The sequence below is a fragment of the Melitaea cinxia genome, chromosome 23 (assembly GCF_905220565.1).
Source record: "Melitaea cinxia chromosome 23, ilMelCinx1.1, whole genome shotgun sequence".
In the NCBI taxonomy this organism is placed as follows: domain Eukaryota; kingdom Metazoa; phylum Arthropoda; class Insecta; order Lepidoptera; family Nymphalidae; genus Melitaea; species Melitaea cinxia.
This window is the reverse complement of record NC_059416.1, coordinates 3,263,984-3,552,341: the sequence shown is the minus strand read 5'-3', so window position 1 is coordinate 3,552,341 and position 288,358 is coordinate 3,263,984. Positions and strand designations below refer to the sequence as shown.

Sequence of the window (288,358 nt, the reverse complement as noted above, 5' to 3'; positions counted from 1 at the left end):
CGCGCGCCGCACGGCTGCACGCAGCGCGCCGCCGCGTCGCACACCGCGTGGCCGTTGCACTGGCACGGCGGGCACTGGGTGAAGTGCCACCTGCGACGAACGAACGTGTCACTTAACTGATGGATTACTATAATTCATTATTAAACAAAGAGATACGTAGAGGACCGAGGGACGGTACACACAATTCGAGCATTCGATGAACGATGGGGTCTCGAGGTGTCAGAATGGCCGCTAGCCCGGGCCGGGCCTCACCTGCGGTGCGCGCACACGTGCGGCTGGTGCGGCCGGCGCGCGCCGCCCGGCAGGCAGGCCCCGCGGCCGCCGCAGTGTGGAGCCCGGCACTCACCTGCGGTGCGCGCACACGTGCGGCTGGTGCGGCCGGCGCGCGCCGCCCGGCAGACAGGCCCCGCGGCCGCCGCAGTGTGGAGCCCGGCACTCACCTGCGGTGCGCGCACACGTGCGGCTGGTGCGGCCGGCGCGCGCCGCCCGGCAGACAGGCCCCGCGGCCGCCGCAGTGTGGAGCCCGGCACTCACCTGCGGTGCGCGCACACGTGCGGCTGGTGCGGCCGGCGCGCGCCGCCCGGCAGGCAGGCCCCGCGGCCGCCGCAGTGTGGAGCCCGGCACTCACCTGCGGTGCGCGCACACGTGCGGCTGGTGCGGCCGGCGCGCGCCGCCCGGCAGGCAGGCCCCGCGGCCGCCGCAGTGTGGAGCCCGGCACTCACCTGCGGTGCGCGCACACGTGCGGCTGGTGCGGCCGGCGCGCGCCGCCCGGCAGGCAGGCCCCGCGGCCGCCGCAGTGTGGAGCCCGGCACTCACCTGCGGTGCGCGCACACGTGCGGCTGGTGCGGCCGGCGCGCGCCGCCCGGCAGGCAGGCCCCGCGGCCGCCGCAGTGTGGAGCCCGGCACTCACCTGCGGTGCGCGCACACGTGCGGCTGGTGCGGCCGGCGCGCGCCGCCCGGCAGACAGGCCCCGCGGCCGCCGCAGTGTGGAGCCCGGCACTCACCTGCGGTGCGCGCACACGTGCGGCTGGTGCGGCCGGCGCGCGCCGCCCGGCAGGCAGGCCCCGCGGCCGCCGCAGTGTGGAGCCCGGCACTCACCTGCGGTGCGCGCACACGTGCGGCTGGTGCGGCCGGCGCGCGCCGCCCGGCAGACAGGCCCCGCGGCCGCCGCAGTGTGGAGCCCGGCACTCACCTGCGGTGCGCGCACACGTGCGGCTGGTGCGGCCGGCGCGCGCCGCCCGGCAGGCAGGCCCCGCGGCCGCCGCAGTGTGGAGCCCGGCACTCACCTGCGGTGCGCGCACACGTGCGGCTGGTGCGGCCGGCGCGCGCCGCCCGGCAGACAGGCCCCGCGGCCGCCGCCCGCGCCGTCGTCGCACCAGCCGCACGCCGGCTCCGCCAGGCACGCGCCGCAAGACGCGTGCGCGCCGCAGCCCGCCCCGGCGCCCGCGGGCCCCGCGCAGCCGTTCGTGGACCACGCGCGACAGCCGCCGAATGGGAACGACGCGCCGTAGGCGTTCTAGGAGAAAAAAATTATCAAAGATATTTTTCCTATTTTGCTTAGGTGCTGTGCCTCCGTTTCTTATCGGCCGCTACATCATTTATTCAATTTGAGACTAAGTGAAGGTGTTTTCCCAATTGGTAGAAAATCCGAACCTAAGTCGATCTTCACCGAGCTAATAATAAAATGAACATTCTTTTTAATAATTTTACGCCGAGTTGCACGAAACAAAATTCATACGATTCTTGCGATTAAATTAGTTTAATCACTACTTAAATTTTAATTTCTTTTCGTGCAACTCGGCGTTAGTATATTAGATAATATATTTAAAATGGTTGCCTACAAAATACTGGACTATTTTTAATTATTTAAAAAAATTAAGTGAAAATTGCAACATCAAGATATATAGCAAATTTTTAATCTGGCTTGATAGTATGATACGTATTGGGTGCGTTCCACTAAGCAAACGCAACGACTGCAACGCCCTTTCCATCGTTCCACCTAAGACCCATGGTTGTCGCGAACGATCACTAGAGGTCATAGATGACGTCACTGTTCGCGACCACATCGCGCCCACTTCGCCCACAAAATATAGGTGGGTCAGAGTTCAGGTTTTCGTCGAAACGTGGCGGCAATTTAAAAAAAAAACAACTGTCAATGTCACATTGTTATCTATGTGTCTATGTTAATGTTATGTCTTACGGTCTATTACTGTGGGTAGTGATACAGATATTGAGACTGTATTTATTTTGCAAAAAAGGGCTATTCATATCATATCAGTAGTAGCTTTGCTTTTACAAAAAGAATAATCATCTTTCTTCTTTTATCAGTGCCTATCCGACTAGCGAAAGTTGTCAGTCAGCTACGCATACTCCAGTTTATTCTTCGCGAGGCGAAAGAGTTAAGCGGCGCTCGCGATGCCTGTCCACTCTCGGATGTTGCATAGAGCCAGGACTTTTTTCTGCGACCTACGCCTCGTTTTCCAGCAACTTTTCCCATCATGATGAGTTGTAAATAGTTCGTATCTATCGTGCCTAAGCACGTGCCCCAGATATGCGACGTTTCTCATCTTGACGGTCTGCAAGAGTTCGCGTTTCTGATTGACGCGTCGCAGAACTTCCACGTTCGTGATCTTGTGAGTCCAGCTAATGGCTAGCATACTCCTAAATGCCCACATCTCAAAAGCTTCTATTCGTTTCCTGAGGTCTTCTTTAATAGTCCATGCCTCACATCCGTATAGAAGTATGGACCAGATGTAGCAACGTAGAAGTCGAATACGCAAAGAGATCTTAAGTCTGCGGTCGCAGAGTACTTTCTTCTTTCCTCATCATCATCTTAAAAGATTTAATTTGTAATCTCGGCAAAAGCGCAACAATAAATTCCCGGGAATCAACATGAATTCAGTTTTATTCCAATGCATGCGAAATATTCACTTACAACCCCTACAGCTGCATATTTTCATTAGGCTGCCATATTGCAAATACACAGTTGACACCTGACAGCGCTCAAATATGCGTTTCACTTATAAAATTCGCCTACAACGCCCGCGGTGTTTTTTACGTTAGTAGAACGACAATTCAGCGGTTATGGTCGATGACGTTGCGGGCTCTTAGTGGAACGCACCCAATGTGCAGTCGTTGGGTTGCCTATAGTTATAAACAGGTATGTCGATACCAGTTTTCTTCTACATGCCTGGCAACATAGTAGTTCGTCTAGGTAAATAATAAGCAACCTAATAACCGCACATACTATACGTTTCATACTATCAAGTCAGAAAATTCTTTTTTAAATAATTAAAAACAGTCAGTCCTGGATTTTTAGGCAACCCATTTTTTATATATTATATAATATACTAAATTTATTATTGTGTTCATTCTATTATCAGCTCGGTGAAGATCGACTTAGGTTCGGATCTTAGACCAAAATTGGGAGTCCGCTCGGATCACACCAGTCCTTAAATGTGGGGAAACGTTGAGAACTACCGACAATATAGCCAGCTCTGTCTAAGATTTTTGAAAAACTTGCTAAGAATGCCATATACCCATCGCTGCACAATATAATAATTCCTGACCAGAAAGGCTTCATTGACTTTTTACATAATGCAACATACTTATTTAAAAGCATTGATGAAAACAAGCAGAAAGTCTGTGTTTACACGGATTTTCGGAAGGTCTTTGACAGAGCTGATCATAAAATCCTTTTTAAAAAACTAGCATTCAATTATATTTGTGGTAACTTATAGGGCTGGCTTAAGCCTTACATAACTAATAGAACTCAAAAGATTATTTTCAATAGTTGTGTCCGAGTTTATTTCTATAACATCTGGTGTTCCTCAAGGCTCGATAATGGATCCCTTACTGTTCTTATTATTTGTTAACGATACAGAAGACTGTTTTGAGTTCTGTAATACCTTGCTATATGCAGACAACTTAATGATTTACTATAGTATAGACAGTGTTAATGATCACATTAAAATGCTTAGTTCTTATAACTGTTTAAGACAATATATGTATGTTGCTGCAACGAGTCACCGCACTTTTAAAAAAAAAGTATTACAATGTTTGAGTTCATCGGATTTACCTTGTAATTGTGGTGTTTGTGCAGTCCTTGTGGGTCTCCCCACCGTGCCTCGGAGAGCAAGTTAAGCCGTCGATCCCGGTTGTTATAATGTACACCTGATAGCGATCGTTACTCATAGTAGGGAATATATCCGCCAACCCGCATCGGAGCAGCGTGGTGGATTAAGCTCTGATCCCTCTCCTACATGGAGAAAGAGGCCTATGCCTAGTAGTGGGATATTACAGGCTGAAGCGTACCTTGTAATTATAGCCTTTTGTCTTGTAACTATGATCGACTTATTTTTTAATATGTGAAGTCATCATCATCATTACAGCCTATACAGTCTACCGCTGGACATAGGCCTGCACAAGTTTACGCCAAAAATAACGTGAACTCATGTGCTTTGCCCAAAGTCACCACGCTGGGCAGGCGGGTTCGTGACCAATATTTGAACTAATCCACGGTAAACAGTGTAGGTGTCACGTTAAGTACTTTATGTTTATATACCTACTTTGATACTGTTCGTTTAGTCAAATAAAGATCAAAAACAAAACGAAGACGCCGCCCGTACCTTGTCGACGCAGCGGCCCGCCGACGCGCACCAGATGCACTCCTCGGCCGTGCAGTTGGCGCACGAGCGCAGCGACGCGCACGCCGCGCTGCAGGCCGGCGCCGCGCCCGCCGCGCCCCTGCGCACGCGCCGAGTAAGTTACTGAGGTAGGGCACAGCAGGAATTCCCTGCTCAAAATATGGAGCAGCCCGACTGGGGTAGTACCTCGACCTTACAGAAGATCACAGCTAAATAATACTGTTTTCAAGCAGTATTGTGTTCCTGTTGGTGAGTAAGGTGACCAGAGCTCCTGGGGGGATTGGGGATTGGGTCGGCAACGCGCTTGCGATGCTTCTGGTGTTGCAGGTGTCTATAAGCTACGGTAATCGCTTACCATCAGGTGAGCCGTACGCTTGTTTGCCGACCTAGTGACATAAAAAAAAAGAGCGTTACGACTCGTGTTTGGTTATCATCACTAGGGGTGCGTTTCCATTGACGCGCGGCTACGAGCGGAGCGGACAGTACATTGACCAATCACAGCGCTCGAAATCTAGCTCTCTCAGCGCTCGAATCTTCAACTGAGATAGGGCCAGCTGGAATTTCCTGCTCAAAAAGTGGAGCGGCCCGACTGGTGTAGTAGTACCTCGACCTTACAGAAGATTACAGCTAAATAATACTGTTTTCAATTTCAAGCAGTGTTGCGTTTCTGTTAATGAGTAAGGTGACCAGAGCTCTTGAAAGGAATAGGGAATAGGGTCGACAACGCGCTTGCGATGCTTCTGGTGTACCATCAAGTGAACCGTACGTACGTTTTTTATATAGTTAGGTCTGATATAAAAAAAAGCTGAGCGAACTCCAAAGAAAATATATGAAGACACTTCCCGAGCGGTGTCGATGATGTGCGGAACGAACGAAGCGGAAGGTAGCGGAACAGTGCATAGGTGTGGTTAGTATATTTATTACAAATTGTTTTTGAAATATTTATATCAAATTATATCTTTAAATAGAATTATCATACCTTATGTCGGTTGAAGAGTTGGCGGGTCTACATTTAACAGTATCGTAATCCCAGTAGCACGCTCGCTGACTTAACTCCTCTGAACCCTAAAAGATGTATAACTTTAAGTATAATTCACAACAGCACATAATCATAAAATAACTTTATTTTTGATTAGCGAACGAAAACGGTTGAACATTTGAGCTTAATGGCAGTGTTACTAAAAATACTATTTATCTTTAATTAGTTTGAAGTTGAACTTGTTTTATTTTGGAAAAGCATCTTATATTATCCGATTATAACTAGCTAATATAACAGTCACAATTACCAAAAACAAACATAACAAATATAAATCGACATGCGTTAGCGTCATGTAAAAATAACGCTGAAAGAAACTGGAGGTGTGTTTGCGCACGAGTACACTCGCGCACGAAAGTACTACTGTTTGATTTTTTAATTAGGCTTTCACTCGTAGCTTCGTATAATGGTTATTGGTGGGTGTATTAAAAATATACTAGAAATACCTGTGCGAATAATTCGCACTAAATAAGTACAATAATTATCGCTTTACAAAATTTCATGTTTATTTAAACAAAAGTAATAATATTAACAATAATATTAGTTATCTGTACTCTCGATATTCGTATTTTAATAGTTTTTTATGTGTTTAAAATGATAATTTGATATTTGTTTTTAGTGAAATAAATAGTAAATGGAGTTTTACAAATGTCCGTTAGCTATGTGTTGTGAAAGTGCTCATGCGTGTGCGTGTGCGCGTGCGTGTGCGTTGTGCGAGTGTGCGTGTGTGCGCGTGCGCGTGCGTTGTGCGAGTGTGCGTGTGTGCGTGTGTGCGGGTGTGTGCGAGTGTACTCACGTGCGGGTGCCGGTGCAGGTGGGCGTGGCACGCGGCGCACGAGTGGTAGCGCGCGCACGCCTCGCTGCCCGCCGCCGCGCACTCCTCCACCGACAGCGCCATCTGCACACAGGGAGACAGCGCCGGCGTGGCAGCTCACACGCTACTTCTGACATTATGCCATGACACATGTCATGTCACACACCATGTAATGTCGCTAGTTGTGCCATTTCATACGTCATGCTATGTCACTCGTCATGTCATGTCACACGACATGGCCAAGCTTGTTGAGCGTTCTCCACCCCGCAAGCTGATTCCGTAACCCTTTTCTCTCTATCTATCTCTTTCTCTCTATCTATCTATCTCTTTCTCTCTATCTATCTATCTCTTTCTCTCTATCTATCTCTATCTCTCTATCTCGACAACGAAGTAGCAAAATTCACTTGACAATGGACACCCCAAAGAATTAACAGGCTACCGGCTACATCCTGGCGAATTCAAAGTTCATAGAAGTCTGACACACTGGGCCTAAAATAAAGTGAACCCGGTGAGCTGAACCCGGGTAGTGGGGGATATCCTCTTAGTCCGTACCCAGATAAGCCCTTGGGTCTGATAGTATGATCCACACGCATATTACACGTACCAGCGAGTGTACAAAGTGTGCGTGTCGCAGACAGTGCTGCGCGGAGGGCATACAGGTCCCGCACCACGCACAGCCACTAGCGACACACGTCTCGCAGTACTCTGCGCTAGCGCATCGATTTTCATCTGCAATTCGAAAGAGATAATATCATTGAAATAGATGTCATTTACTATAAACAACTCATTCTGTAATCAAACTTCTATCTGTGTATTTGATCAAACCCTGAAAACAATAACATTAAATCTTGTGTGGACCATTTTTTGTCTCATTTGATTTTTTTTTTATTATTAATTTATTTAATACCTTATTGCAGATTTGATATTATCATGATCATCACTCCAGCCTATCGTAGTCTACTGCTGGACATAGGCCTCCACAAGTCCGCGCCAAAAATGGCGTGAGTTCGTGTGTTGTATATAGTCATAGTCCCATAGTCACCACACTAGGCAGGCGGGTTGGTGACCGCAGGGCTGATTTTGTCGCACCGAAAACGTCCCGTCTTCGGCCTGTGTATTTCAAAACCACAAGTTGGATGGTTATTCCGCCATCAGTCGGTTTTTTAAGTTCCAAGGTGGTAGTGGAACTGTGTGAACATTTAGTCGCCTCTTACAACACCCACGGGAAGAGAGATTTGAAATTACTTATTTTGACGTGACAACGTCTTATAAATTGGTTTGCCGGGTGACACTTCAAGAAACTGCGTTACGCTCCGCTCACGTTATGCGCTCACAATGAGAGCGAGTGAGAGGCACACGGCATGGTTAGCCCGCCTAAGAGCGAGAGAGACAGACATAAAAAGTGAATGAAATTCAGTGCGAGATTCTTTGTATAAATTAATGTTTTAAATATAATTCTTTGTATAAATAAATGTTTTAAATTGTTACTATTATTTCATCCTTCTTCCTACTATACGAATGAATATTCACATTAAAATTATTTTACCACTCAAAGTCGTTGTCACGTAAAACTTTCGCCCGTATACCGACTTTACAGGCAACCAATTTTTTTTAATTAATTTATTTATTTATTTGTAAAGAAAACATTATATTTAAAACATGTATTTCATAAGCAAATATTTAAATTTCAAACAGTACAAAGACTGTGTTATCACCAATAGTTATCTTTTACAAACAACTCCTATCGATACAGAAATAATTGATATCATAAACAAACAAATTATTAATTTTTTAAGAAATACTCACCAAACACCGGTTCATTGACACAAGCCTTCACAGAGTCGTCAAACGACTGCTTCCACCCGATCTCTTCTATCTGTAATAGAATTACTAAAAGTTCATTAACTTATCATTATAACGGCAAAAATACTCAGTTTTTAGACAAAAATTACTTTTATAGAGGTTACAAAACTATTATAGAAATAAAAACATATTTATTGTACGAACCAAGTCGTACATTAACCTATTTACGATTCAGCGAATTTATTAAATAAATTGGTTATTAATATAATAATTATTTAGTACGTTTCGATCTATCAAGGCGATCGCGCGTGCTCGCACACCGGGTCATTTGATCATTATCAAGAGATCAATAAATTAATTAATTTAATTAATTGTGATTCGGGTTTATTTCCTATTAACAAGTAAAAAGTGTGTAGAGTCAATCAAGGACGCTACATTTATTGTTTTGAATGTCGAAAAAATCAATCAAAAATGAGTCTCTCACATGCAACACATAGTTAATACATCCATCTCACTCAAACAATTAAGCAATATATCCATCTATCATAACATAAATGCAAAAAAAAACTGATCGCCGTCTTACTATACACACGTAACGGCGTCAGAAGCAGTAGTGGATAATTTTATATCCTCCTCTTTCTCGCACATGATGCTAGCAATATATCTATATCTATCATACAATAAATACAAAAACAGAAACCTGACAGCAGTGTACACAGCTAACCTCGTCAAAAGTAAAATGATATAAAAACAATATGTTAGAAATCTGGATATTATATTTCATCTCCGTTACCGTTACACCATACATATAAAAACACAAACCACATGATCACCAATGATTGATGATGAACCACAGTGTTACTAAATACACGTAGCTACGTCAGAAGTAAAACTTTACAAAAATAATATACAGCAAATTGTGCACCCCTCGCCCTTTTCTTTCTCTTTCTAACACATTATTAAATATATATCCATCTCTCTGACACGATACGTACAGCCACGCAAGTCTGGTCGCTTTTCCTCCATACACAAGCAACAGCGCCCCTCTGCGCACTACCGAGGCACGAGGCTTCGTCTTTTTTCGTTGAGCATTTATCGCCCGTTTCGAACAACAGTGCGTCGGAGCGTAATCTACCGTCGAATCTGGAAAAAGTAATATAAGAGCTTAATATTCACTATTAAAAGCGGGTAGCCCATATTTCAGTTGCTAAAATGACTTTAGCTAGCTTTATACATGCGATTTCGAACGTTTACAACAGAAAAAAAGGTATTTTAGTGTAAATTCTTATCTTATGAACTTAAAAGCTTCAAACATAATACCTTTTAACATAACCAAAAAAAAAAATAACAGAAGATTACTTTTACCCATGAACATCTCACTAGCACATCACCTCTTCCTCGCTATACATGTTGACTCTTTCGCACATAAGTGATAATACACATGACCCACTCACCCAGCGTGTACGATGGCGGTGGGCCGCGTCGCCAGTGGCAGCATGGCCGCCGCATGAGCAGCTCTTGCCGAGCCGGGCAGACCCGGGATGGAGTACCATGTCTTACACCTGGGTCAACAAACACATTTAGCTATAATAGCCAACAAAGTGAGTGAGAGAAGAGAGAAGAAAGAAGGATAAACTTTAAGAAAGGAGGATAAAAAAATTTGAGTAGTCTGACTGGATATCACAGCCAAATAATAGGTACAGCTTTCAAATAGTGATTTCTGTGGTGATCACAGCTCAGAGCAGAGCAGAGGGGAAGGGTAAAGGGAAGGATCTGGAATGTGTATGTAAGGTTCCTAGTGTTGGATCATCCATAGGTTACGTTATCTGCTTACTATAAGACGGACTGTATGCTTGTTTGCCACTCGACTGAAATAAAACTTGTTAGCAATAGGCCTCCACAATATGCTTGTAGTGCGTCTTAGACATACGAAACGTAACTCTATTAGAGAACGAAAATGTGTATTCGCGCCTCTCTCTCTCTCTCTCGCTCTTGTTCCGTTCGCTTCGCCCGATCTCACTTTCCGTAACACTCTCGTCACGCATTCACCAGCTTACTCCCAAGTCAAACGTGCATAAGAAGTTTTACGTCAAAGAATTGTGGGTGGGGTCAGATAGGAACGGAACAAAGTGATGAAGGTTGCCGGAAGTGGTAGATGTCAAGTAGAAATCTGTTGGAGGTAGTGGTAAGTGGTAATTCTCACCGCGCATTGTAGAGCAGTGCAGCGGCAGCGTAACAACGCTCCGAACCCGGACCCACAGCCAGACTTGCACTATTATTGTGAGCGTTGCCACCAAACACTAACATCATTCCTGAAAAATATTTATTTACTTGAAAAACATAATATTAATAATTAGAAAAGCTGAATTCGATTTGCGTATTGCTGGAAGACTCTGTTAAAAAAATTAATTTGAAGATAAAATCACGTTTGAAAATGGTTTCCTAAAGTAATATCGGCGATAACAATTCATACATCGACTACAAGCAACTACACTAAATTATTTTTGCTTACCCGGTGATACAAAGAGAGCTGTGTGTAAATATCTTGGTGTAGGGGCGGACGGTAGGGGACGCCATATCCTCGTTTCTATTTCGTATTCATATAGTGCGGCTGATGGTGCCTGTAAAATGTTAAAAGTAAGCTGTTAAATCTTTATGTTAATATGTTCAGCTAGCATAGTATATTGGTTTGGCTTTATAAATAATAAAATAATAAAACAAAATAATAAAAGTGAAATTGAAAATAATAAAATAAAAAAGTGCGTGCGAATAAAGAACACATGTCAGAAGTGAAACTTTTTTTTAAGTCTCGTTTATATTAATACAAATCTAAGGCTTTAGGTTTCCGTTTCAGCGCCATCCAGCTAGTTTGCAAAGTAATACTATTGATATTAATGTCACAACCGTTGTAGTTTCTATAGTACACGCTAGGTGGCTCTACCTACAAAAAACAACATTAACTGTTGTTCGACAAAAATGTTGCCATTTCATCAAAACGCTGCCGTTTCATCAAAACGTTGCACGTTTCATCCGTAATAATTTTACCACCATGCATCTAAGTAAGTTTCACTTCAAAAACAAGGAGAAGTAGATCAGATCATCGACAAATTCATCTGTATCATGTTTTGGCCACGTGCGCGATACAAAGTATAATATAGAAACAAAGGAGGTTAGGGGGGGGGGTCAGAGCGTCAGAGCGGCGGGCGGTACCTGCGTGGCCTCCGACTCGGACACCAGCCCGGCGTGCAGGTAGACGCGCGCCGACAGCGCGTCGTAGGCGGCCGCGTGCGCGAACCAAAGTATAATACAGAAACAAGGGGGGCGGGGTCAGAGCGTCAGAGCGGCGGGCGGTACCTGCGTGGCCTCCGACTCGGACACCAGCCCGGCGTGCAGGTAGACGCGCGCCGACAGCGCGTCGTAGGCGGCCGCGTGCGCGAACCAAAGTATAATACAGAAACAAGGGGGGCGGGGTCAGAGCGTCAGAGCGGCGGGCGGTACCTGCGTGGCCTCCGACTCGGACACCAGCCCGGCGTGCAGGTAGACGCGCGCCGACAGCGCGTCGTAGGCGGCCGCGTGCGCGAACCAAAGTATAATACAGAAACAAGGGGGGCGGGGTCAGAGCGTCAGAGCGGCGGGCGGTACCTGCGTGGCCTCCGACTCGGACACCAGCCCGGCGTGCAGATAGACGCGCGCCGACAGCGCGTCGTAGGCGGCCGCGTGCGCGAACCCGCCGCGCGCCGCCGCCCCACGCGTGGGCGCCGCCGCCCACACGTTCTCCTCCACGTAGTACTCCTGCCACCACGCGAGTTATGTTAGCCTGGTACTCTTGGTGTCGAAATATTGATATTACGCTTTAAAAAGTCTGTATAGGTGCAAATAATTATACTTATTTTATATATACTTATTCGTATGTTTTAAGTTTGATTTTTGTTATTTTATATAACTTCCAGTTCAACCAGGTTAGTAAAGAACAAAACTTTAATAATACAAAATTTTGCAACAAAAAATCAATCACAAAACATATTAATACTACAAACCTGTACGAGATGTAAGTATCCGTAATATGGAGAGTGCCCAAAAAACACTAACATGACAGGCTTTTTTGTTGGACCCATTTGCACCATCAGTGCTGTGTGGCCTGATAAGTGGAGACCTCCTGCAGTGAAGCATAAAAATAATAATTAATTTTAATTTTTAAAGTGGAATTTGTCTTGCGTGTATGTGTACACACACAGCCAAGTGGGTGTATCAGAGTGGACGTGCCACTGCATGTGTGGGACAGTGTACAATGAAAAGTGTACGTGTGCGACAGTGTACAGTGTACGTGTGCGACGGTGTTCAGTTACCGCAGTGCATGAACGGCGCGGGGCGATGCGGCGCGCAGGCGGTGGGCGTGGCGTTGTGTGTGTGACAGTGTACAGGGTACAGTGTACGTGTGCGACAGTGTACGTGCGCTACGGTGTGCAGTTACCGCAGTGCTTGAGCGGCGCGGGGCGGTGCGGCGCGCAGGCGGTGGGCGTGGCATTGCGCCAGGTGGCGGAATGCGCATCTAATCTCGCGCGCCATATCTCATTGGTTACTTCTCCTGCTCGACCCTCCAGACCCGCCAGTCCTCCCCTTTTTTAAAACAACACCACTTTTAAGATCAGACTATAATAAATATTCAGAAAAAAAGAAAACTAAAGCACTATTTTAAGGGAATTTCTTTTTTTTTTTATGGTGGGCAAATGAACAAGAAAGATTTTATGAAGGGTATTTGCCGAAGCCCTTACCCTTATCTTCGATTATAAGCCTTAATTTAAATTTATTAATAACTCACCCTCTTTCAGGTTCGTCGGAGGCTACAACCCCTCCGTAAACTATCAACTCGTTCCCGTATATCACAGCCGAGTGCGCGAAACGCGGTAAAGGGACTTCCCCTCTCGCTTCCGTTGGTATCCATTCCTTTTCTGCTGTTTTATATCTATAAATGAGAAAACAATGGTTTAAGATTTTTCTCTATTACAAGCAGACGCAGATACCATTTCAAGTACTTATCTTAAGAATAAGCAGCAAACTATCACATAGCAAGAGCGCATGCATGCAGTTACATTTTATGCTTACCAATCAACGTAAAACTAATATTATTATAATTGACATAATAGGATTTGTGAAGTTATTAGTTTCTTTAATATTAGTAGCCACTGAAATAGCCTTTAGTCGAATACATTATGTAAGAATTGACGATTAGACTTTAACAGCAGGATGTAGAATTGGCCGTTAGAATCTGTTCAACGTCAATTAATAAACTACAAGTTTAATATTCATATTTGCGAATAGAAATATCTCATAAATACAGTGGAATTCGATGATGAAAAAAGATTAATACATCAAAAAATTTTATCTGGTGGATATCGTCATCCGCCAAATAGCGTTATCAACAAAAGGTGAAATGGTCCCTTAGACTACGCCTGACATCAATTTTACTCACTTATACAAAAAAGGGGCTTCGGTAAACGTCTCCCCGCCCACCCGCAGCAAGTCATCCTTGTATGTAAGCAGCGAATGCGCAGCGGCGGGGGGCGGGGTTCCCCGCGGCCTCTCCCCACCCTCGCCCTCCTCACGCCACGCCCACTTCCACGAGGCCACGCCCACCTGCTCGTCACATGCGGGCCCGCTCCGTCCTGTTGCGCACGCGCAACCGTAAGCTGTACACACGCCCCCACCCATAGCTATATTGCAGTCATCTGAAATTTTATTTTATTGCGATTAGGAAAACAAATGGTGTTTGTAAAAAAATGATTTTAGTACATCGACATATTCACTGACCAGTTAAGTTACCACAAATTAAATCAACATTTTTGAACAGGTACATTTTGAACACGTACATGTTAAACATACACGTACATGTTATTAAAATAGTAACTGTTAGGTAGTCATTGTCTATGGTTTTGATTTATGGTTAATTAAAAAAGAAATAAAGATTTCCTCCCCTTTCGTCTATGGCTTCAACTACAGTGAACATGTCTTTCATTAAACCCTTTCCTATATTAAGTATTTATATAATTAATAAATACCAAGAACATTACATGGTGTCAGAAGTGAACGTAAACAAGTGGACGAATATTAAAAATGTCGCAGACGCCAGCAGCGAAGAAAAAAATAAGATCTGCAGACGACGGACACATGGCGGTCGCTGGTCAGTCTAATCTTATACAATCGTCTTCGTCACTTATTAATAATATTGAGAAACTCAACGTACATTCGTCAAATATGCCGCTGACGTGGAAAAACTTTGCCACAAATTTAAAGATTTACATGCGGGCAAATAATTTTGAAAAAGAGTCGGAATCACGTAAGGTCGCCATTTTGTTAGCATGCATCGGCAGCGAGGCATTAGAGATATTTTATTCATTTAACGTCGACATCGATGTAGTCACTTTCGATGAACTCCTAAAGAAATTCGAAGAATATTTCCTCCCCAAGGTGAACATTACGATGGAAAGGCACAAACTTTTTAACAGAAAGCAAGGTCAAGATGAAGATATTGCGTCCTATGCTACAGACATCAAAAACATCAGCCTACAATGTGGTTTCGATGAGCTGCGCGACAATATTCTTAAAGATGTATTCTCATGGAATCTAAACAATAATAACAACTACATCAGGGAAAAACTTCTAATCAATAATCCTAAAACATTTCAGGAGTCACTGGATCTATCCAAAAAATTAGAAACGTCAAGACAACAAGCCAAATTTCTACAAGGGGAACAGTCTACTACGTCACAGTCATTTGTCGGAAAGGTATACAGTCAAAAAGAGTCAACTAATAGACATCTTTACAATTTTAGAAGTTCACGGAAGAGCAGTCCGGGGAGAAGCCAGTCACGAAGCAACCTCAGTCAGTCGTCAGTCATCAGTCAAAGTCCCCACAGGAAAAAAGAAGCCAATCCATGTCATCGTTGTGGTCAAATACACCGTGTTCGTTGTCCAGCCATTGGAGTAATCTGCAACATATGCAGAAAACCAAACCATTTTTCTAAGGTATGTCACACCATTAAGAAAGTCCATACTGTCAGTCAGTCAGATTCCGATGTAGAAGTATTTGTAAGTCAAATTTTATTGTGCGATTCAACTAAAAACAGTGTATTTCAAACTGAACTATTAATTAATAACATTGTAATTAACTTCATATTAGATACAGGTGCAGAAACTAATATTTTATCTTTCAATGAATTTAGAAAATTAAATTTATCGACAAACATCTTACAAAAAAGTAACCATAAGTTAAGTACATTTAGCGGAGAAGTTATACAAACTGTAGGTATGTGTAGCTTGCCTGTAATATGTAATGACCAGTCTTATGATATAATATTTCATATAGTTGATTTGCCGTGTAAAAATATCATTGGTCAAGAGTCTTGTCAAAAGTTAAAGTTAATCAAAAGAATTCATAATGTCAAATTTCAGTCTAACATAGTACAAACAGATATTTTGTCCAAATATGCTGACTTATTTGAAGGAATAGGTTGTTTAAAAGATTATCAAGCCCATCTTGTCCTAAAACCCGATGCCGTAGCCTCCATAGATCCCTGTAGGAAAGTCCCATTTCGTCTTGCTGATAATTTAAAAAGAGAATTAGAATCACTAGAAAGAAAAAATATCATTAAAAAAGTAGAGGAACCTACAGAATGGGTTAATTCATTAGTACTTACTTCAAAGAAAGATGGAAAACTTAGATTATGTATTGATCCTAAAAAATTAAATAATGCTCTCATGAGACCTCATTTTCCTTTACCTACGATTGATGAAATTAGATCTACATTGAATGGTGCCAGGTATTTCAGTACATTAGATTGTAATAAAGGTTTCTGGATGATATTGCTGGATGAAGTATCGTCAAAACTTTGTACTTTTAACACTCCCCAGGGGAGATATCGTTTCTTAAGACTACCCTTTGGTATTAGTGCAGCTAGTGAAATCTTTCATAGTGAAATGGTTAAAAGATTTAGTGATTTGGAAGGAGTAAAAATAATGATAGATGATATTTTAATATATGCTCCTGACAAAGAAACTCATGACAAACGTCTAGAAAATGTTTTAAAAAGAGCTAGAGAGATTAATATTAAATTTAATAAAGAAAAATCAGTAATTTGTAAAGAGGAAGTTAGTTACTTAGGTCATGTTTTCAGTCAAAAAGGTGTAAAAGTTGATGAAAGTAAAGTCAAGGCAATTTGCGATATGCCTACACCTAGCAATGTCAATGAACTACAAAGATTTTTAGGAATGGTCAATTATTTAGGTCCATTTATTGATAATTTGTCTCAAAAAACTTCTTGTCTAAGGTCTTTATTGTCAAAAAACACAAAATGGTCGTGGTCACATGAACATGAGACAGAATATAACAGTTTAAAAGAAATTATAACAAAAACTCCAGTCTTAACTTACTATAACCCTAATAAAGATATTACACTGTCAGTAGATTCGTCAAAAGATGCAATGGGTGCTGTCATTTGTCACAATAGTCAACCAATAGCCTATGCATCAGCATCATTAACTCCTTGTCAACAATCTTATTCTCAAATTGAGAAAGAACTCTTAGCTATATTGTTTGGGTGTACTAAGTTTCACCAATACATATACGGTCGTCAAACATTAGTTGAAACCGACCATAAGCCAATTGTTTCATTAATGAAAAAACCTCTTTATGATATACCACCTAGGTTACAAAGAATCATGATAAGACTTCAGCCTTATGATCTTAAAGTCTCGTACAAGCCTGGTAAATATTTATATATAGCAGACACATTGTCTAGAGCTGCATTGTCAGAACAAACTTTGAAAGAAGTAGATCAGGAATTAGATTTGCATATAAATATGTTAATTAGTACATTATCAGTCAGTCAAGAAAAACTAAAAGAAATTAAAGAAAAGTCAATAAAAGATGAAGTCCTAAGTCAAATAATTACATACTGTCAAAATGGTTGGCCTGAACACAAAAGATGTGTTTCACCGTCAGTCAAACCATACTTTGATTTAAAACATCAAATATATGTCATAGATAATATTGTATTCAAGGATACAAGCATAATAATTCCGTTCAATATGCGTAATTATTTACTTAATTTAATTCATGAAGGTCACCAAGGTATAAATAGTTGTATAAGACTAGCTAAGGGTACAATTTATTGGCATAACATTAACAAAGATATAGAAAAATTTGTCAGTCAGTGTCATATATGTCTTACATTCCGCAGTAGCAATAGTAAAGAACCACTAATCTCTCATGATTATAAACTTTTGGCGTGGAATAAAGTGGGTATGGATTTGTTCGAAATAAATAATAAAAAATACTTAATTGTCGTAGACTACTTTTCAAAATATCCGGAAATTGTTCTTTTAAACTCGTCTAATTCTAGTAGTGTCATTACTCATTTAAAATCTATTTTTGCACGTCATGGAATCCCAAATATTGTCATAAGCGACAATGGTCCTCCATTTAATTCAAAAGAACTGAGTGATTTTATGAGAGAATGGTATATTCAGCATATAACTTCTAGCCCATATCATAGTCGTTCAAATGGACTAGTTGAACGTTCAATAAGAACTATAAAGAACATCTTAAAGAAATGTTATTCTGATAAAAAAGATCCCTATCTTGCCATTTTACAATATAGAAATACTCCTAAAAGCTGTGGTTATTCTCCAGCACAAATGTGTATGTCACGTAGACTTAGAACTAGGATACCTGTCTCAGATTCTAATTTGAAACCTAAATATATTAATTATAAAAAATTAAAACAACAAATAGATACGTATAAACAAAAAACATCACTTTATTATAATCAACATGCAAAGTCACTTCCTTCTTTAAAACAAGGTGAAAAAGTTTACTTCAAAAAACAGCCAAATAATGCTTATAATGCTTGGATTCCAGGAATAATTTCAAAAGTAGGCCCAGAGCCACGTTCTTATATAATTTCAAGTCCAGAAGGTGAATTTCGTAGGAATAGAGAACAGATTCATTCGCCAAAATATTCGCAGACTATTCAAGTTCCATCAAAGCCATCACCTAATTCACATCATTCTCCATCAAATTGCAATCCATCCTTGTCGTCCAGTACCTCTACTCCAGTAAAATGTTCCAAATATGGTCGTCAAATTCGTAAACCCGATAGATTTTATTAGTCAAGTAGTACACAATACATTTGAATAATAAATAATTATATATGTTAACTTGTCAATTGTCATAGTCACTGTCAAAATCGAAATTAAATGTTACTTGTCATTATGTCATAGTTGTCAACTTAAAATGTCTTTTGGTCATAGTGTTGTAAGCACAATGTATACATAATAATAAAATTGTCTACTAAACGTATTTTTTTTTTCTGTTCAGAGGAAAAATGTATTAGATAATATAAGATAAATATAAGGATTGTAAATGTATAAATATAAGGATTGTAAATGTATAACGTCTACTAGATAATTTTGAAAAATTTACTTTGTAAGGGAGGTGTTAGGTAGTCATTGTCTATGGTTTTGATTTATGGTTAATTAAAAAAGAAATAAAGATTTCCTCCCCTTTCGTCTATGGCTTCAACTACAGTGAACATGTCTTTCATTAAACCCTTTCCTATATTAAGTATTTATATAATTAATAAATACCAAGAACATTACAGTAACAACAACATCATAGAAGGTTTGATGTTTACACAATGAATACCCGTAAGAAAATGTATATTGGGAACATCGGAATAAGTACTTTCTATACTTTCTGGTACCAAACCTGCAAATACTTCTTAATTTTCTTAATATATAAAAATGGTATTTTCCTAGTGGGTCCTATGACAAAGATGTAATGAAATTCAAACACAAATTTCACAAGCCTTAACACAAATGATAAAACTTATATTTTCCAACGAGAAATGGTTCCAAGAAAATATAAAAAACCTTAAACTCGTCAAATTTTGTAAAAGGTCCAATGAAAAAAATGGGTGTACCAACTGATCCCAAAAACCTTAACAACACATACCTAACGTCTACCCAATATATTAAAGGCGGTTTCTAAAAAGTAATACAAGAATCATTTATCTAAACCAATACCAAAACTCATGGTCCAGAATTGAGAAAATATTGATTCAGGATGCAAAATCTCAACTGCACAACTTTTCCAGAAATTTTATAGCATTACAATTGTATCAATGTAAACAGAAGTAAATTCTTTGTGGAAGGACAAAAATTAAAACTGGAATTCTATAATTTACGAAAATGGCGTTCTAAGGTGAAAAAAAAATGCATTACTTTATTTACAAATTATATAAGCTTTGAATATCAAGCGATCTGTCAGGCATCATAACTAAGAGCCAAAAATCAAAAAGAGTATCTTAAAATATTTCTAGTAATGTCTATAAAAAAAGCAATCAGCACAATTTAGGCACGTCCAAATCCTAGGCATACCAAAAGGTAACCTACCTATATAGAGACAGTACCGCCGAGACCTTACAAAAACCGACTTCAATATCATACCATTATATGGATGAAGATGACAATACAAAGACTTCACCGTTATGGTGCCTTAAATTGGATAGAAATAGGTTTTTACATCAACCATGAGACCGACTGAAGGATCACGATGGTGCCACTACTAGAAATTGTAAAATGTTATTTTGAAAAAAAAATATACATATATTAAAGATCATACTTATGTAGTTAATTAATTTAACATTAAGTATTTGTGGTGATTACAAAATAATGTAATATAATTGCTTTACAATAATTTAGACAATGATATAGGTTAGTAAAAGAAACAGGAATTAATAAGTAAATCTAAATTATTCAATATTAACTTTTTGTATATAAAATGCCATGTGAATGAAAAAAAACAAAACAAATTGAAATAAAAAGTTTCAATGATCTTGTATATGGCGTATACGTATGTGTATAATGTTATATTAATCTAAATTCTCACTCACTTGGACATAAAGGCTGATCACAGGCAACACCCACCCAATTAGGCTCACACCTACACGAGCCTTCGTCACATTCACCATGATCTGAAAATATATCATATAACATAATTATTTAAGTGTTTTACACGTTACAATTACTAGATATTTTGCTATAAAACCTAGTATCAAAAAAATAATAATAATAATAAGTCATTAGTATCGGTAAAAAATTGCTTCTGTTTTTGAAATTAAATGTAATAATTATTTTGCAATCAGGTGATGATTTACACACATAACAAACGTCAAAAAAAATCAACATTATCAAACAATAATTCATAGTAGCATGAAATTTATTTTCATTTTAATTGTGAAATAAATCTATTTAGGATAATCTAATAAAAAACTGAACTCCTACAGAGAACATACTTGAATTGAAGTAAACGACAAATACAATTCGTTCGTTAGTAAACAAAACCAATTGTCAGACAAAACGATATCACGATAACACGACGATCGGTTTTAAATTTACAATAAAAACAACGCAGTAGTAATAAAAACTATTGCAATACGAAGTTGACCGAGCATTGTCGGTATAAGGGTTCCTTATTACGATAATGTTATAGATCCTTGAACTCAATCTTATAATTAGCATTGTGTGAGTAAACCATACACATACTACCACAACGTGTACTCAAGTTGTAAGTGTATGGTATGAGCTTTAGAAAATTAGTAAACGCCTCGCGAATAAAAACGTTATTTTATAATTTAATTTTAAAGTTTTAATTTGTAAAATGACGATTCGAAAGTGCTCTTGGGGCCTATTTGAATAATGCTGTTTCTGATTTTGATTTTGATTAAATATAATATACCGGGCTTAAATGTCCTTTTCTCTATTCATTATATAACTAGCTGCCCGGACAGACTTTGTTCATTTAAAAGTTAAAAGTATATTTTTTAACCGACTTCCAAAAAAGGAGGAGGTTCTCAATTCGACTGTATTTTTTTTTTTTTTTTTATGTACGTTACATCAGAACTTTTGACTGGGTGGAGTGATTTCGACAAATTTTCTTTTAATTTCGATTAAAAGAAAATTTGTCGAAATCACTCCATGCCAATGTGGTGTGTGCCAATTGGTCCCATTTAAATTTATTTGAGATCTAACAACTACTTTTCGAGCTATATCTAATAATGCGTTTTTACTTGACGCTTTTTTCGTCGACCTACGTTGAATATATCGCATAACTTTCTACTGGATGTACCGATTTTGATAATTCTTTTTTTGTTGGAAAGGAGATATCCCTAGTTTGGTATCATGATAAGGAAACCAGGATCTGATGATGGGATCCCAGAGAAATTGATGGAAATTCTTGAAAATCCGCAATAACTTTTTACTGGGTGTACCGATTTTGATAATTCTTTTTTTGTTGGAAAGAAGATATCCTTGGTTTAGTACCATGATAAGGAAACCAGGATCTGATAATGGGATCCTAGAGAAATCGAGGGAACTTCTTGAAAATCCGCAATAACTTTTTACTGGGTGTACCGATTTTAATAATTTTTAATTTAATCGAAAGCTGATGTTTGTCATGTGGTCACATATAAATTTCATTGAGATCTGATAACTACTTTTTGAGTAATCTTTGATAACACGCAGTTACTTGAGTATTTTTTCGTCGATCTACGTTGTATTACTCGTCGATGTAATTGAAGTCGGTTTTTTTTTCGTTTGCGAGCAAACACAATTATTAGTATTAAAACCTTCCGTGGGCCTTAAGGAACATACAAAAACAAATTAGCCGAATTGTTCGAGCCATTTTCAAGTTATGCGCTTAGCAACATTCATTTTTATTTATTTAGATTTTATTTAAGAATCAATAACTAGTATATTTAACTCTTTTCTCATTCGATATGTTTACATTTAAGGCCTGTTTATCAAGTTGATAAAAGCAATCAGACGTTTAATGATATCCAACATATATTTATGATATATTCTCTTCTAAAGTAACTTTGTTTGTCATATATTTCTTATACCTGTGGATTCAAAATTTTTAATTTAGTTCTCCTGATTTGTACTTTAGTTCTCCTGATATATAAAACCTATCTGTAACTTATTTGTAAGGTAAACTTTATCAGAAACTGGTAAAACAGTCACGCGATATTAAAGCCAGTCTTAATTAATGTCATTTGAAAGTGAAATTTGGTAGTTACCCTCAAAAAATTTTTGAGAACAAACGGCGTATTTGTTCCTTTCATCATAAAATAAAAAACTTATAGTTAACATTATCTCTATCTGAATAGCGTCAATAATGAGGGTAACCGTATAATAAAACGTTTAACACTAAAAAACTTATCCATATTTATAGCACGTGTGAAGGTATTACGTGTGATATTTTTTTGACGTAGTTTAAAAAAAAAACGAGTGAGCTTTAGACCACACGACTGAAGTAAAACTTCTGCACAATAGGCCTGCACTGTGTCTTAGATATACGAAACGTTACTGGCTATAAGAGAAAAAGCGGAAGAAAACGTATGCTCGTACCTCTCTCTTTCACTCCGTTCGCGTCGCCTGATCACACTTCTCGTAACGCTCTCGACACACATTCACCAGCACCCCAAGTCACGCGTACGTTAAGAAATTTTACTTCAATTGCGTAGACGGTTTCAAATAAATATGTCCCACTTATATTATATCCAAGTTTGTGAGAAAAGATGGATGGATGGATATTTTTTAGAGTAACACGCAAGAATTGCTTAATTGATTGTAAAGAAAATTATAATTAGTAGGATGACTGAAGTAAATTAATTGACACCTAACAATGAATTACCTCCATTAGGATGTTAAATCCTATGTGAGAGGTTAAACACAATCGTAGATAGATTCCAAAAAAGGTTTTTTGAAACCTGTACTTTTTGATAAAAAGGGAGAAAAAAAAAACGTTTGCCTGTGCAATTCACACACAGCCGAAGTGAAACTTCTGAAAAGTAGCCTACGAGATTTTTTTCACCGGAAATAATTAAAAAATACTATGTAATGTATTCTATCTCATTCTCGCCTACACGTTTTTTTATCGTTGCGCATTTTAGTTTCATCGAGTTTTAAGTCACAACGATCTTAAAGAAATTTCACTTTTAAAATGAATCAAAAGCCTTAACAATATACTATATTTAGTGGTTTAATATTTTGTTACATTTTAAATAATCGCTTTTCTGTATCCAAGATGATAGAAGAGATATCTTTCTATTATTTTATTTGAATATTTTAGTATACTATAGTATATTTAGTGTTTTAATATTTTTGTAATATTTTAAATAATCGCTTTTCACTTCTTTATCCAAGATGATAGAAGATATATCTTTCTATTATTTTATTTGAATATTTTAGTATACTATAGTATATTTAGTGTTTTAATATTTTTGTAATATTTTAAATAATCGCTTTTCACTTCTTTATCCAAGATGATAGAAGATATATCTTTCTATTATTTTATTTGAATATTTTGTAAAAATTTTCCTCATAGAAAAGTATAGTACACATACATACAATAAACATTATTAATAATACAAAGCAGATGATTTCGATTAAAAAAAAGAAGTCATCAAAATCAGCACAGCCAGTAAAAAGTTATGAGGTACTTAAAAACGTGCGCTAGAATCAAGTACTTCCTCCTTCTTAGAACACGATTAACAAAAAAAAATGTTTTTAAACCAAATTTTCTTATATCAGCCGCCCGACTGGGGTAGTACCTCGACCTTACAGAAGAACACAGCTAAATAATAATGTTTTCAAGCAGTATTGTGTTCCTGTTGGTGAGTAAGGTGACCTGAGCTCCTGGGGGGATTGGGGATAAGGTTGGCAACGCGTTTGAGATGCTTCCGGTGTTTCAGGCATCTATAAGCTACGATAATCGCTTAGCATCAGGTGAACAGTACGCGTGTTACGCGTTACGCTACCTAGTTACATCAAAAAACAAAATACATATGAATTGATATCGATTTGTAGAGTGGCCCTGCTTTCTCTCCCGCGGGTTGCAAATTCGATTTCTGCCTGAGTCTGGGTATAAATTTGTATTTATATGTATGTATTATTTCTATGTATATTTATCAACAATAAAAATACCTATAATAGACGGCTGTTAACTATAACAAGCATTAAGTTGCTTATCTAAGGAAGAACAGACGACCGTGTGTGTATGTGATAGATATTTATTCATTTTATCAAAAATATGCAAATGTATTCAAAATTACCAAACACAAACCCTCGAAGACGCCTCGATTATCTTATCGAAGGGGTTGACGTCTCGAAGTCTCACAAGTGTCCATTGTCTGTCGTAAGCTTCGTAATCCGCACTTCATAATCCGCACTTTAGTAATCCGTCGGTTTCTTTACCGTCTTATAAATTACAACGTTTGTCCATTGATTAGGACGAACAGAGGTCTTTATTTATGTATTTTACAGGTAGGTGTTATGGTATAATTGTTGAGTAAATTATAGTGTAATAAAATATACACATATAAGCTAAAAGCTAAACTTTTTCGCACAGTACTAATTCAGAACAACAATTTACATGCAAAATAATAATTTACAAGGAAACGAGACCGTTATCAATTAACACTTTTTTTTTTTTGAACAAACGGTCGTCTGTTCCTATGGTAAGCAACTTAATGCTTGTGTTACAGGTAACAGCCGACTGTTATAACTAGGGGAAAGTGGTTACCCTTCGTACACTTTTTGGTTTTTATTTTTTTACTTTATGATTAATTGTCGAATTTATCTAGTTTATGGACCTAAGTGTAACAAATATATTGTAGTTTGTTACAAAAAAGTCCTAAACTATTAAGTCAAAAGGTTAAAGAGTTATAGCCATTTTTCTACGATATTTGTACGAACGTACCCCACGTATGGGGTACGTTCGTACAGTAGGTGGGGTACTTTCGTACGTCATGGGGTAGATTCATACAGGTTAATTAAAAAGCCTATTAAAGTCGTTAAATATTTATAAATTAAATTATAAAAATATTTATTTATCAAAAAAGTAACTTAATAATATTTGACTTGACTCATAGTCGATAAATCTTCGTTGGGATTTCGTTCCCTGTATTTATGCATCCATTCTAAGCCGGCCATTTGATTTTCATCCCATTTCACTGGATATTTTAAATTCAACGCTTTCGCGTATTCGTAGGCAAGCTTCCGAATTTGTACTATCGTTAGCCCATAGTGCATTTTGCAGCAATTAATAATGTAGTCATTTAATCGTACTGTGTGGCTACGGTACTAAAGAATATAGCCACCCCCTCTCTTCCCGTGGGTGTCGTAAGAGGCGACTAAGGGATAACACAGTTCTGCTACCACCTTGGAACGTAAAAAGCCGACCGGTGGCGGGATAATCATCCAACTGCTGGCTTTGAAATACACAGGCCGAAGACGGGCAGCAGCGTCTTCGGTGCGACAACCCGCCTGCCCAACATGGTGACTATGGGCAAAACACACGAGTTCACGTTATTTTTGGCGTAAACTTGTGGAGGACTATGTTCAGCAGTGGACTGTATAGGCTGTAATGATGATGATAATGATGAAGCGTGCCTCTTCTTCCAAGGAGAAAACTTGAAGACTCGTGAATTTTGAAAGAAAAGTTCATGAGGGTCCATCGGCGTTGAAGCCACCTTTGAATTTCTTGACTCTGGTTTCCAACGTTGATGTCTTGATGTTGTATTTTAACGCGGCTTTTCTATTCGACAACCGTCCTTGTATTACATCATTAATTGCTAATTTCATGGACTCTTCATCCACTTCTTGAGTTCTCTTACCTTTTTTTATATTTTTGCACCATGATTCTGCAATGAAATGTTAATTATAAGGTTTACTTAATAAAAATATTTCATTTTGTTAGAAGTAGAATAATTCATAAAAGGAAAAATATGTTATTGTGCTGTCTGCACGATAATTTAAAAAGGGATTACTATATTTTATATTTAAAAAAATCGAAATTTGATGTACTGGTGGTTAATGAAATCTAAAGGGTAGCATTCGTACGCGTACGAATGTGACCCCTATCTTGCTGTCTGAATGTACCCCATGCCTGGAAAAAAAATAAAATACAACTTTAAACAAATTCTAACTTAGTTTGAGAAATATAACAATCAAAGGTCAAAATTAACAATGTTAACATTAATCTACCATCACCATTTTGTCAAAAACATAACAATTCTACTTATAATTACGAACTAAACTTAGGTAAAAAAATTTACTCACCGCGCGCGAAAACACGTTACCTCTTATCAGGTGATACACCGTGGTGTGACTGGCGCGACACTCCGCTAGCAACATGGTGGCTGGCATGTCTATGCACACAAGCAAAGGCGTGTTTGTGTGTATTTTAGTTTTTCTGTTATACTAACTGTACGAATGTGCCCCGCGTACGAATGGTGAACACTTTCCCCTATATATGTTTTTTATAAATATACATAGAAATAATACACATATAAATATATAAATACAAATATTACACCCAGACTCAGGCGGGAATCGCACCCGCAACCCGCGGCACAGAAAGCAGGGCCACTACACTGCTACTACTGCGCCAACGGGCTAGTTAAAATAACAGTTATTACTAATATTTATTTTAGAAATCGACTATTTTTTGTTACCGAGCAGACAACACTTAAAGCAGTTGCTGTCGCTAATAGACTTCTGTAAGATTTTGCACATTAGTTGTGGGTGCGTCGCCTTACGGAAAAAGGTGTCTGTATACATAAACAAACTCTATGTCAATATTCAGTCTTAAAATTATTCAGACTTTGATCCATTATCGAAACTAACTATTAACGAAAGATAGATTATAGAAACCATTCATTAGTAACGATAGACCTTAAATTATCTAAGCACAGATTCCTTTATTCAAACGATAGGTTTTGGTGAAGAATCGTTTAATTTCGAACGCAACATTTGAAATTGAAAATTTTGCCATGAAAATGAAATGTTATGAATATAGCACATAACACACTCGCATATAACACACTCTTAAGATTCGTAACATAAACGTTTCATCGGACAATTTTTAAACGACTAAAAAAAATGATTTTATCAATTCGGCTCCTAGATATGCGATATGGGATAGGGTCGGCAACATGCTTGCGATGCTTCTGGTGTTGCAGGCGTCTATAAGCTACGGTAATCGCTTACCATCAAGTGAGCCGTAGGCTTGTTTGCCGCTAAAGTTGTATGAAAAAAAATAATAATAACTGTGTTTGCAGACAAACGAAAAAAAAACCGACTTCAATTACATCGACAAGTAATACAACGTAGATCGACGAAAAAAGTGTCAAGTAAAAACGCATTATTAGATATAACTCGAAAAGTAGTTGTTAGATCTCAAATAAATTTAAACGGGACCAATTGACATTTTCGATTAAAAAAAAAATTGTCGAAATCGGTCCACCCGGTCAAAAGTTCTGATGTAACATACATTAAAAAAAATACAGTCGAATTGAGAACCTCCTCCTTTTTTGGAAGTCGGTTAAAAAAATCAATTCGACTGTATTTTTTATGTGTTACCCATAACTTTTTTCTGGGTGTATCGATTTTGATGGTTCTTTTATAATCGAAAGCTTGTCGTGCATTTTCATTTAAATTTAATCGAGATTTAACAATTATTTTTTGAGTTATCCCTAGTAATGCGTATTTAATTGACTAATTTTTCGACTACATATGTTGTATTACTTACCAAAGTAAATTAAAAAAAAAAATTTTCGCTTGCGAGCAAACACAACTATGAGAAAACAAATCTATTTAACATAGGAACCGCCCACTCGTAACAAACGTGTCATCAGTCAAATTAATTAAACAATTTTACATACGTGAGACAAACTTCTCGAATGTTCCTCAAAGATACAAAAGAAATCAATTGACTTTAGATGTATAATTAGTTTTTCTCCTTCAATTAATTATAAAATGTGTACAAAACGATTGTAATTAAGTACCTTTCTAATTGGCAATTAAACAATTAGATTGGAGGTCAACTTTTAATTTTTTCTTACTTTTGAAGTAAAACTTCTCTACGTACGCTTGACTTGAGTAAGCGGAGTGAATGCGTGACGCCGAGCGAGTTGAGAAGAAGATATGAGTTACATGAAGCTAAAGAAGATTAAGTTCAGTCGTGTGGTCTAAAGCACACTCGTTTTTATCTAATATAACACAAAATTATAAAGATTATATTATATTTATAGCTGCAGTCTCAATTCGGAATGCCTTAAAAAAATTACATTACATACCACCAAAAAGATCAATTCCAAATTGTATCGCTAACAGATACGTCCTTGCTACTATTCTAAGTAGAAAAAACAAATTACTTACTCGAACAATTAGTACGGTGATCGTTCGAAGGGCACGAGTACGCAGCGTAGGACACATTGAACCCTTCCATTGCGTACGCGTCGTCTGAGAAGAAATGTAGCAAAACACTCCCCGAGTGAGCAATCACTTGACGCGTCCACCCCGAATCCTTATTATCTAATACACCACTGTAAATTATATATATAATATATTAACAAATAAATCGATCAATTTATATAAAAATAATATATTATATGTAATGGAAAATAAACTACAAAAACAAACAAACAATACTTATGTTACTGTATTTTTAACAGCAGATGCGATTTACACGATTATCGCTATCATATTGCGATTAAAAATATTGTTCTGGTAAGTAAAAGGGTGAATTATTTTAAATTTAAAAAGTATACGTAATATTAAGAGACAATGGTTCGTGCGATGAATGGGCGATTTTCGTAAATAAATTTTAAGTAAATAAACCAAAGTTAAATAGTTCTTCATGTGTATGGATTAGTTGAGTAAACATTATTATCAGCAACCCAGTCAATAAGTAAACTCTCTATAAACTTACTTTATTAAGCCCCAGTATATACTGTAACATAATTTATTATCTCAAGGCAAAAGGAGTACTTAGATATGTATTAGATAACTTTGCTAAATAATCTGATCACAGTAATAGTACTTAAATAACTAGTACAGTAATTAACTTAAAACTAACGACATTAAAAATAAATATATTAAATACTGATCTTCCATTCAGAGTACTGTTACAAAGTTGTAACACTGGTTGAAAATCAGATAGAAGGCAAATGACAGAATAGAACGGAAGAGGTAGATTAGGAGAGAGTTATCATTACAGCCTATACAGTCCACTGCTGGACATAGGCCTCCACATGTTTACGCCAAAAATAACGTGAACTCATGTGTTTTGCCCATAGTCACCACGGTGGGCAGGCGGGTTGGTGACCGCAGGGCTGGCTTTGTCGCACAGAAGACGCTGCTGCCCCACACGCTACACCCACGACAAGAGAGGGGGTGGCTATATTCTTTAGTACCGTAGCCATACAGTACTAGAGAGACAATTTGTCCCAAATTTATTTTTACTGAGGTAGGGAATATCCTGCTCAAAATCTGGCAGCCCGAGTGGGGAGGACTACTCTCAAGCAGTGGTATGTTCCTGTGATAAGTGACCAGAGCTCCTGGGGATTGTTGGAGGTAAGTTCGGAAACGTGCTCGGGATACTCCTGGTTTTGCAGGCGTCGATGAGCTACGGTAATCGTTTACCATTAGATGGATCATACACTTGCTTACCACTCTAGCCGTACAAAAAACGCAGTCTGTCTTATCATATTAAACATACCTAAATACAGCTAGCAACCGCTCAGCCCGTACGCTGTCACCGTCGTAAACATACAAGTGGTCCCACCCGCACTCGGTGGCAAAGCTCTCGAGCCTCACACGCAACACGGGCGGGTTGGGCCCCAACCTCGGGGGTACTATTAACCAGGAACATTGCGTACTAACGCTATAGTTGCCCGGACCGTCGGTTATTAAGCCCGTTGGTTCGGTTAATCTGAAGACAAAAATTTATATTTTATCATATATGGCAGTATAGTATAGCTTTTTTTTTCTTCTTTTCATTGTTGTTATAAATGTATACAATTTAAAAATACAGTGAAAAAAGACTTGGAACGTATGCGTACTGTATTATTTAGCTATAATGGATATTCTACAATTTATTGCCAATATATTTAATATTGAAAGAATTATAAAAATAAACAAACAAACAGATTCTAACTTTTTTTTATGATATGATGGACAAAGCTTTTAAAATCATAAAATTATGATCACACTAAAACTAACTAAAAATAGTTTTCACACATGATACATAATTATATAATTTCTATGTATAACAATAAAGTCAATATAAATTAACAATACATTATGTAAATTTAAAAAACAACAATAGCCATCTGTTTTCCATCTCATGACAATGACTCATTTAATTATATTGTTAGCAATCATTGTTTAAAAAAAAATCCCTTATCCTGAAATCATATCGCACTAACAAAAAATATTGAAACAATTAGAAATCCTGTTTACAACCAGACATTTTATGAAGCACAATTAATTTATTTTACTAAATTACCAGCTCGATTATTAAGATGTAAAGTGCGGTAATTATTGATATTATTGCCTAGCTCATTGGCACAGTCTGCAGTGACACTGCTTTCTGCTTGAGGGTTGAGGGTTCGATTCCCACCTTGAGTCTCGATGTGATATATGTATTTATCGAAAAAAATATATGTACCTATATCAACCGGCCGTAACCTATAACACATGCATTAACTTGCTTACCATAGGAACAGATGACTGTGTATGTTATAGATATTTATTTATTATTTAATCATCCTGAGTTCTCAATATTTCTGGACAGAAAGCTCTACAAATACACTCTAATGATGAAATTCTACTGTGTACCCACATAAAACACATAAAACATGGTAAATTTTCATTGAATACTAATATTATTGATTAGAAAGTTAAGAAAATTTTGTCCAAAAAAAAAAAAAATATATATATATATTATATATATTTATACATATACTTACCTATATATATATATAGGTATATATCAAAATAAAACCGTCAGTGTTAGACAATATCCTAATATTTCTAGGCAGTCTAAGAACTGCTGGTCTAAAGTACAATTATCGTAAAAACCACACGCCGATAGGAAATATACATATATTCCATGTAGTTGATACAAAAGAAGGGAAAGTAATGTGGAAAAAAAGATGTTATATCCAAACGAAATTCGTCTGAAAGAATTCCAATTACAATATCATCACATACACAAAATAAACAGTGAATACGCAAATTCTCTTATGGAAACCTATTAGGGGTTGAATTTACATAATGCCATTCTTAGGGCTCATCTATATCTCAATAAACAAACTCTGAGACATAAATCCTTAAGTTGTCTAGACAACTAGACCATATTATGTATTGTCTGTTAATATAAATATGTGCTAGTTATTGCTAATTTACAATATCGAATGCATAAATGGTTTTTGAAAGCAATGACACCCTTTTGATGAAGTCAACAGAAAATCTAGTTAAATTGCTACCCATAGTAGACAAATCACATACAGAGAGTTTGTAGAAAGACTGTTGCCTAAATTGGTATAATAAAGATTGACTTCAATAAAAATAATGTTTTAAAATAAGACAATAGTTTCGATCCTTTGTCAATCCTCACTAGTCAATTGACAAGTAGGGTGTACAAAGTTTTAGCATTAGTCACGTTACTTGCGTAGGATACTTAGTAGCAATTTTATTTAAGAAGCACAAATGAACAAAAGAGCTGTTCTGAAATGAATATGAAAGTATACTTTATACTCCTGCCCATAAAAAAAATTATACTAAATTTTTTTTTATATATATTTTTAACAAACAGCCACGGCATTCTATTCCTATTGTAGGCAACTTAAATTTTAGGTAGCAGTGAGCTGATATAGATACGTTTACGTTTATGTACCTTTCTACTTATTTTCACATTATCTCCTCCAAGCTGGTTGTTTGGACGAAATCGCTGTTTAGTGATAAGAACTCTTGTTGTACATTTCTTTTTGTATATTGTTGTATAAATTGTAAACTTTTTTTTATGTGTACAATAAAGAGTAAATTATTATTATTATTATTACGTATAATGACCTTTATTATTAATGAAAATAAATCCATATACATATAAATGTATATTATTTCAACAGTAAGGACATAAAAATAAATCATTACTGAAATTTTAGAATCTTGGTTATTTATATAATATTTATATAGTAATTGTTTATTGTGCATAATTAACAGAATCAGAGTATTTTGTTGCATTTTAACTTTATTTATTTATAGAAGGTTTATTCATATTTTTAATGTCATCCTCCTAGGTGCATAAGTTTAATTTTATCTATTCTAAAACACATCTATAAAAAACAAAGTTAATTCTAACCTTTCTCTAATTATATAAAGTATACATTTATATTACAATTTAACAATTTTTCTTTTTCATTTGCAAATTAATGGGCTAAGTTCAAAAACTCGCAGGTAGATTTGAAACAATAATTTTCTAACAAAAAAAAAAATAATGTTCTAGTTAACCTGCTATTTTAAAATTATCCCAGTAACAAAAAAAAAATATATATATATATATATATATATATATATAGGTTTTCAAACCAATGAGGTTGTATTTGTATTTTATGAAGTCTGTATTTTATCTGTTTTTTTTTTTTATGAAAGATTTTAGAAAGTTTAAGTTTTAAATATCATTCATGTCTGTTGAAAACAAAATAATTTAATTTAAAATGCCTTTTGCTACTACTATACTAAACTATATTAAGTTATTGTAGGTATTTTTTGTTGTTTATATGGGAAACAGAGAAATTGGAACACTTATAACGGGTCTTTCATAATATTCCTCACACGTTAAGACGATGGTGGGGATCAAAGAAGTGTGACATTATGTGACAAAGGGTGGAGGGGTCCAAAAACTTGACATCACATTTTAAAATAGAATAAATATAATTTTTAGTGTTAAAACATGATATTTGAACTACATGCCTATAAACGATCAACTTAATTAATTAAAGTTTAAATTATTTTGTTGCCAAATTGAGTTGCCATTTTACTATTTATGATAATTTACGAATTATCATATCTACATTAATTTGATCAATCCTAATTTTACTAGAAAATATTTTAAAAGTAAATTCTTGGTGAAAAATTGTAAAATTTTATTTGTTTTTGAAGGCTAGCATGCATTGTTTCCTAAAAAGTATAATCTTAAACTGAATTATTTATAATGTGATTATAAATATGATATTTTTTATAAAACTAAAAGATATTATAATTTATATAATTATGGTAAAAACTTTGATAATATTTATTGCAAATTTATAAAATGAAAACTAGTTATAACATTTCAGAGCAACAAAATAAATACTATACTACACAAACTTTCTACTTAGGCAGGTAATCATAAAATAATAATACTAACATTTATTAATTTAAGTATTTATAATTTCTATATTTTATTTACATTTAAAACAACTAATCGACATATCGGTCACCTTAAGGAGCACTTCAGAACAATTCTTGCACCTTAGTTAGTTTAAAAGTTCGAGAAAAACATGCTACGTTTCGTTGGCATTTCGTTTTGAAATCATCGTAATAGTTTTATAAGCACTTGCGACCTTCAGCAGAATGTCAGGATGAAATAGAGAAGCCAAAGAAGATAATTGGATAATCCTGCATTGATGTTTTCGCAAATTCTACATAGATGACATGCCTTCTGTCAAATAGGTCACTGAACTAGCTATGAGAATTTGTTAGTAAAAATGACAAAAGATGCCCTTACTTTATTTTCCCGCCGCAATGCTGGCATTGGGGACCCTGCCAGCCATCGTAGCATACGCAAGTTTCATTTTTACACACACCATTTAAGCAGTTATGATCACTACACTTAGCTAGAACTCCGTGACAAAACAATAACACTATGAGCACTGAACATAGGAACGGAGAGAACCAGGACCATTTTCGTCTGTATTTCGATTTAAAAAGGAATAAAAACATTTGCAGAGATTCTACCATTTTGATGTATGCATTTTCAACGAGTTTTGTTAACTTATTGCGGACGTTAAAAGCGGTCGTGCGTCGTGTAGAATCCGACAATTCATACGGTACTAAATACGGTGTTGTTATATCTCAATCGTCAATTTACTCAATATCTTCTTGTCATCGAAACAAAAACGTACATATAGTTTAATACTATACTTTTTTAAGTTTATTTTGAAGAAATATTAAGTCAAAACGCTAGTATTAAGATAAAAATATACAAATATGATTACAATAGCAGGACAAAAAGTATTGAAAACACCATAAGACGACTGAAAACTTGTTTTTAGTTAATTGGATTAATTATAGGCTATTCTTTTTTGTATATTAATAAATTTTGTCACAATCATAAGATAGAATGTTCATATATTGAAGCGAAACATATTTCAACTGCATAATTGTGGGAAAAGTTCAAAAATGGTAACACTTGTTTGACATTATTTTATTGCCATTGTTGGAATCATAATCTCATAAAAATATTTTTATTTTACGATCTTAAATGGAATATATCAATGTTATGATGAAAAAAAATTGAACATTTGTTAATATATACATTATTTTGCTCCAGTTACTATTTTCTTTTACAATATTATTTTAATTGCAATGTTAATTCATAAATAGATGACTCTAGCGCCACCTTCATGGTTCTTAAGAAATTGTAAAAAAGATTCGTGTTATTGTCACGCTAGATGGCGTACCACGTTGTTTTAGTGAAAACTCTAGTACACGACATAACTTTCTTCTGGTAGAGCATGAATTTACCTTACGCTCAAAAGTTTTTCGTAGATTAAATTGTAAATTGTTAGCGTACCATTTTTGTGAGTTCTTAAAAACTAACTAAAGTATTGTGTATTTAAAGATACGTTTTTAAACTAAACTTAAAATAAATATTGTAGAGATGAGTAGAGATGAACCTATGAAAAGAAACTTGTAAACTAAAATTTTAATTAAGTGCTTTCATTTTAATGACGAAGTTAAGTCCGTGGAATGTAACTCATACATTTTTTATTTCGTTGTTAATAAAACAATAAGTTCTGAATTGCCGAAATCATAATCACTCATCTTAAGCTAAGGAAGATATCAAAGAACACTAGGATTCAGAATATTACAATAAATAAATTTTCTGAAATGTTTTTTATTTTTGGTTCTGAGTGCTTTATATGTACATAATTAACGAAATAATAATAGTAAGTCAGTTAAGTGGGATTTAATTGGTATACGAAGGCTTTCTTTACAAGGCAAAGTATTAATTTGAATAAATAAGATTTAAGTTGGAGCAACTAGACCGGCGACAATTCTTGCAATTGATCACGCAACCAGTCGGGTAAATGGTCGAACAATAAGTTAAGCAACTAGCAAATAATCGAGTGACTAGTGGTCCAACTTGTCGTAATTTCTCTTTATGAAAAATTAAAAACTCCGTAATTTAATAACTATTGGAATCTAAATGTCCATAGGGAAACTAATTTATTATTTAAATAAACAGACACCGAATCAGCCGTGTGTTCCTTTCGTTCGTTCGTTTTTGTATGTAAGTAGGTACGTCGATTACTGTGACGTTACAAGTTCATAATTAAGTTTACTTCTCGACTTTGGGGAATAAATTAATAAATAAGAGTTTTAAACTTTTTAAGCGTGTATCATTAAAATATTTAAATAAAACATGGTAATTTATTAAAAATAAAGCTCTAAGGAGCTAGCTAAGCTACAGGCAAGACATAGTTTCTATATACATTTTAATTTCAATGCATTTCATTAAATAAAACAAAGTAGGTACATTTTACTAAATAATAACATAAAAGACTGATATCTTATTATTTGTCACTTAACTTTAATTGCACTGTTGTGAAATGAGGGATTGATATTTTAATAACAAAATATTTTCTATAATAAATATGCATGTACTTATTCTACATTCCTTTTATTGAAATAAAACTTCTCTTGACTTGGGGAGTAAGTTGGTGAATGCGTGACGAGAGATTTACGAAAAGTGTGATCGGGCAAGGCAAATGGAGCGAGAGAGAGAGGTATGAGCACACATTTTATTTCTCTATTTAACAGTGCAGGCCTATTGTGCAGGCTTATTGCTAAAGAAGTTTTACTTCATTTGTGTGGTCTAAAGCACACTCGGTTTTTTGTTAAACTATTCTACGCGACATTGGCGAAATCTAACTTATTTAGCACAATTGAAAACTATGAAAGAGTAAGTAGTATTGTAGACATCTATAGGTAAGCTACGGTAATAGCTTGCCATCAGGTCTTATACTTGTTTGTCGCCCTAGTCGGATAAAAAATGTATTATGCAGGAGTGCTCCACTCGCTGATTTACGAGTAGATGTGACTAAAAGATAGCATCCTTACCTTTAGACTATTAGTATTTAAATCCAATAATTTAAACTTTTTTTTTTCTTGGAAAGATGTTGAGTCAATACCAATTCACACCTTTTATTGATTTTCAGAAGAAAGTCGTCCAATTTTTTGTGACTGACATATATCATAAAAATTAATTAACTCACATTGCTCATCCATGTTTAAGTTATTGACGACCATACATGTATTTTTGAATAGAATATTTTTTACTTATAAAGGAATTTTATATATACATATATAAATATTTACTTATATATTTATATATGTATGTACAGTCGGCTGTTACCTGTAATACAAGCATTAAGTTGCTTACTTTAGGATCAGACGACCGTGTGTGTATTGTGTAAATATTTATTTTTCCAATTTTTTTTGGAGTCAATCAAACAAATATACCTATAATTCCACAAAAAAAACACTTCATATAGTTCCACAATCGCAATTTTCATTCAAAAATACGCATACCTATAATAAAAATAATTTGTAGTTCTAATTTTTCACCACAATACCCCTCGTATTTGGACTTACTTGCCTCTGAATAATTAAAGTCAGAACTAAGCCTGCGAGCGGTTTGTAAAATTTAAGAATTACCTACATCTAAGTTAAAGGAACAAAGCACCTAAAATGCAAACTAACAACTAACAAAAGTTAATGGTAAAAAGGGGTAATCGTGAAAAAACAACGGAGTTCTTTTTTTTTTTTTTTGTTTCATTATAACAAAACATTCTGCGTTTTAAGAAAACGAAACATCATGTAAATTAGGTACCGCAATTTTCTTTTGTTTGTAGAGATATTTTTTTTTGCAGCGCGTTACTCCCCTTCTCGCTTTAAATTAAGGTTGTTACAGACGGACAGAGAAACGAGGTAGCTCAGTGGTTAGAATGTGACGAATTTTAATAAATGGTCGCAGTTTCAAGTACATTTTAAATAAATATAATTAAAATTTGTAGTTATAAAATTTATATTGTATGTTAAGAAGAATCTAAATCAATATAATATCTATAACCAATAACTGTAGTAAATTAATTTTGCTTATTTGTACCAATATTGGACTTCAAATGGATTTACATGAGGATATTAAACATAATATTTAATAACCTTATTTTTTAAAGACACCATTGTACTTTTCAAGATCCAGATTTATTTTAAAATTCAAAATACTTGCCAACCCGCATTGGAGCAGCGTGGTGCATTAAGTTCTGATCCTTCTCTTACACGGGGAAAGAGGCCTATGCTCAGCAGTGGGATATTACAGGCAAAGATTCACAAGCAATTGATTTGATTTAGTCTTTTTAATCGACTTCTAAGAAAGGAGGAGGTTACTCAATTCGACCGTATATTATCTCTATATTTTTTATGTATGTTCGGGGAGAACTCCGTCGTTTATGAACCGATTTTGATAATTCTTTTTTTGTTGGAAAGAAGATATCCCCGGTGTGGTACCATGATAAGGAAACCAGATCTGATGAAGGGATCCCTGAGAAATCAAGGGAAACTCTCGAAAATCTGGATTACTTTTTACTGGGTGTACCGATTTTAATGATTTTTAATTTAATCGAAAGCCGATGTTTATCATGTGGTCATTTAAATTTTATCGAGATCTGATTACAGCTTTTGGAGTAATCTTTGATAATGCGTATTTACTTGACTATTTTTTCATCTCAGTTCCGTTGTCGATATAATTGAAGTCGGTTTTTTTTCGTTTGCCTGCAAACACAATTATGTTGTGGTTGGTTAGCGCTTGTTTTGTGTACGTATAATTCTAAATTTCATAGTACTGGAGACAGTTGTGTTTAAAGTATATATTATTATTTTTTTCATTTGAGGAATATCAGCCTATTAGAAAATATCCTTCATTATATATCTTTAACAGGAGCGGTCCATTATTATGTACAGTAAACGACAAATTGCTTTTTTTTCTAAATAATTTCTAGCTTATTATAAAAAGTCATTTCTAACAGGTGTAGCTGATTGACACGCAAAGTATAGATTCTAAAGTTGATAAGATAATGGTTGTGACAAGTAGATTGATATTTAAAAGTCCTTTTAAAGATTACTTATTATTATGTCAAATCTAGTGAAGCTTACAGAAAACAAAAACAAGCTACACACGGGACATACGGGATCGCGTGACCGGCGTGACATTTAAGTGTAATTGTTTTCGAGCTATTTGTATACCTTTTTTATTTCATTAGTTACATAGTTATATAATATACTTATAACCAATCAAAAATTGTTTAATTATTGTTAAAAAGTTTGTTTTCAATGATAAGGTACTTTCCCCGATTGAAACATTGAGATATGTTTTAAGTTTAGCATAATTTTGTCCTCCGTAATCTAGTCGACATTTGTGAATTTCATCTTATTTTTAAAAGGTATGTAATAGACAGCAGCTGCCGAATGTTTTTTTGAATGATTAATAACATGTTCAATTTTTGTGGGTAAGTTCGGTTTGACGAGACGCCCAACTTTTTTTTCTGTAAAAATTCACTATACTGAAAAAAAAACCATTCTGGTTGAACTATAATATGATCTAAATAAATGAGAGGAAATTAATTTCTAAGTTTATGAAAATTTGTGTCTTGAATCTACAACAACACTTTCTAAGAAGGAAATAGAATATTGACTAATTTTTTTTTTATATTTTATAGGCATGTTTGTTTGAATGATTCATATTGATAACACTAACTGAGGTAGGGCACAGCGGGAAATTCCTGCTCAAAATATGGAGCGGCCCGACTGGGGAAGTACCTCGACCTTACAGAAGATCACAGCTAAATAATACTGTTTTTAGGCAGTGTTGTGTTCCTGTTGGTGAGTAAGGTGACCCGAGCTTCTGGAGGGGTTTGGGGGTTGGGTCGGTGGCGCGCTTGCGGTGCTTCTCGTGTTGCGGGTGTCTGTAAGCTACGGTAGTCGCTTGCCATCAGGTAAGCCGTAAGCTTGTTTGCCGACCTAGTGACATAAAAAAATAATAATAATATTACAAACCGCTAGTATAGAGTAAAATTATCTTAAATACTTCTACTTTACTACTTTCTACTATCGTGTGTCGGAGAGCACGCTACGCTGTCGATCCCGTTTGTTATCGTAAACACCTGATGATGATCCTTAGTGTGGAGCAGCGTGGTAGAGTCGCTCTAACCCTTATGCTACATGGAGAAGAAGGGAATATGCCCAGCAGTAGGACGTTATAGTCTGAACCACATTTAATAAATGTACTTCAAAATACAAATCTTGTATTTTTATAGTTAGAGTTTAGACTTTTAGAGTATGTGGGTATTATAGTTGGAAGCAAGGTTTAAAAAAAAGTATCTAAATAGGTAAAATAGTAGTCATTATATTCGATGGTTCCTGAGACGTTCCCGATGAAAGCCTATCGGGAACACGGTTAGTGTTTTATAAAAATTTTACATTTTGTCAGTAGATAATATGATTTTGGATTAAACTTTTAATGAACGTCTGGTTTTTAACAGATTTCTCATAGTTTGAAGGACGTTCGAGGGTCGTCCGAGCCAGTTTTATACTTTTAGGTGCCTATGTAATTTGAATTGAAAGCTTTTCAACTTATTTTAGTTTACAAAATTGATATCGAAATATTAAAATATTTCATAATTTTGATAATTGTACAAAGGTATAGAATTATTTTTATTTGATTCATCATTTCATCATCATCATCATTTCAGCCTATTGCAGTCCACTGCTGGACATAGGCCTTCACAAGTTCGCGTCAAATACGGCTCGAACTCATGTGTTTTGCCCATAGTCACCACGGTGGGCAGGCGGGTTGGTGACCGCAGGGCTGGCGTTGTCGCACCTACGACCTGCTGCCCGTCTTCGGCCTGTGTATTTCAAAGCCAGTAGTTAGATGGTTATCCCGCCATCGGTCGGCTTTTATATAAGTCCCAAGGTGCTAGTGGAACTATGCTATCCCTTAGTAGCCTCTTACGACACCCACGGGAAGAGAGTGGGCTATATTCTTTGATGCCGTAGCCACACAGCATTTTTTTGATTATATTTCCGTTACTTATTTGTGTGTTGATATCATCGACTACTGACTAATTGTGTGTTTATTTAAGGTGATGTAATAAGTGTTTCATACAAACAGGTATGTACTTCAAATGTTGTAATGTATTGAGATGACAGAAGGAAAAGTTTCTGATTCGTAATTTTAGGCTTTCGTTATCTCGCTGATAGTCTCATTTCTGATCCTATCCTTGAGAGAGACCCCAAGCGTATTCCGTTTGATAGAATTTTGAGAGACGAAAGTAACAAACATACCTAACCTGTAGAATCCTCCTGCTGGTCACGTGTGTCGCATAACCGATGTCCGCTGGACCAGACGTGTCATGGAGTAGGAGAACGCGTATTGGCAAACGCAGTGTAGGACACCCTCCGCGACCTGCTAGACCTATCTACATAAGATCATTAGTACAAAGAGGAGGCTGGATGGATGCAGCATGGTCCAGCAGTGGATTGCGATAGGCTGAACCGATATTCAGACTTAGAGGAATAACAAATATTGTGAAAGTACAATCTACATATATTCTACCAATACAGTTTCCAGGATCAATCAGTCTTAGTGCGGAGTTTTGTTATATCTTTGAATCACAATTTATGTCAACATATTTAAGTTCCTACTTGAGTTTGTAAAATATTAGCTATCATAATCTTGAACAAGTTCAAGTGACTACAATAAAAAAAAAAAATAATTTTCGTTTACTTTGAAAAATCTTAAGAATAAAAATTACCTACGTTCAACCACAACACAACAAAACCTTTAAAGCTTCATAATAATTTACAAAGCTTAATAAAATGTTATGATTTTAACAACTTTATACGCGAGTCCAGTTTGAAAATGTTAAGGACGGTTTAAATTATACATTTAGCGCATTTTTGGACGGATTCCGGCCAACGCCCAACGTTGGTAAGCTGCGTGACCAAGGTCAGTATCACCGAGTGCAACGTCCACTGACTCACTACATTAAACGTGTACCTACATAAACTTGCGTGTAACCGAATTGTGGACTGATGATAAAAGATTGACTGATTAAAAAAGTTGTTTGTGGTGTCTTGTTTGTGCTGTTTTGACGACACCATGGATCGACATGATACGGCTTGATTTTCAGATGAAGTTATGACTATCATCATACCACTATAAAAGTAAATTATTAGTTCTCCTTTTTGTTATAGTAATTGAAGATTATTTTCTAAAGTAATCAAACCAATTATCGTAAGTATATTTTTCGTATTATGTTATAAACAAATAAAAAATTGTCAGTAGCAAAAAATTGTCAATAAATTACTTCTTTTATTCCACTTAGCTCCTTACTGACTCGTCTACTTCCTGTACCATACTCACCAGTAGAACCTAGTTTTTCTTATTTCGTGAGTAGAAAATTGCGTTTTTTAACCAACTTCTAAATAAGGAGGATGTTTTCAAGCCGATTTTACTTTTTTTATGTGTTACCCCATAATTCATTCTAAGGTGTAGGTACCGATCTTAATGATTCGCTTGCTTGCATTACTACCACTACTTTACAGCCACTTTTTGACGATAGGTGGTCTTGACCATACAAGCCTCTCCAAAATACTTAGTTGTAGGATTTGTCCAATTTCTTCTATACTTTTATAAATAAGATAGATGTTGGTCAATTTGTCCATAACGTTTTGTGTATACAGTATACAAATCTGACAAAATCAAATCAAAACAAATCAAACATTTCTTTTTTTAAGTACGCTTTTAAAATAATTTTAAAGAACAAGCATCTTCAATAAAAGGGGCGAGAAATCTTCATTAAAATAATTACAGCATATATGAAATCGAGAGTACTCGGATTGACTCACATACACACATTCACACAAACACACGCACACAGACAGTGTTACACATAAAGTACTTAAAGTTTAAGTCGGTAAGGTCATGGTAACTTCGGCCCTTTTCGGACTCGATCTCTCCTGTGCATTGTTTCTTTTTTAAACCGAACCAAATGTTTAATTTTTTATTTCTCATTCGTACATTATATTTTTGTATATAGGACCGGTTTAGATTTAGATGGAACCAGTGTTTGAGTAACTATGTACTACTTGTTGTATACTTATAAATGACACTTGTAGGTACATATTTTATAAGTCGACTTATAGAATATTTCGTAATAAAGTTAACTAAGTTATTTAGTTTTATATAGTTTGTGCATATTTTTTGTTAAGCTTCCCAAAAATAGTCTAAAAATATTATCAAATAAAATTTCAAAAACGTGATTTAATATTTTATTTATTAGAAAAACTATATGTAGGTACATAAAAAAAAATCCAGCGCTTTTTTAAATATGTGAAGCTTAATATGTATTCGTATCCGACGGACCGTAAAACCATTTAATAATTTCACTCTCGACGAAAATATGCACAAAATTGCGCCGCTTCGTAAAACTGGTCGTATATATTTTTTTTTTTTATTCATTTCGACGGCATGTAACGAATTTACTCGCGGCCAAGTTGTTTATTGTTTATTTTTTAAAACGGCCTTGGAGCCAAGTGCCATTGGCCTGCGGGCTGTACGAAAAATAAAAATACAAGCGGAACTGCTAAACCGAAAATATTATTTTATTATATACATAATTTGCGGTTAGTTATTATATTCAACAGTAAGTTTGGTAAGACTTGTCCTTTTGTTCTTTTTGTTACAATTTCTGAACGATACTAACATATGGTAGATGTCAAAATGGGTTAATTTTTTTTCTTTTTAGTGGGTTTCGAGGTTACGACTCAAATTATTGTCCCCGTGACTTATATGTGGTTTCACTTTTTGTTGCCTTACATCAAAATTCTTGATTATAGTAATAAAAGTGTTGGTTTATATGAATAAAATATACAAAAATTAGCTCCTTATTAATATAGTTGTGAATATGACTTCCTTCAGAAAAATATAAATTCACTCTAATTTAATAATATCTGTTCAGTTTATAACTACGTCTTGAAGCGCTAACATTGCATATTGTATCTTCCTAGTGCCTCGAAATTAAATAAAATACGTAAAAGTTGAAGTGTTTTAATTAATAAGCCCAACAGGTTATGGGCCCAGAGGCTTTAAAATCATACGATTTTGTCGAAGTGTTTTTTTTTGTATCTACCTACATTTTAATCATCAAGAATGGAGAATTTAAAATCAAAAAGAAATATAGCACTATTTAATGGTGAAAAGTATAGCGTTTGGAAATTTAGAATACGCGCACTACTTAATGAAATGGACGTTTTAAATGTGGTTGATGAAGAACCGCCTAATACACCTTGCCAGGACTGGGAGAAAAATAACCGGATTGCAAAAGGTATTATTATTGAATATCTTTCTGACTCGTTTCTTGGTTTCGCTAAAGAGGAGAGCTCAGCTCGACAAATTTTTAAAAGTTTGAACGCAATATATGAACGTAAAAGTCTAGCGACGCAGTTGGCATTACGCAAGAAATTATTAGGTTTGAAATTACAAGGTGATACAGAATTAATAAAACATTTTACAATTTTCGATGATCTAGTCACGGAACTGTTAGCAGCAGGAGCTTATTTAGACGAAACTGACAAGGTTTCTCACTTATTACTTACACTTCCTAATACCTACGACGGTATTATTACTGCTATAGAAACTCTGTCAGAGGACAATTTAACCTTGTCGTTTGTTAAAACGAGGTTATTGGACCATGAAATAAAGATAAAGAATGAAAGTAGTGACACAAGTAATAAAGTACTATATATAGAAAACAAAAGAAGAAAATTTGAAAACGAAAAACCGTTAAATAGTTACCAACAAAATTATAAATTTAAACCAAAAAGGAAGTTGTCAAAAACTACAAAGTGTCATCATTGTGGAAGAAAGGGTCATGTTAAAAAGGATTGCTATTATTATAAAAGACAACAGAAAAATACACGGACAGTTCAAGCAATCGATACAACTCGAGGGTCGACGTCGCAAGCTAATAATTTTTCAGGTTTTGCATTTATGATGGGACGACAATTTTTGGGACAAAGTACACAAGAAAATAAATTAATATTTTTACTTGACTCTGGAGCATCGGATCACATTATTAACAGGGAAGATCTCTTTATAAATTCTATAAATTTACAGGTTCCGATTAAATTGTCTGTTGCTAAGCACAATGAATTTATTTCAGCTACCAAACGAGGAAATATTAATGTCATAAGTGATATGGATGTACAAGGAGTTCTGGAGGATGTGCTGTTCTGTCGTGAGGTGCCGTACAATTTATTATCCGTTTCAAAGATGCAGCGAGCTGGAATGACGGTCATCTTTGGTAAAGATGGCGTGCAAATACTTAAAGACGGTAAAATCATAATGCGAGGTAAGAATGTAAATAATTTAATAGTTATAGAATTCTTATTACCTAAAACCTGTCAATTAATTTCAAAATTAAATAATGACAAACACAGTTATGATTTATGGCATCAGCGCTTGGGCCATATTAGTAAAAATAAGTTTTTAAAATTAAAAGGTCATAGAATGGTCGATGACTTGATACAAATAGAATCTGTAATTCCTAATGATACTTTATGTGAGGCTTGTATTAGTGGTAAACAGTCAAGATTACCATTTAATAAAAGTAAAAATAATAGTTATGTTAATCGGCCATTGTTCATTGTTCATACGGATGTTTGCGGGCCTATCACTCCTTCTACCCTCAACAACAAAAATTATTTTGTATTATTTGTAGATCAATTTACTCATTACTGCGTAACGTACCTAATAACATATAAATCGGATGTGTATTCGGTTTTTAAAGATTTTGTTACAAAAAGTGAAGCAAAATTTAATTATAAATTAGTAAATCTCTATAGTGATAACGGTAGAGAATATTTATCTACCGACATGAAAAATTATTGTATTGAGAAAGGAATTACTTACCACTTAACTGTACCACGAACACCACAGCAGAATGGTGTTTCAGAACGAATGGTTCGAACTATAACTGAAAAGGCTCGTAGTATATTAAATGGTGCGAAATTAGAAAAAGTTTTTTGGGGTGACGCGGTATTAACTGCTGTATATTTAATTAATATTACTCCAACAAAGGCTTTAAAAGAATTTCGCACACCATATGAGTTATGGCATAATAGGAAACCTACAATAAAATATTTAAAAGTATTTGGTTCCACCGCTTATGTCCATAACAAAACCAGTACATCGAAATTTGATGACAAATCTTGGAAAGGAATACTGGTAGGCTATGAACCAAATGGTTACAGAGTTTGGAATGTAGAATGCGAAAAATATGTTACTGTAAGGGATGTTATTGTTGATGAGACAACTTTTATGGAAACCAGGCCAGCTATAGGGCTTGAAAGGAATAGTAAAGAATATTCCTGTAATGAAACTGATGCATTTAAATCAGTGTTATTAAAGTCTCAGGAGCCTAGTAGCTCTAAATCAGATGCAAATAAATCTGATGAAATATATAACAGTCCCATAAAAATTCGCAAAGTTAATACTAAAAATGTAACTTCACAATTAAGTAACAATCAAAGTGAAAACGCAGTTGACACGCAGGAACTTAGAAGGAGTGATAGATTAAAAAATAAGCGCCCTATCCGTTATGATAGAATTGAAAATGATTATCTAATGTATGTAGGATGTAATATACCTAATTCATATAGTGAAATAGAATCTCGTGATGATAAAATCTTATGGGAAAATGCTATCAAGGATGAGTTAAATTCACTTTTAATCAATAATACTTGGACTTTAGTTCCTAAACCGATAGGTAAAAATATTGTAGATTGCAAATGGATCTTTAATATTAAAAATGATGAATTTGGACAACCTTTAAGATATAAAGCTAGATTAGTGGCTAGAGGTTTTAGTCAAAAATATCTTTGCGATTATGATGAAACTTTTGCACCAGTTGCCAGAATAGCTAGTTTTCGTTTTATCGTTGCCTTTGCTAATCAATTTAGTTTATTAATTCACCATTTAGACGTAAAAACTGCATTTTTAAATGGTGAACTAAGTGAGGAAATTTACATGAAAGTACCTGAAGGTATACAAAGTAAAGATAATTATGTATGTAAATTACATAAAGCTTTATATGGTCTTAAGCAAGCGGCTAGATGCTGGTTTCAAGTTTTTGAACAATTTATTAAAGAAAAAGGTTTCCAAAATTCATTAGTAGACAGGTGTATATACATTTTAGACAATAGGAATATAAATAAAAACGTTTATTTAGTATTGTATGTTGATGATTTAGTGATAGCTTGTGGTGATATTATTATAATGAATGAGGTAAAGAATTATTTAATGAAAAAATTTCAAATGACAGATTCACAAGATATTAAATTATTTCTTGGTATTAAAGTCACTAGAGAAAATGATAAAATAACTTTGGATCAGAGTTCTTACATAAAATCAATATTAAACAAATATGGTATGCAAGATTGTAACCCTATAGGTACTCCATTAGAAACTAAACTTAATTATGAAGCATTAAATTCAGATGTCGTATGTAATGCGCCGTGTAGAAATTTAGTAGGGAATTTAATGTATCTTATGGTATGTACTCGTCCTGATTTAAGTGCATGTGTAAATATATTAAGTAGATATACCAATAAAAATAATGAGGAATTGTGGAAATGTCTAAAACGGGTGTTAAGATACTTAAAGGGCACAATTAATTTAAAACTGACATACCGAAAATGTAGCAACTATGATAATATACTAAGTGGTTATGTAGATTCTGACTGGGGTGGCTATGATAATAGTGATAGAAAAAGCACTACAGGATACTTGTTTATGTTATTCGATCAATGTACGATTACCTGGAATACAAAGAGGCAAACATCAGTAGCTGCTTCTTCTACTGAAGCTGAATATATGGCTTTATATGAAGCTGTTAAAGAGGCATTGTGGCTCAAGTCACTGGCGAACAGCATTAATTTTTGTATTGAAAAACCTATACCGATTTATGAGGATAATAATGGGTGTATTTGTATTGCCAGTAATCCAAGTAATCATAAAAGATCAAAACATATTGATATAAAGTATCATTTTTCAAGAAAGCAAGTAGAAAGAAATATAATTAAACTAAATTATATTCCCACAGGTCAGCAGCTTGCAGATATCCTAACGAAGCCACTTCCAGCTGTGTCTTTTCAATACTTAAGACCTAAAATTGGTTTAGAATAATCCATTGATTTATATTGTTTAATTTATAATTACTGTTATAAATGATTTATGGTCTGGTCAGGTTTTCCCTGGTTTTCCTGATCCTTTGCAACAAATGTTGGACCATTGTAAATATATTTTACTCCCAGGGTAGCACTAGGAAGATAAGACTGATATAATATACAAAAATTGCATTGTAATAAATAAGGATTAATTTTTGAGGGGGCGTGTTGGTTTATATGAATAAAATATACAAAAATTAGCTCCTTATTAATATAGTTGTGAATATGACTTCCTTCAGAAAAATATAAATTCACTCTAATTTAATAATATCTGTTCAGTTTATAACTACGTCTTGAAGCGCTAACATTGCATATTGTATCTTCCTAGTGCCTCGAAATTAAATAAAATACGTAAAAGTTGAAGTGTTTTAATTAATAAGCCCAACAAAAAGAAATGGTAATTTGTGAAATAAATTACTGTATTTTTGACAGTTATTGTTGTTTAAATTAATGGGTACCATGCAGAATTTTAGTTATTATAGGTATAAATGTAAATTCTAGTCATTAAATTATAATTAAGAATTAATTCTCGCATTAAATAACAGTAAAATCATCGATTTTGCAAAATTTATTAGGCTTTACACATAATAAAGTTCTCATAAAATATTAAAAACTTAACCTACAAAATAGCGATAAATAAAACAAAATAAATTTCAACAAATGAAAGAAATTTATTGTATACAGGTTTAAATACCCTTGCATATTCTTACACCTGCCTAATCAGCCACTTCATTATGATAACGTAAGATATAAAGATCTTATAGATAAAAGGTCATTACATAATAAGAAAAAAAAATATTCCACTTGAAACGATGCTACGTAACATTACATTAGTTATACGTAAGAAACAGTTACAAACATACACGTGTACAATTCCACAATTTCAAATCAACTTTTTTGTGTCGCCTAGCGACCTTTTTTTGGACGTTAAAACTTTATTTTTTACAAAAATGTCAGTCGAATCGCCGTAAGCTTAGCTTTCCAAATTTTTTTCTCATCTATAAATTTGACTAGATTCAATACAGTAGTGTTGTGCCAATCGCTTTTACCGCCAAACTTTACTTTTTTTTTTAATTTCCGCAACAGGTGTGAGTCAATGTAGAAATAGTGTATAAACATCACTTTACTACTGAGGAAGTGAATAATATACGTCTATAATAATAATAAAAAATAAGTTGAGTCGCTTGAATCAACGAATCCATCAATCTGTAAAGAAAACTAAACAATATTAATAAAAACTAAAGGAACAAAATAACAAAAAAAAAAAAACTAAAGAGGCGAGTAATGTATATTGAAAAAAAAAAATATTCCATTAAACTTGTACTCAATAATTAAATAACAATATTATAATTTGATCTCGATAGCTCTTTCCGGTTGATATTATTTAAAAAAAAAACATGAGCCGTTCAAATCGATTACAGGAAATAACAGTGTCTATCTTATACATTGGTCCATTACCTAAATCATTATAAATTTTCTTATCCGATCACAAAATTAAAAATATTTCACATTTTTTTATTTAATTAAATTTACTTTTTTACGTTGACAACATTCATAAAATCAATGTTCCCCAGTATGTGATGTGAATTTCGTAAGCGTTAACATTTCACAAATAAATACACCATGAAAAATATTTCGAATTACACTATCTTCAATAAAGATAACATTATATTTAATATGTCTAAAATTAAATGCTTTGTGTTGTACATATTTTTAACGTGGCAGCCCACGTTCTGCTCTAGCTTTGTTTAAAACAAAATCCATCCATCCATAAATCTAATGTAATAAGGAATTATTGTTATAAAAAGTAGAATAATCGTAATTTTTTACTTTTTTTAATTTTAAAATTAATCTTCTAGAGATACATATATAGAAGGAAAACAATTAGGTGAAGCTTACATTAAGTTCATCCTACCCGCCCCGACCGGAGGCCAAGTGACACACCGTCACAGCACGGCCTATCACGTTTGACATGTTCTGCCACGTTTGACACATTGCCACACGTTCTGTCAAACGTGACGTGTCGCTTTGCCTGCGGCCGATGGACGGTTATATACAATACAGTCACACAAACGAACAACATGTGTTTACGAATGCTTAGAAATAAGATCTGGCAATGTCTTTTAAGGTATATAACGTTTCATAGACTACAGAATACGTTACACAAGTAATTTTTTTTTAATTTCCGAAACTGCGCTCGCGTTCGATATTTTGACATGAGATTTGATTTTGTATATTTGTAACGGTTTTTGTAGTCTATTTTTAAGGGTATTTTTATAGTTTTCGCGTTTGATGCGAATAAAAGCGTTATTGAGCGACGATTTCGTTCAGAAACACCTAAGATTAGATTGCACTCTAGATCACGTCGTCTCGGAATCATAAAGAGCGTTTTTTTTTTCTTTTATAAAAAAATGCAACTTCCCTTCATTGTCTTTTGTTCCTGGACCGGTGAGGACCGTTCAAGTTTAACCTAACCCTTAAGAAATTCATTACAAATACGAAAAAAAAAAAATAATTAACAAAATATTAAAGAATTACTACCGCCTACCTATTAATTCAAAATTACTCTACGTTATTAACTAAAATTCTTAAATCTATGTGGAAAAAATTATCGAACAATATACAATAAAAACGATTCACTAATAAAATCCAGTGACCTCATTGAAAAGCGATAGCAACACACACCGGAGTTGCCAGTGGAAATAAATGTTTCGAAGAAGGCGTTACATCTGACTTATTTGATTTGAAAGTATACAAAAATGTTTTTTGCAAGTCAAAATGGCGTGTATGAAGTGTAGACAAGCTGATTGCGGAGATCACTGTTCATAACATACGTTAAGGCGGCGTATACACTTTGTACAAACCGGCCGAGCGCTTCAACTCGGCATTTTTCTACTACATATCAGTCGCAACTCTCTTTTAAACCGGGATCGAACCCCAAACACTTCGCACAAAACAATGACATGTATAACATCTCAATATAATATTATAATCATATATATAGGGTTATTTTAAAAAATAAAGCCACTTAAAAATTAACTAACGTTACAAAATAAGATTAAACAACATAATGATTTGTTCCCGATGTGAAAAATATTTATATTATTATTTAAAAAAAAATCTAATAACATTCTAACCGGAATGTTTTATTAACATCTAAATTATCTTTGCAAATTGTCCCATCCTATTATTTCTGTACAAACTTACACAAAATAACTTTTTTTAAGCTATCAACAAATGTCAGGCATAACACATAGATTTGTGTACGTATTAAAAAAAGTTGTTCGATTTTTTTTTCTATAATTTTAATTTGGAAAGTTTTGAAATGCGGTCTGGTGGGCCCTAGCCGACGCTACACTGCGACATTATGTCTTTACTTTTATATACTTCTTACAAGTCTTTTACCAATATAAATGCATATAACAGTTATTATAATTTTTTTTTTCCGAGGATTAAACGCTAAAAAGACATCAAAAATTATACACAGAGAAAACGAAATGGAGGTGAAAACATGCTATCGACTATTAAATTTCGAATATAAAAAATTTTGTTTTTTTTTTTTTGTTTTTTGCTATAGTAGAGTGGGTGTTCGACATCTCGACTTTGGATATGTATGTGAATTTTGATACTTACAGATTATTTAAACATTTATAGTTTTTTTTTTTTAATTTACATTCTTAAGGTCCTCTTGAGATTATGATATTTACCGTCGAAATGTCGAAGTCAGACTCTGTATTCTATTTTCACATCATTCGTGGTCTCCGAAGAAAAAATGTACGACAATATTTATTTATTTTTTAACTTGTATATAATATATGTATATTTTAATTACATACACAATACAAAGACTTCTTAAATTTCCATGAGGCGCACATTTACACGTATCTTACTATAAGTAATCGTATGATAATATTTATAATATCCAAATATTTTTACCTAAATTTATTCTGTGAGAGCGTATACATTATTTACCACCGTACCTCCGTTATATACTCCGATTGAACACCAAAAAATGTCACAAATTTGAAGATATTAATTTTTTTTGAGGAATTTTTTTGGGCTAATAATTTTTAAAGTCGACAAGAATATAATAATGATTATTCATATTTGTTGTATAGTCGATAATACATTTAAAACTTGGACCATGAAAAATAAGAATATTATCTTCTTAAGATACAATAATAGTACATAAAATATATAAGTTCACTAGACGTATGTACGTCGGTGTAAACACCGCGCCACGCAAACCGCACTCGTAATACCTAAATATCACATTTAGTAATATGGAAATCCACGTGTTAGCACACACACACATTAAATTACTATTTTTTACAAAATAATAATTGCACAAGTCCGATTTCGGCTTCGCGGAGCCGCGCATGCAGCCGTCCCTCTCACACGCGGGGCGACAGACAGAGACGGGGCGACCGGGCCCGCCGCGGCGATCCTTCATTCAATATTATTATTACCTATCTAATTATAAAAACACCGCACAAAATCTGCGTTTATTCACTTAAAAATCGATAACATTTACACTCATAGCTAGCTTTATAATTAATTTGTTACATTGTTTTTTTTTTTATTTACTTAAAAATATTTAAATAGTCGATTTCATAACATTAACTTTTGGTTGTCTTTTACTTAAAACGAGGTCGAAAAGTGAGGTTTCCGGACTGGGAACGTAATTTAGGACAACCCGGTGCGGAGCGGGCTCGGCGCCGCCGGGGGCTCCGGGCGGGGCCGGGCTCGAGGAGTACGGAACGCAAACGGTCTACTCGCTATTAATTGTGATATCGCATCGGTAAAGCCGTGTATCGAGTCGGTTGTGACGTTAGGTAACTATTGTGATATTTGGTGGCGCTAGGCGCGCTCGGGCGCGGGCTCGGCGGGCGGCGTGGGCGTGCCGTTGCGCGGGCGCAGCTTGTCGGCGCGCAGGCGCTGCACCGCCTCGCGCATGTCGGCGGCCAGGCGCAGGCCGGCGTCCAGGCGCGGGCGGCGCGCGGCCGGCTCCTCGCGCTCCAGGCTGGAGCGGATGATGCCCTCCAGGAACGAGCCGTTGGCCGGCGGCGCCTCCTCGCGCAGGCGCCGCATCATGTGCGACGCGTACAGGTCCGGCGCGGGCGGCGGGAACCCGCCCGCCCAGAACGGGTACCCGGCCGGGTAGCCCTCGGGGCCGTTGAGCCCGTTCCCGAACGGCTTCGTCGCCGGCTTCGGCGGCGGCTTCGGGGGCTGCGGCTTGACCTCCGGTTGGGGCTTCGGCTCGCGTTTCCTGGGCCTCATGAGGTGGCGCTCCTTCACCTTGTATTCGAGCGTGGAGTGCGGCACGCCGTAGTAGGACCCGGCGCGGTGTACGGACATCTCTCCGCGTTGCACCGCCTTCACGGCCTCCACGAGACTGTCTCTGTCGTAATTGCGGTACTTCCCGCGTTTGGGCCGCGTGCCCTTCCCGCCGGTCGCCGGCTGCCCGTTATTGTTAGGCGGCGCCTTCGAGTTGCTCGGCATCGCGTAGTTCCTCTGGTTATCGGGGGGCGTTTTTATCACGGAGACGTGTCTATCTGGCGCGCGCATGAACTGGAGGTCGGAGGGCTGAGGCGGTCGATCTAGGGGCTGTTGAAACTTTTGACTGATGCTTTTCGCTATAACGTCGCTGAGGGACGTGAAGAGGTGCTGGCCGGAGGGCGGGTCGGCGAAGACCGACGGTGGGAGTAGGAGCGGCGGCTGTGTGGGAAGAATAGGAGTGATGGGCGTTACCGGGGTGGTGACTGGCGTCGCGGGCGAGGGACTCTTCTCGTCGGGCGGCGGGAAGGTTGGGATCTTGAGGATGACCGACGGCGGTGACTCCGGCTTCTCGGGCTCGCTATCGGGCTCGGAATCTTGGCCGGTATCGGTGGTGAGGCCGAACTTGTTGACCTTGTTCCGTAACGTGGAGCGAGGGATCCCATACACAACGGCGGCACGACGGGTCCCCAACCGCCCGGACTGGATGTCCCGCAGCGCGGACTGTAGCTCATCCTCTGTGTAGGCGCGTCTCGTAGCGCTATTGCTTGACCCTTCTAGGACTGCACGTTTTAATCTGCAACAATAAGAGGATAATTTATAAGACATTATTAATTATGTTTAAGTCAACTACGGTAGTGTGGAAGACAAAAGAGTTCGAAAATGTTGTCTAAACACTATGTTAAAGAAATACAGATACTTCATACGCATAAGATGTAAGTGTGTAAAAGTGCAGCAGGTAATCTAAAAACGAAGGCAGCGCAGTGAACTCATTAAGCAAATAATTCGCCGCAATTCTTTGCATGTCGAGATAAACAGAGGCTCGTATTACTCCCGTGGTGACGTGAATCACTAAACAATATGGGTCAACAGCTGGTCAACAACCGGCAATCGGTCGAAAACTCGTCTAAATTCAATATTTCAAAACGGCCGCTGTATTAATTCGAGATAAGGCGAAATGCGAAATATTTACTCGTGGACTCACCGATAACGAACTACTATGAATGCGTCTTTATCTTTTTCCCTTCGTCTTTTATTTCCCGATGGTCGTGTCGCGAAATTAAGTTCTATACCGTCGTTTTATGGTCCGATTCGCTTTGAATCGAATCGGTCGTCTTTAGTTTCATCTTGGGTTTTACTTTCTTATTTTTCGATATCGTCGACAGAGAATATCGGACCTTATTATTCGGCGGGTGGGGGGCATATCGCTTGGTGTCGCCGACTCGGAGCGAGGATGCAAGGTCGATGCACCGTCGACTATCGCTGCATTTTTATTTGTTTTGGCGAGTCGTGCGACCCACATCGCGGTCCCAGAATGAATTTATTCTGTTATCGATTGGATATCGTGCATAATATCGGTGCTGAAATCGAGACTGTGTCTTATTCTCCTCTTGTACGCGCTTTGAGCTCTCTTCGAGCGGACATTTCTAGTAACGAGGGTCCGTTTGCTGGTTCAACGATGCGGACGACATAACAATATAGATTTTATTTTGCTATTTTATCCGTAACGTGAAATGACCGTTGAGAAAATGTCGCCGGGTGTACGACTGACTGAGCTGGGCTAATGATAGTTTTTCGTACGAACGTATTGTGCTATATTTTTACTATATTATACAGAAACGAATAAAATTTAAATTATACACATGAATCGTCATCGTTCTAGAAAAATCTCTTTACTTATTACGAAAAGCTCAAAGTATAACGAAACAAAAAAATCATTTTTTTTAAAGTCTGAATCACCTTTTTCGAAAGTTGATATTCAAACCTACTCGAGTTCGTAGGTATATAATATAGTAGTTTGAAATCTAGATATTACTCGATATCTCTCCGGACCCTCATCGTAGGAGGTAATAATATCAACGCATTGAAATGAAATGATTTCACCCTCGATAAAGTTCTTAATAAAAGGGTTTACTAAGTACTCGGAGAGGGCAGTTCGCTATTGTACGAATCGTTGGATGTAGGTCAAATGGGGATCGGACGGTGTATGCTTCCGTATAGTTTGTCAAATTGGCTAATAGATGGCGTAATTTTACTTTTAATTGGATTTTTGAACATTACAAATTACCTGTCGCTTATTAAAAGTGAGACATCTACAACTAATAATGACGGTATATTATCAAAAAATTATCGTAAATTGCACAAGCAATTCGCACAAATCTTGTCGTTACTTAGGTTCTATCCGCCGATAAACTGTCACGCAGTTTGGCGGGTTAGGAAATTGTAAAGTATTTGGTCCAATTAAGAATTTATTATTTTATTTTATTATTATTATTATTAACTTCTGCTTTGTGGCTACGGCAGTAATGAATACAGCCACCCCCTCTTTTCCCGTGCGTGTCGTAAGAGGTGACTAAGTGATAACACAGTTCGGGATAGCCATTCAACTAGCTTGCTTTGAAAAACACAGGCCGAAGACAGATAGCAGAAGCATCTTCGGCCTGTGTATTCGGCAAAGGCAGCTCTGCGGTAACCAACCCGTCTGCCCAGCGAGGTGACTATATGGGCAAAACATATGAGTTCGCGCCGTTTTTGGCGCGAACTTGTGGAAGCCTATATGTCCAGCAGTGGACTGCGATAGGCAGAAGTGATGATGGTGATGAGTGATTGCAAAAACACTGAAGTAAATAATAATTGTAGGAAGTACGAACATACTGCAAAAGTTGCGTCAGAAATTCGCTAACAGAAACAAATAATGTGCTGTGAGACTAACGTATGGTTTCTGAATGCATTTTACAAATAAAAGTTTAATATTATTTTACATAGTCTTACTAACATATTATGTAGGCATAAAAAGTATTTTTTCTCTTGACAAATCTTAACTCTTCGTTAAGGATTACGAACTTATTTACTTTCAACCTATTTGATTACTTTACGAGTATACTTATACTAGAATCTAAACGAAATATGTTATTTGTTTATGTCTATATATAATTATTATTTTAACATGTCGAGACTAAATTATATAATTGACTTAAATTATATGACTAAAACAACAGGTGATCGTGCCACCTATAGCTTAAACATTTATCTCAAAACAAAGGGTCGAGTCAAAAATATATATTTAAAGCTTTTGAAATATCTTCGACTTCTTGAGAGAGTTATATCCTAATGATATATTTAGGTATATAATAAATTGGTAATAATATATAAAATTAAAATTAATTTTTGAACCAGTTTCCAGTAACCTAATTAAAACATACATTAATCATCGAGCACTCGGTTTTATTTGCAACAAAACTAGCAAATCGTTGAATTTGCACAGATGAGTCAATAATAAAACTGTCCGTCGGGTAAACAACGATGTTTCGTAATCTTAATATGACGGCCGAGAGCAATGACATACGATACAAAGTTCCTTGACACAGGCCAGTTGATACATTTTTTATTACTATTTCAATTACTTTTCGTAATCATATATACATAAATGCATATAGTATATATTTTAATTCATTTTATATTATATATGTTTAATACACGCATTCAACTGTTCATATGTTAAGCAACCTAGTGCTATCCTTGAGTTTTAGGTAACGCCAGCGATGTCAAAATATAAGATTTGTAAAGTAAGGACACAAATAAAAACAGTTATTACTGAAATTTCAGCGTCATTGCCTTTTAAATAAATAATAAATAATCGCTTCACACTCAACAGCCCCCAGTAGGATTTTCTCCTGTGTCGGGGGTCCGGAAACACACACAATACACAAGCACAACGCCCAGACCACGACAAACATCTATATGGCCAATACGAGTATCTGTCGTGAGCGGGGATCGAACCCGCGACCGCCAGCGCAATAGCCAGTGCTGTGACCGCTGCGCCAACGCGTCGTCGTTTAAATATGTTTATTGTGCATTATCAAATAATTTAATTACTTTGTTGCTGTTTAATTTTATTTATTTGTCAACGGTTTATCCATACACCGAATATGTGCCCCTCGTAGAATCATTTTGTGAGTATTATCTATTCTTAATCAGATCAAAGATGGATATTTGTATTTACCACCTTTCCTCGTAGAGCACCTGATAGCGATCGTTACTCATAGTGGGGAATATATCCGCTAACCCGCAGTGGAGCAGCGTGGTGGATTAAACTCCGACCTTAACTAGCCTATGCCCAGCAGTGAGTTGAGATTTACAGGCGTTGACAGAGGAAAGGAGTTACAGGCGAATCGTGAATCACATAAAAAAGTTTATTACTTATAACATTTTTATACCTACATTACATATTTATTCATTTATTTATTAATACTTGATTGCACAAGACATTAAAGAATTGTACAAAAGGCGGGCTTAATACTAAGAGCATTCTCTACCAGCCAACCTTAGGACGTACAAGAGCAAACGTTTGTAGGTGTGCGAAATTGAGTATTAGTAAAATTCAGATAAAGAAGAAAAAAAGGGAGGAAATATAAAGTAAAGTTAGTGGCTTAGTATATACATGAGCAAATAAATTCATATATACATATATATATCATAAAAATATAAACATACATAAACAGATACAACCTTGCATACATAAATACACATATACATACATACATATTGTATTGGACTAAATATTATAACTTTACGAGCCCTTGTTCTATTCAAATAGTTCATTTATAGAAGCGGAGTTATAATTTAAAATATCAATCAGTCGGACTAGCGCCCAAACTACGAGTGGGCGAAATCACTCGCCGCGTTTAGAGGACTTAACCACACTTGAAAAAAATAAGCTACCACATACTCTGTTATATAGAAAAGAATAATCACAATGGTCAAGTTCGACGGCCGCATGTTTCGTTACAAAAGTAATGGGCACATTCACATAAGCCATTGTTTGTGTGATCCAGGGCCATATTTCAATAGGAAGTGCACGCTATGAATGTTATGGGCAATATACCCCGTAATGAATCGACTTTTCCTCAAAGTTTTCCCAGTTCAATCATAATTTTATGAAATGTTATTTGAGATTTGATATTGGTGCTGGGTTGTTCGATTTCTATGTATTAAGTTAACATTGTTTTAATTTATTTAAATCCGAATACGGAAAGTAAGTGTACAACTAAATCTATCTATACAAATAAATAAAATTGGAGTGTCTGTTTGTAATATTAAAATAACCGCTTTTTACTAAATGCATATGGATGTATACTCGTTAGGTACATATATCATAATAACATTTTTTACAATTTTTGTCTATTTGTTTGTTGAGTCTGATCTTTGAAACGGCTGAACCGATTTTGACGGCACTTTCACTGTCAAATAGCTAATAATAATAAGGATTAACTTAAGCTACTTTTATTTTAGAAATGTATTTATTTTATAAATATTTATGTTAAATTACACTCGAACGAAGTCGCGGGCACAGCTAGTTTGAAATAAGAAACAAAACAATTAAATCGACAGTGTAATGTCAGCTACAATTGAATAAATAAAAGATATAAAAATTATTAATGTTACAATCATAGTACGGAGGCAATACATAATTTAGATATCTTTCTATCCACTTCATTCCTTTTGGGCTTCAGTCAGTAAAATTCAATTTAAATCAAATATTTAAGCAATTAATGTTGAACTCTGATAAGTCACTCCGTAAAGTTATTCTAAGTATTCAGATATTGGAGTAAATCCTCTTTCGATTTAATGTTTATGTTTAATTAAAATACTTGTTTTATATTTTTAGCCGACTTCATAAAAGGAGGAGGTTACTCAATTGGACCGTACTTATATATATATATATATATATATATGTTCGGGGATAACTTCGTCGTTTATGAACCGATTTTGATAATCCTTTCATCGATTTTGGAGTTATCTTTGATAATGCGTATTTATTTATTTGACTATTTTTTTGTCTACCTACGTTGTATTACTTGTCGATGTAATTGAAGTCGGTTTTTTTTCGTTTGCCAGCAAACACAATTCGTTTTTTGGCGAAAGCAGTGTGTGAAACCGAATATCTTGTAGGTTTGTTTACCTACTAATAGAACATTATTACTGAAACTCAACCATACGAGTAGTTATCCGTTGTTTTTTTTTTGAGTTTTAAAATGTGTAGGTAATGTAATCATACATACAATAAAAATGTAACGGGTCGTCTTCTGTACATTTAAGATATTAAAAATATATTATTGTGACCTTTATCAACGAAAATAGGACCAAAAACAATGATTGTCAAAGTTTTTGTCTCTTTGTCTGTTTGTCTATGCGTTTGTGCACGCTAATCTCAGAAACGGCTTATCCGATTTAGATTTGATTTTTACTAACATATTGTGGCAAGCTTAACTTAACATTTTGTATTTGTTTCATTTCAATTGGTTCCTAAATAAAAAAGTTGTGCCAATTTAAAGAATCACGTTGAACATGTAAAGTCACTATTCCACGTAGACAAAGTCGCGAGCACAGCTAGTTATTAATAATATTGCACGATATACGAGGTCCATGCAAATATGAACGGATGTTTTTTAGGTAAACAATAAAATGTTTTGGGTTAATAAGTGTCTAAAGTGTTATTTTAGAAAACCGTACATTCATTATTATTTTCGCCATTTTTAAATATAATGTAATTTTAATTTTGCATTTCCAGACTGAATTATATATAGCTTGAATAAATGTATATACTTATATCTGTACAGAGGATATCTTTGCAGCTCTTAAACTAATTAAAGCTCTAGTTAGATAACAAACAATATTTCAAACTAGTCTCATCCGCGTTTTCACCTGTTTTGATATTTATAACTATTGTTCTAGTGTTTATGAGTCGTAGTATAATGTTTTATAGCCTATTTTACTATTGAATAATGCATCTATCAAATAGTGAAAGTTTTATTAAGAGCCATTTCACAAAAATCGGTAACAATCCGCGAAATTGTAATATTAAGACGTCGTTAATCTCAGTGTTGGATGCAATAATGTAATTTATATTCTTGAAATATAATAAAGCAACCTTTGTTGTAGTCCATAGTCGGATCAGAATTTTGATTTATATTATGTGTATAAAATTATTAACCTTTTCATCAGCCTCCTCTCTAGGTAAACGGTCGCAATGTATACTTTGAAGTCCTACTTTTCAATAACCTCTACGTTCAAATCATTTTAAAAAAATATCATAATATGTGGAATATACTTTTGTTGCACACTATCATAGATTTTTATTCCATTTGTATCTCTATTAAACGATAAAAAAAATTAAAGTTACGAATATTTTCCAAATAAGTACAATTTTAAAAGCGATATTTCTCTTAGAAAACTAAGAAATTTTAACGAACTATCTTCATCAAAGTAAACTTACATCATTAAGGAATACAAAAAAAAATAATTAAAAGATGTAATTATTTTGAATACATTTTATATTAAATAATAAAAAGATAGTATATATTACCACGCATCAAGCCCGGTAAATCAGTCGAGCGCTAGCGCTCTTAGAGGTAAGGTCCAAGCCAAATTCTGCGCAGCCGTCTCTTTCGCTCACACGCGCCAAGCGCCTGTTGTTATAGCGGATAAAACGCATTTGATACTTTCATAATAAAATATAAATAAAATAAACGTATTACAAAAATGACTGTAAAATAATATTATGATAATTTCTGTAAACAAATGTATAATTTAATTTTCTTTTCTCACACTATCAATACAAATAGGCATTTCAATCTGTTTGTCTTGTTATTTGTTAATTAATATGTTTGTCGGTGTCGATGTCATAAAATGCTATTTTATTCATATCGTAAATATTAGATTCATTCGTAATCTGAAAAAACTAAATCAATTTAAAAAAAATTGTTTCATAAAATTGATATTTTAAATTTATTGACTGTTGTTATATAACATACTTGAAATTTTTAACAAATTAATTATGTAAAAAACATTTTATACCATAGTTATTAATTTTTATTATACATTAGAAAATGATCAAGATGGTCTTTTGGTTGTCACACTATACTTACTAGCACAAAGATCGCGCGGCTCGTACGATTCGCGCGATGCGACCAAATTTACCTAAACTTGCAGAGCGTAAAATTGTGAAATGGCTCTTAAAATCTGTGTCACAGATTCACAGTTAATCGCTCTCATACATGATGTAATAACTGAATTTCATTTTTGTAATGTAGAATAAATTTTTAATAATAAAAAATTACAAGTATAGGTATTAGTTTCCACTTTTCATTCTATGGAACTTACCGCGATTACGGTTTTGAAACTTCTGATATTTCGGCGACGTTGTAGACGACGTAACGTTTTCATCGATTTCAAAATGACACTCGCGTAATTAGTGACCATTAAAGCTTAAAAACACATGTATTTTCATAAATATCGCTACCGATAAAATCGTGTTATCGTTATATCGTTAAAAATTCACTAACACACACAAAAGCATTCAAAAACATATTTCCCACCTAACGACGTTACTTTAGGGAAATGTGGCGTCGAACGTTTCAAAGCACGCTAAATGAATTAGAAAAAGTACGTGACCTTAATTTGATGCAAATTCAACTTATCTGAAACGACCATCGACTGCATTTCACTGGGGTGAGTTTATTTCGTCAGGTGAAAACACCCCCCGGGGGTGTTGCGGATCCATTATTTTAATTAGGCGTTTTTCTAACGTTTCACGAGCTTTTCAAGAACGTTCGAATTTTTTTTAGAATGAACGTTGTTTATTTTGAAAGAAGTATATCTTAGGGTTTAATGTTTTATTAGACTAGATAAATGAAATGTTAATTTTTAAAAACAAATATAATATATATCTAAGAAGTACGGTATTTTTTTTTGTTCATAATTCACTGTTGATATGCTATTTGATAATTGCTTTATCTTAAAAAAAAATCAATTATGATATCGAAATATTTAAAGAATCCATATTAAAATTGCCTACTTATTAACACGTCTTTAAATTTCCATAAATATGAGGATGGTTACTAATAAACCTTTAAAAAATATTTCAAGTTTTTTTTTTTTGTTACCAGACACGATTTTAGTCGAAAACGCATCTCGTCAATGGTTATAATCTCGCGGGAACGTTCTCCTTTCTAATAGAAAGCAGACGAAAATTTTCCACTAGTCTGAGCAATGTTTTTGATCAACGCCTAATAAAAGATAAATTTTTCTATCTATCCCATGAGTAAGCTTATTTCCTGGTATACCAGGGTTAACAAAGAGTTTAAAAAATTCGAGATTTCAACAACCTATCACCTAAGTAAACTATCCCAATTTACACTTTACTTTTCGGAAATAAAATACAGATAATAATTTATATTTTACACGTAAAGCAAAAACTTTGTACCCCTTTTTAGGAAAATTGTGCGGCGGAGAAATATGAAATTTCGCACACTTATAGTTTATATAGAGAAGGAATGCAGAATGCTAATATTTTTTTAAATTATGCATAAAAATATATCAAATCAATAAAAAAAAAAACGTTACACACACTACCATGTATTTGACACACACACGCATATTGTTGATTGTAAAAGTCTGTAAGTCAAATTGAAAAATTTTAAAAGGTTCTTTATTTTCATTATTTTGTGTTTTTTTTAATTGAAAATTTTAAAAAGGTTCTTTATTTTCATTATTTTGTGTTTTTTTAAATTGAATTTCGTCCACTGGGCGACCACTAGTACTTTTTATTAAGTACATTTGCATCGTCTTAGCAGTTGTCGTAGCTGAGTGACAAGCGCAGTATAAAGACAGAATACGCGAAGCGCAGTATAAATAAGAATTACATTCGTAAGAAGGTATTGTCGTACGTTGTTTCATTTATAATTAAATATAAAACTATCTTGCAATTTTTTTTTATCTTTATTTGCCTATCATAAAATACCTACTTTATTAAGCTACCCCCAATTTTTTAAAACATTTTCTCCTTGTTCCTTAAGTGCCAAATTCACCAAAAACTATCGACTCTGTTTCTCTATTCCATATTATTATAATTGAATACGTCGCTGGACTACCTAAATGAAAGTAAGTAAATATAGGTTAATCACCTGGTGTTATCCAGACTTTTGGTGTCAGGAGGTGGTGTACCGCTCGTGCTGGAGGTGGATTTGGCGCTCAGGTCGAGGGGCTGTTCCGTCAGCGTTGGAGACGCACTTGGCGCCACTACCTTGTCGCTTTCTGATAGCCTGCTGAAAATTTATAGATTTATTAGCGTTAGACTTATTTAAACTTAGTATATCTATACTTAAATATGTAATTGATGAGAAATTTTACTGACTTTGGGTATTGCGAACATATAAGGCCAGTTTAGGCCTGTTCACATTTTATAAGTTGTAACTCGATCTATTGTTGCTTTTCTTTTGTAATTGTAAAAGAAATAATTAATTCGGTCGTTATATAAAAGACCATTAAGTAGAAAAGTAACAAATTTTCCACCTTATTTTCATATACTAATCTAATATATAAAATTCTCGTGTCGCGGTGTTTGTAGTTAAACTCCTCCGAAACGGCTTGACCGATTCTCATGAAATTTTGTGTCCATATTGGGTAGGTCTGAGAATCGAACAATATCTATTTTTCATCCCCCTAAATGTTAAGGGTAGTCCACTCCTAAATATATATTTTTTAATTTTTAGATAAATTATTTATTTTTTATTTTATTGTGATTTGGCGTTGAAAAATACATACAACCCTAAATTTTCACCCTTCTACCACCAACCACTATTTTTAAATAGCGTTTAGTGGCAAGACAACGTTTGCCGAGTCAGCTAGTTTAGCTGTAAAAATCATACAGAATATGGTAAATATTAGTAAATTTATTTTATTTGTCGGTAATTTCTATATCAGTTCAGTTCCGTTCAGCCTATTGTAGTCCACTGCTGGACAAAGAGCTACCTAAGTTAGCGCCAGACATCCCGGTTTTCCGTTTATATTTTCATACATTCTATGTTAAGTTTATGTTTAAACCATACAATCATGAGCTTTAAGAATCACTTGTCATAAAAGCGTGAAAATGAAACAATCGTAATGACAGTATATATACCGCTATCATATCACAAAAACAAATCTCTCAAAAACCTTCCACAAACAATTAAAAACAACGTAAACAATACAAAATTAAATTCGATCGACTTCCGAGCTTTATTAAAACAATTTAAACCAACTAAATCACATAAACGCTTAAGTATATACTCACGCTATGTTTGTATTCGTACGGATAATGACGTACGCGAAAAGTGCTCAGTGATTACTTCTAAGTACATAACGTAGGCACATAAGGAATAACGTTGCCACCCTTTGTTATCCCTTCCTCGTAAAAACCTAAGTGCCTCGGAAAAATTTAATGCTTTCTGACTTAGAGCCAATGACGTGTAAGGCTGTAAGGCTAAAATAGGAATTACAAAACGTGTTTTCTTTGTGTTTTGTGTGTGTGTTTTTTTTCAGCGACTCCGCCTTTAATTTCGTAGTTACATTCCCTTTAGGTATTAGGGTAGGCATGAAAGGATTTTAGGCGTGAAATTTCTGTTGTTTACACTTCTTTTCCTCCTATTAGGAAAGCTTCAACAAAGAGTGGCGTATACAATGACGCGACACAAAAAAAGTATTATGCAAAATTACTCTTTAGATGTTGTTACAACAGACGGACAAGATTGTTTCGCTTTGAAATTAGTATGTACGTAAGGGGGAACTAGCAGTTTTACTATATACAGATATATTGATTGATTTATTGCTCTTTCAGTCACAATGAAGTCCAATTAAACTTGTTGCAATTTTATCATACATCAATATTTATAATAAAATTGTAGTTGATGTCTGTATGTAAGAAACGTTTACGATAAAACGAATATTAATGATATTAATGTGACTACAAGAAGCCAATGATTAATATTGGTAAAGCATTAATGAAAAATATTGACGGCTTACTTGCACATTACGTAAAAAAATATACCTACTAATTAATCTTAGACTGACAATGTTGTTTTTCTGATCTTAAATGTATTAAGATAATAAAGATATTGATAATACAATATTTATAATTTCAACTTATATACCTACCTCAACACCCTGTAATGCTAGACATATTTAACCATGTGTTAAAAATTGCTTCATTTAATATTCCGCCCATACGGTGTCACGAGCTAAATTCAATAAATAATAAAAGAACGTAATTCATTGCAAGCCTTCAAATTATGGAAAAACTTACAAGAACACTTGATGACAAGTTGTATTGGAATGAAAAAGTAACCGACGGACACGACCATTTCTGGACGAGTTTATTATATACATAATTTAAAAAAATACGTCTTATAATTATGGCTAAATTTTAGTGAAATAGGAAATAACATTGGTCTTATGAATATTATTGTCATTGAACTTAATATGCTTTTTCTTAGTAAGTACGTAGTATATATTATGTAATGATCTTTTATAAAAACTGATATTCTGATAGCTTGATATTTAGAATAATATATAACTTTTTTTTTTTTTCATAAATATGTTATATTATATTATTCACGATATATGATATTATTTTAATATAAGTTATACAAGTTTAGTATTGAATATTTGTTTATTTTTTCATACAGAAACTATTTAAAAGTATTAGTTAGAAATCTATAAAAAAACATAGGTTAGATTTCATCCCCACAATCCCTCGAAATCGGAAGTCACACGGGTAAAGCCGCAAGATACAACTAGTGTACATATATATTATTAATCTATATAGATATATACAAATATTTTAATGATAGAAGATTCGTTACAGACGTACGTTAACGATGGCCTCAACAATAATGAAGAGTGTCAAATCTACCGGCTCTTCGGATACCGGTGAATGATTAACGATATTAAAACGGTAACGATATTGAAACGATAATAACGTTTTATTTATTTAATACATTTGTTTGTAATATACTTGATAATGTATTTTAAGGGCATGTATTTAAAAATAAATATAAAACGTAGTAGGTACGTATAAATATAATGCATTTTTACAATAATAATGATTATGTAGATGGCATACTAAATTATATTTGGTACTTTTTTTTGATAGATTAGCGTAGGTATCACTTAATTACTATCTCTGTTACGCTTCAGCTTGTAATATCCCACTACTGGGCATAGGCCTCTTTTCCCATGTAGGAGAAGGATCAGAACTTAATCCACCACGCTGCTCCAATGCGTGTTGGCGGATATATTCCCTATCTATCTCTTCCCTATATATCTCTGTTAATATAAAGTTAATAAAATCAAATAGTTCAGGTCGTTATCGAAGTATTTTTTAATTTTAGAATTTAATAGACCGAATTTTTATTTTTAATTACATTTAAACCTATTTTTGATATTTAAATATTAAAACATACCTACTAATTAAATAAGCAAAACATTTAAAATAAACGACAATCACACAATTTGTAATTATTAAAAAAACCATTCACGAACGACGAAAAAAGCGTGGAAAATTTCCATTTTTGTATATACATATAGTATACAAAAATATAAAGAAAAGTTTATTGAATAATCAACTCTATTTAGTCGTTCGATATTAATAGCGTAATCATAGTTATTATCTTATACATAATAATTAATTCAAGAGGCGAATAAAACAAAAGATATAATTGATTTATAGTGACAGACAATGTACGACAATTCAAACATAATAGGTGTTTTTTGATCCGTCACAATCTTGTGTAAAAAAATTTCATTGTTCTACCCACAAGGAAATCTGTTCGTCACGAAACCGTTACAAATCACGGAAATTGAGCTTAAATTCATCGAGCAAGGTTATTAAGATATTACATACATATATTACCTTTTATCAGTATTACGGTTATTATATTAAATTGATTTTAAAATGAATTTCAGTCGATTTGAATGTACCAATTTGACTTTCTCAATTTTTATGAATGACTAGCTTTTACCTGCGGCTTCGATCGCAATGAATTTTTATAATTAAAATTATCCTATGTTACTTCTAATACGTTCAAGAATATGTGTACGAAGATTCATTATGTTCTGTTAAGTAGTTTTCGCGTGAAAGCGTAACAAACAAACTTACATTCACATTTTAAATATTAGTAGGGATAATGGAAGGGCCTTTTTGTTTAGATGTATGCATTTATAATATTCGTAAATTTGTCAATTTTCACTATTAATATTGTATAAAGTAAAATTAATGTGATAACTACTAACTTTATATTTCCACAAATTTCACAACTAAAGCATTTTTTTTAATTTCATAGTCGGTGATAAATTACTTATTGGCTTGACGAAACATATTCCAACAAATGATTAATAAACCTAACGAACATAAACGTTAAAAATCATTATCCATCTTCTCTTCGCAGTCTGGTAAAATAGTATACTTGTAAGTTGTACTTAAACACGAATTAACATAATGAGAACAACACGAATGAATGCGGGCGACACTGTAAAGAACGTTTACGTAAAATAGTTTAGTTAGGAGTTACATATTACCGGCTTTGTTATCAACGAAGAAATTGTATCGATAAATATGTATTTACTTAATGAAATTATATTCATTTTAAGAATATGTTACAGTTATGAAAGATAATGCGATAAACTTCGAAGATGGATAAATGTTTGTGACTCTTTCACGCAAAAACTACTGAACTAGTGGCTTACTGGTGAAGATCTAGAATGAGCTATTTTTATGCGGAAAATCTAATGGGGTCGGAAATTACGAGGATGTAACTGCGACCCTTATAATGTAAAAATACGCTTGACAAAAATGCTTAGCTGACGAATGTAGACATACTACTTATACATATAATATATGCGTATTATTACTACCCTAAGCCGGTCAATCATTTTGTTCAAAATGAAAATCAAAAACAACTTTATTCAAATAGGCCCCATGAGCACTTTCGAATCGAATCAAATTACAAATTAAAATTTAAAAAATGATTATTATTTTTTGTAAAAGTAAAGCTACCACCGATTCGGAATGTAGATTCTGCAGAGAAGAATCGGCAAGAAACTCCGCAGTTAACTCTTTTGAAAAATAATATACAAAATATATTTTAGTACAAAATTAGTAATATCTTGCATGAAATACAGCGGCACTGAGTCCACACATCTTTATTAATTATGTAATCCTGCACCGAATAATCCGTTGAATCATAAAACAACAAATATCGAATCGAACAACAACAGAACACCGAATTATACTCGTACATTGAAATTGAAACATGAATACAATATTTAGTATCTTGCGGATGCGGCAAGCCGTGGATGCTGACATGGTACCACAAAAGGCTGCGTCGCATTGTCGTCTTGAGTATTGAAATTATTTGATACAACTTCAGTTATTGTGTTCGTTCGAACGTTCCAGATTCGCACGTTAGGAAGTGTTGAGTGATTGACGTTTTTAGGTGTCGTTTTTAGTTATATCCTACGATGTTATAGTCAATGAATTCTTGGTTTATAATGTAGTACCGTTTCGAAGATCGAGATAATTCTTATTGGGGTTAAATAGCAGCTTAAGCAATGAGTAGATTATTTATTTATGTGCGTTGTTATTTAGAACGTTTTTTTTAATTATCTTCCATGCAAAGAAAAAAGAAAATTAAAAAAAATCGATGCGGTGGTGAAATTCGCTAGGCTATTTTAAAATAAAGATCCTATGCTTGTTTTTTTACATTTAAATATATAATTCTATACAAATGATTATTTTTACTGTTTATGTATATTATTACGCATAAATTACACACATTTTAAAACTAGTTTAAAATTTTTATACAAAAACATGTCGGTAATCAATACTTATACCTCAATTAAAGCCGACACGGTATAAGCCGCCACAAAGCCTTTACGTAAGTACCCATCTCAAGGAGGTATTGTGAACAGAGGTATTACAAGCATAGGCAACACTGTGTATGAATTATTATTGATAAATTGATATTTTGGTACTTTTATAGTGGGTATTTTCGTTTAACAAAATATTTTGCTGTATCGTAACTGTGAATTCGTAGGTACTAAGCTTTGTATTAGCACTACAAACTTTGCTTTATACTGTCTAGTGGGTCATATGGTCATAGTCCAAAAAATACAAATAATTATTTTACCTATTTGTCGCAAATTTAAATGGTTCACAATTGTATTTTAAAAACAACCGGAATTATTCAATCTTACAAACTCAGCTTTTTCATTTTAGTAGACTATTATATGATTACTAGCTATGCCACGCGGTTTTGACCGCATAATTTTCGATCCCGAGGGAATGCTTGGATAAAAAGTAGCCCATGTGTTATTTTAGATCTTCAGCTATCTACGTACCAAGTTTCGTAAAAATTGGTCGAGTAGTTTTTGCATGAAAGAGTAACAAACATACATACATACATATAATTATAGTTATATACATACGTTGCATTTATAAAATTAGTAGTATTATATAATATTATGATATTTCTAATATAAAACAGAACTTTCAGATAAATAATCGAAGTATCGTGATTAAAAGACGTTAGAGTCGAACGTCTCCACGTGAAAGGAACGAGAGATTGTCGGCGCAGCATCCGTCGAGATGAAGACGATTGGATGCTCATATGCACGGATTTTGATGCTGCACTTCGTCAGTCTTTCGAACGCTTCCGTATTCATCTTCTGGTTTTGTAATTTTTTGTCTATTTCGTGAGTCGGAATATTTGTTTTAAATATAGGTAGCTATTGTAAGCAAAAAACTAGAGAATATGCGTACCTATTTGATACAATTTTTCTGCCTTTTTTAAAGAATTTATTATTCGTAAGAGTGACATTAACGAATGAACTACAAGCGTGGATTTAAGGTGTTAAATTAAGCTTGTTTTTTTTTACGTTAGTAAAGATAAATATAAAACAAAGGTCGTACATGGTTCACTTTTAATATGCTATAAAAATATTCCTTTCCTGCTCGAAATATGGAGCAACTTACAATAGATCACAGCTAAATAATACTGTTTTCAAGCAGTTTTGTATTTCTGTGGTGACTAAGGTGACCAGAGGTCCTTGGGGGAAATGGGGATAAGGTCGGCAACGCGCTTCTGGTGTTGCAGACGTCTATAACCTAAGGTGCCTGCTGGTGCTTACCATCATGTTTGCCGACCAAGTTAAATAAAAAAAATGTATATATAAAGAAATCGAATCATCTTCAATCGTCTCAACATTGAACGTAGTATAACATAAAATGAATATATTCAATGACAACACTTATAAAACAGTACACAACCGATAATAGATGCCGAAAGCATATTAACATGACCTAAAAACATGGACCTGAAGCAAATTCACTGTCATTCTAATTACTGTCCTAGTTGCAATACAAAACAATGGCCGATACAGAACTAAATGAATTTAAATTTCAAATTGAACTAAATATGCAACCTTGCAGCACTCCGCTTTAAATTTTTCGATCTGCTATAGATCAGGGCGTGAAATACATAGAAATACGTCGGAGAACTTTCGTGTTCTTGTGGGTCATTTAGGTAAATACTTTTATATTATATTTGTTTGAAATACTAACAGCCATATTGTACGATTGTCATTTTACATTTACAAAAATAATTATATTAATATTTGGTGTTGAACGATTAGATTTTGATATTTTTATTACATCAAAATATAGCCTAAACATAAAGCCACTTGTTTTATCCTGCTTTTAAACCTAAGGAAATTTCTTGATAAATAATAGGTATGCCTTTGTGTTTATTTAAGATATCCCTTTAAATACCAAAGACGTAATAAATTCTGCAAATTTCATGCTGTATATTATAATAATAAATGTATTAGTGGAATGAATAAGCAAAGGTGTTGCAGTAATGAATATACGATATATAATTAAATACATAATAATATTAAGAGATATAATGATAAAGAAATTACGATGAATGATAAGATTACGTTACACAGTATTTTATATTCTCGGTAAACAAAATTATTATAGGATACTTTTCAGAAGTTTCAAATCTGCCATGTGTGAATTGCACACACACTTTTCTATTTATATTATTGTAATATAGTTCGATATAATATGAGTTACATAAAATGCTAACAGACATCTCCAAGCGGTGCGAAGGTTACTAGATCACTGTAATATGTAGATAAAAGTTGTTTGTTTGACGTGATTTTTATTTATTCATTAAATATAAATACTTCGAGAAGTAATTTTTTTTTCAATATATTTATTGTAGCGTGATGTGATGACTACTTAGTCATTTCAGCCTATACAGTCCACTGCTGGACATAGGCCTCCACAAGTTTACGCCAAAAATAACGTGATCTCATGTGTTTTGCCCATAGTCACCACGCTGGGCAGGCGGATTGGTGAACGCAGAGCTGGCTTTGGCGCACCGAAGACGCTGCTGCCCGTCATCGGCCTGTGTATTTCAAAGCCAGCAGTTGGATGGTTATCCCGCCACCGGTCGGCTTTTTAAGTTCCAAGGTGGTAGTGGAACTGTGTTATCCTTTAGTCGCCTCTTACGACACCCACGGGATGAGAGGGGGTGGCTATATTCTTTAGTACCGTAGCCACACAGTACTGACAGTACAGACTACTTAGTAACCCTATTTAAAATTTGTTAAATGTAAATATGACTTTTTTAAATTAGAATTAGTAGTTCCTAAAATTCACATGTTTTTACTCCATATTAATAAAACAATAAATTACGTTAAATACTGTCAGCTAAATAAAACACGGCGTGAGGGTTCTATGAACCCCCAGTTGGAACGAAGATCCTTTCGCTTTTGGTAGAGGTTCGTTGTACAGTCAAACCCACTAATATTATAAATGTGAATGTAAGTTTGTTTGTTACACTTTCACACAAAAACTACTTAACCGATCATCATGAAACTGTACACATATTCTAGAGGTATTAGAACATAGGGTAACATAGGGTACTTATATAAAAAAAAATCAATTTATACAATGATTTAATGTGAAGAGTAAATATATGTAAAAACATAAAGCTGTACATGAAATAAGTAAATAAAAAAAAATACAAACAGGTACAAAGGTAGCAAAGAAGTGTCGAAAATAAATCTTGTTACGCTTTTTACGATCGCGCTCAGTGCGTGTAAAGCGCATTAGGTAAGGAACTTCGTTCTAAAATTCTTAACTCTTTTCAGAACATTTCAGAACATATAAGTTTCATTTGTAGACACACGCTTATCTTTTTTTTTTGTTTCTGACAGATTGTTGGTAAAGGATATAATAGGTACATCTTATTAAACCTCTTTCTTATATTATTTCCTCCATTAAGTTATACTAAGTATTAGGTACCCATTATATAAGTCAATTATTACACAGAAATATAATTCACGTTAAAGGAAGAGCAATCATCAACGATTTTCAAACCTAACTTTTTTAGTGTTAATTAATATTTAAACCTTGATAAAACAAAAAAAAAAAAAAAACAATACAAACCAGATCTATATAGGAATATGATTTTCTTTATATTCATTACATCCACACGTTTAAAACGAGACTGCAATTCGATATGGAACCAGGAGAAACCGGTTTCCCGAGGAAAGCCGCGGTACGAAGCTAGTTCCGTATTGAGTAACAATTCATTGCGCGTCTCAAGGATTCATCTTTATTTATAGGGACACATGCTTACCTATATGTTCGTACAGGTGATAATATACCTTATGATATAGTTGATAGAGTTGATATTTGATTAAAATAACGATTACATTAATCGTAATGACACTGATATCAAAGGCATTAAATTTTCTGTGACCATCGTCATGTGATTTACTAATTCCTAATAACATGTAGATCTATGATATGGGTTATTTGTCGATTTGAAGATGTGAAAGATAAAAAACTATGTGGTTTTGTTTCTATAGGAAATTACTAATAATTATTATTCTCAATTTTCTTTTTAAGCTTTAATTTTTATTTGGTAAAATATGTGTTGTCTGTTTAAGACAACCCGCCATGGTGTTCTGCAGCTGATTGTTGCCTTTAATATGTATCAAATGTTTTTCCAAGAAATGGTTATTTCACGATTTTTTCACTAATCATTGAACGCAAAATAGAGATTAAATTGCTACAAAAATTGCATTAATTTATTAAGATTATAAATATTTACGTACGTCGATGGATTGACATCGAAAATAGCATATAGCTTAACTTTATCCCGACATATCTATGGGATAGAAAATTAAGTGGCTGAAACCGCGGGATGCCACTAGTCTGTTATATAATTCATCGTCTAAGAATCCTTGTGCCATGATATTTGAACTATCAATGCCATTAGAGCGGTCTCTTGCTATCAAACTATTTTCTGTTACTCGCCTATAAATTACGTCTTTACCTTATGCATCAGTTAGCGATTTAACATAATCTGTTATTTAAATTTATTTGTTTTCATTTAAATGTTACAGTTCGTTAAATCTTGCGTAATTTTCCGTTGATGTTTTTCTATTCAATTTATTATGTAAAGGTGATGTTAATTTGGTACATAGGTATATAAATTGATACAAATAAATAAACCTGTACCTAATATTCCAGCTTCAAGATGAATAAAATCGGAAACTATTAATAATACAGTAGATGTACTTTTCAACTTTAAAATTTTAACTATTACCCTTCACTATTCTGAACTATTACCCTTCACTATCAGATTTAACATATCATTACATAGTATAAAATAAAGTCGCTTCACGCTGTCTGTATGCTTAGATCTTTAAAACTACGCAACGGAATTTGATGCTGCTTTCTTTAGTAAATAGAGTGATTTCAGAGGAAGGTTTATATGTCTAATACATGCATAATTTAGTAGAGGAACACTGATAGTTTTTGCAACCGTGCGAAGCCGGAGCGCGTCGCTAGTTACATATAAAAAAAACATTATACCGTATGTGCATGCAAGAAAGCAATGCTCAATTACTCTTTCTACTGTACTAGAAATATGATCACTTTTGTACAGTCTTCTATTTCCTATATTTGTTTATTGTTTTTCATTCAATGAACAATAAGGAATAGACTTGAATTTATGAAATAGCTTAAAATAAACAAAAATATAAATTTATTTTTGTCAATTTAATAAATATTAATTAATTAATACTATTCTGTAGGAATATCAAATTCATTTACTTTATTTTATAATTGAAATCAATTATACAATAACTAAATACAGCTGTAAAATCATGTTTATTATTTCACATAAGCGTTTTTGTACGATTTTTAACATCCGCATGCCTTTTATGCTTTGTAGTCATAGTTTTGGTATTTACACATTTACCTTATTGCGTCGTTGCCAATTTAATACATAAAATTACCTAACGTCTTATTTATTAAATACTTTATTGTAGACATTTGAAGTTAATCATAAAAAATGCAGTAATTATGGGGATAAGTCTTAATTCATTCTTACAAGGCTTTGTGTATAATATTTTGTCGAGATAGATGAGCGTTGCGTATAGTCAAAGTCAGGTAAACTGTCTCAAAATTAAAAAAAAAAAGTTTCGGGTGCATTCAAGATAGAGTTCATTGAAATTTGCTTTATTTTATTCCGTCTTTGACAGTTTTAATAAGCTTCTATACTTCCCAAAGGTCTTAGAATACTTAGTTGTAGTTGCCTATAACTCGATAAACATTGTAAAGAACGATTTTCTATATAAATGTATTATTTTGTAATTATTTTTGTATATTAGAGCGAAGGTCTTCTATATACTTGTATCATTTCAATTTTTTTTTGTGTATCTACTTTCGACGATCTTAAAAATAAATAAGTAGAAAAAAACTGAAAAAAAACTGGAAAAAAGTTATGTTTAGTGTGACTTACCTCTCAGTCTGCGGTCTCGCGGTCGCCAGCCGCTGCATCATCCAGGCCTGCGAGAGCGCCGGCGGGATGAGCCCCGTGCCCAGCGCCGTCAGCGCCGCGATCATCTGCTGGAACTGCACACACATCTCCGTGTACGCCTGCTGTTTTATCCGCTTATTTACTACTTATATATTTCATATACCATCAATTTCTCCGACTATACGTTGTTATATACTGTTCGCATCTTGCCATGAGGTGCTATGTGTGTGTGTGTGTTACTAAATAGATAAATTAGAAGATAGTTTTGTAATAGCAAAAAAAAGTTACGCGATATTTGGATGTGGACATCTATAAAAGAATGTGTACCTACACATTGTCTTCAACATGGATGACCTACATCTTGTTATCACACAACAAGACGAAAAAGCCCTCCTTATCAATTTCTTAAGAATAATTAACTATTTAACTAGATTTTTAAATGTAGAGACGCATTTTTTTCAATTTGGAAAATGCTTATTTGACTAATTTATATCTAATTTTTGTCTATCAACTTGACAATATTTCTCCAGGAACATGTAACACTAAACTGCAAATTGATTCACAACTTGCGATACGATTTTACCAATTGTAAATTACTTTTATGTCATTTTGTGTATGTTCTAATCATGATAGTACTATTAGATATATATGTCTATTAGTTCTGATGTTACGATTGTGGTTACGAGCTGATTCGAGTCAGGGTAGACTATTGGATCCTTAACGTTAGGGTCAAGGAAAGAATATAAGGGTAAAAATGACCGGGGGCTATGTAGAGGTGTGGCTAAGGGCCTAAGGGCGTATGTTATATCATAAGAAATAAGATTCGTTGGTAATGTTTCTTTTAATACACATAAAACGATGCGGCTTTATCCGGATTTGTGGAGCTTCTCCCCTTTGATTGGTAGAATGATTATAAGGACATCTCCAATGAATACTATGTTGACTTAATTTGAGGTATTTTCTATTTTCAAGGAAAACCTAATACATGCCTCATTCTTATGTTCCTACTACTCATTTGAGCAATACAAACACGCATATTTTAATAAAATTGGTTATATCAGTTAGCAATTTGACATTTTTTATCTAGAAGCTTGTCTCTATACCTACGACAATATTAGTTGGGATATTCCTTGCAGGTGTTGGTATAGCCTATGAACTTTGTAAACGAACATGTTATTTAAAAAGCCTTTTTGGATTTAATATTAGCTGTATGGTTTTAAAATAGTGTCGTTTTTGTTGTATTTATGTGTTTAAAATCATATTACTATCTTTGGAATGATGTGAGTATATATCTCTCTTTCTCACTCTCTCTCTGTGCATGTGTGGTATGATATCGTGTTCTGTGCAAACCTGTGCAACGGCCTGTGGGTTCTGGTTCTGTAGTTGCAGTAAGTGGTGCAGCAGTGGTGGTCCGGCGGGACTTTTCGCGCCCGACACAGAACTGCTGTCCGATTCTGACGCGGGACTCTGGAACAATATTAAAATCGTTCTAGAAACTTCTAAATGGTTATTTATTTATCAGAGCGAATGACTCTTGAGGGTAGCATTTGTAGCTGGCCACTGACGTTTCTCAATGGTAACAATGGATTAAAAAAAAGCATTTATAGTAACATAAGGCTCAGTAAGATGATAGCTAGTTACTATTAAATATTTGAATGTCCGATTCTGATGAAGGGCTTCCTAGCAACGACTCATTGGTACTAAAAACTTCTATAGAGAATATGTTTTCATCTAAAAGTTGGACTTTGCTGTTTGTTATAAAGTAGGTAATATAGCTTTATAATCTCTCAATAAAACTAAGCAAACAAACTTAACATTATTAATACTAAAATATAATGTTATACACCACTATCTATAAATTAAAATAAATGGAAATATAATGTCACGAATGTCAAATTAATTAAATAAGGAGTTCACTTATTTTCATGTTTTAAATTATTTTGATTCAAATTAACACAAATGTTTTGAATAAATAATTTAGCAATTTAATTACCAGTCTTAGGTAACGTGGCTTGGCAACACAATGCATTGTGCCTCTAGCTTCGTTCTATTCTAAAGGAACCCTACATATATTCTTAGTAATAATTGTTATGCTATTTCAAATAACAAAGTGATATTTCTAAGATTTGATTTTTTATTTATTTATTTACTTGAGTTAACATTTATTGTACTTACTTTTATTTGATTGTAATGGATAAACTTAAAACTACTGGACCAATTTTAAAGATTCCTTCATCATGACTCTACGTTATCACAGCGTGACATAAGCTATATTTTAAAAAGTAAAAACTGTACAGTTGTCGTGTAATCGATGTCAAAGCCGCGGTCAGAAAGTTAGTAATATTATTATTGTTCAGAGACCAATATATTCGATATATTCGATCAATATTAGGTATAATAACTAACCGTAACTAACTGACGCGTTATTTTTCCGCCATTTTAGCGTTAATCGTTACGTAAACGAGGATAAAATGGACGTACAATGTTCAACCTTGTTTTTTGTACATAATTTAATTATGTATAAAGGTATTATTTTATGTACCTATTTCCTTGTTTGTTTTAAGAGTAATTTCGTTACTTATTTTAATTTTAAATGACTCTACATGACACTTATTTCTATTCTAGGCTTTTAGGCTTTTTTCGTTTCTTTATAGTATTACTAAAATTATCTTTGCGTTAGACATGCTGTTTGATAACAATGGTTAAAGACTGTTATATATCATGCTACGACAAAGAGAATAGCGTTAACATAAAACGTGAGGAAAATATTCATATAATATAATAAAATCAGATAAGTATAACTTCATAGGCCGTTGCAATGATTGCTAGTTTGGCCTTATAGAAGAATTTGTTTGTCAAGTTATTTTAGTATGTTTTTGAACGTATTTATCTCAATTATGATTATCGTATCAGTTTTTTTTTTTTTTTTTTATTAGAATTATTGGTAACTTTTATATTAATTAGTATTTCAGTTAACATTTACATATAAAAAATACACGTGCTGAGGGAGAGAGAGGCCAAAAAAATTATATTGGCTGGGCAGAATACCTACAACCCAACCTTTAGTTTAACGCATAGTTCAGACAAATTAAAAAAAATCCTACAATAGAGTCTTGCTCTGGTCTTTGTTCAGCAACATGGAGCTGTAATAAAATATGTATGGCACATGCCACCCATCTAATACCTCATGTAATAAATTAGGTAAAAAAACACCATTGTTCTAACGAACTCGTTAATAAAAAACGCTATTCTAAATTCAAACGGCCCATTAACCGGTTCCCACGGCCGCCATGTTGGCTCGTCCTCGGCCGCCATTGGTCGAGGCCGCGAGTTTAGAATTAGAATGTAGAGCCCGCCATTTGGCGAGCGGGAAATTATGTGTTTTTTTTCAAGTTCAAATAATGGGAGCGGTGGTGCAGCTGTGTTCTACGTCAACGGTAACAATGGAGTTAGAAAAAAATAAGGTCCAATAAGATAACCGTGATGACCGTTGTTTATTTATTTACCAGAGCAAATGCTTGAGGGTAGCATTTGTAACTGGCCAGTGACGTATATCAACAGTATTTAATGAACCAACAAAATTATTATATTATAATATTCAAAATTATATAAAATATGTGAATATGATATAACAATTATCTTATACATTTTAATAAATTACATATATTAGTTCTATACATATATAGGTATATTAGTTCTTCTTTATTTTAAAATTTAGTAACCCTAGATCAATTCAACAATAACAAATACAGGTTACAAAATAACAATACAAATAGAATTTGATACAGGCTATAGTCGTTTTAAGGTCATAAAGTACAGCTATTTTTAATTTTTGTTTTAAATTCAACTAGCTTGTTGCTAAATAAGTCAATAAACCATCCTTCATGCTAACTTAATGAAACGGTAACAACGAAGTTATAAAAAAAAAAACACATAACGTCCAGTAAGATGACCGTTGGTTATTATTTATTTATCGGGACAAATTACTACTTGAGGGGATTGTTACAATGTAATTTATAAGTGGCCAATGACGTCTGTCATCGGTAATATTAGGGTTAGAAAAAAAAAATCATCGATTGAAAATAAGGTCCAATGACCGTTATTATTTACCTGAGTGTATGACGCTGGCATGTCATTTGTAACTAGCCAGTGAACTCTATTAATACTTTACCTTAATGTCAAGAAAAATGTCAAAATTAAATGCGCTGTAGTTAATATATCTTGTATGGTTTCTATGGAAAAATTGAAGCGTTATTATTTTGTACTAGCTTTTCGCGGTTTCACCCGTGTCTATTTGAGGGGGAAAAATTGCTTGTAGCCTTTCTCGGTAAATAGGCTATCCGAAGCAGTAATAATTTTTCCTTTCAAACCAATAGTTCCTGAATTAGCGCCTTTAAACAAACAAATAAAAAAACAAAGAAAAAAAATTGAATAACCAATTTTGTTTTATAAAGTTTTATGATTATAAATTTAATTTCCGATATATATTTCTTTAAACTCATTTTTTTAATACCTATACTAATATTATAAAGCTGAAGACTTAGTTCGTTTGTAAGAACGCGCTAATCCAAGGAACTGCTGGTTTGAATTGAATTTTTTGTTTTTTTTGTCTTGGGTAGTTCATTTACTGAGGAATGCTATAGGCTACTTATATAATATTTTAGAATGTTTATTCCTCAAATTGACATTGATGAAACCGCAGAACACAGCTAGTAATTAATATAGCTACTTTAGATTACATTAACCGTCTCAAGATAATGTTTTCCTCGAGAAAGTACTCAAGTTCGGCGGCTAGGCTAGCCTAATACCCAGTGCCTAGGTCTCACGTGGCCAAGCAATCTAGTTAGCATTCAAGGTGGACGTGATTAGCGAATAGTCAAGGTGAGCCGAACTGGTCGCTTTGAGCGCGATGTTTGTTTTGTAATGTTTATACTTAACTACTTATGTCACCTGACTTTGAATGGAATTAATTTAATTGTTTGTTAATTAATTATTTTTATTCTTTATATAAAGTGATAGAATTATTTTTTCTTTTAATGATTTTAATAGTGAAAAAATATAACGTACCTATTACGTATAACGGAGAATATATAAATTAAAATTAATTTTGTATACATGGGAAAGTATCCGCCAACCCGCGGTGGAGCAGCGTGTTGGATTAAGCTCCAATCCTTTTCCTACACGGAGGAAGGGAACTATGCCTAGCAGTGGCATGCTGAAAGAACCTACCTATATATTTACAGAAAAGACTGGCTAATCAACTTGACATTAATTTAATCACGTTAAGTTAGACTGTCTCTTGTTTTAATTATAAAACAGACAGAGACGTAGGCGGAAGCACTACTACGTATTTGATTATATAGATCTTTGTGAGATAATTCTAATATCAAAATTTCAAAACTGATTGAATTTAAAATAAGAATAAAGTGCCTACAGGTCTCTATTAAAACTTAACAATGATTTTCATGAATATGTGTTCTGGTTGTAGCACAAAATACAAAAACAAATATATTTTTTTCGAAATAAAAATAAAAAATACTTAAAATCTAATTATATATTTTGTTAAATGCTTCCGTTAAAATAATTAGTAAAACAATTCACGTCCAAGTGTATCTATCTATAATTAAATAAATATTCTCTTTTCAGTCTTCAAAATTCTATTAAGTTTATAATCTCAAAAATCTCCGTTGTGTCTTCTCTATTCTACGTATTATCTGTTCTATTTTTAAAAATTAATATTGAAAAGCACTAATAAAAAAATAAATGCACAACGATAAACACATAATACCTATGTATAAAAACTTATTTATGTAACTGTTGTATGTATTTGGATGAAAATTCAACATTGGTGGGTTCTTTTTTACCTACAAAATAATTACAATTAAAGCCATGTTTTGTTACGTTGCCGTTGAACCCGCCTTTTGTTCGTTTTATTTTTTTGTATTGTGCCAACATTTTAGAAAAGGATTGTTAAAAAAGGTTTTTGTACATTCAGCCTGACGTTGTTTCAAATTACGTTTTAAAAAGTCAAAATTACAGGTTACAAGAAAGTAAATGTTTAAAACATAATAAACTTTGGTGTACTTTTTGCTCACTTATTTCTGCATAATTTTGTTTGTGATTGCCATAACAAAAATAAATAAAAATATATAACTGTCTAGGTTGAGCTAAATGGTTTCTAAATCGAATTACTATAAAAATATATCTTTTATATTACTATTTATAGTCTCGTTGATGCATTCTTATTATTAACAGAAATAGTTCCAAAATATTAATAAGAGTAGAAGTAGTAGAAATCGATCGATGATCTAAATTACCTAATAAAAAATTGAAATACCTATATAGTTTTTTTCTACTGATAAAATTTAAGATAAGTTTACTTTAATAATGAAAAAATAAACTTTTAATCAATTATATATTAAAAAACTGTTTGTTCTTTAAACATTTTTTAAATGAAATTATATTTAATAAAAATATAAACCACAAAAATTTAACGTATGTAAAATGAAGTGAGCTCGTACTTGTAATGAAATAAGATGTGAAACACACATTTCTAGTCCATTAAGCTGCAAAGGACACTCGAAGCGAGAGGCTTTTCAGTTAAAACTCCTTTTTAACTCATTCCGCTCATTTATTAAAAAAGTATTAATAGTTTATTAAAAAAATCAGTTTGTTATCTGTGGCAGAGTATAACGATCGTAAGTCATGTCGTGATTATAAAAAAAATTAAATCCAATCGAATTCCGTACAATAAATCCAACTAACCATGAAATCGCCTCATGTTCTGTTCCCTTCCATTTCACACTTTAAAAAAAAAACAAAGCACACTCAAACCGTAAAAGCCGGTTCTCATTTACAGCATTTCCGCCACTTTTGAAACGCGATTAAAAAAATAAAAAATTCCCGCCAAACGAAACCAATGCGCGCTATTTTCGAAAATAGAATCGAAATGTCAAAAGCGCTCGCTCTTTTTTTTACGAGCGTCAATGATTAGTAAAGGCGTTCGTACACTGAGGCTATTTGGCCGCACGTGTTTCGCCGAGGGGTGGGTCTAGCACGTGAATTTTCCGAGGTTTCCACCCTCTGCGGACCGCCCCTATAGGCTTTTCTGTCCGGCCTATGCTGTTTAACCGATCGGCTATAGCGCGGAGTGGAGTCGCCTCGAACTTTTTCTATATTTTTTTTCGACATACATAATTTCAACGAAATAACTAGTAATAAATAATATTTCTTTTTAAGTAAGTTACACTATTGCATGATATGTATTAATGTTAACTATTTAATAACTATTCTAAAATTAATTCTACGATAGTTTATTTCGTCGTAAAAAGTTAAAAAATTCGCACACCAACAACACTTAATTGCAACAATTTCGCAGTATTCGCGGCAATAAATTCAGAGGCCAATTAGTTTTATATGCGCGGTCCGGAATTTTAAAAGTTTTTCATATAGTTTTAAATTCCATAAACGGTGATGTATTTCAACTTAGTCAAAAGAAACGGCATATAATTACGGCGGAGCGCAGTCAATCATTAAGGGAACCTTTCGTTACATGTAGGTAATAATACGAAAAATTTAAAACTCTACAACGTACAAATAGCATGAATTTATTTCACGCTCCGAGTGCTGTCTGTTCGTAATTATATCCCTTCCTCGGTTACGACTAAGTTGTAAGCGTACTATTGAATGTTACTTAGCGATAACTCAGATTAAGTTATTTCATTCTGACGTATTATTACTACTTTGTTGAAACTTGTAGTAACGATATATTTAAGTTTATATTTTTTAGAAAGTGTCTTGCTCTTTTACGATGTTTTTTTTAATGTCGCCAGTAAATTAGCTGACATGTAAAATAAAAAAAATCTCACAATCTAAATGTTTATAGTCACAAAATAGCATCATAACTCGTTCCCTCTAGTGGTTCTCGTAACTCATTCTCTCAAATTAACTATTATACGGAACAACACTCGAGCTTAAAAAGCACAATTATACAATCGCCACTCCGCGCCACTCTCTGTTCAAACACTGCCTACTTTTCATGCTCTACGCCTACACGCTCAGTATTTCAGCGACGAAACCGTGTGCCAACTGAAAATGAGCGCTAAGACGAGTGAACAAGGTCGACTGCCGGACGAGAGCCTCAAACACACGCACCCCATCTCTTTCTCGCGTATTAATCAAAATACTAGTTTTCTACTTTGACGTGGAATCGTAGCAAATGGATAAGGCATTGTTTCGTAAATTGAAACTATGGTTAGCCGTACCACCAGCGCAGCTAGAGCCCTCCGAGTCCCCGGGGTGAGCAGCTTGCCTTGTATCGAGACGGTTCGTACGGCAGCCCGGGGGTCGAGAAGAGTGGTCGCTCTAAAGCTCGGTTTAGACAAGGTACATAATTGCTATTGTAAGCTAAAGGGTTTACAATATACTGCAATTATGGGCAGACAATGATTAGAAATGTTGATACGGATGCAACGTTCTTATTAATTAGTGGGGAACGCTTATATTTTATCATCAATGCCCTTTGTTGCGGCGCCTAATTGTTATTATAAAACTGTACCGGTGCCCGATAATGGGTTAAAAATCATTAAAAGAAGCCATTAACTCGATTGAAAGATCCAAGGAGATGTAAAAAATAATTAGTTTGATTGCTATTTGTTTGCAAGACCAGAATACTGTCGTAGGACAGACAACACAATACTACGCTGCTGTCCACTTAGGTCTTGATATAATTGAACTACTACAGGTATTATGTATTACATATTATTTTTGTTTACAGTAGCTAAATATTGCAATAGTTGAAGAATAAATTGAAATGTATAAATTTAAACACATATTATTTACATTTTAAAGTTGAAAATATAATACTTTTAAATTTATATAAAGATTTCGTTTTTTTTAAATCTCACTCCATTAGTAACAAAAAATAACACTAACGTAGATTTACATTTATATTTGTCTAAACCCAAACATTCTTTAATTTTAAGCTACCAGTAATTTCGGTTGTTTTAAATTACATGTAAGAAATCAAATTTAATGTGATAATGGTTTAGAAGTTATTTTTATTACAATTATTGTTCAGAAATAAGTTTCGTAAATGTTATTTTAAGTTTTTTTTAGAATTCTAATCCGAGCTATTAAAACAGTAGTCTATGAACGTAGAACACAATAGAGGAGGCTGCATGTATTAGAACCATTTTCTCATCTCCGGAATAAAAGGAATCAAAGTGGTTCGTGTGTATGCTTGTGATCAGCGTACATACAAATAACAATGCAGTAACATTTTTTAAATATGGTTTCCTTTAAATTACTTGCTTGATATTTTTTTTTAATATTTTAATTACTTCACTAAATCAGATTTTTTTTCTTGTATTGGTCTTGTCAGGACAAAGTTATGTACCTATATGAAACGAAAAAGGAAAATAGTGCCATCTACTAAGTTCGCCGTAAAATAAAATAAAAAAGTCAAAATAAATGAGTTTTACTATTGTGATTGTTAACGATTGAAAAAAAATTATTTCATTTAAGTATAACTTCTGTTATTAAATTATTTTTATTAAAACGTTTAAAAAAAAAGCTTGCGTGACCAAATTTCTTTAACAATAAATATTACCTTGTGCGGCTTTCGATAAGTCAAGATATTACTATATTTATGAATTCTATTTACATTTTAATTTTGTTATTTAATGTAAAATTAGACTTATATGTTTATGTTCTTTTATCTTAAAATCGGTGAAAGTTTTTTCAATGTTTATTTATAAACCACATATGTAATTACTTACTAAAATGCGTGACTTTTGTATGAATTTCTACTTTATAATTAATTTATTTGTTTTTCATTATTATTTGATTAATGTCAAAGAAAAAACAACTTTTTCGTTTCTTAAATCTATTAAGTCTTTTTTCTATTAAGCTTCATACCGGATAATTTATATGGCCACAATAAATAGAGCCAGCGTGCTGTAAACGTGTCAGAGGGGACACGCACGTTCGTTTTTCCAATAGCCCAGAAGATGAAGGCAGCTGGGATGGCCTTGTGCTGTTGTTCGCTCAAATTACGAGCAGTGTGGTGAGAGCATCATAATGCTTGCTCCCTGAGACGAGCGAGTCACGGGTGGGGCAGCGGATGCGCATGCGCAACCGATCCCATAGGCTATAAAACATATTTCAGTATAACATTCTACCCTAAGAGTTGGACATATAGTTTGAAGATAACAAAAAAAAGGCTATAAGATGTATGGTATGGTTAGCTGATTTGTTAGATTGTCCATATAAGTAATATACTTACTAACAAACAAATATACTAAAATGGATATAAAGCTTACTGGTTCAGCCACGAAATTATAATAAAGCAGATCACTTGGAATATTACTAAAGGAAATTAGAAATAGCGGGGGATTTCTAAAGACAGTCTAAGATAGAAATTAGTGGAAAAATGGTCAGAGATCTTTACTTGTTGAAAAGTTCTTAACGATTGTTACTCTGTCACGAAAAACATTCTGAACAGATTGCACAGAAACTTAGTGCATAGATACCAAACTGGAGATCTTGAATAAAACATGAACTACTTTTTACATCGAAAATCCGACAAGAACAGGAAAAACAGTCCCACAGGAACGGGCTATGTTTGGAGTTTCTCTCAAAATAGGATTAGAAATGAGACTATCCGCGAGAGAACGAAAGTAACCGACATAGGCCACAGAATTAGCAAGTTGAAGTGGCAGTGGGCTGGTCATCTGTGTCGCAGGACCGATGGCCGCTGGAGCAAACGTATCCTGGAGTGGAGACTGCGTCTTGACAAACGCAGCGTGGGACGTCCTCCGGCCCGCTCGCTGGACCGACGCTCGGTGGATCTACGTAGATACGTAAGATTGCCGATGTAGGCTAGATAAGGATTGCGTAAAACCGGGATGTCTGACGCGAGCTTGTTGAGGCCTATGTCCAGCAGCGGACTGCAATAGGCTGAACTGTGAACAGTGTCCCACAAGGCTGGAAGCTATACAGGTAAAACCACGAGACGCCGCTCGTATGTTAAATTAAACTTTTAAATTATAAATCACTAAACTATTATTAAGTGAAATAAATACATGTTGTCATTTTATTCTCTAGTCCGCTAACAATTCTGAGTAGCGGTAAAATGAATTACAGCATTAAAAGAAAATAATTCGTATGTGAATGCATCGTGAGAAACATCGACAATAAGAACTAACGATTTGATTTCTCATTCGCGTTTTTAAACTTATTTATATATAAACTAGTCGACCAACGTGGCTTTACATACACAGATAACCTAATAGTTAGCACGTAGTAACATTTAAAGTTTTAATAACACTATCTTTATACCGCTAGTTATAATTACAAAGATATAATTATCAATTTCATACGTAGACAATGATTCACATTTATACAACTACAACATCATTTAATCATACTATGCTATTAATCTATTCTACTATATGAGTAGGTATTAAAAAATATATTAAAATTATTTTTTTAAAAAGGTTGAACCACTCAATTCGACTGTATTTTTTATCTGTGCTATCTCACAACTTTATACTGTGTATGTAGTGATATTGATGATTTCATTTAATGGAAAGCTGGTGCTTGTAATGTGATCTCATTTAAATTTGATCGAGCTCGGTACGAGTACTTTTTGGGTTAAACCTAATAAAACGCATTTCATTAATTTTTTTTTCGATTACCAATTTTATATTACATATCAATGTAAGTTAAAGATTTTTATCGTTTGTGAGAAAAAAAATATTTGAATATATTTTTGAATATCGTTAAATAAATTCGTAAAATAACCTTTTATTCTAAAGTAGAAAATCCTAGTAATATTATAAACGCGAAAGTATGTATACATGGACGTATAGATGTATGGATGTTTGTTCCTCTTTCACGCAAAAACTACCGAATGGATTTTAATGAAAGCTTACAATAATATAGCTTATACATTATAATAACACAAAGGCTATAATTTTTAGAGGTATTGTGTGAATTGTTCAAAATATAACGATAATTGTCAAGTAAGTTGGAAAAAATCTGCCATCTGCGAGCTATTCAGGCGTACGCTGCATAAACTGTGGAGTTTACATGTATATAATGTACTAGAGAAATGTTTATCTTAATTAGTCCTACAAAAAAGTCCGCGACAACATATATCTATCTTTTATGAGTAAGCCATTATCGCCAAAACAGTGAACCATATATACAATAAAAATTGATAATATATTTCTAATGCACATTTGGTAGTAACATATTGATTTTCATATCGCAGAACTGACTTTGATGAATTTTGGCATAAAGATAGATATTGAGAAGATATTAAGTTACTCGAAGTAGTTACTAATCCTGCGCGGACGAAGTCGCGGGTACCAGCTAGTAATCAATAATTAATTTGTGTAAATAATATTTACACAATAAACAAACTACGATTAGTAATATTATATAATTAAATGTTGTGATACATAAGCCCTGTATGTACCTACTTCAAAGGGCAAGGTTTTTGATTCATACCATCATTTCAGATGACGTGATTTACATCCTAGTAGACGTATCGATATTCGTACAAATAACTCTAGAACACTAGAATTCGTATTAAAATTACTTTTTTGATTTGCATTATTCTTTTTTCAAAATGAAAATGTTCGTTAACTAAGCGCTTACTTTTTAGTTTCGAAGCTTTATCACTTCTAGACACTTTGTGTTTAATTAATAATCATAAAAAAAATAAACTAATAAAAACCAATTAATTCACTAAGAAAGACTTAGTCTTTTAATTAAGGTCTATTATCCTTATTACTTGTATGTATTTCTTTATAAAAAATATATTTCATTCTATGGCAGATATAAAGTTCCCTTGAACTATTCAATAATCAGGGGCTAATTTGCATTTTTAAATATGTCTATTTATGTAGAAACAGTAGGGTAGGCAGAGGTTGTGTCGAAATAAAAAAAAACAAGGTTTTCTTTGTGTTATAAAAATATGCATGCTAGTTCCATTTAAGTTTATTAAATACTCATATAAAAACAAGGTAAATGAATCAATTAAATATTAATAAATTCCTTTTTAATTAATAATTATTTAAATCCGAAGAATATGTTGAATATGTTCTTAATCTACCTATATATATATAAAAATGAATGTTTGTCTATATGTCATTTATAGAATCGTAAACTATGCATTTGATTATGTCATGATCTTCAGCACAATGTTGAGCATGAACCACAAGGTTTCTGAGTTGATAGGACCGAGAAAAAAAAATTCAAAATAAGCGTCGCAACGAGCGCAGGGTACAGCTAGTAGGTATACTAATAAGTATTTGTCGTTTCATAAGCAAAATCACTGACCATTAATTCCAAAGCTTAAATTGGCTTTGAATAATGTTAAAATCTGTTGTTTGTTTGTCTAAATATTTTGGTAGGTTCTTTACATTTCTTGTCTAATTTGCCAGTGGTAAAATCATCTGTGCACTTCTGGCACCATTGAAAGCCATCAGGCAAGTCACTGAATGAATGGTCAGTTGTTGAACTCATAACCTATGGTAGCTTTACCATAAAAAAACATTGACTTTTAAAATGGTACTCTAAAAGGTTTATATTGAAAATGATTCCTTATACTAATTTTCTGAGATATTTTAAAAGCAATTGACACTTTCATTTATTAAATTACTTAAGTATTATAATTGAGAAAACAGAAATATTATAGACCAGAAAACCCACTTGGTCTCATCTGCGTTTATATTTACGAACCCATTCTTTTGAGTCATCGCTCCTTACCTAACTAAACATAGTTACCAACTTAAAAATAAAAATTCTGGCACAAAAATATTTTTTTTAAAATGTCACCTATAAGTCATTAAATTAATACGTACAGACAAACAGTTAAATAAACTTAAAATATTTTATATAATTATTATAGATACCACATAATTCTAATTCCTTACCAAGTTAATAAAGAATTTGATTCTATTAGTAACGAGTTGGCAATAAAACACGTGTTAGGTACCGTGTTGTACGCATTCTTAACCATAGAACTACATACATTGACGTCCTACACGGTTTCGCCTGTAATTATTTTTGACAGTCATCACTGCCATTTTGTTTATAGCTTAGCTATATCTTATTTGTCGTAGCGTGATGAATTACAACCTAAAACTATAATAATAGTAAAAATTATATATTTTTTATGATTATACTTTATTATAAGCCTGTTATAATATAAATCTGTTTCTATATCGTCAAAACGTAAGTATGTTTTGTCTACTTTCGTATCTAGAACGACAAGAAACAAAAATTCAACATTTCGATGTCAGCCTACTTCTCAAAAATTATTTTTGTTTGATAACCTATTTATTCAAGAAGCAATTCGCATTAATATAATAAAATGGAAATTTAACTGGAAATATATCATTATCTATATCCAACTTGAAAGATAGGCTATACCTACATATTTTATTTTGAAATATGTAATTATTATATTTAAGAAAAAATAAGACGTTACGATGTTTGCCAGGTCAGCTAGCTTAATATAATATAATATTATAAATCAAAAAAATCATAAGTTATATTGTTATTAAATGAAAAATTGCGATTTCGCTCCAAATCCATTCAATTTTCAAGTACATATCCTAACAAATATATAAGCCATCATTACCACAATCTAACATATAAATACATAAGCCTGTCCTTTGTAGGTGTTATATATACATACGAGTACACATAAATAGCGGACGGTGCCTGTGTGTCGAGCGAAACATCTGGCAGATAATCATTCGAAATCCGGTTCAGGATGAGTACAGCCAGCAGCTGACTCGAATGAAACGTATTAATTAGATAAACATATATATATATATTATAGAAATAATCGCCGCGTTGGCGAAGCGGTCACAGCCATGGATTGTACCTGTTGCGCTGGCGGTTGCGGGTTCGATCCCCGCACATGACAAATATTTGTATTGGCCGTTAAAGGTGTTTGCCGTGGTCTGGGTGTTTGTGCAGTCCTAGTGGGTTTCCCCACCGTGCCTCGGAGAACACGTTAATCCGTCGGTCCCGGTTGTGTATGATTATGCTCTGATCCTTCTCCTACATGGGGAAAGAGGCCTATGCCCAGTAGTGGGATATTACAGGCTGAAGCGATAGAAAAAAAATCGTCATAAAATAATTGTACTAATATTACAAATGTGATGTATGGATGAGATGGATGTTTGTTCTCTTTCACGTAAAAGCTGCTGTATAAATTGTAATGTGTTGTATATAAGTCACAAATTTGTAATTTCTAATCGTATCTCCTTCTTTCGACAGCAGCGTCTTCGGTGCGACAAAGCCAACCCTGCGGTCACCATCCCGCCTGCCCAGCGTGGTGACTATGGGCAAAACACATGAGTTCACGCCTTTTTTAGCGCGAACTTGTGGAGCCCTATGTCCAGCAGAGGACTGCAATAGGCTGAAATGATTATGATGATGAATCGTATCTTGATTTTTAGTAACGGCTTTTACGTACTTTATGAGTTAATCAATAAAAAAAAACCAAAGTAGTAAAGAAAAATGGTGCCAACGAATAGTAAATTTCTACTTGTCATTTGGTAATATTCTCGTGTGTGTGTGAATTTCATTATGTACTGTTTCGCACAAAAATAAATAAAGAGTATCACGTAGATAAGCCTTACGTATTTCGAGCTGCACCCCGTCCCGTAGGTCATCCTGACACTCGATACTGATAAAAGATAAGACCGGTGGCACTCTGCCAAATATAACAATACTCACAGTCGCGCCCGCCGGCCCCTCTCCCTCGACCCTCTCTCCGTCCACGCAGAAGTAACACCTCTCCGCTGGCTTCCAGTCCTCAACCTCGGCGACCTCTGCGACCTCTGCGACCTCTACCTTCGGTTGCGTCGCCGGCCTCTTGATCAAACTCTCCAGGATCGTCTCTGGCCTCTTCTTTTCCTCCGTTTTCTCTCCCTGTGGGTCGTTGATCTGCTCGATCGTCTTGATCTTCAGCGCGGGAGGGGGGTCTGATGCAGCTATGGAGTCTTCGTCGCTCGATTGTTCGCCTTCGATGCGCTTTGGTATTAATCCGTCTTGATATAGTTTCCATTTTCTGCGACCCATCAACTCCTCTGCCACCCGTTCTAGACCTGGAACGAGGGATACTGTTGTTAGTACTGTGTAGTATTACCATCAACACCTGTCACTACAAGTACCTACTAATACTACAGATATTGGAAGAGATAGATCTTAGGTTAAATAATGTAACAAAGGTTTCTATCGACAATGTAGAAAAAGGTTGTTTCTGCGTTTAATAATATTGGTGCGACTTTATGAGTCGTAGAATTTTATCTCGTACCTAGCCTATACAAGGATACGTCCCTACTATAGTTACGTTAAGTTAGTCCATAATTCAATTCACTTGATTTTTGAAAGGCCTTAGGTCTTCCTAAAAAAATTGTTTGCCTACGTTACAGGATGATAGCTACTAAACTTTATTAAAGTAAAAACATTGAATTTACTTCAAAATAGTAATTTCATAGCAATTCACTTAAACCGAGAAGCTGTAACACACACTTAGCAACGCATTTAGCCAAATTTTTTAATTCATATAAACCTATATATTTTTTAAAATACTTTGTTGAAGGTCTTATGGAATGAAAAATTAAGAAAAATTGTGTAAAAAAATGGATATTATTTAAAATTTTCGAATTTGACGATTCTCAAGACCAGGACAACGTCTATCAGGTCAGCTATTAATATAATATGATAGATAATAATAAATCATTTTCAATCGAGAGAAAGCTAAAACCGAGGAAATGTCGTCGAACTCGTCGCCGACAGTCATAAATCGCCGTTTTCGTTCGTCGTTCATAATTATCGAATATTAATTGACTATATTTACTGCCTGCGATAACTGTGACCGCGTGATTGTTAGTGTTGGTGTTCGAACTAATTGTGTTCGACTTATTTGAAAGTCGAAAAACTTTATAAGTAGTAATATAACTAATATAGTTTGTCTCTGTGTGGATAATCGAACATATTATATTTGAATTATTTGAAAATCGAACGACGTTTTAATAATATAAGCCATTGTTATAATGCCAATAATGATAAGTTATTTTTATTGTTTCATTATTGAAATTTGAATTTATACAAGGCTTGAAATTGCAATTCCTAATCACAGACTTCAATAATATATTTTTGTAGGTACCTGTATAAATTTAGTTTATAAAAATTCTTTCTTCTTATTACGCTTATGAAAATTTTAATGTTCAAATATTTGTTACTAAATCAAATTTGAACACGTAAAAAGTATTAGAAAATTTTAAAATAAATACAAAAATAAAGATATATGATTTGATATTAAACATAATTTTGTGTTTCAATGGAATCATTATTAATAATTAACTACAACTTAATTTATTTCGCAGACAAGTCCTGAACGGAAGCTAGTATGAAATAAATCAGAATGTGCTTGTGTGCATCCGATAGTGGTGCGACGGCCAAGGCTGGAATCACCGTTAAAATTTATTTTTCTGTCGATATCGACTGTCGAGAGAATGAATGGCGTCAGAGTCCACAATATCAATAGTTTTACTCAATATTATTTATGATGTATATTCGGTTATAACATTCTAATGTTTATACGGATGGTTTTACTTAGATACGCCTCGTACGATTAACTATTCGTAACTAAAACATAACGTTTTTTGGATGGAGATTTAAAGTAATGATATTTTATTAGCAAGACCGGTTTTATGAATGTAGAAATTTAGTTAAATTTATTTAATAAAATCAAGGCTCTTGAGATCAAATTATTATTATTTTTTTTACTCTTACAACTATTTTTTTTTTGTGACAAGAACTATTCCAAAATTTACTTACTTTATTAAATTAACCTTTCAAATCTTAAAATGACACATAAAACCTATTTATTGAGTCTTTATCACTTTTTATAGTAACAATATTAATGCTTAATTGCTAACTTATTGTAATAACACATTAATTATTTGAAATTATCAATTATTTTATTAAAATCATAGCAATTACCATACCACAGTTGATATTATGTATTACTTAGCAAAAAATAATAACATAACAACTTCAGTAACAGTAGCTGGTGAGACCACGAGGCGTGAAGTTTAGTGATTAAAACGAAAACAAACAAATACAAACTTACAATTATTCAAAAGTAAGAAAAAGTGACAGAATTTACATATTTCACATGAAAAAATCTTAAAGCTTCCTTCGTTAACGATTTGTAGCTATATAGCGCTATGCAAAGCTAAAACAATTAATTTAATAATAAAAAATTCGCTGCTATTTATTTTTATGTGACCCATACATTAGGGGATTCGGAACATTTTTAATATCACATCGAATTTCTGCTACATTTATAGATATTTTTGTAAGTATTTAGTTTGAAAAATGTAAACATTTGTGCTATAATATGATTTTATTTAATAGGTCCTTTTTTCTCAAAGTAATTTATCTAATTCATGCTTTAAAATTATTGTCATAACGTGGAAACAATTAGTTTTTGCTTTAATAGTATCGACATTATTTTTATTTAGAATAGTTATTTTTATTCAGTATATATTAAAGAATTAAATAAATAATTGAATAAATATGAACGTATTTACCGCTCAATTAAATTAAGCAGTAATAAACGAATCGCACGAAAGCGTAATAAAGCGCTAGACAGCCGCTGAATTATCAGCCTAAATCAATACCATTTAGAAAATATTGAAGAACCAATGACCGTGTGTTAGTACCGGCATTAAATCATTGCTATTAACATAAAATATCGCGCAAAAAGCGGCCATCGCTTAATAATAAACCGACTTTTCAAATGAATACATTTAAAACTGTAAATTTGAACGCAATTTTTTATTTGTATTTGAAAAAAAAATCTTTGATGAGCGGTCAGAGAATTTGGATCACTTTTTTATTTCAAAAGGAATGTTTGTAAAAAAAGTTTTGACTAATAGCTTAAAAAGGTTCGATTATCGATAGGTTGATATTAAAATAAATAACGAAAAAGGAGCGTTTTTTTTTGAGGTTGTATGAAAAGATGAGCCACGCAAACATTTAAAAATTAACTAATAAGTATTTATTGTTTGCAAATCAATGAATTCGATTTTAAAAGGACCAAAAATAGTTTAATTTTTTTTTTAATAAAAATAAAATCTTGACAGTTTATAATACATTGCAATGAACTTTACTTGAATCAGCTCGATTTAAGATTTCTTATCTCTTCAATGATTGATAAACTAGACGTTTAATTTATTCACCCATTTTTTATAATTAAAAAATTAATGACCAAACTTCTTAACTTAAAAAATCGATTTAATAGTAAGAAAAAAACTTTTTTAATTATAATTCTTTTAATCGAACTTTTAATGACATTTTCATACTGTTTTCTTGTATAGTTTTTTGTTATATAGCAAAATATACCTAGGTCTATGCAACATGTCGGTATCCTACGTCAGAGTGTGTCAACATGACAGTGACAGACGGTCACAATAAATTATTTTATACCTAGATATCGATCTTAATCCTCATACCTTAAACTTTATTGTATATTAATACATATATACGTATACGTTATATTATCAACATTTATTTTATTCCGTTTCAATTTTTATGTCATTTCAAACCTTAACATTTTTGAATATCATATCAAAAATTGACCGCTCCAGCGGGATTCGAACCCGCGTCTCCGACTGACCGTGTCGACACGAATCCCGCTGGAGCGGTCAATTTTTGATATGATATTCAAAAATGTTTAGAATTCCTAATGTGAGGGTAACACAAAAATAAAATCGTTCATATTTCAAACCTTATTTAAAAAAATAGTACTAATTGAATGTTTTAACAAGTCGGTAATTAAAAAATATTTTTTTGAATTTCAAAGTCGAAACATAATAAAACCATCAATACATAAATGAAAACGATTAAAATCGTTTTTCTAGTTTTACTTCGATTCAATTTTCTGAAACTAAAACACAGTTCTTGACTGAAACAAAGTAGAACTTTATGACATCGGTCATTTCATTTTGTTTTCTATTTCATCTGTGTTTTAAATATAATAATTAATTTTTAAATTATAACGAAAGATATTTGAAAATATGAAACTAATAAAAAACTAAATAATTAATTAATATTTATGAAATGTTAATATATGGCCCGTTGTGGTAGTATAATGTCAACGTTTCAGCTTCTAAATATAGACAATGAACATTTTCTGACACAAAACTTTATCTTATTTCGCTAATTATGCAATAATTATGAAATATTCGTCATCGATACCTTGACTAGCAAGCAACAGAACAAAGTAAAAGAGCTTGTTTGTAATTCCTAATCTCGGGATTGAGTGGCTTATGAAGGCTTATTATTAAAGAAGGTTTCCAAAAATAATAAAACTTATTTTTTGCTAAAGAAATAGGCTAAAAACATTACACTAACGCTAACAAGCACCACTAAAGCTGTAGGATCGTAGTTCCCTACAATTTCCATGTTATAGAGCCAAGACAGTACCTAATCAACTCGCTTGGCCAACTGAAACGGGACCTAGAATAATTATGAGTCAACGGCCTGCCAAGCTTGGTAGTTAAAAAAATAATTATCCATATGTGATCGATATTCTAGTAACATTGTCGGTCACAGATCAACGATATGCTAAAATAAACTACTTGTCACTTAATTTATTTTCTTTTTTTTTTGAGTGTAAGGAGTTTATTTATTTTTAATCTATGAGTTAGTTTTTATATGTAAAATTTAGTTTTGTAATTAGATACCTTTTTAATACGTAAAGGTACCCATAACATTGCAGTGATAACGTAAATATGCTGAACTATTTTGTAATTCAATGGGTGAAATAAGTAGTGTTTTCTAACCTAAAAAAAATTGTTATCTTAATAAATACCGATATTAATAAACGCACAACTTGTCACGTTTAGATGATAAATTTCATAAACATCTTAACAAACTTCCAAATAAAAATAGAAGAATTTGTAAAAGTTATATTTTTTTTGTCAGATAATAAGCTATGCTGACAGTTATACCATAACACGTTAAATATACGCTATTAATAAAAAAATAATAGCTAATCTATAATTTACAAGACATTTATTAATAATATAAACAAGTTTATATCATTAAAGCCGTATCGTAAGCTGAGCTTATAATAATAATTATTAATTTAAACCATACAATGTAAATTTTAAGATGTTGGTTGATGAAAACTGTATTTTCAATGTTTAACGTTAGTTTTAACTATTAATACAACCAAAAGGAAATTTTTGGCTACCTAATCTATACCTATAAAAAAATCAGTCTTCGGAATATACCTATGTATGTACGCGTATCTTCCAAATGCTACACTAAATTGCATAATCTAATTTGTAAATATTTAGACAGCGCAGTGAATTAAATTGCAATCCTTAAATTAAGTTATTATCCTATAAACAGTTTACTTACTAATAAACTGCTACAAACACTACAGACTAATCTTTACAATAATTAATTTTTACGACGTGGTCTATTGTAGTAACAAGCTGTTATGACGTGACAATAAAGATTACAACGTGACGTCACGTTGACCATAAAATATTTGTGTAATCAAGATTCAATAGAGATTTACAAAATTTATTTGATAATTTTTCAATCATTTTTTGTATCCTTAAAACTTGTAAAGAGTAACTTTTTTATTCTTAAAATTCATAAACAAGAGTAGTAGATTAGTAAGTACTCAATCAAAATAGATAACTAATTGTACTTATGTAAGTATTAGAAAAAGACGAAAAATATTATCATCTGTATTAAAATTTGTTTGATGCTAAATTTATTATCTTTCTTAGCGTCTTTCTTTAACGAATTAGCTCTGTTTCCAATTTTACACAATCAAACGTCTGCTGTAGTACGTCCTAAGAAGACCCCTGGTCCTGGTAGAGAATGTTTGACTTTTACAATAATAGAATTTTATATTTTTTGTTTTTTTATTTTTTTGTCGTGTGTAATATACATAGTTTTTTAATATACAAAAATCTCGTGTCATATTATCCTTTACCAAACTTCTCTGAAACGGTGTGACAGATTTTTATGATTTTTTTATCTTTGGTATGGTTCATAATCGGTCTTAGGCTATTGTTTATTACGTAGAGATGTATATCTGATGTAACCTAATGGATATTTTTCTTTTTTGTGTTCTTTATTGACATAAAAGGCCTTTACAAATTAAAAAAAGAAGACAGTAAAAAAACCTATATATTCACAGAAAGGAGGTACAAAGTTCGCCAATTGATTTAGTTTAGGATTAAAAAAATATTTCTTAGAGTATTAAGACTCACCAACCACGACCATTATGAATTTTACAAGGCGATGTTAACGAAATAAACAGCTGGGTAACAAACAAAGCTTGCTCGTGCGCCGACTGCTGATTGGCTAAAACTGCGAAATAGACTCGTCTATTCCAAGGTCACGCTGACTCAGGATGCGTTTGTGTGTGTGTATGTGTGTGGGGCGAGTGTTGAGATGTAGCGAGTTTTATTATAATTTATTTTAATAAAGATTTAAAGCTAATTTTATTATTGCTATCAAAGTAATAAATATATAATACCTACGAGGCTGAAGCGTACATACGAGTTATGTTACACAAATGGTTTTTGGAGGAGATTCAAATCAGACGATTCACAGAAAATAATTTACTTTACGGAATAATTAATATTGTGAAATGAAATAGACAATAATTTTATACTTTATAATTTCTGATGCCTTGAAAAAATTATTTACTGTTTTTATTTAGACATAAAACAATGTGAAGGATTAAAAATACGAAAGTTGATTGTAATCTTCATTAATATCATTATTCGTTATAGTAGTCATAGAAACTAACATGACATCTATTTGTGACTTCATTCTGTACTATTACAACGCCACTGCATACGCTTACGCATAATCTTGGGAAGCACGAATGAGACGTGCCAAACATTATTAACGATATTTTTTTCGTCCTGTTGGTGTCACGTCGTTCAATCGTGACTTCTTATATGAAACGACATTCTAAAAATTTGTCGTTCCGTTGCGTCCGGTTTTAAAAACGACGACTTTTTTTCAATGTTATTAAATCATACATTAAATGTAATGAGCGAAGAAAAATGTAAAACATTTCATACCACATAGTTTTTCTTAGCTTTTTAAATATCTACTAATGAAAAAGTCATGAAAATTATGATAAGTTGTAGAGAATTTATAGTGGTACATCAAAAGAAGAAAAAGCACTTATGTTTTCTAATATGTTCGTTCAAGACGTTGTATCTATAGAAAATTCAATAATGCTTTTGGCAAAAAGTCGGATTCAAGAAGTGATATCAACCAAAGTTGAAAGAAATGATCATAAATCAAATATTTATACTTCGTCGTTTGTCACTGTAATTTATTAATACAGCTACTTTCTAAACATGATAAAATAGCTATAAAGTTCCATAAAAGAGTAGGTATTACATAAATTTTATTCATAGGAGTATTTTTTTCCTTGTTGCTAAATAAAAATTTTAAGGAATTTTTTAATATAGTATTTCTGTATATGAATGTTGTTCCAATTATAAATTTTTATACTATATAGTTTACTTATATTAATTTTTACACTGTGACGGTCCAGTAGAGTAAAATGAAATTAAAACTAAATAATCATATAAATCTGTTTTAAACTTCAATCACACGTATAATAAAACAATTAATTGATATAACAAAATACAGTAAGATTACCACATTGGATTTTTTAAGGAATAATATTTATAACACATAGTAAGAGTAGGAGTCGTGAGTGTGGAAACAACTAAATACGTACGTACGTACGTAGTAAATACAATAAAATATACAAAATAAAACTGTAATTTTCATAAATATACAATATTATTAAATTAGCGAATGTTACATTGATACGGAAAATTAAAACATATTTTGAACATGAAAACAATGTCTGTGTGCATCAATGACCGAGAAAATTGTAGAATCAATTAGTAAAAAAATGTGCCTTGTTAATTTATAATACGAATAAAAAAAATGATTAATATTTTATGATAAAATAAAAAAAATAAACATAATTTTGAATGCTAACAAAATTTAACAAATTTACTGTCTCTAAATAAAAAAATAAAAAAAACTCCTACATGGAAAAAGAGACCTATGCCCAACACCAGCGTAAATTTTAAAACAACGAGATTCTCTCGTTATTGTATTGTACCGATTACTATGCAAATTTTTGCAACTATTTATTTCAGATTTCCATTCATGTAATGACATTAGTCAAATTCCAGTGTTTCCACATGAAATTCATTGTGATCTCGTTACATCATCTGTTAATACATTATTCCGTAACAATGCTCGGCTAAACTCGCTTTGTTCCAATCATACCTATCTGTGTGTAAATACCAAATGATTCAGCGCATTGTAAAATATTTTTATTTGTTTCTCTACATCTAACCAGTAAAATAGAAGAGATTCGACTTTAAACCAACGCAAAATGAAACGCAGTAACAATTTCTATATAAAAAAAAAATGTTAAAACTATAGTTTAGAAAAACGTCATAAATTAAAAAAAATATGGAGAAATATTTTTCAAATAAAATAAAATGTAAGTTATTTGTTAATAAACGGTATAACTTTGTTTTGATTAGTGTTGTAATCGCTTACGCTTATTTCTTGTCCCGCTACCGAGTGAATCAACGCGGAAACGCACTATGCCCTTGTTTGGTACATCGCGAATATGCGCATAGAATTGCCCACATATTCGCTCATAATTATCATTATTTAATGATATCCTTCGCTGAATTGTTATTTCTAAATAGTAAGACATCATTCTTAGCGTGATCGCTTGTTTGTATTATTGCGTGAGACGAAATTACGTAATTTTTATTTACTATTAACAAGGTTGACGTTCAATGTCAAATGAAATGGACGGCCATTTTGTAATAGAGATGTCTTAATAGTTTATATTGGTTATCGTATTTGGTTTTATATTTTGACTTAATTAATTTGAAATAGAATGATTTTGATGTTGTTGTTATTGAGCATGGTAATAATAATGTAAGATATAGTGTGGCTAACGAAAGTAGATACTCGATTTTTTTGCATACTTTTTAAATGGCAGCACTGTAGGGTCTGTAGGGTTCCCACCATCGAATATTACCCCTTTAATTTGGGAATATCTAACGGAAACCTACTAAGATTTATAAATATAATTATTAAACCAATTCAAAACCTTATTCAGCCCAATTACTACGTCTGAAAACACAATTAGAATTTAGGACAATATAAATATTCGGTAACATAAATGTGTGTCGGTAACAATGTAATTTTATTTCTGTTATGTTGTTTTTTTTTTTACTACGTAAAAGTGTTTGATTATATTTATGCAAGAAGTAATAAATAAATAAATAAAATAAATCTTGTTATAAACATTGACAAATTTCGGCGGTTTTAATAGAGATTGGGAAGAATCGGAATCAGCGTATGGTAATAGTAAAAAAAAAAAAACAAATAAACAAGATAGCGCGTCTTTGACGTTGCCAGGTTGTGGTTTTTTTAAATATGCCGCATTTTTTCAGTATCTACTTTCATTAGCCAGACTATAAGAAGCTTTAACTTATAATGGCGGACTAGGCAGAAAATAAACGAAAACGCGAAAAAACTGTATGTGTGGTTTAGTCAAAAAGTATTTTTTATGATAGCTAATACTCTGGAATATGATAAGGTTATTTTTATCTCGAAACAAAAAGTATGTAGAGCAGATTTCTACAAGGTCGCAGACAGAATATAAGGTAACGATGATGATAATGAGGCTACAGTTACCAATTAATAAAGCAGACATTATTTTTTAGGATTTCTAGTGTACAAAATTTCGAAATATAAAAATATTTTTACAGAAGAGAACAGTATTTTATGGATTTTAATTGGACAGCACTTTGACGAATGTTTTCAGCGTCAAACAACGTGGAGCGGCAACCGGAAGGGCTCGCGAGAGGTGAGACAAATCTGTCTTGAGATGTGACTCGAGATGATACAGTCGGCCGCACGAGCTTAGAACTACTTAATATTGTAAAAAAAATTAGTATTTAGAAATGTGTATACTTATATATTTTAGTAGTGATAAACATAGTCAAATAATTATAATGTTAAAGCATTTAAGCGGAAATATGTTATTTATTATCGACGTTAATTTTTTTTTATAACTTAGCCTTAAGTTTTAAGGGAATGTAGGATGAAAATTGCTTCTCGGTAACTTGTACTACAAATTCTTCTGAAATGTTTAATTATATCTTTTCTTAATTAGCAGAATGGAATATAACATGTATGACATTTAACAAATAAAAAAAAGAAACTCAATATCGAGACATGAGCAACGAACTGTAAGACAATCGACACAGCGATTGTACGTCAATCGTACGATTTTCACACCGGTACAGGCGCGGAGACAAGCGAGTGAATCTCGGCGGATGTACATCCTACGACCTCCGCTCAGCTGATAACGTCTTTAATTCCGAATATAAATACATTATACAGGGTTCGACAACCGGTTTCACTCTCATTCTGTTTATTTAAAAAAAAATCTTGATTCGGGATGTTTGGTTCGAGCTTGGGGAGGCCTATGTCCAGTAGTGGACTGCTATAGGCTAATGTGTAAAAAACAAACAAACACATAAATGTGATAGAATACATTACTGCTCAAAACGCGTAAGAGACGCGTTTTGCATGGCGCTTATGACCTTTTTCACGAGACCGCGATCATCGTCGATAGAACAAATCGTAACGGCCTACCTTCTTAAGATTTTTCAGAAGTTTTACTTCTGCCGTGTGTGATATGCACACACACACGTTTTTCTTCAATATGTCAAATCTTTTCTCGTTATAATATTAGTATAGATAAATAAAACTTCCACAAAAAAAGAAGCCAGAAAGTTTAATGTATTTGTTAGTTTTAGAACGCAGAAAAAAAATTCAAGTTGGATAAACTGCGCGAGTCTTCTAATGTATTGCAATAGACATGGCTAATGATGAGCACAAATTTTCTAAAGCATCATTTGTTGTTTTGCATGATTGCCTTACACATCGTATTGTAAATATACACTATTAATAAATGCCGTGTTGAAAATATTATAGTCGTTTGTTTATGTAGAACTATTTTTATTTGTAATAAAATCGATCAGAGTTGTTTTTTTTTACAAAATGTATCATATTCGTAATTCATTTCTTGTTTAGGTATCATATATTAAAGCACGTATTTCTTATTACATTTGAACAGAAATGTATTTTATAACGATTTATCTGAAGCCAAGTCGTTTTAACTTAATTATAATTTTATGGACAACATGCCTTTTCAAACGATTAAAAATATCAAGTTAATTTAACTATACACGTTTTGCATAGCAGAATAATAAAAACAATTAACTTAGACATTATAAATATAACCGGTATCTGTGTGCCCATCGTAATGCATGCGACGCGTCGCCGTGACCGCGGAAAAAACAAACACCTATCGTTTCAAACGAATAATATAATAGCTTAGCCGAAATCATTACCTTACCGTTCACAATTAGCCGCTATTAATGAATACCTTACCTTAAACGTGATAAGTAAAAATGTAATTAAGAGTAGAAAGGTTACGCGCCCCTGGAATCCGATGCGAGCCATTTGAATGAGGAATTAGAATAAGATCGCAAAAAATATGAGCATTAGAAAGAGCGGTGCGGTCGACGAAAGAAAAGGACCGACGATCGGGCTCGAACGCGATTGGCTGACCGCTTTTTATGCCTTAGTTCCCCTAATCTTAGTTTCGAACAACATCTGCCGCGCTAATGTTTATTCGAAATAGTTCTTTAAATTTATCGCGTTACGATCTCTTTTACGATTCGAACGTTCGGTCTTCTGTAATATTTCTCTATCTAAACGGTCGATGTACGCAACTTGTTATTTCAATTTTTAATACATCTCCCGTCGAATGGCTTCCTTTTAAGGTCAGCCGGGCCAGGTTCGATTTTTAAATTATGATTATTCGTTTTTTTAACGCAATCGGTCATTGGACGGATACTCTGTTGTATTTAATATCGATGTTTTTGTATTGTAATTCGTTTTATGGAGCTATGAATCGAATTAATCGATTTAAATTGACAGCTTCAAAGTTATCAACATCGATTTCGACTCGTTTATGGACTGTAATGGATCATTTGTTGTTACGCCTGAATTGATAAATATTTATAGGTTCTTATTTCGCGCCATTAATTAATTTTGTATTGTTTATGGCGTGTGGTTTTATTGTGTTGGTCGTTAAATAAAATTTTAAATGTTTTTTAAACTGTATATAAATTTAAATATATATATATATATATATATATATATATATATATATATATATATATATATATATATATATATATATATATCTATTATTATTTTGTAAGTTGTAGTTACTCTCAATTGCAAAAAAAAAATACAAAATAAAAAAATACTGCCAATGTACAAAAATTGTCAAAATAAAACAAACTGAGGCAAAACAGTCTTGAGTCCTTTTTTATTCTATGACAGAATAAAATAGATTTTATAGTACATTTCAGAATACAAATAAATTATATAAATAACAATCGCAAAATCAAAATAGTACCTACTCGTATAATTTGGAAATTTACAAAAATCTCGAAACACCTCTAGATAAGAAAATAGTCGACAGATAGGTATTAGACAGGTCAGTTGTATCAGCGAGTTAGGAATAAGCAAAGTTTTATTTATTGCGTTCACGAACTTGGCGAATATCAAAAAAAAGGTGTTTCGAAACTGACTGAAAACTCGCAAAAGATTGGGTACGATGCTCTTGCATGAAAAACTAAAGTGAACTATTCTGAAACAGAATGGCAAACACCACGGCCACAGCTGGGCAAACAAGTCTTAGTTAAAAAAATACATTCATGTTTTTTACCATTCAACAAACATTTCTAATTAAAACAGTCTGTTTTTATACCTAAATATACGACCATCACAAATATGCCTCATCTGACATAATACCTAAGTATATTAAATGTATAAATATAAAAAGAAAATACTGAACAAAAAAAAAAACAATGCACTAAAGGTTGTCTATGTTATGCTAATTAGGTATACCTATGCCTCCCAAAAGCTCCTGCCAAATATCCCGGTTATCTGCAATTGTCATACATATCCTCATCCAGCCTTCGCCGATAATTCTGCTTAGGTTACTTGTGTAGCTTATTAGACATATTTGCCTTGGTCTGGACGTATGTTTGCCCCAGAGGTCGTTGAGTAAGAACCATTTCTTATAACAAATTACTTTATTCGGAAATTTAGCGAATAATAATAATAATAATAAAAGCAAATAAGCTAGTGTAATGCTCCCAAAATGGTCACTCAGTTGTATACGAAGTCATACTTCTTAACTGCTTTGCAGTGATATCCTATAGGTATTTCATTTATTTCCCTGGGGGGTGTGCCTATAGTAGCGTGTGCATATATGTTTATAAAGTATCACTGTATCATTCTCATAGTTTCTTGTTTCCACGGCGTTTCACCATTGAGCCGTGACCGCCATATTTGGTTCACCAAACAGTACAACGCTGTTATCACAGTTCCGCTCGGTTAATTGAATTATTTAAATTTTTATATACATCTTTTTGCTGTTATTTATTATTAACTTCTATGTATCTTTACATATTTATGTTCTCGGGTTTAATTAAATTTTTATTATAATTTATATAAAAACACCTAATCCTCGTTTATTTTATTGCAAGTAAGATAAATTATTGTATTTACAATAATAAGCATTTAATTTAATAAGAATAAAAATAGTTTAATGTAATCTTAAAGTTAAAAAATATATTATATAAATAATAAATAAAAAGTTCCTATCAAACGTGTAATAATATCTTTTGAAATATAAACACAATACACAATTATTAATGAACTTCTATACTATTCAATTGAATTCCAAAACAAAATTTTGTTTTAAAATCTAGACCGCTATACAATAATAGACCATTCCAAAACCTAAAACACTAGAAAAATCATAAACAATAAAATGAATGGATGACTAGCGCCCAGGTGTGCGTTACGCAATCTAGACCAACGGGAACACTAACTTAAAACACTGGCTCTACTTACTAGAACTGTTCGATCTAAAATATTTTTGGCTATTATTATTTTTTATTTAATGGATATTTTGATATCATTTGTTATTTAAGTTTAGAGCAACGAATTGTAATTTACAAGTGTAATTCACATTAATATGATTTTTGTTGTTTTATTAAGTTTAAATATTACCTACATGATAGACTGAGCTAATTTTAAAAAGTATCTGTTAATATTTTGACTAATTTTTATTTTAGAATATCAAGTGATTAAATGTCAAGAACTTTCTTTTTCATATTCGTATTTTGCTTAATTTTTTTTGGTTATGCTCTTAGCTATTAGAAAAACCATAGTGATAATCCGATAGTTGACGAAACGTTCAATCAAAAGTCGACACATTTTTCGAGAAATATTCCAAAAAAACTAAAATTATACCTAGAACTATAGTAAGTATAACGGGTGAAGCTCCAATCCTTATCAACATTTAAAGAATTTTGGTCAGCAGTGGGACGTTATCAGGCTAGTATGTAGTCAAGTATGACATAAATAAATGATTGAAATACACACACATCTTTGTCTGAGGTAGGCAATGTTATGACTATGTTTTACTTTTTTTTTGTCACAAAAATGAACTGAAAGTGATAAGCACGGGTCAGCAAGGGTCTCTGTAAGCCGTGCCACCCGGTCTAGTTATTATTATGAAAGTTTTAAACAATATATAATGAATGGTAGCCGTCGATCGGAATCCATTTATTTAGCAACTAATCGTCCGAGCTCCGAACTATTCCAATATGTCCGCCACCTGGCCGCCGTCAACTGGCAACTATCTTGATTGAAATTGTTATTTACTTTCTCGTTTCATGGGAAATAATTAAAAATTTAATTGAAGCGATCAATTGAAATACTTTAAAAGAATGTCTTTGACTGGGACGCCTGTGGATAGTTTTTTGGAAATGGTTTATAAAGAGATTAAAGACAATCGTAGAATTCGTAGTCAATCTCGTCAATTATTAATAGGTTATGGAAGCTTTTTATATTTAAAATAGTTGGCTCTCGTGGCTTTACAAGTTTAACTTAAGAATTGAGGTCAATTTGGAACATTGAGATGCAAGTCTTTGAGTTATTCTGGACATTCTATTATCTATATAGTTACCTAAACTTACTACATTTAATTGTCATCAGTTAAGTTATTTTAACGTGAAAGGCTTTATTAGTATTTACAATTGGGACTAAGTTTAAAACATTGACTGCAACATGAAGTTCTTGTAAATTCTTAAACTTTAATTTATATACACATTGATTTTTATGCAGAACTTTATTAAGAGATATTTATTATTTACCCATATTTCGGGACTAGACTACTAGAGTCTGTGTTGGTTGATATTAAAAAATGATTATTTCAATTAAAAAAATAAATTAAATTCTTAATTGTATTTCTACTTTTATAAACATCAACCGCAAGTGAGAGAGATATCAAATGTAATCAATTACACTAAGGTCTCATTTTATACGATTCACACAACCCAAATTACTTTTTAAACGGCACAATCATACGAAACAAGTCTGTAATAACAAGAACCAGTAATTTAATAGTTCGACCATAGATAACTCGTAATTTCAAAATGGCAACACTGCCTAATGACAGCTGCGAGCGCGCGAATTCCAAGTGCAAAAATGGCGGCAAAATAACGCGTTACGAATCTTCATTTCATACAATTTTATAATAACACGAGTGAAAAAATTGTATGGCGACTTTCGTTTGTTTTTTTTCGTAAATAACATTCGTCGATATTTGTCTTTGTCTAGTGGAAACATGTCTGTATGTGTACGCGTTCATTTTCCTACAAGAGTATGACGACCCATTATAAAGTGGCATTGTTACGAATAACACAAATAAACTTTTGTTAGTCGCTTTGTGAACTCAGGAAAATTTTATCAGCTCATTAGTGTATTCTACATTATATATTTTTTATAATAAGAACGTTGAAATAACGTCGCTGTATTTTAATTGTTTCGAACAATCGTTATTTTGAATACGAATAGGTATAGCTATAATAGCGTCGACATAATGCCGTAGGGTGTCCATGAGTTTTAAACACGTTAATTACGACAACAATGAATTAACATATTTAATTTATTTACATCAAAATACTTTCGCAACGATTTTTAAATATTACGTTTAAATTATTTATCGTTGTGTCCATTTGTTACATTTAAAGTTTTATTTCTAAATACATTAAAACCGAACTTTCTAAAATGTTACACCCAGTGTTGCGTAAAAGCTTTCATGCTAAAATCTCAGCACGTAAGCCTAAACTTAAAACACATTGTAGCACTTAAAATTCCTAGATGTTTTATGCCAAGTTTACATGATGAACCCGTGATAGGAAATCACGCCAAATGATGATGACACAAACATTACTCATCGCCTTGTATCTATTGAAACTTTTAAATAAACAATGGAATTATACACTGTGTTTGAGTATGTTTATTTTTCATGTTTATTATTTTCTCGTGAATCTGTTAAATGAAAAATTTACTTAGCAAATTGGGAAGTAATGGCGTAATATTATTATAATAGGAAAGATGGTGATTGTTTCGACTAGCCCATTGGCGCTGTTTGTAGTGGCCCTGCTTTCTGCTCCACAGGTTGCAAGTTCGAGTCCCACCCGAGTCTGGGTCTGGAGTGTATTTATATATCTATATATGTATTATTTATATGTATATTCATAAAAAAATATTTAGCTATAACAGTCAGCTGTTACCGACAGGACAAGCATTAATTTGCTCACCGTATGATCAGACGATCGTGTGTGTGTGTTTTAAGATATTTAATTATTATATAGTTATATTTATTGCAATAGGTACAGCTTTAATTCATTATGGAAAATTCAGCCTGGTCACTTACATATGAGTATTTATCGTTACAACGTAGGTATTTTGTTCTTTGTCATAGTAACAAAACTAGTATAGAACTAGTAAGAAACTTGAAATAGACAAATAAATTTACTATATTATTAAACATACAGTTAAGAAAACAAATGGTTACCTACAGGTTTCAAATACTATATTACGTAACTTAAATTATGTTTTGTTATTGACGTTCACTAATTACCATTATTTAAATTAGATTGAACTGAAATCCTTCAAAATATCAAGTTATTTTTGAGTAGAATAGGTTTTACGAAATTTATACAGTAAATTTTGCATGGCGCGTGACCTGTACGATTCTATGACCTTCATCTGTCAATTTTGTCATGTTTTCTTTAAAAGACAAGGTTTACTGGTAAATTATTCGCATACGATAATGTGGTAGATAGTCAGCAATTAGAGGTCGCCGGGTCAACTTTCTACCTAAATAGAGAAATTACTGAGGCACAGTTATTGTGAATAAGGAAGGTTTTAGCGAATGCTTATAGGTACATAGTTTATACAATGTCTTATATTAATCTTTGTTTTTTTTTTTTTTTTTAGGAAGTCTATTAGGAAGTCTAGAATATATTATATTTTTCATCACAATTCCACCTTGTTTTGATAATTTTGTTAAGAGTTTGTATACCTGTAATATAAACTCTGAAACATTTTTAAAATTGTCTTAGAATGTCTTATCAATTTTCGTAAACTATAACTAATATTTTTAAGAGATATTAATAGTTAAAATGCAGATGACGTTAGCAAACAGGGAAAATGTCGTAGAGTTATTGAATAAAATATTGGTGTATTACATATGCAAAGTGGCTTCTAATGTTATTATTATCAAACAGCTGCCCAAGGTTACATAACTATACGTACATTAGGTATCACATTTCGCACACATGTGTGGCGCGACCCTGGCACACAATTGCACGAAAACATGTAACTATCTAGTTTTTACATCTATATTTAGGTGTTTTATTAAATTGCATGCCTCGCTGCGACATTGAACGAATTATCACTGTACATTCATATACAATCTTTGTATGTTATATTACATTGAACTAATATTTGAAAGAAATAATGACTAAAGTTAACTTTTCCAAACATAAAGAGCGATAAATAAAGTTTTTTTTTTTATGGCTTCAACACAACAAGTTGATAATATAAAATGAAAAATCCTACCCTATAAAGAACAGAAAATTAAATTAATATTCATTTGTCCTTTTAAAACATATTTTTTATTATTGAAATTCTTATGCATATAAAATAAAACGAATTTTCCGTTAGGTAAAGTAGTAACAAAAAAAAAAATCATAACCAACCTCTGTCCATGACCTGTTGGACGTTAGATATAAAAATGTAGTTTTTGAAGCATCCGCTGCACATACCCTGAACGGCTACTTACCCAAGTTAAAAATTTTTTTTTCATAAACTTTGTCAAGACACAATGCGATTCTTAGTATTTATCGACGAAACCAACCAATTAATTTACGAAAATGTATCCAACAATAGCATTTTTGTGCGTCAGTTTGTCACGACCTCGACGGGAATTTAGCTGAGTAGCCTCGCCTATTTACCTAGTTGTCGGCTTACTGAAACCTGTTAGGTGACTAAATTCTGAGAACTGTTGAATTTATGTTTATTCTCCTAAAAGGCTTAGAACGACGTCCTATCAGATAACTTTATTGAATTATATTTAAACATGGCACTTCATCGTTATCTATCTCCATCTACAAGATTGTAAAATTATTAAAACAAATACGTAAGAGATGTCACTTTTGCGTCATAATTATATGTATATTTCCTAGTAGCAAAATTATATTTTAAGTGGATTCTAAAAGGTAAAGAATTATTCAATAACTTTTTAAACGCACCTAATGGCAAATAAATTGAATGACACACGCCTCGAATCATATTTGCGGTTTGTGTGAACACGCCCAATGATAAACCATAGTCACCTAATTACGCTATTGGTCCGAAATAGACCCGGAAATCAAACGAAATATTGACAGCATGTTTGAATAATAGGTACTTTGTAATAAGTGGTATGTACCCAATAAAACAACGACCAGGAAGAACTATAATTTAATTTTAAAATATCATCATTTCTAATTGGTCAATTAACACTTATGATATACTATATACTTACTTTTAATAATATTAGTATTTACAATTACTAAGCAATGTTTGTTTGAATGTAAATGTATTTCGAATGTTACGTATCATGCAGTATAAATTGACGTGACCTTGCTCTACGGCTCCAATCCTAAAAGGACTTGTTTAGGTCTTGAAGTCGCTAACCTTGATCTAAAACACTAATTCAAAGCCTTGTTTTTAAGTACATTTTATAAATTGCTTCGTACTCAGTGTACAAAACTAAAAAATCATTTCAAACGTTCAAACTATATTGTTACGCCCATTTTATCATACGAAAACCGACCAATACCATGTCAAGTTAGATATACATTACTATTTGGTAGTGGCTATTCAAAAAACATCTTTATTATAAGTCATTAAGGTTTAAAGTGCGAAATTATTTTCGAGAGACTACGTCACAGCTTTGCTAATGTGTGTTGATACAACAAACACAGTCGTGAATGGATAGGCACACAGGCACAAGCCTCGAATGTCACGAAATCCAGCTTGTTTCTAGGTTAGAATATGCGCGGGCGCATGTAGGTTCACCATGTATTTGTAGTTTACAATTCACTATTTGATTTTTTTCTGTCTTAGAATATATATCTCGTAGTAGGTATAGTAGATTATATATTAATCTCTTATTCATATTGTTGTTTTAGAATTAAGAATTTAAGAATAGTTTCTTAAAAAAGTATAAAAAATTACATAAAATAAAACTTCTGGCACAAAGCACTTGTGGCTCGATTTTTTTTTACATCTAAATAATAAATAAATAAATATCTACACAAAAGTAAGCAACTTAATGCTTGTGTTACTGGTATATTTACACTTTTTTTTCGATAAACATACTTATAAATAATACAAATATAAATATATAAACTACACCCAGACTCACGGTGGGAATCGAACCCACAAAACCCAGAACAGAAAGCAGAGACACTACAAACTGCGCCAACGGGCTAGTCTCAATCACTTAGCCGGTTTAAAAATTTATAACATCATGTAATAAATAAACAAGATATTATAAATCTATATTAATAAAAATCGAGCTATTGATAATATAATGAAATATTATTGATAATGATAGGGATTCGTCCGCCTTATCCTGGCAACATGGAGTTCATACCAACGACCTTGCGGCGCAGATCGCGCCGATTCACTATTTGTTTGATACGAACCTGTTATACGCTTTCAAGTCGCTTTGTAACTGGTAACACTGGCTTACTGGACAACTATTGCCAACTAGTAACACTATAAATTATACGATCTCCACTAAACCTCATTTGATTATGTTACACGATAGTCAAAATATTTTGATATTTGACTATTATTAGGTTATAATTTTATTTGTAACTAGTAAGTAACACTAACTTGTTAATTACTTACTATTGATAGGACCATTGGCAGGTAACACTGAAGTCTAAAATTAGGATAAAACTTGTTGACATAGGAAATAGATAAGTATCTACCTATTAATTTCACAACGATAAAATTGTTTACAACACCAACCCGCCTGCCCAGCTTGTTGACTATGGGCAAAACACATAAGTTCACGCCATTTTTGGTGCGAACTTGTAGAGGCTTATGTCCAGCAGTGTACTGCGATTGATGCGATGAAAATTGTTTAGCAGTTTCAAAGCTATATTAAGAAGTAAAGTACTGATTTGAGGTAAAACTTCTTTACGTACGCTTGACTTGGGAAGTAAGTTGATGAATGCGTGACGAGAGCTTTACGAAAAGTGTGATCGGGCGAGGCAAACAGGACAAGAGAGAGAAGTGCAAATACACATTTCCTGTCTCTCTTTCCCTCATAGCCAGTTACGTTTCGTATATCTAAGACACAGTGCAGGCCTATTGCTAAAGAAGTTTTACTTCAGTCGTGTGGTCTAAAGCACAGTATTTTTTTGTATGTTATTTTTTATAATAGTAGATAAGTATAACAGATAACATAAAACGATGATGTGTATAAAACTTTTTTCAAAGTATCAGTACCTGTGTTCACTTTTTAAATTGACTTATATTAATGACCCTTCAACAGTGGTAGTGAGAAAAGTTTCGACTTAGACTCATTCGCTTAGTTCTGCAGTGCTTCTAAACTTAGAACCTTGAGGGCACTTTCGTCTGGTTATTACGTTTTTAATTTTAAACTACTAGTTGGCTTCGCGACTTTCCCTGTCTTCTTTACTAAATGTACGTAAAGTTTTATTAGTTTATTATAATGAAGATATTGATTGCTTACTCAGTAAGATTAAAATCAAAATCAAAAACAGCTTTATTCAAATAGGCTCCAAAAGCACTTTCGAATCGTCATTTTACAAATTAAAACTTTAAAAATAAATTATTATATTTGTAAAAGTAAAGCTACCACCGATTCGAAATGTAGACCCTGCAGAGAAGAAGCTTTGTTAAACGGCAGAAATTTAAATTCAAAAGTACCTATATCGAATAAGGCTAATGATACAACAACTAATAAGAGCGGAGCATTAATACTATGTTACCTCGCAAAGAAAAAAAACCTTTAACTATATTGAAGTAATACAACGTAGGTATGTAGAATAAAAATTAATCAATGAAATACGTGTCATTAGATAAAACTCAAAAAGTACTGTTCAGAACACAATCAAATTTAAACAAAACAACAAGACAAGCACCAGCTTTCGATTAAAAAAAGACTCACCAAAATCGGTATATCCAATAAAAAGTTATTAGGTAACACACATAAAAGGGTAATTTCAATGCGGATGAAGGAGTAGGCTAACAGCTAGTGTTTATACATAACTTGGTAAGTAAACTAAAATGAGGCTATTTTTAACTGTAACCTAAAACGTAGTGTAAGTGCATAAATTAGTACATTAGCGAGCTCGCACGTGCTGCTCAACTATTAGCAGAACAAACACGAACGACAAACAGTTGACGAATGTGTGGACACGTCGTTAAATTATAAAAAACGCGACACCTTTTAAAACGTTTACTTGTTACACACCTTATGTGTGATTACTGTGTTATTTATATGCATATTATTGTGTAACATTCTAGAAGCTTCTATTTTTTTTAATCCTCATAATTTATTACTTCTTTTCGGATTTTGATGATCATTTTTTTTACTTTTTATTCGAAAGCTGGTATGAGGAATGAATAGGTACTACCTAGATTATTTATCGTACAACAGAAAAAAAATTAAACTAAGTTACAAAAATGACGTCTCTATCACCCACATAAAACATTTATTGTAATAAACCAAAAAGGGAAAAATGTTATTATTTTTTGAGTTATCCCTAATTACGTGTAACATATTCTTTTTCATTTAACCTACCTACCTTTTAATTTTCGATGTAAATTGAAGTAGGTTTTCTTTTGTTTAAGAATATGTAGGTACTTATAAGTAAGAACGATCTAAGTTTTAACTCATAAATTTCAAATTTATTTGACATTAGGGTGAGGTTTGAAATCCAGAGCATGTTTACTTATAAATGAAGGAAAACGTAATAATTATTCGGAATAAAATCCAAAAAGTTCACACAGATAATGTCTTATAATACACGAAAAATCAAAGTGACAAATCAATAAAGAAAAAACATCATTTTGTATAAGCTTAAACAATTCCATCAAAATCAACAATAAAAGAATCAAAACTGCAACTAGGTGATTATTTATGTCAAATGCCAACTATAAATCATGTTTTTTTCGTTCAATTACGATCATCAATCAATGACTGGCTCGTTAGAATCGTTCAACGTGCACTCGTGTTCCTGTCCTTCGTTTGTCGCTTTTAGGCTTTGATTTATCGCTATGTAGCTTATTACATTTGAATTAGAACCAATTGAAGTATTTCATTGTTTATTTCTAACATTGTGACTAAGTTAAGACCTAAGTTTTTAATGTACCTAAGTCGTATTTAACTGAGGTAGGTCACAGCAGTTAAGACCTAAGTTTTTAATGTACCTAACTCGTATTTAACTGAGGTAGGTCACAGCAGGAAATATCCTGTAACAGAATCTGGAACAGCCCGACTGGGGAAGTATCTCGACCTCACAGCTAAGTAATACTGCTTTCAAGCAGCCTTGTGTTCCTGTGGTGAGTAGGGTGACCAGAGCTCCTTGGGGGATTGGGAGTAAGGTCAGCAGCGCGTTTGCGATGCTTTTGGTGTTGAAGGCGTTTATAGGCTACTCACCATAGTAATCGCTTACCATCAGATGAGCCGTACCCTTGGTTGCCGACCTAGTTGTATAAAAAAGCGCCAAATTTTAAGATGTAACAATTTTTAAATCGACTGTTGTTTTAGTTAGCAAATCTTGAATTTTCATTTTTGTAGCTTTTTGAACCCTAGATTTTTACATGTTTGTTAAGTGTGTAAAAAAAATATATTTAAAATTTTATAATTAGTCAAACGTTTAGTGCGACTTTATCCACATTTAAGCTTATGAAAATTAGAATAGAGATTGTCAATTCCATGAGTCTTCTGTGTGTATTCTTAAATAGGTTACTAAAAAATACAGTTAATAAGGAATTATGTAATTCATAATAAACTAAGGAACCTGTTCAATTTCCGACACATTGTGTTATTTTGTATACTTAACTGAAAATTGTTGCTCTATATAAATTGCTATTTTAGTGTTATATTGTTAAGAATAAGCAAACAAACGAATTCTAGTTATGTATCATATCGTATGTAATATTAATATACCCACATGTAAGCACTATAACTACTTAATACTTATCTCTATGTGTACCTACTACATATTTTATTTATTAAAACTTTATTGCATACAAAGAAGATAAAATTTAGAACCATTAGATACAAAATCCAATAAGATCTCTTCCAGGCAACCTATACACACACACACAACAAACACAAACACACACACACACACACACACACACACACACACACACATATATATATATAATAACAACTTGAGTTTTCGGTATTAAGATAATCTCGCGGTATAATAAACATTATGACAATGACGGTTTATGTAATAAATATGTAATTACATACTTAGCGATATTATTGTCATTTGGTGTTAGTTAGTGAGACAAGGTTAACCTTCAGGTTTGAATTACATTTACAATGTTAGGAATAAACGTGAGGAATTCTGTTTAAAAGAAATTAATCATAATTAATTCATAATTATGTATGCTATAATACAGAGAAAGATACTGTCTGTTGGTTTGTGTCTATGGGAATGTTTTATAAATCTATTTTTAAATTTAAATGAGTCCCTGACTATGGTGCTAAGCCCACAGCTGAATCAATTTGTTTTTTTTTTTTAATATTTCGTAAGATTGGTTTGATAAATTATAAAAAAAAAATCTAAATAATTATATAATTTCAGATAACACATAAAAAAAAGATATTTAAAAGAAACTATACAAAAATACGAAATTTGAAATTCAACCTCTACATTTTAACATTAGCGCCTAAAAAGATAAAACAACATAATTTTAATTTTTGTATTATATTACAGTTTTAAGTACTAATAAAAAATAAAAATTTTGTATGATATTAAAACGACTTAAAGACAAAAAAACACATACAAAACATAGCAATAAGTAAAATATAAAGTATAAAAAACAATAAAAAAAAACGCAGCGTGGAGCCGATGGCCGGCGGCGGAAGCAGGTGCTTATAATTACAATCTGTATGTACGTATGTATGAATAATCCTATGAACTACGGCGTAATGAGTTTTTCTAATATTGAGATAATTAAATGAGTTAATTGATAGCGTTAAAAATTAAATTAACTTAAATGTTAGCTTTGTATGCGTTTGGAAAGAAATTCAAGCTTTTAAAAGAAATGAGAATATTAAAAAGACATTTTGCGAAGTGCTTATCTGTAGGTACTACTCATATCTACTCTATAAAAAACCGTTTTTTAATTCGTTTGTAACGGTAAACTCAAAAAATATTTCACCGATTGTTAAAATACATTCAACAGTCAATGCTACGATTATCACTGAGTGACATAGGCTATATTTTAACGGTAGAAAATGGAACATCCAAAATTGTGTTTTTTTTATGTCACTAGGTCGGCAAACAAGCGTACGGCTCACCTGATGGTAAGCGATTACCGTAGCTTATAGACGCCTGCAACACCAGAAGCATCGCAAGCGCGTTCCCGACCCAATCCCCAGGAGCTCTGGTCACCTTACTTAACAACAGGAACACAATACTGCTTGAAAACAGTATTATTTTGCTGTGATCTTCTATAAAGACGAGGTACTACTCCAGTCAGGCTGCTCCATATTTTGAGCAGGAAATTCCTGCTGTGCCCTACCTCAGTTATGTAAATCAAACGGGCGAAGGTGCGGCGAAAAGCTAGTAGGTACTTAATAAAATGTATATATAATGTTCTTAACATAATCATTTACTATATTATGATTATGAGAATTTTTATCGTTTTATTAGTCTGGATTACTATAATATCATTATGTTGTAATTTCCGTTCACTTTATGTGTCACAGGTTAAAGTTTTATGGCCTATAACCTATAATAATTAAGAGACTATATAATGCATAAAGGTTAATCAAACTGATTTCGAGATGTTGAAATAAATTAATTCGTTGCCTATAGTATTTAAATAATAAAGATTTTATTATTTTAAAAATTGTACAAATTTTGAAATTGTAAGACTAAAACAATACATATATATAGTTATGAAAAGATTGACCCAATCGTGTAATAAACAATGCTTATATGTATGCATATATAGAATGTTCAACTCCTTACTTCAAATGAGGGGTTCTGTGTATCACGTTCCACGTGAAAAAAAATCCTAGCCCATTTTCAAATTTCACTTTGTCTTTACGAGCTACTCTACACAATAATACTCTAGCAACGTTGTGCATAACCACCTAATAATATTTTTGTAGCCCCAAAAGACGCCGATAAAATAAAATATATTAACACAAATTGCCGCATACAACGAAAAAATCACACATGGAAACGAATTCTTTTTCTAGTAGAATGTCTATTGTAAATTATAGCCGTACTTACACTCACGAAAGGTATCATGCGGAACGAGTCTGTTGAAAAAGCTCGTTAATGTAAACAAAATCAAATTTACAAATGGCTGGGAATGGGGACGGAGGATGGCCACGCACTCTACAGTCATCTAATTTGTCAACTAGCTGACGACACACCAATATATCAAAAGCACGGGAGAAATCAATAGAGCTAGGACATTTTTTGTTATTTAGGTGCTTGTTGACTTCGTTGGTTAACCATAAGTATATAGGCACATACATATGTTATCATGTATTGGTATATGTTTTAATTGATTTTAAGTATGAATGCTGCAATGGGGATTGGGGATCTATTAAGAGTTAGTAACTATTTAGCTAACTCTTATTATGAGTGTATTGGAACTGTTATTAATTAAACCTGGGTATTTTTCTGAGAGAAGGCTATATTTTTTGTAGTTTTTTAGCTTTAAAATAATTGATATTAAATCTAATCAACATCAAAGTGAAAGAATCTCATAATCTCAATAAGCTCTTAACAATGTTAGTTAAACTGTTGTGTTTTTATTCTCATTGAGTAGCAACACTACAGCTTCCCATATAAACCATATCGTATTATTTTGAAGTATTCCATGTAGCTTCATAAAAATTTAATAATGCATATTAAATCGGTTTGGAAACAAAAAATTCAAACAAACAAACAAACTATTTTTCTGTATAATATTAGTACAGAACCGATATAAAGACATTGCCATTAAAAATTAAAACAAATTTATTCTTCCTTAATAATACGGAACCAAATAGACCTTGCCTAGGCCGGCCTTGGGTCCGCGTTGAATACTAGATTCGCTAGAATTTCCTTAAACTATAAAATATCGTATAAACAGCGCTAAAACCTGATCGGAATTGTAAACTTGTGACAGGCCGTGATTAAGTTGACATTCAAACAAACATGACGGCTACTTTGACGTTTCATAAAATAATTTAAAATTTACTCTTAGTTAACATAGCTGCATATACCTACCTATCACTAATTTAAATGTTTCTTCGATTTGAAAGTCGAGGCTTTAAGCTAAATTATAAATATTTCCTAAAAGTTTTACTTTTGTACTGACGAAGTTTGCACTCTCGACCGCACCGATCAATTTCCTTCGCGTCTTCTCTATTCTGTTTTATTTTAGAACTTTTAAAAGCCATTAAATTAAAGGAACCAGAATATACTTTCAGTTTCTTTCAATTAACAATTGTATTACGAATAGCATTTTTTTCGTAACTGAATATCCACATGAAACCTCTTTGACTTAAATAGTAATTTTTGTAATCCCTTCGAAATAATAACAAAATTGTATCGAAAAATATATTTTCATATAATAATTAAAAAAATTATTAACGTTGTTAACAAAGGGCAGCAATACGAGGCTAACGAAGAGGGCAAGGTGTCTGATAGCATCCGATGCAGTGATAAGCGAGCGACGGCTTAATTCATTACGGATTCTTTATTTTTACGATAACTGCAGAGATACGTAGAATTGAACTACATTTACGATGAACCCATTTTGATAAAGAATAATTTTAATATTAGTCTTTCGAAGATGAAAAATCTTAAAATTATAATAACATTAAATTTTATTTACTTCTTTATCATAAAGTCTGTCTATCTTTATATGTTTTTATTTCAAACTTTTGATTTTGAATTATTTTATTACGAAAATATCAAAATTTTCACACGTCCTAAAATGCTTGTGTTTATAATTATTAGGAAAGTCATTGACTACTTAAGTAGGTAAATTATAAATAAGTATTTTGCGGCTTACCAAATACTAGTTACAGACCACAATAAAGTTATAAATCATTAAATACGATCCCAATTTAACTACGATGTCATGCCTTTTATATAAAAAAAAGTAAATAAACATTAATTTAGTATCTGTATTCAAAATTTTTGATTTCAGAACATCAAACTACATTATTAAATACGATAACACAATAAAGCGTTTGTCAATATTCCATTTTTAAATAATCGGATAAATGTCCCTAACAGTATGAAAACACGAGGTTCTTTATAGTGTCACCAAAAGTCAACATCGTTATGCGGGAAGCTACAAGCGAACCGTTTGGGCCGTTATCTAACCGTGAAAAAATACCCACCGCTCCCGCCCACAGTACCTCTCGCTTACGGTATTTCGATCGTGCGAAAGAGACAGTTATTAAGGTTTGCACGTGTCAAACGAAACGACTATATTTTCATGTTTCGTCGTCAAACAGTCGGTTTGGCCTAAATGAATCTTTTATTATATTAAGGGCCGGTTTCACCAGTTGTTATAACGTTTATCCTGCAAATTAGTTACGATAAGACTTAAACAGCAAGAAGTAAAAAAGACGTTTCACACGTTTTCACACACGTTTCACACACGTTTGACACGTTTCGTCTCAATTAATAAACTACAAGTTTCACATTCATACTTGCGAATAAAAAAAAGAAAGAATACTACATCTAAATTTTTATCTGTTGGATATCGTTATCCGTCAAATAGCGTTATCCGCAACCGGTACAAAAGGCCCTAATTGCTTCTAACTCGCTGTCTTTGGATTGTAATCGTCTGACCTTTGAAAGTCAATTAAACACTAATGGTACGTATTCGATTTGTGAGAATGTGGCTTTTTCAACGTTTCTTTTAATAAAGGCTTAGAGTTAAAAAAAAGTGATTTGTTTTTGTTGTTTGTTATGTAAAAGAAAGAAATATTATAAAAGTTATACCTACTTTGAAAAAGTTATACTTATAAGTCGTTGAATAATAATTATTTAATCAACACTTTTCAAACAAATTTTCTAGTTAAAATGTTCAGTCGTATAATCGCTTAAATATAAATAAATTTAATTAAAAAAAATGTAGTGCATTCAAAAAAATGTATGAGCCCGCCGACGAAATCTCAAAAACATTAAACATCAAATCGCAACGCCATCTAGCGTTTAAAAGCGGAATAAGCGCTATTCACCGCCATCTACCGTTGAATAGACTCAACAGGCCCTAAGCAGAGTAATTAGTATGCCGTATTAAGCACTTGTAACGGCTCATTGGTTCAAATCCCGGGCCAGGCAAGCGTGTTTAAGTTTATAGACGTGCTAAATGATTGCTTTTTAGTTTATTGGTTCGGTTCAAGAGGCCTTTTACGTTAATTAATCAATTACAGGAATATTACAATGTTACAAAGTTGAGTTTCTATATGAACGTAAATGTTGTTTTTTTTTTTAATAAAATCGCGAAGTATGTAAATATTCGTGTTCTTATTAAAGTAATTAACTTAAAAAATAACGCTTAAATAAAATTCTACAAAAATTTCCGCTGTTCTGGCAACGTGGATATTTTTTAAAAATTAAAAAAAATATATATATAAAACCCTCTATTTATACATTTAAATGAAACCATCGTTATATAAGCGTAATATGTGTATAATTTTTTGTACAGTAAATCGATATTCTCGGAATAAATGAGTTATGAATAATATTACAGGGACGAGGCACTCGATCACGCTTGACAGAGTACGCCACAGACTATTGAAAGTATAATTATAATAGTACAGATTATAAACCTAATTCGTTCTGACGGTTTTTGACAGGTTCTATTGTTGATACGTAAAAAATAGCTGTATCTTAAACTGATATTAATTATGTCTAAAATATATTTACTTGCAGACATATAGATAGATACAGAATATTACTATTTTACGTCGTTATTTAAACTCTTCTTACTTTCATGTTCAACTTAATCTAAAAGAGTGAAGCCACGTGAGTTCTCGAGATAAATATTAAGAATACATCTCCAAAATGACCTATTTTTATTCCATGTCCCATTTTGTAAATATTGTAGGTACTGAACTAAGAACTTATTAAATATCCCAAATTCTAATACGGGGCTAATAGGTTAGGTATAAGTAGGTATTTACGAGTACAAGAGGAGAGTTGAAACAAAATGAGCTTCTATTCGATTGTGGATACACGGGCCTCAAAATAAATTCTGTATGTAATAGCGTGTTGGCTCAAGTCATCATTCTTGACAAAACATAGGGATACCAAAACGGTTTAATTACGCAATTAAACGATTTGAATTGAAGAATAGTCCTCATTGTTTTATTAGAATTACGTGAAATATAAATTAAACAATAGTTTGATACCAAACAATGACATGACGGCGTGTTATCATAACCTTGAGCCGACACCCAATTGGGAGCGAGTGATAGCGCGAACCATATCGGATTAAGATAATTTTATCATTTTAAATTATCTCCTGTCGGCCATTTTGTTTTCGATATTCCTTAAATATTTAAATAGTTGTATGTTTGTCATATATTTATGTATTTTATTTATTTTTATTATTTTTTTAAGCTGTGTGGCTACGGCAGACAAGAACATAGCCACCCCCTTTGTTCCCGTGGCTGTTATAAAAGGCGACTAAGGGATAACACAGTTCCATTACCACCTTGAAACTTAAAAAAGCTGACCGATGGCGGGATAGCCATTTATCTGCTTGCTTTGAAATACACTTAGCAGCGTCTTCGGTGCGACAAATCCAGCCTTGCGGTCACCAACTCGCCTGCCCAGCGTGGTGACTATGGGCAACACACATGAGTTCACTTCATTTTTAGCGCGAACTTGTGGATGTCTATGTCCAGCAGTGGACTGCGATAAGCTGAAGTGATGATGATGATGATGAAATATTTTTAACGCTAAACTAACTGACTAAATGGTTTTTAATTTTTTTTTAATATTATAAATTTTATAGTATACAAAAATAATTACTTTTTATATTTTTTTACTACACAAGTTCCCAGTTACTTTTCGAAATGTGTACTTATCACAACCATCATCATCAAGTACTCTATTGTACGACAAAAAATTTTTCAAGTACAGAGTAAAATATTTATGAGAAAAACGTATAAGAGGCGCTATTATTGCTAAATCAGGAATTTTTACCAGACAACTTTAGGTAGAGGGAGTAAATAAAACTGTAGGGGTGTACGCAACACAAATATAATATAGGTAGGTATACATGCGTACATCAGAAAAAAGAATTATACATAGAGATGGTAATTGTATCATGTTATCAATATTTCCTCTACTGATATGTCTATAAGAGATCACTATTACCCCAAAAGACATTACTAATTCCTATTTAGTAAATTAAAATACCAGTTCACATGACATAATTTTTATTTAGATTGAACAATTAGATGTATTATGTTTTAAAATATTATATTTCATAATTTTGGGCGTCTTCCCACCCCCTGTCACACAATGTAATACTTTGACGAACCCCTACCTCCCCTCATTTTAGGACGTAATTTATGGATAGCCCCAATAGTTAGGTACTTAATTATAGCAGTAAAGTACTACTTGGGATGTAATTGTAATTACAACAATACTTCTACTAAATGTAAACTAGTCAAGTCCAAGTGAACCTAGTTTCCTAGACATTGAAGTCGATTGCAACAGCCTGTGCCGACGGCCGGTCCTAGGTCATTGTTAGTGCTTGAAGGCCGAGAACGGGCGTTGGGTAACCGGTAAAGGTCTCGGACTTAGCGGTTAGATTCTAGACTTGTTCAATATCCAAGATAGTGTAAGTAATTCGATTATATTGTTTTAATTATGTTGGTTCTATTTTTATATGTAAATGTTCAAGGATTTGAACGTTTGTATCAATTGTGTATTAGTATATTTTGTATATCTTTGATTGGTTGAAAAATATTAATTAAAAAAAAACATAATCTCTGAACTACTAATAGCTATAACATGATGCTATAAAGCCTACAATCGTTCGCAATGATAATTCTTAAGTCTTTAATTATATTTTGACCTATAAAAATTTTTTTTTTGTTCAAGCTAATAATATTAACGAAGCCATCAGTTTTCATGTGAAAGGTGTGTATGTACGTAGTTATTAGAGCGTGGAGTGTCGCGCGGAAACGGACAGACAACGGGTTTGCGTTTCTTGCTATATATATATTTATAGTACTTATCTACTTAATTGTCTAGTAAATTTAGTATAAGTAGTCTAAAAGTATCTTGTAAAAAAATGACTTATATGTCCGTTTAACTTATTAATTTACATGCTTAGAAATTATAATTAAAAAAAACATCAGATTAAATCCTACATGAATAATTTGACTAAGTTCCAGAAGGATTTTGAGTGTTCGTTTAGTTGAAAAAACTTATTTTAAGACGGGTTTTAGTTCCCCGACTACTAACGCCATCTATTGTTGGGGTATTTATGGTATGTTACGTAATATGTGTTTAACTAAGGAAATATTTATTTGGTTAATTTAAATTAAATTTTATGATTATCAATTTATATTATTGTACAAAAAAACTTTCTTATCACAGTTTTTGAGTTTTATTGATAAAATCACATGGAAATTTTTAAATTGTAACAAAAAAAAAAACAACTAAAATCTCTAGCCTTTTGCTTTTAAAAGTGTGTTTATAAAAATGTGTATAGTATTATTTTGGGACACATAGACTATGAAAATATAATGATAAAATAATAAAAAAACACAAGTGATTATTACTTATTATAATACTGTACAGTAAATAAACAACGTTACATACAACGTCACCAAGTATCAACTTAATTTCGTCCATGTCTCGCCACACTCAGGTCGAGTTCTACTTGTATCTAGGCTATGACTGCCAACGGACCTTGACTTTGAGTAAGATGAAATTACACGTAAGAGGGTCTAATTTTCAGTTAATTCGCAACGTCGATATATTATCAATAGCTGATTAATTCGCTGTAATGATACACTACGTTTGGCTACTGTAGCTGGACCGTTGTAATTATAACCAATAACTATAACAAGGTAAAAGTGTATTTTACAAAATTAAGTTCATATTTTTGCTTTTACTTAAATATCAACGGTTTTAAAAAGAAATACATCTTGAGTTTCTTCCGATGATTTACAAAAAAAAAAATACGTAAATAACTTCATTTTAACTAATTATTAATTAAAAAAAGTGAATTTGAATCTTAGTTCAGTAAAAAAATAGTTTAATTTTATTAGATTTGAATAATTAGAATTTTAAAATATCATAAATTTTTATATATTACTAAATTAAAAAAAAAAAAGAAATTAGAAAATATACACAAAAAAAGTAATATTATATCTACTTCTATATTAATAAGTCAAAAAAATACCTTCACCATTTTGAAGACGTTTAATAATTTACTAAGCTAGCGAAAATAAAAAATCTGTAGATTTCTTTGTTTGAACGCGGCAATCCCAGGAACTACCGGTTCTATCCGGTTTTAATATATATTTTTTTGGTTTTTATTAAGATGCCAGTTTATTCAAGAAGGTTTTAAAGCGTTTTATAATCTGTGAAAATATTTCAACTTTTTAGCTATAACACTAAGGGTTAGTTCCGGTGATAAAGTTTATCCTGCAAATAAGCTACGAATACCTGTTTCTCTTCAATTAATAAATTATAACTTTAAGATTCATATTTTCGAATGGAAATGCCTCATAAATGTAGTGGAATTCAATGGTAAAACGATGGTAAAAACTTTTATCTGTTGGATATCGTCATCCGTCAAACAGCGTTAACCATAACCGGTGACACAGGTAAAGGTTGAAGGTTATTAGTAAGACTGCTTAAATAATTACAACTACAATATTAGATAGGTCTTATTTTTTTATTAATAGCGCGCCAAATGTAGTTAGCTTATTATCATACATTGTTGACTTCGACTTATGATAAGTACTAAAACTATAATTATTTCAAGTCTTTATCATTCTGATAAGTAAATACACCTATATAAATTATATTTTTATACAAAATAAAATATATATATAATTCCGTATAAAAAATATTTTTACTATAGAATTACCCTTGCGTTTTACCAATATTGATATTTCTGGTTACAACTCAATATCATTTTTAGGGTTCCGTACCCAAAGGGTAAAAACGGGATCCTATTACTAAGACTTCGCTGTCTGTCTGTCCGTCTGTCCGTCTGTCCGTCCGTCCGTCTGTCCGTCCGTCTGTCCGTCCGTCTGTTTATCACCAGGCTGTATCTCAAGAACCGCGATAGCTAGAGAGTTGAAATTGTCACAAATAATGTATTTCTGTTGCCGCTATAACAACAAATACTAAAAACAACATAAAATAAATGTTTAAGGGGGGCTTCCGTACAAAAAACGCCATGTTTTGACTATTTTTGCTCGATATTAATAAATGGTAACAGGTAGGTCTTGAAATATTCAAAATACTTAATTATATATAATTTATATAGTTTAGCATCAAAATAATAAAACATCTTTGTCTCAAGACAGCAAAATAAAAAAAGTTACAATTATCCGGAACTCTGTTTCCTATGTAATATTACAAGTACGTATTCATAAATATATCAGTATGTATACAATGTAGCGGATATAATACACACATATTGTGGACGATCAAAATGTGGAACCTTGCGCTCCGACCCGCCGCGTTATCAGAAGTGCATTGCCTTTATCTTATCGATAGGGTAACTGCAATTCTCCTCAACTCGGAAAGGACACACAAAAATTTTGCAATTAAATATATTTAATACCTATTAGTATTATAGCAAGCTTCCTCTAAAGAAGCGGTTTGAATTAGGTAAGCTTAAACTTTAGTCCATATGAGAAGAGGCCTTGGACTAGTTATTTTGTTTGCCATTTAGTTAGTAATAACTTTAAAGATCCATCTTACAAAATTGGTTATTCGTTCTTAATTAGTTGCTTAATCTAATAATAAAAGTATTTTCCTTAAGTACCTAATAAAAAAATTGAATATTGTTAATTAATTAACCTCAATAATCTAGCTGATAGATGGAGTGGAATCGATACAATTTTATCTGTTGGATAATGTGTGTTATGGTATATTAATTATTAATCTAACAAACAAAAGTTTGTTAAAAAAAATTAAGATTATGGTAAAACCTTAAGTTTAATTTCTTTGTATAACCCGTTGGCGCAGTTTGTAGTGGCTCTGCTTTCTGTTCCGCGGGTTGCGGGTTCGATTGCCGTCTGAGTCTGGGTGTAATATTTGTATTTATATATGTATTATTTCTATGTATATTTATTAAAAAATATATTTAGTTGTAACAGCCGGCTGTTACCTATAACACAAGCATTAAGTTGCTTACTTTGAGAACAGACGACCGTGTTCCGATGTTTTAAGATATTTATTTATTTATTATTTATATAACAACTAGTTGACCAAGCAAACGTTGTTTTTAGTTTTAACCCCGTTTATCCCCCTCCCCATATCGTACCCAATATGCACACAAAATTTCATGAGAATCGGTCAAGCCGTTTCGGAGGAGCTTAACTACAAACACCGCGACACGAAAATTTTATATATTAGATTGTCTTCCTATATATTATAATCGTGTTGCAATTTCGGTTTAGACAAAACTGTGTGCTAGCTGCTCTTGACTCCGTTATCACAATGATAAGAGCTCGTTAGTGCTATCACGTACGTACCTAGGACTAATCTATGCTCTAAAATGATGCGATAAAACAGTAATATTACTATAAATACATGGCTTATTATTCGTATATTGCGTTATTAAAAGACAGCTAATTTTTTTTAAGTGTAACTACGGAGTTTCTTGCCGATTCTTCTCTGCAGAATCTACATTCCGAATCGGTGGTAGCTTCACTTAAACAATAATTACAATTTTAATTTTCAACATGACGATTCGAAGATGCTTTTTAAGCGTATTCGAATAAAGCTATTTTGATTTTGATTAAGTTGTACTAGTTTTAATACGTGGTTTTTTTAACACATATACTTTTGTAAAAAAATGTACCTTTCATAAACAGATTGTCTGGAAGAAATTGTGTTTTAGCAATAACACAGTCTTGTTGTCCGACAAACAATTGTAATTAATTGTATCTTTAATTTGTTCTTTATTTTAGTTCACAATAAAGGATTTATTATTATTATTAATTTTGTTTTAAAATTTTAACTTTTATACCTGATATTAAAAGTTCAGTTACAACAGCGTGATATAAAAAAGATACAACTTTTCATTTAAGCCTTTTTTTATACTCCTTGCTAGTAGGTTACGAAACTAAACGAGCGTAAAGCTTCGTAGCTAAAACATATATTTTAATAATATGAAAAGAACAAGTGTTGCAACTCTATTATTTTAACACAGATAACAAACGAAACGTTTTTATAATAAAAAGGGGAATTCCATTATTGATTAATCATTAATCATATAGGGTAAAGCTTAAATCGGTAATAACTTAAATCTTTATTTAATAATACAGAATTGTATAACATTTTAAAATCATGTAAATTAGGTAAAATTTTTATAATACTTATAGGTTGTGTTTGGTTCAAATCCCTACATACAAAATTTTATAATACCTAATATAAAAAAAAATCAACAATACAACGAAATTTACCCGAAAAATGTAAATGGAATACAGTAAACCGTTTTACAATAAAAATGTATGAATGATTCAGAGACGTGGGTGATTCAAGAGATTGCATAATTTCTTCTCATTCACAAAACAAACGTACGGACCGACAGACAAAAAACGACGATCGCTTTCAATACATATGAAATGAGAACGAAATACGCTCAAAGTTGAGACGAAAGGGCACAGCTGTATCTTGAGCTAAGCTTATAATATGATTCAAATTTATCTAGCTTAGTTGTTAATATTATTGATTAAAGTGTTTGTTTAATAAGCTTATATTAATAAATTAGTAATCTTGTGCCAAAATAAGAACACTAAAAACTCAATCTTTGTAGCATAGAAAAAGCAGGTCAAAAGCTGTCACAGGTAATAGATATCAGGGTAAAATGATTTCACGTTAGTCGGTTATAATAAAAAGAATAAGTCCCCAGCGTAAACTCAGCTCAACAGCCCTGAATAAAATCAAATTTTGAAGATGAGTGCACCTATTCTTTCTTACTCTCGCGCCAATGTTATTAAACTATTTGAAGTTTAATTTTGCATTTTTATGATGGATGCATTTACAACCTAACCTAATGGTTATAGGAATTCAAGAAATTACATCGGAATCCGTTCTAGAAAGTCTATAATGAAGGATATAATATAAATATATAAGAAATCTTCCACGTAAGTAAATATTAGTACGAAAGTATCGGATGGATTACAATGTGTTTGTAGGTCTTTGCCCCACAAAGGGTTTCATGTGGGGCTTCGTTGAAGTGCCTTATTAGCTTCAAATTGTTTTGAATAACTTGTATGTTGTTGTACGGAATACTGTTTGAAATGTTACTGAGATTTATTTTAGTTTTATTTTTTGTTTTTACTTTCCTATTTATATAATATAAATAATTATATATCTTTTTAATTGATTATTACTTAAGTCATTGGGTAAAGGCTTTTTTTTATTACAGGGTATAAAATTTATTTTGGTTACGTCATTAAATATATTTTAAAAGTCATTGTAGAGAAAATATTCTTAATTAATATCAATAAATTAATTTTCTACTATATTAACACATTTATTTTCTGTACAAAATTATATTAAAAAAAAAATATACATGAAACGTACCCTTTCATACAGAAAACATTTAAATGTTTACCTTAATTAGAAAAACTGATAAAAAAGCGCATGAACTAAATATTACAGTATATTATTAATTAGTATAGTAGTCAGTGCAGCGTGACCACGTGACCGGTCCATGAACCCGTCAAGGGTGAGTGGCGGGCCTGTCCTTGTATGTGTGACAATTTTATTTATAGTAAGAAAATGTACTCTCATAATTCTATTAATATCTAAGCACAACCTCAAGCCTTAAAGAACATGATCTTGAGATAAATATCGTGAATTCATATTATATGTTGATTAAATTCAATAACTTTTCTGAAAAAAAAATGTTTTTTTATAAGAGACAGGAAATGAGTCAAAAATCCCTAGAAAGAGAGAAAATTCAAAGGAAAATTTCACGCATAATCGCTAATCAAATCTAAGAGCAATAAGTAAATTAGGCCTCAATACTTCTTAAACTAACAGTGAGATATTTAGTAGAGTCTGTCAGATTGCACGTACCTATTTCAATATGTAAAAAAGTAGGTACAATAAAAAGAAATCTCAGCCAGTGAATAAAATATTATACAAAACTATAATGAAACAATTTTTTCGGGAGTCCTCCCATGACCATAGTTGCTGTAAAGTATTCAAAACGTCGGGGCGTTTAAATAATCCAATAAACCGCGATCAAATCCGAATCCGAAAAAGTTGTTTCATTGTAGTGAGTTAAATTTGCGTAAACATTAGAAAAAATTATACAAAATCTTATGAACAAATTTCTCTCTGCGATTTGCTCTTCTCTGCACATCATATATAGGTACAGAATACATACTAACATGTGGGGAAATGTTTGTTTATTTTGACACCTTCAATTTAGTTTCTTCTGGTCCAGTTGTTAATTGTTGTAATATTTAAATACTGTTATATAAGAAAAGTTTTAGGCTATATAATATCACGATCCTTTTCACAAGAATAACAGTAAAACTATAAACATAAAAGTGGATGCCTATTCAATCCTACTGCTATAAATTAATACGAAAGTTTGTTAGTATGTATGTTTGTATGTACCTATATTTGCTACTTTTTCACGCAAAAACCACTGGACCAATTTTGATGAAACTTAGTGCGTAGGTAGCTGGATATATTGAATAACACATAGGCTATTTTTTATCTCGATATTCACACGGGATCGGATTATGCGGGTGAAAACGTGTGGCGCAGCTAGTTTGAATATAAAATGTTTTATTGAAAAGAAACAATCACCATCTGTCCTAAATAAGTTTATTTATAATATAATTATTGTTATAAAAATTATAATGTGAAAGTTATAATAGTAGAAAATGAGTAAAACCATAAAAAAATATAAAAAGCCATTGTCTTGTACTTATAAAAGTGATTTTAAATAAGTTCTATTTCAAAACTAATCTGTTAAGTTGGCAATAAAATTATTAATAATTATATTAATTATCATACGGTACTAATTCATGTAATAAACCCATTTTTTATGTCATTTAAGTTTTCACTTTTATTTTTAAATTATAGTGTGTCTTAGATACGAATTTGACACGATCTTCACCCATCTACTTAATAGATGAAAATTAAATAAAGATATTTTTTAGTATATTAAAGATAAATCACGATAAAAGTGGCCAGAAAATTCCTGGCCAGGCTATATTCCTGTGGCCAGGTTATATTATAATCGGCAATTGCCACTCAAACCATAGTTTTAGCAGACAACCCTATGTCATCGTATTCGCATTAAAACAGCGCTCATTTTGATGTAAGACTTATTTATTAAAAACGTGGGCGAAAGTAACTAGTATCAATATATATTGATAAATAACCTGTTTATATCTGCCACCCGGTTAGTAGTTATGCCAGGAAATAATAGACAACCCAACGTATGCATTTTCTACAGGCTTCGTGCTGTCGGTAGATATTTCATTTATTCTTTAAGCTCGTAGGCGCGTTTTTCAAATTTTTATTTTTTTCAATTTTGAATTAAATATAGCCTGGCTACGACATTTTGGCTAAAATGAATGTAAAATAATTTTCATCCATTAAGAAGATGGGTGAAATTCGACTTTAATTCGGATCTCCTACTAAAACTCTTTCTTTTATTTATTTTTTTAATTATTATTATACAATAACGTTAAATTATTTTCCGAAAAATAGTCAAATTCAAAATCAAAAATATCTTAATTCAAATAGGCCAAAAACACCTTCGAACTGTCATTTTACAAATTAAAATTTTAATTATTTTAAAAAATTAAGCTACCACCGGATCGGAATGCAGATTCTGCAGAGAAGTCTTTTACAATTTTTTTTATACAAATTTCAAAACTTGGTAATATCTTGCATGAAACATACAATTCACTAAGTCCGCACATCTTTGTCAACTATGTAATCCAACACCGAATAATACACTTTACCTTATTTTAAAATAAATTCGAATAGTATTAATTTAAAGTTGAGAAAATAAGTAACTTGTTAAAACAGACTTTGTTTTATAAAAAATTTTGAATCCAATTCCGGGAGTCAGTTAAAACGCGGAGTTAGCGAAGTAACACCTAGATTGGAGATACGGGAAAAGTCTAGAAAAATGTCTTCGAGGGGAAAATAAAGTTTCTTAAAAACTAAAAGTCGGACCTACGAAATTACTTCCTTCGGCCGGAGTAATAGAAGTCTTTGGGGTTAAGGTGCGGCGCGCGTAGCGGCGGATTGTTTTTCTTTTTTATATTTATAAAATGTAAATTTGATGTTTTAAAATTGTTTGGCATTCTTTCTACTAATATTAATTGATTTTTAAAATGTTTTAAATCAAATGAATAGTGTCGTTATTACAGTAATTTATAAACCATTTAATTTAAAATTCTTGTATAAAGTACAAAACTTCCAAAATGACAAATGAAAAAAGGTTTAGAATTTAGGTTAATACATATAAATGTATGTAATATATTAAACATTCTTAAATAATTCGAGGTTAAATGTAATTACTCGGTATAGGATTCTGAAATATTTTATAAGGATTCATCAAATGCCTTCGATTCGCTCACATCTCAATATGTGGAATTGCATACGCCTTTATTAATTAAACGTGAAACTAGTAACTTGGATTTAATTTAATAAAGCCATAGTTGATAAACTTTGTCTAATATATATAATAGTTCAATAATAACATACTTAGAATCGAAATAATATTATATTCAATTTTAATTAATTAGTAATAATAATAGTAAGTAGTTAATATATTTAGTATCGAAATAATATGGTATCAAATTCATCAATTAGTATCTACTAATATCGTATTTTAATCAAAACGTTTGTAGTAACTTCAAGAGATGGTAGAGTTTTGAATAAAAAAAGTATGATGCTTACAATTAAACTGAGTGGTGACTTAAGAAATTCTTTACTATTGTAGGAATAGAAGTTTTTACCCAGTAATAGGACAAATTATTATTACAAAACAAAAATTAACAAATATGAATATAACAAAATAATCTACAACTAATATATAATGTACAAATGCAAAAATACTATAAACTGTACTATAGGTACCATATTATTCGTTTATTTATTTTATTTTTATAATTAAACAATGTCCCCGCTGCAAGTGACGCCACACCCCCGAGGAGATGGCCACCGATGCTGAGGGTGACTCGGAAACGTAATTGGGACTTTTTCTTTGGACTTTGCCTTTTGTTTTGCAAAGTGACTTCTTTCTTATCTCGGCACAATCGATTGGAGCTCTTTTGATTTGAAAATCTTCATTATTTCAACAATTAAGTCTTTTGTTTTAATTTCGATGTTTTTGTTGTTTAATTGTTTATTAAATTAAACATTTTAAATTATCATAGTTCAATCTACATAAACTGCTGAACTTATTTTAGCTGATTTTTTAAAGTTTTCTAATACCTTATAGTTACGGAATGAAAAATTAAGAAAATTGGACAATTTTAGAAAATGTAGCATATACTTCAAATTCGCATGTTTAAGTTGTGAAGACAGGGCAGCGTCAAAACAGTATTCTGGGTGCCTTCAAGGCCAGAGTGAATAGGCTGTTATTGGGCAGGCATGCTCCACCTTCGACCGCATCGTCACTTAACATCAGGTGAGATTGTGGTCAAATGCCTGCCTATTTGTCGTAAAAAAAAAAAAAAAAATTAATCTAATTTTTTTAATTAATATAAAGAAAACAGAAATGTATTTAAACAAGAATATAAAAGGTAAGTATAGAAATATTTTCAATTAGTGACTTGTTTTTAGTTTTGTCAATGACTTATTTACAGTTTTTCGTGTAGTGATTTCATCAGTCAGTCGTCATCACGTCAGCCTATCGCAATCCATTGCTGTCCAGTCCAAGTTCGCGCCAGACATAGCGATTTAAAAGGTTACAAAAGCTTTACATGTTTGTCTTCATTAAATATTTATTATTAGTTGTTTTGGTGTTATTAATGTTTGCTAATTGGTATATTAATTGCTTGTTTAAATTGTGAATTTTTAAAATTTATTTTTATTGTAGACCACTTTATTTAATATATTAAATTAGAGTAGGCTATAAAATAGCACGTTATTATACTGGATCATGTTCAGAATCAGAACATTGATTTGTTTGGATAGTTGAATTTTATATTTAAATGTATACATAATTTTAATTATATCTTGAATATATATCAATATAATTAGTGATAACAATACATATAAAACCTTTATCGTACAGATAAATGCAAATCCAATTTAGTGTTGCCGTAATCAAGGGGTAATAGGACGATTTAAATGCAAAATTCGTAGCCGGCAGACGCTTTAACCTTCATACTGGCAACACAAGTTAATAATATTGGTTATATTATAATAGCCTTAGAAATACCTGTTTATAATATTTGTTGATCAATGAATTATTATTTGTACGGGCAATATTGTTGTAAGTCACATTACCCATAGCTATGAATGCTTTACGGCCGAACCCAATATTCAATCTATCTCTGGTTATGTCCTACTAGAGACAGAAATATCTATCTATCATTCATTTTACTGACCCAATAAACTTGTCGACGATAGGCAATCCTATCCTTCAAAGCTGTCTATCGACGAGAGGGAGGATAGCTTACCAGAGATAACAGTTCGTATGAAAATGACAGTGTAAACGTCCCAATAATAATAGAGTTCTATCTGTCAGTAGCGTTGGTTATCTTTAGTAACAACAATATCCGATCTATAGTTTTCGGGGGATAACTAAGATTTATTTATTGAAAAAGTATTTTCTTTGTTTAAAATAAAATTAATTTCGAGTGAAAAGTAATGGCAGACTCAAGTTCAAGTAGCAGTTCAAGTGATATTGCTCTTTTGCAACAATTAATTGAATAAAAATAATAAGTTTCTTGTGAAATAATACTTACTTTACTCATCTTGTGAATAAAACAAAAAATTTGGTGAATGATTGTATAATTTGCAATGATTTGTATAATTTGAATTTTGATTTGTAAAAAAAAAAAAATACAAACGAAACGACGATTCAATAAAGCGTAATGGCGTCGTAGCGTCTTTTCGTGTCGTGTTAAAACGTTCCGTTACTAGATTTACCATGGATTCCATATTAAAATAATATCATTTATTATAAATTAAAAAGTCTATGTAAAAATTAATTTGTCCATATTTTTATAAAACAAGATTACTTTAATATGAATAAAATTTGTATGACAAATTTAAATACTACAAAACATCTGTGTAACATAACTGAGGCCGTCTGTGACGCTGCGTATACTGGAATGTAAGGAAGAGCTCAGGTAGCTACAGCTAACTGGAGATAGTAGTCCCCTATGCGAATTATTGGGACAACTACAAAGGATAGATAGTTAGTTATTAGCAGTCGATGATAACTACCTATCTCTATCTTTAGATTGAATATTGGGTTCGGCCGTTAGTATATAACTAACTTTACTAACTAAAACTAACTGTAACTAACCTTCAATATTCAAATTTTCTTTCACAAAAATAAGTGTGAAATGCGAAAAAGTTTTAAATTTACTGATAAGTAAGTTTTAAGAAACTTATCACTTCTATAAAATATGGTCTAAATATTATTATTTACTTTAAAAGGCGATTTACTTACTATAGCATATTAGTAGCTACTACATATCTTGTCTATACCTACTTAGGAAAAAGTTAAAAAAAAAGTCCAAATTTCATTGAAAATAGTTCCTGAACTCTTCTCAATTGTCTTCTGGAATGACACGAGGATATCAAATAATTTAATTTAAAACATAAAGGAAAAATCTATATAAATAAAAATGAATGTTGCTAAGCGAATAAGTCAATGGCTTTTTGTATGTTCCTTAAGGCCCACGGAAGGTTTTAATACTACAAAAAAAAATTACTTTTGATAGAATGAAGTCTGTTCTAGCAGCTAGTAAAAACTATAAATTGATTTCAAAGCACGAAAGACGACTAACATTATATTTTTGTATATAAACAAAACAGGATGCTACGAATGAGGCTTCATTGCACAATGTCGTATAAGGAAACACTGTGATTGATGCACTGTGACTCAAGAAGGTATTAAATTTTAAATTATTATTTCTAAGTACTTCCCATTCTAGGTATTAAAATTTTCCTAACCATACGATTGTCTAGGTTAGTCATAGAAATCTGTCATAGTTCTTCATATTTATCATAGTCTATGGAGATAAATAAATGAAATATCTTGTTCGAAATTTTGGAGCAGCCCGACCGGGGTAGGTAGTTACCTTACAAAAGATAGCTAAATAGCCCTGCTCTCAACAGTGTTGTGTTCCCGTGGTTGGGTTTCCTACTCCTGGTGATGCAGACGACGGTACCCGCTTACCATACAGTTAGCATGTTGTGTATAAATCTACGTGATTCATTAAATAATTGTAACTCTATCTTTACGAGTTCTTGATAGCATAAGTATTGATATTTGGCTATGTTTACAAGACGCACGTGATCTATCTCGTTTCGTACGAATTGCGTTGTGTAAATGTTTTTTTGTTACACGTACAATGGGACAAAGCTGCTTAATATGTAATTAGAGTACGATTCAGTTAATGGAATTTTTAAAGTTCATTTAGAACTAAAGTTTTAAAAGTACATCTACCGTAATATTATAGATCTTAAAAGTTTATTTGTTTGTTTAAACGCGCAAAGAATTCTAGTTACAATTATTTTATCCAGTCGATGGTTATTATAACCGTGTTATCCGTTAAAACGAACAGATTTTTCTGTTACATAAAAAAAAACATCGTGACTTTCTCTTATTTTATTATTTCTTTGCGTACCTTTGTTTAACCCTCTCCCTCATTAGCGAGAATGTTCCGCTGGGACATTAATAGGCTATACCATAGACAATAGGGGTGGGGAATATCGGAATTGTCATAGACGAATTTATTATTTTTCTTTTTTTTATAATGAGCCAGTGTTTGCGAGTTTGGACAAGTCATCGGTCTTGTGGGGGAGTCCCCGTGTTCTATGGGATCAAATAACGTACTTATGTGATTTATTTATGTTTCGTATGTGGTTGCGTCTGTTTGAATCGGAGCGATTACTTTAATATAATATGATGTGTGGAAACTATTTGAGTCGCGCTGCTTTACCTACTTTTTTGTTTTTTTAAGACTTTTTTAATGGCTTAATAATAGTTATTATTTATCCGAGCTTAATATATTATAATTTCTACATTAATCACTTCTCTGAGTTCTTCAAACAAATAAAAAGAATTTTTTTTTTAAATAAAACCCAAATATCCTTAAAGTTAAAATATATACAAGAAAATAAAAACTTGATATAAATCAAAGTTATGATTATAATTTTTAATTTATTTTAATGTAATCCTTAAAATTAAATAATATTTTAGTCATATTTTACATAAAATATAATACCGGTGTTTTAAGATTATCATTTGTTATAAACATGTAATTAGAAACTAATCCACAAATATTTAAAAATAAATATAAAATTCATATTTCTAAAAAAGTTTTTAATTACCATAGAAGAATAGAATACCTAACTAAAACTATCAACAATATACAAAACCTCTACAGATTAAAAATAAAAATAAAAAGACTAATAACACGCACACACAGAGAGTTCACACACACCATTGTGCTAAATACGTTATCAATGATAGGACACCCTTGCAATTTTTCGCCTAGGTCCCTGTCTAGGTTTGTAACGAGTCTAGGGAATAGGGTGCCTAGATAATGTACTGGTAGCAAAGGAAGTCAGAGATTTTATTATTTTATTTATTTTTTGTTTATAGAAATAATATGAAGTTAATTTTACAATTAATTTTTGTATTTTTAAGTTTTGCTTGGGAAGTTAAATTATATTAAAAAAAATACAGTGTTACAGTTTAAAATTATTGTAAATTTACAAAATTTTTGATTTGGAGGATATATCAAAAAGTAAGTAATTGATTTGCTTATACGCTAATAATTTTAATTTACCTAATAAAAGTTTTCTTTTTATTAATAATAAAAATTTGTGGAATTAGTGTTATTGTATTATATATGTCTATATTTAATTAGTAATGTATCTACGTATTTATTTTTTATATTTTTGAAAAAAAAAAACCTTTAAATTTTTTTTGTTACTTTTAATGGACAAAAATGAAAAACCTATTTCGACCATATTTTTTGTATAAAATATAATAAAAAGAGAAAAAAAGGGACTCGTATTCTGCTGTCCATATTAAAACCGAACCCTTTCCAACGATTTGTTTTAGAGGTCATCGCCCTCATTCTATCCCCCTCGCACACTATATAACACAAATCACCCCTCTCGCTCATACGCGGATGGGGAAACGCCTACGGTGAGGCTTTTGATTTTTTTTTCTGAAATAACCGGAAGTTGGGTTTTCGGAGACATTTCGTATTAAATTGGTATAATGCTGATATTTACAGGAGGGATAAATAACGAGGTATAATTCATTCGCTTTTTTGTTTAGTTTTTTTTTTTTTAGCTATTCAAGGTTTTTTTAAGGATATGATGGACTTTAAGTTTCTTAGTAATCGGAGGGTATTTTCAAAATATTTCATTTGTAAAGATATTAAGTGTAAAAATTTTATAAATTTTTATTTTATATCTTCATTCTGGCTTTCGTCAAAATCGAGGAAGGATAAGCTTCACTCAACAACTCAACAAAACTTATATTCTGAGACCCCTTTGGTTTTATCTTTATAGACATGCTAGCCGCAGTTTCGACAATTTGTCGTTTACGTCTTAGACATTCGTGCTCACGTGTCCGACTGGTAAAAATAAGAGACCACTCACTGTGTAAGCGTGTCCTTGAAAAAGGTACAGTACCTATCTCAAAAACATTTTAACTGGTTCGAATTCCTCCATTCTATCTACGAGATCCTTCCCCGTAACATTACACGCCCTGTTAATGTTGAATATTTATGTTTAGGTCATGTTGTGCATTTTGTGTAAATATATACAAATAAAAAAATTAACTTATAGATTTGACTTGCCCGTTGGCGCAGTTTGTAGTGACCCTGCTTTCTGCTCCGAGGGTTGTGGGTTCGATTCCCACCCCGAGTCTGGGTGTAATATAAATATTTATTTATATATTTATATATGTATTATTTATAAGTATGTTTATCGAAAAAAAAATATGTAGCTATATACCAGTCGGCTGTTACCTATAACACAAGCATTAAGTTGCTTACTTTAGGAACAGACGACCGTGTGTGTATTGTATAGATATTTATTTATTATTTATTTAACTTATAGATAAATCTTGTGGTCGTCCTATTTTATTTTTGATTCTATTCTATATAATTATAGACGTAGTTTTAATCATACTGTTTATTATAATGAAACAAATTTTTCAGATTGTATCGCGGCTTATTATGTTTTTAAGTGTCCGTCGTATTACGTATTCGGATACAGCAACCATGGTCACAGGAGGACTGTTGAGAGGTTTGTTGTTTCAGGTTGTCGTTTAACAACAAAAGCCTCACTATTTACTTTTTTTTCCGTCTGTAATACTCCATATAGTTTACAATCTCAACCACACCGGTCATTCTCCTTCGTATCTTTTCTATCCCACGTCATACTGGCAACACTGACAGTGCTTCTCTGGCACAACTGAATGCCATCGAATCCAATAATAATAACAATAATATTTTTTCATTAATTAAAGGTGTATAAACCTACTAAAGTAAAAATATAGGGAACAATTTAACTGAGGTAGGCACAGTAGGAAATATCCTGCTCCAAATCTGGAGCAGCCCGACTGGGGAAGAACCTCGACCTAACAGAAGGTCACAGCTAAATAATACTGCTTTCCAGTAGTGTTGTGTCCCTGAGGTGAGTAAGGTGGCCCTGATTCCTGGGGCGATTAGGGGTAGTGTCGGCAACGCGTAGCGATGCTTGTAGTGTTGCAGGCATCTATAGGCTACGGGAATTGGCTACCGTGAGGTGAGCCGTACGCATATTTGCCGACCTAGTTGTGTAAAAAAAAACTTATTTTAATTCAATATATTTGTTTTGTTATTTTTTTTTTATTTATTTGTTTTGTTATTTTTTTTTTTTGTATTATAAAAGTATAAAAATTATCCTTAAAAACAATAAAAACATTCTCAAAATAAAAGATAACTAATATAAAATATTGGGATTTTTTTTTTGTTTATTCAATAGTGTTTTAAGTTAATTTAAATTTACAATTGTAATTATGTAATATTAAAATTAGTGTGATGTGAGTGAATGATGTCATAAGCATAATTAAGTAAATCGAGTATAATTATTAAATTCTATGTAAATTTATCTATATAAGATAAATGTGCTCGCTCGCAAAACGAAAAAAAAAACTGTCTTCAATTAAAGTATTATTAGAAATGATAATATATAATATATAAATAAAACGTAGGTACTCGTCATATCTCAAGCTCCAGCTTCCGATTAATAAAAGAATCATTAAAATCGCTACACTCAGCAAAAAATGATGAGATAACATAAATAAATACAGTCGAATTAAGAACCTCCTCCTTTTTTGACGTCGGTTAATGATATTAAAATGAGTGTTAATAATATTTATAAGCGAAATAATATAAATAGAGAAAGAAATGATATATTAGGTATATAAATATATCTATATACGAAAACTGTATTTCCCACGGATTTTCTTTAGGTAGGTATATGAATTTCGATACATTGAATTGAATTATTGGAATAATAGCTGACGATTGGAAGCGAAATTAAACAAAATAATGTTTTAATAATAATTATCAAATTCTAATATAGGTAGGTAAGTAGGTACTTTAGTTTATATAAATTTATATAATAGGAACAATATGCTGAAACTATATAAAAAAATAAATATAAAATATTTGTTTACATTTTAAAGGCCTGATATCATACATAATGATATCATACTAGATCGTTCAATAAGTCCCGAGACTAACCTGGAAATGGCGCATATATTAAAAACTCTTTTGATTTTTAAAAAGTACTGGCTATCAATACAAGAATATGTGTCAAATTTTTAAAAATGGAACAATAAAATTATTGATTTTGAAACATTTAAGTGACGCTACGGTTGTAATTTCGATACAATGGAAAAAAACGAGTTTCGCGTGTTGATAAAACATTGTTTTTTAATGGGAAAAAATACCGTTGAAGCAGCTTATAAAATGTTATGCAGGATCAGCTCCCTCTAAAGCAACCATTTGTCGGTGGTATGCCGACTTCAAACGCGGTCGCATGGACACCAATGATGGGGAACGCTCAGGTCGTCCAAATGAAGCGGTGACTCAACAAAATATTAACCAAGTCCTCAAAATCGTATTGGAAGATCGGAAGGTAAAAGTGCAAGAGATAGCCGAAATAGTGAAGATTTCAGCTGGTAGTGTTTTCACTATTTTACATAAAAATTTGGCCATGAAAAAGCTTTTTTCTTAGTGGGTACCGCGTATGCTTACAACTAATCAAAAGGAACAACGTATCAATGATTCAGAGCAATGTTTGGCGCTGATGAATCATAATACAAGGATTTTTTACGTCGGTATGTAACAATGGATAAAACCTGGATATACAATTTCACTCCGGAATCCAATCGGCAGGCAGCGGAGTGGAGAGCGGCTGGTGAAAGCCGCCCGAAGCGTCCAAAGACTCAGAAATCGGCCGGTAAGGTTATGGCGTCTATATTTTGGGATGCGCATGGAATACTTTTCATCGACTACCTTGAAAAGGGGCAAAATATAAATAGTGACTATTACATGTGCTTATTGGAGCGACTGAAGTACGAAATTGCGGATAAACGGCCTCACATGAACATAAAGAAAGTGGTGTTTCACCAGGACAACGCGCCTTGTCACAAGTCCGTGAGAACGATGGCCAAAATTAACGAATTGGGCTTCGAATTGCTTCCTTATCCCCCTTATTCGCCAGACTTGGCCCCCAGCGATTACTGGCCGTTTGCAGACCTCAAAAAAATGCTTCAGGGTAAGAAATTTGACTCAAATAGTGAAGTTATCGCAGCAACGGAGGCTTATTTTGAAGCCAAAGACAAATCGTTCTACACACATGGGATAGAAAAGTTAGAAAAGCGTTGGAGGGACTGTATCGCTCTTGGAGGAGACTATGTTGATGAATAAAAATTAATTTTATAAAAAAGACCTTTTTTTAGTAGGTACTTAGTCTCAGGACTTATTGAACCACGTGTTAACAGAGACTTTATGATGACTTATAAGATATGGTTTCATTGGTTATTTATTAGATTATAGTCAGTAGAAATATTAGTCTATCTTCTTTAGTAAAAAAAAAAAATGATAACATCGTGAAATTTTCAGAATTTAGAAAGATAAGGGAAAAATAAACATTTTTTTTAAGTCGATTTTTGTTTGAACAGAATATAATATTGAAATGGAATAACGGATGATAAAAAATAATGTCCTTATAATGGACTTAATTATGTTAAAATCATTTGGTAATTAAAATACGTTCTTATTTACTTTTTCTTTAAAAAGAAACATTTATCTTCTTTGTTTAGGTACCTATTAGGACTAATTAAGAAGGACAAACAAATCTAAACAAAACTTTTTATACATATTTAAAATAAATAATTCCTACTTTGACTGTGACATAATACATTTAATACCTTGTCTAAATGAATGTGTGAATTTAAAAAAAAAATATTCCAAACCACTGACATAGGTCAGTCATTCCAATTTCAAACTTGGAATAATGTAAACAATCTAATATATTTAAAATAAATAATCTCTACTTTGACCATGGCATAATACCTTCAATACCTTGGCTAAATGTAAAAAATAAAATAAATATTTCAAAGGATTGACGTAGGTCAGTGACCCAGCCGTCATTCATTCCAATTTCAAACTTGGAATTCCACGCGAAGAAACCACGCACACACGCACACGACACGTACGCACACGGATTAAACACTAAATTGTATTTGTATTTATGTGGGCCACACATGCCCCTTTATATGGGTCGAGTCACAAACACAAAGCATGGCTTATGAGTTATTTTAATATAGGTAGATACTATTAAGATTTAATTTATTTATTTATTACTTTATTTACTTTTTAAATATTTTTAATATGATATTTTTTTTTCTTAAAGTAATTTATTCTTATTCACGATGATCCTTAAAAAATCTTCATTAGTAATACATAAAATACTAGCTAACCAAAAAAAGAAATAGTTACATCACTAGGTAAAACATAAACTAAGAAAAAACTGTGAAAAAGTAGTCCTTACCTCATGAAAAGTTTTCATCCAATAAACAATAAATTACTCTTCAAATTTGTAAACCCCGCCTTTTTGAGGCTGTTTAAATATTTGAAATTAGAACGATTCAAAATGTGTGGTCCCGCCTCTATATAGGGTCTTCAAATATTTAAAATTAGAACAACTAAACAATGGCCCGTCCCACCTTTTAGGGTCTTTGGATTTGAAATTAGAACCTTTGAACAAAAAATATAAAATGCAGGCCCGCCTTTAAAGTTTAAAATTAGAATTAAAAAAGTGAGCGAGTAAAAGAAGCAACGAATCGAACGTCTCAATGCGTACGTACACACGCGCGTCGGGACTGTACACACACAGACGCAACGTGCGTCAACTTGGGGTAGGTTCGGGACGGAATTGGGGTGGCTCGCCGAATGTTGAGCTAGGTCCGGGACAATATACTGGGGAAGCAGAGAATTGGCCGGTGTTACGACATTTATTTTGTTTATTTTTTCTTTTTAAATTACGGAATTTTTGTAAGATTGTGTGTATTCATTACGATTTTTATATAATTGCTTTATAATAGCTCGTGTGTTATTATTAAAGGCAGCCATTAAACAAAGTCGACCGCGACACAATGCTAATCTTGACATTCGCGCAGCGGTGACTCATTACGGTTTCGTAATGTCAATAACACTCCACAAAGGGCCGGACACTTATCCGTCGTATAACGACCAATGTTATTAAACTTTCTAAAGTTCGATATGAACACGTGAACTCGTGCCTATTTCTAATTGCAATGTAGTCGAGACCACAGACTTCAACTGTTACGATCTCAATTTAGCAATCACAAAGTTTACTCGGTCGTAGAGCTTAAATAGGCCAAGTCAACTATATTAGAGAGATCCTATTCACGTCGGGGCGATTTGTTCCCATGTTGAACTTGTAACGATGGAACTACAGTAACCGATCGGTAACTTTAGGTATCGTAAACTATGACAAGAAAACATAGCAATTAAAAAGAAATTCCCGGTTACGAGCTCAACTATTAAACGCTTCCGATCGTAAAATTTGCAGAGCGACTGAGATGTTTACAAGTATTATTACTCCAACTACGCTTTGTCGGACGACTCCATTCTAGCTTCGTAATCAGATGTTGCTCTCTTTACATTTACACAAGTAGCGGTACTATATAAAAAGTGGCTGCAGCTACTTTTAAACGGCTTAAACGGAACAAGGTTGAGCTTAAAGCGTTAGATGGCATTGGTTTGAGATTAATGTTATACAAAATGACCCGCTCGAAACTGTCGCCTGTTATCATAACTAAATGACTCATATGCCACTCGTTTTATAAAGGACTTAACTTTATACAGAAATTATAGAACTGTAAAAAAAACATCATCTAGAAAAGATGCAAACAGAAAATTATCTGTAATCTAAATAAACGGTATAAAGGCGAGGGCAACCGGTTAGTTGAAAAAAAATTATACTGACATCACATCTCTATTCCCACAGAGCGCTCGAATATCAAATGCGATCGAGTGAACGATCTTTCGGAGATGACGAAAAAGAAAATAAAAAGAAAAAAAAACTAAACTCAACGGCCAGTGTGCGGCGAGAGTAGTAAGCGGTGCGGCTGCGTTCGCTCGCAAAAAAGCGGGGTTAACGACCTCGCCGGGTGTCCTTCGAGCTTACGCTTATGTGTAAGTGCGTACTCGCACACAGGCGCGTTTTTCGTACGTTTCTCTGTGTGTGTGACGGATGCCTCCGAGTGCGTTAACTCGCACGCAAAAAAGCATGCGTTAGCTTGCATGTGTGCGGGTTACGCATTTCGCTCTTAATTTTGTGATTGTGGACGAAATTCCTGTAATTTTGTTGCGCGTCGTGATTGCAGTTTTTTACCGTTCTATTTATAAAATCGTTCAGTAATTCGATTTAATGATGCCCTTTAGACATGCTTCGTAATTTCGCCGTCGCTCGTGTCTCTGTCTCCTTGATAGATTACTTATACTTTATCTTTTTTTTAATGCTCGATATTGCATTTTATAAAATAAATAGACAATTTCTCTAATACCATGCTCTTTATAATGTTTCAACAATATTTTTTTCCATAAATAAATCTTAAATTCGAATACAATAAGTTCCCGTCGGCAAAAATAATTCCACATCGGTTCTTTAAAATCTTTTTACTTTTACTTCATCCCATTTTTGTAATTTATGCTATATATATTTATAAATATTTACATTAAATAATATGCAATATTCCAATTACTGAAATAAGTATACCTAGCTTTGTGTAAAAAATATATTAAAATTGACAGTGTATCTCACAGTCAAACAGTGTTTAAAATAAAACGGAAAGATATTTTTTTATTCTAACTAAAAATGCCTATTACTAAATTAAAATTTTTAATGTAATAAAATAATAAAAACAAAAGAAAACATTAGCGTTAAATAACACAATAGTAAAATGCATTTAAAATTATAATAACCAAACGAAAATTTTAAAAATGGAACATTTAAAAACGGGAGTAAACATTTGAAATTCGAATACGTTTAATTTTGGAACGCGTCAATTACGATAAAGGCTGTCGCCCACTGAGCAAACATCCGCAAATAAAGTTGATCACTACACCTGGGTGCGGTCTATTGCGAATGGGACTGCCAACGACATTACAATGATTAAATATTGTCTATAACTCTACACCATTTAATAAGCAATATCTGTGATTTGTGTTTATGATGTTCTCGAAAATGATAAGATTTGTTCTTGAAACTACGAAAACTATTTTCATATCTGCTCAAAATACCTATTATCTATAACTCTATATTATATAGGTGTAAGTAATATTTACAGATTAGTTATGAAGCACTGACATTTTATTGTCAGAGAACAAGACATGAATACTTTAGTCAGAAGTCTAATTATTTAAAAAACTTAATTAATAAAAAAATCAATGTTTGGTTGTATTTTCTTAAAATAAAATAGTTAGGTAAACACATTCGGTACCTATGCTTCTTCAGAATTAAAAACCGGAGTATTCTATTGTTTTATTATTTACACTATTAAACATCTTTGTAGATATGATTTGCGGCTGTTGTTACAGCTTTTTGATATTTGTGTGATGTTTGACTATTTATAGTACCTACTATATAAAAAAAAATTGCTTTCTTTTATTTGATCTTATATAAATGACATTTAAATAAAAATATGATTACTATGAGGAAGTTAAAGTTTTGATGAATTAGTACGTAAATTTTAATGTGTATTTTTACACTCTGACTTTTATTTAGGTAGGTACTGTACCGACACTGTAGTCCCCGATAAAACTGTTTACATTTTCATATTTGCTTAAAACAAAGCTATAGCTTCAATTATATCGAACTTCTACAATTTTATTTGAAAACAGGAAAACCTTGCATCATGTTCGTATAATTTAATAATTTATAAAACGCCATTGTTTTCACAGTTTGATGTAAATAAGTGGATATTTTAAGATGATTCTATTTTTCTTTGTAATTATAATCTACTAGTTTTTAAATAAAAACATTTATAGTTTATATCTTATGTTCTTTCTTCTGAGCTATATAAAATACAATTTTATTTCAACTTATTTTTTATACTTATATAAGAATAATTTAAGTGTGTTTAAGTGTGCCAATTCATTTTCGTTACATAAATAACTATAATAACATGTTATTCAACTAATGAACAGGTACAAAATGATTGAGTTTAAGTTAAAACTTTAAACTTTTATTGACACTCTTTTTTAATTGATTTTTAAATTTCTCTATTACGTTATGACAACAATAAACACAAAATTCTATTTCCTGAAACTAAAAATAAGGTACCTAATCTAAGTGAAATTGATAATAACAATAAAATGTTTAAACATAAAATTAGCACCACACATCTGACCGCGCCTGCGACAATCCAATCAGACTAAAAGCGAGCTCGGTGTGTCTCGCGCCTTACGAGAAATTGGCGCGGACGTAATGTTGTTAGTTAAAAAAATAAAAAATAAAAACTATTTCCACTTAAAAAAATATAAAACTCTGTAAACGTTTTAACATATAAGAAATATGTAATATTTATTATTCGTCATTCCCATACGTTATCGAGGTTTTTGTGCTGCATTATGTTAGCGATATAAAATATTATGTTTTGTAAAATAATTAATTTATTTTACACGTTCGACGGGAAAATGATTCATAACGGGCGATAACATTGTAGTAATAAACGTTTTTATTTTAAAAAACGGACTGGCCACTTGTAAAATTCTAATTTAGGTTGCTAAGCATGGCGTTATAGGTTTTATCTACTGATATCACTTGAAGCTAGTGAGCGCTATTGGTTCATCCCTGCCTATGTTATCTAATATCCACGCACACATGCATAGACTATCTATGGTTCGAATATTAATAAAAAAACCGTCAACAATGGCGTCGATAAATTAAAATTCGAATTTCGAACGCGGCATTTAATTTAAGCGCGAACATCGAAACAATGAGCGCGGGTCTAGCGTTCTATAAACAAATAGTCGGCCATTTTGGTTCGTTAAAAACATTTTAGAAGGCGGAACTAGGTTGGGGTTTTTTGTACAAATTTCGAAGCGGCCCTCCAATGGCGTGCGCGGGCGGGGCCTGTCAATTCGACTGACTTCATGTAGACAATGACCTTTTATTATTTTTTTCTCATTTGATGATTTGGACACGTTAGTGGTTTTTCGGGCATGCGATGTTTATGCTTTTTGTTCGTTCCGCTTTGTGTCGACTTTTTTTTAATATTTTTTTGTTTTTTTTTTGTTCAATTTTTTATTTTGTTTGTTTTTCCCGTATCTGTCGTTCGGGTTTCCGTATTTTTCGTAATGTAAGCCGAAAACAAAGGGATTAAAATAGTGAGCTATTATGATATAAGGAGGAAATTGTTTTTTTTTCTAGCATTGAAAAGCGAAACAATTAGGGTTATTATACGTATTGGATATTCCATTTTGTGAATGAACAATACTGTTTTTTTTTTATAATTCGGATATTTTGTCCGTTAGTAAATACACTTGAATGACGAATACTTTTAAAAATGTCGACATTATTATCTATTCAAAATTAAAACAAAATCACACAATAGACTCTTGAATAATAAACTTTTTTATATATACCTAAGTGTACTTAGCTATTTTAATTTAATCAAGTAGGTAATATGTTAAAAGGAAAATTATATGAAATTTCTATTGTTTACATTTTTCATAACATTATAGGTATTAAGTGTTTGTTTGTTGCAACTGACTCCAGCATAAATATATGATAAAGCAGATAAAAAAATTGATACTTAAAAAAATTAGTTGTTAATTTCTATAAATATAATTCAATCAATAAAATATTAGACGCAAAATAATTTAATTACATTGTTTTCATTGAAAGAAAAACAAATTTACATATGCATGCAAATAAAGTAATAATAACTAATTTAAAAAAAAAAAGGTTTATTTAATACTAAATTCTACTAAGAACTGCCAAAAAACCTACAAGTTACTCTACTGTCACGGCATTTTTATACAAAAAATCGAATGCTCTACATCCATAACATACAAAAAATAAATATTATATACCTATAATATATATCTTATACATATATAAAATTCTCATGTTTCTGTGTTTGTAGTTAAACTCCTCCGAAATGGCTTGACCGATTCTTATGAAATTTCGTGTGCATATAGGGTAGGTCTGAGAATCGAACGACATCTATTTTTAATTCCCCTAAGTTTTAAGGGGCGGGGGAATTGAGAAGGTTTAAAAAATATATGGCAAAACAACGTTTGCGTGGTCAGTTAGTGTTTTTAAATCAGGTTCTAATGTCTTGATGCCAGAGGATATTATTCAGTACCAACCCAAAAGATTAAATTACTAATGATAAATATATATGCGTACAGTGGCTCCATACAGATTATGATTGAATTTATAATGATTGACAGTATTTTTCTAGGAACAGTGATTTTCAAACGTAGGCATTTGAATAATTTTTGTTTGATTTCATTTATAAGAAAACAGATAAAATTAAGTGTAATAATCATTTATATTTTTGATTCAGCCTGTGACATCCCACAGATGGGCATAGGCCTCTTTCTCTATGTAGGAGAAAGATCAGAGCTTAATCCACCACGCTGCTCCACTGCGGGTTGGATATTAATACAGCTAAGTGTACCTATATCTTAATATAAATTACGTGTCACGTTGTTTGTCCGCGATGGACTCCTGAAGTACTGAAGTAATATTAATCAAATTTGCACACCGTGTGCAGTTTAATCCAATTTGAAAGATAGGTAGCCTATATTTTATTCTGATATATGTAATTATTATATTTAAGAAAAAAAGGCGGTACGAAGTTCGCCAGGTCGGCTAGTTATATATAAAGAGTTAGAGTCAATAGTCAATAGAAACAATAGATAACAACAAACAAACGGACGTGTTAATAGTTACAAATGTAGCTGGCAGCACTCCAAGTGTGGCACCGAGTGAATTCTTAAGATGCGGCTGCGAATAACTTTACCTCTCCTACCCGCGATCGATTCTCGGCTCTATCATAACAGCATAAAATCTAAAATGGTTGTTTCGTAAAGTTTACTGAGATATATTATTAAAAAAAAAAATCTATATTTCGGTTATTATTGTTTTTGTGTGATATTTTTGAAGTTATACTTCTTTTTTCGCGTTTGGGAAAAATTATGAGAGTAAATTTTTACGACACCGTCACAAAAAACCGACACCCTGAAGCTCGTCAACAAAGAAGAAGTTAGCAACGTGAAGTTCGCTAGGGACTTTTATACATAGGTATGTATTTACGCTTCAGCTTGTAATATCCCACTACTGGGCAGTAGGCCTACCTCTTTCCCCATGTAGGAGAAGGATCAGAGCTTAATCCACCACGCTGCTCCAATGCGGGTTGGCGAATATATTCCCTACTATGAGTAACGATCGCTATCAGGTGGGGAGACCCACTAGGACTGCACAAACACCCAGACCACGGCAAACACCTGTATGGCCAATACAAATGTTTGTCATGTGGGATGGGATCGAACCCGCAACCGCCAGCGCAACAGGTACAATCCATGGCTGTGACCGTTGCGCCAACGCGGTATGTACTTGACAGTCCTATATCAAACTTATCAACATAACACAACAACTTAAAACACTTTTGTATAATTTTTTTTTTTATAAAACTAGGTCGCCCAACAAGCGTACTGCTCACCTGATGGCAAGCGATTACCGTAGCCTATAGACGCCCGCAACACGAGAACCATCGCAAGCGAGTTGCCGACCCTACCTCCAATAACCCAAGGAGCTCTGGTCACCTTACTCACCACAAGGACACAACACTACTTAAAAGTATCTACCCACTTATAATTTAGCTGTGATCCTCTGTAAGGTCGAGGCACTACCCCAGTCGAGCTGCTCCAGGTTTTAAGCAGGATATTTCCTGCTTACTTCAGTTTTTAACAGATAAAAAAGATAATGTTATTCAACAGATATACAAATAAGCACTACGGTAAATATCATACTTTTAAATATATAAAATAAAAGTGCGTTTTAGTATAAATAAATTTGATATGGGTTCATTTTTATCTGTGTTAACCTGATGCAGTAAATTTGTTAGTTAATATGATTACATCATCAATGATTCTTTCTCCATTTCTTAGATATAGTGGGAATTAGGGTATGATGGGGCTGGCATGTCTGTGTAGACAAAATCCCTAAAAAAAAAGAATAAAAAAAATGAAATAAAAGTGCCATTTCGTGCAAAACAAATTATACACACCAAAATTGATATATATATATTCATTAACACACTAAAGTGACTAAAGCATATAAATACGTTAAAAAGGTTATATGTAAGTACACTTGAGCACATATTTTAAAATATTATATAGGTAAGTAATATTGTACCTTTTCTACCCAAAACAAATTACACTTACATTGATTTTAATTGACATAACTAAACATACTTAACTATACTTTTTAAAGATATAAAGGTCAGTTTGAATACTCTATTTCTGAATTTACATACTACAGATAAAATCGTGACTTACACTCCATACAAATAATCGTTAATAAATATTAAAAGAAAGACTAAGAACGAGTGAGAAAGAGTCAACCGATACGTATATTGAATGGTTTAGAAGTTAACATCAGCGCCTTATCCTAGACACCCTCGGGACCTTTGACCGGCGCGGGACATGCCGTCTAGAATGTATGGATGCGGCATATTTATATGATATATTTAATTTTAACTGAACTATATAAGAAATTAAATGAGGGTAAGGTTTAAAATACTGTCTTACAAGTACATAAAACAATTGTAAGTAAATTACAGTATACATAGTCAAAGATCACTCTTAATAAAACTTTAAATGAATCAAGTAATAATCTCTCTGTGCTCCGTTCTGATTTTATTTGACTAATTAAGTGTATATTTTGGATATATCATTAGATCTTCAATGTTTGAACACAGGTTTTTTAATAGTTTATTTGTCAGATAGTTTTAAATGTTTAACAATGCAAAATAAAAATATGACAAACTTTTATTTGCTGGTTACTAAGTATTACAGCTCAGATAGTTCTATCAGCCAGCGGTGGAACAGGTATACATACGTAAGTAATAATTATGTAAACGTCATTTATAAATTATTATTAATTAACTTTACATTATAAAAACGTAAAATTTTATAATTTTAAAACAATTTTATAAAGTCGGACAGCATCATATTAAAACTTTAAGAAATAATTTCATTCGTCAAGATGAGCGCCTCTACAGTTTCGTGGCTCGGAGTACCGTCTTCAGTTCTGTGGGTCGTCGATTCGTCCACTTCGTATCGATCGCCCGGACGGCTTTGTCTCTTAAAAACCGTTTCGCCATAAACTAGACGAGATACGCGACCTCGTACACTTTATTACCATAAAGCTAATTTTTTTTGTCTTATAAACATCAAAAATATGAGCAAGTATTAAAAATGGTCGTTTCCCAAAACTTTACAAGGATTAGATGTAGAACTTAGTACCTATTTCGTGAAAATATCAGAATTATCCGATTTGATGCACTCATTCAGAAGTTATGCGCGTTTTAAATTTCGTTTTTATTTATGTGTACCTAACTGAGGTAGAGCACAGAAAGAATTATCGTGCTCAAAATCTGGAGCAGCCCAACTGGGGAAGTACCTCAACTTTACAGAAGATCAGAGCTAAATAATACGGTGACTAGAGCTTCTGGATTGGGGGTAGAGTCGGCAATATGCTTATAATGCTTCTAGCGGCTGTAGGTTACGGTAATCGCTTACCATCAGATGAGCCGTACGCTTGTTTGCCGTTCGAGTTGTCGACGAGTATGTCCAGAGTTGTATTGACTATGGAACTTTAAGATTCCCACAGAAAGCTGAATCTACACTACAGATCTGGTGGAAGATTCATACGAACTATAAGAAATTTTTATACCATATACCATATTTTTTAAACTAATGGAATTGTATTAAACTAACGGAAGGGACTGGACCTGGGGTGTGGACCAGAGATATAATTTTTTTTTTTCAGTGAATATAATTGATGTAATGTGTGTTTATCTGATGTACTAATGTTTGAAGGCATAAAGATTATTATTATTATTATTATTATTATTTATTACCATACTGATTCCAAAGTGTTTCCGAAGCTTTTAATAAACTTAATTTCGATTGCATTTTCAATATTAAGTAGTACAGTTAGGGGTAAATTTTGAAGAAAAAATTCAAAGTCATTCTGATGAGTAATTATTGCAAGTTCTATTTTAGTTATTTTTTATAGGTCATGAACAGGATAAGATATTACAAATATAACACATTAAAACCTTATTTACTTCATTGTTTATTTCTTTACTGAACTTTATATAGAATATAAGTAATTAAAGATCAATGATTAATGCATATAAGTGTTTTATTATTTAACGTTAATAAATACGTTATTATTTAATTATTTTTTTATTAATCATAATAAATATTAATTTTAATAAGCTAATGAAAGAATATATTGTCAAACAACATCTTATGGTTAAGAAAGTTACTTGTGATCGGTCGTCGACCCCGGCGGGGTGTTGCGTTACTCGGTAATGAACTCCGTACCACTAGATAATTATTACACGTTTGATGTATGCTGTTACACTATATATACACCCTAAACGTTTATCAAACAAAATAATGGTTCTTTGTTTAAATATTAATAATTTTATGATTTTTAACTGATTTGAATGAGTAATGAGTATTAGTTTGATTTGTTATTGTATTTTTTATGTAGTATTATATTTTTTCGTTTTTATTATACTTAGGGATTCTTTTCAACTTAAATAAGGAGAATTGTTATTACTTGGTAAATATTAACTTTACATAACAAAGATCTGGCGAAAATCCGCAAGATGCAGAACTAAAACTTTCAAGCCAGCTTTGAGACATAGTTAATTATATTATAACATTAATTATATAATAACATATACCTAGTATATAGACATTATTGTCATTTGTATTTTTTAAATTCTCTAGTAACTCTATTTTTCATTAGTGACTTTGTAACTGTGTTATTATTAATATAATGATGTTTGTTTTATTCAGTAAAATGATCGAATTATTTTAAATTGAAAATGACCAATAATAAGAGTGGACCATTATAAAAATTTGAACATATAAGGAAAATTTACTTTTGATAACATAACATATGAAATAATATTAAAATTGATATACAAACGATGTTGCGAGCAGCAGCTAGTATTAGATAAAATGTTTGAGAAGATTTTCCGAATCGCGTCGAAAAGTAAGTTTCCAATATTGGTCTCGGGTTCGATACTCATTAATAGTAAAACTTTCCAACGGCCACCAACTTTCACCCAACGTTTTCAACAGACTTATAAGATAATTCGAATTTCGAATTCTTTTTTTTTTTCACATTCTATTCTACATTTATAGATATTCGATTCGAAGGGTATTTGAAAATATTTTTCCTTTTTTTTAAATAGGAATTATTATGAAGTTTTATTATTAATGTAAGTTCGTAAATGTTCTTATTACATTGACTAATAAATAAAAATGATCATAACTCACTCTTACAAATTCTTATGTAACAGCTTATTGAAAGAAGGCTTTCGTTTAAAACCACACAATATAGTAAACAAACCGTTTAATGCAATAATTTAGTACGAAATATAGTTTCAAATACGTAAGATTAGTCTGAAGACTAAACTAGCTGAAGCTAAAGATATAAACAGAAGAATTACGTTAAATTTTATGACTTCAATGTTGACTACGTTACTATAACGTTTACTACGTTACTATAAAGTAGATACTTAATATAATTATGATATTATTTCATTGCTTTATTTGGAATTAACTTGTATATAAAAGTTATTTTTAAGAAGACGTAGTTTTTGATTTATTTGTAATAAAGGAAATTACATAAGTGTATTAATACGATTAATAACATTCCAGAGATTTAAAGAAAAAAAAAAACTGTCAAAAAAAATTAATCTCTGGTACAAAATTCAATTAAAAATGTTACATTAAAACAATTTATTATTTTTTTTATTATCACACTTTTAAGTAATTTTTTTTTATCATAGGTACTATTAAAAACAAAGTACTGTAGTTGAACTCATCTAAACGTCAATGATCTAAAACTTGAAAGATGTTCTGCATTTTCATTTTATTATTAACCTCTTACAAATATGTATCTTATATTGTATAAATAGGAACGAAATTTCTTTTTCATAAATAAATAACAAATAATAAAAAGTTCAATTCACTCGCATTGACTCATAAAAAGTTTGCTGAACTGATAATGGCAACACTACACATATGTCTAAAATAAATAAACAAATTATATATATGTAAAGATTTATTGATTTATTTGTTAATTAAAATAAAATTAAGGTCTAAGATTGGAATTGGATTGGTTTTAAGACTGATTGGAATTATTAGTTCGATGTATCAAAGAGAGTACAATTGTTTTTTTATTTTTTTTTTTATTTCACTCATTGACATTTTTGATAATAGTATTTATACTTTTCTTAATTTTGTCAACATAACATATATTATCATTGTCGTCTGTAATATTGTAGCTAAGTATAGTTTGTTCTGTGTAGAGTTTCTTCGTAAAGAAATGATACATTAAGGAAATTACATAATCTGCGTTATTCTTAAATTAATTGTCCATTCGCGGCTGTAAATCATCGTCCGCTGCAACGACACAAGATCTAACAATAAAAAATGACAATTCGAAAAGAGAACGCTGAAGCTGTCAAACAAAGACTATACGTTTTTTTTTAAATTTCATACATTCACGTTTTTAGTAATGATTTCTGTTTTATTTTTTTAAGTCGACTATATATTAAATTACTTTCTATATTTTTCATAGCGTGATAAGTTTTTTTTGTTAATATTTGATAAATTAAGTTAATTACACAATCTGTCATTATCTCAAAATAAAATATAAAGCCTTATCCATCCGTTATTGAATAGCATCGTCCGCTGCCACGACACGAGATCTAACAATAAAAAAAATGACGATTCAAAAAGAGAACGCCGAAGCTGTCAAACTACCCGCGCTGACGTTGAAACCTGCCCTGCCTCAACCGCGCGCGGTCGTTCACCGGACACTTATTTCGTTTTTTACCCGCATACAAAATACACACACATACACACCGTAATAAGTTCGTTCATATAAGTAAATCCATCTTTAGATCCTGTTTCACTAGTTGTGGATAACGCTATATGACGGATGACGGTATCCAACAGATACAAAGTTTTACATTTTGTACCATCGAATTTTATCAAGAGCTTGTAGCTTACTAATTGAGAAGAAACAGGTCTTAATGGGGTTTACTACCTCCTGCTGCTAAAGTCTATTCGTAACTTATTTGCAGGATTAACTTTATCTACAATCGGTGAAACAGGCTCTTAGTATCGCTTTACAGCGCTCGTCAGCGGCTGGACGTCTAATGGCGCGAATTACATAGTTTTTCATCGATAGCAGGCCGGTCTAAATTATATAAGGCATAACTTTCGTATACGGACTGGTTGGTAACAGGATTCTTCTTTGGGCTAGTTAGAATATATATAAAAAGTAGTTATGTTACTTAGTCCTTTTTTCTCACGATTAGAGCATTTTGTTGTCTGTGGATAGCTTGTTTCAGGAAATAAATTGATTTAGCTGACCTAGCGAATATTATATATATACATAAAATATATATATATTTTATGTATGTTTGGGGATAATTTCGTCGTTTATAAACCGATTTTGATAATTGTTTTCTTTGTTGGAAAGGAGATATCATAAGTGTGGTACCATGATGAGGAATCCGGGATCTAAGATGGGATACCCAAGAAATCGAGGGAAACCCTCGAAAATCCGCACAACTTTTTACTGTGTGTACCGATTTTGATGATTTTTAAATTAATCGAAAGCCAATATTTATCATGTGGTCACATTTAAAATTCATCGAGATCTGATTACAATTTTTGGGGTTATCTTTGATAATGCATATTTGACTATTTTTTCGTCAACCTACGTTGTATTACTTGTCGATGTAATTGAAGTCGGTTTTTTTTCGTTTGCCAGCAAACACAATTATTTCGGTAATAGTTGTTTTTTTTTTAATTTTCATCTATATAAACTTCGTGACAAAAACAATGACAAAATAAAAAAAATCGATTTAGTCCTTCGGAAATTACCCACGTTAAGAAGATTCGTTTTTATTTAAATATATTTAAAAGGTAATAAATCCCAGTCATTTATATTTTAACTAGCTGTAGGGGAGAGAGGGGCTTGTTGTAACACGGGTAAGTAGTAACAGGCTCTTTTCACTAGGATCCTAAACTTTATTAACGCATTTCTTTGACTCGATTTAACCTATAAACCGCGCTGCATCATGTTGCCATAGCCAGTGTCCCGCCAGCCGGCGCAATGAGCGAAATTGTGCACGCGCATCATTTTTGCCAGGTAATATAAAATTGTACTGTCGTAAAATTTTGGTTTGCATTATTAATATCGACTAATTTCAGACTTTCTATATCTTATTTACATACAAATTTATCTATCTTTGATAATGTGTAACAGTTTTTAAGGTTGCTAAATTGTTTAAATAGTTATGTTGATAAATGTTAAAAATCATACCATGGGGTTAGTTGTAACAAAAACCCGGGGCTAGTTGTAACAAAATTCCAGGCTTGATGTAACGTGTTACAATATGCCCCAAGTTATGTTCTTCCAGAATGAGGGTGTATAAAAGAAAGTCAGAGCGGGCAACACAAAGCCAAGAAGTGTACGAGTTAGCGGCAGCTAAAGTTTTAGAAAAAAAATGCAGTATTCGGAAAGCTAGTCAGACTTTCGGATTATGTCACGTATCTCTCTATATAGATACATATTGTCTGGTATGTGGTGAAGCTTACACAGATTCAAATAAAGAAAATTGGGTAGAGTGTATCATTTGTAAGATTTGGGCACATGTAGGGATGTGTTACAAGAGACACTATTTCTTTTATTTGTATTAATTGTTGCTCAGATGAAGACTGAATTTAATTATAATGAAACCTACCAAATGTTGATTCTTATATAAGTACAATACTTTGTTAGATAGATATTAAAAGGAGATAATTACGAAGCATACCTTACATATAAATAATTTAATTACTTACTGTAATATAAAAGTGCAATGATGATTATAAGTAGTGTTTAAGTACATAAAACAGTTAATTATTTAATTTTTAGGCGTTGATTACTTAAAAGTCTATTTGAGTTGATTTTTGATAAGAATTACATAATACCTACTTTCAAAAGGTGTCAATTTTGTTAAAAATAAACAAAGAATAAATGATTACAGGTATTAGTGTCGTTTTTTTTTTGTCGTTACTACTTGCCCCGGTAGATGTTACAACTTGCCCCAAGCACGAGGTAAGTTGTAACACCGCACTTCTTCTAGAAAATAATTGATTGTAAAATAATGACTAATAGTTATGGTATTATTTTTACTTTATTAGGTAGAGGAATAGTTACAGCATCCATCCATCTTTATTTAGTAGCAATATAATCAATAGATTTCAAGATATATTAGTTTTCATGAAAAATGTTACAACAAGCCCCTCTCTCCCCTACGCCGCGGATTCATCAGCGTTAGTTTGAGAAAAAATACGAACTAAAATATTATATAGCTTTCCTTCGAAAATTGAATATCGAACACAACATTAATTGTTCAAATCAAATTAGTAGATGAGATTAGCGCTTTCAAACAAACAAATACACAAACGAACAAACAAACAATTCAGATTTATAATATTAGTATAGATGAAAATATAGTTTTAACTATAATATTAATGGCGAGTCCATCAAGAAGGTTCAAAAGCACCATAGACAAAACGAGCTGGCTACAAATTGCATCTTAGAACGGGCGGGAACAACATGGCTGTTTTTTGTCATCTTATTTCTCGTTTTAACATCTCGGATGAGTTGCGTCAGTTTTTACTAGCTGGAATTTATTTTGCGGCCATCCAACGATGGATAACCTGATATTTTGCCCACGGCCGCCATTTTGATTTTAATCTGTGCTACTCGAAATTACTAGTTGCTGGGATTTTGCATCGTTTTTTTTTTTTTTTTTTTTTATTGGAATGTTTTCACGATAAAGTTAGCATAAACTCTGTTAAGGTATGAACCTTATTTTATTTTTGCTAGATTTCTTAAAAAAAGATTTTTTTTCGATTACACTTCAAATTATTCAATAATTGTTATATTATATTACATTATTAGAGATATTTTATTAATATAAGTTCGCCCCTACTCCTCTCTTTATAAATATGACTCTACTCTCCTTTCTTTATAAATATGATTTTTACTTGTTTCTTTTTTTTTTAAGTGTAATAAACAATATATATTATCAACTAGACTACTGTTCATGCTTATTACAACTTTACCCACTTCTAAAATAATAATAACATGGATCATAGAGCAAGCAAGCTCATACATGGAACATGAAAGATTTTTTTGAAATAATACTTTTAGTTCCTGAGATTAGAGCGCTTAAATAGAGACATTCTTAATATAATAAATTAAAACTTGGTATAATTTATACTAATATTATAAACTAAATTTTGTTTGTACAAGAGCGCTAATCTCAGGAACTACTGGTTCAAACAGAAAAAAATATTTGTGCGTTGGATAGCCCACCTTCCGAGGGAGGCTATTTTTTCTTTAAGCTAACGCGTGCCAAACCGCGGTACACGGTTAGTTCAATTATTAAAAGCATATACAAAAAATAACAATTACGGCTGTCGAAAATATTTAATATCATTACAGCCTATACAGTCCACTGCTGGACATAGGCCTCCACAAGTTTACGTCAAAAATAACGTGAACTCATGTGTTTTGCCCATAGTCACCACGCTGGGCAGGCGGGTTGGTGACCGCAGTACTGGCTTTGTCGCACCAAAGACGCTGCTGCCCGTCTTCGGCCTGTGTATTTCAAAGCCAGCAGTTGGATGGCTATCCCGCCATCGGTCGGCTTCTTAAGTTCCAAGATGGTTGTGGAACCTTGTTATCCCTTAGTCGCCTCTTACGACACCCACGGGAAGAGAGGGGGTGGCTAAATTCTTTAGTGCCGTAGCCACACAGCACAATATTTAATAACTATAAATATATTTCTTTTATATAAATATTTATTGATATACGACTAAACAAACAAACGCGGAAGTAAAACAATATTTCCCAAACAAGTGATTCATAATAAATTTGTAGAAATTGTTTTGAATTCTTCACAACATAAAATTATATAAAATATTTACATTCATATTTAAGAATGTTGTTGTAACTTTTATATCAAATAAATTTAATCGTTATTAGTTATCTGATGCTGCGCTGGAGCAACGGTTACAGCCATGGAATGTAACTGTTGCGTTGGCGATTGCGGGTTCGATCCCCGCATATGATAAACATTTGTATTCGCCATAAAGGTGTTTGCCGTGATCTGGGTGTTTGTGCAGTCCTTGTGTGTCCCCCTCGTGCCTCGGAGAGCACGTTAACCCGTCGGTCCCGGTTGCTATCATGTACACCATATAGCGATCGTTACTCGTAGTAGAGAATATATCCGCCAACCCGCATTGGAGCAGCTTGGTGGATTAAGCTCTGATCCTTCTCCTATATGGGGTAAGAGGTCTATGCCCAGTAGTGGGATTTTACAGGCTGAAGCGTAGTTATCTGATACATAATACATAAAACGTACACGGAGAAAGAGGTCTAAACCCAGCAGTAATGGGATATTACTGGCTGAATAAAGAATCAAAAAAGAAAAAAGGTAAGCTATGCACTTTTTTTAACTTTATCTTATGTACATATAAGATTCTCGTATCACAATGTTAGTTAAAATACCTCTTCGAAACAGCTGGACCGATTTTTATGAAATTTTGTGTGCATATCGGGTAGGTCTGTGATTCGGCCAACATGTATTTTTCATACCCATAAGTTATAATGGGGGGGGGGGGGGGGGTTAAGTGGGTTAATAACATACATGGCAAAACAACGTTTGCGGGGTCAGCTAAAAGTTATTATATCTTTCAAATAATGAAACTCATAGACTAAGTTTGTGAAATATTTTGAACAGTCATAAATAAAGGTTTTAGTAATTAAAATTGTAGTTATTATTGTCAAAACTGATCTAAAAGTGTTTTACTAGACTAAAATCTATTTTTTTTTGTAATGAAAGAAAAATATATTTTTAACAGGAGTTTTCATATTTTTTAAATTATAGTCATTTTTATATTTATTTCGTAGCATACAATTATATGATTTTAAGTTTTAGACTTATAGTCTACCCGTCGTCACCTCTAGTAGGTATGTATATAAATATTTTAAATATAAACATTTTTTTTAAATATCATATCAAAAATCGACCGTTCCAGCGGGGATCGAACCTGGGGACTGACCGTGTCGGTGCTCTAGCCAATCAAGCTATGGAACGATGTAGGGTTAGATCGAAATTTTTGATATGATGATTTTATATTCGGTTTAAGCGAACAGTGGCGCCGTCTATAGTGAGTTCTTTACAGAAACCCGTAACTAATTCAAAGTTCCATATTACAATGAAAATCTTCGACAGGAGACGACACCATGCTATTTTTAATTTGTAGGATTTTATTTTTGTCTTACCCACACATAAGGAAATTCTAAACATTTTTTTATATACATATTTATTTTTTGTTTATTTAATTATTGACGTTTTACTCAACTCAGGAAACATATAATAATCGATAATAATCGATATTGCCACAGACAATAAAACACGTTCGAAACGAAAAAAAAAAAAACATAAAAAAACGAACGAATGAACGAAATGAGGTCATTCAATTTCGGGCCGAGCGAAAGTGTGTGTTTTTTTTCTCTTTGCTTTCGTCTGGAGGCCGGTCATTGCGTACTTATTGTTGTTGCAAGGCTGAGGATATAGTTAACTTTTTTATTGCGACTTTTAAATTTCGAACACAATGCACTAAAACAAAAATACGGTTTTATTTATGTTTTCCATTTTTGAAAAATGATTTTTTAAGTCTACGTTTTTTAATTGCCTGCGCGTTTTGAGAATTATTAGTTTTTATTTTTAATGTTATAGTGCCTACATTTATGTAGATTTTTATTTATTATAGGGTATAATTTACATAGATTATTAATAAAATAAATATTTTGAAATTATAAATATACTGAATAGTTTTAAATTGCATATTAAACATATCTTGGGCAGTAATCTGCGTTTAACTTTAACTTTTATTCCTCTTCTGTGCAAGCGTGACATATTATAGCCTACGTCACTTCTACACAACAAACAAATCAAAACAACATAAACTGGTGTCTAACTAATTTCAGTTTGTTCGTATCTCATTATATAGAGATAAAATGAAAATGTCTTAAGCCATTAATTAGACAAAGAAAATCAATTTCAAATAGATACTAATCCACTCTATATACAAAAGCGCTAAACAATATATTACATTAATTTAGGACTTTCTACGTTGTGAGCTTTTTATTAAGCGTTTTTTTTTTAACTTCTTGCAGTATTTTGTATAGAAAAATGATGTCTTTAAAGTTTAAGTATTTACACAATTGAAAACTGTATTTTAAATTTTTAATTCAAATCGTTATACAAGCCTAACGATACTAATAAATCATGAGAACGAAAATAAAAATTAAAAAAAAAATCTGAAGATATAATAAAAAGTCGACGAATGTCGTCCTGATGTAGGCAGCCTAACGGGACGTTGGTTAGCAGATGTTTTCGCATAAATTGAGTTATGACTCCTCTCCTCACTCGCTCCCCGTCCTCTTCCAACGAAAGGGAATTTTCGGAACGAACTTCTGATTCATTAACATGTAATTAGGATATATAATAACGAGCGATTCGATATTTGACTTTGATTAAAATTAAAAAGTAAAAGTTTAAAAGTAAATTAAAAAATAAAATTTAACAAAAAATCTAATCAAATCCCACTGCTCCATTGTTTGTGTAACTAATAATTTTACTAATATTATTTGATCTACACTTTTATCATGTGATCGACCAGAGTTATTGTAGTTTGTGATTGTGATTAAGATATAAGTATATCTACTCCTACAAAGATACTTGTAACAGAGATAGCTACTCAACAGAACCTTAAATAACAAAACTCCATTGGCACATATTTTGTGTTACTTAAAATAAAAACAACGATTTACTTTAAAAAAAGATTTCAGCTAAATAAATCAACAAAAGAAAAACTTTTTAAAACAAAATGATCACATCGTTATTTTTTTAACAATCATTAATATTTAAATATCAAAAGTAATTTATATTAAAAATGTCATTGCTCTTTGATTGACAATTATTTAAAATGAATAAATGAAATAACGTGTTATTCATTAATGAAATTATTTATGAATTGTATTTATTAATTACATGAATATTTATTTAATTTTGGGTTAAGTTCAATATCCGAAAATATGATTAAAGATAAGTTATTATTAAATTTAAAATGAATACTTTTACGTACGTGTTATATAACCAACCATAAGTATTTAATATTTGTTGTTATATGCTATTGAGTTATTTTTGATATTGTGTACGTACCTACGGTGTCGAATGTTTTTAGTAAAGATTCTTTGTATTTTAAATAAATAAAGAAAAAAATCTATGGTCTTCAAAATAATTTAATGAAATGAAATACTGACATTTTACTTGATATTTATAATTTTAATAAATAGTTAAATTTATACAACTTTATAAAGTAAGGTATTGCCTGTTACTAAGATTTGACATTTTGAAATAAATTAAGGTTTCCTAGCCAATTTTTGAGTACCCACCCAAGTTTCTTTATTATTTTCCAAATTTTATGGTTTAAAAGAGTAGTTTTTTGTAATATTCAAACTCTTTCATATATACGAGTATTTATACTAGGCTAATTTGAAAACCTCTTAGAGTTCGATAGTCTGTTTACTAAGAAAGATTTATGGCTAGTTTTAGTTAGGTCTATATATTGTATATTGACTGATGTGAGCGGGAGTATAACCCTTAACCCTAACACAAATCACCTAATCAAATTTAATGAATTTATTACAGCTTATGTTTTATGTTTCCTAATATAATTGATGTAGGTATCAGAATGCATTCTACACAACTGCTAGTGTTTAAAGTCTTACAAAATTATGTAAATAAGTATATTTAACTTATTATTCTTTAGCGTAACTTCAAGATATTTTATAATAACTGTAAATAAAGTTAGATTAGATAAAAATAAATATTTTTTATTATTATTATAAGTTGATATTAAAACTTATTGAACTTTATAAACAGTATGTACATACAAACGGTACGCAGACAGCATTACAAATGTACAGAACAGGTGCTGAGAAACCGCCCACGTAGCGTTTGATTGCAGACCTAGACTCAGACCGGAATAGAACTGTAATGTAACATTGACCGCGCCAGATTCAGGTTTCTGACGACCTTTCTGATCTGATGCTGAGTGGAGTACACTTCCTTAGAGCATCTGATGTAAAAGCGTATTGAGTAAACATAATGAACTTAATACGTACAAATAATAATGTTAATGACGATGAAAGTTTAAAAATTATTATTTAGTATTCTTGACTGAAAAAAATTAGCATTGCTTTAAAAATTAATCTTTCCGACCAGACTTAGCCATGAGTAGTTACAATAATGTTCTTAAATTGATAAAATAAATAAATATCTTCTAAACGACCGTCTGTTCCTACGGTACGCAACTTAATGCTTGTGTTACAGGTAACACCCGACTAAATGATAACAGTATTTATTGTGTAACTACCCTGCAAAACAGATAACAAAGATAGTAAATGAGTAATCGTAAATTAATAGGTAGGTTTTAATTATTCGGAAGATGGCGTCACCATCTTTGTACTGTTCTGGTATTAAGCGAATAAACAATAAGAGTAATATCGACATTATCGAATTACAAATTTAAATGCTAAATAAATATTATATATATATATATACATATAAAAAATCTATATTATATATAAATACCCTACAAATAAATGGAGTTTTGTTTGTTTAACTTTAATTGTATTGGTAACCACGTGGTTACTTCGTCAAAAATCTGTTTTTGTCAGATCGATTGACTCTTTCGCTTATTGTTCTGTTATAGCGTGATATTATATAGCTCGCAATATTCTTTATAAACGCTTACTTATCCGAATAGAAAAATGAAGACAAAAGCGTATCTATACAGGTCCTGAGTTTTAATGTTCAAACGACTACAATTTTAAATTTTTGAAACATTTATATATTTTTTGGGAATTATATATAATACATGTATTCATCATAATGATAGTACCTACCTATTTATATACCAGATATAATTATGATGTAAGAATAAACGCTCAATTTTTGTTTAGCTTAACCTTATGTCATAATTATGTTTGAGTATGAATAAAATTCACAGATGAAAATATCAAGATTAATATTCTTGTAATATTATATGCAGTGAAGCCTGCGGTCAGTATGTATGTCTGTCTTCAATCGAAATAGGCTCCTAGTAACATTGACCGCTTGTTCCCGATTCCGTTGACTTGACCTTTCTCATCTGCGGTCGAAGGTATTGTGTATTAATAATATTTAATTTTAATCCGTTTGATTCACAAAAAGTTATAAAGAATATGTTTCAAACTTTGATTATAAAATAAAACAAAATTAATAAAAAAATATTTACAAAAAAGTGTGTGTACTTATGTACGCACGTAAGAAATTGTACTTCAATGGCTAGCTAACTTCACATTGCTAACTTCTCCGTTGACTAGCTAACTTCAGGGTGTCAGTTTTTTGTAAAAATTTACTCCCATCATTTTTCCCAAAAAACGCAACCAAGAGAAGTATAACTTCAAAAACTTTGTTATATTTTGCTATGCATGTACATTTACGTATACCTGTCAGTGTGTTTACTTATCTGTCCATGTCTATAACAAAGTAGTGATATTATTTTTAAACACTTATTTTAATTTATACATTCATAATATTTATATATTTAACTTTATGAAACTAAATTTCTAACTATAACTTTGTAAAATTTGTTAAATAAAAGGAAATAAGATATTTTGATATACAAAAAAATGTTGCAATTAAAAGTGCAACGTCCTTGACGTCACTACACAAGATTATTTGTAATCTTTCTATAAATAAAATTCATTTTTATACGCGCCAACGAACTTAATTAAGAACAGATTTATTAAAGTTAAAAAGGACATATATAATAAAAAAAATTAAATCGGAGATTTGAATACTTCCCGAAATTTCGAACAAGTATCAAAGTGTAATAATCTTGACTTTTCTTCCAGTTCAACTTGACATTTTAACTTTGTTCCTTGTCGATGATCATGATTTTTATCGATGTGTTATTGTATCGTAAAAATCGGGGTCAGGTCATTAACACGAATATAAAGAATGATTTATCAAAAAAATTAAAAAAAAAACTTCAAAATAATTTAAAGTAAGAACAATGAGTATAATTATGTTGTCGGTTGGCCATTAAAACAAAATTCATTTTGACAACATTATTTAGTTTTCGAATGTAATAATAGTTTCTTCACTTTATGTAGTACAGTATAAAAAACCATAGCTATAGATTACAGTATAATAAAGTTTAGCACGCGCTAGCGCATCTTGCAACATCAACTTTCTAAAACTTGCCAAACAATAAAGGAATTAAGCATATACATATAATATTAATAGTATGTTTATATAAGTTCGTCTAATAAACGCGAAGGATATTGAGACTTAAGTAAATAACCAGCGCGTTCTAAACTCAAGATGGCCGCCGATCGGACTAGTAACATTGACAGTTGTGTCAGCGTTCGCCTTGGCCGAGCGCGCGCGCAAGGACTCGCGCGCACACGAGGGCGCGAACTTGAACTTTAAATTTCGAAATTCGAATGCAATTTTATATTTTTAAAACGCAATACATTTTATTTTTAAAATCACTGCCATGTTTATTTTTAAAGTTATTTTTTATTATTCTTCTATAAGTCAATTGTTGCGTTCAGTTTTCGTTCTACTTGAGGTTTAAATTTCGAATTTAATTCCTAATAGGTACATAATTTTTTTTAAATCACGACCAATTTAATTTTTAAATCGTTTTAATGTTCTATATTTCCACTTCATTTTTTTTATAAGACGATTTTTTAAAATTAATTAAATTGTGATTAATAAATAAATGTTGTTTTTAGAATCAAATTGAGATAACAGTTTTCGAGCTAAACGTTTCGTAAATACAAATTAAGGTCATAACTGCAAGTGCATTTATCAAATATCCTCAACGCATATGACCTGGTTTCGATTTTAAAAATACGATTCAAGGACGACAATATGTCGACGAAGTTTGTCATCTTTTATTAGTACATTAAAAACATTTGTTTTCTTTAATTTTACTTTTTAAAACATTCGAAGATTTATTTCTTAAATTCAAATATTATATTTGTATTATTTTAAAAGTTACGTGTTAAATAACGTTAATCGAGTATAAAGTTTTAAAGTATATTTTACTAAAGTTAGAAAATTGAATTATGTTTTTCGGGGCGCCAAAAAGTTCCGTCGGCAGAGTTTTAGCCTACGACCCCGCGTAGCTTCGTAGCGTTATTAAGAAACTTACTTAAAAACTTACTTAAACTGTAGGTTTTGTACTAACGATGGTTAAAAATTAATTTAGGCTCTACATCCTCTGATATTATGCTATTAAATTTTTTTAAAAAGTAATAAAAGCAATTAAGCGATAGTTGTTTCTTTGCAAAGTTTCTCAAACGATCCTAACGTCTTAACGACTATTAAATATTAGAATTTTTAAATATGGAATAGAAATCTAGAATGTCATTTTCTACGCCGTCATTGGCCTTCGATCAAAATATAGGTTGCAATTTATTAACGCACACACGTACACGCACGCACACGGACGCGTTGTCATAGAAAAAAGAGTGGGACAGATAGTTAACGAGCATAGGTGGGGCGCGGTGGAGGGGGTAACAAAAACACAAAAAATGTGCGTGAACCCCACGCACACACGCACGACACGCACACACACGCTCAAGGAGAAGGAAAGATTAAGGGCGCTATCGAAACCCGGGAACGCAATTTCCTTTGTCCGTTAAATTAAACTGTACTCACATGCGCCAGAGGTGGCCTGATCCTCCTCGGTCCAGTTTGACACTTCGGTGGTAATTTTTGAAAAAAAAAAAGTGTTAAAAACAACAAAAAAGTTCCGATCACGTTCGGCGTCACCTGCTCATCAACACTCTAGCCGTACTTCGCGACACTGTCACACAGAATATCGTAGCACATCACGCATTCACTTACACAGTATATTATATAGCCTAATTTTATATAAAGTTCGGGTCCTAAGTTTCCATCTGATATGTGTGCATCGCAGCGTAAATGTTTTTATATTTGTTTTTATTCTATTAATTTTTTTTTTATTAAATTTGTTTTTGTTCAACGTTACGACGAAAAATTCACTAAATCCGAAAAATATTTATTTTGTATCACGAGGTGCACTACGCGAATGATATGAATATTTTTTTTAAATTAATTTTTTTATAAAATATAGTCTGTTTAAAATATTTTTTTTTTCGTTTTTTCTTCTTAATTTGGGTTCCTGTTTTTTTGGAGGTTTTTAGCGGTTGTCGCGTGTCGTGGTCCTAAATGGGAGCGGAAATGCGACTCTCTACTGATTGTGCATAGGCGGCACTGCACCGACGGCGCACACTGTACTAGACCGCGTGCGTACTTAGCCATTACCTTGTATTTACTGCGCCCGAGAATAGCGGACCGAGAGCCCTTGATACTCGCTGCACCCACGATTGCATTAAAAATAATAATTTTTCTTTGATATTTTTATACGTTTGTTACGTTTATGTATAAGTTTTATACGCTTATAATATCAATATTTATTTTAAAAATTTAGCACAATTGCGGAATTTAACACATTTAAGAATATATTTCACAAAATTTTTATCGTACTATGAGCGTTGAAAACATGATTAAATATTTTTAATACTTTTCTAAATTGTCACTTAAAAATAGTTTAATTTCATATTAATATAAATAAACAGTTAAAAACTTTAAAGTGAATAATTTAAAAACTAAACGCAACAGCGATATCATATACATAAATAAAAGTACGTTACCCATTCCACGACTGCTCAGTCGCGCTACAAGCACACATGCGCAGATGCACCGTCGTTCATGAAGTCTGCAAGAGTGTGAGTGCCGCGCTCGTATTCGAACCTTGGTCATTTGAGTTATGCTTACTTATCTTATCTTCACTACAAACACCAGAGACTTTTGAATTTGGCCGCGTATATTTTATTCGAATTCGCAGCGAATCCGCGAAGCGAAATTTCGAAAAAAATTCGAAACTTCAAAATAGAACGCCATCGTACCCGCGCTTGTGTGCAAAGTAAATTCGAATAGATGTTTGTGTGCACTTTTTTATCGTTTTTTTCTCAGAGTGTGGGTGCGTTCGATTGTGTAGTCATTGTTGCGGGCGTGTGTGTCGGTGCATATTCGTCTGAATGTGTGCGAGGTTCTTGTAAGAAATGGTTCGGTGAAAAATTTTGTCGGAATCCGTATAGATGGCGCTGTAACTATGATGCAAATAGCACCATCAAAAATTTTGTATCGACACCTGCAGAGCGATCTCGCCTTTAAAACTTACGTTATAAAGACTCAAATACTTTGTATATAGTTTAAAAAATTTCGATTCTAGCATGACTATATTCATTTTCCAATCGCGGTGGGAAGCCATTTTATATCGTGACGCGTTGAAGGTTATTAGAGATAATCGTTAGTTTGTTAATGGCACTTAATAATAATGATTGCAGCAGGATGTGATCGGAATACTTATCCGTTTGTTATTGTTTTGTTTTAACTTATTATAATTTGCATTTTCTTAAACTTTCTTTGAATATTTATTGTAGAACTAATACGAAATGAAATAAGCAAAGTATAATTTGTTTATAAGACACTGAAAATGTGCAAAAGTTGTTTTCGTATAATGCTATTTACATTAAATATTGAGTACTAAATATAAATAGTTATATTCTAAAACAAAAAACCCAGGTAGGTGGTAGGTACTATATTTTGAAGTTTTTTTTTTTATATTTTTGTTTGTAATTATTGTATAAATATACAAATCTGAGTTAATTAACCCGCCACGCTGTTCGACTGTGGGTTGGCGGTTACGCAACCTACTTAACCATCAAGCTAAATGAGAACCAACTTTTATTATGCTTATAATAGTATCTAATTAGGGTTAAAACTTTATGTATTTTATTTCTTTATTTTCTTTTTTCGAGGTAGGTATGTAAGGAAACACAAAGACCATATAGTCACTTCGAGCGGGAATGGAACCGTATAATCGATAAATGGCGCTTTTCTCGCTACTGTACCAAAGGGCAGTATCCGCCATCCCGCAGTGTAGCAGTGTGGTGGATTAAGTTCCGATCTTTCTCCTACATGGAGAAAGAGGCCTATTCCCAGCAGTGGGGTGTTAAGGTTGAAGCGCTGTACCGCAGAGGTTATCATATTTGCATATAATGAACTTCAATAAGCTAAAGTCATTTTAGCTAATTTTAGCAGCTTCTGTGTTTGTTTGAAGATTTTCACACTTACGTATTTATGTGCTAAGCATAATATATCACTCACGTTAAGACAAATAGCTTGAAATCATAAACTAACTCTAGCTAGGTAATTATTTGTAAAATTGAAAACTTTTTTTTTTGTTACTTTCGAATAAAGCAGTATAGTATTATTAACCGACTTCAATAAAAGGAGGAGGTTCTCTATTCGACTGTTTTTTTTATTAAACATAAAGTTTTATTACAATTTGCCTTCTTGTAATGAATAAATTATATTATTAAGTTGATTTAACATATTTGAACACCGTTTGCGTTTTTTTTCTTGTATATTTGTCCAATATTGGAATGTTTACAGACTAGAGTAAAGTACAATGAACGAAATGCTTGTTGCTACAAGTTTAAAGTTTGAATTTAATCAAAGACATGACTATATTATTTTTCCGAAAATGCGTTTTACTGTTTTTTTTTTTTACTTATTTAATAATACCTACACAATTAGCTCGTTGGCGCAATTTGCAGTGTCCTTGCTTTCTGCTCTGGGGGTTGTGGGTTCGATTCCCACCCTGAGTCTGGGTGTAATATAAATATTTATTTATATATGTATAAGTTATAAGTAGGTTTATCGAAAAAAAAAAGTAGCTATACCAGTCGGCTGTTACCTATAACACAAGCATTAAGTTGCTTACTTTAGGAACAGATGACCGTGTGTGTATTGTGTAGATATTTATTTATGTTTATTTTTTTAATAAAAAAAAACATCTTAAAAATTACAATAAGTTATATAATTAGGTATTATATATATATAAATTTACATAAAATCCCTCTTAAAGCTATTTAAACATTTATGGTTTAGTAAAAAATAATACAAAATATATAACTAAATAACTATTACTATTAAAAATTCATACTAGATAGCTTTAATTGAGGAATCAAGTTATTTTAGTAGTTTTTTTTTTCTTAAATGTAGCGAGGATACCTGCAAAGACGTCAAATGACTCGTTTTTAGCTGTAAACTCTCTGTAGAGCCTCCACAGCTTAGATGTTAGAGAATAATAACCTAGGTTCAACGACCGCCCTGGCGTAGTGATGCATCTAGGCGCCTAAAACACTGACGGTTTTCGGGTTCGGTTCCCGTTCAGGATGGATATTTGTTTTTGTGAAAGTATTTCTTTACGGTTTTACTACTTAATTGTACTTTTTACTGCGATCATTATTCCCGCTCCATTATTCATCTTTTGAGTAATCTGTTCCCTGTCTCTGCGATAAACTATAAAGCGATTGTTAATAAACTCACCATCGAATACTCCGTCATTAAACCAAGTTTCTGTTAAGATAATAATATCAAAGTTCTGAGATAAAATATTAAGCTTTACACGCTGTTTTGCTTCGGATTCCTCTAATATTTTCGTAGTGTATTTTCAAATTATGGAATTTTATATATCAGAGAATTATTTAGAAATATGAGACTAGAATATTCGAAATTACAGTACTAAGACTTTAGCTGTTCGATATTTTTTACAACAATATATTCAGAACCATCCGCTTTCTGTAAACACACAAGTCTATTCTTTATCCATACATATTTGTAATTTAATTTTTTATTAGTTATTCTAGCATGATATCTTTCAGTTCACGAGTCAAGTGGTCGATATATTTTGTTTTTTCTCACCAGCTATTTCTGCTTAATTTGTGTTTAGCTTATCTTCTTTATTCTTTTTATTGAATTCAATTTACTCCAGACAAAAATGTGTCTCCGGTACGGGCTTGCAAATTTTACGAACACGGAACGAGGGCGGCCATTTACTGGCTTTGTTTTGGCAATCCTGGATCATCTGTGGAATACCTGAGTCCGATATATTATTGTCAATTTATTTTTCCCATTTTAAAACAGTATCTGGTAAGTTTTAGGATTTACGTTCGTGTATTACTCATTCTTGCGTGCTGATCTATGAGAGTAAGGTGGCTATTGAGTTCAACTACTGTCGATTTTAATTTTTAATTTTCTTCCTTTAATGATTTATCCCATAATCATACCGGTAATCAAAATAGCTCTTTTAAACACTACCGACAAAATCTGGGTTAGGGCACAATAAGAAATATCCTGCCCAAAATCTGGAGCAGACCGACTGAGTAAGTAACTCGACCTTACAGAAGATCACAGTTAATACTGCTTTCAAGCAGTGTTGTGTTCCTGTTGGTAAGTAAGGTGATCAGAGCTCCTGGGAGGAATTGGGTATAGGGTCGGTAACGCGTTTGCGATGCTTCTGGTGTTGCAGCCGTCTATAAGCTACGGTAATCGCTTACCATCAGGTGCGCTGTAAGCTTGTTGTATTAAAAACCTAGTTGTATTGAAAGAAATATGGAATATTTTAAGAAATTAAATGAACAATAAAACATAGATTTATATGTGTAGTAGCTTATATACAACTTAATAATAATAATAATATTTTTTATTGCACACCATTAAAAGATACAAACAAAAGTAGTATAATTAGAGGAAGATGTACAAAGGCGGTCTTATATTATTGATAACGTGGCAAGCAGCTTGGCGATTTAAAATCTAATCTTTCTACAAATAGATCAGATACCTTCCCAACAGTAGTACATTGTAGCCCAACAATGAACCAGCTTTTGATTGATATTACTCTTATACCAATATCTTATTTAAGGTTTTTTACCGAGCAATAGCTTAGCTTACAAAGGAGAATGTCTCCTGGGGCACATTTTACGTGTTTGTATTTTGCAAAGCTAAATCACTATTAGCTTTACCACAGATGAAGCTGTTTCATGTTTAGACCTAATTATTGCTCAGTATCAGATTTATTAATCAATAGCAATTATAATATTTATTTGTTTTAAATTACACATTGCTATGACGAACATTACATAACATAACCAAACCAAAAAGAAAATTTAGCTACGAAACAATATGTAATTCAAAATACTTTTATTTATTCTTCCTAAGTTTTAGGGTTTAGTAAATAATGCAAAGCGGTTAATATTCTGCTCAAAATCTCAAGCACCCTGACAGAGGAAATATGTCAACTTTATAGATGATCATAGCTGAATATTACTGCTGTCAAGTAATGTTGTTTTCATGGGGTGGTACGGTTGAAAGAGCTATTGCGGAGGGTGAGCAACGTTATTGTGATGCTCTTGGTGTCGCCGGCGCCCATAGAATACGCTAGCAACTTTTCAGGCGAATCTAGCCATGTTTGCCTTCCTAATGGTATTTAAAAGCTAGCTATTATGGAGCAGTGATATAGCATAGCCTTGTTTAAAGCCTAAATTGTATACATGTGTGAAAATCAAAATGTTTTGCTTACTTCTAAAATTCTCAAACTCTATGGAACGTCCTCTGTTATAGAGGTTAACGAAATTCGTATCATAAAATTCGTATATTTTTAGGATGTCAGTTACAGTGCGACGGTTCAGTGGTTCACGTGGGTACTGTTGTTGACGGCCCTTCGACTCTCGAGTCGAGAAATGTGACAAGTACACGAAAATCTTACTTAAATTAGATAAAATGTTTCAGTTAATTTAGTTAGGTACTGTTGAAAAAAAATTAAATTAAAAAATTAATTAAAAACAGCACTAACATTTCCATGGTGACGTCCCACCGTATGTCTATTTTGAATAGATTTATGTTACATAACGTTTGTATTAAATGACCTTAAATAAGGGTGTTTTACGTCTACATAACTATATGTGTCTACGAAAAATCTTAAATCTTTGTGCCATTATTAATTTATCCATAACCTTCAATGTTTAATCAATTGACTATTCCGTTGGCGCAGTTTGTAGTGACCCCGTTTTCTGCTCCGGAGGTTGTGGGTTCGGTTCCCACCCCGAGCCTGGGTGTAATACATATATTTATTGACATATGTTATATATATATATATACATGTGTGTGTGTGTGTGTGTGTGTGTGTGTGTGTGTGTGTGTAGCTATACCGGTCGGCTGTTACCTATAACACAAGCATTAAGTTGCTTACTTTAGGAACAGATCACCGTGTGTGTATGTAGTAAATAAAAAAAAAATAGACGTAGACGTCAAGATACAAAAATGATTATGATTGCAGTCCACTTTAAGTTAAGCAACATAGCGATATTACAAAAAAAGGTATAAAAATAAAAATTACGAAATATTTAATTTTAGATACAAACAAAAGTCGTTGACTTCGGAGAAATATTGGTGAACTTTTTCTTTACAAGTCGGTACGACGTGAAGCCGGTAAACTTGAGCGATTTCACTGAACCTTGGATATTTTAGCTAAGAATATTATACTATATTAAAAAACCCAAATTCGAAAGTATGTAAAAGAAACTTCACATCTCATAGCCTTCAATTTATAATTTTACTTAGATTTTATTGTATTCATGAATTTAACAATTATTTTGATCCTGTTAACATATAAGTATTTCGCTATCACAATTTATTTTTTAAATGTTTTAGTAGCATATTATAATAATTTTACTAGATTTACAGTGATTTTACAGCATATAATACTTATTTTTTTATGATAGAGCTTTCTATTTTTATTTTTTTTAATATCACTAGGTCGGCAAACAAGCGTACGTACGGCTCACCTGATGGTAAGAGATTACCGTAGCTTATAGACGCCTGCAACACCAGAAGCATCGCAAGCGCGTTGCCGACCCAATCCCCAAAAGGGGTAATAATAATAATAATATAATTAAAATTAGTTAAGTAGAATACATATCGGAAAATAATGAAAGATTTTTCCGATACCACGTTATACCTTTTAGGCTTTAGACGACTAGCCGTCGTTCACGGTCTGCTCCTTACATAATCGATATCCTACGGATTCGAACAAAGATATGATTTCTAAATTAATTCCAATTCGTAACCCTTCCAACTATTCTATAAGCTATAGAATACTAGTTATAAGCTATCATCATCATCATTACAGCCTATACAGTCCACTGCTGGACATAGGCCTCCACAAGTTTACGCCAAAAATAACGTGAACTCATGTGTTTTGCCCATAGTCACCACGCTGGGTAGGCGGGTTGGTGACCGCAGGGCTGGCTTTATCGCACCGAAGACGCTGCTGCCCGTCTTCGGCCTGTGTATTTCAAGGCCAGCAGTTGGATGGTTATCCCGCCACCGGTCGGCTTTTTAAATTCCAAGGTTGTAGTGGAACTGTGTTATCCCTTAGGCGCCTCTTACGACACCCACGGGAAGAGAAGGGGTAGCTATATTCTTTAGTAACGTAGCCACACAGTACAAAGGGTAAGCTTTACAAAAAAATCTTAAAAGAAAGTTCTTTTAAAGCCTATCAGAATAAAGTTATTTTTGATTTTGATTAATATCACAAATGTACTTACGACGTAGATACTTGGATCATGGTATTGTAACTTTACATTGTGCTATGCTAGTATTTCCATATTACTTTAGGTAAATTTAGAAAAGCATCAAAGTAACAATTGCCCATCTGTAAAAGGTCACTAAATTGTCATATAAGACGTTTTGAAGCTATAAATTAGCATGTTTAGACAAAACTGCAAGAATTTTAATCAAAACTACAAACAACTAGGCGAAATCGTGATCACCAGTATGAAAAAATAATGTAAAAGATACTTTCGAAAAATCACAATCAATACGTCCAATAAAGCACGTGTATTATCCAATCAAAATAAAGCAAATAAAAAAAAAAAAACAACGTTTCGGCAATTTTGAGACTGAAACCGTGTCGGGGCTTTACGCTGTTTACACACAGCGCTACACTCGCTGCCATTATAAGTATTAACGCGAAAATATATTCATATATTGATTAAACTAAGAAATAATGAAAAACAAAGTTTTTATAAATATTATGTCAAAATAAAACGCAAGATAATTAGATATTTTAGATTATTAGGTAAGGTTTAATGGTTTTATAAAGAAGTGCATAAGGTTTTTAGAATCTAGCTAACATTTTAGACCAAAACCTGTCATATTGTGTCATAAATCTTTAATGAAGGAATAGAAAAACACAATATTACAATTTTTCAATATTAGAATTCAAATGTAAAATTCGAGGTAATACGAGTTTAGCAAGTGTACTTTCAAATTTAAGACGAAAATATGTACTTTAAAAGAAAACTCCTCTCGATACATAGTCTTTTAAATTTCAGACACGAGTTGAAAATATCCAAAACAAAATTTATCTGTGAATTACTGAATTCTTCAACAATATTAGAATATCCATTACAATATTTTTAAATGTAAACGTCAAAGAAAGCAGTGACTAGACGTTCTGAACCAAGATATAATAACCGATGGTCTAACCTTAAACCTTAAATAATGCTAGAGATCGCGCAAAGAGGAAAAATATTACAGTTAATATTAGAAATTATTTACAAGACAATTAACTGTTAATAATTATTACTTTTTAATTTTGCAATGTAAATTGTAAAATTCCGATATAAAAATTAACAAAAAAGATTACTGTGCAGTTATTTTGCTTGTGTTTGTAGTTCATGTTATAACTGCAGCCATCTCGTGTGTTTTTTTTAACGGTTTACTGTAATCTACGTACTATCGAGCGTGGGAGTATTTTTCAGCCTTTTTCAGCTTAAGTGAGTTTTTTAAAATACACACTAAAAGTATCGGTTTTTTTTATCTGTCCGCTGACCGTGATACAGGTATGACATTGTCAAATTTAAGTACCTATATTATATCTAATGCAAGTAAATGAATTAAAATTATATGTGGTATCACAGTCATAAATTTATATGTTTACTTTTATTATTATATTTTTATTAAATTATAAATTAAAAAAAAAGTCAAAAGGACGAATGTTTTTTTTGTATTAACGTAATAATGATTATTTACTTATTTAAAAATAAGGATTTCATTGGATGTAATAAAATGTATCTTTTATAAGAAAGCGAGGCTAAAAAGCACAGTTTCAAAATGACGGTAATAACTTATGTAAGCAATTAAATAACGATTTCTTATTTTGTTGCTAGAGCAAAAAATCGTTAAGTTCAAATTTAAAAATAGAAATGTTGAAATAAGTAAAGTTAATATGTAATAAAATTGCACAAATATGAAACGATATCATGCACATAGCTTGTGTTGGGGAGTTAAAGCTGCGTCAAAAACTTTAATGGACTGGCAAAAAACTAGAGCAAATTTCTTTTGTAGAAGCCGCCATGACACTTTTTTTGTCGCCGATCTAAGATGGCGCGTCACGTCTAAAACAAAAGAAGTATCGACCCCACCCACACACACAAAATTAAGACAAAAAAATCGAAAAAAAAAAAAACAAAAACGCAAATTCGATTTTTAAATGAAAACGAAGACAGTGAACGTCAACGAGCGAACGGTGTTGGCAAAATCAACAATGAGATAGAGATAAAATAAAAATTGAGAATTCCCGGGACCGGGACACGTAGCTACGTAATCCCGTAAAGCGGGCATGCAAAGTCGTATAACAGTGGCACAGTTACCGGGAAATGCATCAGGCGACCACTTGTTGCTAGCACCAACCGCTTCCACGACGCTGCTTCACCCCGACTTGCTCCAATTATCCGCACTCTCCGACTCGCGATCCCGGGAACGAAAATCTAAATCCCGGAAATTTTAACGTAACGAATTTTAAAAATTACGAACTATATTAATTATATTTCTATTTAATTTGACGCTATTTCAAAAGCACGTTTCACTACGCGAAGCCTAATTAAGCCAACTTCCTATATGGAACTTTTTACAGGAACTGCGATAAAAAATTACAATATTACACTTTTAATAAAACTTTTTTTTTTAAATTACGAACCTAACAAATACTATTTACAAAATATAATATCGATCTGATGCACCTATAGCAATCTATTCTCACAGCACTTCACTACCGTCTTAAAACTCGCGGAGACACTTAGACCGCACTTACAAGATATTGTGACGTTTTCGGAAATTTAGATGGGACAATCGTGACCGGGATTACATCGATTATTATATATATGATTGAGTTTCAAACCTCGTCGATTTAATGATTAATTTGTTCGAAAAATAATATACTTTAGAATTTTGTGATTGCGGAGCGTAGAAGTTGCATTAGTGCACGCCGGCCTGGTTGCAACAGGTTGTTTGGCGGAGGAGCGCCGGGCGCAGGCGCTCTGGGCCGACCGATGCACCGCGCCACAGTGGCAGCACTTCTAGCATTCAACTTTATATTGTCCTGTACTCGCTTACAGACGTACTTGTTGCAACATTGTTGCTTTGTCCTCGCTGGGTTTTGGTACAAAAATATATAAATAATTGTTAGTAGTTGAATATGATTTGACAATGTTAAAACTGTTTTATTACTTTTTTTTCAATTTTGTTTTTCAGTGCTGTTATATGTAGTTTTCAGATATTACTAACGTTACTATTTACGCCGACTTATTGTACAAAAGGCTTAACAAAATAAATTAACCAAAAACAAAAACACTCTCTTTATAAATAATAATCAAAAATATTAAAATGCGCAAATTAAAAAAATAATAATTATAAAACATAAAATATATTTTTTAATAAATCCGCCGCGACGTACAAAACGCGACCACTGTGGAACATCCCCTGCATTGCCGAGACCTCCATAGTCGTATGTAGAATTAGGTGGGATCCTTTATCTCTGAATACCCATATGCTTAGATACCATCTTACCACCCCAGGGTGGCACGTTATACCACCATAGTTATCTCTTTCTTAAATATAATTTAGATAAATCCTTCTTAAATATTCTTGAATAAAATTTAGACAATGTATTTTCAGGCACATATTTAATGTATATGGTGTGTAGGTAAAAGTCTGCTGCTGAAACTTTTGCTAACGGAAGGATTAGAAGACCTCTCGAGATGTGTATATTTTATAACGACACGGGAGATTTATTTTTAAGCTATCGGAAATTCAGTGCAAGAGATCTACAATTGTAATAGAAGGGTTGTTACTACAATTCACAGAATAGTTTTCAAAAGTAGTCATACCAAAATTTTTTCGTATATTTCTTCTGTGTATTGGAACTACTTTAGTTCATCTTATACCAATTTTAATATAATCATAATTTTAAGTTTGGCTACATAAAAAATAGCCGGTCGCAAACGAATTCAAATTTCAAAAAAAAAAAAAAAAATCAAATTGTTTGTCGATATTTCAAAAATTATCTCCTGCATTGTGTTCTCCTGCGTGGTAACTTAGTGACAGATCGAAATACAAAAATGTCGGTATGGCTTCATTGACCTTTGACATTATATCAGTGCTTAGTTTGATGATAATATTTTAAAGGTCAAACTTATATCTACTATTGCGGAGAGAAAATAATGAAAAATATTTAATTTTGCCAGTAGCGTCTTCACATGTAATACATGTTTAAGAAATTATGAAAAATTCTACCTCTAACGATGAAATAAATAATGAATAATTATGACTTACTTTAGTAGTTATTAGAATGATACTTAAATTATGCGCTGTTAATTAAAAAAAAAAACATTTTGTTAATTAAATATGTTTAAACAAAGATGCGAACATTTTAATTACAAATATATATGTTTAAAATATATTAAACACAGCTAAAATCAATTAATAATAACTTAACGTAAACCTCATTTGATAAAACATTTACCTATCAGTTAAAAGTCGGCAGCACGTGAAGGTAGACAGCCGAACTTTAAAATGGCTCTAAACGAATTATCCGCAGACCTTTCTCGCATCCGTATTAAATTACCGTGGACTGCGTTTCTTGTTTATGTATTTTTATGTACATTTATCTTACACGAGACATGCTTTTTTACATTTTAAGTAAATAAAAGATTAATGAATACATGTGTGACTATATCATCAAACAAACTCTTTAGGTATTGTAACAATTTATTTGTAATATGTAAATTATCGTACATTCAAAGCGTAGTGATTACAAAGTCTAGATGTTGAGTTAGAGGTCGCTTGTTTGATCCAGCGAGCGACAAATATTTGTATGGGTCATATTTCAGTTGCAACGTAGGTCGTTGGATTCAGACGTCTCAAAATTGAGTTCAAACCATGTAGTAGAACTAAGATAAATTCAATTTTTTTTTCTGTAACCAACCTGTGATGAATTTTTGATGAAATAGCGTTTGGCAAATGCTTTATGCGGGACTTGCTCTCGACTATCTGGTACCGAAACAAATATTCTGTCCACTGAGTCATCTCAATTCCTAACAATAGTAATATATCCCGTAGTAGGCTATTATCAATTTGATAAAGATTTAATTAATATGACAATATTTAAAATTCTTTTAGTATTTTTTTTTATTTGACCGTTACAACCAAACAAAATAACACATCATATTTCCACTGTTAATATTAGTATTGATTAATTTATCCAGCCTCAAAAAATCCAGCCCCATCTCACTGATAGCCTTCCTCCATGTAAAAGGACAGAAGCTTGATTCAAAAATGTAGTATAGATTTAGGCAACTATCTATAAAGAACGAAAAAAGGTGAAAAGTGGGTAAAACCGTATTAAATCTATAGTAAGGTAAGAACTACGTGTGCGTATGTATGCGACTCGGTGTATAAAACAAAATCAATCTCACGTAAAGTTTGAACTCTCCAAAATGTTTAGTAGCAACTTTGCGTAATAACCCTTTCCTTCATAATATGACTCCTAAGACCGTGACACTAGCACGGGCGTTAGCGATTTAGCTATAGCCTTTTAATACTATCAATAACTAATTCTAATTAGTTTTGATTCTGTGATATGTTATGTTATCTTTTAATTTATTATAAAAAAAAAATAGCAATTCTTTTATATTGTCAATTACAATAATGGTATTAACGTTTGTAATTTATTTTGTAGTATTGCACAAGATAAAGATATCAGATTATCAAGAAAACCAAAATAGATTATGTTAAATATATGTATCATAATTCTTCTATTTATGAAAATTTAAAACTCTTACAACCAAGTTTTTCACGGTCTTATAGGTCGTTAAAAAATTTCTCAGTAAATAAAAGAGATTAAAGTAAAAAGATTGCAAGAAAATATTTTTTCAGTCATATAAGTGATAAAATTAAAACAATTAAACGATATATTCAAATTTTATCGCGGTTTATTGTTAACTTTTGATTCCCGACGTTTCGGATACTTTACAGCAACCATGGTCACGGGAGGACTGGTGGTTGCTGTAAAGTATCCGAAACGTCGGGAATCAAAAGTTAACAATAAACCGCGATAAAATCCGAAAAAAGTGTTTTATTAAATGAGTAAAATTCGCGTAAACATTAGAAAACGATATATTCAAAATCAAAACGAACGTAAAGGTAGTCCGACATTCCGCGTCCGCTCTCACAGCGAACACCGATTCTAAAACTCCCTTGCAAACAGAGCAAACAAAATTTCATACAAGTACAGAAAATGAGTAGAGTATGGAGTATGATATTAACTAGCTGACGTCCGCCCCGACATGTTTAATTTGAAAATTTCGAGTCCCGCAAAATGTCTAGGAAATTCCGAACTTAGTCCTTAGAACGTATTTGTTGCATTTGTACACTAAAATTATGAAGTTTTACCATATTAAAAAAATTGTTCCATAATGTTCCATAATATTCTATAATGGGATGAAATATTTTAAAGAATCTTTTCATTTTGTATGTTTTTCTTAAACATATTATACATTATGCATAAATTAGTTTATTATTATGCGAATATAATTAACGAGCGTAGTCGTAGGTGTCTGTTAGGATTAAGTTTATAGTTTGGTAACATTGAGAAATTTTGTTTGAGAAATTGAGTTAGTTTACAGGCTATATAATTATGAGTGACTAACATAATTATATAGCCTGTAGTTTTTTTAGCTTTTTTGAATGATTGACAAAAAAAAAATCATATTTTGATTATGACAGCTTTAAATGTATTACTTTGCACTCTTCCCACATTTCCTATTTGTACAATCTTGAAATAAATTTTCATGTTTCTTTACAATATGAGAAAGTGATATATTAATCAAACTTTTCACGCAATTTTTTTTTAAATAAAAGAACTGCTTTAGTTGCAACAGGCGGCCTCATCTTAACAATAACATATCAATCTTTACCAGACAACTATTGGATAGAGGAATTACCTAAAAAAGTATGGAAAAGCACAAAAGTTAATACAACTTTTAACTTAATGAATTAAAGCTTTTAAAATATTCTTCCTAAGATATGAATTTCTATTTAATACCTATTTAAAGTTACCGAGTAAATGTATAAAGCATACTATTATACACTTAGATAAAAGCGAGAGGCATTAATTCAACCACACATTGTAATGCTGTGTGGTTACGGCATCAAAGAATTTAGCCACCACCTCTCTTCCCGTGGGTGTCTAAGAGGCGACTAAGGGATAACACAGTTCCACTACTACCTTGGAACTCAAAAAGCCGACCGATGGCGGGATAACCATCCAACTACTGGCAATGAAATACACAGGCCGTAGACGGGCAGGAGCGTCTTCGGTGCGACAAATCCAGCCCTGCGGTCACCAACCCGCCTGCCCAGCGTGGTGACTATGGGTAACACACATGAGTACACACCATTTTTGGCGTGAACTTGTGGAGGCCTATGTCCAGTGGACTGTGATAGGCTGAAATGATGATGATGATGATGATGATGACACATTGTAACATCAACTTCTAAGCTTTAAACAAACAATAATTTAAATTTATTTGTAAGCAAATATTATGCCTACTCGTAAAACCCGTTTTGACAACGTCGTTTTAATGTCTTTTTATAAGAATACTAGCGAACCGCCCCAGCTTCGCACGGTTGTAAAATACATGTATTATACATGTAAACCTTCCTCTAGAATTCCTCTATTTACTAAAGAAAACCGCATCAAAATCCGTTGCATAGTTTTAAAGATCTAAGTATACAGAAGCGGGAAGCGACTTTGTTTTATACTATGTAATGATATGTGATTTTAGATTGTTCGTTTATTTTATAAAACACTGACCTATTGACCCAAAATAATGTTCCCTATGATCTTAGTGCACTATAGTACCTACTGTATTTTGCTGTCCACTTTTTTGTTGCTAAATGCTTCTTAATTATATGACCTTGTGGTAAGTTCTACAAAAACAACTTATTTGTATTGATTATTTCAGTGTTTTGATGTGATGTATAAATTTTTTTATGATGAAAATTAAACTCAAAACATGATAAAATTTAAGAAAGTTCTTAACTTAAAAAAACCTGGTTTAATTCAAAAATATTGTTTAAATTCGGACTCAAACTTACAATCATCGTTCAAAACTATTTTCTACTCACAATTAAAAACTCAACATTTCCTAGAAATCGTAATATTATATCAATTCATCCAGTGTGTATGGTCACAAAGCGCTTTTAGCGGCTTTAAAATAGGGGAAAAAATTTGTCGTGTATTTTTTTGTTTTGTATTCGTTCACGCGTTAGTTCTGTACGACTAATATTTCAAAGCGATTTTATGCTTGTTTCGCTTCGTTTTATTTAACGTTTAAAAATGGCCTTTGCTTTTTTTCATATATTCAATAGAAGTCAAACAAAAATTTATCGTTGTAAACTGTTATAAGTATTGTAACGGTAAAAGTATTTTTGAAAAAAAAAAACAATGTTTGGTGGAATTCATTAGTTGTCAGTCCGTAATCAACAGTTTAAGTAACGTAGAGGTGGGTAGACAAAACGGCAAGATGGGACATTTGCTTTAAATCAGGAAATAGGTTTTGCCAAAACCTTCGCAAGTTATTATTTAAGTAGTGTAAAAAGTAAATGCAAATGAATAGTTGCAGTAAATAAAAAGCATTTAAAATTTTCCACTACTTATCAAGTTTACATAGTTATGTTTAGATATTTATTTGGTTTGCCCCATCTATACAAAATTCTGGGTACGCTCACGGGAGTAGGCCATTAATTAATCATAAGACATTTTTTCAAAACTGCCCTTCATTTTTCAGGTGGGGGGGGGGTATAATAGGAATAGGCACTGACCTAGTATGTACACCATGTTTTTCGTCCAGCGCTGTAGCTCCTTCCGTATAGCTCTTCGTTCCTGCTGGCAGCGCGCGAATGAGCACTCCGCCATGGCACACGTGCGACAACCCTGGAGAGAACACAAGCTTTAGTGACAGCTCAGGATAGAATATTAGTTAATCATACTTAATATATTATTTGTAAGTGGTAAACCATGGCCGATATTAAACCGACTTCAAGAAAAGAAGAAGGTTGTCGATTAGATTGTAATTTTTATGTGTGTTACCTCATCATCATTACTGTGTGTTTTGATGATTCATTTTGTATTCTTAAGCTGGTGCTTATCATGTGGTCCCATTTCAATTTGAGCGAGACCTGAGAAGTGGTATTTGAGTTTTCCCTAATAATGTAAAAATTTATCTTTTTTTTTGGAAAAATAACAAAATTATTTAATTAACTGCGAAACTTAATCAAGATAAAAAAATCTTATAAATGAAACCAAGTCATCAAGATTAGTTCAGTAGTTTATACGTGACAGAGCAACTAGTAGTTGTACTTAAACCCGCGTCTTTGTTCGCAATTTCACTTTTTGACAATCACCTCCCCTCTCAAGAGAATCCAATTGGATTTTTCTATAGAAATACTCATTCTCTAAGCTTTTAGTGAGATGCTTAAATTATGCCAAACCTCCTGCGGTTTTTTCGTTTTAGCGGGTGGCCAAGCTACTGAAAGATAGATAAGCAAAAAATACAGTTTTGACTTCACTATCGATTGTAGAATTCTTTCCAGAAAAGTTCTCGAAACATTTTAAATTTTATTATTTTTTTAATTTTTAATTATTATACATATAAGATATAAACCATCATTTGTATTTCAAAAATATAGTGTCACGGACAATATTTGAAAAGTTTTAAATTTGAATACGTATTATAATTTAAACAAAAAATGTTGTCTTTGCAAGTAAATATGAATCCCGTAAAAACTAATCACTTTTGAGTTCTGTGCAATGTCTACGAAATTCGTCTGGATGGGAGAGTAAATTAGGCGTTACAGTCTGAGGACTGTTTTGGTACCGTCGTTCCGAGGGTGACCGATGGTCGCTAGTTCAATTACAGCTCAGAGAAAACATTTAACTTATTTAGTTTTTAATTTAGCTGTCACTTTAATTTGTATCTCTACTTAAAAGACTGATTTAGTTTGAGCAAAAACACCAAAGGTAAGTGTAAAGATCATTATGCTTATAAAGAAATTATGCACTAACCTACAGTAAAGGAAGATAGTACATAAGGTTCAAACGCTTCACTTTACAGAAAAATATAACTATATCTAGCAAAGGATATTGGCAGACAGTGTCAGTAGAGTTTGGTTCAGCAACAAATGACCAGACAGACAGAGTAACTCTATGGATAACTACATGGAACAGTTTATACAAAACAGAAAATAAGTGACTTGATTAAATATAATTATAATTGTTTAAGTCGGATATAAAGATAATTAAATAAATGAAACTTTACTTTTATACTTTTTTTCGTGTATCATATTTTAAGTCGTTCGAAAACATTTCCCAATAAACAAATCTACTACGAAACTCACAAAGCAACAAATCCAAATTTATGATAATTTAACATTAACAAATAAAGTATAAAATGAGATTGTAAAAAAAGTTAAAAAAAACACGTAATCAAATTTCCATCAATGTCCGTTACTAATACTAAGCCTTACAATCCGTTAGCAGATCCAATTACTATAGCATCGCATCGAGCGCCGGTGAATGACCCCGGGATGGATTCCTCGAAAAACCTTCTCATCAAGGAGCTGCCGGCACCCGAATATACCCAAACCACCCGATTTTAGCCCCCGAATTCTTATAGACCCGTTCGAACTTAAATTCTACTCGAACGAGTTCTATTAGTGACGGAATTTCGAATTTTGTAGATTTTTTCTTAGTAGTCTTTGATCGTTTTGTTTCAAGTTTCCGGACGAAAAAATTCTTTTTTCAAATTATATTAACTAAACTAATTGGATCATGTAACTTTATGAAGGAATTTAGAAAATGGAATGTTACTAAAAGTTGATTCCATTACGGTTTGGGAAATCTTCAAAACGAATTTGGTATAGTTTTTCATCATTCTTATACTTTGAGAAATATTTATTACTTTTAATTGATTATACATCGCCAGTTATCGGTGAGACTGAACGCGTCGTTATTTCGAACTCCAGACGAACGGGGTGGTAGGGGGTATCGCGAAACTATTCTTATTTTAAAATCTCTCCACGGAATATGCCACGAAGAGGTTCTTATTTTAAAAATATCACGCTCCACCGAAATTTTCTTTTTAAAACCCGGGGGGGTGAGTTCTTCCGAAATCCACCCCAGCCAGCGGGCAGTGATAATTTTCTTATTTTATTCAAGACGCCATTACGCCCGAGCGGGTAAGCGGGATATCAAGGGGTCGATACTAATATTCTTATGTCATTGTTTCATTTTCGCGGCCACACCTATACATGTCTACGTCACAATCTAAAGACCGTATGAAGAAACTTGAGACCGAGTCACTTACAATTAACTTTTAAATTTTCATAATTAAATATTATTTAATACAATATGAAATCTTTTTTTTGTTCACAATAAAATAATAATAAAATATACTTAGTCGTTAATTTCAAACAAAGGAATTTTTCAGTCTTCACAGACTCAGTTTTAAAAATGTCAAATTGTGAGACCCGAAAAATAAACAATTTAAATAACGAAACAAAGACAATCCAGACATTATAATAACAGCCAAGCGACAAATAAAACTTGAAACTGGCCGAAAAGAATATGACGCTTCACCGAAAATCTTTTTTAAAAACCAAGGAGGTGGGAGTTCGCCCCCTGGCCAGTTATGATATTCTTATTTCAGGTTAATCATCCAGTCGGTTCATAAAAATGTACTTCGCTGTGAATTACTAATTAAAACCATCAGACTAATTACAACACGTATAAGCCACATATTTCAAAGCCTGAGTAATTTTTGATAATTCCATACTCCTAAATCTTTTGACGCATAATATTTTGTAGTTTAAAAAAAAGTAATTCTAGTAGTTTATAAAAGATAAGAATTTTTATTATATTATAGCGATCGAAAGCTAAGCGATATGTTAACATTGGATGGCGAGCGTTAAAATAGCTTGCAGCGTTCCGATTTTGTTATTAAGATTGTGTGTGGGGCTTTATGTCCCAAGACGGCACAAAGACTGTCTTCGCCATGTTCACTTTTTTAAATGTTAATTACTTTTTTAAGAACACTGCGTTAAGAAACATTTTTTACTTTGAACACCAAGGAGGTTTTATGTACAAAAGAAATTTTTGTCAAATAATTCTCTCTTTTAAATATATTTTATTATACAACTTTATTATAAATCTTTCATAATAAAAACCATTCATTGTTTTAATATTATTTATAATACCTTCGAATACCTTACAGTTAAAGCTCTTACAATTAATAAACGATCTCCTGAGGATCAAGTATACATTTAAAAATAGTCCTTATGGTCATAGACATAGGTGATATTTTCGTTTAGAGAATTGAACCCTACCCTTCCAAGGTCCTAACCCAGTCAGCAGACGGAGATTGTGTCACTGGACCATTGTTACTTATGTTTTGATGCGAAGTCAATATCTTACCTACGTATGTACGTACCTATATCCATATGATAAAAATCGAGACATTTCTTTGTACGTGTTGGTAAATATGTATTATTATAAAAATAAGTTATTGTGTGAAAAAAATGTGATTTGAATCGATATTGTTTGATTATTGCATTGATATCCTATGTTATAATTTTTGGGTACATTTTCATAGTTAACAATTTTTACATATATATCTTATAATTTAAATCGTAATTTTAAAAAAGTGATAAATTTTAATAAATTGAGTTAAGAAATATGTAGCATTGACTTCATAATACACAACAAAAGGGGGGTAACGTAACAACAGGGGGGTAAAACGCATCTAAATTATTCATCGCATGCAGATTCCGATACGAACAAATGCATGCTAATTTTGCATAAAAAAAGCCAATAATCTTCCCGCCAATTTCAATCGCTGTCAAATTTGGGTTCCCCCCTAACCCCCCAGATCAATTTACGATAACTCGGTTTTGCCGTCTCTCTCCTCCTTAAGACACCCGGCTATTCCCGTCCCCCCGGGTAACTTCTAGAATCGTAACTGGGATGGGGTAAAACCGGGTATGTAGTATAAATTGATATGGCGACGGAATGCGTCGGTGTTTGATTGATTTTTTTACGTTTTTTTGAATTTTGAATTATAAATGTGATCAATTATTGAATTTCGTTTGAATTTCGAATGCTATTAAATTCGATGGCTTATTTACGATTGCAACGGGAATCGCGGCGAGCTGTTGGTAATATTTCACTCTATTGTGATTGTTTAGATAATTGTTTTTATAATTCGTTGTTTTTCGTTCTAGTAATAGTTTACTTTCTATTAGCTATTGCCATATATTGAAAAAAATTTCAAAATGAAATTAAGTTGATATTTATTTTTTATAATCATAAATTTAATATTTTTATAAAAATATAACACTAGATTTTTTTACAAATAATAATAAATAGTAAATTTTATACGTTTTCCCCTGCTTTTCGCCTGACTACCTGTATGATTAATTTGATTCAAACCGTGACATGACATAGCCACAATTCTTGTGAATAATGTTATATATTTCCAGATACGTATTACACAAAAATGAAAGGTAAGTTTTCCTTCATGCATATATATTATTAGTATAAATCTATATATAAGAATCCTCCTATCATACTCTCACGGCACAACCGGCTACATACTTTTAAGTCTGTGTGCGCGTGGGAGGGAGGTTACGTGTGTGCGTGTGTTTGAAATATACCCCCGTACCCTCAGAATTGATGTTTTTAATTAGTTTCCAACACTTTTCGTCGCTACGAGTTTTTATTATTTATTAAATTTATTTATTTATTCGCTTGGTTTGTTTGGCGTCTTCTCGTAATGATATGTCTTTGTTTTTGTTAAGCTTATTTATTCATATAATCTTTACTATTATTATAATCATTTTTATATATGTTATATTACCTTCCAAATTTAACAAATAATTATATTTATTAGTTTAATATGAAAATAAGTTTTTCTTTTTGTTCGGTTTTATCGTCTTGTTCGTTTTGTTTTTCCTTTTCTTATTTTCACGTTTGTTAACTTAATTTTAAACGGATGGATGGTCGTAATTGGACTTTATGATTATATAAATGATATAATTACATATAATTATATATGTATAAGATTTTAAATTAACATGGTTACTTTCGTTACTAAAATTATTAAAATTTAAAATATATTAACGTGTTTTTTATCTGCATTTTGTTGAGCTCGATATTTCGATATTATCTACGAATGTCTTGTTCATGAGACTAAAATTTACGGGTACCATACCGGACTACCTCTTTTGTCGTACGTTTGGTAAATATCCCGTTTTAAATAATTTTAGTTATTTTTTATTTAGTTATTTTTTAGACGCCGCGTTGGCGCAACGGTCACAGCCATGGACTGTACCTGTTGCGCTGGCGGTTGCGGGTTCGATCCCCACACATGACAAACATTTGTATTGGCCATACAGGTGTTTGCCGTGGTCTGGGTGTTTGTGCAGTCCTTGTGGGTCTCCCCACCGTGCCTCGGAGAGCACGTTAAGCCGTCGGTCCCGGTTGTTATTATATACACCTGATAGCGATCGTTACTCATAGCAAGGAATATATCCGCCAAACCGCATTGGAGCAGCGTGGTGGATTAAGCTCTGATCCTTCTCCTACATGGGGAAAGAGGCCTATGCCCAGTAGTGGGATATTACAGGCTGAAGCGTAAATAATTTTAGTACATGTAACTACTTTTTATTATCGATATCTTTTAAATATTATAATCGATTGGCATCGACTAGCCTGCTAGCGCAGTTTGTAAATTCTAGAGATTTTGCTTTTGATCTGGGTATTGTGGGTTCGATTTCCGCCCCAAATCTGGATGTTATATATTATGTATTATTTATATATGTATTGGTAAAAAAAAGAAACTATATCAATCGGCTGTTACCTAAAACACAGCTATTATTATTTACCTTAGGAATAGACGACCGTGTGTATATTACAGACATAGATTCAAAATATAAAGATTAATATATATGTGTATACGTCAGTTAAACGTGTATGTATGTCAGTGTAACCAAAATCAGCGGTTAGATGAAAGCGAGAAAGTTCCCTCGTTCGAAACGCGAACAATGGCAAGTTTTCAGGAAGCGGCCGGGTTACCGTTTCGTTTTACATTGAAAACTTCACGAAAATTGTTTAACGCTACGTTTATTCGATTAAAGTTTTACATACGGTGACGTTGGTTCGATCCCGGTATTTCTAGTGTAAAGGTAATGTCTGACAATATATAATTACAATCATATGTAGTAATTTATAAGACAGGCTTTGAAAAATATGTGTGATGAAAATATGATGGCCAATTAACATTTAATTAAAAATATTCTATACTTAACACCAACAATCGTGGGTACAGTATCTTTTAAAGATGTTTAATTATTATTTTTTTACTAATAATGATTTGACAACTGTGTAAAGAGCTAATAACGTTACTTCTAGAGACTATATTAATATAAAAACAATTCCAGATTTTGAGTTAGTCATCCTTACAAGTTTAAAAATAGCAAACAATTACCTACGTTCTGCAGTTATAATGATGCAACAACACAGCAAACATACTGACAAATATTTCAAAAAATTAGTAAATAAAACTCTTGTTATTCGCTTTCCCTAAAAATTCTTATATATCAGTATATTTACCATACCTCTGTAAGTCTTAAGTCTGATATTTGCGTTTTAATCCCTTCAAAGTAAATATAAAGTCTACATTTCGATTCGCCGAACAACAGTCCCGAACTAACTTGAAGCTTATCTCTATTTGAAGTGAAACAAGCACATGTAACTTTATGCAATTATTACAAATTATTATACACTTACCCGTGATTTCTTTCATATTTTTTGTCAAACTGTCGTAATTCACATTTATATTTATACAAATTCAAATAACCCAATAAATCATAATACGCGCGAAATGGCGAGACTTATGAAATTCAAATATAGAACTCGCAAGCATTTTTAAAATTTAAATCAAACGTATTTCATGAAAAAAAAAAAAAAAAATACGCTGCATCACGAGTTTGAATATAAATTTGGAATTTCTTCCGAATCGTTTGAACATTCGAATGTGACCCACAAATATTCATCCAACGTAACGAATTTAGATTTTTTTGTGACTTTAGTAACGAGAACAGTGTTCGAAATTTAAAATAGTATTGAAAGTGATTCTGTGTTTGGAAATAAATGTTTTATTTTTAACTTTACTGAATGTGTTCGTGGAACAAACTATTCAATAAATATACACACATAAATACAATAAAATTTAAATTAAATTCTAAACTATTTATTAACTTGTTAATTGGCTGTAAATAACAACTATAATTGGAATTTGTAATTCCAATTATTTCTCGATTGGAGATAATGTAATTAAATGTATTTATTATTTTATTAATGAAAATATATTCAAGTTTGTACAGCATCTGGGTTTCATACATCACTCTGTGGCTAAATTTTTATCCGATGGTTGGACAATTTTTAAGAAGTAATAGGTAATTGATTTTCTTAGCCGTTTCTCTTAAATATCAATTCAATATTATTAATTCAGAATTATACTTGAACTCAATATTTGATTTAAATTTACGTAAATTATTTGCTAGTTTTTTTTCTCTTCATATCATTGTAATGATACAAAAAAAGGACAAATAAATGAAAAAAAAGCGTCAAGCGCTGTGAGAGACGTTTGCATTTGACAATAGTTCGCATCGGTACATCGGCACGGCGCTGTAGCGCTGCAGTAGGTTGAATACCTGTTGCTGCCTTTGTTTTCTACTAGTTTCGGCTCACGCCAACAAGTTTATTATGAAAGCCGTGCCTCGAATAAAAACCCATGTTGTATTTTCGACTTTATAAATTGTTCTGTCGAGGAATAACTGTATTTTTACTGTGAATACATTTTTTATTTTAACCTTTTTTTTGTTTACGTGTTGCGTTTAAGCGTTTGATTTTTTTTTATATTTTAATGTAATAAAGAATAAGGAACTACCTATATTTATTTTTTATTTTGAAAGTATTACTATAATATCGTAGTTATAAGACGACTGTGATTAAAAAAAATCTGTATTTAAAATCAGTTTATATAAAGTATATCTAGATATACTTACTACAAGTGGATAAGTGTCTATTTAGTAGTAGAATTTATTTAATTGTTGGTAAAATTACTTAGCGAAAAATACAGAAAAAATATTATGACTATAATTAATTCCGATACCGAAGATCTTAAAGCAAATACTTATTATCTTTTATTGTTAAGTTTACTTACAATATCTTTAAAAGACGTTTAAAAATAATCGAAAACAATAAAATGAAGAAAAAAATTCAAGTACGTACAATTAATTTATTTTAAAACGTTCAACTTATAATTTTCCATTTCGAAGTATCGGGGAGCCGAAAAAATCTTATCCCCCGTTTATCCCAAGTTGGGGGGGAGTGGGGTGGCTTCCTCCGCGCCTGTGTGAAAGAATGCAGGAATCAATACAGCGACCACTTTAAATTGCCCTGTTACTTGACCCCCTTATTTGGGGTAGGGGTAATTATAATATTATCGAATTACTGGGTGGGGGTGTCTGTACTATTAACATGGGGTAATGATGTTTAAATGCATATGATAGGTGTTAATGTGATTCTGGGGGTAATTGTTAGTATCATTGTGCAGATTCTACATGAGGTCATTATACATAGTAATGATAATTTCATGCGCAGATAAACAATAGAGGTTTGGATTTCATCCTTAAAATAGGAATGTTTATTCGTGTATTTTTATTTAAAAAAAGAAGCAAAATTATACGAATTTTAATAATTATATATGAATTATGAGAATTATAGAAGTTAGTCTGTATTTTAAAATCATATACTTATATCTTTCTGAACATACTTAAAATCGATGATATGTTTCTAAGCTATAATCTCAAGAACCTTACTATGCCGCATAAAATATTACTTTTATTGTTTACTGAATTTATTTTTTAGTTACTTTATCAACTAGGGAAATTGTAACTTCGAATTTCTCACAGATATAAAAATTAAGTGTAAATCACGACATCTTTATTTACCCACTACAAAGATAAAGTAAAAGTAATTAAATAAAATTTCGACGAGAGTAAAATTAAAAGTAATATAACATACTGTTAAAAGAACCGAAATGAAATATAGCCTTAAAAGAATGTATAAAGTAAGAATGTATGAGGCAGAAACAGTGCTGTATGAAGCGATGCAAACGCCTTACACTTTTATAGATATATCGACTTATCTTGAAATCAAATATATTTTTTGTGCAATGAAAATAAATAATAATAATAATAATTATTATTATTTATTTATTTATTCACTCCTTTTAATATAACAGTTTTCAGCACTATAAGTATTCACATTTCAAACAAAAACCTATACATTTCGATTTAGCGGATACATCATTCATTTAGAGCACCGACACGGTCAGTCGGATCCCCGCTGGAACGGTCGATTTTTGATATGATATTAAAAAATATTTAAATCATATACAGGTTAAAATCGGCAGGCCTAGTAGTAGACTGTGATACAGCTAAATTTTTTTTTACAAAAATATAAAAAGAATATTCCAACAAAAGTAGGACTACAAACATGTACAAATGATTTTGTTAGTATAAAATACAATGACTGACTAGTATAGAATTAAAAATCCGAAACCCGACCCGTTTAAATCTCAAACACGATTATCAAGAAGTAAGAATTAAAAGTAAACGAAAATAAAAGACGCAAAAAAGAAACAAACAGACATAAGTCGACGCTGAATCTTAACAAAAACCCGAATGAAAGACAGAAATGAGCCATCACAGTTAAAACAATGCTAGGAAAAATAGTGGGGGGGAAAATTGGTCATAATGAGTCCCCCCACTCCCCTCGGGTCAAGCGAGGAAATAAAATTTTAAATTGAAGCCGTGAAAAAGACAAAACGGGGTAAGTTAAGGGGTGTGCACACGGGTCGTTTGTTACTTTTATTATTTAATTTCTCACTCGAAAATGTGGCTTCGTGTGTCTTCTGATATTGCGACTTGACCGCATACGAACTAAATCAAAGTTATACCTACTTATACATACTGAGTAACTTTGATATTTACATAGTTTTTGAAGTAAAACTTCTTTAAGAGGAAAGGGTACCGGAGAGACTTTTCAAAAATAGGTATTTGAATAAAATGTTTCTGTCGCGCCGCATGCCGCTACCGCGCCCCGCACCATCTCCGCTCCGTTTTTTTTATGTGTGACTGTCGTATTGTTAGTGTGCGTGCGCCGGCTATTCAGCTATTAATTGTTGACGATATTTTAGTATTCGCATCTTTCGTTTGTGATTGACTTCGAGTACATAGAGCGCATAGTGCTATTTTTCTGAATTTGGCTTGTTTTATTGAAATACTTAGGTACTTTATTTATGAATTAGGTATGTAATTACATGGTTGAGGTGTGTGTAAGAATGGGTAATGAAATACATACATAATTATAGTGTATACATGTAGTACATAGTATAAGTGTAAGTATAGTATATATATGTAATGTAGTACATACATAGTATAAAATGTTTGTCTTAGTACCTATATAATTTGTAATGTCTCATGTTTGTTGCAGTTATTAATACATAGGTATAGGTTATATGTATTAATTAACATATAATTGCGGCGATATAACAATGGTTAAAAATAATATTATGATTTAAAAAAAAAAAAACAAGAAAAGCCGCCTGCGTGAAGAACAACTATTAGAAAGTCAATTGAAAAGGCTGGAACAAGATAAAAATTCAATAATTACACAAAGATAGCTATATAAATCACACCAATTTCACACATTATGTACACTTACAAAAATCATGAAGGCGACTTTTTCAATTATTATTTTATTTATGTTTTTTTAGTTAGGCAAATTACGTAATCGATTGAATTTTTTTAAAGAGTGGTTGATTAACATGACATAACATAATAATACACTTTATTGTACACCAACAGAAAATAATAATACGTATCAGATTGATTTTTAACCGACTTCCAAAAAAAGGAGGAGGTTCTTAATTCGACTGTATTTTTCTTTTTCTTTTTTTTTGTATATATGTTACTTCAGATCTTTTGACTGGGTCGACCGAGTTCGACTTGTACGCAAAGGAAAAAAAGCCGACTTCAATTACATCGACATGTAATACAACAAAGGTAGACGAAAATATAGTCAAGTAAATACGCGTTATTAAAGATTACTCAAAAAGTTGTTATCAGATCTCGATGAAATTTAAATATGACTACACAATAAACATCAGCTTTCGATTAAATTAAAAATCATCAAAATCGGTACACCCAGTAAAAAGTTATGCTGTATAATACAACGTAGGTCGACGAAAATAGTCAAGTAAAAACGTATTATTTATATAACTCGAAAAGTTGTTGTTAGATCTCAAATAAACTTAAGTGAGACCAAATGACACACACCACCTTTCGATTAAAAAAAATGTTGAAATCGGTCCACTCAGTCAAAAGTTCTGAAGTAACATACATAAAAAATACAGTTAAATTGAGAGCTTCCTCCTTTTTTGGAAGTCGGTTAAAAATAGAAACCGATTTTACACGTCTATAGAATTCCTAAGTCGACAAGCTTGAACAGTGAAAGATTTAGTATAAAAGAAAGAGGAGTGAGAGGGAAATTCAAGAAGTAAGCTTTCCTCAGAACGAAGACTGCGTTCATTGGAATCACTAAGAAATTTAAATCGTCGTTTTAGATAAGCAGGTACAACAGGGTTAAAAAGAATAGAGTAAAGTAAGTTGAGAATATACGTATTCCCGCAGTAGGGAATTGGGTGCCACTCAGGGCGTAACTACTGCCATATCAGCCGTATCAATGATACGGGGCCCCCTATTTACAGGGTGTTTTTTAAGGTGTGTAAGTAAAAGTTTTGACTGAGGTAGGGCACAGCAGGAATTTCCTGCTCAAAATATGGAGCAGCCCGACTGGGGTAGTACCTCGACCTTACAGAAGATCACAGCAAAATAATACTGTTTTCAAGCAGTATTGTGTTCCTGTTGGTGAGTAAGGTGACCAGAGCTCCTGGGGGGGATTGGGGATTGGGTCGGCAACGCGCTTGCGATGCTTCTGGTGTTGCAGGCGTCTATAAGCTACGGTAATCGCTTACCATCAGGTGAGCCGTACGATTGTTTGCCGACTTAGTGACATAAAAAAAAAATTAGTAAAATGTTATCTACAATGTCACTTAATCTTGTGAATCCTGGAAAAAAGAATAAAAAAACTGTCATACATACCTATAGAGTTTTCACTTCAGAAATGACTGAAGTCTGAAAAGCAATCCCCTTTTATCCGAGTCAAGCGTGCGCCCAATTGTTGATAACATTCTGCATCGTTTATTTCGGGATTCAGTTAATCATTATGAACAATGAATTAATCTTTTTTATATAAGAATGGGGCACACAAGCAGACGAAGCCATCTGATTTATAACGGCTACCGTCGCCCATGGCCTTTAGAGAAAAGATTTAAACACTAGACGCTTGAAAACCCCCAAATTTTAGCAAGGTCATTCCACACTTTGAATGTACGCGGAAAGAATGCGCACGAAGCTCGCACATTGGTTGCAAACCACTGGTGGATACAATTAGCACCACTAGACTTCTTGACATCGAAAGAATGCAGAACACGACAAACGACACGGCTCATAGTGCACATTACGCATCGCGTGCTCGCACCGTGGAATGCTCAATGGTGCTACAAGCTCTTTAAATTAGCTTAAAATCCGAAATTCAAAACATTGATTTCATTAAAGAACTCATGGAATTATTACTGATAAAATTCAATAGCCTTGCATCCAGTTTTTCGGGGGTATTAACTTGATGTTTTTCAAAACTAAAAGTGATAAAAAATTACCTAAGTTTTTCGATGGAACAGGAACAGCTACAGCAGACTACACTCACTATTGTCTATTTTAGGAGAAAGTAATAACTTATAATCAATAAATATTTATTTTAATTCAATGCAAGCATTTTTTAATGAGAAATCTTTACCCATTATTTTGCCTGCCCCCCCACTAATTTTGATATAGGGCCCCAAGGTTCCCGGGGTTCCAAGGAATGCTGCGCCAGTGGTGCCACTTGAGTTTTTTACGCAATTCAGAAATATGATTCTATTTGCGAAGTCTAAATACGAATCGCATAGGTACATAGATTCGACCAAATTTAATAATCTGCTCCTTCCTTTCATCCTTACCGATGAAAAAAAAACAGAGGAGGTTCTAAAGTCGCCACGTACCTATATTTATTTATGTTTGACCATGCATAACTTTTTACAGAGTATTCCGAAATTGATAAAAAAAAAATATTGGAAAGAGTAAACCCCGAAGTTGTTTTTCGCCTAGGAGGCGAGGAAGAAGCGCGGCTCGCAGCTTGCTTGGCATAGGCATGGGAAAGAGCAGAATCCTAATTTTTTTAAACTTTCTTATTGTATTTTTTATTAGTATTACGGTAATAATAATCATAATATACTTTTTTGAAATCCTTGTATTGAGCCCTTTAATTTGATACCAAAAACAAACAACACAGTTATTTACCATAATTATCATTGTTATTTGTTAGCGAAACCCTTCGTTAGCCCAGGTTTGCACAGTGTTACAATAAAAACCGCATATACAAATACGGTTTTATTGTAGTTATGAAAAGAGAAATTATTTAATTTTGTTAATACGAATTTTGGAAAATATCGACTAAAAATTACATCACTAGTGTATCGATATAATTATCGACTATGAGGCATCACTTCGCTGGCGTATATACGTATTGCTTTGACCCTTCCCTCCCCCAGACCTATCCCCCAAAAAGCAAGAAAGGGACAACTGCAGCTCAGACCGTTTTAGGTAGATAATTTTTGACCAAAACAGTGTTTCGTAGTCGACTGTTTTCTCCTCAAAACATGGCAATTTTTTTTTAAATTTATTTTTAGAAAATAAAAGAAGACTTCGGCTATGCCCCTATGTTTTCATTTTTTTGAAAATATGCATATATTTTTTTTAATGAGTGTCTGAAAATGTACAAAAAATTATGCAAAATTTCGAGTTTTTGAAGTCTCCTAATTCCTATGATAATAAGAATATGAAAAAAATCAAAACATAGGGGCATGGTCATGGCAGCAAAGAGTTCTATGTCACAAAAATATTTGATCTAGTGTCATTATCCAGGGAGAAAACAGTCGACTACGTTTGTATGGAGAAAGAGCCGGTACCCTTTCCTCTTAAATACGCTTGTTTTTGGGAGTAAGTTGGTGAAAACGAGAAGAGAGCGTTACGAAAAGTGTGATCGCGAGAAGCAAAAGGATCAAGAGAGAGAGGTGCAAGCACACATTTTCTATCTTTCTTTCTCTCATAGCCAGTTACCTTTCGTATATCTAAGACACAGTGCGGGCCTATTGCTAAAGAAGTTGTACTTCAGTCGTGTTTTCTAGAGCACATCCGTTTTTTTTTAAATAATAATAGTAATAATATGATAATATGGTTATTTTTATTTATAAATTTCTTGTATAAGAAACCTTGTACTGACAGTAAGTAATGTACTATAGCTAAGTATTTAAATATCTAGAGAATCAAAGTAACATGTAGTATTTTGGAAAAAAATAATGACACCATATTTGCGAAGAGCAGGCGCAGTAATAATGTATACAAGACCAATGTTCGGATATCCGGATGCCTATTAAATTCGGGTCATAATACTAATAACTTTATCGTACTCTAAAAAGGTAACTAACTACTCCCCATTGCTATTTTAAAAGCGCGGATATAAAACTTTATATCCGGTTATTTTTGCTATTTAATAGTCTCAGCATCGCACGTGAGTGTAAAACAATCTTTATCGTAACCTCCGTCTGGCGCGAGTGAAATTATAATTATAAATTAAACATGAACCGTATTTTAGGAAATCCTTGTAATTTTACTTTTGTGCTTCCACTGTTGTCCGGATCGTCACAGAGACTACGTGTTAAATTTATTCTCAAATGATATTTTCGTTATAAAGTTGTTATTAATTTAATTAAAAACAGATAAAAAAAACTCAACTTAGCGCTTTTTGTATTTCGTAAGTAGATATGTCTAAAACAATTTATATATTTACAATTATTTACATAAAATAATTTATAAATGGTAGAATCTCGTGTTTTTTTTTAAATATGAATTAATAAAATTAAAATTGAATGATATTGGTAATAAATACTGATTCGTCTTTTGTCGTTTCTTAAAGTTTTATAGTCTGCTGCAGATTTAAAAATAAATCCGGTTGCTATTAAAATTATATTTTTATAATACTTAGTACCTATAAAGAAAAAGGGTTTAATAGTGTAACTCTGCTATGTATCTATATTATACACACACACATACGTACCCTACGTATGCACCCTTACATATAAAGTCATAAAAACATTTTTTAAGACACAAAACATTAAATAAGCAAAAGGTTACTCACTCATCCTTCTGTACCCAAATTATCATCGATCAGCACTATAGCGCTATAAAATTATTCCAATGTCCATAATATCAAAAACAATGGTCTCCTACGACAATTTAGTGCATTCCTTTAAGTCCTACAATGACAGATAATTAGATACGGAGTAAATGGCCGGGCACCTTGGGAGCTAAACTTATGACAAAACATTTCTAAATTATTTCTACATTTGTGACATTCTTAACTTACAAATTAATATATATTTATTATTTTTATTTAACATGGTTTCATTTACAATTATTTTCAAAAATAAAAATGTATCACATTTATTATTAAAAATATAAGGGAACATTTATTCGTATTCGAATTGAGAATAAAATTCAAATCGCATTCGAAAACAAAAATTGTATTTCGAATTTTAAAATTGTTAAAATAAAATTAATTAACTTAAAAGAGAGTTTCTTTTAAAGTAATTTTAAAATGATAAGAATGTATACCGTCCTTGGTATTTATTAAAAAATCTTTAAAAACATGTAAATTTCACTTCGCCTTGTGGAGTTAATCTGATCTGCTGCCGGGATGGATCGAGTTTTACGGTTACCGAGTTACCGGGACAGGAACACGCGTACCTACTATATAACCGTATATAACTAATAACATTTAGATGTGTTTCATTTTAAGCTAATACAAATACAATTGAAAAAATTAGTTATATGTACAGATCAATTTTAATTTTGTGTAATATCAGTAATTATAGTATGTTTAAAATGTACTTTTATTTTTGACTTTTATTAACGGCTTATCTTGTTTAGTATTTTGTTTACTATTTTGTTACGTTTTCCTGCTATTTTTTTTTGTAATTAAATTAAAATACTTATATTTTTTGAATTTTAAATCAATTTTAATTTTATGAACATTATGCTACGTTCCCATATCCGATACAGAGAAAAGAAAACAATTTAACCTCTAAAAAGAAACATTTCCAGTAATAAAGGAAGCGCCGTAAATCAGACATGAAGAAAAAAAGAAGAAATTAAAACAAACAGCGCGGGAAAACCACTCGATATATTCTATACCATCTAAAATATTCCGAGTGACCACAAAATTCAATTTGCACGTTCAGAAAATGCTTCTTATACTCCCAGACGTACAAAATGAAAACATGCTACGGAAAAAAGTAGGGGTGAAGTAGGAATTAAACTTGGGAGGAGGTGGGACGGGGGGGGGAAAGACGTTGGATGATTAATTATTAGTTTGTGTGTGTTCGGAAGATAGCGTTCTATCGCTGTGAGCGGGGAGAGCATGTTTTATTAATTACGTTAGTAATTAAATATAGATCCTTTTTTGTTTTGAATTTTTCACGTGTGAGATACGTGATTATGTATATAGCGCATGTGTGTGTGATTTAAATACTCACATTTATATTAGATATGTAAAAAATTTCATTTAATTTTTTTTTTTACAGTTGGTCATAATGTATTCAAGTAAGGAAATTAAATGTAGATTTAGTTACTACACTTTGTAAAAAGTTTGTTAGGTTAAAAATTATTTTCCTTGTTTGTTCAAATACTGTTTTATGTATATCAAAAGACGTCAAATTCAATTAAGCTCAGAAATGTCATACTATGACAATGCTTTTTACTGCTATTGCTTGGAGGAGAGTAGTCATTGTTCTAGGCACTACCGAAAATGTAGACAGCCCTTTTTCATTTCTCATTATTTGCTAATATTAATCCTGAAAAGTCGTTGTTTCTTTAATTTTAAGTTAAGGAAATCAAACAGAGAGAACTCTTATTAATTTATAAAGTTATATAAGTTGGTTATTCATTTTTACGAAACTAATTCACCACAGAATCAATGTACATCAAAATATCAAGTATCAATCTGTTATAAATGGCGTTTTACGGATTTTGTGTAAATCTCATGTTTCATACAATAACACCGCTACCATACTTACCTTCTATTCAAAAGGATCACGCCTGTCCTGTGGCTATCATAATTTTACTTAATAATAATCTATAATACTATTATTACAAGCGACTTTAAACCTTATTTCCAAGTCCATTGACTCGAGTTTCCCGTGGCAAAATTACCCGTTATTAAGATCGTGAGTGAGCTGACCCAGTGGTTCAGTCGTTGCTATTCTGTGCTATCGGCAAAACTCAAGTAAAGAATTCGCGGAAATTTATTATAATACCTTCGGAAATTTGTTTTAGCTTTTAATCTTCCGGAATAGAATACCTCTTCGCTTTTTTATAATGGTTACCGTTTAAATGAGTAAAGTAAGTTAAAAAATATTTTCTTGGAAAATGGAATATGTAATTAGTACGAGTACGTTGTTCAAATATAATTTGTGTTATTTAATTAAAATCTCAATATTTTTTCTAAGCCCATATCCAGAAGTCATGTATGATTTTATCCGACAAGAAGAAAAGGTCCCAGTAGGACTCGAGCTAATACCTCATTATAGATCAAATTGTTCCAATCTCCATCTAATCTTAGCGTCGGCCAGACAAAGAACGCCCTAACGACGAACTCCACACAAAAGAGACGCCGAAAAACTGCATATCCAAAATCTAATTAACTGGTCCACCAACAAAGAATCCTTTGTAACATCTTACGTCCGAGAGCGAGCAGGACCGCGAGAAAAATGCACCACCCTGAACCCCATTCGGGGTGGCGACCCACTCCCTAGCGAAAGGGTGGCTGTATACATTTTTTCTTTTCCTTTTCTTAAGACGAAAATTTGTTACGCTTTTTATACCTATACACTTGGGGAGTTGGCGCCGATCAATAGTACGGTTACCCCCTTATCACGCCACCCTTTATCAATATTTCGTGCTTCAGTTTTTATGCGATGCGTCTAAATAATTAATTAGGTTTCAACTTTAGGATCTGCTCGTGTCCTTCGTGTGTGGATATATTCTATGGAGGATTTTATTCATCCTCAATTTATTCCAAATTTTTTAATCGTTTTCTTTGCTGAACTGCAATCCATGACTGTGTGTTGAACACAAAATATAAATTACTAATAAACAATTAATAGCTAAAAATTTAATTAAGTTTTCTACCGTGAAATTTAGTACCAAGTAATACGAAGTTATTTAAGTGTACTTAATTGTTTCGCTGAAAGAATTCGGTAAGTTTTCTGAGTATTTGAAATTCAGTCGGCATCTTATTCGGTCGAGCTGCGGACGATTACGAAATTGGGTCAAGGGGCTTTTGGTGCACATTGATACTAGTTTGGCTTCTCGTGGAACGTGTAACTTCGAAATACAACACAATATATGGCACTATTGGCCTAATCCTAATACCTAAGACATAATTTTGAGAAGAAAATTAAATATCGCAGTCACAGAAAACAACTTTACCAGTGGTGATTTCAAACAGAATTTGACCGAAATTTAATACGCGATTTAACTTTTATCTTTAAACTAGCTGTGCCCGCGACTTCGTCGCGTGGAATATAAAAAAATTGTTATTGTTCAGTTGGCAGTGTTATAAAATAAAAATACAAAATCTAAAATAAAAGAAGCCCAATGTTACTCCATATTACATTACCTAACTTCCCGTGAAAGTCCCATCAAAGTCGGTCTATCCGTTTCAGAGATTAGTCGGAACAAACAGACAGACAGACAGACAAAAACTGTAAAAAATGTTATTTTGGTATATGCACCGTGTATACATCCACATGCATTTAGTAAAAGCGGTTATTTTAATATTAAAAACAGACAGTCCAATTTTATTTATTTGTATAGAAGACTCATTTACCCGCGACCTTTGACCTTGCCTCTTCCTTAAGCTTAAAAGACAAAGTATGCACGCTAGCCTACTTCTGCTTCAGTATTGATTAGAGAGTGTCCTCAACAATTTTTCAATATATGTTCTAATTTCAAAATTGACCAATCTGTGTTTTACTACAAAAATAGATATAAAAACTTCTTGACACGATTTTCTTAGACTTTCGTTTCAAGAAATACAAAATAGTTTATTGATGGTAATAGTATAAATTTTAACAAAAGAGTCGCAGTAACCGTTGTACTGTTTGCTGGCCCGTGCTAATTTTTAAGTTAATAATTACATGTTATTGAAACCTTATTATTTATTAATGGGTGTAAAAGTTGCGCTTTACGTAAGGTAAGATTGGCAATGTAGGCTGCATGAGGATTGCGGAAAACTGGGATGTATGGCGCGAACTTGAAGAGGCCTATTTTCAGCAGTGGACTGCAATAGGCTGAACGGACTGACTGTACAAGTTTTGCTTATTAAAACTTCATTATTTTATATTATAGTAATACCACGTGCGCTGATCTTATTACCCTAGTACCCAAATCTTTGCATAGGTAACATTGAATCACTAAAAATATAACATATTTAAGCTTCTTAAGTTTTTACCTGACTACGAACATGTGGAGATATATTATTATATGTACTTAGATAATTTGTTATCTGTATATAGTTACTCGTATACTATATACATTATTATATTGCTAAAGTCAGGAATTCTAGACGCCTTAAGTTTAATTTTGAAGTGAAACTTCTTGACGCTTGAGTTGGGGAGTAAGCTGGTGAATGCGTGACGAGAGCGTTACCAAAGGTGTGCTTATAGCTATTTACTTTTCATTTATCTAAGACACAGTGCAGACCTGTTGTGCAGAAGTTTTACTTCAGTCATGTGGTCCAAAGCTCACTCGTTTTTTTTTTTTAAAATAATATTTAGACAAAGGCTTCGACAAAATTATCACAACAAAACAAATTAGTTACAAGTTATTGGTGCTACATCTTTATCTCCGGTTATCAAGCACTACCCTAACTTTAGGTAAGCTTTCAGAGCAAAGTGGCGTACCTTAGTCCTGGTCGTAGTTTTTTACGTTTTTGCCCTAGCCTTTGGCAGCGCTATTAAAAAGTTCCTGAGGTGAATTATAAGATATTTCTTTCTATTGCATTTAAATGCTACTATTTTATTCATTTATCGAAACTTTTTTTATTCTTTTTTGCTGTAAAAAGATAGTTTTTAAAACAGTTTTGAACTTTTCAACGTTTGGAAGATTTTAGATTAATTTTATTAACTTAATTTGTAACTATATCTTGATTTTTATTCCTAAACATTCGTATGGTTTCAAAATTTAACACAATTTAAAAACTATGAAATATACTTTAATTACACGCATATGCTTTTCTTATCGGGCAACCCGCAGAGAAACAGCGGATTTGTGGATTAACCTCTCCTTAAGTGTAAGTACATAGTTAAAACTATTTTGTTAACATCGATCGTAGGCAGAAAATCGGCTAACACTAGAATTTTAATACCAAGAATATTAGGAATGTTATCACACTCATTGCACTGAGAAGCCAACCCGGAACTTTACTCACATATAGATATATCATTAATTAGTTGTTAAGCTTGCCTAATATGGATTAAAAGTTGATAATAACGGGCTGCCATAAAAAGAGTGCCCTTTATTAGAATGATCTAGACTACACTGTACTGGGCGTGTGTATTTTTAACCGACTTCAAACAAAGGGACAGTTTCTTAGGTCGTCTGTTATTTTTATTCATTTGTGTAACCTTATAACATTTCGTTGGACGTAGCTAGTGCTTGTCATGTGATTTCATTTAAATTTAATCAATTTATTGCGTATTTAATTGACATTTTTTTCAACTATCTACGTTGTGTTACTTGTCGATCTAAATTGAAGTCGGTTGTTTTCGTTTGCGAGTAAACACAACTATTATCGCTAAGACGTCCCTCCCGGTTTCACCCGAGTTAACATTTATGGCTACCGTTCTGCTTCAATGAGTTTTAACATGGCTTTTTCATACTATTAGTATGGTATCAAGCGTGTAGTACTTGATGGTGAGTGATTACTGTAGGCTACAGACGCCTACTAGCTACACTAGGTGTTACTATAGCCGCGCTACTGCCCCTAGGGCTTTTCACAGGCTATATTACTATTACATATACATAGATGCTTATACCTATATTAGTTAAAGAATTACTTAATTTGGATTAGTATTTTGTAAGCTTAGTAGTTGGAAGTAACAAGCAAATAGAAAAATGTCATCAATTCAGCTTATATATAAAATTCTCGTGTCACAATGTTAGTTAAAATACTCCTCCAAAACGGGTGGACAGATTTTTATGTAATTTTGTGAGCACATTGGGTAGATCTGACGATCGGCCAACATCTATTTTTCATACCCCTGTGTTATAAGAGGGTGGGGATTAAGGGGTTAATAACATATATGGCAAAACTATGTTTGCGGGGTCAGCTAGTAATAATATATATAAGTATATAGGTATATAAGTAGGTAGGTAATATATATAAGTATATATATAAGTATATTTACATAGATTACTTTTAAGTAGGTATAAAATAATAAATACGATGGCACAGTCGAAATAGATTATATTTTTTAAATGTTTATGCAAATGTTATAAGGAGTAACGTCAAAAGTTTTTATCACAATAACCGACGAATATTTATGTGACAAACTTGTCAACATACTTGAGTTACATAGACTATCATATTGTAAAATAATTTCAACATTTAATAAAAAAAAGTGTTAGTTGAAGTCTGTAAAAGCTTAATTGGCAATCATAGCACACATACATATATATTGTGTAGACTTGAAAACATAGGGGTCTATCTTTCTTAGATACAAATGAAGTTTCATTGACACGGTGAGTTGTACGTCACTACATCTTTGATTATATTCCTGATTGTGTTGCATAATTGGTGCTGACGTCATCAAGGTCCCACACTCATGCGCTGGCGTGTGTGCGTGTGTATGTACTTATGATAGCGCTAATACTTTCATGAGATGAAACAAGAGAACATTATACGAATTTATGGTTAGGTACTAGGTAAATTTTATATGTACCAAAACAATTTTAACCTAAAAGTACAATAGACTAAGATTTAAAAATATTTCTGACATGTATTAACAGCCAAAATTACATTACACACATAGTATAATTATATAGTCTATAGGCTCAATTCAATCTCAAAACCGTTACATCTAACTATACCACATGTAGTTCTAGACATAAAGTAGATACTGCCAGTCTCCCTCGAGACTTTTTGCAAGGTGAAATAACATCCATTTACAGTGGACAAGGCTTGGTTATAACCGGAGCGAAAATTCAACTAATATCTAAATACTTAGAGAAAAATATTCAACCTTTTTGTTAAAAAAAAATCAACATTAAAACCAAAATCAAAAACTACTTAATTCAAATAATCTTTAAAAGCACTTTTGAATCAACATTTTACAAAAAATGACTGTTTCGTTCAATACTAATTTTAATCAAGAAAGAAGATAACCTTTGACTAAATGTCTATCATTATAAGTTCTATGATAGTTCCATTGGAAAAAATAAATTGGCGCGTGTATAACAAACGGATAATAAAGTGCACAACAAATTTATAGAAATACCTATACACTCGAGTGTAATCTGCAGGTACAATAGATACAACGTCAAGCTTAAATATGTTTACCTATCACCTATTGATACTAAAACGAAACAGCAACACAATATTTGTATAATAATTACATTAATTACATTCGTACTCCGTACATCCAATGGTGGCGGTGAATTAATGAATTCCTTCATCGTTTAAATACAAATAATATTTTAAAACGATCTATCGAAGAACCTTTCAAAAACACACGAAACCGGTCATCTAATTAGCAGAAACAATGACAATCGTTGCGTAGGCGCACCGCCATTTTGGTTTTTCGTCCAATCACGCGCCGAGAAGCAAGGTCGTGCCCAATGTCAAAACGACGCTTCCTAGTAAATTGTTCTAGGTCACTTGTTACTATGATAGATAGTTTGGCAGCCATTTTGTTTGATACGCCCGTGCTTATCATTCGCGTGCGGGCCTGATAACGCGCTCGACGGAAAGTTAAGGTTAATATTGTGCTGTTTCGTTTAGATTTACATATATCTATATGTTATTACGTTGCTATTAATTTTGTTTAGTTATATTTTGTCGTTTATGTTAGCTATCTATGACTTTATAATTCGTAATTCATATTTAGATAGAGGCTTTTTTTGACTATTCCTTAATTCCGAGTAATATTTAATAGAAATGATGAATATTTTTATTTAATTTTACAGTAATTTGTATTTTAATTGAAAAAACAGATACGGACTATATACTTGTAACTAAGAGGTCAGCTTTACTATGATAGTGATATTGTATTATGAGACAATGACTGTTTATCAACGCTCTAACAATTAGAAACAGTTTAGTGACTTTTTATGTTTCAATTAAGGTAATGAAAAAATAATAAGTTAAAGGCTACGACTGCAATACACCCAACAACAAGCTTATATCGGTGATCTGAAAACAATCAAAGTACAAAAAATAAAAACGACAATATGGTCAAAGATTATCCTGTGGCCTACAGACACCTACTACAGATGACAAATATAATATAAATGGTCTGGCAAACATATACCGAAATCTAACTCATAGCTAGTGCACACAATTCAGCCAGTAATATCCCACGGCTGGGCTTAGGAATCTTTCGCTTAATCCATCACGCTGCTCCACTGTAGGTTGGCGGACCACTATTGCTAACTCTCGAAACTATGCCAGTATATCTATCTACCTATTTTATACCGTTTTATGAGTTCAATGTAATTTATGGTTACCATGATGTTCTTACAGAGGTCTGACAAAACAAATAAGTAACTTTCAAAGGGAAAGTGTGACCTACGAACTTAGAAAATCCGTCGACGGCTCAATATAATCAATCTTATGTAACAAAATTGTTTGTTAAGGTTTTATTAATCGAATTATCAAGAATGTTTTATGCTTATATTATTTTGAGGTAAGACGCAGCAGGATATATCCTGGTCGAAATTCGGAGCAGCTCGACTAGGGATGTACCTCGACTTTACAGAAGATCACAGCTAAATAACATTGGATGCATACAATGTGTTTGTGTAGTACTTGTGGGTCTCTCCACCGTGCCTCGGAGAGCACGTTAAGCCGTCGGTCCCGGTTGTTATCATGTACACCTGATAGCGATCGTTACTCATAGTAGGAAATATATTCGCCAACCCGAATTGGAGCACCGTGGTGGATTAAGCTCTGATCCTTCTCCTATATGGAGAAAGAGGCCTATGCCCAGTAGTGGGACACTACAGGCTAGCGTAAGCAGTGTTGTAATCCTGTGGTGAATAAGGTGACCAGAGCTCCTGGGGGGATTGGGGATAGTGTTGGCAACGCGCTTGCGATACTTCTGGTGTTGCAGGCGTCCATAAGCTACGGTAATCGCTTAACATCGGGTGAGCCGTACGCGTGTTAGTCGACCTAGTTGTATAAAACTAACACTGGGTAAAAATACTAGGTGACCCATTTGTTATCACTCGCCCTTATGGTTATTACGACTTATTTAGTGTATTAGTCGTAGTATTAGTGTATTAGTCGTAATATAACTGACGCATATCTTTAAAATAGGCAAATAATTTTTCATATCTATTTGCCTTCAAAACACTTAAGATTAAAACAAATCTAATCAGATCACAACATATAACACGCATAAATCTAAATCCGTTAAAAAGTAATCAAACAATAAACAAAGCCAAAAAATTGTAAATGAAGGTAGAATTTATGCAGTAGGTACAATTTTTGGCACTTAACTAACAAAAGAATATATTACGTACAATAAGAGAAAATAAAAGCCCCCATAAAAAACCGGATAAAACCAGCTACGCCAAGTGCGAAATAGAGCCAAAACTCGACAAAAAAATTTAACAAAAAAATTACACCAATTCTGCCCAACAGCTTGTACGAAAACAAAACGGTTTCTTATTTCGTACCCCAAAAAAATGGCTCTTACACAAAACACCAACACTTACCCCGCGATATACAAACAGACGAAATTAACAATACAACCCGACCACGGTAAGAAGTGGCACACATTATTCAACACCTTTGAATTTAACTCGAGTGTGAATTTTCACGCTTAATAAGTGAATTTAGCAAGAATTTCGGCGATTAAGCGAAACAATGGAGACAACGGGCATAAATTCGTAACCAGTTTGTAACCGGGTGTGTTATGTCGCTAACCGGATAGTGTTGTCGGTTCTATCGACTACTGACATTCATTTTTATCGACAAGTGACATTACGTTTCATCGACTGTCTAAACTTGAGCGATAAATTGCTAGTTGCAGCTAATGAGGTAGGTACTTGAATGAATGATTAATGTATGTGCCATATATTGTATTGATTTTATTCAGTTACGGAAGGGTATTATCGATGGCATTTTAATATATAATACCTATTAGTAAATTAAACAAAATGTTTAGTTTTAAATATTTATTATATTCTAGGTAATATTTTAATGCTTATTTATATGTCGGCACGTGTCGTACGCAATTAAAAAGGAATTTATAAACAACAGATGCACGGATCGCGCCACATAGCGTCATCGCTATCGTTCGATAGTCACCTACCCTCATTCATTATATTTCTCGAGTTATTATGACGAGTATAGAACGAACGGTGCAACCTCGGCTAAGGCAGTCTTGGCTCTGGCTTGGCACGAGCCACTTGTTGTATCCTGCTTGTAGCTCAACCTAGACTCATTCAATAATTAATTTGTGCAAACGAATTAATTATTACCCATTACGATCTGTAATTTGGCTAGGCAGGGCGTATGACTCGAGCAGTGAAGGTGAGCGTTGATACGTATCTCAAAGGGGGCCTCCTTAGGTCCTTGGTCGCAAGTCCTAGGCACTGCTCTGAGTTACTCCCTCTGCTACACGATGGACTCGGCACCCGCACGGTGAAACCATCGAATACTAAGAAGTCCGGCCCCCTTCCCGCTAACTTATAGCTATTATTACCTTATATTGAAATTAACCAGTCCCACCTCCTACTATTTCCGACATATATAAATTATGATTACTTTAAAAGTTTTATTAGACTTCCACCACAAAAATAAGCTTGTGATGGATCAGAGTTTTGCCTTTCCAAAGCCAAATTTTAATACTTGGGCAAGATAACTCTATTTTTAAGACGGGGAAAGGCATCTAAAACAGTCTACCACTAAGTACATCTGTCTCTTATTAAATTTAAGGACTGAGGAAACAGTTTTCTTGTCAAATTGTTTTTAAACAAAATTCAGTTTACACTTGAACGATTTTATCGATAACACGTTTGTCGCGCGGACGTCACTATTTATTTTAAATCGCATTATATTACAATCAGAGAATGCAATGTGGCTGTGTATTTCCTACCCTGAAACTTTCAGTAAAGGCTAACAAAGAGTTTCGAACTCGCACACGACCGACGGAAAATCGACTTTAAGTCAGTAATATTAAAATACATTTTCCTTTATATTTCTAGGAAGGTTTTCTATGTTGTTTTTGGATGCAACTTATTTGTGAAAACATGCTAGACCGAAACGGATATAGCTATTTGCTTTGCGCTAGAAAAGGACGGAGATATACTAAATTTACGAAGCCACAGGTGGTGCACCTCGTGTACAGACGCAGGCTTCGCTGGAACTGAGATTTTAACTTTAAGATAAATAACTTGAAATTCATTTATTATGAATACAGCCACTTTTTAATATGCATTTTGATTTAAAAATTGGTGCGATATGTACATTTTTATGTCATATTAAAAAATATATATTTATTTTAATTTATGACTTCTTGAACTTAATTAAGAAAAAACTCATACAAACATTTATCCACATACTTCACAACGGGTTTTTAAACTATGCATTAATAATAATACTACTGAGAGCAGAGCTGAGTTGATTACATACCAATAATTTATAACAAAAAGTGAATACAATAATTTGATAAACTAGTAGCGGTTCTGTTCTGCGATAACTCCGGAAAATTACGAGTATTTGCGATCATTAATGTCCATTAATGATTTACTGCTATATGTAGTTGTATGGCTACGGCCGCGGCAGTAAAGACTATAGCCACCCCCTCTCATCCCGTGGCTGTCGTAAGAAGCGACTAAGGGATTACACAGTTTCACTACCACCTTGGAACTTATAAAGCCGACCGATGGAGGGATAACCATCTAACGGCTGGCTTTGAAATACATAGGTCGAAGACGGGTAGCAGCGTCTTCGGTGGGACAAAGCTAGCCCTGGTTTTGAAATACACAGGTCGAAGACGGGCAGCAGCGTCTTTGGTGCGCCAGCCCTGCGGTCACCAACCCGCCTGCCCAGCGTGGTGACTATGGGCAACACACGTGAATTCACGCCAATTTTGCCGCGAACTTGTGAAGGCGTATGTCCAGCAGTGGACGATAAGATGAAGCACCTAAATTATAATATATTTACACCTAATACATCAAAAGACAAAGAGGTAATCTAAACCCTATGAGACACTATGTAGATAAGTACTAAAAAAAGTTTTTTTTTTTTTGTAAATGAAACGATATTTTTAAGCTTATTAGGATGTGAAAGTACATTTGGTGTAGTATAATATCATTTAAAGTAATGAAACAGTTTCTAATCCTGCATAGCATTACAAAAAACCTTAATAAACCTGCACACTGGTAAGTCCCGTGTAACAAATTACAAGGCACGATGTTATCGGACAAATCTGCATCCAATGAGCTTGTAATTTTTTCCATTATAATGAAATTAGCCATTACAAACAAAAACCGAGCGATTGTCGAGCGATCGATAGCTTGAAATAATTTAACGACCACTCGCCAATTCTCATACACAAAGAATATTCTATGAATAATGAATTGTGATAAATTAGCCATTAAAAAGATAATTTATAATAACGACTGCACACATAACACATAAACTATATGGTTAATAATCAACTGCTTACTGAATTATCGTACCTACTATTGATTTAAAGCTGAAGAGTTTGTTTATTCAAACGCGCCAATCTCGGGAACTACACATTCGGTGGAAAATTATTTTTGTGTTGGATAGTCCATTTACCGAGGAAGACTACAAGGCTTTATAATATTTTAGTGAATTTTCTCCTCAAATAAGGTAATGCGGATGTAACCGCGGGGCACAGCTATCTATATGAATATAAAATAATCGGCGAAAGGTATGATACACTTAGCCTCCAAACAATTACTCTCACTTAGATGTTTTTTTTAATGGTTTCAAATATAGCGATATGAAGTACAGGTCAACCAGTTGCTTGTGAAGAAAAATGAATGAAAAAGTCCCGTATGCTCTAGGATATTACAGAAATTGAATGAGAACAAACTAGATGAGATAAGAACTATTTGTGTAAACCTGTATAAAACAAAAACAAAATTAAAATTTTCCATCATCATAGGAAACGAAAAATTACCAGAACACCGATGTTATGTAATCAATACTTTAATTGATTTTATGTAGACAAACGCACATATTTGACTCGTCGAGTACATGGGGGTCAGTGCTGATGATATCATAAGCACACCCTTCAAATTATCCGTTGATGTATGGTGTCTGTCATAAGGCCATATCGAATCATTTATCATAATTAATTAATATTAAAAAGAATGATTTATGCCATTTATTTATTAATTTGGGTTATTGAAATAGGACAAAGCAGTAAATACACACGCACACTGCTTAAATTTCGGACCAACCCGACTGGAGACTTATCCAACTCTACAGAATATCACAGTCAAACAATAGTGTCCCGGGTTCTTGGGATGAGTAAGGTAACTGGAGCTCCAGCTGGGACCAGTGTGGCCTAGGAAGCAGTTCGTCAAGCTGCGCTGACTTGGCCTTTGAAAGCAGAAACAACTAGAGCTCCAAGTAATGATCGAGTGTAGAGTCAGTAACAATCTAGACGCTCTTGGTGTTACAGGAATCTACACACTAGGGTAGCCACTTACCATCAGTTGAACCGTGCTCTTGTTTACCTAGTTGCTTACAATGTTGTGTTCTAAGTCATATTTAGTCATATTCCTTGACGTGGACTTTTAAAAATTCAATTTTTTTAGAAGCTTCTCCTTCGTACTAATAATAATCTAAAATAATTTCAACTCACTACCATGTTTGGTATCATAATAAAAAAGGCTACGTTCAGAAATATGATAGAAGAAAAACATAAATATTTCTTTCGTATCTAAACTGTTAACTAATACAGCAATGTTACACCTGTCCCAACAGGTGCCGACTCGCAAACGACAAACTCACAATAACAGTATTTGAATATTAAATTATTGATAAGTTAAGTTTTTTGCCCCTGAAAAGTCTTTGATAAAATCCAAGTGTCGTCATACATAAAAAAACAATTGCAAACTATTTTTAACAAATATATGACAATATTGATGAATAAACCTGATAACAAACTGATACAAACCTTAAAACTTTATCGTTCAAAAATGCTGAAATTTGTTTTGGTGCTAATTTCAAAATGATGAAACTAAGAATCATACACATATGTGATATGAATCATATCATTTTACTAAATGCATTTACAAGGCCAATAAAATCAAAATGTATAAAGATAGAAAATGTTTGGTACGTTATAAATATTTATTTTATTTATAAAATATGGACATTAATCTTATAATTTGCAGATATTGGTCATTAATATCGTTGTACCTGGGTGATTAAAAATATAGGAAACAGGCAATAATTATAATTAATTATCATCTTTTGCTTCACCTTTGTTGACGGAAACGCTTTTCTCTTTGTCTAATAACTTGTTGCGCTTCACACACTTCTTAACGAATGCTCTAGTAAAGGTAGATTAAAGAGAGCTTGCCTTGTTCTTTTCTTGTCTTATTTTAAGAGCAAAAAACGAGGATGTTATGGTGTCCCAAAAACTGATTCCTTTTCTTCATATTTAATAAAATTTGCTTCAAGATCTAAAATTTTCTTACTTCGGATGTATTGTCATGTAAAAAGTTAGATTTTATGCTATTATGCTTAATTTTTAGTTTATTTGTTTAAATTTTACTAAATCACGTATTCATTTAATTGCTATTTCAATCTCCTTTACCATTTGCAGATCATCATTTTTTTTTGGATAAATAATGGACGTGAGAATATTTTACAAGTTTAATGGTTTATAAAATATATTACATTTAAGATTTAATTTAATACTTTGTATGAAAACCATACCATAATCACATCATTCGTTGCATAATATAACTCTATAATATTCAAATTCTCATAAAATACATTATCCGTCTCAATTACAATTACCAAACAGAATATAATAATCATAGTATAAATTATTCAACCGGTAATGTCACATGTGTGATTAGAGAAAGTTTTCATATTTGATTTTATCATTAAAACCGACCAATTAATTAATGCATTGTATATTACTGGACAGTTGTTCCTGAATAAGCAAGGACCGTATAAATTTGTGATATCGGTATTTTGAAATACATGACGATTACTTCAATCTACTTACATAGTTTCTAAAATGTAGAAGCCTTATAGCCTTCTTTGGTAAATGGGATATCTACCATATAAAGAATTTTTCGATTTAAATGAACAGTTCCTGAGATTAGTATGTTTAAACAAATAAACTTTTCAGCTTTGTAATATTAGTACAAAAACTGTAATGTTGTAAAAAAATATATTTAAAATCCTTAGTCTACACAGAAACATGTAATAAAACCCAATATTTTCAAGTATTTTTAATTACTTTTTTATAACACATAGCAAAAAAGCGTAAAATGAATGCTTTCAATACCAGGAGGTTCATAGGCACCTAAGTCAATACAACCTCATGTGTTCTGGCTTCACTCAGCACAAGAATCTATTATTGACACAGGAGGTGTGAGAGCGTTTGTTATCTTCCTTCAGCTTCAGGTACTTCCTTAAGAAGCAACTCTAAAGTCGATATACCGCAATTAACAAATCTTTCTCAATCGCTAATTCCATCAAATAAACTGACCTCACGATTAAATAAAACATTCAAGTTAAATCGATTTTGCTCTTGATTATGATAAACCCTTACGCATACGTCCTTGCTCCAATAAAACAGATTCTCAAACTGCACGATATTCATTCAAAGGACTGCGATAAGGACAAATTTTACCTTATGACAAACTACGGATGCGATATTTAAATCAATTCAAGTATCGATTTTCCTTTTGCAGCAATTGTCTGTTTGTGGCAAACCATTTGTGCTAATTAAGATTCAATTAAATCTGAATCAAGGAAATTCTAAAAAGTTTAAAGATATTTTAATAAATTTATCTCAGTTATTGGTTAAGTAGACAGCTAGCAAGGAAGGTCATAGGCCATAATATATCATATTAAGGATCATATAGATCATATATAACCGCTGTAACAAGTTCCAAAATGATGCGCAAATAAAACGCAATATGTATTAAAATTAGCGTTTAAATAATAATGACCGTGGATATAGTTGATAATAATTGATAATGAAAAGACATTGCGAAGTCATTATCATAAGCGGTATTAACATTTAAGAAAAGGTTACATCATATTAAAGACTTGCTTTAAGATCTTTATAAAGTATCATTCTGTACTAGTAATAAGTATATTATCGATAAAAAATGTGAAAAGAATGAAAAATAATCTGATGTTTATATTCCAGAAGTTGGTTTTCCAGAAGTAATAGTCTTTCAAATGTCATATAGATATGGTTCTTCTAGATAAACAATTTTTTTTAAAAACGTCCAGAACATCACATCTGATATCTATACTAATATTAAAAAGCTGAAGCGTTTGTTTGTTTGTTTGAACGCGCTAATCTCATAAACTACTGGTCCGATTTGAAAAATTCTTTTAGTGTTAGACAGCCCATTTATCGAGGGAGTATGTAGGCTATATATCATCATGCAAGACAAATAGAAGCGGAGCACCAATGAAGAATGTTTCAAATTTGTTTTTTTTTTTTCCTTTTGAGAGCTTTCCCAGTTAGCCAAAAGAAACTGTTCCACACGGCCGAAGTCGTGGGCAGAAGCTAGTTTAAGATAATTATTAAGTATCTTCAAAAAGTGTCGACTTTACATTTTCAACAAAAGAAAACTAATATCATAGTAGTTATTTTGTCAAAAATTTTTCTAATAGTATTTGCAATACTGATCTAATTCATGAAAACGCCGTCAGAGACAAATGCGATAACCTTGGCGCACGCGCCATTGGTGCGATGCAAATGCGTGCAACTGGGTCTCGTAATTAAATTTCAATGCGTAAGCTGACCTATGGAGATCCATTCCAGATACGGTAACTATGCCCATCTTATGTTTTTCAACTGTGAAATGAAATAGATTTATGCTTTTATATTGCCTGCCTCGGACAGTCTCCTGCGACAGTGATAAAAACCAAATATTTAGTCAGGTTTCGTTAGTTATAAAGTTTAAAACTGTATAACGATTTTAGTGATTACCCAAATGTCACGTAGAATGGAGTAGACACGGAGAAATTTGGTCAGCGCATTCGAGATTAAAAGAATGTTTTTTTAAAGGAAAACAAGACAAGGCTGAAGACAACTGAAGGAAATAAAAATGTGTATAAAATCCTTTCAAATCATTGTTTTTTTCTAAAAAAAATTTAAAATGTTCAGTTTATTTGACATCAATGTTATGTCTTCATTGTTCGTATTTTTTTCGAAAATAAATCACTTGATACAATTGTGCAATTTAAAAAAAAGCACATAATACTGTCATGTACTAGTGACAGTGACAGTCTGACTGTTGTGTGACTGTGTCAAAGCTACTTAAACTGACTTACAGACACACCATCAAACAAATAAACCCAATTTCCCGATATAGTTCCGCAAGTCCCCTGTCCCTGCGTCTGTACCAAACTGTTGCACAGTTCCGTAGCTACAGATAGACGTGACGCCAAACACTTGTATTGATTTTGTTCGATCCGACTGAGACGCGGAAAGTTTTCGTTGGACAAACACTTTCGTTACGAACCTTACCAACCTTTACTTAAAACTGTTGATGTATTATTTGTTATTTAAAATGACTATTGATTGTTAATTGTTATGTTTGTTGAGTTTTGTTTTAATTTGAAACAATACTCAAATATTACAAACATGTTTTTTCATTTTTACATAATATTATTTTTTGTTTTGTATTTATTTTGTAAATACAAAATAATGACTTATTTGGAAAGAATAATTTTTTTATGAATTAATAATTAATTGCATACAAATCAGACACACATTATAACATATAATAATACAATGAAGGTACGCCCACAGCATGCAAAAACTTATTGCTTTAAACAATATTAATTTTTATTTTATAATAGGAAAGCTTAAAACTGTCTAATGATGGAATACACAATAAAGATCTCAAAAGTTTACGTCGATGTCTGGAAGTTGAAAAAACGCCTCCGGTAATTATACCAGAACATCGAACTCTACGAGACATGGCAAACTAAAATTTGGTTAGTAAATTTATCGTTACAAGGACACGTTAAAGATTTACATAGTAGCTGAGTTTTGCATCTTTATCTGTTACAAATTCGAATTACTGATAAACACTAAGGCAGCTTACAGAAGATCACAACTAAATAATACTATATTCCTGTGGTGAGTAAGGTGACCAGAGCTCTCGGAGGGATTGAGAGTAGGGTCCTCAATGCACTTGCAATGCTCCTAGCTTTCTAGGCGTCATAATCATCAGGCATATAAGCTACGGTAATAAGTTTATTTAGTAATAATAAGTGTCTAAACTTCTGTCACTCAATAAAATCCTCGCTTCAGCCTGTAATATCCCACAGCTGAGTACAGGCCTTTTTCATCATGTAGGAGAAAGATCAGAGCTTAATCAACCACGCGGCCCCAATGTGGGGTTGTGACCACAAACCAGTGCTGTGACCGTTGCGCCAACGCGTCGTCAGTCAATAATCCTAATAAGATAAAATCTACTATCACTGCTCCGAAAGCGTACATACACAACGTAAACAAAAACCTCATACTATTACAAACATCTGTAAAATAAAATTATATAAGAGAACGGGAATTGAACCTACGTATATTAGTAGGTACAACGTACAGAAATTAAAAGAACTGTGTCAGTTACCTGTACAACAAAATTACTTAAAACGAGCGAGAATTAAACCCACGTACAGTAGCGCAACAATGAGTCAATATGAGCAATGTGTCAGTGTGTTGTGACGCTATTTCTATTTTAAGGTTTAGATAAATAGGATATTATCTAGGTCTTTGTGTTATATTATGGGTTTAATACCATCGATTACGACATAAGGTAAGAGACGTTTGTTGACCCCAACAAAGTGTGTTATCGTGTTAGGGGAGCGAGGATAAGTTTAAGTTGATATTGTGACAACAATGTCACATAAACTCTTAGGATTTCAATAATAATAATAATAATATTAACAATCTTTATTGGACACAATCATAAATTATACAATACAGATTACCCTGACTCCTGCACTAGTTTGCACTGTGTTGCAGAAGCCAGTGTCCTCCCCTTTAATATATGTAATAACAAATTATGCCCTTAAAACCAATTATTATCAATTCAGTGGTACAAAATATAATAATAATAATGATAGCATTTTTTTAAATATTATTTCTAATAACTATATATATTATAACAAATAACTAGAAACTAGTCGTTAGATCTCAGTCAATTGGCCCCATTTGGCATAAGCATTGGAATAAAAAAAGAATCGTCAATATCAGTGTACATAGTAAAAAGTTATAAGGTAACACACCAAAAAACATACAGTCGAATTGAGAGCCTCGTTCTTTTTTGAAGTCGGTAAAATTAGGGTAGAGGAACGTGTCACATATCTTAATGCGACAACGTGACAACAGAGTAAGGTCACGAAAATCATGACTTTCATGTCACGTGATTGGAAGTTGTCATCTTAAATCATGAATGAAACGTTAAAATACATCGATCAGGTGGACCAGGTCACATTCCGGGAACTGATACGTATCTAGTGAAGTTATTGAAAATTCAACCTTATTGAAATTTATATTAGTACGAAATTTGAAAAACATACTCTCAAACTGACGACACGTGTATTTCCACTATCCTCGAACGTATGTAATATAGTAGCACAAAGAAAAACAATAGATCCTAATGTTATCGAAAGTAATAAGAGCAACAACAGATTATAAAACACTATCGACATATTTTTTTTTCGGGCACAAGGATAAATTAGAAAAAACTTTAAAATTTTCCATTACTCTGTTAACAAGACGTCAAGTATAAAAAAAATCTATAATTTTTTTTGTAAGTACATTAATTAATTACGCTTATATACTAAAAGTGAATATGTCTTTAAACTTATTAAAAAGTTCCGATGTTATAAAAGGTTTTTCGGCAATTATTTTGTATATTTGTTCAATTTTCTTATTTCGTAATTGCTGCAATCTAAAACCTGTGCGCATCAAGATTATAAAATTATTTCAAAAATATAATTCAAACACGAAATTATTAATTAATTATTTTAGGAAATAAAATAAATCCATATTAAATTAGTAAAATTCAGAATTAATAAATATCGTTTTAGTATTTTACCATTAAGTATAATTTTAATAGAAATAAAGGAATTCCAAACAATATTGTTTAATTAAATTTAACATTTAAATTTACAATAAATAATTAAATAAACAATTTAAAACTGCGATATCTCTCACGGTACATCGTAAAACGTGTTCCAAACAAAATCCATCGATTAAATACCAAATGTGCCAATAAGTAATTTAGTCTAGACAACATCAAGTAAAGCATGAAAAATTCGCCAAACCTTTGTCTGGTCGTTTTAAAAAGGGGGGTGGGGGGTGAGCAAAATCAATAGGGGTGGAATGGATCCTACGGCTTAAGTGGACGTCGCCCTGTTGTCACTGTTTGCGTTTTTAAACCGATGGAAAAAATAATTAATATTTACTACAATTCGGCGTTGGACATATTTCGTGTATAATATATGAGGGAAGGGAAGTTTTATAGGTCATTACCGGGTTTTATGTACATGTTTGGTAGATGTCCCGCGCGGTTTTGGTTATGATTAGCTTTGATTAGTGTAAGATTTGTTGAAATTTCAGTATTTTTTTTGTTATTGGTTATTATTGGCTTTAAATAAAAAATAAAAATAAACCTAGTTATAGTCTCTAGTTATATTAGTGACTGCAGGCAACAGGTTTCAGAGATTAGCCGGAACAAACAGACAGACAGACACTGGACAGACGAAAATTGTAAAAATGTTATTTTGGTATATGTACCGGGTATACATCCATGTGCATTTAGTAAAAAGCGGTCATTTTAATATTACAAACAGACACTCCAGTTTTATTTTTTGTATAGATAAGTCCTATTTTCAGATACAAACAAAAGCATATATTGAGACATATATTTTATGTTATGTTATGAAGTGTTTATTTGCATATTAAAAAAAAAAAAAAAAAAAAACCCTTCACACTCAACGGCCACCAGTATGATTTTCTCCTGTGTCGGGAGTCCGGAAACACACACAATACACAAGTACAAACATCTATATGGCCAATACAAATATCTGTCGTGAGCGGGGATCGAACCCGCGATCGCCAGCGCAACAGTCAGTACTGTGACCGCTGCGCCATCGCGTCGTCAAAATATTGTAGAAGTTATCCGTAATCAAATTCTTGGTTTAGTTATTTTCGACACATTCTCTAACAAATACATTTGTAGCAAATAAAATTATATTTTACTTTCTATTACCAGTCAGTTACGAAATTCAACTCAGTCTGAAATCTAATTATGTATGTCAGTATAACACGTCTTAATTCTTCTGTAGGTATACCTAAGTTCTTCATTGAAACCCGTACAGTTATAACATCCGGTAAACTTTTAGCCGTTTTAATTAAGAGGATAGTATATTTAATTACATGATATATTGCTACCTTGATAGTTTTTTTTTTTATATAATATACACATACGATCGTAATTATGTTTCTACGGTAAGCAACTTAATGCTTGTGTTATTGGTAACAGCCGACTGTTATAGCTAAATAGTTTTATTCATGGTAAATAAATATGAAAATAATACATATAGTAATACAAATATTTCACCCAGACTCAGGGGGAAATCGAACTCGTAATCACTACAAAAAGCACTACAAACTGCACCAACGGGCTAATCATGTGCAGCAATGTCTAGATAATTCAGTTTACAATACGTAAATCTTATCCATATTTGGACAAATATTAAATTCATATTGTTCTTCTCAATATCAATAGAGATTCACGCACAGTTCCCACTTATAAAAAAAAAAATTAAAAATATATTCATAGCTTTAATGAAATAGCTTCCGTTCATCCATTCGATTTAGGCGATCGTTCTAAATCATTCAATTCGAGCCACAAACGCCATTTAAATACAATGTTCGAACAATCTAGGAACGGGTTAATTTCTGTCTTTCCAAGCTAGTCACGTAGAACGTTAATCACGCTTTTAGCTATCCCCACGGGACCCTAAATGAGATTATTCTAATAATTTCATACATTGTTATTATAAGTTAACTTAAAATTAAAGTAAAGCTTAGACTTAAATGAGGTAGGTTTACTAGGATTGCAAAATTTTGTGTCTTAGACTACCTCTTAATTGTTTAAAAAAAGAATGCTGTTGTAAGAACTGTACAGTAAAATTGAATTTAGATTCTATATCTATTTGAAAAAAAAAAACATAATTATCAAAAAATTTCTTAAATTCCTTTTTTCCTTAATTTCGCTCTCCTATGGTTCAATTGTGAAGATGTAACCTATAGATTAATAAGCAAAAGATCGTAATGTAGAATCTAGTCAAATACAATAAGTCAAGTAAATTTTCTGTAATTATGAAATGAAACTTTTTGAGAATCGTTGTGATTTGAAACTCGATGAAAGGAAAGCGCGTCACGATAAAGAAACAAACACATAAATGTATAGAAAAGAATGAGATAGAATACATTACACAGTATTTAATATTCTCGGCGAAAAAAATCTCATAGGCTACTTTTCAGAAGTTTCCCTTCGGCCGTGTGTGAATTGCACACACACTTTTTTTAAAGTTCCGTTTATTTTGTATGTTCAAAATAAAATCAGGCAGTACACAGCCACAGGCAGCTTGTGTTGTATTGCAAATACAAGCAGTTACATTAAAATGCATTACTGGTTAAAAAGTGTAGGGGTCACGAATAATCTATTTGAAAGGGAAGAGGCAAAACAATAATCCATGTGTCACCAAAATATAGCTTAAACATGAAGAAGGAGCCGAGATGACTTAGTTGATAAAACACGTCGATTGACACAAGATAGTCACGGCTTCGAATCAGAGCAGAAACAGAAGAGAATAAAGAGATAAACGACGCCTTAAAATTAATTTTTACTGATGAAAATATCTCTAAAGAAGTATATTGACTAGTTTTGAAAGCTGTACACTCTTCAAACTATGGTGTAGGTATTTCAAACCCATTCTGTCACAGGCCTCCCAGCTGTAGGACGTCTACATACATTATATGTCGTACCTATACAAGCCCTTCGGCGCAGTTGGTAGGGGCTTGCTTACTGCTCCGGGGGTTGTGTTTGGGTGTAATATTTTTATTTATTGATATATGTATTATTTATATCTATATATATCAGGCTGTTGTTACCTGTAACACAAGCATTAAGTTGCTTACCATAGGAACAGACGACCGTGTGTGTATGTTATAAGATATTTATTTATATTACATAATAATATCTCTGTGTATATAGGTAGGTACATATATAGATATATGTACGGTAATGCGTGCGTGTATGTGTGAGTACGCTACGAATATAGGTTACACGACATGTGCTACCGATTTGAATCAACATGTATGGATCTGGTCCAAAGCTGTAGTAATGTCCGTGTTTTATTACTACTAAAATTTATTAACCTACTTATGAAAGAAGAGGTTCATAATTTGGTTAAATCATTGCTTATGCGTCAACTTACGGTATTCATTAAGTAGTTGGTCTTAGAAAATTTGATTGTTATAATATATTTAAAAATGTTCTGAAGAAAAAAGGACGTTAAAACTCATAAAAATATGAAACAATTGATACTCGACAGAAACTTACTTTAAATATAAAGAATAAAAATAAGACGCTAATGATATATCCATAAATAAAACATTTTTAGTTTCAGAATGTAAATTCAAAACATCACAAACATTGATTAATATGGTGTTTTATAATTAAAACAATAATTTTGACGATTAAAGTACGCAGAATTAATTGAGAAATCAAAGCTAGTTGACGTAAATACTAAAAACATTGGTAAGGCCACCCTAATCACATCATCATCGGCTTGGTAGCCGTGTGTGACATATACTTAGCAATCTGTTCTCCTACCTACCAAATACGAAGTACACTGAAAAATAACCATAAAATTGACCCACCGATACAGAAAATTTTCATAAATTAGATTAAATAAAGGAATACAGAAATGTCGTCGCCGCCTATAGCTCAGTCACTACCATCAACGCGCTCTGAAACAAGCTTCACAGTAGATACAGTATTGGATTTTGTTTGTACAAAATGGCTTCCTTTTGGACCTTGTGGATATTCGTAACACCTTATAACATTGATCTGCTTATTTATAGCAAGACAAACGCTATGGCTTTACGCGTTTGCAGATCAAACGGAATTTTGTACTTATGTGTATGTATCATAGACTACATAATAATCATTAGCAAACAATCTTCAAAATAGGTAATTTTCCATATATTTATATATTTTTATATTAACTTTTTCGCCAACAAAATTAATTTTTTTACGAAAACTGATATAAAAAACGTTAGGTTAGGCTAGCTTTCTAAATGAAAAATAAATTCAGGCTTATTCTCTGAAGTTGGTTCAAAGAAATAAAATCAAATATTCAAAATGCTTCATATAACCCATTCAACAAGTGTCAAATATAATTTATATTGTATATACAACGCCTAGGAATCTAGTATTCAAAACATGACCTATTCACTATTATTCAGAAGGTCACAGACAAAGCGTGTTTTAAAAGCTAGGCTCGTGTGAATCGCCTAGGCATTGTACGGTCAAAAGTCTGATATTATAATAACAGTTTTAACTTTTGCATCCGCTGGATGATCTCATGCATATTTTTTTTTTAAAAAGGAGAGTTATGTGCTTCACGTGTAAGTGCGCAGGTTAGTTTTGCTGTAGCTCCTAAATGTTTTAATTAGTTTCCATTTGATGTGAGTAGGTACTTTCTTTTGCTTATAATAATGTTATTATAAAGAAATATATTTTTGTTTGTCATCGATAATCTCTTGAATTACGGAAACAATTTTGTTATTTTTTTATCGTTTAAATAGTCTTCATTGAATACCCTAAAAATCTCTATCTCGTTCTAGTGTAGGTACTAGATATGTTAACATCATTACGGCTGCCCTATCAAAACACAGTGAAGGACAAATTTTGCTAAATCGATTTTTTTTTTGCATTTTTCGTTCCAATGGAATCTTGTGAATATACATATAAATATATTTAAAAAAAAAATCTCGTCCCTTACTGTTTTTTGAAATTTCAAGTTCCGTTTCAGAGCGATGTCTAGATAGTACCCTACTTGTGTACGTACCTAGTTGTGAAAATATTTTATATATTTTGTTGTTATAAATACAGAAAGGCGTTTTCGTACAATTTTGTAAATGTTTAATTCTTTTTGAACTTCAACAGATATTTTGTTCTTCCTATTCGACACTTGTGGAGGCCTATGTCCAGCAGTGGACTGTATAGGCTGTAATGATTCGACACTTGAGTTGAAATGGCGGAGTTAATTAAACGTCTGTAATTTATATGAGATATTAATGGTTTAGTATTTAGATTAACACTCACGACGCATTTTTTCTTCTTCTAATCTTAAATTATTATTTTTCATAATATATTGTATCGTGCACTAAGAAATTCTCAAACGTTACAGTCACCATTTCACAGTGAAGCAGCATAGCGAATAAAACTCTGATCATCGTTTCAGCCTATTACAGTCCACTGCTGGACATAGGCTCCACAAGTTCGCGCCAAAAATGAAGTAAGCTCAAGTGTTTTGCCCATAGTCACCACGCTGGGCAGGCGGGTTGGTGACCGCAGGGCTGGCTTTGTCGCGCCGAAGACGCTGCTGCCCGTCTTCGACCTGTGTATTTCAAAGCAAGCAGTTGGATGGGTATCCCGCCATCGGTTGGCTTTTTAAGTTCCAAGGTGGTAGTGGAACTGTGTTAACCCTTAGTCGCCTTTTACGACACCCACGGGAAGAGAGGGGGTGGCTAGATTCTTAATGCCGTAACACAAGCGTAACAAAACTCTGATAATTCTCCTTTTAACCTCTTAGCTTAAGATTTTTATTGACTTCAAATTATGTCTCACGAAATTTTATTTTTGTGTTTCCATGTTACATAACATCTCCGATACGTTTTAAAACGCAAAGTGCATTCGATGTTAGAAACAAGATTTAGACAAGACAAGGCCAAATTATAAAATATGTATTAGGCTAGGTTAGGACATACGTTTACGCAAATATATCGTTTTTTTTTTTGCTAGAATAAATCCGTTTCTTAGATAATGTTTTTATTATTCGTCTAGACAAAACTGCATTTGGTTCGAGGTCACTGCATTTACCACGCGGGGTCGCCATACGATGCTATGGTATCAGGATACTGTGTGTGATCAGTAAAAAAAGTAAAATGTTTATAAATAATAAATTATAACAAGGAAATCAAAGCCTTTCATTATTTTCTTCGTAATCATTTTTGTTACCGTCAAGGGAATATTTGCTTAAAAGAAAATTAAAAAAATACTTTAAAAAACGGTGGTACTAAGTTCGCCGGGTTAACTAGTGATTTATAAAACATTGTTAAATCTATAGTAATATTATGAAGCCGAAGAGTTTGTTTGTTTGCTTGAATGCGCTAACCTCAGGAACAACTGGTCCGATTTGATTTATCTTACACAAACCTATTTACAATGAAGAACACAAAGAAACAAAATCCACTTTGGTGCAGTCGCTTTTGGAGATTAATTTTATATATATAGGTATATATTACCTATATATATATATAGGTAGACAGACTAGCTACAGCTTTACATATAAAAATGATTTCTGTTTTGTCACATACACCATTGGACACCCTCGTCAATATGACAATATAAAAATACATAGAATGACAAAACTACTGTTTTGTGATAATGTATTCTTGCAACACTGAAAAATTCTAACAATCGGCCGTGACCCAAAGCTGGTTAAGAATATATTAGACTTATTTACAATCCGGTTTCATTCGCGTAACACATGAATGATAACGTATGAATTTCAGGATGATAAGTTACTTATTATTACCTACTTGATTTTACTAAAGGCTTGGAAGTTTTGGCGAGTTAGAATAAGATTTAAAATCTCGATTATAATTTTAATACAAAAATACATTTGAAAAAAAAATCGAAATCGTAACAAGACCCACTTCAATAAGCCATTTCTAAGCTTGATCAGATAAATAGCTGACTAATAGTAAAATTTACTAGCAGGGTCACGGAAACACTCCCCAAACACACACATTCTCCATTTCTACAAAGTCGGTCACAACAATTTTTCAAGGCTTTCATCTTCAAACCTCTAAAACAGTATCGATTCGCGGTCATTGCCCTCTTTGCGTATCCCTACAGCCGCTGTTTGGTTTAGGGTAGGTCAGTTCTGTCCGCCCCTTCAATCTCATTCACGTCTGCCCTTTTCATGTATTGTACGACCTTAGAAATTGTCGTATACTAGACGGGGCATGCGGTTTCACCTGTTTCATAAGATATCTTACAGATTGAATGATCTTTATTTGATATTAAATATTAAATGAAAATGGGAAATTATACATTTCTTAATATTATTACTATTTATGCTTCCCGACTTAACTCGTTTTATTCCCGATTTTGGAAATTGGTACTAATATTATAAAGAGGCTCCGAAACTACTAAACCAATTTGAAAAATTATTTCACAATTGGGGAGCTACACTATCCGCGGGTGACATAGGCTGTATTGCGGGTAAAATCGAAGCGGGATGTTAGTGTTGAATAAAAAGACGACTATGTACGATAATGGATCTCCAGCTACTATCTGCCAAGTTTCATTATAATCAATGCATAAAAGACTAACAAATGTCATTCACTCGTTTTCACAAACTTTTTCATTTATAATATCAGTGTTCTACTGGTTGTGAACAACGTTCGAAACGCTTGGTGGTAGGCGGTTACCGTAGCCTATGAAAACTGAACACCAGGATCATCATAAGCGCATCGCAGGATTGAATTTCGATCCGTGAGAACGCTTACCGTAATAAGTATTTAAAAATTAAAATGTTTAAAATAAAATAATCAATTAAAATAATAAAACTCTAAAATCAAATCATAAACTGACGCTTGCTATACGTATCGGTACAGTAAAATATCTGCCAATACGTTAAATAAACGCGACGCGTTGGCGCAGCGGTCACAAGCACTGGCTGTTCCGCTGGCGGTCGCGGGTTCGATCCCCATTTGTATTGGCTATGTTTATCGTGGCCTGGGCGTTTGTGCTTGTGTATTGTGTGTGTTTCCGGAACCCTGACACACAATTCCACTTCCTCACCTTTTTATTCTATGGGCCTTATATAATTTATTAATTTTGACGAGTACACTCCATTAACAAAATTGCCACATTTGTAATACTTAATAAAAATTGTGATTTTTTTAATTGTACAGAAATTGAAACAAAATATTCTGAATAAATATTGAAGTTGAATAACATTAAAACGATTTCGTGAAATCTCGTTCAAAACACGGACACTTAATTCTTATGAACACTCAAATATTTTGTGTCGTTTACAGGAAAATTGTTTATTACCGAAAATGTTATGATTTTTTTTTTATAATACTGTATTTAATTTTTTTTTTTATATATTATGATGTAATATTAAATTAAAAAAAATTATAGATAAGTATTTTGATCATGAACCATACAAAAAAAATTGTATATGTTATCAAACAATTTATATCAACAAGTAATAAAATGAGAACTTCGTAAACATATGCATTAATAGAGATTAATGTAAGACAAGCACAGTTTCTGAATAAAAAAAATCGTCAAAATCGGCAAAACCTAGCCAAAAGTTATAATATCAACACAAAAAATACAATCGAATTGAGAACCCTTTTTAAACGACTTCCAAAAAGGAGAAGGTTCTCGATTCGATTGTATTTTTATTTTATGTATGTTTACGATTATGATTTTTTTTAATCGAAAGTTGTCGATATAATTGAAGTCGCGTTGTTTGTTTGCGAGCAAAAATGATTATTTTATTTATTTATTTATTTACAGAAGAAAAAAGATACAATTTATGTGATAAACAGTACAGCAAAAACAATGAATAGTTTAACAGTGCACTGTGTTTCTAAAGTAATAATACTAAAGTACATACGATATTATATACTAACATAAAAATATGATATAAAGCTAAAAATAATTGGAAAGAAAAAAAATAGCATTAAGTGGTTAAAAAATAGTAATAATTTTGAAGTCGATTAGTAATAAAATTAGTTTAAAAACAGATAGATTTCAAATACTTCATATCTTACTATAAATATAGATAGTTATATTATTAAATTTACCTATTATTAAATAAAGTATTAAATACAAATACAAAATATTCTTTATAGTACAACCAGAAACAATACATGTAACATAAAAATATGTAAGAAAAAATATAACAAAAAAAAAGAAATGTACAAAAGGCGGTCTTATCGCTAAAGAGGGATTTTTTCCAGACAACCTTTAGAAAAAGGACATGAATAAAAATAAAAATATTAATAGTTGGTAAATATGATTGATATTTTTAACAATCAGCACATTATGTCGTTGTGTCAGTAGGTTATATATTTCGCTGATCAGGTGTTGTTAATTGCTTTGACACATGTACTTTAGTCTTTCCTGTGTTGCTTTTGTTGATTGTCTAATATATACAATTTTCGTGTCGCGGTGTTTGTAGTTAATCTCCTCCGAAACGGCTTCACCGATTGTCATGAAATTTTGTGTGCATATTGGGTTGGTATGAGAATCGAACAACATCTATTTTTCATACCCCTCAGTTATAAGGGGGTGGGGGGATTGAGGGGGTTAATAAAATATTATGAAATTTTGGGTGTATATCGGGTAGGTCTGAGGATCGGCCAACATCTTTTTTTTCATATCCCTAAGTTATGAGGGGGGGATCAAGCGGGTTAATAACATATACGGCAAAACAACGTTTGCGAGGTCAGCTAGTTAAATATATATAAATATAAATTAATCACATTGTTAAATGTATATACACGCGTAAGTTCTGAACGACTGAACCCAAATAAGATAATTTATATTTTTTTGAAGTTATTAATCTTTCGGCGCGTAAGGGAAAAATGGTGAGAGTAAATTTGATGCGCGCGCACACCGTCACAAAAAACTGAGCCCTTGAAGTTAGCTAGAAGAAGTTAGCTAGCCAATGAATTATAACTTCTTAGGTGCGTATATAAGGACACACACATTTTTTTTCCTCTGTTATTATCGGAACAAGATTTGCTTAGTAGGAAATGTATCAAAGAATTAACATATCATTACATAGTATAAAACAAAGTCGCTTCCCGCTGTCTGTGTGCTTAGATCTTTAAAACTAAGCAACAGATTTTGATGCGGTTTTTTTAATAAATAGAGTGATTCCAGAGGAAGGTTTATATGTATAATACATGCATAATATAGTAGAGGAACACTGATAGTTTTAGCAATCATGCGAAGCCGGGGCGGGTCGCTAGTGTACGATAAAAAATATGGTAGTAAGAAAACGGGTTACTTGATACGTAACAAAAAGAACTTCACGAACGAAACGCTTTTTAATACGTTTACTACTGGATTCTGGTTCAAGTACGTGTAAAAATATATAAAACAAAGGAACACCTAGACCACGGCAAACATATATATACTGTCTGTAAATCCCTACTAATATAATAAATATGAATGTAAATTTGTTTGTTACGCTTTCACGTGAAAACTACTTAACCGATCATTATAAAACTTTGTATATATATCCTTGGAGGTATTAGAAGTAACATAGGATACTTTACATTAAAAAAAATCAAAGCATGCGAAGCCGCGGGTAAAACGTGACGTGATATTTGTAATGACTATTATACTATGTCGCATGTAAAATGATCCACGAAATATAAAAACTATGATATTAAAAAATAATATGCTAATTCTATTTCGTACTCAAATATCATGCGAAAAATTCAAGTGCCGTTTCACACGGCTCTGCTGGCTCGCGTTATTTGACGCTAGCGTAATTTGTGTTTGTCTGGCAGGTTTCGTGGAGTCGGTCCACACACCACGTGCATATATGTACATGTACTTGATGATACTAACATGGTCAATAATAAGCTTTTGGTTTTTTTCATTATATGTATAGGCACTGATAAAGAGGAAATATTTGATTCTTTGTTTGCACTGAATAAGCCCCGGAACTTCTGAATCGATTTGAATTTTTTTTTCACTATTAGGAAGTTACAATATCCGCGGATGACATATGCTATATTTACATTTAAAAAAAAATTAAGGACTTTTTTTGTAATTTTTGTTAAATTCCCGTGCGAACCCGGGGTGGGATGCTAGTAGTTTATATTTTTGATTTGTTTTTCTACCCCTACGGTGGCAAAAAACGTAGGTACCCCGCTGATGGTAAGCTATTACCGCAGCTAAGATATAGACACCTGCAACACCAGCCGGCCTAGCATGCATACAACGAGATATCTCTTGACGAGAGAGAGAGATAATGTCTACATCGAGTATTTTCTCGATTACCCTAACATGCGCACTACGAGAGACAAAATTCTCTTCCGAAGACTTCGCCTTGTCGAGTAGAGAAACATTATCAACCATAATCACAACTGAATATCATTCTTATTTCTTATGTCGTAAAGTTGAATTTACAAGGTTATTGACCAATTTCAAACGAGTGACACATGTTTTATTTAACAATGTTCTCGGCCTTTTGGCTAAGATAAAAAGTGTATATCTAATTTAAAAAATCTAATATGGAAAATAAAACGGCGTAAGTAAATGAATTTAATTATATATGTAAAACAATATGCTCGTGTTGTGCTTTATATCTTGTCGCACATTAGATAATTGTAATTCTATCACGCATTTTTTTTTTTTAATTTTTAAAATTTTTTGAATTTTTGAATTTTTTTTTTGATTATTGATTTTACTTTTATTCTATTTAATTTTATTTTTAGTTATTGATTTTTTTAATATAATTTTGTTTTGTTTTTTATTCTGAATGTTGTCTTGTCTTGTTGTACTAACCCAATATGGACTTATACTTTGGTCTGAAATAAAGTATTATTATTATTTAGAATAAGAAGCAACAGGGCGCAAATACGTTTTTTGTGTCATTATATGGCACACTTCACTCGACTTTTCGCATTTCCCGCTCTTCGTATACCGAAATTATATAATTATAATAGGGAAACGCCATGGTATACAAAAAATAGGCACCCGGTTTTATTTATTTTTTATTTATCGTCTTTCTCGTCGATAATATTGAAGACGAGAAGTTTCTCTTCCTAAAACGACAAAATTCGACAAAATTACGATGTCATGTTAGCTTCCGTAGAGATAAATATCACAGATCACTAAAATTTAATGATTATCTCTTCTTGACGTAACGAGAAGAGTATCGCGTGCACGCATGTTAGCTACTGTAGACATAGAGAGATAATACGAGAAAAGGGGTAGACAAAATTTTGTCGTGGCGCGCATGCTAGGCCTGCAGAAGCATTGCAAGCACGTTGTTGAAATTGATTGATTATTTTATATTATTTTTTAGCAATATTGTACCCGAACAAAGCACCGTAATAAAAACTTCTGTTAAATACTTAAATATCACCGAAGTGAAACGCTTTTAAATATTTCAGGATTTACTCTTAATGTTCGAGAAGTTTCAACCAGAATGGAATGCATCTAGTAGGAAATAATTATAATAATAAATCCGATTAATATAGACCACTCTGCATATTAATTTTTACGCATTACACATTAGTGTAGACACTCCATAATTAATACATTTTTTTTTCAAAAAAATATTTCTATATTGTTTATCTAAACCATAGCTACTTAAATTAGAATTTATCAATAAGTTAGGTTCTTTTGCTTATGCTCAGATATATGTCTCAGAGATTACGATAGTAAAATTTACAGATGATTATTTTTTTTTTATATCACTAGGTCGACAAACAAGCGTACGGCTCATCTGATGGTAAGAGATTATCGTAGCTTATAGACGCCTGCAACACCAGAAGCATCGCAAGCGCGTTGCTGACCCTATCCCCAATCCCCCCAGGAGCTCTGGTCACCTTACTCACCAACAGAAACACAATACTGCATGAAAACTGTATTATTTAGCTGTGATCGTCTGTTAGGTCGAGGTACTACCCCAGTCAAGCTGCTCCATATTTTGAGCAGGAATGTCCTGCTGTGCCCTACCTCAGTCATAATAAAAACTAAATCAAAATCTGATAAGAAGATTTTATTTATTATTAATATTTATTATTTTAGATTTTTTAACATAAACTACAAACATAAGATGGTCTAAATTAGACAAAACAACTTTCAAATCAGTTTTAAATTGAATAGACTCTATTGAAAACTAAGTACAACACATACCACAGCACGAATCTAGTGTTATTTATAAAACAGATAAACAGAAAACAATTTAACGATTATTCTAAATCAAACGAACGAAAAACGAAAAACCTTTAACTCGATAACCCATCACTTTAATTCTAACCGTAAAAGTTTAAGGAATAAGGATCATATTAGTACGAATAGTTTTGTAGTCGGTCCTCAGTACAGATACATGTTATTGGGTACAAGGTTAGTGGGATCTAGGTTAGACTATGTTTTGGTACCTAACACTAGGGCTGTGCCCAACAGGCGTTGTTACATGTGATTTTAATCTTACTAATATTATAAACGCGAAAGTTTGTATGTATGGATGTTTGTTCCTCTTTCACACAAAACTACCGAATGGATTTTAATGAAAGTTTACAATAATATAGCTTATATACTAGAATAACATATAGGCTATAATTTTTAAAGATAGTGTGTGAATTGTCCAAAATATAACGATAATTGTCAAGTAAGTCGGGAAAAAATCTGTCATCTGCGAGCTATCCTCTACGCTGCAAAAACTGTAGAGTTTACACGTATATAATGTATAAGAGAAATGTTTATCTTAATTAGTGCTACAAAAAAGCCCTCGACAGCATATATATATATATATATCTTTTATGAGTAAGCCATTATCGCCAAAACAATAAACCATAAATAAAATAAAAATTGATAATATATTTCTAATGCACATTTGGTAGTAACAAATTGAGTTTTATATAATGCTTAACCAATTTTGATAAATTTCGGTATAAAGATAGATCTCGAAGTATTTACTAATCCTGCGATAACTAATCAGACGAAGTTGCGGGTACCAGCTAGTAACATTATAAAAATTTAAAAGTTTATTTTACACTACAAATCAATTTTTTTTTCTAACTCTTTATTGAAATATTTATTTAAGATTAAATGACATGAAGTTAGCTGTTCGAAAGCCTTTGGGGGGGGGGGATACTCTGTTTTTACTTTATGTAAAACAACATTTAATGCAAATAATTAAAACTAGCTGAAAGCCGCTACCGCCTACCTGGTGAACGTCGTAACCATATTTTTTGTAGTAAAGCTTCTTTACGCACGCTTGACTTGGGGAGTAAGCTGGTGAATGCGTGACGAGAGCGTTACGAAAAGCGTGATTGGGCGAGGCGAACGAAAGTCGAGAGGGAGATATAAGTTATTAAAGATAGAAAGAGAGAGAGTTAAGTTGCGTAAGTTTTGGTTCCGTCGTGTGGTCTAAAGCACACTCATTTTTTTTGTGACATTGTCAAATTTTTGCCAGTTTTCTTTTACTTTTATAAACCTTGTCTTGACAGTAATGGACACGAAAAAAAAATTCAATTCGGTGCAGAAGTTATGCGTGTACATACATACATTTCAGGTATTTATTTTTATATACTTAGAACTATTTCCACCACGGTCACCAACCCGCCTGCCCAGCGTGGTCACTATGGGCAAAACACACGAGTTCACTCCATTTTTGGCGCGGACTTGTTGAGGCCTATGTCCAGCAGTGGACTATATTACGCTGAAATAAGTGACTTAAATCTATTTATTACATAATACATGCTATAAAGTATCTTTTATATATATAAAATTCTCGTGTCGCGGTGTTTGTAGTTGAACTCCTCCAAAACTGCTTGACCGATTCTTATGAAATTTTGTGTGCATATTGGAATCGAACAACATCTATTTTTCATACTCCTCAGTTATAAGGGGGGGGATTGAGGGGGTTGCGTTTTCAACGTTTACAGGGTCAGCTAGTATATATGTATATATATATATATATAATAGGTAAATATACTGCTCTCAAGCAGTGTTGTGTTCCTATGGTGAATAAGGTAACCAGAGCTCCTGGGAGGGATTAAAGGATCCGCAATACACTTGAGATGCTTCTGGTTGCAGGCGTCTATAAGCTCTAGTAATCGCCAACAAATTGTATAAAAATATATAAAAATAAATAGTGTTTAATTGACTGATATGGATGTGAACTATCAGCCCTAAGTTTATCTAGACTATGGCCTACAAGTAACCTAGGTTTTCGGTGAGCGGTTACTGCGCAAGGTCACACTGAGCCCTGATACAGGTATACAAAACAGTGACTAAGATCGTAGATCTTACGCTATAAATAATACATGGCATAGTGCAAACTGTGAATGTCCTGAGTTCAATCCTAACACAAAAGTCTTTATATGCTCATTTTTGTGTTTATATTAGTAATTAAGACACACCTTTTAGAAGTGATAATCTTCAAATCAAAACTTTTTAACCAAAAATTTTCATTTAATTTTATTGATGTTCAGATATAATAAAAAAAAAATTAAAAAAGAGTAATTCTTAAAATAATGAAACAATAAAAGAAAAAAAAAAGAAAATAAAGTTACAGGCCACTAATAAAAATAAAAATAGTAGTTCGAAGTTCGAAAAATCAGCTACAAATTTGGACATAATTACCAAAAAAAAAAAAAAATCAATTATCACCTCATAGATTAAATAATGAACCTTAGTTTAAGTAAAGTCTAGCTCAGACTTGTCTAACTTCACACCTAATAGATTGTGTCAAGGTCTGTAGAGGAACATGCTTGTGGCGTCAACTCACACATTAAGTTTTATTGGTTAATAGATACGTGTCATCGATCTTAACAGAGATCGCAGGTTCAAATTCTTGCAGGTGTTTAAAAAATTTCAGTTTTTTTTTTCTTTAGCCTCTTGAAACGAAGAATTTGCAATTGTCTTAAATCTGGCTTCGATTTTTTTTTAAAAAGTGGAAAAAATCCATAGTGATAACGTTATCAGTATATTGTATAGAGGTTAAATTACAAATTATTTCTTTAAAAAAAACATATAGCTTGTAAATAAAATTAAAACTAAAATTTCATAGGAAATGTAAAAATTAATCAACAGAATATGACATAAAAGTTCACAAGTCTCCCAAAGCCTACGTTCTGTTATAGGTATCACCTGTTGCTGCAGCTACGGACCGTTCCGTTTTCTATTTTTATTTGACTTCACTCGCGCTAAACATACATACATAAATATATTCTACAATAAAAATATGTTATTGTGTCCAGTCCGTTGGCTCAGTTTGCAGTGACCCTGTTGTCTGCTTCGCAGGTTATGGGTTACATTCCGGCACCGAATGGTATATAATATAATTGTATATATATTATTTATGTATACATTTATCACAAATAAAATATGTTATATAAAAAAATGAAACGTTTAAAATAAAGAATACTGTAATCGAATTTCGAATTCAAAAACTGCGTTAAAAGTGTAACTTCCGCCCGTACGTGTGTTCAGTTTGTTTTTCATTTTCGTCTGTTTTCGCAGCGGCCGGCTTTTTGTCCGTTTTACCTATTAGTTGGATCTCGTTTTTGTTTCCCACGAAATTCATTCACTTTTAGTCGCAATGCGATTTACGAAAAAAAGTTGGGAACATAGACGTGAATAGAGTCGTTGTTGTTGTATTAAATTTTTATTCAATATTTTATTTATTGTACAAAGTGATTTTATTTTATGTTCGATTTGAGTTCTTGAACCATTTAAAAAATTTCTGATAACAAGTAGATATTAAAGTTAATATGATTTTTTAGATGAAAAATTTTCTTGTTTCAGTTCGCTTACATATTTATTAGCAAATAAAAATAAGAAAAATAGTAGTGTTGCAAAATGACAAATACTTTTTTTAGTTAAGCGTACAAATGTCGGTCTGAGCGTTTATGCTTGTTTGTTGTGTGTGTTATCAGACCCGGGAGCGGACGGTTCCCACGAGAACATCATCTTAGTATTGAGTGATATGCTTTATTTATATTTAATTCTTTTTAAACAAAAGTGCAAAGCCATTACATATATTTATGCTATGTTCAAATTTTCATCTTCTCAATACTTATTAATTGCAAATAACTGCTTCGATCTTATAAAGATCATGGACGAACATGTTTTTGGAATGTATACAAAAAAAAACAATGAATATATTACAACTAAGAAGGAAGTCTCCGTATACGTTACTCTTCCTATCCATTCCAACTAACTAGTTATTAAAGCGATCGACGGACGGTGTCCAGTCGTATCGCGACGGCTACGACACGACACACGACAGACGACACGTACAGTTTTTCCACGAAATACCCTTTTGTTTCGTCTACATTGTGACGTCATTGTGACGTCAGCTAAAATGTGTCTTAACAAAACTGCTGAAACGATGAATGGTTTATGAAAGCATTTAATAGAAATATTATTATTAAAAGCTTGTACGTTGTAATTTGATATCTAATTGATTAATGTATGGAGTTAGAATTTAATATGTGAACTAAACTAAACTGAGGCAGACAGTAAATATCTCAGCAATTCTCATATTAGCTTGATATTTGTTTAGCTTCTTTGGTCTTAAACGTGCTATTTTATAGCTTATAAACCGGCTTTAAAAGCCTAATAATATGCTTTATTGCACTTATTATATATGCTTACTTTTAATTCAATTAAGATAATAACTGACAAAGTACGTTAAATACAAATCATTAATATCTTTGTTACGATCTGTGAATTTGTGTTTGTGTTGTGTGTGTTTTTCATCTCACTCACCAACACAAGAATCCCATTCTGCTATTAAAACAGTTTATTTTTGAATCAAGAGAAAATATTTTTCACATATTTCAAAATCGTCAACTGAAATTCAAACTAAAATAAATATCCTAACTCGACAAAACTTCGAGCACATAGTAAAAGGCATCTAGTCGATAGCTAGCTAGTCTACCATCATTGGCTACAGCTATAGCTATAGTAGCCGAGCAGTATCCTGCAATTTAGCCGTTTTTTCGGAAACGACGTTTAAACGTACAGTCCACGTGGAAAATTCCACTATCCGTAATTATCCTGAAAAATTTTTCAGCAACTGCAACTGCACCATTTCGCTTTGTACGAGCAATTCTTAAAAGTTGGGGGGTTTTGCACCGAAATTGTGTAATTTACGTGTTTTAAGTCTTGATGGATTTAATGTTTTTCAGTTAAGTTTAAAATCCTGTTGTTAATAGTGAACTACGGTTGCCTAGCAAAGTAATGCATAAAAAAATATGCAATATTTATTAACATTATCTGGCCTTTTAATCTTAAGTAATATTAGGCTAATTATCACCAAGTCATATCATGTCGCTTCAGCCTGTAATATCTTACTACTGGGCATAGGCCTCTTTCCCGATGTAGGAGAAGGATCAGAGCTTAATCTACCACGCTGCTCCAATGAGGGTTGGCAGGATATATATATATTTTTTTTTTATTTATAAATTTTTATCCACGGGCTCAAAATGCCCGTGCCTTTGTTTATCATGCATGCATTATAATACCACAGGCGATTTTTCTACTTATTATACTACAGATCAACAATCCTGTGACTGCCTAGTAAAACTAGGACGTGGTCCGACGCCGACGGTTTTTTTTTTTTCCTTACTAAATACTGTTTGTGCAGAAGTATACACATAATTGCTTTCTAATTTCTACATTATTATTTTTCTTATCTATGTCTATATTTACGCTTATTTCCTAGTTACCATATATGTACACTTATGTTCTACTTACAATGTACACTTAACCTATATTACTGTTAGTAAGGTTTTTTTTTTTTATATAGTTATATTTGTTTATCTATGTATAAGTTATATATTTCTGTTATTTACTTAAATTTCCCTACATAATTATTTATTTATCTATTTATTTATTTTATTTTATAGGTACATCCACAGAATACATATGGAACATTATATATGATTCACTATTACATTATTATCTAATATGTATCCCATTACGGGGTACACAACATTACACAATATATTAATGCCGTGAAGCAAGTATAACTAAAATTACTTCGCATAAAAATTAAAAGTAAAGATCCTACTTGTTAATAATAAAATTCATTTAAAAAGGTCATTAATCAAATTTATATAAAAAGTAAAGTTAAGATAATATTATAATCAAACTTAGCCTAACTAAAATTTAAATAATTATATCAACATGCAAAATAATTGCTATTTGTAACTGTTTGATAAACCATGGCAGATATATTCCCTATCCCTACTATGAGTAAGTGTATCATGTATATCTTATAAATATAATATATAATATAATATATAATAATAATAAGCGAGTAAGTGTATCATGTATATCTTATAAAATGTTACATTATTTATTAGTATATTATTTGATGTTCATGAAAATTAATGATAAACGGTGGTAGACTCATTGATTGATAAATTGATTCAGCCTGTAATATACCACTGCTGATGGTAGGCCTCTTTGTCGTGTAGGCGAAGCGTCGAACTTAATTCGCCACGCTGATCTATTGCATGTTGGCGGATATATTCCCTACTACGAGTTTCGATCGCAACCAAGTATCTATATTTGAGATGATAGATTTTTTTTATGACACTAGGTCGGCAAACAAGCGTACGGCTCACCTGATGGTAAGTGATTACCGTAGCTTATAGACACCTGCAACACCAGAAGCATCGCAAGCGCGTTGCCGACCCAATCCCCAATCCCCCCAGGAGCTCTGGTCACCTTTACTCATCAACAGGAACACAATACTGCTTGAAAACAGTATTATTTTGCTGTGATCTTCTGTAAGGTCGATGTACTACCCCAGTCGGGCTGCTCCATATTTTGAGCAGGAAATTCCTGCTGTGCCCTACCTCAGTTGTCAATTAAGTTATTACCGTTTTCCGAAATGGAATAGGAGGAAATGGACTTAGGAGAAACAAGACACACAATAATACAGCTCCTTTGGGCATTCGTTCCTTTCATCAGTTCACGTAACAAAGTACAAAACTAAATGCAACAAAGTGAAACTGCGTTTAGCGTGCCGTCGCCGATGCCGTTAACCGTTTAGTTTCGGTTCGATTCCGGGTAATCTCGTCAGATTTCGCCGACGCCGGCTGCATATCCGACTAGTACAGTCGCTAGAAGATGTCTCTCATTAATATTGTTATTTTTATATGTATATTTATATGGATTTAATATGTATAGTAGCTATTCTAGATATTGGTTCGAGACTTCTTTTGACAAATTATACTAGACAGGCGTTTGCTAAAATAGTTTATTTAGTAGTTAGTAGTTGATTGATGTTACGTTGCAAGGGTTCATGCTAAAGTTTATCTCATACATAAACTTTGATATTTTTTACTAGAAAAGAAGTAAGACATTCCCTTCTATTTCATTTCAACTTGTGGAATTTAAACAAAAGACAAAAAATGTCATTTTGGTATATGTAGCGTGTATCCATGTGCATTTAGTAAATAGCGGTTATTTTAATATTACAAACAGGCACTCCAATTTTATTTATTTCCAGATAGAAATATCTGACAGATAATGTTGAATTGGGGAAAAAAGAAACATTAGATAGATTTTTCAATGGCGAAATAGTGATTTTTGTAATAACGAAACAAAGTGCTCAATATTCAGTAATATCAGACTTCATTTTTTATTGACTTTCTATGCTTTTATATTTCTTATATGTAATTTACCTAACTTTTACCGTTTAACGTATTTTTATACCAACTGTACTCAGCTTCCTATCTTTGTTGATTGTATTTTGAGGCTCGGAGCTCGTCTGAAATACTAAAGGCATTCACGGTAAGACTGTCGCATGAAACCGCGTGAAATACTTCTGTGCTATCAGGGTTTCTTGTAATTTAGTTGCGTTTTGAATATGTTTAGTTTGTTTTGCGACTGTTTTAACAGTTTTATCGTGAATGGAACGGTGCATTTTATTTAGTTTTATTAATTATGACGCATTGGCGCAACGGTCACAGCACTGGTTTGTGGCTGTTGCGCTGACGGTTGCGGGTTCGATCCCCGCTTATGACAAACATTCGTATTTGCCATACAGATGTTTGCCGTGGTCTGGATGTTTTTACAGTCCATGTCGGTCTCCTCACCGTGCCTCAGAGAGCACGTTAAGCCCTCGGTGCCGGTAGTTATCGTGTACACCTGATAGCGATCGTTACTCATAGTAGGGAATATATATATCCGCCAACCCGCATTGGAGCAGCGTGGTGGATTAAACTCTAATCCTTCTCCTACATTAGGAAAGAGGCCTACAGCAGTGGGATATTAAAGGCTGAAATGTGTTATAAATTAATAGTAAAAATAATTATCACTGTGGCAGGGCACAGCAGAATAGACTCTGCTCTAAGTGTGTATAGTAGCCAGATTTCCTTGGGAGGGTTGGGTCGGCAACGCGCTTGCAATGCTCTCGGTGTTAAAGAGGTTCGTAGGCTTTTATTCTTGTATGTTGTTACCACAACAATGATATTTAAAAATATTGTTAATTTAGACCTTAATTCTTCCTTTCCTTTTCCCACGTGGAGAAAGAGGTCTGTGCCCAGCATTGGGATGTTACAAGCTGAAACACAAGCACATACGATATTTTTTTTTATTCAGCTAGGTTGGCAAACAAGTGTAAGGCTCACTTGATGGTAAGCGATTTCCGTATAGATGCCTGCAACACTACAAGCATCGCAAGCGCGTTGCCGACCCTAATCCCAATTCTTCTCAGGAGCTCTGGTCACATTACGCGACACAGGAACACGACACTGCTTGGCTTGAAAACAGTATTATTTAGCTGTGATCTTCTGTAAGGTCAAGATATTTTCCCAGTGAGGCTGCTTCAGATTTTCAGCAGGATATTTCCTACTGTGCTACCTCAGTTATTTTAGAAATCGTTATATCACTATATTATACTATTTATTATTTCGTTTAAAACAAGTTCAACAGTTTTAAGTATTACAAAAACTTATAAATAGAATATAAAATGTATTTAAAGCAACAATGTAACCGGACTCAATTTCCTCGTGTCCGCCGCTGACGCACAAACAAAGCACACTGCTGTTACATTCGACGCTCTCACTTTGTGATTTAAAATTGAAAATATAACAAACTAAATATGAATATAAATGAATCATTAAATGTGTTGTTAAAAGCAAGACTTGTGACCGGCTGGACCGATTCGACAAATTTTTTCTACTAAGTTTTATACTACGATTTACTCCCGTGTCGGGGGTCCGAAAACAAATATAATACACAAGCACAAACGCCCAGACTACTGCAAACATCTTTATTATTTCAGTCTACTACTGGACACAGGCCACTACTGGAGATAGACCACAAGTTCACGCCAAAAATGACGTAAACTCATGTGTTTTGCCCATAGTTACCACGTTGGGCAGGAGGGTTGGTGAACGCAGGGATGGCTTTGTCGCACCGAAGACGCTGCTGTCCATCTTCGGTCTGTGTATTTCAAAGCCAGCAGCTGGATGGTTATCCCGCCATCGGACGGCTTTTTAAGTTCCAAGGTAGTAGTGGAACTGTGTTATACCTTAGTCGCCTCTTACGACACCCATGGGAAGAGAGGGGGTAGCTATATTCTTTGATGCCGTAACCACACAGCATGCATATTAGCATATTAATACTTATCTATAGACAAATATGGCCATAGCATGACAAAACTTAATCGTTAAAATCAGAAAAATAAGAACCTCCATTTTTCGATGTCAGTTAACAATGGAAATACAGCGTAGTTTTCGAACCAAGGTCTGACAACCAAACGCCTGTCCTTAACACAGTACGCCTAGTGCATTTTTAAAAAGACATCTCAATTATTTTATTATCTATATGTATAATTCGCTTAGATACACGGTTTCACTCAACTTTACAATCAGTGCATTTTATAATCTGAGAAAAACCTTAAATATAAGTACAGTTTCATAATTACTTTGTTTTTTTTTTTGGTAACCTGTTGTTTATGTTTTATGTACCAAAATTGAATTTATATTAATAATAAATTAACAAGTGAACTTTGGACGCCGCAAAAAATATTTAAAGACTGATATTGTTGCGTTAAAAGGTAAAAAATTTTCGTTTATTTTGCGTAAACTTTAAATAAATCGAGGAAGTTATTAAGACGTACGCGACTTGTCGAAAAATTCAAGTTCGCTGGCTGGAAATAATAAACGAAAACGGTTTTATAGCGCAGAATATAGTTTAAATTCGGAACGCAATAAGTAAAATGAAATGTCACTTCGCCGAAAGCATTCTCAATTCAAACAATAGCTCGAGTGTCCTTCCCCGGAATTGGCGCGGAAATTTTTGTTATCTTTTCGTGTTCCCCGAACGGATTTTAAATTGAGAACACAAATGTTGAGCGCTAAAATGACGCTCGACTTTCACGGAAACGCTTAATTACTACACAGATACACAGTAAAAGTGCTCTGTACCTTTGACCAGACCCATCTAGGGTTATTAATTTATTATGTATTTCGATGCGCTGAATCCAAATATAGGGTCCGTTTGCTCATTAAATCTCCCAGTTTTGACTAAATTCCGAAAAACCGAAAAAATTCATTTATGCAATTTTTTTAAAAAGCTCTATGTTTGTTTATGTTTTTCAATGTACTGAACCCAAATACGAAATTGATTTGACTCGTCAGTAAGACGACGTCCTCCCGTGACCATGGTTGCTGTTAAGTATCGGAAATATCGGGCATCTAAAAAACTTAATAAGCCGCGATGAAATCCTTAAAAGTTGTTTGATTGGAATTAGTAAAATTTGCGGAAAGTGATTAGTTATTAAAGGTGTACTAAACATGGCGTTCAGTGCATACAATCAATACGGAACCACTCAGCGAGTACGTGTAGGAACATAACTAAATAAATATGTCAACACTCTAGTAACGTAATAATCTGAAGACGTACATGTTTGGCTGCGGGCTCTGATCGGGCTTCGTTTGCTTGCACGGTTTATATACAGATTTAGTATTTTTTTTTCTACAGTATTACTAAAAGCTTATAATTAGGCCATAGGTATTATATAGCATATAAACATTAATAACATACGCTTATTATGTATAAAAAATGTTTTTATTTTTAAAATTAAACACTTATTTCAATATATAAAAATAAAAATTTCAATAACAAATATTTCTATATACATTTCGACAATATATTTTGTTTAATTTTTGTGTAGTACCAGCATTATAACAGAATATCACGATGTTATTATTATGAGCATATGTTGTTATAACGTATGCTTAAATCTGCTTAGATTATTTTGGTCATGCAAATTGTATGGTCAACAAAAATAAAACCTATACAAGTCTAGGAGTGTTGCAGCAGCTAGCTCCAATTTGAACCAGTCTCTTACTGTTTACTTATGTATTACTTCTTATCGTAATTCGACTAAAAATACCACTCATTGTAACGCTACAAATTAGGTACTGTTGGTACTGGATCCTGGTGTTACGGATATCCATACCTAGACTGCGACCTTCTACCATTAAATGAACTATACGTTTTCCCGCCGACCCAATGATTTAAAAAAATATATTTATAGGATATGATAAATTATGTATTTTAATCAGCCTATAAATATTAACTGTCAGATAAATGATGTGTAATACATGCATCTTAATTTAGCGAACACACGTTAGGTACGTGATTTATTTATACAGTCAGCGAATATTTAGAATCAATTTGACATAGTAATAAACTACGTCGGTAGGCTAAATTTTATAATTGCCATAATTTAATAATTGCACACATTCTCAAAATTTGTGTGTCACGGATATCTGCTAATTGGCATAAAATTAGCTCATTTGAAACAAACTATTATGTATTTCGAGATAATTAATATATAAATAGATGAAAGATATGAAAAGTTATTCGTATGAATTTACTTGTTCTTCTTCTCACTGCTCAGTAAAAGCCTCATCTTCGTGTAGGGAATTTTCCTACCACGAATAAAGATCTTTTTTACATGTCTATGATACCATAATATACGATCGACAGCTTTACATGCCCTCTAAGGCAAGGTCTCCAGGGTCTCCACCTACAAATGCTTGAACTAATGCAAATATCTATCCCGAGCAACGGCAATCGAAACCGCGACTATGCCGCGACGGGTATCCGTCAGAAACATAACACAGTTAATTGCGTATTAATATTTAATAGCTCCTTACAATTTTCATATGTAGCAATATTAAGAACTTGACGTTTACTATATTTAGTTGTAATGACGATGTTTTCTATAACTATCATGGGTTCGAGTCTTGTTCCTGAGAAATGTTCATATCGACTTTATCGACTTTTTTGTTTGTTGTGGTTTTGTTGGGCATATTTTCTGGCTTTTGATACAAACGTACGTAATACTTCCCATTTATTGACACAGCTTTGACTTTTTCGTAGCGTTTTAATCAGATATATATTTTTATAATACTAAAAGTGTCTAATAATAAAGGATTCATATAAATCAACATTTTAGCTTTGTAACATCAATATAGTAACATAAATTTCATAATTAAAGAAAGTTGGTGCGGTTTATTTCATTTATTAGAGCTCAAAAAGTTAATTATATGTCAACGCGCTCAAAATTATCAACCAGATATTTTTTTTTATAATCAAACAGACCGTTATCAAGACATTTATTGTTTTATTATATCAAATTAATTGTCTCATCTGTGCACTTATTGCTGGTTCGCACGATAGTGTATTATATGTATATTGACGTGAAAAAGTCTGTCTGTACCATCATCGTGTCGTCAATTATTATTAATTAACAGCATAGATATATATTACTTCGCACATAAAACTCCATTAATAATATCAAAATAAAAAACTGATTAGCTGTTACTGATATGAATAAAACACAATATTCCACCAGTCTTTGTTTTGGTAACTAATTCTCGGGTAGTTAGGTATTCATATAAAAATCACAATCGAACCAATCGTTAACACAATTTAGTACAAAAAGTTTCGTATTCGGAGATTTTTAAAAAAAGTATGGCGCTTGATAATTTTTAGCTCTAACCCATATTGAATCGGACAATCTCAAATAAAACCTAGGATTTAGTTTTAATGATTTGTTTTCATCTTTAAAAGAAGATGCGTCAAAATACGAGACAAACTTAAAATAATAGATAATAGTGAGAGATTAGTAACGAGTGGAAATCGAACTTATACCTAACACAAAAGTAATTCCCGTTCATAACATTTAATAAGCCGAATAAACGCAAAAATTTCAGAAAAGCAACATTTTAGCGCCACAGTTTCGTATTGCGCCATAATCGCGAGTGATAAGAGTGCATTGTTTTATAATACGTTTCCATTCGCGAGGTCTCTCTACGTGATCGTTTTTAGTTTTGTCTATGGATGAGCTTTTATGACGTTGCGAAAAAAAAAAGAAAAAAGAAATATGGATTCCGTTTACAATTGAACAGTATTGGTAAATATGATTCGATAAAAAGCGATTCCTTTGTATGAATATAATGGCAACAATAGACATCAAATACCTACGAAAAATTCTACTTAATACCGCAATCATAAAACGGTAATAACAACCGAAGCCGTGGGAACACACATAGTTAAATAATATCGCAAAACATCGGGAGCGCGAATTCAATGTAAAGATCAAGACCCTTTACTCGCGTAAGAAAATGACAAACGTCTACGCGCCATTTACGTAGATACAAATTTAAAATTAAGCCTGGGTTAGGGAAATATAAACTTTATTGTTTAGATATAAGAGCTTATTAATGTGTAAATATATGTTAGCGGTGACAACGGCTGGAAATTTCAAACCTTAACCTCAAAACCGTGACGCGTAAGACGCCATGTTGGTTACGCTCGGCTATTTTCGTGTTTCATCGTACGACAAATATAGATTGGCCTCCCTCTCATTGAACAGTTAGTATTATTTATGACATAACGAATGTCGAGTCGAAAGTACGGTGGGTCACGCGGTAGTGGACGTTCGTTATATAGACCAGTGTCGTTTTACGATATGTTCCGTGGCGCCGGTTGTTAATTTATTTGTCTTTGTATTATGTTATAGTTATGTTTTATATCCTTGATTTGTTACGTTATTTTATAATAGGCTATAATTTACAGTAGCTGATATAATTAATTATTCATTTAATTAGGTACTTTTTTTAATATAAATACTTAGAGACTTAATTATTTTGCCTCCAAAGTTTTCCTTAAATAACATAGAACAAAGGTTAGATCTGGACACGTACCTAAAATATATCTTTAGTATTGACAATATGTAGTTTAGAATGCTTGGCATTCAAATAGGTTTAAAAATTTATAGTATATCTAGATAAATACATTCCCTAACTGCCTAATAGATTCATCATTGTCAAGTCAAACTATTGAAGGTATACATAAAAAATTTGGTCATTATTTCATAAATAAATAAATAAATAAATAAATATTTACAACATGCACACACGGTCATCTGTTCCTAATGTACGCAACTTAAAGCTTATGTTATAGGTAACAGCCGACTCTCGCTTCTCGCTTCAGCTTGTAATATTCCACTACTGGACATAGGCCTCTTTTCCCATGTAGGAGAAGGATCAGAGCTTAATCCACCACGCTGCTCCAATGAATCCGGGAAAGAGGATATATTCCCTACTATGAGTAACAATCGCTATCAGGTGTACATGATAACAACCGGGACCGACATGACAAACATTTGTATTGGCCATACGGATCTTTTCCGTGGTCTGGGTGTGCAGTCCTTGTGGGTCTCCCCACCGTGCCTCGGAGAGCACGTTAAGCCGTCGGTCCCGGTTGTTATCATGTACAGCCGACTAGTATAGCTATTTTTTTATAAATATACGTATAAATAGTACATATACATATATAAATAAATATATATATTCAACCCAACTCGGGGTGGGAATCGAACCCACAACCCCCGGAGCATATGCAGGTTCACTACAAACTGCGCCAACGGGCGAGTCGATAAGTCTTTCATAATATTCGTGTTTAGCCCCTATGGGTGTTGTATCCAATATTACACCAGATTTCATCAAATCGCAAAGGAGGCGGGCGAACGTCCATAGAAAGTTGGGCCTGAACGTTACATTGATGATTTTAGTGTTATTCTATAGAAACTATAGTCCTTTATCAAATACAGAACATTTTGCATAAATCCTTCATGGGAGAAAAAAGTTACAGGATGACTTTGTTTAATAAAAAAATAACCTCAAATCGTTATAGTCACTCAGTACTTGTGTTATTTAAAGTACAATTACACGATTATGGACACCTACAATTTAATGATAAAGCATGTTTATTACAATTGAATCTATGTATTTGTTATTTTTCATTTGTCAATAATAAAGGGGAGAGTTAAATAAAAATTGGTTAATTATTTTAACATTTATTTATTCATCGTCATAAATTATTAGAACGTTATCTAAAAATTGCGCAGGTGGTATTAGATTTTCTTGATGTCTTGCCTAGCCTAGGTACCATATTACGGACATTACTTGGCAACGGCAACCTACTGTTCGTCTCCCTATAACACAATTACAACAATAAGCTCGGATGGCGTCCCTTCCTCTGTGAGAATTGTCAACTAATATGTAAAAAACGTCGTTGTGTTGTTGATGTTAAACATAGCGAAAGTCGTGAAAGAAAACCAAAAGATCAAACGAAATGCACAAAACACCAAAATATTCACTGCCGCAAGCTGAGAACAAAACGAGTGAATGGCTTTGACACTTGACTTACACCTGACTTAATGTTTTTACGCCTTCGATTGCCAGCTTAAAAAATAAAGTGAGTCGTTTTTTTTATATTTAGAATTTCTTTTTTTTAGATAAAACCATTATACCCATTGCAAATCACGATAGCATTGCATACACTTAGTATGCAACATAAGTACATAATAAAAACCTTAAAAATAAAGACAAATAAAACGAATCGGTAATCCAATAATTCGTTTTTCTCAGCTAGCAACATTTGAAGTGTCTCTATAGGACAGAAAAATATACTAGGGCACAGGAAAACAAAAGTATTTCAATTTGTTAATCAATTTACTATCCCATGGTAAAATAACGAATCGTTTTGCCATTGGGAATGAAAAAACTTGAAACGAATATTGATAAATATTTCAATGATGTAACGGACCGTAAAGTTCAGGCCCATTTTCGCCCGTCGCCTTTAGTAACTTTCTGGCTTGCAATGATTTACATTTATCTTTACTTTCGGACTATAACTCATTACCAACATTTTCTCAATATGATTATCTTAGCTTAGTTTTCATCTCAGAAACTAGTCATAACACAGATTGCAGTCATGTTCTCCTGGTACTTTTTTATCATCTTCAATCCTCCTGTGTTTTTTTTTTATTGTTATAAAGGAGTCATGGATATAAAGCCGTCTCTTTTTGTTGTAAATAAAGCATGGACATACGAAAATTGACGAAGCTAGCCTGGACTTATAAGCAGACAAATTCAAACACAGATGCTTAGTATTTGGTACGACGAGGCAAAGAAATTGCTCGTCTAATTTAATAACGGATATTTTTGAAAAATTATTTATATTACCCATCTAAAAACTTAACTTACTTTTGTAAATATAATCTCTACAGTATACTTATGTTCCTCTACAATGTCGACAAAGCCGCTGACCAGACCTAGGCTTAAATTCTAGAAAAAAAAATCCCCTTCCTGAGACCTAGAGTTGATTTTTAAAAACTTCCATAAAATATATTTATTACAATGATACAATTGTTAAAATATTTTTTCTTATCGAAGTTTTTGAGTCATTGGAATTTGTTATATACCCATATAAGCTAATAACGCAACAATTACAAAAACGTTGTTTGATTGTATCACACACATGTTTACTATGAATAACTTCAACACTATTCTAGTTAGTTACAATCTAGTTGTAATACTAGCCATATCACCTTGCTTAATTCTACCTGAATCAATCCTAGTCTAAAATCAATTTAATTAAGTGTCCTTAGGCGTATTGGAATATATTATCGTATGTATTACATTATGTTTGTACCTATTGTATATGTGTATGTATCTACGTGTGTTTACATTATTATGTATTTATGCATTTATATATTGTATAATTATTATTTATTATATTTTATATTTTTATTCTCAATATGTTTAGATTGTACACTCTAATTTTGCGACTGTTTTATAACTATTCCTCCTTTGTCCGGTTTCTTGTGGCAGGACTACTGGAAGAGATTCCATCATGGGATAAGTAGTGCCTTTGTTTATAAGAGCTATTTCCTATTGCTATCCTGGTGTACATAACTTGTTATGTAAAATAATTAAATATATTTGAAAACACCTTAAATTAGTTACCTTTTTTTTTTTTTTTTGTTTATTCTGATGAGTCACGTTATACAGCCCTTTATCTCACGACTTTTACAAATTCAAAGGCTTGTATGGGTGTATATTTGTAGCACTATCATGTTAGAAAGGCTAAAAGAATCTAGATGGAGTTTAGTACAATGATAGGTACATAGCCTTGAATAGTTCAAAATTATTATATCCCTGGAGAAAATTTACGGTTTCGGTATGGGATAGATTTGGTATTTTATCATGACTATTAAATCGTTACAATTTTTCTCTCCTTTCTGGATTATGGTATTCGGATGTATAATAAAATCCCTCAAACTATTTTATAATTACAGTTGTCTGAGAACAAATATAAAACTTATATTAAAAAATAAATTAATAGCTAAAGCTTATTATCAGTGCAGGCTTTCTATAAATGGCAAAGAAGTTTGGATTTAGTGACGCTGTATTTCATACCAGATATTACCAATTTGAAGACGACGTTTTGTACATTCTTGTGATCCTTTTTAAGAAACAAACTACTGGGCCTTTAGTCTTGAAAATTAACAATTTCTATAATAATTAAAAAAACATTTTGGATGGAAACAATACACTAGATTTTTGGGTCTTGGGGAGTTAGGGGTAGTTCACGCTCACCATATATCACTAAGGGAGGTAGAAGTTCAAAAATTTTCTAAAAATATTATGTCTTTAATGAACGACCCCTTAACAATAAATAATTTTGGGTATTATAATAAAGTTGAAGAATTTGTGTCAGAAAGCTAGAGAACGTCTGCTATGACTGAATGAAAAATCTGCAAGATGAACCTGAAGAAAATTGAAGTCTGTAAGTTCGAGGTACTTCCCCATCGTAATAATAATAATATGCATTATTGTACACCAAAAGATACAAAAAAAAGTACAATATGTAATAATAGTAAGATTTGGAAAGGCAGTCTTATTGCTAAAGGAGCGATACGCTTAAAATTGGAGTCGTACTGTTCTAAATGTGAGCAGGATATTTCCTGATGTGTCTTCCCTAAAAATGTAAGGACCTACTTATACTATATTAACTATTTAGTTAGTAAGTTTATCGACGTTATTATTGATATATAGTTTATTAAAAGTTTTGATAACTTTATTACTTACTTAAAAAGTAAGAACATTTTGACATACCATCATCGTTCATCACTTTAGCCTATTGCAGTCCACTGCAAGACATAGGCCTCCACAAGTTCGCGCTAAAAATGGTGTGAACTCATGTTTGTTGTCCACAGTCACGACACTGGGCAGGCGGGTTGGTGACCGCAGGGCTGGCTTTGTCGCACCGAAGACGCTGCAGCCCGTCTTCGGCCTGTGTATTTCAAAGCCAGCAGTTTGGATTGGTTGGTTATCCCGCCATCGGTCGCCTTTTAAGTTCCAAAGTGGTAATGGAACTGTCGCCTCTTACTACACCCACGGGAAGAGCGGAGATGACTATATTCTTTACTGCCGTAACCACATAGCAATTGTTAACATACGTTTCTTTTTGAAATATGTAATACAATCCAAACCAGTATAAAGCCAATGAATTACCAATATCTATGCACTTCTATCAATACAAAATCATGCGTTCATTTTAAAAACCAATGAACTTATTTAGATAGAGTTTGTTGTAAACTTCTGGAACTGGGGAATCGAGTGAGAATTTTCATTATTTCTGTACGTTTGTTGAGATTTGAATTACAATAGACGTATACACAAAATTACAATTAACATCATTTTTTGTACCTTAGACTAGAAATTAAAATAGAAATGATTATTGTTTTTATATGAAATATATATAATTATTGAGTACCTTTCTAATTCGTAAAAAGCAGTAATTTCCTTTTTTCTTAAAGTTATGATAACAGGTAATCATTACATATGTAGTATAAAACACATTCGCTTCCCGCTGTCTGTATGCTTAGATCTTTATAACTACGCAACGGATTTTGATGCACTTTTCTTTAGTAAATATAGTGAATACAGAGGAAGGTTTATATGTATAATACATGCATAATATAGTAGAGGAACCTTGATAGTTTTTGGAACCGTGCGAAGCCGTGTCGGGTCACTAGTTAAATATAATTTATCTTCAAATAATCACAGCAATAAAGCAAAACCGTTACAAATTTGCATATCGAATTATTTAAATTCATTTTCATAATTAAGATAATTTAAAATTCAATGTTCAAATTAGACGTTTCTCAGAAGATTTGAACTAAGCAAAAAAAATTTTAAAAAATTTAATACAAAAGATTAAATTTGATAAATTAATCAAAAATGGTCTAAAATATAAATTATGTATTTAGGTGTACCAACTAGCCTTTTGCTCATTTTCACATATTTTAAGAAATATTTTAAATAATTAACAAATTTCTTAGCAAGTTTAAAAAACTATTCATCTGACTTACTAAACTACTTACTAAAGTCACTTTGTCTGTATTTGATAAGAGTCGCAGTTGTATAGGAAAGTAGTATTTGTTAAGTAATAAAAATAATAATGAGGCACAATCTAAGCTGATTCGATTAGCAAACATGCCATTTCCATAACAATATTTAGTTTAAGGCTACGATTCACTAAATATTTTTCAGTCACGCGACTACCTTAACATTTTAGGTAGGTAACATCGATTTATAAAATCTAATTTTTATAAATTATACACTGTTGTCTTTTAGATATTCTCGATCATTCTTATAATATCTGACTACTTTTAGTAAATTTAACTTTTATAATTACACTAGCTGTGCCCGCCACTTCGTCCGCGTATAATTTTACAAAAAAGCTATTGTTTAGAGCGCAGAGTTATAAAATAAATAAATTTCGAAAATAAAAGTAGCCTAAGTTACTCCTTACTACATCAGTTATCTGCCAATGAAAGTCCTTTCAAAATCGGTCCAGCCGTTTCAGACATTAGCCGGAACAAACAGACAGACAGAGAAAAATTGTAAAAAAGGTTATTTTGGTATATGTACCGTGTATACATAAATGCGCATTTAGTAAAAAGCGGTTATTTTAATATTACAAACAGATACTCCAATTTTAATCATTTGTATAGATAACCACAGGTCCTATAATTTTCTGCAACAGATTATAATTATAACAATAAGATTTTTTTTGTATTACCTTGTTTGTTTGTTTGCTAATCTCAGGAACTACCTGCTTCAAATTAAAAAAAAATCTTTTTGTGTCCATTACCCGAGGAAGGCTATATAATATTTTAATACCCTTTATCTCAAATTAACGAGGGTGAAACTCCAGGACACAGCTAGTGTATTATAAATAACTATTGTCAATTTCATTGATATAAAAAACTATGCCATGAAAATCTTTTTTTTTAACCGACTTCCAAAAAAGAAGGAGGTTCTCAATTCGATTGTATGTTTTTTTTTATGTATGTTACATCAGAACTTTTGACTGGGTGGAGCGATTTCGACAAATTTTCTTTTAATCGAAAGGTGGTGTGTGCCAATTGGTTCCATTTAAATTTATGTGAGATCTAACAACTGCTTTTCGAGCTATATCTAATAATGCGTTTTTACTTGACGCTTTTTTTCGTCGACCTACGATGTATTATACCGCATAACTTTCTACTGGATGTACCAATTTTGATAAATTTTTTTTTGTTGGAAAGGAGATATCCCTAGTTTGGTATCATGATAAGGAAACCAGGATCTGATGATGGAATCCTAGAGAAATTGATGGAAATTCTTGAAAATCCGCAATAACTTTTTACTGGGTGTACCAATTTTGATAATTCTTTTTTTGTTGGAAAGAAGATATCCTTAGTTTAGCACCATGATAAGGAAACTAGGATCTGATAATGAGATCCCAGAGAAATCGAGGGAACTTCTTGAAAATCCGCAATAAATTTTTACTGGGTGTACCGATTTTAATAATTTTTAATTTAATCGAAAGCTGATGTTTGTCATGTGGTCACATATAAATTTTATTGAGATCTGGTAGCTACTTTTTGAGTAATCTTTGATAACGCGCAGTTACTTGAGTATTTTTTCGTCGATCTACGTTGTATTACTCGTCGATGTAGTTGAAGTCGGTTTTTTTTCGTTTGCGAGCAAACACAATTATTCGGAACAAAGATTGTTGGTAAGAAGTTTGTATTATTCTAAGTTATACCCTATTTTTTGTGCCAAATTTTACCATTATAATCATTATCATCACTTAAATTCATCACATTTAACTTAGTAACTAACGCTTCACCCTGTAATATCCCATAGCTGGGCATAGGCCTCTTTCCTCGTGCAGGAGAAGGATCAGAGCTTAATCCACCACGCTGCTCCAATGCTACTATGAGTAACGATCGTTATAAGGTTTACATGATAACAATCGGGACCTACAGCTTAACGTGCTCTCCGATGCACGGTGGGGAGACCCACAAAGAGTCGGTGTTTGGGCGACACGGCACACCCACCATTACACCAGAGCGGTCGTCAATAGTAACTAAATGTTGAAATAAATACATAATAGTCGTTATAAGCCCGGATACGATAAAACTGTTTCTATATTTTTATTTTTTTGTTGAAGCCTAGTAACTTGTTTAAGGGAAACAGTAACAAAAATACATAAATGAGGATATTTGTGTATGTGTGTGTAAGTTGTCATAGCACATAAGTAAGTTGGTACACTTAAATGTTTTTCGAGGCTAGGAAACTGATTGTGTCGTAATAAAAATATTAAAACATTCTTAATATATAATACCTACTGTAATTAATAATATTGCTATACTAAAATGTTCATTGTAAGTCCATATTGAGATAACAAAAGCCATTTTAAAATTAACCACACAAAGAATAATAAAAAAATATATATATAATGGCCGATACTTTCGCGCCATGTCATCGCTCTTAGCTATCTATGGAAGGAGAATGTAGTGCTACGACGAAAATTCCTGTATTCTTAGCGATAAAGGTAATAAATCCAAACAAATTTAAAGAAAATCTAACCTTATTTTTAAACGGATAAGGTATAAAGTAGATTATATTTTATAAAAAGTTATGTCAACTCGATTCGAAATTCAAAAATGACTAGTCGAGCCTAATGACAAGGTTAAGTGTATGAAACGCAAAGAAACTCGTTCTAAAACATTCGCCGGCCGTTAGCGGATAGACAAAAAAATGCGACGCCATCTTGGACATCGGCTGATGACTCCCGCTCAAATTACGGAACTTATGTAAGATTTCTCTTCGTTGTTTTGTTGTTATCATTACGTTTTTTTATTGTTTAATATATTTATTAAACATATGTTTATTAAACTTTGTATTTATATACTGGTAAATCGTGTTCAAAATAGTTTGTATACATAATTAGGTACATGAATCATGGAATGAAAAATTAGACAAAATCAGAATGTGAATAAGAAACAATTACCTATTTAAAAAAATCACTTTGTTGAAAAAAAGAAACTAATCTCAATATTATTACACTATACTGCACATTTGAAATTACATAAGGAAATACAAGATTATAACTTAATAATTGTGTTTGCTCGCAAACGAAAAAAAAAAACCGACTTCAATTACAACGACAAGTAATACAACGTAGATCGACGAAAAAATAGTCAAGCAACTACGCGTTATCAAAGATTACTCAAAAAGTAGTTATCAGATCTCGATAAAATTTATATGTGACCACATGATAAACATCAGCTTTCGATTAAATTAAAAATTATCAAAATCGGTACACCCAGTAAAAAGTTATTACGGATTTTCGAGAGTTTCCCTCGATTTCTCTGGGATCCCACCATCAGATCTTGGTCTTCTTATCACGGTACTAAACTAGGGATATCCCCTTTCCGACAACAAAAAGAATTATCAAAATCGGTACATCCAGTAGAAAGTTATGCGGTATAATACAACGTAGGTCGACGAAAAAAGCGTCAAGTAAAAACGCATTATTAGATATAACTCGAAAAGTAGTCGTTAAATCTCAAATAAATTTAAATGGGACCAATTGGCACACACAACCTTTCGATTAAAACAAAATTTGTAGAAATCGGTCTACCCGGTCAAAAGTTCTGATGTAACATACATAAAAAAAAAAAAAAAAAACAGTCGAATTGAGAACCTCCTCCTTTTTTGGAAGTCGGTTAAAAAAGGTGCAAAGGCGGCCTTATCATTGATACTGAATAAATAAATAAATAATAACTTTATTCATAATTACAAGATATTCAAAGTGAACATTTCGTATGACAAAATTTTATTAAAATAAAATTTCCAAAAATACGTAAGTACAAAAATTTCTTTTAACAAATTTATTTTTATCGTAATCGAAATAAAATCGACGTTTCCGAATACGTACAAGGATATTGAGAGAACAAGCAACATGACGTCGCGAGTCATGCGACATTGAACACAATAATTATGATGAAAGATGCCAGCATCAATAAAACGTATCGATGTAAGACTTTGTTTTTTAAGCCAAAATTAAAAAAAAATCGACATTTTAAAAATAGTCCATCATTCCCATGCTCTGTTGGTATAGTAATGGTAATTTTAAAATGAAACTGTTTGAACAATAATTCATATTGTTCTATTCTTCCTCTGTCTGTCTTATTCTTTACAACTTTCGTCACCAGCACGCCAGACCTGGAGTATTAGTTCAATGGTGTCACAAGTTACATCAAAGCCTTCGCAAATCCTCTATATCAGATAAAAGACCTTTGTTCAACAATGAGATATCTAAGACCTGTTTTTGCATCACACACACATGTTCCAACAGTAGCACTCGTTTTAGAGAAACTCCTGATGTGAGGACGTGGTCTATTGCCAGCTGGAGTATGGTCGGGAAAGTGCTAATGATGCTCGTGGTTTTGCAGACGTCCATAAGTAACTCTTTAGACAAAACAAATGCTTCATCCATCCATTCGTTTAACTTTAGCAAATTCGCAAATAAGTCTAGTTTTCCTTTGTTCAACTGTGCCAGTTTTCAAATAGTTTTTCAGTTATTTGGTGACGTATGTAAATAGTGACTAATCGACCTGAATACTCTATAACATTACAAAGTAACCTTACCTTCCGTGACACGAGCCAATAGAATGAAGAAAAAAAAAATTAAAAAAAAATTACAAACACGAATATACCCGAATCGCTAACGATAATGCCCGACGTGCATGCCCGAATTGTTTTTTCCGTGAATAAATTTTAAAGCTTAAAAAATCGGTCTGTGGGAATCGATGTTACATTGGGTTCTGTATATTTTTTTAATACAGTTCTTATTTTATATTAATTTTATGGTAAACATAAAACTGGGTTTTGCCAGTTGGCTACAGATTGAATAAAGATAATGCTGACTGTTACTTAAATCTATCAGAAAGTATGACGTTAGCTGCAATATTTGTACTTATTTAGTACCAGAACCTAATAAATAGGCTTTGGCATCGTGTTTAGTTCCTATTACTTTCCTTATCTATTCTTACGTTATTAAATTTAATTTACTGACATTTATAATGATATTATTAAACATAGAAAGTAAAGCATATTCTATTAAATAATAACTTTTTTGAACACACTTCCAAAGATACAATCCTATTAAAGTCGGATAAACAGATAAACAAAGGATTGATCACAATTAGGTTTTGTTGGATTTCGGTACTGAATCCTAAAAAACGAAAATCGTTTTACAGATAATGGACATGACCGACTGAATGCAAAATTAAATATAGAAAAAAAATTGTATGATTCAGTGAATTTACTCATAACTGTAAATGGATTTATTACTTTTATACCGTTTACTCAAAAATACATTTACTAATTACAATTTATAAACCGACCGAAAAATAAGGAAATTCTTAAAGGGGTTCCTATTATTATTTCTATTACCTACTTTAATTCTTTTCCTTAACGTGGCCTTCAATATATTAATTATATCTAATAAATTAAATTATTTATTAAATTATTTTTGTTTAATTTAATAATATTCTTATAAATTATTTATTAAAATTAAATTAAATTATTAACTTATTTAATTATTAATTTATCATATTAAATTAGCACTGATCGAACTCGTGACCATTTACCCCGAGTTAATTGTATTGACCACTATGACATTTTATTGTAAGTCTGAATATTTAATTGTAACTAAGTCTTAAAACTTGGGTGGGTAAGAAGGAGAGTGTGTGGTATATTGGTAAGGGTACCAAGGGATCAACCTTAACATAAGTTCCGTTTTTCATATAACTAGGTCAGCAAACAAGCATACGGCTCACCTGATGGTAAGCGATTAACGTAGCTTATGGATGCCTCAACACCAGATGCGTCGTAAACGCGTTGCCGACATTAACCCCCCCCCCCCGCGCGCCCAAGAACTCTGGTCACCTTACTCATCACAGAAACGCAAAACTGTTTGAAAGCAGTATTATGTAGCTGTGATCTTCTGTACGGTCGAGGTATATCCCCAGTCCCTGAGGCGGGCTGCTCCAGATTTTGAACAGAATATTTGCTGTCCCCTACCTCAGTTAAAGTACTCGACTTATTGTAATGAAAACCATAGCTTGAATCTAAATATAACTGACTGCTATTTGAATATATCGGTTTCTTACGTCATGTTTTATTTATTTACGTAAATTTGGATTCAATACGAGTTATTTCGTTGCCAAAATATTGAAAACCACAAAGTCCTAACTTGTATGTGTACCACCTTTAATTTTTAAGTATATAATATTGTATGCAATATTCTTTAAGTAAACATAATATGATAACAAAAATTTCCTTCAGCCCTTAAATAAAAAAGTAATGGACACAATTTAAAAAGTTCGTATCTATACCAACATGCAAAAGATATTTTCCATCTGATAATATACAATCAAATACAAAAATTCATAAGAAACTACACAATATAGATTGCGCATATACATACATGTAAGTGTAGCAAAAAAGTGTCCATCTTTTCGCGACCGACTGTACGCAGGGCAATGACCACTTTGACAGTTGATACTGCGACTATTCCACTGCATACTTAACACAAATAACGTCTGTAATTGGCTTAAAAGTGCATCGTGTTTTATCTACACGAATAGTTTTGTTTTAAACTAAATAATGTCATACATTTTTACTTGTTGTATTTTATATAGATATGGCTTATGTTCTATAAAGCCTAAGACAACGTCAAAAGAGGTTGAATAATATTTAAGCTTTAAAAAAAAATCCAATAATTTCTATTTTTGAATTTATATTTTTTTAAATTCTAACTACATTATAATATAGCTGTGTGCGTAAAGTTATATGCGTGCGGGTAATGTTTAAAACCAAAATGAACTATTGTAGTGTTTTTTTTTTTTTAATTTTCCTGCCAATTATAACAACTGTATTTACATATATTTTAATGAAAATCGTTTAGTAACTATGACTTTATACACATTCTATTTAAACAGTTACTTACAGTTAGAGTCAACTAAGACACAATTACATCGTTGTGTGTGAATATACATATAATAAATAACATAATTATAGTGTCAACAGTCGTACACTTAATTCCTTTTAATTACAATTAACTGTAGAATCACTATGTAACATCTATTAAGTTATTCTTTATGTATACTAAGGCTTATTTGTTTGTTTATGTAGTAATGCTACAATTTCTACTCATTATTTGAATTTAGTTAAGTGGAGTGATGTTGTTCACCTATTCTGATTGCCTCAAGCCAAAAATGGTTCGAACGCAAGAAAAATTAAAAAGAAAAAATGAGTGTGCTTTAGACCACACGACTGAAGTAAAACATCGTAAAAACGTAACTCTTTCCCTCTTTCTATCTTCACTATCTTATATCTTGCTCTCAACTTCCGTTCGTCTCACCTGATCACGTTTTTCGTAACGTTCTCGTCACGCATTCACCAGCTTACTCCCTAAGTCAAGCGTGCGTAAAGAAATTTTACTTCAAAAATTAATATATATAGGTAACTGCTATATATAAAACTATTAATCATACGTCTATTCATACCGTAGTTGAAAAGGTTTTTTCTAAGGCAGCTTAAATAAATTACCATAGTGATCTACAAGTTGAAAGACGATGTTGTATCTTCATCGCACAATATCTATATTACAGCAAATGTGAAGCTACCACCGATTCCTAATACAGATTCTGCTGAGAAACTTCGTCGAAAACATCAACATTTACTCTTTCGAAAACGTACATCCATCAAATTTACACGTTTCCAAAGCTAAAACCTTTTAAAAAATTAAATTCACAAAACGAAACTATAGCTATACGTGTTATCCACCGACGCCGCTTAAATATCGACCGCTGTTTAAAAATGTCCAAACAGGGTTTTTAATATTTCATCGGTCGTAATTCGGACGCGGAAATCGATACCGCGAACCTTTGTTAAGTTCTAATAGTTTAATTCCACTGACTTTGAGTTGTAAGTTAGTATTCGTATTAGTAGAGATATGGCTTTATTAATAAATTTACAATAAATTTAAATTCCTGTAAACGACCCCATACTGGCTTTAATATAATTTTCTTCCACAATCCCGAAGGAGTGCCGAGCATGGTGACTACGGCAACCCCCCCCCCCCCCTGGTGGTAGCCAAAAATATACCCCGGCCCCTAGTCCCCAGCAGCCCCGATAATCCTGGCTTGATTCAGAGGGTGCAGGACAGAAAGCAGTGGCGAATATTGGGGGAGGCCTACGTCCAGCAGTGGACTGTTAAAGGCTGATGAATAGTTGGATAGCCGAAGGAGTAGAACAATATCTACCAAGTTTCTCCACGCCGAACGGACAGACAATTTCTTTAGCAAGAGTAAGCAAAAGTAACAATATTAGGTGTGTCTGATAAAACAGATATACCTAATTATTTCACGTAATTATTATTTTTATTAAATACTTCTTTTTTATTGTTTTTCTATAAAATCGCTATCGGCGTAGCAGGAAATAAAAAATCCTGCTCAAAATCTGGAGCAGCCCGACTGGTGAAGTAGCTCAACTTTACAGAAGACCACAGCTAAATAACATTGGTGTCAAGCAGTGTTGTGTTTCTGTGTGAGAACGTTGGCCAGAGCTTCTGGGGATGGTCGGGGATTGGGTCGGCAACGCGCTTGCGGTATTGCAGGTGTCTACAAGCTACAGTAACCGACTACCATCAAGTGCGCCGTACTCTTGTTTGCCTACCTAGTTGTATAGATAAAAATAAAATCATAATACCCTATAAATCCCAAATATATTTTGTTTCTATGTTTTATGAATAAGCTGTTATTATCCTTATAAAGATAACACATAAATAATGACAAAATTTTGGTAATTAAATAGCTTATACAATACGAAATACCCTTGAGGATACGAGCGTGTACAATCATACTATTTGTAACAAAAACAAAAATCATACTTCTCAGAAACTTCTAAAATGTTTAGAAATAAATATTGAGAATAATTATTCTGGTAATTGTTTTTCCTGAATTTGTATTATAATTTACTATAATGTTACTTAGAATTAATTTGTACAAAATGTTCGTAATATGCGATTAGACACGTTACGATGCATTCAGTGTTCAGCAATTTACATATGATGTGTTATTTGGTGATTATTATCTACAGTCGCGATCGTAATCATAATTGAAATGACAATCGATTGCTATGAAAAAAAGTACAACATTTAAATTGAGAATATCATCATTTTTTGAAGTCGGTTTATATTTTTGAGTTATATGTTTTAGCTCCAAAAGAAAAAAAATACAAAAGTTATATTATATACCTACGTAGTTAAATCAAAAGTAATAAAGAGGTTATGTTTAGTTCGTATCAACCAACGTTTTGTTAGTACTAAACCTCTTGAATTCCAAAAAGTTTTTATACATTGTGCTGTTACAGAAGTAGGACTTTTTTGTCTATTTGTTAATATGTATAGATATTTTTGTTTTAATTTCTTGATAAAACCGTTATCGAATATAGTTTTATATACCTAAAGGTCGTACTGTTGATGCATAGTATATTTGATCAACATGACACTTTATATTAGATATAGTAAATACATAGAAATATAGGAAAAGTAAATAAAAACTTAATTTTTTGTAATACTTTAAGTAGTCAAATATTAATTATGGAATATGTTATTTTCTATTGTAATCAAATAACCTTGTTTGTCTGTTCTTCTTATGTTAGTGGTAATATAAGCTTTGCTTGATTAATAAAGATATATAATAGTAATATAAGTTCAATGAAGAGTTAAAGGAAATATATAATTCAGTCAAATCATAGTAGTAGTAGCCTTAGTACGTACGAGTAGTTACGTTCGTGCGATAGCGACTAGCCATGGTCATTATACGGACTTCACGGCATTACGAAACAAGGAAAAAACGACCGAAACCACATAAAAAAACTTCTTCGATAATACCAAGTAAACCCCGACCATTTAATTTCAAATAAACACCGAAAATAACAAACAACGTTTTGCGATAAGGTCGAAAATCGCCTGCGCGCCATCGAGCAGAAGTTAGCGAGCACATGAGCGAATTTGCAATCACAACTAGGAATGCACTTGACTCGTAACAAACTTCGCGCCAATGCAATCAAGTTCATAGATTAAGATTGGCGTTCCTACAACATAAATTACCTATAACTGTAATTAAAACGACCGGCGGCCCCACGCCCGACTCACCTTATAGAGTCTATGCAGTAGTCCATATGCACTAAGAAATGTTCGTCGCCGCTCCAAAATATAGTTCACTAATACTTTAAACTAGTTCTACTTAATTTTGCACTATGACATCACAATTTTTGGTTCGTAAGGCACTACGAGGTCTACATCACATAGTTGAGCAAAAATTTTCACTGCGGGATCGACCGCGGTCTTTTCTGTTGCGAAATTTGAAAGTTCAGCTTGGGAAGTTATTTCGGCGGGAATCGAGTCCAGCTCGGGGTCCATTCGGCTCCTTTTCGTAGATTTTCGTAGTTTTTCGTTGTTTTCCGCTGGAGCGCGAGGCGCGTGCGGGGACGGCTCGCGCGCAACTGAACTTCGCACTTAGTTAAGTTTCGAAAAAAAAAATTCATATAAACGCCGCTACATCAATTTTCGCGAGCCCCCGATCTCGTCGCGGTAAAATCGTCGAGACATCGCGTTTTCCACGACGTCGTCGAGGTTATTGTTGTGACAGGTCGATGGCGGCCAGGCCGGTAGAGGGTGCTGCGTTTCGATCGAGAAATGCAGCGCTCCAGTGCAGCGGTGCAGCACTACCGAGCCAAACAAACTAGCAACGCGCGTAAACACAACGAATTCACTGAATGCCACTTTTCATTATTTTATTTCGCTATGCACCGGCCGACGTCACCGAAATAGCGGTCGCGGGGAGCGGCCGTCTCTTTCGCGCGTGCTACTTCGCGCGGGAATATATTTTGAAAAGTGACATTTGTTCTCGTTATTATTAATTTTTTTTTTTTTTATTAAAACGATCGTGTGTGAGGCGTGTTTTGGCGCGCGGCGTGCCGCACACAACTGCAGCGGTACTGAGACTAGATGACATTCACAGAGGCTTAAAGCAAGTTAGTTGGATGCGACGTCAATAAACTGCCCGCTGGTACTACGAGCTCGTCTGTTCGTCTGTAACGCGAACTATGTAATACCACACCGCTTATCGTGTGCACACGTCTATTGTTATATATTCGCGAGTAGGAAGGAATTTCAAGATTTTATTTTAAAAAAATGTGTATAACTTTTAAATTATATATATTTATGGTAAATAATGGAACAGTAGTTATTTATTTTTTATTTTTTTATATAATTTATGGAAATAAAAAGTCTCAATAGGTTTATGTATAATTTGACATATGAGAGCGAGCAAATATATAAGTATATACTAGCTATAACATAAGACTAAATAGATAAAACTTTTTTAAGTATAAACAGACGTTCACTGTTATTTGACATTAGCAAATAAAATCGGTGATAACATTTATTACCTACTTTAAGAAATAGCATTCCTAACAAATAAAACATAAATCTAGGTCACGTGAATTGCTTAAATAACAATCATTGACACACACATTCGCACACAATAATTTATAGAATAAAACAACATAATTAAAACTATGTCAAGTTGAATGAAAAGTCTATAAACGTCCCACAGTTGGCTAAAGTTCTCTTCTCCTGTCAAGAATAAGGTTTAGGGTCTAAATAACTTCGATGCTTCAAGGTTCAAAATTCCTTAGAACCACGCGATTTTTCAAAAAGTTTTCACAAGATAGTTTTGAACCTACGACCGTCTGGTATGTCAATACACGTTTTCATTTTACAAGGTAATCACGGCTCTAAATTTATAACAATAATAAATAATTAATCATTTAACGAGAAATAATATATATAATTGTATACCTGGGAATAATTTAATTTGTGTTTATTTCCAAAAATTTTATTTCATAACACAATTTTCGGGGCATTTTATAAAGGAAAGATTTTTTTAATTTAATTACATACATAATTATTTATTATCAATTATCTTAATCATAACAATACTCAATTGAACTAATTCAATTATTTAAATCTAGCTTCGAACGACTTACTTCAACTGTAACTCAACTAAATTGATGCACTCAATGAGTTTAACTCAACTCATTCGACTCACTAAGGTATTATATTATTAAACAATAATAAACCGATCACGGATTTCTTTTAAATATATGCTAGTATTCTAGTCCAAATTTTCTCATATAATGAGCATAATAAAGCCGTAAATTCTGAGTTTTGACTTAAATAAATAATATATGTACCTATTTGAATTTTTTTGCTTCTTTGAATCCGACCCAAAACAGTACCCGTAGAATCTTATTCCCATAACTTGACTCGCCTATATAAAAAAGGTATTTACACTGTATTCAGTATGTATTTAAATATATTATTTACTTACGTAATAAATATACATGTAAAGGTCATATATAAATGAAATTAAAATGATACGTTATTTTAATACATCAAGTTTATATAAAAGAAATATATTATTAACTTAAGTAACAATAAACAACTTGTTCTACTGTTCACAATTAATATTCAAATCAACGCCAAATATTTAAAAATATAATAAATTATGAACAGATTTTAAAATTAACATAGGTAATTGTTCAGGTGTTTCTAAACCTTTTTCTAAATATGGCCGGATTTATTTGATATTACATATAAAAAAAAAACAAATCGCTTCAATAAAAGTAAATATTTACTTCATAACGTTTATGTCACAAAATTAATACATTCATTCACAAACAAAGCAACAGCGTTCCAAATTCACATCGAGTATTTTTTTTTTTTAAATCCAGCGTATTTCGTCGACGCTCCAGCGAAAGTATTCTTTTTTTAAACGAGTCCTGCCAAATGCATTGCATTCGGCCTCGGTGCGGTGCATGTGTCATTGGCCTCGAGTATTCGGCCAACGTACACTAAAGTTGGGTAAGGTTAGGTCTGTGTTCGTTCGTTCTGCGTGTGTGCGTCGGCTTTTACTTTCGCTGTCATTTTGGAATCGCGTTCGAATTTTACTTTTTAAATCCTGTCTGGTTCGTCCTTTTTGAACTTCCATCGAAAGTTATTTTAAATTTCGAATGGCGCTGTAGTTCCATTCTCACTTTTATTTAACAATGCCCAAACTTGATTTTGTATTGAATTAAGAACAACTTGACAATTATAGTAGGTCTTATATTAATCGCTAAAGGGTTTTATCTTTATTTTTCGAATGTATGAAAGTATATTTTTATAACGAGATTAAACCGGCTTGTTTATTCAAACAGCACAGCGACCGTTGTTCAACCGAATTTCTTTATCTTATCAACTGTATCGTGTCACTGACCTGCCAATTCTGCACATTTTGACTAAGGTCATGGTACGACCGTGTCGTCTTTTTCTCACACACTTTTATCTCGTATCCCTGTCTCGCTCGCTCGCGTTATAATGCTCCATTGACGCAGGTGTTATGAAAGTTAGTATTATTTGAGAGCTGAGACGAACTTGGAATGTTAGTCTTGTGTTTGTTATAATTGATTCTTTGTAAATATTTAAATTACACGTATAATATTTTTTTAGATTTTATTGCGTAATATATACATATATATTTTTTATATTATGAAATAAAAATCAGTCAATGTCGTCATTGTATTTAATTATGTTCAAAGACAGATTTAATTATATATTAGATTACATAGTACAAGTGTGCATTTCTTATTGTTAGTCTGTACGTGGACTGCGAAATCATCTGCTTTGTAAAATGCTTTCTTTCTTAACACTTCAATCATGTCTGAATTCATCTGTTTGTCCAATTTTTACTAGGTAATCCATGTAATAAATTATAATGTATAACTAAGCATGCATTAATTTTTCGATTAAACTTTGTATTGTATTTGGAGATACAGGCTTCTATTAATCCCAAAATTCTTAAAGATTTAGGGTTTCAAAAGCAAGACTTAGGGTTTCAAGGGAGGCAAAAGCGCGATTTAAAAGGGAAACAAAGAATGAAATAAACTCACGTATAATAAAGATATACATTCTTAGTAACAAAACGAGATCAAATAACCTTTAATTATTTTTTTTTAGTAGACAAGTTTTGTTCTAATTTAATATGAAAAAACAATATATTTTGTACGATCCTAATATATACGTAAGTAAAATATACAAGAGTGTTGAAATAATAACTGCAAAGGACATTTAAAGAATTGAAATCGTTATCTCGTGACCCTGACTGTCGTAATATATCTTCCTTATTTTGTCTTACTTGCCTACTTGAATAACGACTTCTATATTCGCTCTTAGCTTCCCTAATTCTTACATTTTGTAATGCTACTGTACCTGCCTAAACAGGTTTTTTTTTATAAAACTAGGTCGGCAATCAAGGCTCACCTGATGATAAGTGATTAAAGTAGCCTGCAACACCAGAAGCATCACAAGCGCGTTGCCAACCCCATACCGACCTCCCCCCCTCCAGAAGCTCTTTCTCTCCACTTTTTAACTTTATGGTATCTAAATTACCTTACCTTATGATATTGAAATTTATTCAACATTGTTTATTTATGTTTTTTTCTTAAACCACTGGATTTATTGTAAATATTCTTTTATCAGGGGAATTTATTTTATTTATTTATTTTATTTTGGAATATAAAATTGCTTCTGAATGACATAGGCTATATTTTAATGGAAGAAAACGGAACAATTCGAGCCGTGTCGGTAATCCACGCGGACGAAAAATTAAAGAAATTAATAAGATTATTTATATTATAGCACTAGATTTTACCCGCGGCTTCGTTCGCATTGGTTTTTCTTTTAATAAAAAGTAGTTTATGTTACTTCTAATATCTCCAAGAATATGTGTATAAAGTTTCATGGTGATCGGTTAAGTAGTTTCCGCGTGAAAGCGTAACAAACAAACTTACATTAACATTTATAATATTAGTAGGGATTGAGTAGTTATGTTGTTACAGCAGAACTTGAAATTGTACTACTTGATATCATTGTAGCGACTTCTGACACTAAAGCTGTATAAATATGTTAAATATAGGTACCCGTATGTTCCTAAGGTAGGCAGCTTTATACCTCTATTATGTACCTCTAGGTAACAGCCGAGTGATACAGATAAATATTTGGAGTAATAATTGTACATAGAAATAATACACATATGTATTTGTGTGTGTATATAAGTAGGTATATACACGGGGTAGGATGAGCAGCAACAACTCCTGGAGCCTACTCCACGCAACGTCAATGTAAAACGCTCTAATGGGCAGGCATATAATTCATCATAGTCATATAAGTATAGCGATTGTCCGGTCCGTCGGTCCCGGTTGTTATTATGTACAGGTGATAACGATCGTTACTCATAGTTGGAATATATCCGCCAATCCGCATTGGAGCAGCGTGGTGGATTAAGCTCTGATTGACATGGGGAAAGAGGCCTATGCCCAATTGTGGGATATTACAGACTGAAGCGATATAAGTATAGCGATTGTCCGGTCCGTCGGTCCCGGTTGTTATCATGTACACCTGATAGCGATCGTTACTCATAGTAGGGAATATAAACGCCAATCCGCATTGGAGCAGCGTGGTGGATTAAGCTCTGATCCTTCTCCTACATGGGGAAAGAGGCCTACGCCCAGTAGTAGGATATTACAGGCTGAAGCGTATATATTTACTAATTAAACTAAGTAAACTAAATTTAAATGTGCGTTTCAAACGTTTATATGAAATAACAATACTTATTCACGCCAATGTACGTAACAATAATGGGTAGGTACTCGTACTATCTTCGCACGAGACGGATATTCCCAAAAAACCCATGTAAATAATTGGTTTCGAGGCAAGACTCGACCACAACTTGATAAGCGTTACAAAACAATATTTTGACAGAACCCAAATAGAATAATATATACCATTTGAAATATGTAACAAACTATCTGACCAGGCAAAAATCGTACGGCAATATTTTTAAGTGAACAATTTGAATTTTTTCGATTCTGTTAGTAAGAGCTTTTTCTCCTTCACACTAAAAAGAATTATTCAATTTAATGCAGTCGTACGGAAGTAACGCGTACAGACATCGGGGTGAATCATATTTATTTATATAAAATTCTCGTGTCACAATGTTAGTTACAATACCTACTCCTCCGAAACGGGTGGATCGATTTTTATGAAATTTTGTGTGCATGTCGGGTAGGTCTGAGAATCGGCCAATATCTTATTTTTCACACCCTTAAGGTTAAAAGGGAGGGGAAATATTAAGGAGTTAATAACATATATGGCAAAACAACGTTTGCGGGGTCAGCTAGTCTATTTAAAAAAGTAAATTTATTTCGCAATTTCACAATATTTTATATATTTATATGCACAATTTAATAACTAATCTGTTACAAGTTACAAGTATATAATTGCGAATCACGTCCGCGTGGAATGGGGCCAAAAAGGTGACAGCATTTCCCCACCAGAAGAAGAAGAGAAATGCACCAGCCCTCTTCTCAACGGTGGAAAGTTTGAGACTTGGCGGCAACTCTTTAAAATAATGCATTTGAAATAAAAATAACTATATTTATATAATGTGGCCTGAAATATGATTGGCTATAGGTACTGAGTAAATACTAAGGAGCTTGCCATCGCAGGTCCACTTACCAAGTCGTAAACTAGAAGTTGGTTTCCGCCGTGCCTCGAAAAGCCCACTAACGAAGTCACACTTCTACATTTTATATTCTATGTTAAGACATATTATTTCTCAACGAGGAAAATCGTTTTATAAATATATTAATTATAAAATAAACAAAATTTACCAAATCAATTCATAACTGTGATACTAATTCTAATGCCCGGTGTGTCATCGTATCGGTTATTTTGACTAACTTCCTGTTATTCCCTCAAGCTCAAGATCATTATTTTGAATGTATTTTTCCATTTCATATGTTGTTCTGTGAACCGAAATAAAATTTATAAATAAATATATTTCCAATGTAAAAATCATTAAAGTTTCGACGAAATTGACTTACGTAACATCTAATGATTTTTATTCTTATTTCTAAACCAAACTGTTTCTAAATAAGTAGGGTACGTTTAGTTATTTTTTGTAGACTAAAGCTTCTTACTTGCAGTCATAGCTACTGGATGATGATGGGAGAGGTTAGGTTGGTCACATGACGTTTATTCAAAATTAATAAAAAAAAACATGTATGTTTTTAACTTTGTTATAATTTCATGTAACCGGGATTAATTTGATTTCATCACAATAAAATATACTCACTTGATTTAAGGTATATATAAGATACAGTGTTTTTCATATATGAATTTCAATATACATACTTAAATTGATTTGTTTTTCCTTAGTGTTACACACGTTTTTGCAGAACCAAGTAAACTAAATCATTCGAAATATCTATATGGCAATCGTTATTCGTCACTGGCAATAATCGAATTAAAGGCTGTCAGGGTAACATTCATTTTATGACCATAGTACCACATCATAAACAAAAGACTATACGTATATGCGTATGTGTGTCCTATACATGGGAGTGTGTGTAATGTTTTTTTAGTGATTAATGATATATTTTTATGCATAAGTTAAAAAGAAAGATTAGCATTCTGCACTCCTTCTATATATAAACTATAAGTGCGCGAAATTTCAGGCTCCTCCGTCTGCGTAATATTCGTAAAAAGGTACAAAGTTTTTGCTTCACGTATTAATACATAGATTAATGTAAAAAATAATACTAGCAGGTATATTGCGTTATACAATATCAATAGTTAATAATTAACAATCACGCATAATATCGGCCGGAGCATTGATCCCGCGTCTGTTCGTGTTATGTTTATTTCAAAATTTTCGCCCAGACTGATAAACGTTATCAGTGAATAATTCGCTTTATCTGATACAGGTCGTTGCACTCTTGCAATGTCAAATTGCATTTTTTTACTACTAACATATATATCTATTTAGGTTTTTACACTTATTCATAATTGCCAAACGTAAATTACTAGTACATAAGTACACAGAGCAATTCTGTACATGATAATTTAGACCTTAATAAAACGGGTTCATAGACAACGTATTAGATTATATCAAGTTTCTTGCTGGTTTGTCACATCAGAATCTATGTTTCGAATCGGAAATCGCTCCGTGTTAACCATAATTAATTAATTAAATACCAATGTGCACTTTGGAAAGTCATAAAAGCCCGTTGGCGCAATTTGTAATGGTCCTGCTTTCTGTTCCGTGGGTTACGGATTCGATTTCCGCCTGTCTGAGTGCTATATTTGTATTTATATATATATATCTATTATTTATATGTATATTATTCTTTGGCAAACTAATTTTTAAGTCTCGTTTATATTTATACCAATCTAAAGCTTTAGATTTCCGTTCCAGCGCCATCGACGAAAACGTTGCCGTTTCATCCGTAAAAATTGTACCCTTATAAGTTACGTACGCCTAAGAAGTTTCTCTTCAAAACTACTAATAAAACAGTTTTTTTAAATAGATAGGTAGTTGACCCGGTGAACTTCGTAACGCTATATTCTTGAGCATAATCATACCTTATTTTTTTTCTTTTATAGAAACCTTACGTTAACAATGATGAACACAAAAAGATAGGTAAAGTTATTATCTAATATGATTCTAACTTCTGGAAGTTATGCACGTACATACGGAGATTATTTTTATGTATATTATTAATGAATCACATATTAAGTCAAATAACGAGTTTCCTAATGTATTAAGTCCTGCTGGCTCTTGAGGCCCGCATTGATGACATATGACAATGAGACATTACGACGTCATCGTTCAAATTTCAATAATTAATGTGTACTGGAACCTAAGACAGGGGAGAAATTAGTCAATAAAACGGCCGATTTAATACATATCGGCCATTTCATTGACTAATTTCTTCCCTGTCTTACGTCCCAGAACAGGACTCATTAAAATATAATAGCTTTAATTTTAAAAATTAACTATCGATTCAATTTCATAGATTTTTCTATGACAAGCTCAATAATCTCAATGTAGGCTCTACCTGTATCATCATCATTATCATCACTTCAGCCTATTACAGTCCACTGCTGGACATAGGCCTCCACAAGTTAGGGCCAAAAATGGCGTGAACTCATGTATTTTTCCCATAGTCACTACGCTGGGCAGGCGGGTCGGTGACCGCTCTACCTGTAAGTATTACTAACCTGTAAACATTATTAAACTAATCGGGTCACCTGATGGTAGGTGATTACCGTAGATTACAGACGTCTGCGATACCAGAAGCAAGCAAACGCCGACCTACCCCCGACCCTGTCAGGAGCTCTGGCCACCTTACTTCCCACAGGAACACAACATTGCTTGAAAGCAGTACTATTTAGCTGTATTCTTCTATAAGCTCGAGGTACTACCCAAGTCGGGCTGCTCCAGATATGAGTAGAACATTTTCTGCTGACTTTTGAAATAGTAACTGTCAAGTTCTTGCTGCTGTACCCTACCTCCGTTGAAGCTTATCATCAGGTATAACATACACATAATTGATACCTTTGTGGATAAAAAAAATAAACATCAAAAACATTAAACTTATATAGGTACTCAAGACAGATAAATAGATACCCAATTTTTTTTTTTTAAATAAAGTTACAAAACACAATCAATCAACAAAAAATGCAAAAATATCCTTGAACCTGTCATACATTCACCCTTCGGGTCGTTGAACCCGTTATATTTTTTTCCTATATCCGTGAATATTATCGAGAGGTCATTATAAATAGAATTTACTAATTAATGTGATAACGACGGCGCATTTCGTATGCCATTGGAGTGGTCAGTGCCGTTTGATAGCGGCCGCGTTACTGGCGGTTCTCGATTCATTCTCGAAATATATAAATTAAATTTGTAACTAAAGTGATAGGTAAATATAAAAACGAATGATGAGATTTTAATCACAAGTTTTCGATTTCGCTAAGTGAAATCGATTTAAGATTATGTTAAAATTTCTCAATAACTAAACCATACTATTATGTACGAGATTATGGGCCTGGTTCATCAGTTTATCCAGCACATAACCTACGCATAGACCTTAACAGCAGGAGGTAGATTAGGTTATTAGGACCTGTTTCTCCTCAATTAATAAACTACAAATTTTTGACTAATATTTGCAAATAGATATCCCTAATCCCTAATATCACTAATCCCTACTAATATCATAAATGTGAATGTTTGTTTATTTCTTACGATTTCACGCGAAAACTACTCAACCGATCATCATACAAATTTGTACACATATTCTTGGAAGTATTATAGGATACTTTTTAATTAAAAAAAATCAACGCGAGCGAAGCCGCGGGTAAAAGCTAGTATCTCATAAATACCTACAGTGGAATTCAATGGTAGAAAAGAATAACACTTGCATCAAAAAAAAAATATCTGTTTGATATCATCCATCGAATAGCGCTATCCACAACTGATGCAACAGGCCCTGTATAAACGAGATGATAGTCATTTGTATTTAGTGACGTTAGTTTTCATGCAGAACATAAGTAGCTATGACTGAATTTTACGGTTGACTTATCTCTTAATATAGGATCTACATTCTGAATCGATGACAGCTTCACCTTAACTAGAATACCGTTGATTATTTAGTTATCTGCCTAGTAATAATTGCGTTTGCTAGCAAACGAAAAGAAACCGACTTTAATTACATCGACAAGTAATACAACGTAATTCGACGAAAAAAATTAACAAAAGCACTATTTTCGAGATTTCGATTTCGAAGAAAATGTATGAATACCAATATTTTTGTCTAGTTTAAATGTTTAATCTTGTATGTATTTCCATTATACCTTTAGAGAGGACTTGTAGGCTAATAATAACTGACGGCAATCACAAATCTTGGTACCTATACAAATTGTCCACCAATACGTCTTTGACGTTCAATATGCAGGCATAGGATGTGCATGGAAACTTTTTGGTTGGTTTAATTAGATTGTTAGTTGAGACTCACAGTAATGAAGAGGGTACATTGAATTTAATATCTTAAAACCCAAGCCCACTCTTAGAATGGAACAAAACCAATCGTACACAATTATTGAAATTTATATCATAACCTTCAATAAATATAAATAAGCACATGCAGTTATCAGCTTTCATATATGTCATATTTTGTGCGACAAACCAAAAAACATAAACGACCATCCAGAATATGATAAACTCAATCTTAAAACGCTTAGTCTTAAACAAAGATCGAACACGCGATAGCTAGTACAACAGCCAGGTGCTGTGACCACACCCACCAATTGAATCTCACAACATACACGACAAACCAACAACGAGACAAATGGTACCACACATGTGGTAGGATGTCAATATTAATATATATTTTATTTTGCGGTTTAGTATATATGGGTCAATAAGACGAGACATACCAACATACATAACACACTCGACCTTTTTCGTGAAGACAAAATAAACAATAAAACATACAAATTCAAATAAATTAACATTATTTAATTTCATATTTTTTTGTTGCTAATTTGGTAGACAAAAAAAATACTTTAGACTTCCCGTTTAGTAATATATAGGCTTTGTAACTGTACGACACGTGTAAAAATGGAGTTATACATAATTTGTTATTTATAGTGTGACACAATATGTCTATTTATATCAAAAACTTGTTATTGTGGTGTAGGTTTTGTTGGTATATCAGAGTTATTAAAATTATATTAGTAAGTTTAAGGGCTTAGGAGATAGTTTTCAGGACATCAATATCGCATGCTTAAAAACTGAAATTAATTTGCCCAAAGGCTTACACATTGAAAATCACGCAAGATCATTATGACGGGACGTTTCACGCTAAAATTAAAATTCTTTTTTTCAAATAGCAAATCAAAGATTCTTTTGACGTCACCTCCGAACGATAGTGACCCTTATTTCTATAGGTTAAAGTTTAAAATATTATAATATGTCCTCCCTGCGTATGTTATACGGTATGTCTCATCAAAATGTGGGGTCATTGCACCCGTCTGAATCATGTCTGTTCATCATTTGTTTGTGTGACTCTATCTCATTCGTTCTTATCTTATCTTGTGTGGCGTCGTCCTTGTCACGCAATTTTGGGTGCTATTCAGAAATACTATAGAGAACGTCATTACTTTGCCCTTTCTAAATTCTCATATTAATTTTTACTTATACGCCATTAATAAGAAAGTAACAGTCAATAAAAAACTTTTATTTTGTCAAATTTTAATACGAAATTTATTTATTTTTGTTTTAGACAATTTTATTTAATATTATTTTTTCATCTTATTTAGGTAATATTTTATATTTATTTATTTGATAGTCTAAAAATAATATTTTAATAGGGAAACGTGTCTTAAAATTAATATATATATATATATATATATATATATATATATATATATGTGTAAATTACGTAATAAATAGGTGAAGAGATATGAAAGTACATTTACTTTATTGAACCCAGTACTTGTTGCTACAACAACATTTACTAAAATGTGGAACGTGAAACGAAAAGCGAGAATACATTTAAAAAAAAATCAAGAAAAAACATTACATATTTGCATATATGCAAATGATAAAGTAAAATTAAAAAATATATATATTTACACAATTATTTTGATCCCTAAAATTTAAATTTAATTTCGGCTGTTTTTTTAATAAAAAAAATAACTCATCAAAATATCTTTCTAAACATACGAATTTCATCGTAATTCTTTATTTGACTGTCAAGCATGGAATTAATTTAATGACCAATTTAGTACCTACTAAAAAAATCAGGCCATTTGCTTACACTTACAATAAAACGTAACAGGCTATTCTGAATATTGAAAAATGTTTATTTTTTTAAACTACCTGCAATATTAACATTCATGAAATTTGGCACTATTTTATCACTACGAGCTAGGACAGTAAATAGTTTTCATTCGGGAACCTAAGTAAGATATCTTGGAAGAAGGGATAATGGGTAAAATGTGTAATCGCGAAGAAAATCGTGGCTACAGCTTGGTTTCAAGCAAATCAGGTATTCCGGAAATCTTTCTAATTACTACATTTACATAAGTAGTGGTCAAAATACAAATAACCTTAATAACTAGTAGGTACATATTAGTTCTTATTGCATAGTATATACCTATATATATATGCAGCTATAAAATTTTAAATAAATTTGTATTGTAGTCGGTTTTATTTTAAGGAAAAATATACAAACCTTTTATCGAACTTAACAAAAAAATAACCTTTAAAACGACTTAACACACAAACGCGTTCACAATAACACAGCTCCATATGTATTTACATAAGCGGTGTCAACGACCGCCGATATGATTTCAGGTGACCATGGAATTATAGATATATAATAATATATATAAGGTTGTCTGTGCGTCATGCATATACATATAGGTAGGTATATTTTTAAAATATATAAAATGCATGTCTCTCTGTGTGTCCTTATAGAATCGTAAACTGTGCATTTGATCATGTCATGATCTTCAGCAAAGTGTTGTGCATGAGTCCACAAAGGTTTCTGAGTTGGTACGACCAAATACATAAAAAATAAAAATAAATGTAGAATCGCGCGCAGGGTACCTACAGCTAGTATACAATAAAATTATAATTAATTAATATTTTTTGAAACAATATAGGTAATTATCAAATATAGGTATATCTATATAAGCGTGGGAAATAATATATATATAAATACAAAGATTACACCCAGACTCAGTTGAAAATCAAACCCACGTAACAGAAAGCAGCTCTACTAACTGCGCCAACGCGCTAGTCCTAGTCCGTAGTTTTACTGCATCACACAGACTCGTGGTATGATATAGTTTTCAGTTACTATCATGGGTTTTTACTTTAAATTTTATACACGTGTTAAATTATTGATACAAACTCATATATGTACATAATATGTAGATATATATTATTTTTAATTTGACACGTACAAACTAGCGGGCAAGAGCTAGTCACACATACATGACTGTATATACCTATTTGACACGTCTTTTATATGAGTACTGACAAAAAATAGATAAATTATACCTAAAACAGTTCTATACATAAAAGATCGTTAGAGAAATGCGTCTAAAAACACTATTAGGGTCTGCCCCTAGGTTCCTGGAAGAGATCGCTTTTCAGCGATAAGGCCGCCCTTTGTACCTTACGACACTTTGTTAAAATCAATCTCATATGTATTACATATTTCTGTTTTGGTGTAAAATAAAGCGTGTTATTATGTTATGTTACTATCAAAAAAAACATCTAAGAATAAAATTTAATACTAACTACAAAATTGAAACTACAAATCTATATATAGATTAATGTCTACTTCCCCCCAGAATCGCTACGGGAATCAAACCCACAATTCTGGAGCGAAAGAGCAGGGCCACTGCCGACTACACCAACAGGTTAGTCTAAGCTAATGTAGTGTAAGAAATAACTAACTAATATTAAATATTATATGTAGGTACTAACTTAAACTGGCTGATATAAAATTTTGGAAATTTTATATCAGACGGTATAATTGCTGCTTTCATTCATAACTTTATGTTTCAAAGCCTTCCTTAATAAGATAACTCACAAAAGATCATATTTTTTTAAAGTGTTGAATTAGTTTACAAGCGCTTTAGAACCTCGAAATATTGATACAATTGCTATCATTTCTATATAGGTATACCTTTATATATATGTATACCTTTTATCAAAAGATTAATTGTATGACAGGTGGGTGTTTTGCTTCAGCACAAATAGGTAGGTATCTGTAAAAGTACTAATTATATTTTTTTATAATATAGATACAAATATAAATTGGGATTGCTTTTACAATACCCAATCTAAATATTACCTACTAGTGGTCGCTCAGTGGCCGAAATTCGACCATAATTAATTTATAAATTTTAAGTTTGAACATTAAGTATTAAGGTTTTGTTGTCAAAAACTATACTTAGGTATATAATAATAAACAATAGAGTACACCTATATGTGTGAGTGTGTTTGTGTGTCAAATACATGGTAGTGTGTGTATTTTTTTTTTTTTTTATTCATTTAGTTTATTTTTATGCGTAATTTAAAGAAAAATAACAGCATTCTGCACTCCTTCTCTATATAAACTATAAGTGTGCGAAATTTCATACTACTGCTGCTTGTTTGCTAAGCTAGTTATATATTAAAAAAAAAAATTTGGATATTAAAGCATATCGGTAGGGATTCGGAATGTAAGCACGATATTTAAAACAGAAAAAAAGATAAAAAAAACTTTTAAAATAGACTTCATATTGTATATTATTGTGTATCAAATATAATAAATAAAAATTATCACTAAAACAACAATTAGGTAAACAACATCAGTATACGTTCAAAAATGTGGAATCACTCTTATCGAGTCACGTGAAAACAACAATTTTCGGCGACCACGACCTACGACAACAAACAATGCGTATGTGTGCGGTCCCCTCCCGAATTCGCGTTCAAGGTCGTTGAGGCAGGTCAGCGCTGTGACGTCACCGCGCCCTCCAAAACGCGGGTCGACGACCTCGCCGCCATTACGGAAACTGTGTGCGCGTTCAGAATTCGAATTGGGGTATACGCTTGTGTGCGTTCAACGAACTCGAGTTGATCGATGTGTGGGTGCAATTTGGGTTGTTTTTTAATGCAACGAACAATAGAACCCTTCGTTTGTAAACGCTTAATTGCTATATTTTTTACTCTCGCTCCGTGACGGATATTTTTGTGTTTAATTAAAGAAAATTGTTACTTTAATACTCTATTAGAAGTAATAACTACCTTTAAAATCTAAGAAAAAATTGCAGAAGAATATCTCAAATATTAGAGCTAAAACTGTTATGGAAATAGCCTCTCTCACAACTCACTTGAACGACGCCATGGAACTATATAAATAAAATAAAAGCAGAGAAAAAAATGCAATAAAAAGACCCACTCGACCGGTCGACCGACTATTATAAAAAACCTATGTAGCTTCGACCAATCGTCTAACGCATTTCAAATTTTGGTTGCGGGCGGGGAGGGGGGGATTCGACTCGCCTTGAGTTAGACGCACACAGAGATATTCAAATATGGAACTCGAATTTTAAAATGCCTGGGGTCCTTTGTGCTTAGAATAATAATAACTTTAAGCGTTTTATATAGGTAGGTACATATTTATGTGTAAGTACCTTCTTTCTGCTTAGAAATCCCGATAAGACTATGTTAAGAATATTTTTGGCGAGGTGTTTGTTTTTTATAACTGTTAGGTATGGTTATGGATAATTAATAATAATAATAATATAATAATAATATATTCTTTATTGTACACCAAATTATTATTTAGTAATAGGAATATAATTTATTTATAAGATGCAAAATTATTTGCAGTATTATGATTATTGCGTTATCTTTAACCCACTATTTTTTTTAATTAGATAATACTTATTAATATGATGTGATAATACTAATATACTAAAAATTATATAGAAAGGCACGCTTTGATTTATTTATTTTATTTATTTATTAGTAGGTACCTATACAATCGACAGCGCTTACAATACACAGTACAGTTTTTAGTTTAAAATCAGAAATCCACACCATAAAACACCATACAATACTGTAAGAAATTAACTTCGTTACTAAAAAGATAATTAGGTATGAGATAAAATTTGTACACACCTACGTAAGTATATAAACATCTTTCTAAATGTCACATACTTAGTTATTGTTTGAAATAAAAATAATTAAATGTTTATTTTATTTTATTTATTTATTTATTTTGTTTCAGACATAGTCCATATCTTAATGTTAGTAAATAAATATAAATATATATAGAAGCAAATAAAAATATCAAATAATTAAAAGCAAAAGTAATAGCTATCTGGATACGACCCTCGTCAGTCTGAATGCAGCCGTATCCAGTGGCGCAGCATTGCCGAGTCCCAGCGGGCCGCACGCGTCAGCGGTATCGCGGGAGCGGTTTAAAAAAAATCGCTCGCTTCAGCCTGTAATATCCCACTACTGGGCATAGGCCTCTTTTCCCATGTAGGAGAAGGATCAGAGTTTAATCCACCACGCTGCTCCAATGCGGGTTGGCGGATATATTCCCTACTATGAGTAACAACCGATATCAGGTGTACATGATAACAACCAGGACCGACGGCTTAACGTGCTCTCCGAGGCACGGTGGGGTGACCCACTAGGACTGCACAAACACCCAGACCACGGCAAACACCTGTATGGCTAATACAAATGTTTGTCAGGTGCGGGGATCGACCCCGCAACCGCCAGCGCAACAGATACAATCCATGGCTGTGACCGCTGCGCCAACGCAGCGTCAAATAAATAAAAAATATTAAAAGGAAATTAAATGTAGATACGAATGTTTTACATTTATTATTTACATAAAATAGACGCGTTTAAGATTTTCAACAGATCACCAGGCTGCCTACAACATTAAAAACGACCTCCACCAATGAACGTAGAGAAAATACCAGTTAAACGATAAGTAATAACCTCAAATTTTTTCTAACTGAAAATAAACCAATCACGGCCTTGCGAACATTAGATGCGCGTGAGTGGCCGAAATTAGACGGAAACATTTTTCTAAATATCTAATAACAAACCAACCTAACCCTAAAAATAAATTTGATAAATAATATATACTCAATACCCACAATATACATGTTAAAAAGTATAAAGTCAAAAGCAATATATATAGAAAATAATAAAATTATTAAAATTCTACACAATCCTGGCATTATAAGCAACCTTCTAATTTTTTTTCTAACAAAAAATCAACCAATGAGACGCCTCCGAATTTCGAGGTTGCGTGTGAGTGGCCGAATTTAACTTAGACGCACACATACACACTTTTTTAATGTAGATTTGTGTGTGTGCTATTGGCATTTGAATAGGTTGTCGTGTCCGGAATGATTTATTTGCTTAGAATTCGGTTGCTAGAAAGAGATAGAAACATTTTTATGTTTGGTGTGCTATAAGAGGGTAATAGAGTTTTTAATACTGGTATTTACATGCATAGTTGTTTTATTTAGTCCTAATGTTTTTTTTTTTTTTTTTAATTTTTGATAATTGCAATGCAATTTGCTGCATGCCGTAACACAGATTTTCCTAGTATGGCATCCTAAATGTATCTACCTACCTACTGTGAAATTGGCTTTGTAACTACATTTAAGAATAAATGTACCTACCTAAATCTTTTTATTTGGAAAAAATAAAGTATTATTATTATTATTATTATTTTACTGAATGTCAATCCACCCGCCCAATACATAATAGATACATATATTATAATAACTACTTATATAAATAATATAGTAAATTTACTTATACTCACATATATAAATATAAGCGGGTGGAGGAATACGCCCCGGCAGGGAGATCAAACGGCCGGGGGTTAGGGCTGTAGGCTGAGAAACCGGCGGACAATCCTAGCCGAGTCGAGTAACACCGCCTTCTGCATCCTGGCTGCGAGCGAACCGTCCCGGATCCCCAGTTGCCTCAGATGGTGAGCGAGGCTAACCGGGATCAAACCGTTGGCAGATATTACGATAGGGATTATTTCAGCAGACCCCACACCCCACATGTCGACAATCTCGTGCGCCAGATCCAGATATTTACGTATTATTATTATTATTATTAATTAGGTAACTTATAATTATTAGGTAGGTAGGTATACTGTTTTTGTATTAAAAAATAAATTAATAAATGTAAACTTTCTTACTTTTATTCTATTCATTTAATTTAAAATTGTTTTTATTTTCGGCTTAAACTAAGTGATTTTTTGAAACCAAATTTTATTACCTTAACATTATAAAATTCTTAAAAATCATGACAATTATCAACGGTTTTTACAATGGACAAAAACTTTTTTTTTTAATATTTGACTATACCTAATCCGTCTTTACCTTAGCCTTTTTACAACTGAAACAAAAAAAAAAAAATTATATCTCTTTTATCTTTAAGAACTTTTCTCTCAACTAAACCGATGCGGAACGGCAGGAGATTAGAGATACAAAGTTATTTGAATAAAACCAACGTTTTACGATCGAACTTAAGTTTTTTAATAACTTGGGTTGCCGTTTAAGCTATGGCCGTTCGCGGAGATAACGCTTTCATTGACTTATCTCGCTTATATATAAAATTCTCGTGTCACGGTGTTAGTTAAAATACTCCTCCGAAACGACTGGACCGATTTTTATGGAATTTTGTGAGCATATCGGGTAGATCTGAGAAGCGGCCAACGTCTATTTTTCATAACCTTAAGTTATAGAGGGGGGGATTAAGTGGGTAAATAATATATATGGCAAAACAACGTTTGTCGGGTCAGCTAGTTTTTATGTAAAAATTTGCTGACCTGATGGGCTTATTGCTTTTTGTGACTTACATAATCCATTTTTTTTCTTCTAGCTAGGTATAGGTTACAAAACTTACCTAGAACCAAATGTTCTAAAAAAGAAATTGGTTGTCTGTAAAGTTGGTTTACGGACGATAGTTTAACGTAACAACGTCATAAAAAAACATCTCCTCGGACGCATAGGCCAAACGAGTGGAAGAGAGACAGATGCGGCGCAAGCGTACAGTAAGCGTAACGGGACAATGCTTATATTTCATTATTGTTTCTTTTACAACCTTTTTCTGTGTTGTATGTAAGTACCTAATGCCTGATAAATAAATAAAATTCAACAAATTCAAGAACTAAGTTAATTTTAAAAGTAATCAAGTATGTCATTATGTCATTACAGCCTATACAGTGCACTGCTGGACATAGGCCTCCACAAGTTCACGCCAAAAACAACGTGAACTCATGTGTTTTGCCCATAGTCACCACGCTGAGCAGGCGGGTTGGTGACCGCAGGGCTGGCTTTGTCGCACCGAAGGCGCTGCTGCCCGTCTTCGGCCTGTGTATTTCAAAGCCAGCAGTTGGATGGTTATCCCGCCACCGGTCGGCTTTTTAAGTTCCAAGGTGGTAGCGGAACTGTGTTATCCCTTAGTCGCCTCTTACGACACCCACGGGAAGAGAGGGGGTGGCTATATTCTTTAGTACCGTAGCCACACAGTACAGTCAAGTATACACTTCCATAATTGTACGTTTACGAGAACATCTGAAAACCTCGTTAATTAGCTCTTTTTAAGGAATTAGGTAAAGTGGTTTCAATCTCCATTCAAGCATCTAGTAATTTTTTTCGATAAATATTAAATTTACAGACGTCCATTTTTCAAAACCTCTTCGAAATCACATTAGGCACGTCCAAATTTATATTGAATATAGGTATTTGTCTGAATTGAAACTAGATGGCAGCACTAGAGTATCCAAACATTTTATAGGTAGGTACTAACTTTTTACCTTGTGTGACATACCGACTAGCCATGCGAAGTTTATATCACTGAAAAGAAAAGAGAGATATATATCATTTTGATCTTAGGATATATATCACTCATTTAGCTCTTCAGCTCATTTAGCTCAGTGAAATAATTTTATAAAGCAACCAAAATGCAAATATCACTCATTTAGCTCTTCAGCTCATTTAGCTCAGTGAAATAATTTTATAAAGCAACCAAAATGCAACCTTATGTGGTTGGAAAAAAATACTTTTTCGTTTGTTCAAAGCAAGACGATTGAGTCTATGACCTTGTGAAATATGAATCGAAAAGATACAGAGCCATAACTAACTATCTCTCTCTTTCGCATGATAAACGCCATCGTCCGATCGAGTGGCTCACTAGCTCAGTCTCGTTTACTCCCGCTCAGTACGTCAGTCTCTCGAAAATGAATCATAAGACTAGTGAGCTGGAGATATATTTGAAACGTAAGTGAGCTGATGAGAGATTAGCTCACTTGAAAAGATATGTTTCATTTGTATCACTCACTCATGAGTTACACAAGTCTACATTATCTGCTCCTTAGCATAATCTTTCAAGGCATTAATAGGTTACCTTATTAAACTATATCCTTGTAAAGTAATTTGCGTCCTTTTTTTAATTTCAGACAAATAAAATTTATGTAACATACACAACATACCTACCTACACACCGCAAATATTTTATATTTAACTGAGGTAGGGCACAGCAGGAATTTCCTGCTCAAAATATGGAGCAGCCCGACTGAGGTAGTACCTCGACCTTACAGAAGATCACAGCTAAATAATACTGTTTTCAAGCAGTATTGTGTTCCTGCTGGTGAGTAAGGTGACCAGAGCTCCTGGGAGGATTGGGGATTGGGTCGGCAACGCGCTTGCAATGTTTCTGGTGTTGCAGGTGTCTATAAGCTACGGTAATCGCTTACCATCAGGTGAGCCGTACGCTTGTTTGCCGACCTAGTGACATAAAAAAAATATATATTTTCTAAAATAAAATAAAAAAACGCAAATGACTATATCTATATAAAAAAATGGTTTTGGTTCATATCCCCCTAACTGAGTCGCAGTGCGTTATTTAACGGCCTATAACCATTCTTACAAAACAAACAGACCATTTCACTTTATTTCAATAAAATATAAACAGAAGAGCAAGTAAAAGAACATTTGGCGAAATAATATAATGAAGTCATTAAGTTTAGAAACTTTAGCTTCGTATGTCGGTACGTAATATTGTCCTGCAGTGTGTAGAGTGGGAAGCAATTTTTAAGACTGATTATCGCCCTCCGTCAGTGTCCCGTCGCGACATAACGCATTTGTTGACTGTTCCTACTTAGATGTTTTCCTTAGGTAATCTTAAACAGGTCTTAGAAACTTACGATGATTTTTGATCAAATAAGATTGGGATGATTTTTGACTAATTATTGAGAATAAGATCTTACTGAGGTGGGACACGGTAGGAAATTTCCTGCTCAAAATATTGAACAGCTCCTCTGGGGTAGTACCTCGATCTTACAGACACAGATCACAGCTAAAAATACTGCTTTCAAGCAGTGTTGTATTCCTGTGCTGAGTAAGGTGACCAGAGCTCCTGGGGGGAGATTGGGGATAGACGTCTGCAACACCAGAAGCAACGCGTTTGCGATGCTTCTAGTGTTGCAAACGTCTATAAGCTACGGTTATCGCTTATCATCCAGTGAGTCGTACGCTTTTTTGCCAATCTAGTTATATATAAAAAAAAAGAGTTTTTATGTATGTAGTATACACATAGCCACATATCTAGTTGATTTTATCAAACGAATAAAATATGGAGGCTTCACTTCTAGGTACCTACTATATTTTTTTTTTTCGAAGAAAATTCTTCGCTGAGAAGAACCGGCAAGAAAGTCAAGACTTTACTCTCAAACTCTTTTAAAAATTATCAATACATCTATGCTAATAGGTGTTACGAATCTGAACAGTTCAAACTTAAAAATAATTTTTATTGTAGACAGTCCATTTACCAAAGAAGGCTATAGGCTATGTTTTTTCTCAAATTAATGCGTGTGCTCATGTCACGATGTTTGTCCGGGCTAGTCTCCGAAACTACTGGAAGGATATTAATGCAAAATTTTGCACAAATGTGTAACTTTGTATAACGAAAATATAAACTATATTTTTGCTCTTAAAGGCCGCAACATTTTTATTTTAAAATAAAACAATATGGTGGTACGAAGTATTTACCAATATTTATATATAGAGATACATATAATAGCTAGAATGAAGCACAGCCAACGGGGTTAGAAATCAGACAAACTGAATGAGAACAGAAGAGAAGACGAGGCAAGCCGGGGAACATGAGTAGATCATTAATTTAGTTGTTCACGTCATTTCATAGCAGACCAGCGAATTGTTCTAATAGTAGGTATTAAATGAGACCTAGAAACCTAGACTAAAGTAAGACTGACACCTAATTCAGGTCGATCAAACTGTTAGCAGATTTAGTGCAATTTCGTCGGAATCCGTCTGACACCCACGTAGGTCTAGGTTACCTAGACTTGTCTGGCGATTTAGATGCAATTGATAATACCGTTTTCCTATACCAGTATTATAAATAAATAAAAATAAATAAATAAATGCCTCACACTCAACGGCATCTAGTACGGTTTTCTCCTGTGCCATGGAGCCGGAAACTGGCATAATATATAACATATCTACACAAACGCCCACACAACGATAAACATATATATGGCCTAAACAAATGTCAGTCGCGAGCGGGAATTGAACCTGTGACCATCAGCGCAACAGTCAGTGCTGTGACCGCTGCGCCCGTTGTATTATAAAAAGGAAACGAATAAATAATTCTGTTTAATTATTTTTGTTTCAAGCACAATTGTATCATTTATAACTAAAATAAATTAATTTCAATAATACAATAATGTAATTAATACAATACATCTTTTTAAATTGTAGCACAGTATCCTGTCTACTGCTGGTGACGTCCTGAATTGAAATACTAAGTAAGTCCGTAATAAAACGGTTTTCATAGTAACGCTATAGAAATCTTCAAAACATGCCCGGGACCCGGGTAGCGTTACTATTTACATTCATTTTATTCTAATTATTTACAACGCGCATTATGTAGGTAGGTATATAAATAAAACGGCCAAGTGCGAGTCGGACTCGCGCACCGAGGGTTCCGGGCAAACAAAATTATTAAAAATATTTTTATTATATGATGTTACTCAAAATTTATGCTTTTCGCACTTTTTCCGTATGAAAAATGGTCTTGACAGACAGACAACAAAGACAGACAACAAAGTTATCCTATAACGGTTCCGTTTTTTTCCTTTGGGGTACGGAATCTTAAAAAACTACAAAATACTTACATAAACAATGAATAAAAATGACAACATATATTTAAAAACGAGCAAAAACGAACTTCGCAGTCAAGTGTACGTATAGAAGTTTTACTTCAAAAATTGTAGGTATAAATTAATATAGATATTGAACCTACGACTACATCAACCACTGCACCAGTAGGTACCTATAGTTGTCAATTATTACATTACAAAAAGTCTCTCTATGTATAGTAGTATTATAGTTACTGTACCCTACTAAATAAAAAGTAATATATAAATTAGTAAGTACGAAAATTTATAGCATTAGCAAATACATATACCTACTTCAGTATATGTAGGTAGTGTGTTGCCGTTGCATTAGCGTCAGTATTACGGCTTCTGTTACAGCGTTAAGTTAATTTATTTCACGAGCTTTTGAACGTTTACCTAACTACATTACGTATACAGGGATATTTGTGTGATTTTAAACGCACGTACTTAATTATAATGTCATTTTACAAATTGGAAACTCAAAATTTTATCTTAGGTAGAGCACAGCAGGAAATTTCCTGCTCAAAATACGGAGCAGCCCGACTGGGGTAGTACCTCGACCTTACAGAAGTTCACAGCTAAATAATATTTTTTTTCAAGCGGTGTTGTGTTCTTGTGGTGAGTAAGGTGACTAGAGTTCCTGGGGGAAATTGAGGAGCATCAAATTATCGAGGTCAAGCTATGCACTAAATTTAGAACATTCCAACTTAGAAAGTACCTCAACCTTACAAAAGATAACAACTAAATAACACTACTCTAATGCAGATAGTGTTGTGTTTCTGTGAGGGGTGAGGTAGCCAGAGCTGGTAGGGAGGTTCGGGGATAGGTTCAGAAATGAGCTCACAATCTTCGTAGCGTTACAGGCATTCATAGGATACAATATCCATTGACAATACTGATCTGATCAGGTGGACCGTACCTGTTTGTACCGTACTTGTTTGCCACCTAGGTACCTATGTAGTTTAAAAATAACGATCCAACATTTATATATAAAGTCATTGGTTTTCTAAGTCCAATTAACGAAAACACCTAGAGAGGTACTGCTAAATCTGCGAATGTTTTCGTAACTATGCAAAGTGATAATCGTTTTTTGAATAATTTAAACCCAACTTTACGCCCTATTCTCATAAACACACAAAATTTCCTAAAAATCGCTCTAGCCGTTTCGGAGGAGTATTTTATCTAACAATATGATACGAGAATTTTATATATCAGATTATAGTTTGAGAACCTGCAGAATTAAAAAATATTAAAAGTCAAATAAACAATAATCTAAATCTACACAAGTTCAATTATGGGTTCGATTTCCGAACCATGTCTGGGTGTAACATTTATATCAATATTGATATATCTATCTCTTCTTGTCAACTGGTACCTACTTGTATTAGAAGCGTTAATTAGGTCCTCTGGGAATAGATAAACGTGTGTGTATGCTAAACGTGGGTAATATCTTAATTTCCCTTTTTTTGAAACAGAAAATTTGGAAACGTAATATATTTATATAGTCAACAATTTTTATGAAAAACTATCTGTACCTACCCCGCGCGTTTCTACATTTTTATTTTTATTTTTTATGTTTTTGGTCGTACCAACTCTTTCTGAGTCTTTCTTTTGTGGGCTCATGCACAACACTTTGCTGAAGATGATCAAATGCATAGTTTACGATTCAATAAAGGACATGCAGAGAAACATTCATTTTAATATATATAGATTATGTCTACATAGATATATAAACATATCTGTATAATTATATAGGTATTTATTCCATTCCACAAACAGCGTCGATATTAAAAAGCAAATGTGGACGGAAACGGGACGCGTGAAGCTGTATTCATTTAAATGTGGAACAGCGATGGGAAACCATGGAGCTATGGCGTCTGGATGGTAACTCTATACGGCTTATCGGATTCCTTATTTAATACTGACGGATTGTGTAAATACGAATCTGTATGCTGTTGTTTAAAACGAGTGAAAAATTATTTATAATCATTACCTAAGAAACAGAAAAATCCTTTTATTGTTCAATTTGTTTTATAATTTTTTCTGTGATGTGTACCATCCCTTATAAGTAAATAAATAAATAAATAAATCAAAATAAATAATTACTTCACCTAGTATTCAAGTTTCAGTGAAGTTAGTTAAAGAAGTTACCATTATCATTAGTGTTGCCC

At 32.8% G+C, this 288,358-nt stretch overlaps 1 protein-coding gene and 1 long non-coding RNA gene across 2 annotated transcripts; one reads left to right on the top strand and one right to left on the bottom strand.

The window, feature by feature from the left end:
- The first annotated feature begins 14,205 nt into the window (after positions 1-14,205).
- On the top strand, positions 14,206-15,184 carry LOC123665200. Its single transcript, XR_006745001.1, has 2 exons — positions 14,206-14,477; positions 15,130-15,184. It is a non-coding gene; the product is annotated as an uncharacterized LOC123665200 (long non-coding RNA).
- Positions 15,185-49,640: 34,456 nt separating this feature from the next.
- On the bottom strand, positions 49,641-263,583 carry LOC123665199 (mushroom body large-type Kenyon cell-specific protein 1). Its single transcript, XM_045599541.1, has 7 exons — positions 262,630-263,583; positions 183,571-183,682; positions 90,805-91,175; positions 76,390-76,506; positions 75,022-75,134; positions 63,283-63,420; positions 49,641-53,894 (listed from the first exon to the last, which is right to left on the bottom strand). Exons 2-7 carry the CDS (start codon positions 183,662-183,664, stop codon positions 52,682-52,684), a joined length of 2,046 nt encoding a protein of 681 aa, XP_045455497.1. The 5' UTR covers positions 183,665-183,682; positions 262,630-263,583; the 3' UTR covers positions 49,641-52,681.
- Positions 263,584-288,358: the final 24,775 nt, after the last annotated feature.

Coding starts and splice junctions, on each gene's coding strand:
- LOC123665199 (XM_045599541.1), bottom strand. CDS start 183,664: ATGGCGGAGTGCTCATTCGCGCGCTGCCAGCAGGAACGAAGAGCTATA. Junction 76,507..90,804: donor AGGGGCCGGCGGGCGCGACT/GTGAGTATTGTT, acceptor ATATTGTTCCAG/AGTCCCGCGTCAGAATCGGA. Junction 75,135..76,389: donor ACCCACAGGCCGTTGCACAG/GTTTGCACAGAA, acceptor ATGTGTGTGCAG/TTCCAGCAGATGATCGCGGC.